Below are 246,553 nucleotides of genomic sequence, written 5' to 3' on the forward strand. Positions count from 1 at the left end.
TTGCCTGGGTCTATCGTCCCCATGCAAGAATGATGTAACTGCCGCTGGCTAATCCTAAAATATAATTCTCCATCGAATAATCTACTTTTTTCTTTTAATGATGGATCTTCCTAGAACACACCAACACTGCTGCAGCTCTAATGCTGTCTCCCCGGGGGTGCACAGAACCAGCGCCTGCCTGATCTGCCAACCCTCGCCTGAAGGAGATATATGGATTATTGGCCACAGGCAGAGTGCAGGACCAGCCTTGGCAGCGAAACTGCCCGTCTTCCCATGCAAAAGGCAAACCAGTTCGAGACCAGCCGCCACCTCTATCCTGGTGTTATAGCCCTGCAGCTGATCCGCGCTGTGCAAGCGCCCCCCACCCCGCGGCACTGAGAGATGCTGCCGCTTGGGTGCATGAGACACCTCCCGCCCCCAACCGGGCAGTACAGCCCCCAATGCACAAGGGAGGGAGAGGTGGAAGTATCTCCAGGCGAGTGTCCTGTCTGATCCCTGCACCCAGCAAGGGATGGGTGCCCCTCCTAGGGACCGGGCTCGTTGATAGACACACGCTGCGGGAGCAAGGATCATAGCAAAAAGCAAACTCCGACCACTTCTAACTTTGTTAGGGGGGAGGGCGGGAATGGGGGTGTGCCCCCCCCTCGAATAAATCACACCACCGCCCCCGCGCCTCCCCAACGCGCTTCCCTCCTTCGCCCCCTGCATCGATCCGCACGTGACGTCAGTATCGATAAGTTGGGGGGGGGGGAGAAGCCAAAGTCAAGTGCGGCCCCGCTGCGCCTCGCGCCCGGACTTGGGGGGAAGGGGGCGGGGGGCGAAGGCGGGCAGCGCTCGCTCCTCGGGAAGCCGCCTCGCCCGCCGGCCCCTCGCACGCCCGCCCGCCCGCCTCCCCCGGTCCCCGTCCCCGTCCCCGCCGCGCTCCGCTCGGCTCCGCGCTCCCGTCTCCTGCTGGCGGCGGCGGCGGCGGCGGGAGGGGGGTTCGCGGGCAGCCCCGGCGGCTGGGGGAGCGGGGGGGTCTCGGCCGGGGCGGGGGGAGAGTCCAGCCCGGATATTGAGTCCAGCCACGGCGGGAGCAACAACAACAAAAAAAAACTCTCCCTGCCGCTCTCCGATCTCCCCCAAGATGGCCGCCGATGTGGGATCGATGGTTCAATATTGGAAGCAATTGGATCTGCGCCGGCTGCAGGTGAGTGGCCGGAGCGCCGGGCTGCGCGGCGCGGGGGAGCCGCGGGGCGCGCCCGGGAGAGCCCCCCTCGGCCCTCCGCCTTCCCCGGGGGGCCCGGGCGTGTGGGGGGGGGGGCGCCGCGGGGGCTGCCCGCATCGATCCGTATCGGGAATTGATCCCCCGCCGCTGCTCTTTGTTCGGGGCGCGCTGCGCCGGCCCGGCCGCCTCGCAACTTCTCCCGGCTCGGCCCGGCGCGGACTGTCCCCCCTGGCCCGGGCCGAGGGGAGCAGAACGGGCCGGGGCCGGCTGCCGGGCGGGGGGGTGTGGAAACGGGGCACCCGCCTTCCCGGACTTTCTGCCCCGCCGTAGCGGGCTTCGCCTCCCCGGGCCGGGCTGGAAGTTTTTCCCTGCCGCGTTAGGGCTTGAATTGCCTCGGCTCTGAGCGAATGGCCAGGCAGGTGAATTCAGCAAATGCAGATGTTCAACTTTTCAATGGGGGGGTGATTTCCATTTTCTCCTCTCCCTAAGCGCTGGGGAGAAGGGAGAGCTCGGCGTGGCTGTCCGGGGGTGGCCCTAGATCAGGTCTATCCAGGGTGTTGTATGTAGTATCGATGCTGTGTTCAGGGGCGCGTTTTAGGGATTAACTTCCTACATTGCTTCGGAAGCAACTGTTTTGTCTTTGCTGCTGCACTGAATACTCCATAAATGTTTAAATCTTTGAAGTAGCAATCACAGCAGGCAGAAGTTGAGGGGAAATGATGCAGATAACAGACCTATTATCGTATCTTGACTTGTTTGCCATGACATTAGCTAAGATAAAAGATAATCAGGCTGAAGATAAAAGGGCTGCTTTTCCCCTATATGCAAATCTTGTTAAGTTTCTTACATTCAGGCAAGTGGTACCATCCCTGAGCCCCAACAACGGGCGTTCACATCACATGAATTCAAAAGCGACGCAAGGTGCTTTTAAAACATAAGCTGCAAGTGACTTGCATTTTTTCAGAGGTTTACTGACCATGAGCATGTAGCAAAGAAACAAACCAAACTGTCTGTTACCTGTATTTTCTGCCTTTTAAAACGCTGCAGCAACAAAAAAAGGAAATGTCTTAAAAATAAAAGGCTGGTTCCCCCTCCCCCTGTTCTAGGTTGGCTGTATTGTATTTGGTGTTAAGGCAATTGTAATTGTATTTGTATTCCCTGCTAATGTTTGTGAATCAGACCTGGGCACTCTAAGGGCATAGACTCTTTATTTATGATTGATGTTCTGTAACATAAGGAATGACAAGAGCATGGCAAACAGATATGGGAGAAAGCAGAAGGAGAATCAAATCTGCTCAGGGCTGGCTGAAGCCCTTCTGTGGTCCTATTGTTATTCAGGTCTTGAGAATTTAGTGTGCAGATTTACAGCAGCGGTATTTGGGTTCATTCATCCCTGAATGTCAGTTAACAAAATTTTCATTAGCCAACTAATATTCAGTCTTCTAACCTTACTCCAGGTGCATATAGATCTGATTGTCGGTGTTTTAGACTCGTGATGGATACACCGATCTTGCATTAGGAAAGAGATCCTTTGTGGTTCTGTTTAGGTCACAGAATACTGTATACACCTGTAGTGCCACTGGTCTGTGAAATTAACGATAAGCCCTTTAACATTTACAAGAGGACAGTTGACCTGAAAAAAATAGATGTTTACATTTTGTCATTCTATAGCTTTCTGTAGGTGGCACATAATGAGATGAAGTCTAAACTGGAACTCCTAAAAAAGCAGAGATCCTCGTTTACATGGATATTAAATAGGTTTATCCCTGTAGGATATTACAGACTTTAAAATGCGGCATGTTTCATAGGGGAGTAAACAAATTTAAATACGATTTATGGCACTTCAATAATGTATCAACAGTTCCAGCATTTAATACATTTTGGCTTTTAAGCAGATTACTTAGTACATCTGTGATACCCAACCCTCAAAGTAATACAGGTACTACAGCCGGTCAGCTTTCCATGACTGTTCATTTATGGCCTTTTGGTTTGAAGGGGATTAGCATCCTAAGCACATGGGATACAAAGGATTCCTTAATACATTCTGCTGATGACTTTTGCACAAACCTATATTAAAAAAAATATTTACAACTTTTTTTTGGTGTGAAAGAAAAAAGAAACTCTTTTGAGCTGGGGTGGGGGCGGATTTTGGAAGATCTAGTTTGACTCTTCAGTTTAATGGTGCTTCCTTGGAAAGAGGTAGATAGCTTTAATTCTCAGATGTTCTGAATGAATGGGTAGCCGGGTCTGGGTGCCGAACCGTAGAGAGAGTTCTCCCTGTCTTCTGTCCAGGCAGCACTTCTGGTACCGCCCCCCAGATGGTGGTGGGAAAGGTGACCTTGTGCCAGCTTGGCCTAATGCCCTCTAGTAAATAAAATTGAAACAATCCATTTATTATTCCCCCAAATGCATTTTTAAAATTTGTACTCACAGGCCTGTTTGCCTGGAACGCCCATGCAATAGCAAAGTTTGCACAACCTTGACAAATGGTGGGCATACGTAAAACATGCTGAAAATGGGATACTCTATAGCACTTTGATCAAAATGGCATTGAGCCTTTTTACAGCAAGTAGGCTCGGAAATGAGAAAAGATAAAATTCTATCAAAGATAATGCCAGGCATATTTCATTTGGTTATGAGATTGTTTTATAGTGTACATTACTAATGCTGTATTTTTTTATAGCTTTCTTGTGTATAATAGTCATAACAGGATTCATACCTTTATGATTTTTCTTGTTTTAATTTGCTCTGTTTTTTATTATGTTCGGTATACCAGTGTATGAATTATATGCTATCTGCATCCTAGATGCAGCCCATTCTACATTTAAAAAGGCAGAAGTAGGAAGCATTGAGGACTACTGATTTTGGATATTAGAGACCGCTCCAAACTGGGGGATATATACCTACTGTTGCCCTGGTTACACTATGTGAGAGAGTTCATCAAATCAAATATTGTGCATTTAGTTTCAGGAAGGCAGGCATTTTTGCGTATCTGTGCGAACCAGGGCTTGAGGCTGTCGGCATTGTGGAGCGTTCCACAGAAACTTAAGTGGTAAGATAATGTGAGGCATCTAGTTAGTTCAGACTGTTTTGCCATTCACCGAGTGCCAAGAATCTTCTGAATGCGTTGTGCTTGATGGAATGTTTTCACTGTTCAAAGTTTAGAAAAAATGTGGATGTGATTAAAATATTATAACCTTATGATATTCTGAAGTGCATAAATTTTACATATCAGCTACAGAGGGAGTTTAGACATCCATTAAATGATATGACAGCTTGACTTATCTAAATGTGCTATCATTTAACAATGTGTCAAAATTCTTCTTTCTATAGATGACAGTGGTAAATAAGCTATCAGTCCTGTTGGCTGAAGCTTAACTTCTGAAACTTGGCCTAATAAACTTCACTGCAGGAGTGTGGAGCAGTCGTAGGTGGAATAACCTAGTTATTGCCTCAGTGGGTATGCCCAGGGCCTTGCAAGAGCCACCTCCGGAGCTCTTCTTAACCTCGCCAAATGTTCTGGGCTCTGCATATCATTAGGACATTCCAAATTTACAGTAAGATTGAGAAGTTATTGCATCATCCAACTTACTACTTCATGATTAGCTTCTTAAAAAGTACGGCATAACTGATTGCTTTGCCAATAGCCCTAAGCCATAGCATGAATCAATTCCTGCTGTGTATCAGACTCGCAGGTACATGCATATTAAAAGCAATAGACAGGGCCAAATTCATCCCAGCTATGTCTATATTGACTTCAATGGAGTTAAACCAGGGATGGATTTATCCCTAACTCCATTGACCTCTGTAGATGCTGTCTGAATGATGGAGCTTAACACTAGCTGTTTCTGTTGGCAGCTGTTTTTGTGGTCAAACTTGGGACCATATCTGATTCCTTAAGGATTTGTTTGGGGAAACTGTTGGCCCAAACAGTGCTGGTTGTTTATATAGTCATGCCATTATTATATTAATACCCTCTTAGGTATGATGAAAAGAATAGAGCTGTGCAGGACTTGCTTCCTTTAAAAGATTCAAAATAAAATTCCATTGCAGCAGCATAAAAATGTCTCCTTTGATGTGTGGGTTTGTAGCACTGTCGTCTTGTATTTAGGATCTTGATCAAACTGTTACTTGGAAGGAAAAGAAATGTGTCCAGGTTTTTTCATGACCTTGGGCAAGGTAGAATGCGCCAAGAAATTCACGTTCTTGAGTTCTCTATGGAAGAGATACAACATAGGGCATGCTGCCCTGCCCATGTGTCTTAACCCTGTTATCAATGGTCCAGCTGTTGGGGCCAGAAGGGTATTTGGTCTTCATGGGGCCAGTCAGTCTGTGATTTGCTCTTGCAATGCTCCCTGTAGAATGGTGGTTTTGGTAAATGTGGTCACTCGTTCACTAGGAACCGGATTGAGATCTGCCATCTGATTCTTTTATATTGAGAGTACAGTTCAGGTTAAACTTCCCATCCACTCAAAACAGTCTCTGAGGCACTCAGCTTTGTGGTGGACAAATGTATTAGGAAACAGAAGGAGAGTATTGTCAGAGGACTGTTACCACCACTACCTTTGTCTCCCAGTTTCCATTATTCATTTCACTTATTTTCCAGAGTTTCCGAGCTCTAGACTAATGAAGGTCTGGTTATGGGTGACAGAGGTTGGTTCCTCAGCGGGTGTAAATTCATAGCACTCCACTGACGTTAATGGAGCTATGCTGACTTAACACCAGCTGAGAATCTGGCCCACAGTGTTCATGAGCTCAGCCTTGGAACTCTTTGACTCCGTTTGAGATGGGGCTGTGAATCTAATGTATATTGTTTGAGATGTGTTGAAGCTTCAGTACCTCAAAAAAAGCTTCGTGTTTTTTTGAAACAAGGGGATTGCAAGTAGTTAGTTTCTAATGTGATCACAGCTAACACCCTTATCGGGAGGCTTGGCAGAATTAGATTTTAATGTTTTTTTTTTTTTTAAACAATTTCGACAGGTAATATCGAAGTTTATTTCTAAGCATTTTTTTCTGTTATCGATTTAAATGTTCACAGTTGTGGGAAATGGTAAGCGAGTCAGGCCATAATTATTTAGTGACAGTGGATGTTGAGATTCAAAAGTTAAAGCTTTATAACCATTAAAACACAAGCTGTCAACATCACATGTCAAAATCGGAGTCTTAGATCAAACTCCGGTAAGTTCTCAAGCAGCGTTTTTCTTACTTTGCCTGTCTGTGCATTTTGATTAACATTTGTGGAAATATTTTTTTCACCAGTTTGCGTGTGTACGGTGAAATCAACGTTTATTGACTTTTACTGATAAAAATAATCCTTCCAAGCCTACTGATTGGCCACCTCAGTGAGGCCAAGGATTCAATGGGTTCCGGAATCTGAATTATCATATCCCTAGAGGTGATTCTTCTGGGTCAGGATAGACAGGATAAGGGAAGCGGGCACTACCGCCACCCATCCTGCCAGGGTCCTGGGGAATGAAGGGTTCTATCCTGACCCATTGAAGTCAGACAGAAAAGGATCGTGAGTCTTCAGGATTGTCAAGCCAGCATCATTCACTCCTCCTTTTGGGGGTGAAGGAGAGGCAGGATCTCCAGATGGAAAATTGAAAACAATCCAGTTAGCTTGTAAAGTTGCTACATTTCTCCCCCTCTCCCCACAGGAGAGTCATTTGCAAAGTGCATTTCTGTTTCTGCACGTGCCCAGTAACTGCTTCCATCAGCTATTTCCATCAGGGTTTCAGTGTAGCCTCCATGGGGCCTGGCTCTGCGCAGTGCGAGTCTCTGTGCATTATGACCCAACTTTCCTTACCTGCTCCTCTGGAGCTGGGCCGGTCTGGCTGACATTTACACAATTAACTACAACAGCACCAAATGATCTCTGACCGTGTCTTGGGTTAATGATCTGCAAAGCGCAGGATTTCCTTGTGTGACGCCACCCGGGGGCCGCCCCTTGGGAGACTGTCATGGTGTGTGGTGCTAACAGCACCCACTGTGATGGTTACATCTCCTTTGGAACTGCTATGGCTCCAAACTACGCTCTCATTGATCTGATAGACCATAATGGCTCCCAAAGCTGATAGACCATAATACCACTGAGAAATCTGGGTTAAAGATTGCACAAGGATAATTAAGGGAGCAGTTAACGTTAACGGGCTAGATTCATCCTGGGTGTAATTCCATGGCTTTGGTGGAGTAACACCAGGGATGAATTTGAACCACTGTTTTCTCTAAATAAACCATTACTTGAATGTTACAAGCTGGCTTCAAACCACAGGAGCTGGGATGTTCAGCTAAGGTTGGGGCTGGGCATCCATCCTTAACTTGCCTCCTTTTGTCTAGTTGTAGCCAGGACACACACATATATAATATAATGCTGTATTCTGATCTGGGACCCTTGTGTTACCAAGGTGCAATGGTACTGGGTATGTCAAGCAGGCCCTGCCTGGTCTGGTCTGGCTTTGGTGACCTTCAGGACATGGGGTCAGGCCATCTTTCTAGTTGGGTGTTTACACACTATTGCTGCTGTAGCCAGGGGAGTCCAGGGCATCGGGTGGTTTCATGGTGCGCTCTTCTACTCTGATTGCGTATTGAAGGCAATGTGCGTCTGTCCCGTATGATTTTCATTGCTGTTCAGCACTGAGAGGCCAGCAGTGAGTGCCAGGTTTGTAAACAACAGTTTAAAGAATCTGTGTGTGTGTGTGTGTGTGTGTGTGTGTGTGTGTGTGTGTGTGTGTTTAAAAGGGGAAGGGGAAATAAAATGGGTGAAAATATTTTAGTTTCCAAAAAAATGGATCCTTTATAACGTTGAAAAAGTTCATTTCCCCAGCTGTGTTCAAGGAACAGAGTGTGACTTCCTTGGATGCTGTCATGTAGAAGAGGGTAGATTATGGAGCGATATGGAGAGTTGTTTTGAATTTTAGTAGCATTCTCTTGCTGACTTGAAGTCATTAAACTCCTATTGAAGTACAGTGTATTGTTTAGGTGGAATGCATGGCAGGCTGATGGCTGTCCTTTGTATTACCCCAGTGAGGGATACACACACACACATCAAACTGTGGTCCCTGCTCCAGAGAGCTCGCAGGCTAAGGGTAAGATGAGAGACAGGAGCTAGATACAACACTCAGGTCAGGGCAGTACGGGGTAACAGGGAGGCACTTCGTTCTTTCTTGACCGTACTATAGTTCATCTTCTAGGCCTTGATTGTGCAAACTCTTACACCTGCAAGGAACTTCCCACCCGGGAGCAGCCAGGTTGAGATCCATGGGTTACCCTTCTGAGTAAAGCTGCTCCCCCGCAGCAGTGTTTGCAGGGCTAATTCTGTAGGTAACGTGTGGCATGCTTGCTGATGGCTCCTGCATCTCCTCTCGCATCTGAGCAGACAGAACATGCAATTGAAGCTGATGGTTTGATTTTAGAAAAAGAAAGTCACCCTGTCAGAAATGGCTGGCCCTGTCCCGCCAGGCTGAGGAAATCTGATTGAAACTGAGTTTTAACAAATGGGAGACACAGGCCTGATACCTTCTTCTTTATAACTTGCCTCCCTCAGCTCGTGCCCAGCGTCCTTTTTCCCTGCATTGCCTTGTTGTTCCTTAGTGAGGCTCTGATTCAGCAGCTGTGGTTCTGGGTGTGTCGGGGTCCGTCTGGGCAGATCTGAGTGAAGGGTCTGGTCCAGGATTTGTAAGTTCCTCAGGGCAAGGTCTGCTCGTTATTGCTGTGTGCTGAACCACGCACACCTATGGCCCTAAATGCAAATGTTTAAGAAGAACAATTCTGGTACCCGTAATTATTGGCTTGATCCTCCTGCCATTGAAGTCCATGGGAGTTTTGCTATTGTGGCAGCAGGTCTAGGGATCCTTATTTTCAATTAAGAAAAAAAAGAATGGGGGTGGTGGTGGTGGGAATTGGATGGACTGACCGTCCCAATTTCTTCCTCTTCGGTCTGAATTTCTTTGCATTGCCGGAGAAAGCCAGGCTCTGAAAGTTACCAAAGTGTAATGTTTTTTGTGGTTGAATAATTGAGACTCTAGCAGACAAGGCTGGCAGAGCTGCAGAAAATTAGAGTTTATCTTTAGCTCAGCAGCTCTCACTTTAGAAACTGGTGACCCCAATTCCAGCCTGAAGAGTGACTTCTTCCCTAATTAATAAATCCATTAATTAATTGTGTGCATGCTGCAGCCCATTAGAGATGAATTGGGTGGCCTCCCGATCCAGTTTAGTGGATTCTCTCTACGGTGTTGCGAAAAATGTGACCAAGAGGCAGAGGGGACATGAACGAAAATATAATGTGATTCCCATGGGCCGACAGTGGATGTTATTGACGTTGTGACTCTTAGGTATTTCCTGGCCTATTATCTAGTGAGCTGGTGTTTGCAGATGCGCATTTCAGATTGGCCGCGTATTGTCCATAAATGGCACCCTCAGTGGCAGCTGCAATGAAAAGATTGGGGATGTGTGGAGAGGCTAATATAGGGCATTAGCGTGGGGGTGACGGTGCCAGGAGACCCTCCCCTTCGAGAGCACTCACCGCAACATCTGGCTCCGATCTACCACAACGGTGAAGTACCAGCGTAACTTTAAAAGACGCGTACTGCTCCCATTGACCTGAGTGGGGCTACTCACGTGCCACTGAGATCAGGGAACAGCCCAGGGACATCTAACAAAAACAGCCGACTCCAGGCAAATTCTCCTCTTGCTCCTCTGGTGGAACCCCGCAGTCCTGAGGAGCACGGTCAGCTGATGCTCTGCCCTGCCCAGCTGCTGTCTGGAGCTGGAGGCGGAGGATGGTGCGTGCTGCTCGTTTGTGGAGCAGCAATCAGGAGAGCTGTGGAGCGCCAGGCCCCCAGGATTATCCTGGCCTGGCATAGGCAGAATGACTCAGGAACGCTCCTCAGCTTCTGCTGCTCCGTTCGCCCCACGCGGCTCAGAGGAGCAAGAGGAGAATTTGCCTGGAGTCGGCTGTTTTTGTTAGATGTCCCTGGGCAGTTCCCTGATCTCAGCGGCACTGGTGTAACCCTGGAGAGATTGCTCTGCGCCAGCCCTGTCAGTCTGGGGTAACGCCATTGTAACTGAGAACAGCATCTGGCCTCTCTCGCATTCTTGCTGTTGAGTAAATCGCTGAAGGAGCCCTTCGCTTGAGACCAAGCAGGTCATCTCGCCGCCGCCAGGCCCAGCATAGGTGCAGCACCTCAGGACTTCCGTGGCGTGGGACAGCCAACCACACATGGAGGCTGGTTTTTCCTGACCTTAACGTCAGCCAGCAAACAGTGAGCGATGGAAGGGCTCGTGCGCATAGCACCCACCTGCCGGTGGAGTTGGGATCTCCAAGCAAGAACAGAGGCCTGTGATAGAGCCAAGCTGCCACTAGTGCAGCTGTGTTTGCGTCAAACGCCTTGTAACTGCTAGAGCACTAGGAAAGTTGTGTTGAACGAGGCAGGAAGTCAAGCATCCGTTTGCACCTGGAGAAGGTGGATTTGGAAGAGGGCTCTGGAGTTCTTCAGTCGCATGTGGAGTGGAATGTTAATTGTTTGGTGATCTGAATGAGTAGTTATGAACAGATTTAACAGACAGTACACTTCAAACTGAGTTCCCTTCCGGAGGCACGTGCTTAACCAGATAACCTCTATGGAGCTCTCACAACTAGCTATTAGTCTCCCTCCATATGTTGGCACAGTAGCTACTCTCCATTTATTTTTTTCTTCTAGTCTGCAGAGACTTCAGCTAAAAATGCAGAAAGAATTGTTGTGCATTCTGATCCCTGATCTAATGTTTTTTCCACTGAACGTAGTTAACTGTCAGGCTCAAAATCATAATTTAAGAAATCAAAATTCCTAACTTGTCTCTGGATTTTAAAAATCAAATAGGTTTTTTAATTTTTTCTCTGCGTGGCTAGTGGAAAATACACTAGTCAGTTTGGCACATCAGTTTTTAGTCTTTCAGGTGCTTGTGCCTTGCATCATACTCTGCTAGTTACACTACAAACAATGACGAGGAATTGAAAAAAAAAGTTTTCATTGGAATTAAATAAAAAACATCCTTGACGACATTTTCATTGGGTTTAGTTATTGTAAATAGTGGGTTTTTAAACAAAACCTAACATTCAGATTAGCTTTACTCAGTGTCTCTTCCATAGACAAGACTGCAGAGATAAAACTGTAGATTTGATACAGTGTTGACTCTCTTTAGCAAACAGGCAGTGACACACATCTGTACCAGCAAAAACAACGAGGCGTCCTTGTGGCACCTTAGAGACTAACACATTTATTTGGGCATAAGCTTTCGTGGGCTAAAACCCACTTCATCAGTTTCTTCCACCGGAGACTTCACTTGATGCTATCTACGGAGGGCTGGAGGAATTTTCACAGAAGAAGTTTAGTGCTCTGTGTCCTTTTTCTGGGGCTGGCTTTGGTTCGGCAAGTCAGTTACTCTGCATTTCAGGTATGTCTACACTGCCGTTAAACCCCCACGGCTGGCCCATGTCAGCTGACTTGAGCCTGAACATCTACACCACAATTTTACAGCCCCACAACTCAAGCCTCAGCCATCTGACATGGGCTAGCTGTGAATCTTTAATTTCAGTGTAGACATACCCAGGGTGTTTCTTATGTTGTTCAGCAGGCGGGGAGAGAGAGAATGAGGGGTGAGATCAAATTATTAGATCAGTAGCAACCCCCTCCTATTTCTGTCCTTTAAAAATAAAAATGATGACTAGCTTTCCATGTACCTCACGTTGTAGGTAGTCCCCTGCCTGGATTTCAGTGAATGTTCACAAGAATAACTGATGCAACGTTAAGAATGAAAACGCAGGCACGTTTGCAGGGACGGACTGATGGGTTCAGGACCTGAAGAATCCTGTTCCTAGAGCAGAGATCTGGTTTAAATTAATTTAGGGTTCGAAAGCTACAGTATGTGCAAATACAGATTTTTTTTTGATTTTTTTTTCCTCTTGTACCTTGAGATAGAAAATGGATCTGCAGCATGGTTTCTTTATGTAGAGCACAGGAAGAGTCCCTCTCAAATTGGAAAATGAACCTCGAGGACATTCATTCCATCCAAAAAGGCTCTATGAATATTCTCAGAACATTTGGTACCTTCTGGCACCTATTATAGAAAGATGTAATTCCCCAACTTGGGAGATAATAAGCAGGTATTGACTTCTGTTGAGGTCATTATCAAGATTTATTCAGTCAATATGGCTTCTTGGGTCAATAAATCTTGAGGTTGATGGAGGAAGAATATATACTTGTAGACTTTATTAAAAAGTTTTCCCCTTTTCGTAACACTTTCCTATGTATATTACATGAGTATCTCTTTCTGACTTTTATTACCACATTTTTTGGTGATTACCCTTTTTTATGCTGCTTTAGACGCATTTTTGTTTGTTACAGAGTGAGTGAAAAGCAGGAAAGATCTTGTTTTATTTAGTAGGTTTCATGTGGGAGTGTTGCTCTGTTCTGATATGCTATTTTTTGGGTGGGGGAAGATTCCTAAGACAAACAATATATAGCTCTTTTCATCTTCAAAGCATATTACAAGCCTTAGCTAATTAATTAATCTTCCCATTAGCCCTATAGCATTATATCTGTTTTGCAGATGGGGAAGCTGAGGCTGAAATGCTGAGTGACTTTGCAAAGGCCACAGAGATGGTTGGTGTTCGTTCCAGGATTAGAACCCAGGACTCCTGGCACCCAGTCCTGTGCTCGCATATTTGGCCCTTATTTCTTTCTGTTTCCAATCCAAACATTTTGCTGAGGTTTAAGAAAGAGCAAGGCGCCTTGCAGTGATAAAACTCCCACTGATTTCAGCAGGGGCAGAATCAGACCCTTTAAAATCCCAAGGCTGGGGAGGTTGGTCTGTTTCTGAGCAGCAGTAGAAAGGCCAGGCTTCAGAGGAGCTGACGCTCCTTGTACATGTTTCCCCAGAGAGGTAAGCTGCCATTGGGACACATCCTGCTCTCCGTGGCAGTCATTGGGGTTGAATGGAGGTAACAGAGGGCAGAATCTGTCTCATTGACTTCATCTGGAGTCACATGGGTGACATTTCTCCCCTGGGCAGACAGGTGGGCACCACTTGAGTCACAACTAAATATCCAGAGCAGGGTTTAAGTGGGATGTTAGTGGGGGCCAGGGCCTTGCATAGGCTCCTCTGAACTGGGCATAGGATGGGTGTTTGTGCAAGGGATTTGCCCCTAGTGAACACCTCTGTCAGCATTGTGTGTATTTACCCGATTGACACGGCTCTGCGCAAAGCTTTCTGCCCAGAGGAGTCGGTGGCAGAGCTGTTACCGGTGAGTCGGTTGTCGGGATGATTTGGGGGAACGGCAGTCCGAGTAGAAATCGCATTTGCAGGATTCAGAGCGGGGGTAAAGCTTGTTCAACGTCTCACTTGGACGCTGGCTTTGGTGATTCTTCGCTCTGTGTTCTCAGGAATGGCCAGTGCAGTCTCCTTCTAGTTTTGATGGAGATTGTGCACACTAAACAAGTACTCTCAGAATGCAGGAAAAATGGGGGACGCTGTCTCCCATAGCAGGGAGTGTGTTCAGTGCAGCCTGTTCTGATTTCCAATGTCTCACGTAGAAAATGGCCCCCTAAAGGCAGATTCAGAGCATCAAAATACATGTGCAATTTAGCACATAATCTGTGTGCTCAGGTCAGGTGTTTGCATGTACCTGCCTTCTGAGTTCCATAGTAAATTGCCACTGGTGCACACAGATGCCTGACTTACATGTGTGTTTTCAGTAATCGCATGTGTGAATGGGTTGTGCAGGCACCTTTGCACAGAGCGCTAGTATACTGTACTGTGAAAATTTGGCCCCTGAAGCCAGAAAGATGTCAGCCATCAGAGGGCTGGGGGTTATCAGAGGAATCTAACCAAAGGTTTAGCTAGACTAGAAAGCCGAAGTGTTCATTATGTATTGCAGTGCTTGTTAATTTCCAGGGACTTGCAGAGAGTGCAGCCCTTTTATCCTGACTAGTTGTATACAAGTGCTGGAAGTGATACTTGTGTCCGCAACCTCTGGCCTGTGTTCAAGGAATAGTCTGCAGGAACAACCCATATTTCTTGTGGGTATTGCTATGGTGAAAGAGAGCAAACAGACTGAAATCTGCGTAGAACTTGCTAATACTTGTTCCCCTTCCTGGTATTCATGATACCGTGTCCCACTGCCCAAGTTGCCTTCCGTTATAAAGCTGGTGTACTGTATTTGGGGCCCACTGCATTCAGAGTTACTGGGCCCAATCCCATGTCCCTCGCCCACCCAAAACACTCTGCGTCCAATAAGTACTTCAAGGATGCAAGCGCCAAGTATTGTAACAAAGCAATGCCCACTGGGGGAATACACAGTTGTCCTTCGGCTACAATCCATGTCTAGTGGGACTTTGTGTATCCACAGGACCAGAACTTGGAGTCTCCTGGTCCAAAAGAACAACCCCCTGCTTCTTAAACTAAATGAGTCTCTCTGTAAACTGTTAGTGGTATAGGATCTATGCTACATAGATGAGTATTTCTGATTCCATCCAGGAGGGGACGGTGGGACATACATGTAGACTCTGTGTGCGCATACATACCTTCACACCCCTCTTGGGATTTTCTATCCCACGTGAATTTCCCCTCGGTTATCCCAGGAAGACTGAATGGCAGATTCCGATGGCAGTTCAGGAATTGCTCTGGCTGTTTGGGTGGGTGGGGGGGCTAATGATTAAATCAGTTTTGTACTCATCTGCATATGACAATATAAGAGAAAAGAAGCCAGTTGAAAGGATTGTGTGTAATCTAAGGATTGCTGTTGCTTTATCTGAGCATTAATATTATTTATTTTGGCAGTGGCAACAAAGAACCTTTTTGCAGAATTCCATCGGCTGGCGCTTTTCTGCTGGCTGTTGGTGTTGCGCAACAAGAAGAGGTCATTTGTTTTAAGTTTAGATGCCAGATTGTGCGCGCGCACACACGCACACGTGTGTGTGTGTATGTGCATGTATATGTATGTGTGTGTATGTATGTGTGTGTGTGTGTGTGTGTATATATAATATATATATATATATATATTTTTCCAAAATGGTCTCAGTGCTTTTGAATGTCGCCTCACCGTGTAATTATTTTTTTGACTAGTTTGGTGTAACGTTTTCCCAGAAGCTGAACCAGGACCCCCGAGTATTTATTTTGCTGCAGTTTAAGTGACTCTCAGCTAATGGGGGGCTGTTTGAATATTAATTGGTCTGCGTGTGCGTGCGAGTTGGTTCTGCGACACAGATTTCTAAAAAAGTAAATAGCCAATTTGAATCCGGTGTAACTATTACTCTAGTGGGAGCTATGCCATGCGTCAGCTGCTCTGAGTGGGGCCCGCTTGCCTGTGGGTAACGCTCTTGCAGTTTTACACTGAAGTTAGGACCTCAGGCTTTCTTTGTTTTCTTCCGTCAGGATAACATATTACCTGATTCCTGGCACTGAGTGCTGTAACGTGCATAGGCAGAGACACTCATCTGGGAGATTTGGGGAGAGTGGCAGCGCTGGCTAAGTGACATCTTGTTGCCTAACCTGGATGCACAGTGCGTTTATTCTTTATTGATAATCATCAGCATGTGGACCTAGATAGCTGCTTTCAGCCGAGGATCTCTAGGCACTCATGCACATGACTTAATTCCAGAGAGGTAGAGAGAGAAGGTGGGGGAGGTAATATCTTTTATTGGACCAACTTCTGCTGGTGAGAAGGAGACGTTTTCGAGCCCCATAGAGCTCTTCTTCGGGTCTTTCGGTAATTATTACCACCCTCATTTTACAGATGGCGTGACGGAAGCATAAACGATCTTGGTGAGTTATGTTACGTGTCTTGCCCATTGCCACACAGCAAGACGGTAGCAGAACTGGTATACGTACTGCCCAGGGGACCGGCAGATTGAAGGACAGTCCAGATCAGTGGTCAGAGTTGACGCAAGAGTTCCAGTACCCAGGAGATCCAATCCAAGGGGAAGGCAGCAAGATAGGGTCAGGCAAGGCAGGATCCTAGTAGCAACTAGCGGGCAATAGCCAAGGTCAGAAAGGAAACAGGAAGTTTATGTATGGTCATCAGCCAATCAGGGTCAAGACCAGGTGGCCAATCAGGAAGCAGATCAAGGAGCCATTGAGGCTGGCCCACCCAAGTTTGTGAATTCCCGGGTAACCGGATGAGTCCCTGCGGTGCAACAGCCAAGGGCAGAGCCTTGCAAGTCCGCTTTATAGCCGCGGATATCCATGGACCATTTTTGAGGATGGTGGACAGGATTCAGATACAGATTTTGTATCCACACAGGGCTCTACCCAAGAACCCAGAGGGCTGGGTTGTGAGACCAGGGTCTTGCTAGCATAGAACCCAGGAGCCCTGACTTCTAGTCCTCTCCTCTCTAACCAGTGAGACAACCGAGGGCCTGCCCAGAAGTGCTGCTGAGCTCCAGAAACTCTGAATAAAGTTTGTCAGAGATGCATGTGCTCAGTGCCTCTGGGAGAAGTCACGTTTGTGTTGCAGAAGGTTACGTTTCCTCATTTGCTGTGTCTGACTGGTGTGTGGTAGTTGTTTTAGAATCAGTCTAGCCCAGGGGGAGTCAATTTTTTTTGTCAAGGTCCAGAAGAAAATAATTAATAATAAAAAAAACAATAGTGATAAGTAAATAAAAAGATTTTGGGGTCCGTTCAAAAGCATCTGGTGGTCTGGATTTGGCCCAGGGTCCGCCTATCCCCCTGGTTTAGCACATCAGCAGGGTGATTTGATAATGAGCCGTGCTTTGATTCCTGGAGAGTTTATTGGGGTTGTACAGTTTTAGTTTATGGCGGCTGGTGGGAATTAGGTTGGATGGTAGAAAGATGTCATTTGTTTGGTTCTCATTTGAATAGCGCTAATGGATCCAGTTGTGCTGCAAATAAGTTTTAACGTTCTTACCTGTGCACTTCTGCTACTGTAACTTCTGCATCAGTCAGCTTGGATTTCTGAGTTCAGGTTCTCCCATGACAGGTGGAGTTGGAGAGAACTGTCTGCGAAAGGCAATGGCCCTATGGCTCCTAACTCACCAAGGCTCTAGGGAACATTCTACCTGATATCTAAACCCTCCTGCCCCTTTCGGAGACCCCGGGCCTTCGTACAGATGTAGAATAGTGTCAGTGTGCTCTAGGCTGATGGTGCTGCGGGGTTACTAGTGATAGCCGAAAGTTACTGCCATAGGAACACTGGAGTTACTGGCCCAGATCAGATGGCAGCCCCTCTAGTCCAGTGTCCTGTCTCTGAGGAAGGTGTCAAATGTGGGGTAATCTGCCTCCTATATTAGGTCTCATCCTGATCCCTTAATAGTTAGAGACTGTCTGAGGCCTGAGGGTTAATATCCCTCCCATAATGTTTATTAATTATGATAACGATGGCTAGTCCGGTTATCCACATAAATATCCAGTCCCTTGGAGCGCCGTATCCACTGGAACTTCTGCTTTAAACTCTCTGCAGATTCAGGAACCCCTTGGGCGTCTCCTTATAGCGACCATGGCGGCTTTGTCTCCTTCGCGTCCTTTTAGCGAAGAGGAGATGCCCTCATCCGAGAGCTGGGATGAGCAGGTAGAGCTGCTCAGGCTCCGGGGGCACTGGCTACACAGTCATGGTAGTTACTGTGGTTCTACTGATCTCATGAGTCTGTAGACTGCACCTACCCTGATGGCGGCTCGGCTCTCCTCCCCTCCAGGGAACAATCCTCGTCAGAGTATGACACTAAAGTGTCGAATTCCCAGCCACTAATACCACTTACCTAGTTTCTGGGGTCTTCTTTGTTTAGGTAGACCCTCTCTGCCGCACCGACTGTGCTGTCCTGAGTATCCCACGTCCCTGTTAAGTACTGGGATTACATTGTCTGGCGCTTGCCCTTATGCGTGGTGGCAGCTACAGAATGTGGAGGGCAGAGAAAAATGTCTTTTGATTACTCCTTAGATAGACTGTCTAGTCTGGAACTGAGAGATTGGCACGATGGCACCACTGAGTCTAGCAGAGTCTTGTGTTCCTTCCATATGTAGAGCAGATGGAGTCTTCCTCCTTTCTGAGATGCTTATAAAGCAGCCTCATTGCCTTGTCTGGCCAATCCTCTGTCTTTATGGTCAGAACAATGCCTTTCCTCGATCCTCTGTATCCATTCTGAGGACCTCACCTTTAGGTTTGGATTGCTGTGGAGCAAAGAGTAGAATAAAGTGCAGAGACCTTTTAACAAATAAAAACATGATCGTTTTCCTCCCCCACTCTCTTCATTTGAGAGATGTCTAGACCCAGAGGTCCGGCCTGGTCTTTTGTTTCCAACGAGGGTTTGTTTCAAACACACTTAAGACGGAGAATACCATAAACTGGGCTGTCTGAAGGTCTGCTTGTGGATTGGAAAGGAGGGAGCTGAGGTGACTCCCGAAGAACTGCCGAGGAAAGAATCGGAGGCTACAGAGCTGCAGAGAGAGCCACGCTTGCAGGCGGTGTCCTTTGCATTGTCTGATGCTTTAATAGAAGATTGGGAAGACAGAAGTGGCTGGAAAATTCCCTCCTCTGCTCTGAACACATGCTGCACTCTTGGTGCTCTGAGCGACTGGAGGAAATATCAAACCTAGCAGATTATTTGGCTGACTGAGTAAGTGTGTTGTTCAGAAGGATACATGGAAAAATCTTGCTGCCTCCATGGTGCTGTTAACCTGGTGGAGGATAAGAAGAAGTCTGGATGCTTTTGCAAAACTGGGACATTTGGAGGGAAAGGGGGAGTGGCATGAGGTACGTGGTCTGGGGATCAGCTGTTTTGGGTATGCTGATCACAGAGCAGGGGACAGACAGGGCAGCGTGATGGGCCAGGTAAGACAAAGGGAGTGCTGTTGAGAGGATTAATAGGTCTACTCGGGGGAAGGATCGTGAACATGGCTTTACAATCCCGGCAATCTATAAAAGGCATAGACAGAGGAAAGTTCTTGTCCGATGATCTCAGGCGTGAATGGCGGGTGGGTTGCCTGGTGGGTCCTTTGCGTTGTTGTGATCCTCTGGACTAAACTCCAGGCTTTATGTGTTGCCCTTCCCAGTTCCTTGCTGGTGCGGGGAGCATCTTGGTTGGTACTTGTGGGGGATGACACAATGTATTGCAATGTGCTGCGGGCTGTGCCCCCCTCTTCCCTCCCTCCCCCCCCCCGAGCCCACAAAGGCGTGGAGCTGGGTACGTAGCTCCCTCCCACCTGGGAGATGGCTTGGAAATGCCTGCTCTCCGCTCTCCATATTCAGTGCACAAACTCCCCCCCCCCCCACCTAGTGTTGGCACGCAGGGTTCAGGCCAGTGGCAGAATGTCGTTTGTGTCCGTGCAAACTGCTCACTAGGCAATGAGCTGCCGAGCTAGAAATTACGTTATTCTCTCCCAGCCTGAGTCTGAGTTTCCAGCCTTGGACTACGTTTGCCAGGCACTCGCTGGCTGGCCGACTAACCGGGGGGGTAGATGTGAAAGCACAACGTCAAGCCCCAGCAGAGTCCAGAGGCAACATCCAGGTGGGCCAGCCCCTAGCTGCTGGGTAGGGGAAGATTCGGGACTTCCTACTAAGTGCTGTCCCCAGTCCCTGCTTGGAGTCCATGTCTCTGGTAGCTGCCCGGCACACGTGACGCTCCACCCCTAGATCTGCTCGAAGGAGCTTTCTCGCTGATTTCCCCCCTGCAAAGTTTCCTGATTGCTGCCAGAGGGGAAGGCCTGCGCTGTACTACCGCTCCCTGCTGCGTAGCCTTGGGCTCGTCTGCTCGTTGGTGGGGGCCAGGTTCATCCCTGGTGTAATTCCCACTGAAGGCTTTTGGCTTCCCTGCCTGTGAAAAGGGGAGACCACTAATACCACCATCGACCTCCCAGGGCTGGCCTGGGACTAGGTTAGTGTGTTGTGATGTGTTTTAGAGATGGGAAGTGCTGTTCACTGTATTGTTCTGTGGAATATGTCCTGAGCTGATGGTATCCGCCTGATGTGAGCACTTCAGTGCCTGTATTGGTACAGCATAAACTATTACAAACGTCAAGTGTAAGTAGACCACCATGGTTAACCTGGGCCCCACGTTCGTGGAGTTCTCAGTACCCTAGTTCCCCACCCTTGAGCCGAACGAAAGTGCTACCGGATGTGCCATGCAGCAGGCTGGGAATGGGCTACACTACAGTAATCCTAGTTGACTCTTAATTTCTGCAAGAGCCTGGCTTTCATGCTGTACCCCATCAGTTGGCCCACATTGCGAGTTCTGTGACCCTCACGTAGGTTAGAATAGGAGGGGATTTGGTGTTTTCTGGTATAAAGCTTAGTATGTTGCAAAAATTGCTGCTTCTCTCTCTTGCACTGTTTTTTCCTGAGCGCGGATATTGTAATCCAGCCTACGAGTATTGCTCAGGCAAATATCTGATTAGCAGATCGTCCCGTGGAAATCCAGAGGAAGGCTGCTGCTCTTTTTAATTTTCCACAAGGAGAAGGCTGCACAGAACTGTGCAGCTCTGACTCCAGTACTTAAGAGTCTCCTGCTACTGTACTTTCTTCCAAATAAAAGCGGCTAATTAACATTATTCTTTAATTATTGCTTTTATCAACAAGGGGTCTGATTTGTACCAGCAGGATAGTCGCTTTCCCTCAAACTACCCAAGTGAATGCTTCAATTCCTGTTGCTTTTGAAATGAATTTGATGTCATCTGCCCATTGTCACTTAATGGGGGCACTTGGGTAATGATTGTGCGTACTAGCACTGTTAGCAGCACTGCAAGCATGTAATTTAGGCCCTTAGGCAACAGTACTTTTGAAATCTCTGGATAGTTTTGAACTCTCTGTTCTTAATTAAATATGCAATTTTTCACGGTAACCAGGTTAATTCTTTTGTGTTGTGTTGTAATACTGTTAGGAATTTTCATAGTTCTTATTAAACATTATTCAGGCATTGTGAATTCCATAATTAAAAAAAATGAAAAGAACAAAGCTTGATTCACTTCTTCCTTTTCCCTGGTTAATTTATCAAATGAATTTTGCAAATTTTTCTTTTTGTCCCCAGACAGTATGCCAAGTGTTTTAAAGGGGAAGGATTTAATTGCTCTGTAGGGATTGGTTGGTTATGAAGGATTTGGCTGTTTGATTAGTAAACCCTATTGGGATTGGTTTAATGCTCCATGATCTTAAAAATTGTCTGATTGTTAGGCTCTCCAAGGATGCTTTCCCTTTTCGTTATGTACGGCAACAGCTTCACACAAGTGTGATTATTAGGTACTGAGGAGGAAGTGAAGGGGAAGATCTTACTTCTCTTTAAATCGGTGATCATGGGAGATTTTTCTTTTCCCCTGGCAGTGCAAAGGGAGTGATTGCTTCCTACATAAGGGTAGGCTGAGGAGACAAATCAGTAGCTGTTTACATACATCATCACAGATAATGCACATTGCTGGAGTGCTGGTGGTTAAACCAAATAGGTCATATATTACACTGCAAAAGGGCCATTCCTGTTGTGAGACCAGTTCCCGCTCTCACTTACTCCTTTGTGAATCCTGAGTAACTCCATTAGCTTCAATAATGCATCATTAACTGCAGCGGAATTACACCAGGCTTTCTCCTGGCAGAATCTAGCCCCACCAGAGCATGCTTAGACAGAGGAATAGAGGTTACTGGGTGACTAGTATAAAAAGAAATCTTGATGTCTGTAAAAACATGGGTGATATTTTTCCCCCTGGTATCCAGTCCTTCCAAATGCCTTTTAGGCTGAATTTCTCTTTCAAGGCCTGTTTACCAATATCTGCAGTGTAGCATAATGAAATTATACAATATGTCTGATTTATCAAGGGGCAGATCTGCAGCATTCTCTACTGCTGTGTCCAAATCAGTATGATATTTTCATTAGACAGTGACAGAGGAAATGGGGCATTGACATTTACTGGTAACAATATTAAATTGGCATAATGGCACACTGGACAGCACTCAGCAGTATGTGCTTTATAGCTGCACAAAACAGCTAAGCAAGGAGATGAACACAACTGGGTGTGGCAGTGCTGCTAAAGCATGGAAGGACCTTCCGTCGGGAGGTGGCGGAAGTCTGGTTACTTGAGACAAACTAGGTTGGACCCAATAGACTGTAGGGAGCAATCCTGGTGAATGTTGCCAACTCTCACAATTTTATTACAAGTCTCACAAGTTTTGCATTTTTTCCATAAAGCCTCACTGTGGGAATCCACATGAGACTCCCAGTTTTAATTTTAAAAGATGTACGTTTGCTCTAAAGCTTGAAATCACAAACTCTTTAGGCTCAAAAACTAGAAGGCAAATAAAAAGAACCTCAACTTACTATTTTAAAAGAGACCTGGCTTGAAAATAATAAATCTCATGATTTCTGAATTTATGAGGTTGATGATATTGAGTAGATTCATTACTTAGTATGTCTCCTCCATCTCCAACTCCTAACATTTTTGGGATTAGCACACTCAATAGGCACATTCAGTAGGGTTACCATATTTTGTGCCTCCAAAAGGAGGACACTCCACGGGGCCCTGGCCCCGCCCCCAGCCCCGCCCCAACTCCGCCCCCTCCCCAAAGTCTCCGCCCCCTCCCCTGCTTCCCGCGAACATTTAATTCGCGGGAAGCCTGGGCAGGTAAGGGGGGGTGTGGGGGGAGGAGGTGCGGCCCAGGCTGGCCCCCCCGGCGGCTCCAGCCTGGGTCGGCTCGGGCCCTGGGGTGCCGGCCCTGGCCCCCGGCCGACCACCCCCGGCCCGCCCAGCACTGCCGGCCGGCCCCGGCGGCCCAGCGCACCCCCCCGGCTCCCGGCCCGGCGTCCCAGAGCACCTCCCGGATCCCGGCCCCGGCGGCCCAGCGCACCCCCCCGGCGGCCCGGCTCCCGGCCCAACCCACCGGCTCCCGGCCCCGCGGCCCAGCGCACCCCCCCGGCCCCGCGCACTCCCCCGGCGGCCCGACCCCGCGGCCCAGCGCACCCCCCCGGATCCCGGCCCCGGCGGCCCAGCGCACTCCCCCGGCGGCCCGACCCCGCGGCCCAGCGCACCCCCCCGGCGGCCCGGCTCCCGGCCCGACCCCTCGGCTCCCGGCCCCGCGGCCCAGCGCACCCCCCCGGCGGCCCGGCTCCCGGCCCCGCGGCCCAGCGCACCCCCCCGGCGGCCCGGCTCCCGGCCCCGCGGCCCAGCGCACCCCCCCGGCGGCCCGACCCCGCGGCCCCGGCCCGGCACTGCGCCCCTGGACCCCGGCCCGGCGCGCCCGGCCCCGCGACCCCGGCCCAGCCCTCCCTCCCGATTTTCCCGGACATGCCCGGCTTTTGGGGATTTCCCCGCGGTCGGGGATTTGAGCCCCCAAAAGCTGGACATGTCCGGGAAAATCCGGACGTATGGTAACCCTACATTCAGGAGGGCTGAATCCTGTCTTGACTCTCAACTTCTTTAAAACCCATTGAATGAATGGGGCAGGCTCTGATCTTACTCCTATAAAGAACTGACCTGAAGTCGATTGAAATTGAAAAGAGTCTTTCCATTCACTTCCATGGGCTTTGAATCAAGCCCTAAATCTGGAGTATCTGCTTTGATTTCAGTTTACAGTGGCATAACTGGGGACAGAATTTTGGCCATGTGGGAATATCTAGGGGGCTGGAGTGATAGAATTTTGCTCTCAGGGTGGTGGTTAAGCAACCGTGTGATATGTTTCTCTTGTAAAATGGATGCTTGGTTGGTTGGATTTTCAAAATGCCGTTGTATTTGAGGGGAAAAAAAAGTCAATATTTAGTAGTTCTCTTCTGTTGGTAATGCATGGATGCAGCTTTCAAAATACCTGAATTCAGTATTTAAGCGATTCGTCTTCTCAGCTCTTTAATTGTGCAAGAGGTTGAAATGCCCAGATCCAAGAGTTTATGTAACAGAAATAACATTTCATGTCTGTGCCACTTGGGACTGATTGCGCCATTTCTGTGTCAAGTGAAGAAAGGAGAGTGAGAGCTAGACTGGGTCAGTTCCGATGCCACTGAAGCTTTCAGAGCTTAGCTACCCTGTGATAAAAGTAGATAAACCCCCTCCCCCCCCACGCCCGACAACCTCCTGCAAACTGCTTAATCAACAGGATGGGCAACTTCCGATGGAAGAAAAATCTTTGAAAAATATCAAATTTTATCTTTGGTTGTAAAAGAGTTTTATGGCTTTTTAAGGCACAGCATCTGCTGCAGCCGAGGGTTGAGAGTGAAGGCTGGCTCTCCCTCAGACATCCTGGGCATGGCTCCTGCGAGCTCCGAAAATGGAGTGACTCTTGCGACGTGACACGCTGAGGGCCCGATCCTGCGAGATGCCCAGTGCCTCCTGGGAAATGCGATGCACCTTCCTTGAAGTTGCCAGCTTGGTGGATTGGGACTTTCGTGAGTCCCTCTGAGAGAGCAGGGCATGAAAAGAATGGACAGCTGGATATTCAACTGCATTGTGAGGGCTTCAGAAGTTCCAATCCCAAGGTGATGTTAGCTCCTCACACCCACGTGGCTCAGAACTCTGATCAGGTGGTCGAGGTTCTAGGATTTCCGTTGCTTTATAATTGGAATTGGAACATGAGCTCAGAAAATCCTGCAATATAATTAACTGGGGAAACTCACAGCCCCTGGTGTTGATGTTCAGCAAAACAGAATGGACTAGAAACACTTGCGTGAAACAATTCTTGCTTTTCACTCCTCTCCAGCATTGATCCTCCATTCCTGTGTATCCATTGAAGGCAGCGGGACTTTGGGGGTTGAAAGTAATGAAGCACTGGGCCTTTGAATTGCATGTGTGTGGGCATGCTTACGCTTGCATGTGTGTACACAGACACACACTCACTCACTCACTCACACTCTCTCTCTGGAACTGACCAGCGCCACCTCGGTTAAGTCTTTTCTTATCCCTATTATGAATCTGTTTTTTCCAGGGCTTTTCTCTTGTCTGTAAAATCCCATATTTCGCCCCTGGCTGAAACCTTGAGAACATACAACTGCAGCCTAAAGGAAAAATTATTTTTTTTGGATGAATCGAGTCCATTGTAAACTCTTCACTGGCAGCAGTTTCTAGGATTTTGCTGTCAGTGGAGACAGAGCTGGGCGTAGAACGGGGGCGGGGGGCAGGAGATGCTTCGTGTACAGAAGGATCACATTGTAGAAGGTGAATTAAAATAAAAATGGGTTGGGATTTACTGGGACAGCAGGGTGGTGACAGGGGACTCGGGTGCAGTGGCTCTGCTCTTTGTAGGCAGCTAGTCCATCCTGCAGACTAGCCCATTCTCATCACGGTCCTGGACTGCCCTTCTCTGAGAGTGGCCCAGCAGGGCGCATTCCCCTGGCCCTGTTCCTCAACTCAGCAGAGTTGGGGCTTAGGGATTTCAGGGCTATGCCAAGGGGAGGAGGAGGAGCCACTCTCAGTTACCAGTTCCCCCGGGATTGCTGAATGGAAGCTAATGCTGCTAAAAGCGACCTGCTGTCAGTGAATCGGGTTGTAGGCAGTCAGGCCTAGTGGTCGAAGTGGGAGTCTGACCTAGTGGCAAGGCAGAGTCAATCTGGCCTACTGGTCGGCGTGTGAATGCCAAAACCAAGGATCAAGGCAGAGTCGGAGTCAGGAATCTGAGCCGAGGGTCAGAACAGGATTACCGGGGTCAGGGAAGGCAGGAGCAAGGCTGGGACGGGATGGGAACAAAGTGGGGTGCAGGGCAGGATCTGGGTTGAAGTGGTGGAGGAGTAGAGCAGGGCTTGCAGAGACGAGCATAGGGAGGCAGAGGGCATGTGCGTTGAGCAGCCAGTGAGCTACTGCTGCCGCTAGGTCTAAGAACGAGCCTGCTGGCTTCCTCAGCCAATCAGGCTGGGCAGTCTGTCAGGCAGCCTGACTGTCTCGTTAGGGTCTCAGCAGCACTGAGCAGGCGCAGCTGAGGACCTTACTTCTGATACCTACTGGGGATTCACTGGCAGCGAGAGAGACCAATCCTGCCAAATGGGGTCATGGGAGTAGGGCCCATGGTGTAGTGGGAGGGACAGGCCTTCTCCATGTAGCTCCTGAGATCACACGGGGTTGGGGATGGACATCTCTGTGGATCTGTAGGTTTAGAGACTTGTGGTTTTGGCCCCATCAGGATGGAGCTCCATGAGGGCTACCTCAAGGCCTTTTCTCGGTACATTGTCCCCTTCCTGCCAGCTTCGCCCTGGGATGGTGTGGCGTGGCCCTCAGTTATCCATCTGAGATCTGGCTGCTGTCCATAGACAACAGTGTTACAGTAAAAGCTGCTTTATCCAGCATGTTTGGGGAATGGGGGGTGCCGGTAAGTGAAAAATGTTGGTTAACTAAGAGGGAGGGAGTTTGGGTGAGGGAGGGGGCTGGGGGTTGTGGCATAGGAGGGGGTGTGGGGCGCGGGCTCTGGGAGGGAGTTTGGGTGTGGGAGGGGGCTGGGGGTTGTGGTGTGGGAGGGGGTGCGGGCTCTGGGAGGGAGTTTGGGCACGGGAGGGGCTGGGGGTTCTGGCGTGGGAGGGGGTGCAGGGCGTGGGCTCTGGGAGGGAGTTTGGGCGTGGGAGGGGGCTTGGGGCTGGGGGTTGTGGTGTGGGAGGGGGCGCAGGCTCTGGGAGGGAGTTTGGGCATCGGGGGGGTGCAGTATGCGGGCTTGGGGCAGGGGTTTGAGGCATGGGAGGGGGCTTGGGGTGCTGGATCTGGGGGGCGCTCAACTTGGGTGGCTCCCCACAAGTGGCGACCTGTCTTGGCTGCTTCTAGGTGAAGGCGCAGCAGGCGGGGCTGTGCGCTGCCCCTGCCCTGAGTGCTGGGTCCTCAGCTCCCATTGGCCGGGAACCACGGCCAAAGGGAGCTGCCGGGGCAGCACCTGTGGGTGGAGGAGCGCGCGGAGCTGCCTGCTGCGTCTCCGCCTAGGAGCTGGAGATATAGACTCACCCTGTATATCTTGCTGGCTGTCTCGCTCCCGGATTGATGTACAGAACTCATGCTGAAGTCAATGGAGTTAGTCCGGTCCAGAGTCTCCCTGGTCTGGATGAAGCAGTCATGAAACAGGCGGCTGATATCACATGACCCCACCTTGCGCACAGGGACCTCTCCCATGCATCCCTGCTTGGGATTCTAGAATCCTGCTCTCCTCATGGTTTCCCTCCATGCAGATGAGCGACATCCACAGTGGGGCGGGGGCAGAGGCGTCAGCGCGGAGGCTCACTCCCCCCCCTCCCAGGTCAGTGTTCTTGGGGAAGTTCTGTGCCCAACTCTGAATTATGCCTGGATTTAATTTGATACATTTTACTTCCCCATATGGGAGATCCGAGAAACAGACCATACAGGATATTCCTTGGGATTTCAAAAACTTTTGAGAGAGACAGTGGCTTTGTGTATGTCTTCGCAGAAGCCACATCAAGAGCGGGGAAGGTGCAGACGGCACATAATGCCAGTTTAAACCCATTTGGAGACAGCAAGTTATTTCTGCAGCACTATCGGCAGTTCCTTTCTGATCATCCATTTACAGTTCTCTTCTCTTGCACCTCAAAGAGCTGCCGTTCTCAGAAGGGCTGCGATTAACTGTCACTTCATTCCGTACTGAAACCGGTTTCCCCACCAGATCACTAGTAACAGCTAGTCCAGATCGATCTCTTTCCCCCACTCCCTCAGTGTCTCTGGAGTTACACTGAAAGCAGAATTTGGCTTTTTTTATGCTAATATAATTGCAGAATAGGCTAAAAAGCAACAGAGGGTCCTGTGGCACCTTTAAGACTAACAGAAGTATTGGGAGCATAAGCTTCCGTGGGTAAGAACCTCACTTCTTCAGATGCAAGGCTTGAAGTGAGGTTCTTACCCACGAAAGCTTATGATCCCAATACTTCTGTTAGTCTCAAAGGTGCCACAGGACCCTCTGTTGCTTTTTACAGATTCAGACTAACACGGCTACCCCTCTGATACCTGCAGAATAGGCTGTTACTCTGGACCATGTTCTGCATGCAGAAGTTCCCTCGATGTTGGGGGAGACTCGTGTACGAATTGTGGGTGGAAGAGTGCAGGAAAGTGATACAGATTACCCCTAGAGGCTTTTTGCCCGGTCTAGGTCTACACTTACCCGGTAGCTCGGCGGCGAGCGATCGAACTTCTGGGTTCGACTTATCGCGTCTTGTCTGGATGAGATAAGTCGAACCCAGAAGTGCTCGCCGTCGACTGCGGTACTCCAGCTAGACGAGAGGAGTACCGCGGAGTCGACGGGGGAGCCTGCCTGCCACGTGTGGACCGAGGTAAGTTCGAACTAAGGTACTTCGAACTTCAGCTATGTTATTCACGTAGCTGAAGTTGCGTACCTTAGTTCGAATTAGGGGGCTAGTGTAGACCTGGCCTAGGTAATGCCAATTCTGCAGTATCAGGTATATAACAGCAGGTGACCTGTGAGCACTTTACATTCCCGTTGACTTCAATAGTAGCACCAGGGGATCAGCGCCACATCTGGGCTCTGTAGGGTTTTCGCATCATTTCTACAACCTGGGGTGAGCCATGTTTTATGAAGATGCCAGGAAGTACGTTCAACTTCCACCAAAGGCACCAAGTGCATGCAGCATCACGTGCTCCTTGGAGATGATGCTCACAGTGAAATCACAGACCAGACAGGATCGATATTTGCAGGTCTAAGGATGCCCCTGGAGGATTATTCTGGTTTTAAGGAGAGGTTGGAGAGGCATTAAACTTATAAATATATTATTATTTAAGCGAAGATTCATTGTAGTCTTTGAGTTTAGTTTATATGGCGCCAGTGTTTTGCTCTGTCATATTTTATGGTTATCGCTCTAGGTGAATTAAATTGAATGACTGTACAATGCTGTCTGCATCCAGTTAGTTTTTGTTAAATAGAAAGTTTACTATAGGGCCACAATCAAGTAGTTTTTGGTTTAAAAAAAAAAAAGTAAGTATTTTTTTAAAGTGTGTGGGGTTTACAAAAACTAAGATGTATAGACACTTTTTTCCTATAAAATGTACACAAAAGTGTGTGAATCATCTTATGTTTTATTGGAAACCCAAACACAACACTTCTGTGTTAGCTTGTGAAATTCAGAAAATGAAACTGCTAGACAGGGACTAAAGGCTTTCTGAATCTAGAATCATAGAAATGTGGGGCTGGAGTGGACCTTGAGAAGTCATCATGTTCGGCCCCCTGCACGGAGGCAGGACCAAGTAAACCTAGACCATCCCTGACGGGTTTGTCGAGCTTGTTCTTGTCCAGTGATGGGGATTCCACAACCTCCCTTGGAAGCCTATTTCAGAGCTTAACTACCCTTATAGTTAGAACGTTTTTCTTAAGAGCTAACCTAAATCTTCCTTGCTGCAGATTAAACCCATTATTACTTATCCTACCTTCAGTGGACATGGAGAACAGTTGACCTGTCCTCATTATAACAGCTCTTCACATATTTGAAGACTATCAGGTCCCCCCTTCAGTCACCTTTTTACAAACATTGTCATTTTTTTTTTAACCTTTCCTCATAGGGCAGGTTGTCTAAACCTCTTATAATTTTTGTTGCTCTCCTCTGGATTTCCTCCAATTTAGCCACATCTTTCCTAAAGCACGGTGCCCAGAGCAGCACACAACTCCAACTGAGGCCTCATGCTTGCTGAGCAGAGCCAGAGAATTCCCTCCCATGTCCTATGACACTCCCGGTAATACATACCAGAATGACATTAGCCTTTTTCACAGCTGCATCACATTGTTGACTCGTATTCAATTTGTGATCCACTAAACCTCCACATCCCTTTTAGCGGTACTACCGCCTAGCCAGTTCTTCCCCATTTTGTAGTTGTGCAGTTGATTTTTTTCCTTCCTAAGTGAAGTACTTTACACTTGTCTTTATTGAATTTCATCTTGTTGAATTCAGACCAATTCTCCAATTTGTCAAGGTTGGTTTGAATTCCAATCCAGTCCTCCAAAGTGTGTGCAACCTCTCCCAGCTTGGAGTCATCTACGAATTTTATAAGCGTACTCTCCACTCCATTATCCAAGTTGTTAATGAAAATATTGACTAGTCATGGGCCCAGGACTGACCCCTGTGGGATTCCCCCAGGTACACCCTCCTAGTTTGAGAGTGAATCACCGATAACTACTCTCAGTACAGACTTTCAACCAGTTGTGTATCCACTTACAGCAATTTCATCCAGTATTACAGTATTTCCCTAAATTATGTAGGACAGTGTCAGAAGCCTTGCTAAAATCAAGATGCTGCTTCCTCCCTATCCACTAGGCCAGTTACCCTGTCAAAGAAGGAAATGAGGTTGGTTTGGCGTGATTTATTCTTCATAAATCCATTCTGGCTATTCCTTGTAATCCTATTGTCCTCTAGGTGGTTACAAATTGATTGTTTAATAATTTGTTCCAGTAACTTTCCAGGTATTGAAGTTAGGTTGACTGGTCTGTTATTCGCTGGGTCCTCTTTGTTCCCACTTTTAAAATTTAGATATTATGTTTTCCCTTCTCCAGTCCTCTGGGACCTTACATGTCCTCCATGAGTTCTCAGTCAAAGATAATTGCTAATGGTTCCGAGATTGCTTCAGCTAGTTCCTTAAGTACCCTAGGACGAATTTCATAAGATGCTGCCGACTTGAATACATTTAACTTATCTAAATATTCTTTCTTATTCTTTCCCTATTTTGGCTTGCGTTCCTTCCCCCTTGTTGTTACTATTGTGTTGAGTATCTGGTTACCATTAACCTTTCAATCTATTGAAGAAAGACATAACAAGAACCGATGACTGGAAGTTAAAGCCAGACAAATTCAAATGAGAAATAAGGCACAAACTTTTACCAGTGAGCGTGATTACCCTTTGGAACAGAGAGCCAAGGGGAATGATGGATGCTTTTGTTGTCTTCACATCAAGACTGGAGGCCTTTCTGCAAGATATGCTTTAGTCAAGCATAAGTTATTGGGCCCACCACTGGGGTAACCGGGTGTAATTGCGTGGCTTGCGTTGTCCCAGAGGTTAGGTTAGATGATGTAATGGTCCCTCCTGGCCTTAAAGTCTATGAATCAACAGAAAACGTTTGCATTCGAGGTGGAATATAAACGAACCTCAGTGTGCGTTTGCAAAGCAAGTTTTTAAAAAGCTCCTGTTGTAGCATCTTGAGAGGGTTTTATCACAAGGCCTTTGTTTTTAATATGATTTATATCTTAGTCCATTTAGGAAAAAACACAAAGATGCATGTTGATTTGCAAAGCAATTCCATGCTGATTTGGGCTAATATAGCTGTATTTGACTGGATAGCAGGTAGTCAATTCTTTTGTTTGTTGTTATGTTTATAGGCTAGCAGATGCACTAACTTTTCAGCCTTATAGTTTATGGCCAGATCCCCAGCCGGTGTAAAAGAGCCTACCTTCTTTGGAGTCTGGGGAACTGTGTTGATTTACCCCAGCTGCGGGGTCTGGGCCTCATGCATTGCTGACATGGGATTTGAAATGAAGTCCGTGTTTCTCTAGATTTCTGGCCCAGAATAACAGACAGTATTTTCGCTTTAGAAAATGTGAATCCTAGAAGGTGCTGAGAGCTTTCCATTCCCGCTGAAGTTAATGGACTCAACTACCCAGGAGGTCCCTGCTGTGATGTGTGGAAGAATAGAAGGAAATTCTGTTTGCTGTGTAAGGGAGGAAAGTGCTGTTTTGAGTAAAAGAGTAACTTCAAATGCAGCTCATTGCCAGCGTTGTCAGAAATGCGGTATAAGCACTGAAATGGGAATATGTCTGTGACTTTCATGATATATATGTAAAATTTAAATACTATTTCTGTCCGGTGCTGTAGTAACCTCAGTTCATTAGTTAGGGCCAAATTCTGACTATCGTTACACCGGTGCAACCATGCTGATTCTCCCCCAGATTTCCCACTCCTGGAACTCCACGCTGGCGGAGCAGTGCAGGCTCGCTGAATGCCATTTCAGGTGTGTAACTGTGCGAGCAGAATTGGCTCCTCAGTTATTTGCTTTGGTTTGGTTTTGTTTTAACAAGAAATAATTGGCAAATGCAGCCTAATTCAAGGTCAAGGGGCTCAGATTTTCCTGAGAAGCCAGACTTGAAGCAATGCAAAACGTAGGTGGGTAGCATATGTCTCTTTAAAAATATACTTTACACTGAGCCATGTCAATCTAGCGATTTTTAAAACAGGGAAGTGAAGTATTTGCCTTTAAAGCCCTAAGCCTTACTGATTTAATTCAATGCCTTTGATCATGTTTGTTGCAGGGGGGGAGAAAACCCCCATCTCTCCCTTTCTCTCCTTTAAATAACAGCACCTTTTAGCTGTCTCCTGCTCCCACTGTGCAGCACTGAATCCAGAAAGTCACTTTAAAATAAGGCCTAGACATCTGAAAGCTGAAACTGAGCAGACGCTGGTAATGTATTCACAGTCATGACACAGAGTGGCAGCATGTCATGAACTATATTCTCCGGGGACCAATGGGTCTGGGATATTGGCTTTAACCCACAAAGACTCCAGTCAGAGCATAAATTCATCAGGCTTCCAATATTGCTCTTGGACTACTGAATAATTTACAGTTTCAGGGCCCAGCCAGGTTCAGGTCATTGGGGTTCATGGGTTAATAACAGGTTTGGTTTTTGTTGTCAGCAGCTGCCTTGATAACATATGAAAGAATCCTATTCTGTTGATTAGATTTTGAAATGGATCAATTTTTAATCAGCAGAACATCTGACTCACTCAATAAGAGTAGCATTGTGGAGACAGGATGGAGGTTCTCTTTATTTACAGGATTGTTTGTTTTTAGTAATACGCAAATACTCAGCATGGCCGCGGCTCTCCCTCCTCCCCAAAATAGACTGGCTGGATTTATCGTCAGACTTGAATCATATATTTGATTCATCGACTGATTAGTTAGTAAATCCATGGGTCTGTTTAAGAGATAAGAGTACGCGCTAACGGTTTGATTTAGTTATCCATTGTTATTGATGGAAAAACATTTACTTACAAACGAGGAAATCTTGCTTGATGGAATAATGAAAAAAATGCCAGTAGAATGGTGTTTGGGGGGACATCGGCAAGCTGGTAACGGGGTTCTGAAAAAGCCCCCTCCACTCGGATTGGGAAACTCCACTAGAAACCTTGATGCAACAACAGGGATGCTGTTAGTCTGGTTGCAACCATCGGGTGGGCAGAGCATCAGACTGTATTTCAAAGTCTGCCACGTGTTGAGAAGCCAAGATCTAGCCCTGGTCTTTATCCAATTAGTGTGCTAACCCTGGCACAGAAACTGCTGTGTCTTTGCTCCCATTCATGCAACTAAACCAGCCGCATGGAGGTGTTGTACGTACAACGTCCTTGTTCTGCAACATGGTAAAATCACTGCTGTGTCTTCCAGGGCAGATGGGCTTGTGTCCCCAAATCTCGCTAAGGCCTCGGGGACGCTTGTTTCATTGCAAAGAGCGGATACAATTTTAAATGTTGTTCAAGCCCATCTACACCTCGGTCTCCAGGGCTGTCCGTGTGACGGCGTGGTCCCGTCTGCTTAGAAAGGACTATCGCTGCTGTGTCCGCACTATTATCTTCTTGCCCTACCAAACGGCAGTGCCAGGAAAGTGTCCGGTGGATCCACACATGTGGCTTGTGTTTATTGCTCACTGATTGTATTTGACCCGGAACGTTGTCTCGTCCTCGCATTTCACCAGCTTCAGGGTCTCTTCCAATAACATCTGATGGGTTTTGCTGCCACTAGGTGACCCCCCGCAATGTTCATGAATGTAAACCCCCCCCCCCCAGCCCTGCCCCACTTCTGTCTTCATGCGGTGTGGGACAGCTTCTTTGGGAAATATACATCAAACGGAGAAGGGGTGGGAATTTCTGGTGATAGAAGATCATGGGGTTTCTCTTGGGTGAATCTGAGGCTTGCGTGCAATTCCATGTGGAGGGAGCTGCATGGGTGGGATCAGTGGATTTCTTGGGGGCGGGGTGGGGATTCCACATTCTCTTTACCCCCTGGGGAGAGGACAGAAAGCACTGCACGCAGATGCTAGTCACGTTGTTGAAGCTGTTCTCAGGCTACGATGCAAGACTCTGTATAAGAACCCGAATGGGACAAGACTCTCCAAGCCCCCTGTTTGTGTTGTATTGTCAGGGGGCGGCTTCCTTCTCCAAATGACTTTGACTGTTGGATCTGCTGGTAAACTGTTGGGGCCAGGAGCTCTCTGCTCATTCACACCCGCTGAGCGTCTAGCCCCAAACACCCATGATTCTCTCAGATCTGTTGGCTGTCTTCAGTATTGCTGAGCACAAGATATTGCTGACCTGCCTTGCGCAGATGGACAGGGTCACTCTTGGGTGTCTTTGCTCCTCTCTTCCTAAGAAAACTTTTTTTTTATGAGCAGCTTATAATTTTCCCATATTTATTTCAGAGTAACAGCCGTGTTAGTCTGTATCCGCAAAAAGAAGAACAGGAGTACTTGTGGCACCTTAGAGACTAACAAATTTATTAGAGCATAAGCTTTCGTGGACTACAGCCCACTTCTTCGGATGCATTCTATATGCATCCGAAGAAGTGGGCTGTAGTCCACGAAAGCTTATGCTCTAATAAATTTGTTAGTCTCTAAGGTGCCACAAGTACTCCTGTTCTTCTTTTTCCATATTTATTTGTTGTTGGCAATAATTTGCCGACTATTTTCCATGAGTAGTTGTTGGGCTATAGATCGTTTGTGAGAGGTGTTGCTATTAAAAACACATGCAGTGCTGGTTAGATTTGATTGGCTGCATAGGTTACATGGCGATTGTTTCTGTTCCCCATGGGATGAGCACAACACCTAGATTGTGTGTTCACTTTTATACAGTTCAGAATTCGCACTCGCTGACTATCCGCTGATTCCACAAACGTTCCCACTAAACACATGTGGCCTGTTTGTGGAAAGTGATCACACAAGGAGCACCAACCCTACGGAAAGCAGTTTAGGGTCAGAGCCTCAGCCAATGTATAAATGACAGAAGCACTGTGCTGATTAACATCAGCTGAGGCTCTGGCCTTAATTTTTAAATTCAATTGAAGACTGGCAACTAATTCTTCCAGCCATAATGGTAATGGTGGCTCTGTGTTTAGCTGGTCAGAGCATTAAAGTCAAGGGGAGCTTTTCCATTGACATCAAGTCCATAATGTAAGTAAGGCATTTGATACGGTCTCGCATGATATTCTTATCGATAAACTAGGCAAATACAAATTAGATGGGGCTACTATAAGGTGGGTGCATAACTGGCTGGATAATCGTACTCAGAGAGTTGTTATTAATGGTTCCCAATCCTGCTGGAAAGGCGTAACGAGTGGGGTACCGCAGGGGTCTGTTTTGGGACCGGCTCTGTTCAATATCTTCATCAACGACTTAGATATTGGCATAGAAAGTACGCTTATTAAGTTTGCGGATGATACCAAACTGGGAGGGATTGCAACTACTTTGGAGGACAGGGTCATAATTCAAAATGATCTGGACAAATTGGAGAAATGGTCTGAGTTAAACAGGATGAAGTTTAACAAAGACAAATGCAAAGTGCTCCACTTAGGAAGGAAAAATCAATTTCACACATACAGAATGGGAAAAGACTGTCTAGGAAGGAGTACGGCAGAAAGGGATCTAGGGGTTATAGTGGACCACAAGCTAAATATGAGTCAACAGTGTGATGCTGTTGCAAACAAAGCAAACATGATTCTGGGATGCATAAACAGGTGTGTTGTGAGCAAGACACGAGAAGTCATTCTTCCGCTCTACTCTGCTCTGGTTAGGCCTCAGCTGGAGTATTGTGTCCAGTTCTGGGCGCCGCATTTTAAAAAAGATGTGGAGAAACTGGAAAGGGTCCAAAGAAGAGCAACAAGAATGATTAAAGGTCTTGAGAACATGACCTATGAAGGAAGGCTGAAAGAATTGGGTTTGTTTAGTTTGGAAAAGAGAAGACTGAGAGGGGACATGATAGCAGTTTTCAGGTATATAAAAGGGTGTCATAAGGAGGAGGGAGAGAACTTGTTCACCTTAGCCTCTAAGGATAGAACCAGAAACAATGGGTTTAAACTGCAGCAAGGGAGGTCTAGATTGGACATTAGGAAAAAGTTCCTAACTGTCAGGGTGGTTAAACACTGGAACAAATTGCCTAGGGAGGTTGTGGAATCTCCGTCTCTGGAGATATTTAAGGGTAGGTTAGATAAATGTCTACTAGGGATGGTCTAGGCAGTATTTGGTCCTGCCATGCGGGCAGGGGACTGGACTCGATGACCTCTCGAGGTCCCTTCCAGTCCTAGAATCTATGAATCTATGAATCTATGAATGTAACAGGGATGGGTCTTTAGACCAGTTCTGTGCATGAGCAAAGGCAAAGTTTCAGACGGGAATAGCTTGCCCAATTCCGTTGTTATTTTTAATATTAAAGGAGCCAAGTTTTCTTAATACATTAGAAATATCTATTTGGGGGGTGGGAGAGGGATTGTGCTGTTCACGTTTTAAGAGCAAAAAGGCAACTGAAAGCATCACTTCATCCTTGCATCCTAACAGCCATAGACATTCCTTTTGTAAAGACAATGAGCAACCACAAAGTAATCTTTAATACAGCAGCGCTGACAGACCAGTTGGGAAGGCCTTTTGCTGGCAGATATTGATAATAAGAAGCCAGTCTGAATGGTAATTTGCATAGTTTTGCCCTCCGTGCATTGTAATTTTACTTTTAAAACTCATTGCCTTCTGACAATCTCCTTACCCTAAATAAATATTTTCCCTCTCACATGGATCAATTAAGATTACAGTTACAGAGGGGCTTGCTGTTGGCCATATCTTCCGCCGTGGTGTTTTTAACATTTGCATCTTATTTAAAAATGCTCGCGAGTGCTCACTTCCCCTGAATATGGGAGAATATGCAGAAGTGGGTCTCAGAACTGGCTCCAGATGTGTGGAATATACAGCAGCACAGCCATCATGCAACCTGTTCGACCACTTCTTCCGAACGGGATTTCAACCTGACACTTTTCTTAGCGAGTGCTTTAAAACCACAACAGCCAAACGGAACGGGCTTCTGGCTATTATGGAAATAGGAAGCAGCAAGCGCTCTCAGGGAATGAATGGCCTAATTTAATTACTGCTTTAATGTATTTTAATGCTTACTATTTATATTTTTGGTAACTTGATTACATGGCATTTTAAACACCTGTGAATGTTTTTTAAACCTCCCTGTGCAATGGGTTGTTTTCAGTGTCCTGAAAAATTCGACTACCAGCATGAATATGAACGTTCCTGTGAAATCTCCTGTGCTTCAGTCACCTTGTGTAATGAAGGTAGGAAAGCCTTGTGACATGGAAATAGAGACGGTAAATGACTTGCAGTGGGTCACACAATAGGGGTGTGATCTGCAAGGACTCAAGAACTCACTAGCAGGGCCTTTGCATGATCTAGCTACATGTCTGCAACAGACTTGAGAACAGATGTCACTGTGCAACCTTGGTGATGGCACTGGGCTGGGATTCAGAAGACTTGGGTTCTATTCCAGGCTGTGCCACTGACTCGCTGTGTGACACTGGTCACCTCGCGGCTCTGTGACTCAGTTTCCCCATCTGTGAAAAGGGGACAAATAATACTGACCTTCCTCTGTAACCTGCGTTGAGAGCCACCGACGAAGAGCTAAGCCTCCTTGTTATTTCATTTATTTACTTGGCATTTCTGTGGCACTCATCACTGTATCATTGGACTGCTGGGACCCTGCAATGCAACCTCCTGATCTCAGCTGCTTCCCAGTGACTTGGAGCAAGCCGCATAGGGGCCTGAGCTGGCGCTGCTGCTGCCTAAGCTGCAGATAGACAGGGGGCCTCACCACCCAGCACTGCCACCCTGCCAGCTTCCACAGCACGGCATTCCCTGGGCACGAATACACACAGGAGCTCACCAGGCCCTAGCATATTTCCTCCACCTCTGTTGAGCTTTCCCGCTTGTGCTTTATAGCCAGAAAGCCAAGGGGAAGGCTGCCTTGCAGCTGGGGCATAGAGTCCTCCTGTGGGGGAGCAAGTGTGCAGCTCGGGATCCTTCCTGGGCATCAGGGAGAACATTAACAAGTATCTTTAGTGAAGACTGCAGGGCCAGGCAAATAATCTCAGCAGCACAGAAGGAAAACGCCACCCCCATTCCCCCACACGTATTTTTAAAGAGAAATCGTAATTGGTCTCGGCCTTTATGCACACGATAGAGCCTGTTTTTGTGTCTTTTGGGCTCCAGTGATCCATGCTTCAATGATTTCTAAAATGTACATTCTCCAGAACGGTACCTGCTGTTCTGGGCAGAACTGCTGAGCTTTTCTCCGCTGAATTCAGCCAGCAAGTTCCTTGGTCTCTGTGTCATGCAGGGCTATAACCGCTGCTGATTGTATCTGCGTTATGATGGCTGTGTCTGGAGCAGGCTCACTCCAAAAATATATATATGGTAAGAGAACAGGAGAAGGAGAACCTCAGGGCAGCTCCGGGAAGATGAACATGAGTGCCTTCCCCAGTCTGCTAGGGTTCTATAAAGAAGATACAATTCCAGATGGGATTGGGGTAAATACTAGCCGTTCTCCTTGGTGGAACGTGCTGTCAAGGATCATCTTTGCGTTTAAAAGGAAATCGACATGGCAATAGAAGGCGCTTTGTAAGCGTAAAGCACTGTCTGCAGGGCCGAAGCACTTAATGGTCAGGTGAATTAAGCATCACTGCTACAACCCTATGAAGAAGGGAGTATTATTATCCCCATTGTACTTGGGGAAACTGAGGCACGAGGCAGGTAAATGACTTGCCACGGGTCACTTAATAAGGGCCTGCAGATCACATCACCACTCGGTTTCCCTGGCTGTCACATGGGGACAATACAAGAGTTGCTTACCTGACGTGGGTGTCATGGGGGCTAAATAATCTTTGTAAAGTGCTTTGAGATCCTTGGATAAGAGGTGCAGCGTAAGAGCGAATTCTTACAGTGCTTTGTTTATAAATGGTTAGCCACCGTCTGTTAGTCCCCGGGGTGAAGCTGTTGCCCCTGCACACTGAAGGCAGATAACACCAGACAATACGTTCTGATGTGTCTAGTGGAGTGTTAGACCAAAGCAGTGGTTTGGGAAAAATTTGCAGTAGGCTAAGTGGAAAGCTCCAGTATAGAGCAATATAGTGCCCAATGTTATTACAGTAACATAAGCCCAAGGGCTCTCTTATACAACCTGGAAGTAACACTGCAGGAAATAGGCAGTTTGCTAATAGCCACAGTAATAGCTTATAGACTCTTGCTCCTGTCAGCAGGAATGGACGATATATCAGTTTCTGTTAAAAACATTAGCAGCATCAGAAGGTTAAATATGCATATTATATCATCCCTGGCGGTTTTATTTTCACGAGCGCAATGGATGGCATAAGTTCATGACTTTAAAATTAAGTTTATTTCCGTGATGGAAAATGTGCTTACCTCCTCGACGTCTCCTAGTTATTTTCTGAGATTAGTTAAAAGGAAAAACATTTTTGTAAAGAGGAGAGGGCTGGCTGCCCTGATTTTTAGTAACGAGTGCTTAGGAAGTATTGATTGAGATAATCAGCATTTAGTGTCTTTTGTAATTTAATGAGGAACTGTCCAGTTTATGCTTCATAAAGGCAGTTGGCGGCTCTGTGGCTGTAAGGAACTTTGCAGGTGCTGGTGAATGGGAGAGCTTTCAAAATGAAGAATCCAATTGTAGGTGTTTCAAGGGGAAAGTACCAATCAGGTGCCTTCCTCAGCCTGCCATACAGACATAATCCACATGTGGTGGAGAGTCCAAACTCAGGCAGCTGTGGGGTCCTGCTTTATTCACTAAGGAAACAATGAGTGAAGATCAGCTCAGACTTTCTCTGATCCTATGATTCCTCCCTCAGGACTGCTCAGCCCACACCCTTTATCCTCTTTCCCCCAGGAAATCTCTCACTTCTTTTATAGCCAGATGGGTAATGAGTTACCTGCCTCAGAGTTAGCAGAAATTGTTTAGGTCTCTTTTAGCAAGATAACATCCGTTAACAATGAATTCCAGGCAAATGCTGTCCGCTACTTAGGCCTGACCTACACTAAAAAGTTAGGTTGACCCAGCTACGTCACTTGAAGTGTAAAAAATCCACATCCCAAGAGCTATGTTTAAGCTGACCTAATCCCCAGTATAGCCAGCACTAGGTTGATGGAGGAATTCTTCTGTCGAAATAGCTACCACCTCTCAGGGCTGTAGATTACCTATGCTGATGGGAGACCCCTTCTGTCCCCACACCAGCATACGCAATATCTACACTGAAGCACTACAGCAGCAGCTGTCTGTAGCATTTCAAGTATAGACAAGCCCTTATTCATCTTATCCATCCTTCTCAGAGTTCAGGAGTGTTGCCAGCAGTGTGTTATCCCGTATTGCGAACCCCAAGCATTCAAAATTCATGAGTCAGCGCCCCCCCCCAAAATCACATGGTTAGATTAAAAATCATGAGATTTAAAAAAAATACTCAAATGTTCATTCTTTGTGCTCTGGTTTCTGAGCCTTGAGCTCACACCTGGGTCCCATTTTGAAGCTTTTCTGCGCGGCAATGAGGGCTAGACCCTTATTTTATTTGTCCCGAAATCTGAAATGTTCACGATCACCTGACTCCAGGGGTTGGGGCTTGAAGACGTAACACTGAATATTGTAAATTCTCATGATTTTATGGTGATTCTCGCAACGCTGGGTCTCAATGGTGGGGGGCTCCCGCACAGCTCTGCCAAAGCAGGCACAGCTCCCATGACTGCAGCGGACTCACTTCTGCTTATGCTAGCGTTGAATTTGGCTCTACGTGTACACTTAGACCTGGAGTGGCCGGTGTTTTGTTGCCTAGGCTGAAAAACATTCCCTGCCCCCCAAAGGCACATGCAAACCACACCACTCCTCTCCCCCAAACCGGAGTTTGGCACCCCTGCATGTTGGCATCCATGGCAACCGCCTCGGTCGCTCACTGCTGCTTAGGCCTAACTTCTCAGAAGCAGCCCCTGATTTTTGAGGCCTTCGCTTTTGCATGCCCAGCTTGTCCCACTAGTGCCTGGTTTTATTGCAGGGTATTAAACGCTTGCAATCCAGTCGCAGCCAAAGGGACGCTGGGACATCCCCACACCTTGCTGGATTCTCTTGTTTTCAGGTCTGATGCTGCGGCCGTCCCTGTGGTATCTGAGCGCCTGGTGTTTGATTGGGCTTTTAATAGCCAAATTCATTCCTGGTATAACTCCACTGCAGGTCCCCAAGCCCTTTCTAGGCAGACAGGCTTCGAAACGCAAGCAGACCGGTACGGCCTACTGGTGTAAATAGGCCAAAGTTGCTGTTTCCAAACTAGTTCTGCTTTTAGGCATGTTGTACCCACACCCCTTGCCTGTTGCTTTTCCCCCCTCCGTGCCCAATAAAAGGAGACTTTGATGATCTGACTGGGGGTTTGACACAACATGTCATCAGATGCGATATGAAAGGCTCGCACTTAGGCAGAGCCTTTTTGAAGTGCTGCTTGTTGCCGAGAAGCAGTCATTTGAGAAGGGGCAATCTTCTTCTTCCCGTGAGTCAGCCCACTGATTTCACTGGGAATATTCGGAACCCCTGCAAGCCTCTCCAGGGTCACCTTAAAGCACAAACTACTGTGACGTGGCTACAGAAATGCAATCTTGACGTGGGCCTTTCGGGCTTGTCTCTTCTGACTAGCTGAGTGCTGCAGCCTTGCCCCAGGGCTCCGTTTCGTAGGGATCTGCTCTAGTCTTGGTGGTCACTGTGAGTGCGTTTGTAGAAGGTCTGGGAATAAAAATTGGCTTTGATTACCCAGGCGTTTGAAGCTCTAGTTGATCAGTGTTCATAGTCGTGTATCTTTTCTAAGCAGCATTTTGCAGGACCAGAAACTCTAGTGAAAGGTTGCAAATCCATCTGCAGCTAACTTCTATTACAAACCTCAGTTTTCAGTTGCTCTTAACTTTCTCCGAAGCTCTTTGAAGGTTTGAGAACAATACGCTTATCAGATTTGGAGTTAGTTGACTTGGGGCAATAGACATTTAACTCAAAAAATAGCTGCGTATGAGAACTTGAAGCTTTGCACCCTCCAGTTAATTCTGATTGTTATTAAAGGATTCCTGTTTAACTCTATTCACAGTTTTATTTTCTAATTAATTTGTTTGATTTGTTTCATTCATTTCATTTCTCCATATCAGCTGTGGCATTGTGAAACTTATCAGCTCTCAAAATTGCTTTTGTGAAAAATAGCATTTTCTCATTCCCTGCTCTGCTTCCTGCTTGAGTCAACAGTGCTGACTTTGGTGACCAAAGTAAGTTTTTACTACTTCTGTCAATCCTGCAGCTCCTACACAGAGAGCTAGGTTCTGTTTTGGATCATGCATCATCACAGAGTTATTAACTAAATTCCAGTGGCGGGGCCGGATTTCACGGTCCGTTGTATATTTGCAACCCGTTAAAGCTCAGGGGGTCTCTCAGTTGTAGCTGAGGGCTATTTCTGGCCTGTAAATTCTTACAGCTTGACCTGGAGAGCTCATGTTGAGGTCTCAAGACTGGCAGCTAACAAACAGGTCGTTTTACTTGTAAAGTTAGCTAAATTCAGTCTAGAGTTATTGAGACACAATAAGCATGGAGGGTGGTTGTTTTTTTTTTCTTAAGTCACACTTCAGAGTAGAAGCCCATTTTGATTTGCAGTATCCTACAGTATTTGCGTGGAATAGCTGCACTCAAAAAGATGGTTCAGAAAGGCCTTCAACTTCATGAAAGAGACAAATGGAAAGCATGTTGTGTATAGTCAATTTCACAGTTTCCCCTTTACAATCAGTCACTTCCTTGTTGAAAAGGCTCTTGTAAACCTCAACAGGCGAGTAGAAAAACCCTTCCATTTTTAGAAAGTTCGTTAGTTTAAGAGCCAGCCGTATTATTTAAAGGGGTCTCTCTGTAATTTTTTTTTAAAGTTTGTCAATTTAAAAAACAATTCCAGTTGCTAGTGTCCCTTTTAAACAATAAATCTAACTAAAAAGCACACCCTGGTAGGGGACTCCTGGCTCTATGGGCAGTTAGTTATAGCCGTGCCAAAGCTTTTATCTGTGTTATGCTGGTTTGTATCTGAAAATTCCAAGCAACTGTGCAAATCCTGCACTCCCCCACAGTGCGTATTACTCCGCGGGCAATGGAACAGTGCAAGAATCAGGGTGTTGGGGCTTCAGACATGGCTATGTAATATCCTCTCTGTGTAATGTCTTGTTAGTAGTATCAGAGCTGGATTTCAGAATTTCAGGGCAATCCCAGGAAATGGTCTTGCATCATGGGCTCGGTTTTCCCCTTTAGAGTAAGATGTCACACCCCTCTTCTGCTCATGTCAGCTGCAGTCATGTGGATAATTCCCTGTGTGCCACTTTGAAAAGCATCTTCCGGCCAAGGCTGGCTGTAACTCCTTGGGGCCTGATCCTGAGGGATTCTGAGCACTTCCCCCCACTCTCATTGACTTCGCTGGGACACCCGGACGCTCAGCAGCTCTCTCTTTGGATCAGGGCAGTGCAGAGAACTAATAGGCAATCTGAGGGGCTGAGATTTTTTACTGATATAACTGAAGAGGGGCTTTTGAGTGACAAAGACTTGATAGTGGATAATCCCAGTCTGCTGCTTCTAAAAGCGATAAAAAAGCAGGAGCATTGGTTGCTGAGTTTGCCTGGAGCTGGCTGGGCTCAGTTGCGCTTGTTAATGTTGCCTGATGCACAGCATGGAAAAGTTTTGGCTGCTGAATCTTTTACAAAGAGCCCAGACAATTTGCTAGAGAAATCACCGGCCCTCCAAGTTTTGCCTTTCGTGGGCAATGCCACCTCAGAGTTGTGTTGTTTGCTTCCCTTCTTCTTTGCCGATTTCTCATTGAAAGCTCCCCCACCCCCACCTTCTTTTTTTAAAGCAACTACAATTGATAATTTCGCTTTGGAAAAAGCAACCTGAGAGCTTTTATTTCTCAGAGGCCAAACATTGATGTTGTGTGAAATGGGGGCTTTGAGAAGCCTTTGTATGGAACTTAGCTTCCTGAAAAATTTATTTACTGCGACTGTGATCTGCAGGAGTGAATTGATGTTTATCTATAGTAATTCTTGCCAGGAAAAAAAATGCATAACTGCACTTTCTTTGGAAGCCTTGAAGGGGCTTTTAAATAAGTGTCTAATAGTAGGCTCTCAATAGCACACAGCCAGCTTGATAGACAGTATACAGTATATTATTACCTATAAGCAGGCTAATCTTTTTCTCATGTTTTGGAGAATGTTTTATAACCTTATGGCCAAAGAATTCATGATCGCCAGGTATTTGAAGCTAAGCAGAATTATACCGGCTGTTACTGCTGTGAGATCGATAATACTGGGAAACGCGCAAGGCACTGAACTACCTTTTTGTAGTGTGGATCCTGACATTAGCAGCTCCATCGCTTTCCTGGGGTTGGGCAGATCTGCATCAAGCTTGCATGGGGGCCCAGAACAGGAAACAATTGGATGCTTTCTTCCCAGCGTGTGCGTATCCGTTTGCTGTCCGTGAATCTGACGGTGATGGAAACCCAGCCCCCCCTTATGACCACCAGCGCTCCTATTGCAGTCACATGTGTGGATGAGGGGTTGTTTGAAAGCTGTAATTGGGTGCATCTGGGTCTCAGCACCACCTTTATTTCATTCTTCTCTCCATCTAATCTCCATCGCAGGCGGGCAAAGCCGTCAGCAAACCATAGAGCTCAGGTACCTGGGAAGAGGCGCATTAGACAGACTGCACGCGTACCGTACTTCCATTGTTCCAGCTGCCACTCTGAAGAGGCACCGGTGTCCCCAGGCGACCTTCAGCCTTAGTTGCAGAAGGTTTGTGAGACAATCATGAAATTTATTGTTGGACAAGCTGGCAACGTCCCGGGCTGCTTGCATCTCTCTACTCCCTCTGGCACAGCCCTCTTGTGGCGTGTGGGGATTTACGCACCCTCCTGACTCTCCGTGTGGCCAGGCGAACCAGGGTTCCCCTGACCCGCATCACCCAAAAACCTCACTGATCCAACATGAAATCATGTTCTTCCTCTTTGTCCCTGAGGTGGGTTACTGGCCCTGAGAACCGCCTGACCTCTGCTGGGTGGAAAGGAAGGACCCCCATTCCATTTGGGTAATCCAAGTTGGACTGTGTATCTTAATGGTACCGTGTGACGGTGGTGTAGAAATAATCACCCCTCCGAATCCACTACATTTCAGCAGGGGCAGCTGGAGCCTGCAAATGATCATTAATAATTGTCCTTCCAAGCTAAGGGCCTGATCCTGCGAGGTGCTGAGCACCCTCACCCGACATTGACTTCAGTGTGGGCTGAAGTTTCTCGGCAATTAGCGGATTCCAGGGCTAAGGATCCTGTTTCCAGAACATCGAAGCAAAGAGGCATTGGTAGCGATGGGCCGTGTGGCCTGTTCAGCACGGGGCATCGCTCTTCCACACACGCCACCTACGAGCCAGCTCTCCGCCAGGCCCTGGGAGAGCCCAGGCTCCTCCCCATTTGGGTGCAGTGAACACGACGGGGGTGCATGCCAGGCGTGTGCCTTGGCCTTAGACGGAGGTTCTCCGATTGATGGCCGTGCCTAGCCAGGCCAGAGCGAAAAGAAAAGGCCAAGGGAACTGCTGGCTGCCCAGTGCTCTGGGCTATGGGGCCTTGCCTCCTGTTTCCATTGTGGAAAATCATGGGCATGATGTTTTCCATGACCCTCTCTGAGCCTCTTGTTTGCTCGTGCTATATTGTCTCCTTATATACCGGTAGCTCTGCCCAGGAGTCAGGGGATCGATAGATGGTTGAGATAAGTGGCTTTGCAGAAACCAATTTTGCAGAAGTGTCAGCGGAGCAGCTCCGTAGCCCCACCCTGCGTTTGAGCCACAGCCTACATAGCACAATAGGAGCTGGAACGCGCTGCATCTCTAAAGATTCGTTCCTCCACAGAACATCCCCGGGGAGCAAGCTTTGGTAGCCGCCTCTGACCGCCAGGCAAACGGCGGCAAAGAGAGGTGAAAGTGACTTGTCCGAGGCCACTCAGCAAGTCTGTGTCAGAGCTGGGGCTAGGACTCTGCATTTCCAGTCCTGCGCTTGGTTCCCTGTGCGGCTGGCCTGACATTTAGACCATTAGTTAGGGGATGTCAAAGACAGCTGAAGCCTTCCCCTTTCCCCATGTGCTTTGTCAGTAGCTCCTCGGCCTTGCCTTCATTCTTTTGTACGTTTTCAATGCATGCAGAGGCGGGAGAAGTAACTGTAACTAGCTGCATTGAAGCTCCAGATAATGGCAAAGATTAATTTTGCTAGAACTAAACTTTTGTTGATTTTTTTTTCCCCCCATTGCCTGGCAATTTTATGTTAGTGTTCGGTGTCAGAACAGATAACGGCAGCACACCGTGCCGCAGAGTTCATGAAATCAGCAGAGACAACCACAAAAACTGAGCAAGCGAGATAGTTAGCTATTAAGAGCTGTTTGTTGGGCCTGCTTCAGGTTGGGAATAGGAAAACTGTGGAGTTTATTTTAACGTTAAGGCATCCCAGCGGATTTGTTCATTTCGCTTCCCAAAAGCAACACGTTAATCTGTTTGAAAAGGAGGATGGAAATGTTTGTTGCCTTGCACGGAGCATCACTCGGAGCGGGAGTCCCACGGGAGACGAGCTGCTCTCCCCACCTTTTTAGTTTAATTTGTTAACTCGTTAGTCACCGGTTTTGATGGCAGCATCAAAATGAGCTGTAGGACTGAGTTTATCTGAGTGCCCCACAATCTTCAATGTATTTATCCTCACAACAGCCGAATAAGTAGAGCGGTGGTATTATCTGCGGCACAGAGAGACGTAGGGAGTATAGCAGGGAATTGAACCTTGGTCTCCCAAGTTCCAGGCTGGTAAATTAGCCACTTTACAGAGAAGCTGTCTCTCTCTCTGTCTCTCTCTCTCTCCTCCCGTTGACTTCAGTGTGTTTAAGGAATATGCCCACAGGCTTTCTTGTGTGTCATTAACCATTATTAATTGGTCTTTTGTCAATCGTGAAGACCCACGTTCTCCCCGCCCTCCCCCTTCTCCTTTTAAAATAAAATTCTAACAGGCTTGGGCCAGACTCTGCTCTATTACTGTAAAATGGTGTAAATCTGGCGTGATGATGTAACGTTAAAGGAGTCACTCCGATTATGCCACTGTGTAACGCAGGACAGAGTCCGATCCCCTGAACGGATCTGTGGACCAAACCTTGAAGTCCTTGTTTAGTTCACAGTCACTTCTTTCTCAGGCAGATCCCCCAGTGGCTTCAATGCCCGAGTAAAGATTATGTGAAATCCAAGCCTCCGGCTTTGTCCTCATGTTTAGAGCTGGGGTTAGGAAACAGGACTCCTGGGTTCCAGGCTCAGCACTGACACTGATTCATTGTGTGACTTCAGGCAAAGCACCCCGACCAGATTTCCAGATCGCAGTTGTGCACATGGAGAAGTCTGGTCTTTGGCTGTAAAATGGAGCTGATACTTACCTAATGCGTGGGGATTCTCTGAGGCGTAAGAGATCTTTATCAGGGGCTTTGAGCTCCTTGGAGGACATTGAACTGTCACATGAAGAGCCAGCCATATGCTCTGGTGGATGGACTTCTCTCCTCTCCTGTAAACGCCCCACCACCCCCATTGCTCATGCTTCGAATGAACAGATTGTTGTGCAGGTTTCTCTTGATGTAGGGGATGATTATGAGGTTGTGAATATCGGAGCTTGAAATGGCCCAGGGAGGAGCGCCCATGTAGGCTAGAACCAGGCCATGCTGTTTCCTGGTCATCCTCTCCAAAGTCTCCATTGAAAGGTTCCTTGTAATCCTGGAATAACCACCTTCCATTTGTCAGGCTTTCCTCTCAGATATAGTCAACAGCTCATTTGCTTGGAGGAAGAGTTCAGCAGGATCTCTGGGCTGGTCTGTAGAGCCTTTTCTGCTTATTCCAAGAGGGAATGGTGGGTTGATTTCTATAGCAGGAGGTCCTTTGTGAGGATCTGTATTGCCCCAGCGCTCTGGAATAGCTACTTTATTCTCAGCAGAGGAATGTGTGTGTTCCTGGGACTGTCTTGCACACGGGATAGATGGACTTTCCTGTGGGGCAGGGGAGGTAGAAGATCCTGTAAGAAGTTGGGATGGACTGACTTTGGTGGAGCGAGCCACCTTTTCTGACCCCACTCCTGGGATCTCCTTCCATAGAAACACAGAACTGGAAGGGACTTCGAGAGGTCATCTAGTCCAGTCCTTTGCACTCATGGCAGGACTAAGTATTTCTAGACCATCCCTGACAGGTGTTTTTCCGGGTGTCCTCCCCAATTTTGGAGCCCATATCCTGCTCCCACGCCAGCTTTTCCTCTCCCAATGAGGAGGTTCTAGCTGAAGATGAATGATCTGTCTCACTTTCTGAGGGCCGAGAACGTTCCCCCAGGTCTCTGGGTCATGGCAGGGTAAGCTCTTTGTGTGCAGAGGGAAGATCTCATGAGCAGACAGTAACAAAAACCTGCGTGTGGCAGTGTGAACTTTATATGGAGTCACTGAAAGGGCACCTGGCCAGCCGTGGTGAAGAAGCCCAGGGTTTGAGTTGGATCTGAAACTTGCTCACTGATGAGTGGACCTGGCCGTGGGGAAAGGTGAGTTACTGTCACACGGGACAAAGGACCATACTGTTCCACTGAACTAGACGGGGTTTCTGACCTCAGCCTTGGCTTTTAATGAGTGAGCTATTGGAAAAGGTCTGGGCACCATTGGCAGCCCTCCTGGAGTTGACTAGTGAGATTTCCAGGAGCCGCAATAGCTGTGAGGTTACTCTGAGACCCCCTAGGATGATAAAGGGTCTCTTGCTCGGTGCCGTAAGGATGACTGTCATTCTGTTCTGCACCTCGGATCTAGCTCCCTCTTGCTGCAGATAATTTGGGTGCTAATAGGGTAGAGTTTTTAGAGAGAATGGCGCTCTCCAGCCAGAATGCCTTGCGAGCCCGGGAGGCACTTGGGAGACAGGGGAGGAGAGCGGAAGTCAAAGGAATGCCTGGTGGGAAGAACAAACGTCCCCCTAGATTGCAGGTTTTAGCGAATGATTGTGTATTATATATGTGTATGTCCCAGGCGGAGATGACCTGGGGGGTAGAGTGGGGCCGGGCTGGAGCTGGGTGAGGGGTGGAGCTGGGGGTGGGTGTAGGGTGTGGAGCTGTGGCTGGGGGCAGATTGGGGCTGGATGGGGCTGGGGGCAGATTGGGGCTGGATGGTGCTCCCTCCTCGCCCCCCTGTAGGGGCTGATCTGGGCCCCGCCTTGTGCCCCCCTGAATGTTCCTCTGCTCCACAATGTGGGGACCGCTGATCTACAAGGAGCAGGGAGATCCCCGAGGGAAGCGGCAGAGTCCTGGGACAGGGAGGCTGGGGAGAAGCTGCTGGGAGGAAGTGGCGCAAGTGAAGCTGTTCAGAGCACAGTAGGGCCTGGCAGCAGAACTCCAGTGTAGTCCAAGGCGGGCAGAAGTATTATTATTGGGTATCTTTTTTGGCCTTTCAGTTGGACCTTTCCCTCCCCTGGGAGGGGCCTGAGCTTTTATGTGAGTTGGCCGGAGTGCCAGGCCACAGAACACCCTGATAGAGACTTGGGGTAAGACAGGCTGGGAAGGGGCATTGCTGGGCCCAGGAAGTGGCCGCTATGGGGCGCCAGAGAGGAGGCCACATCACGCCCTGACATGCGGGTGCGCTCTCAAGGTGAGGACCCACCCTTACAATATACCACTCTGGGTTCAAGTGGCTCAGAAAGTTTTTTCCACCCGCTTCGCTAGCATTTCTTTTTCCACTGCCAGAGTGCGGCCACCTCTGGGGAGACAGGCAGCGTGTGTTCAACAGTGCACACTGACGTTACACAGCCGCCTAGGGCAGGGTGGGAATAACGTCTCCAGTTCACGTTGCTGGAGGAATGTCAATGGGCACAGGGTGATACACCCTGTTGGAACTGGTCTAAAATGCTCACTGCCACACAAAGGGCCATGGGGGCTCTGGTGACCACAGATGATCAGGACCTTGGTTTTAAACCTTGGCAAGCGGGGTGGTGCCCTCTTTTGACTATGGCATTATCTCAGTGTTTACTCAGCGGAAAGAGCACCACCACTTGAGTCCTTCGCTCCCCTTCCTGCAGCTCCTTGGCATTCCTTGGAGACCTCCCGTCTGAACAGCTGCCCTGGCTGGGCTTATGAGGCCTGGAAGGATCCCAGCGCAGGGCGATGGATGGGATTTTCAGACGCGCCCGTGTGATTTAGGAGCACAAGTCCTGTGGGCTTCAGTCACTTTTGATCCTTCTGAAGATCCCACCAGGTAAGTTACCGGCCGGGGTGCAATGGGAATGGTTTGGGAAATCAGAGAGGTAAATGTGAAGCTGCTTAAAGGCAATAGGAAGTTAAACAAGCAGCACGTCCTAGTGATAACGTATAGCTGGTCTTGGAGCCGATGGCTCTGCCAGCATTATGATGGCAGTATTTACCTAAGGATGAAGTGTTCTTGTACAATTTCTCCAACAGAGTAGGGCACAAGCCGGCTTTTCTTTAATCTGTGCCGTGAATTACTTATGGGTCCAACTATTTTTTTCCCCACTTGAGCAAACAAATGTATTGTGCGCCTGCAAAGAAAATCTTTTGTTTGTTCTGAGCTCCCGTCCGTCTCCCTGAGTTGATGACATGCCAGCAGGATCTCAGATGATTCATGTGCTTGGTGGTTTGGGTTCCCTGGTGGGCACCGGAGCCCAAGAGGAACTGGTAGGGCCAAATTGATCCTGGTGTAATACCATAGATGACTTTGTCCCAGTGCGCATAGTGATTTCCCCCCCCAGCTCCCTTTTAGGCCCTGAAATAAACTTTCTGCATCCTGGCAAGTGCTGATCCGTCCCTGAAGTGGGAGCAGGTTTGCAGCGATGCCCTATCACCTATCTTTGTGTTTCATTCTAACATCTTTGGGGGGGAAATTCTGCTTCACTCCTTCACTGGGACTCCCGTGTGGTGTGAGGAATGCTTCACGTTTAGGGCTCAGTCGTGCTTCACCCGCAGTCAGGAGTAAAGGGGAGCATGGTTCCTGCATGGGCTACCGGCACCACTGATTGGCATGTGTGTGTGGCGGAGGAGCCGCTACTACTTGTTCTTCTGCTCAGGTGGGTCGGCAGAGCCTGGGGTCCGCGCCAGCGCAGCTGAGCCAGTGAAGGGAGACACAACCCACTCCGGGTGTAGGGCTGATGCAGCGGATTTCTGCACTAAAACAATTAGGCTCTGCCCTTTACTCAGGACTCATGGTACTTCCATGATCCAGCCCATAATAAATATCTGTAAAATGCCTGGATCCCCTTCGAGGGCGGGGATGGTTGAAAGGAGAAGTGCTATTGAAATGAATGAATTATTCCCATGCCTTCCTGAAGGTGTGTGTGCAATATGAGCTTTGGTACCCAGCACACACCGGGGAAAAACCTCCATCCCAGGACAAAGAGGGTCAGTGCTAATTACCCACCCAGAGGTCTTGTGTGCAGTAAAGGTGTTTTGAGAAGCAGATGGAAAGGGAGTGGAATAACCCCTTTAAAGTAGCATCTCGGCAGTGTCTTCCCCGGAGGCAGCGTCAGTTTTGAGCTTAGTCGTGAATAGGTACATACCTACAGCTGTCTTGTGTACTTGTCAGAAGAAGACAGGCAGCTGCCTGTTTTTCGGATCTCTTGTTATAATTAAAAGGGGGGTGATAATATTCACTGCTGACTTACGTTTGTAATAGAAAAACATGGTATTGTGTCACGGTCTTTTAAGACATGGATGAGTATAGATGTTTGTGGCGGCTATATTGTGATCTACTGTTTGAATTTCTGAATTATGTTTTTGCTTCTTTCCTGGTTCATTTAAGGGCTTCATTCGGCAGCTAGACTGAATTCCCAACCAAACTAATGGGAGTTTCAGCATGGGACAGGTTGTATGATACAGCAAAAAACAAAACCCCACACTCAATTTTTTCTTTAATGTTGTGCAACCTGAAAAGTGAATAATCATAACACTTATGTAGTGCCCCTTACCCAAGAATCTCCGAATGTATTACAGTATTGGCAATGTCAAATGTTCAGTATTCAGGAGTTGGGGGGCCCCCCACTCCCAAAGTCATGAGATTGGCATAAAAATCATGAGATCATTATTATTTTTTTAATTTTGCCTTCTGTTTTTTGAGCCTTTAGGGACCAGATTTTTCAGTTTTTCTCTGCAGCCAGCAGTGCTAAAAACTGACTTTCTGAAAAGAAAAGTTGAGATGCTCACATAATCACATGATTCCAGGAGCTGAAGTGTTAAGAAAAACACCAGATATTGTGACACTCATGCTAAAACATTGGTGCACATTAATGCATTGAGCCTCTCTACTCCTATGGCAGGCAGTTAGGTAGGTGGCATTGTCCCTGTTTTACAAATGGTGAGCCAGATCTGCAGTGGATATAAATCCGTATAGTTCCTGGAGCTGCTCCAAGCAACAGCAGCCGAGGATCTGGCTTGCTCGTAGTGAGGGTCAGGGAAGTTAAGTCACCTGCATGAGATTCCAGAAGGAGTCCTTAACACAGCTGAGAAGAGGACCCAGGAATCCTCCTCCCAGTCTTCTGCTCCAACCATTACACACATGGGTCCTGGTTCATCTCTCACCTGCGTTGGTGAAAATCAGGATGAACTCCATTGAAATGGCTGGAGTTACACTGGTATGACCCGAGGCCCTGGCCCGTCTCTCTTTTCCATCCAAGGCACTTGAATGTACTCTTCCCCCAGCCCTTGGTTGAACATCTTACTGTTTTCAAGATCTCTATAGTAACTAGCAATCTCAAATTTCCAGAAATCAGCATTTGCAGCCTAGAGATATCGCGTGTGTTTGCTGGTATTGATTCTTCCATGTGTTCTTTGGCATAATGTCAGATTTTTTGGGTTAGATTTTTCCAGACTTTCTGCTGGGAGTTGTTCCTAAAAGAATTCCTTTTTTCTTGAGCGTTCTCTGTTCCATCTTGACTCCTTCGACCCTGCTCGCCTTCCTCCCGCTGCACGTCTTTAGAGGACAAGGGGAAATGTGTTTTTATTTCTTTTCCTCCTGAGAGAACAACTCACTAGAGGCTGTAGACGACATTTTGCATGTTGCACTCACAGCTGAATAGCCTCAATGCACAATGCAAAGTCACCTTCTACCTTATACACAACCCTGTTTTTTTCCCCCCACGTTCTTCCAAACCAGCGCTTTGCAGTTGAATTTAATTGTGTCAGTTGGATTTGATAAAAATATTAAGATCAAAACCTCATGAGAAAGATTCAGGGCCAGATTTTCAATTGAGCCCTCATTTAAGCATCTAAGGTCATGTCTACACCGTGGGGTAATGTGCACTCTGGGGGTGTGATTTCTAAAGCACACAATGTATTGCACACGAACTGGTCCGTGTAGGCCTTGCGGGTGCGCACTAAAATTTCCCTAGTGTGCTTTAACATAATACTGTTTCAAACAGCACTATGTGAACATGCACTAGGGAACATTGAATGAGCACCATCAGGGTCTATACGGACCAGTTAGTGTGCAACACGTTTGTGCGTGTTAGAAATCCACTCCCGCCCCCATGGAGTGCCTTGCCATGCCTTCAGATCACCCTGAAGTGAAGGGATCAGATTTTTCCAAAGTGCTCTGCAGCCAACTGCACCCAGAGAGAGAAACGGCAAATGTCCCTGCACCATTGAGGATGATGGGAGCTGTTAGGTGGTGGGCACTTCAGATAATCTGACAATAGGCCCCAGTGCTATAAAGTGATGAATGCATCTGGTGAGTCCTTAATTCAGCTCAGTGGAAGGTGCTTAGCACCTTGCAAGCTCAGACGCAGGCCTGCTCTACACACTGTTTCAGTTAGCGTTGCAATTCTTGTTATCGCATAGTTAGACCCATATAGCCCCTAGCACAGATGCCTTTATATGGTATAAAGGTGCCGTCTACCAGTATAGCTTATCTCCCTTCCTGGAAGGGAATCAACTATATTTGCCTAAACACGTTTAACTGCCTCCACACTAGGCTGTAGTACTGAGTGAAAGTGGTACAACTGTTGTGGGTAGTCTAGGCCTAAGAGTTGGATCATGATGTCATTTTGTTACGTGTTTGCACAGCGCCTAGCACATGGAGTCCTGGTTGACGATTGGGGCTCCTAGATACAGCAGTAGTATCAATCAGAATGTTAGAGTGTTGTCCTGTGTTTCCTTTTATTGGCTGTCAACCTGCTGTTCTGTATGATGCTTCTACCCCTTGTGGAGTAGGGCGCTGCCCTTAACGGGCTTGGGGGGGTCTAGCAAAGTGAATTCCATTGTGGATGAGAGTGACAGTGATTTCCCCTGGCTCCTGTATGGGCTGCTTTCAGCGCTTTTGATAAGTGGAGGTGATAGGCGATGCCTATTGATTTCTCCGCTTTCTGCCGTGAGGCAGCTTATCCTGAAAGCCAGTGACTCAGCACAGCAGAAATACTTCCAAATTCAGGGAGGCGTCGGGGCTAGAAGGTAAAGGCAGCAGGCCAAGAACTTGGAGCAGCACGTCAGCTGGTCACACTATGGGCTGCTGCTGTTTGGGCTCCATCCTCTGGAGCTGTCAGCAGAACACACTGATTTATACTGCTGGGACTCTGACCTGCTGTGGATTATTCTGTGTAGTCTCAGTAGGGTCTGAAGGGGGCTTTAAAGAGATGGAGCCTGACCCCGCTTTTAGTTTTATCAGCATCAGTCTGCAGTAATACTGCTGAGGTCAGGCGAGTTACTCTGGTTGTGCACTGGTGTAACTGAGATTAGTGACTGGTCCATAAGAGCACAAGGACCTTGTGAGATCTCAGCATCCCAGTGAAGCGTGAGGGAGGGGATGCCAGGAGATACAAAGGGCCTGAGCAGTGACGTTAGCATGGGACTTGCTTTCCCAACAGATTGTTTTTTTGTTTGTTTGTTTTGTTTTTGTTTTGTTTTTTTTAAACATATATCAGTGGCTGATTGTCTCCATGTCTTCAGGGGGGTGGGTGGAGAAGCAGATGTGGGGGGAAGGGCAATGAGGGTTGAGGGGCCTCCTGGAAGTAGGATCTATTAACAAAAACATGAAGGAGGACATGGTAGAGGTGTAGCAGGAAGGCCAGGGTCAAGCCTTGAGTACATGCTGAGAGCCAGATCCTTGAGCCAATGTGCCCAGCCTAGCTCAGTGGAGATTTCCAGAGGGCCAGGGAGGTTGCGCCTCTTTGTGGGGCAGTGCGCATTGACGGACTGTCCGCCTGTCCTGTGGGCTCTGGATCTGTCACCAATGCAGCATATCTCTGCCCTCCTCCTTTCCAGAATGATACAAAGATAATTGTTACCTCTCAGGCATCCTCAAGCAGAGTTTTAAGGGGGGGGAGGAAGAACGGAAGGAAATCTTTTGCTTCATAGCTCTAATAGTTCTGCATTGATTTGTAGCACTGGGAGCTTTTCCAGTCACTGTGTTCTGAGGTGTAGGCATCTGTTGGTACAACAGGGCTACCAGCCAGCTAACCCAGGGCGTATTTCCCACCCAGTCCTGTAGCTTGATAAAGCTCCGTCACTCTCAGCCCCACCAGTCCCACTTACCTGATCATCTTTCCTGCACCCCTGGCTCTGTTGAAGGAATAAATGGTAAATAGCTCTGAAAAGCTGAATGTCTAGCAGAGATGGGCCTGAACTGCAAAATTCAGAACCAGAACTACACTGAAACTGTTCCACACTCCGCAGAGGTTGGGATTCAGGCCCGTCTGTCGAATCCAGACCATAGCACTGTCCTCAGCAATTCTCTGGTGTCGTGGGAACATTGGCACTGCCAGGCAGGATTTGGCTTGTCTAGTATCCTGCCTCTGCACAGCAGCAGATGTTTGGAGCAAGGTGCAAGGAACCTCACAGTAGGCAGATTGTAGGATAATCTGCTTTCTCCTACTCCCCAATAGAGCTTAACTCCCGAAGCCTGAGGTTTAATATTCATTCCTTAATGTGTGAGCATTAACTGTAACAACTCTGGATACCCTTGATTTCCATCTCAATGTCTAGTACCTTTCCTGAATCTTACTAAATTCTTGGCCCCAGGGACATTCTGGGGCAGTGAGTTCCACCGTTTAATTATGTGCTGGGTGAAAAAATATTTCCATTTTGGTTTGGAATTTGCCACCTTTTAATTTCATTGACTTCTTGTTTTATGGGACAGGGAAAATGGTATTGCCTGATCTCCCTTCTCTAGACCCTTCAATATTTTATTGCCTTTTATGTCCCCTCTTATTCATAATTCATAATCATAATGCCAGCAAGTTAAAGAATGGATTGGATGACTGGGCTATAAGGTGGATAGAAAGCTGGCTAGAGCGTCGGGCTCAACAGATAGTGATCAACGGCTCGATGTCTAGTCAGCAGCCAGTATCAAGTGGAGTGCCTGAGGGGTTGGTCTTGGGGCCGGTTTTGTTCAACATCTTCATTAAGGATTTGGATGATGGGATGGATTGCACCCTCAGCAAGTTCATGGATGACACTAAGCTGGGGGGAGAGGTAGATACGCTGGAGGGTAGGGATAAGGTCCAGAGTGATCTAGACAAATTGGAGAATTGGACCAAAAGAAATCTGATGAGGTTCAACAAGAACAAATGCAGAGTCCTGCACTTAGGACAGAAGAATCCCATGCACTGCTACAGACTAGGGACCGAGTTTTCTAGGCAGCAGTTCTGCACAAAAGGACCTGGGGATTACAGTGGGCAAGAAGCTGGATATGAGTCAGCAGTGTGTCCTTGTTGCCAAGATGGCTAGTGGCATATTGGGCTGCATTAGTAGGAGCATTGCCAGCAGATCAAGGGAAGTGATTATTCCCCTCTATTCGGCACTGGTGAGGCCACATCTGGAGTATTGCATCCAGTTTTGGTCCCCCCACTACAGAAGGTATGTGGACAAATTGGAGAGAGTCCAGCGGAGGGCAACGAAAATGATTAGGGGGCTGAGGCACATGGCTTATGAGGAGAGGCTGAGGGAACTGGGCTTATTTAGTCTGCAGAAGAGAAGAATGAGGGGGGATTTGATAGCATCCTTCAACTACCTGAAGGGGGGTTCTAAAGAGGATGGAGCTTGGCTGTTCTCAGTGGTGGCAGATGACAGAACAAGGAGCAATGGTCTCAAGTTGCAGTGGGGGAGGTTTAGGTTGGATATTAGGAAAAACTATTTCACTAGGAGGGTGGTGAAGTGTTAGAATGGGTTCCCTAGGGAGGTGGTGGAATCTCCATCCTTAGAGGTTTTTAAGGCCTGGCTTGACAAAGCGCTGGCTGGGATGATTTATAGATTCTAGGACTGGAAGGGACCTCGAGAGGTCATCGAGTCCAGTCCCCTGCCCGCATTTAGTTGGGGTTGATCCTGCTTTGAGCAGGGGGTTGGACTAGATGACCTCCTGAGGTCTCTTCCAACCCTGATATTCTATGATTCTTTCTTGGGCAAACAGTCCCAGTTTATGGAGGGGATGGTATGATGGGATAGCCTAATTTTGGCAATTAATTGATCTTTGACTATTAGCGGTAAATATGCCCAATGGCAGTTGATGGGATGTTAGATGGGGTGGGATCTGAGTTGCTACAGAGAACTCTTTCCTGGGTGTCTGGCTGGTGAGTTTTGACCACATGCTCAGGGTTTAGCTGATCGCCATATTTGGGGTTGGGAAGAAATTTTCCTCCAGGGCAGATTGGCAGAGGCCCTGGGGTTTTTTTTGCCTTCCTCTGCAGCGTGGGGCACGGGTCACTTGCTGGAGGATTCTCTGCACCTTGAAGTCTTTAAACCACGATTTGAGGACTTCAGTAGCTCAGACATAGGTTAGGGGTTTGATACAGGAGTGGGTGGGTGAGATTCTGCGGCCTGCGTTGTGCAGAAGGTCAGACTAGATTATCCTAATGGTCCCTTCTGACCTTAAAGTCTATGATTCTATTCAATGTCTCTTCATGTGAGCGTTTTTCTAGGCTCCTGATCTTTGTCACCCCTCTCTGAACCCTCTCTAGTTCTGCAGTGCCCTTTTTGAGATGGGGTGACCCACACTGCACACAGTAGCCACCACTATTTATATACTAGCATTATAATATTCTCCATCCTACTCCTTATGTGTCCTAACGTTTTGTTTGCTTTTCTGACCGCAGCTGCCCGTTGCACAGAGGTTTTCGTTGAGCTCAGCAGTGATGCCCAGGTCCCTTTCTTGAGTGGATATGCTTAATTTAGAACCTTCTGAAGTGTCTGAGCAGTATAAATTTTGCCCTGCAATGTGCTTTACTTTGCATTTATCAGCGCTGAATTTCATTTGCCTTTGTGTCGCCCATTCACCTGGCTTGTTTAGGTCTCCCAAGTTCCTCACAAGCTGCTGTAGTCCTGAGTAACCTAAATAACTTTATCTGCAAAGGATGGGGATCTTGAACAGCGCTTGAGTGCCCTTTCTCTTCCTGAACTTGAATGTACGAGCCTGGTTAGCTACACAGCGTTACTCTTGGGCCCTCGGCCTCAGAGACAGAGGCATTGCCGAGTTCTGAGCCTGCCTCTGAAACTGACTTCCTCTTTGGCCTTGGACAAATCATTATGTATTTCTGTAAAGTGAGGATAATAATTCTGGCCTACCTACTGACTGGAGTGTTGAGGATCAGTTATAGTATTGCCAACACTAAGCATTCAAAAATGAGTCAGGGCCTCGAAAATAATGATTGGCTGAAAATGAGATTAAAAAAAAAAAAAAAAAAAAGTTGCGTTCTGTTTTCCTTCTGTTTTTTGAACCTTAAGGGGTCACGTTTTTAAGCTTGGTCCAAAACCATAAGGGCTCAAAAGGTGAATCTCACAGAATCATGTATCAGAGGGGTAGCCATGTTAGTCTGGATCTGTAAAAAGCAACAAAGAGTCCTGTGGCACCTTATAGACTAACAGATGTATTGGAGCATAAGCTTTCGTGGGTGAATACCCACTTCGTCAGACGCATGTGGCATGCATCTGATGAAGTGGATATTCACCCACGAAAGCTTATGCTCCAATACATCTGTTAGTCTACAAGGTGCCACAGGACTCTTTGTTGCTTTTCACAGAATCATGTGATTCCAGGAGCTGAGACTTGAAGAAAATCTCCAGGTTTCATGAGAGTGGGAAGAACCATAATTATTGTTTTTTAAAGTCCTTTGAACATGAAAAGAGCTATGCAAATACTAAATAGTATTATTCAATTAGCTGTTACCACACACGAAAGAGATCTTATAGTTCCTGTAGATAGTTCTCTGAAAACTTCTGCTCAATGCACAGCAGCGGTCAAAAAGACTAACAGTATGTTAGGAACTATGAGGAAGGGGATAGAAAATGTCATCATGCCACTATATAAATCCATGCTACGTCCACACCTTGAATACTGTGGCAAGTTCTGGTCACGCCATCTCAAAAAGAATATAGTGAAACTGGAAAGGGTACAGAGAAGAGCAACAAGATGATCAGGGATATGGAATGGCTTCAGTATGAGGAGAGACTAAAAAGCTTAGGACTGTTCATCTTAGAAAAGAGATGACCACGGGGGGATATTATAGAGGTCTATAAAACCATGAATAAAGTGACCAAATTGTTATTTACAATACCTCCAATACCATAACCAGGGGTTACCTGATAAAGTTAATACAAATGAGGAAGTACTTTTGTACACAATGCACAACTAACCTGTGGAACTCATTGCCATGGGATGTTGTGGTGGCCAAAAGAATAAATGGGTTCAAAAAAGAACTGAATAGGTTCATGGAGGATAGCTCCATCAATGATATTAGCCAACATAGTCAGGGACGCAACCCCATGCTCGGGGCGACCCTAAACCTCTGACTACCAGATGCTGGAAAGGAAGATAGGGTGGATTACTGCATAATTGCACTGTTCTGTATACTTCCCTGAAGCTCTGGTGAGGGCCACTGTTGGAGACAAGGTAGTGGGGAGGATGGATCATAGTCTTACCTGGTGTGGCTGTTCTTATGTTCATATTAATCCTCTCAGGCTGGAATTCTATGTACACTATTGCAGGAGACAAGGTGGTTAAAAAACTGACAAGTCTTTTTTTAAAAAGTCTTAAAAGTGTAACACTTTAAACTGACAATGTTCTGTTTAATAAAGCGATTTACTTTGCAATAACTAATCTGAAACAAAAGCAGGTAAAATTCATTCCTGGTGCAACTGTGCTGACTTCAGCTAAGTTAAATCAGACATGAATTTGGCCCAAGCGTGTCTAATTAAAAACAACAGCACCTTTTTTCCTATTTTGAGTGTTGGGTTCACGTATAAATTCCATATGAGCAGCTGCAGAGAATTGACATGACATATTGAAATCATTAGGTTACAGCTAGTAATTAGGTTTGCGTGAGGGCTTTTTTTCACCCCTCTCTTTCTTATGGAAACTATGTTGGGCACGTGTCGCTAGCAGAGATTTTTTTCAGTTCGGAGTTGGTATTGTTTTGATAAGTTGACTTTGTTCCATTTTTTAAATCTTTTCCTGTGCTCTGTTTGCCTGGAAGGCATAGATTGTGCATGGTTAATGACTTAACAGGAATGATTTTTAAATCAAAATTTCAAGTATCAAGCTAACCTATCCGTACATCTCTGTTTTAGGAAGCATGAAAGTTACTCCAGGGTCAGAGAGTACAATAGGTGGCACGTTTCACTGTCTATATCCTCTCCCAAAAGGAAATTGTGCACACTGTTCCTGGTGTTCTAACTCACAGGAGCGTCTTTATAGTGGGTGATATTAGACAAACACCGATTAACTCCTCCATGGCCGTGCACTCTCACATTAGCATGGCCCTGCCCTACTTGACAGTGCTCCCCAGTGTAAGAGTTGCACAAGCAGGCCCTTGGTTAGCGATGTGCTGCCCTACTGCCTGGTGGTGACCGTTGTGCGGGTAGTGTTTGCGGCATGCCCCGACACCTGAAACGACTCCGCTCCCGCTATCTAACTGCTCCAGCATCTTACAACTTCAAAGGGATTTTCCCGTGGGATGTGCCCTTAGTCACCACAAGCTACTGCTTAATCATAGCCAGAAATGCTACATGAAATATTGCACTGTGAGTGCGTGGGTATAATGTGGAGATGAAGCCATGACTCTCCTGTATAATAGAGCTACTGAGTCATGGATACCAAAAGTGCTGGAAGGCTCATTAGCTAAAGAAACTCCCAGTATCTCCTGTTGTGGGAGGACCCCTTCACCCCCACCAGGTAATCAATTTCTATTTTATTACACTTCTGCTCAATACATTAGCAAGACCATGACTCAGGCAGCTAGAATGTGAGCCAGATACCCTTGACTTCAGAAACAGGCTCAGTTGGGTTAGGCCCTACAATATTTACGCAGAATGTTTCCCATTCAGGAATTTCTGAGAGACAGAAGTTTGTTTCGCTGGTATTTTTTTTGAATGTGGTGGGGAATAGGCATCAGGTGAATGAGGCTCAGCAAAATGGAAATGCCGACATAAGCCTGTATTTTATTGGCACGTGATCGTTTCAGGGAATGTAGAAGAAAATGGAACGAATCATTGTTCGTGTGCCCCAGAGTGGAGAGAACCTGATTGCAGTTGTATTCTCTTAATAGGCAGGTGCTAAGGCGTAACCATTGCTTCTCCTTCCCAAACTCTATTGACTGCTTGAATCTGCTCTTTCCACCGCTGGTTCACCAATCTTGGGGCAATGTCTCTGCAGGATTCATTCAATAAGAAAACAGAGGGGTGCTCAAAAGAGGCGTCTCTGTGTAATGGCCTGGCTCGTGTGTGTTTGCACAGCACTGCCCTCTAATGGATGGAATCAGACCTGCCCAACCGTGTGTCAGAGACCCCGGGCTGCTAACAGCTAGTAACACTTCTTCATCTTGAATGGCAGGGCCCTGTGCTGTTGGAGCAGGAGGGTGTCAGTGCTGTCCCCTCTGCCTCTGTGAGGTTGTGAGTGGTTGTCGCGTGAAGCACAGTGATGATCATAACGATGTTCCAGCATTCTGCCTGTCATGTAAATGGACACAGGTGCTGGCAAGCATGAGGATCAGAATAGCCCCCTCTTCCTCCGTGCACTGCTCTGTCAGTCGCATTTCCAGCTCTCCTGCTGGCAGCCCGGAAGAGGGGACCAGATCTCGCCCTGGGGTAAATGGGCATAGCCCCAGTGGAGCTACAGCAGTGGCGAATCTGGCTCGGGGTTCTGAGTGAGACACTCAATGACCCTTCACTGTGTGTGTCACTTTCACCAGCTGCTAAGTGCTAGGACTGCTCTTCCATCCGATCCCTGATGCCGTGATTCATCCCGGGAAAAGGGAGACGCTGTGGGAGGAGAAGGGGGAAGATCTGCAGCCGCAGAATAATTTTCTTGTCTTTGGAAGCCTTGGCTGGGAAATCTTCACCTTTTAGAACTCACTGCCTGGTTACAGGTTTTAGAGGGATAGCCGTGTTAGTCTGTATCCGCAAAACCAACCAGAAGTCCGGTTGGCACCTTAGAAACTAACACATTTATTTGGGCATGAGCTTTCGTGGGCTACAACCCACAGCCTACTGACCTGGGTTAATGCATCTGTGCTAGAGAAACCAGCGCTGGGATTTTCAAAGGAGCCTAATTCAATAGGGGTTGGGTGCCGAATTCCCTTAGGCTCTTTCGGAAAGTCCCAGCTCAAACAGAGAGGTAGGGAAATGACCATTTCAGCCCTCTAAGGCTGCATGCCTGGCAGGTACTATTCCTGTCCCATGGAACAGCAAATTTGATACTTGATCCTAGAGGAGATATTATCCATTTTAATTCTGATGGATTAGTTCTAAAGACTGTTTGTGGATTGATCTCATAGTCACATTCCACTCCTCCTTATCAGAAAGCATTGGGCTTGAACTGATAAAGCTGAAAGCTTTGTTTGGGAACGGCGAGTTTTGGAAGGGGTCAGAATTTTAAGAGCTGTCAGCATCACCAAGTGAAAATGAAACACGATCCATCCAGCATTGTCTGATGAAAACTCAGCTCCAAACTCCAGGACTTGCACGCTTCCAGGACAAGATCCATTTGGGGTCAGGCTGCTGGGGATGGGCTCCCGTGCCAGTGTTTGGGAAGGCAGTGGGATTCACATGCAGTGCTGCAGTTATTTCACTTACTGTGCTAAGTCATGGAATCAGTGCTGATTTGGCTTTGGGCTCAATACAAACTGAAGTGGGGCTGTTGGTAACTTCACCAGCTGTTGAATTTCTTTCCTCTTTGATGGTCTCAGCAGATACCCATGGTCCTAAATTGCGCATGCGCGCGCCTGTCTACATAACCCAATGGTGATAGTTACATGTACCCCTTCTGTGCGTGATCCGCAGAGGATGAGTTTCTGTTACAACTCACCTACAGAACCCGCCTCTTTAGTCCAAGCTTTTAGCTTTAAAAGTCTCCAGTTCAGTCCCTAATGTTGGCCAAAATGGTAGCTGCCACATAGCGAGGTCCCCTTCGAGTTTTGAACTGTCGTGGTCCTCAGAGCCTCAGGACAAGCTTCCTCTTCCATCCAGGACATATGTTACATGCCTGATCCACAGCATACCCTGACCAGTGGGTTACACGTGCTTGTGTCCTCAACCCTCACCCAAATCTTTATCCAGTGGATACTGCCTCCTGTTGTCTGTCTTTGAACCTATCAGATATACGTATCAATTACGCCATGAACTGAATCCAGTCTAGGAGTTGAATCTGCAGATAGTATTTATAACAAGCCCATCGATGTAGTATCTAAATATTGCTGGTGTGTTTTCCTGAAGTACAGTTGTTGTTGGCCTCCAGGGGATGTGTTGGTTGTCCTCGACTGTTCTTAATCAGTGAGCTGTTGCATTACTAGGCACCACGGAAATAAGGAACTAATAAGTTCAGGGTATTACAGTCAAGCAAAAGTTCTTTATTTAGTGCCCTGCCCCTTCACACCAACAGTCAGGGAACTTCTGCTCCTTGTCCCAGCCCCTCTGCCCAGTGTGAGTTCCAAACACCCTGATGGATGGCCTTGTGAAATTGATTGGACACCTGTGTGCTACCAGATGGGCGCATGTTTAGCTACCTCCTCTGCAGAGTCAATATCTCTGTAGTTCTTTCCCCCAACAGCTTGTGTAATGAGAGTCCCCGGTCTAGCCGTTCTCCAACCTGGGCAAACTCTGTAGCCCACCTCCCAGCATAGCAGAGTGCTGCTGCAACACACCTGCTGGGCATTGCATTCAGTTCTGCCATCCTGCAGCTTTCAAGGACATCAGCTCCTCTCCAATCTGCCCTGTGGAGCACTTTTCCACATAGAGTAGTCCACAATCCTGTGGAACCACTTGCTTGGAAGTATCGGGCACTGGCCGCTCTCAGAGACCGGACACTGGATGAGATGGGCCACTCGTCTGATCAGTAAGGCAACACCCGTGATACCAAGGGAGAACCACTGACCATGGAGAATACAGTATGCTCTAGAGGCCCTCAAATTTCAGAGGGGAAAGCTTACCCCAAACTGTTAGCATCCAGCTGTACTGCATTGGTGGCTTGATCAGTGGTTAGTATTTATACCGTGCTAGTGTTTGAGCGACATCATTTTATATTCCAAAATGACAGGGGATTTTGTGCTTAATTTTAGGCACTAAATATGGCTCATTTATAGATGCTGTTCAAGCCAAATCATGGTAGCTTTGTTAGGCAAGTCAGAAAAAGAAAGGCAGGCACATTTCTGATGCTATCTCTTAACAGACTCTGTTTAAAAAATTAATGCAAGCAAGCTTTTGAGAGTTGCACGGTCTTCATCAGAGCACTGAGAGCCTGTGTTTGAGATTAAACCTCACATTTCATTTTTATATGCTGTGCTTAATCCAATAATGATTTCATGTTACAAACTGCAATAATATCTTTCAGCATCGTTAATCAGAATAGACTTAATGCTGTCACTATTTATTAACCTTTGTTGAAAAGCAAGAAGTTTTCCTACTTATCTGTGATTGTTGCTCTTGTCAGGCTCTATCAAGTGAAAAAACAGATTTGGCATTCATTAAAACTGTGAGAATTCTGTAATGACAATTGAAACTACATGGTGTTTGGTGCATGAAATCTTTGTTCTATTCACTGTGATAGCTGTGAAAACTGAGCAGGGATCGAGTAACCCAAACTGCTAGTTCAAAAGACTTAAGTTTATTTACCATCTAATGTATCTAACCACTGCATAACAAAGCTGCCCAGTAAATGAGGGAACTCCAGCCGTATACAGTATCCAGACAAAGGAAACCCTTTATATGAAGCAGAATGGCCTTTTGGTATCAGGTGGTACAGAAAAAGGGGTGAATTCAGACACTGAGCTATTCAGCTTCATCAGACTCATGGTGCAGCCGAAATGCCCCAGTTCTGTACCCCCAAAATTTTAGGAAGGTTTGGATCCCAATTTCTTGGTTTAGCATCACCACTCATCCCTTTCTCAGGCAAAATTTCCACTAACATCTTGGTAGTTTTGCCTGAGGAAGGACTGCAGAATTTGGCCTGTTTCCGGCATGGGCCTCTACTACTTTCAGCGGTTCAATGTAGGCGTCATATTGCCTTGTGAATAGGGTCATTTTATAGATGGAGTAACTGAGGTACAGAGAAGTTAAGGGAATTCCTTAAGGTCACATGCAGGACATGGGATCCAGGTTCCCCAAAGCCACTAACCCGTAGCTGTTAGTTGGGATTATGTTTTGCAGATGTAGGTGAACGTACATAACTGGTAATAGTTGAAATGTGTCTGTACCCTCAATCCAGGACCTGTGCTGAAGCCAATTGAAACCAATGGAAAGACACTCATTGAGATTTGGATCAGGCCCTTCGGCATAGTGTCGGGGGTTACATCATGAGGCCTTATGCATAGTTTAGTTGAGGGAGCCTCCAAAGAAGAACTGAATCCCAAGTAACCCTGGTGCCCATTAATAAGACAAGGTCCCTATTGTCATTTGAGTTACCTGCACAAACCTATCGCTTTAAGGAAAGAACAAAGTTTCCTGTGGTCTGAGAGCTGCACTGTGTGACTGTCTTAGCAAACAAACTCTGGAGAGTTTCAGAGTAACAGCCGTGTTAGTCTGTATCCGCAAAAAGAAGAACAGGAGTACTTGTGGCACCTTAGAGACTAACAAATTTATTAGAGCATAAGCTTTCGTGGACTACAGCCCACTTCTTCGGATGCATCCGAAGAAGTGGGCTGAAGTGGGCTGTAGTCCACGAAAGCTTATGCTCTAATAAATTTGTTAGTCTCTAAGGTGCCACAAGTACTCCTGTTCTTCTTTAAACTCTGGAGAGGAAGCCTGGGTCTCATGGGTAACGGCAAAGGCTGGTAGAGCTGACTTCCACTCTTGGGCTTGTTGTGCGACCACAGGGGAGTCTTTTCCCCTCCCTGGGACTCATTTTCTTTCTGACGATAGTGTTCCCGTCTTGCAAGAGAGCTGTGAGGCTTAACTCATGCTTGTGTGATGCTTTGGATGAAAGGCACCGTGTAAATGTATAGTAATGAGAATACTTTGTTTTTCATAGCAGATCAGAGGTGGCCAGTCTCTTTCTCCCCATTTTACAGATGGGGAAACTGAGGCACATAGTAGTGAAAAATGATTTGCCCAACATCACCCAGCAGGGGCAGTGGCAGGACCAGAACCGAGGTCTCCTGAGTCCTAATGTGGGGTTTATCTGCTAGGCCACACTGTTTGATGTTACTGAGGTTTCTCAGGAGCCTGGGGACCATGGATGTGGTGTGACTGGTGTGGAGATAATGATTTGTGATGGTGATAATTGAAATGCATATGTCGGCAAAGACACAAATAACCAGCCGGGTGGACAGGTGCTGCTATTTATGTGGGAGGAATGAAGCAGTTCGAGGTGTATGTTTTCGAGGCTGTGTGGTAATAAAAGGTTGTTGCATGACGGGATCTCAAAATTCAATATTCTCATGTTTGCCTCATATTGCAAAGAAGTCTGTGCTGGAATTGGCTTGTAGGAGCATCTGGAATTAATGAGCCAGTTTGGTACAGTGCAGAAATCAATGTTTCCTGCATTAATTGCACTATGTTTGAGCTTTGTCCTTTTATTTTGAGTTATGTAGTTACAACGGGAGATGTCTCTCTTAAACAGTAGTCCTCCATCTCCTGGGGAAAGGGCCTTTCTCACTGCGCCAATTGTGCTCCTAGGGCTTTGTTGCATAGCATGTGGCACCTCTCACACAAGCAGCACTGTTTGGGGCCTATTTGATATGCCCTACCAGAGTAGCACTGGGACAGGGAGGCTCGGAGCAGTGGATACGGGATGCAGTTCGTTTTGGAGTAACTGGTTTTGAATGTGATCCTGGTTGGTAGGGACTGGCAATGACTCTCTAAGTGGTGATCTGTCTGAAGTGAGCTGATGGGCTCAGTCCAATGCCTGTTAGCACAGAGACAGAGCTGCTTTCTGCTCCCAGAATAGTGCGTGTGATGGAGCTGGATTTGTTCTGCAATGTGTGGATCCTGTCTGGTGCCTTGCCTCTGGGGATGTTTACAGTGCGAATATATTGGACTAGCTGAATAGGGGCCTGTCAGGAAAAACAAGCAGGGAGAATGGCTTGAGAGAAGCCACCCCTCAGAAAAAACACTTGAGGGGTGTTAAGGGACAATGCCCCAATGGTTGGCTTTGAATATTTGACCTCCTCCGCTGTCAACCTGCAAAATTAGTTCTGTCCAGGAGGGCCGAAGCCTGCGAATGCAGATGAACAAAAGGACTACAGCAGTTTTAAAAGGGTCTCTCTCAAGAGAGCGGGGAGTTGTTCAGGGGAACAGGACTAAGGTGCAGGCACCCGCTGGTGTGTCTGAAGAAGCTGGGGCTTGCCTGTTACTGTCAGGGGGTGGTGAGCCTATAGATAAGAGAAACCTGCATGGAGACTGTGGCTTTAAAATCCTGTTCTCTGCATGCTTTGTCACTACTGCTACAATAAACCATGCTTTGGTTTTAAGAAAGCTGTTTGGTCACTGAATACCAGACCCCTAAGGGAAGAACGGCAGGCACCAGAACTGCGGGGTAAGCACGGTTGGTACACAGGGTGCTGTAGCCTAGGGCCTGGTCTAAGTGTGGGAGGATTGCAGCGTTCCGCCCCAGGGTAGGTAAGGGCATGAGGCCTGGCCCCTGACTGAGGGGGTACGCTCAGACAGGCCAGGAAGGGCACAGAGGTTCAGCTAGCCCTGTCATGGAGCCAGGCAGGCAGGGCTGCAGGTGTGCGTCAAGCTCACATTGATACTGCATACGTGTTCTGCCGAGCCGATTTCTGTTTTCAGGGCTATCAGTTGGATCCAGCACCATTCATGCATACTGAAGGCCTAAGCCAGAAGGCCTGGAGGAAAACTCTTGTAGATCTCTGTGGGAGGTTTTTCAGGAATAGGACTCAGTAAAAACGTCAGGACAGGACTCTCCAAATACACCTAAAAGGAACAAGAAATTCCAAGTTGGAGAAGTTTTGGGGGAAGGGGATTAGATCTGGAGTCAGGAAACAGTGTCACAGGGAAGTTGTTTGAAAGGTAGGTTAATGTTCAGACAAGTATCCAAACTTCTGGATGCTTATCTGCCCTGAACCTCGACAGTGTCTGCATTTGCCAGTCATGAATATTAAAACAGCAGCGTGGCTATTGCTTCCTTCAAACACTTGCCTCTTATCTTAACTAAAGTAGAGGCTAGAGAACTATGCTATGGCATTCAGTATCCTAGATGGCCGGGACCTGCTGAGACATCAAGTACAATCTGTAGAATCCAGCTGGAAAGACTTCGCTGTACTTTCTATATACAGTGGGTGCTGTTAAGAACTCGGCATTCGCCACCCCAGACGCTGGTGGTACTTAGCCTGGGAGAGATCACAGTCCTGCAATCAGTCCTGATTCAGCAAAACGCTCTCCGGGTTTAACTCTAATCATGTGCTTAAGTCCTTCTCTATCCAGTGAAGAACTGAAGCATGTTTTGAAGGCTCCTTGAAATCAACAGGACCTAAGTGTGTGCTTAAGTGCTTGGCTGAATTAGAGCCTCAGTGTGGAGTGGTAAGTGTGGCGTTTTTAATGGCACCCATTTTGGCTTGAATGTCTCCCCTGAGTATGGCAGAGCTACCACTGGAGCTTGTCTCCACCGTCAAAATGTGCCTCCTAGTAGCCAACCTATAAGTATCCTTTTAACTTAAATCCATTTCTCCTTGTTTTACATTAGTGCCCAATGGACATAGACCTTTTCCTTCATTCTCATTATTACTCCTTATATGGCGTTATCAGGCCCAGTTTTCAAACTCACTAGTCTCAATTCATCTTCACATTCCACATTTATGTACTCGAATTGGCCCCGAGATGCAAAAAGTTAATCTGCATTTGAGCGCTCGCATTCAGAGTTGGGTGCCCCAAAGCGAGCTTCTGTAGAAAAAGTTTGGACCTCCGTCTTCCATGGTCGCCAGTTAAATCAGTATGTAGTATGAGTTTATACTCTATGGTCTGCATTCATCAGACATAGTTCACTGTTTAAAAAAAAAAAAAAAAAAAAATCTAGGCTTTCCAGATTTTTGATCTTTGTGTCCAAGAGTTTGTATTAACAACATCCATGGTGTGTGTGTGTGTGTGTGTGTGTGTGTGTATCTCTCTCTCTGTATTTGTATTTTGAATTGTCGTAGGCTGTAAATATATGATATAAACTTAAGCAATATCTGCTAGAAACACAAAAGATACTTTTCCAATAGGATTTTCAGGTAGTGGGAAGTTTTTACTAGCTGATGTGAGCTCTGTACCTTCATTGGCAGGATTGCTACATGTAATTATGACAGATTGAAATTGCACGTCTGCAGAGAATTTACAGGTAATGATTATAATGTGAAAGTTTAATTTACTAAGAAGGTGTCACTTTCACAGCTCTGGGTAGAGCAGTTGAAAACCTGGAGGATAGTCTTGATTGAATTAATCTTAGCTAATAATTAGGAAATTCCATGAACTGAAAAATACTGAGATTTTTTTAAGTGAGGAGAACTAGGTGTTACCAAAGCAATGAAATGTAAGAGGTGTTTTGCAGTAGTGAGTGGAGGTATTTGGTGTCTCGTTAGATATATAAATTTTTTTTTTTAAATTAACATTGTCAAGATTATATGTAGTGTAGAGGTTTGTTCTCACGTTTCATTGGCACTCCAGTGGCTCAGATCCTTGAGTTCTCTCTCCAGCAAAACTTCCATGGATTCAATGGAAATTTGTGCTGGAGGAAGCATTGAGTAACACCGGAGTAAGGACGTCAAGACTTGGTTCTGTGTTTAGTACTTTCCAGGAAAGTCCATGGAAAACATAGTTTAAAAAGAACTGCTCTGAGGCTGCACATCCGGCAGATAATGGGGCAGATATAGCAAAGCACATAAGCACTTGTTTAACTTTAAGCCTGTGCTTAAGTTGCGTTAAAGTCAATTGGACTTTAAGCACGTGCTTAATCAGGACCTGACATGCTAGCTTTTTATTTCTGAGGGAGCTGGACCTCAGTGTGTTCGATTGACAAATGAAACGAGTTTGCTCTAATTCTATACTGGGTGGGGAGGGGGTGTAAGTGGGGCCAGTATACAGGAATAACACAATGCAACTGTTGGGTCTAGCTGTGAGTTCCCAGGACCGTGGACCATTATATCCTAGGTGAACAATGTCTCCTTGAAGCTTCAGTTTAAATGACTCCATCTAGACTTGCAGAGTATGCTTAGTACTGCGATATCTGAACTCCCTAGAAGGGAGACTGACTTGTCATGAGGTGGGGGAGGAAATGGTATGGCATCTTCTGATGACCCTGAAATTGACGTGTGTCACAGATGACTGACAGCCTTAACTAGCACCCACTAAAATCAATGGAAAGACACCCATTGTCTTCAACAGGCACTTAACTGGGACCAGAGAACTTAGTGCCTATTAGTTAGCATCTCAAATACAACTTTATGATGAACATCCCCTGGTCAGAATGAACTGGCCATTACTAATGTAAGTTTGCTGTTGCAAAGTACCAAGGTGGTGCATTGGTTGAGCCCTATGGGAAAGGATGCCCACTATCTTTCTGGGGTATTTAATTTTCCTGACCAACATATTCTTCCCCAATGTAATATATATAAAGACCTGCTATAATCCAATGACTCTTCTTTTTATTTATTTTTTTTTTCACCTGAAGCTTTCATTAACTCTTAAGTAGAATATTCTCTCTCTTAATACCTTGGCCCCAGATTGCCAGTAATCAACCAAATGAAGAGAGTGACCATGAAAGTCTGGTTTGATTTAAACCTATTTAAAGAGAAGCTCTGTGTAAGTGTGCTAGTTTCAGCTTTGATTTGCAATTTGAGATAAGTGCATAAGATGTGTGTTTAGGTCTCTACTAAAGGGTTATATTTCTTTGCAAGTAAGTTGGTAGTCGCTTTCGGTTTTGGGGATGATTATTTGTGATGTTTATACTTGAACACTCATTTACATCAACAGAAAATTTCCTCGGGCCCCGTATAGCTGTGGTCCTACTGTTTTGGAGGGGAAACTGCTATCATTGTAAAATGTCTTTTTCAGCATTCCTATTTCGAGTTCAATTAGCAGTAAATGTTACTTTGATCTTATTGTGGTCACTTGAACAGATGCAGTTATTTTAGTAACAGAACTAAGAATAAAATCTTGTTAATACTGTTAAAACACAAACATGGTATTTGTATTTTTAGCAAATTGTTCTTTATGGTATTGATTTACATGTAATGTAGTACTTGCATGAATAACTACTATAAATCTGCAAGCATTTATCATCTGAATGGCTATGAATTCAGTCAAAATTTTTATTTATTAGACATGATTATGGAGCTTACACTGTAAGGTTGAGAATAAAATGTAAACCATTTTTCTATGAACCTCACCGAATTGTATCCAATGAACTAATTGATCTGTTAAGAGGTGTAAGGGTTCAAATAATCTGGCAAAATGAAAAAACTACTACATACATTATAATAAATGGATGCTTTGATCTGACTTGTGAATATTGGTGCTGGGGTGTGTGTGTGTGCGCTTCTGCAGAGAGGAAGAAACAAACTTTTGAATAGAGTGGGTACAATATTTTCCTCTTGACTCTCATTCTTAGTCCCGATAGGGAGCTGTAGCAGCAAATGATTTGTTTTCCTGTTGATATTTGAAACACGGGAGGGTCAAGCTTTGTACATCTAAGACCTTTGATAAAAGTTTAAATCTTGTGCTTGAAACAGTGAACATAAAAATACCCTGGTTCCTGTCACGCGTGGCTACTTGGAGGTCTATAGTTCAGAGGTCTAACGTGTTCAATGTTCCAAATTTAGCCATTTAAAAGAAGATTATGGGCTATCCACTTGGGACTTTTAAAAAGCCTTTCACAATAACTCTTGAAAGCCTGATGCCTTTAATCCTTAACTTTAATTTAAAATAAAGAAATCTTTTCAACTTGCATTCCTTCTATCACCTGCTTCATTCGACAGGAATAGGGATCTTTACAACTTGCTTATGGAGCAGAGATGTGCTAAAGCTCTTTTAATTTCATATGAAGAGGGTTTTTTTTTTTAATAGAAAGAAAATCAAGTCAACACTCGAGAGTATACACAGCAGTTTACCGAGATAGGAGGAATTAATCAGTCTATAAAGTTCAAAATGTAAAAAGGGGAAAAAAAAACCTGACTGATCAAACACAAGCTCTTCTATGAGATGCAAAGATAAAAGACTTTTCCTCTGTGAGCGTCTTAACTATTGGCAGACAGTGGGGTCAAGATTTTTTGTTATGGAAAGCTAGAGATAATTAATGTTGTTGAAAGAAGACTATTCTGTTGGCGTCTAGCTGGCTAGCCCCCTAGTCTGGGATCCTCTGAAAAAGAAGCAAGTCAGGAAAAAGTTATCCACTGAGGAACTGCCAATTTAACTGAGCAATAAATAATATCTAGAGATAAAAAGAGCATTTAAAAAGTTATGTGGTGCTGTGGCTGCTGCTGCTATTTGATACGCGGCAAAAAAAAAAAGTGTGTTTGGACGCGGGGGACATTTGCATGCAAATCTTTTTAAAAAGAGGTTGCAACAGAGCACGCAAATGTTAAGCAGCCGCCTTGATATTTACAGTTTTCATTACTTTCTCTCCCCTCTAACACAGTTCAATCTTTAATTTAAGGGGCAGGAAATGCTTTGCGCAGCTAAGAAGTTCATTGCTTCTTATGCTACCCATAAGAAGCGGTGGACTTTTGAATGGTTTTGTTTGCTGGAGCGCTTGACTGGAATAGGAGCACCAGCAAAACCCATGTTTGAATGCAGAGCTTTCCTGCCAACGAGCCTGCCTGGCTGAATGAAAGTTGTCCTGCAAGCATCAGCGAGATCTGAAATAGCACCGCTGTACAACGTTCTCCTGATGTGCTCCGTTTACATGGCCAACTCCCTGGGGCAAGGCCCTTCTCTTCTTACTTGTCTCCAGAGTGCTGTGTATGGCAGTAGTGCTATTGATGGGAACACATCCGCAGAGGATTCAGAGGCTGGTCTCATGTTGCTTCCCGCTGCCTTTTGCTTCGTCCTCTCTAGGGGGCTATTTGGGGTTTTCCCCCCGAAGGACCAAGGGGCTGTGGAAACTACCACCCTGGGCTCCCTCGTCTTACTACCAAGTTGGTCAGAGGCTTTAAAAGCCTATGGTTGGGCTGGAGGCAGTGCTTGTATGGGCGTCCTTCCTAAGGAGTAGATCAGCCAGGCAGAGGGGAATACAGGAGAAAAGGCTGAAGGGTTTTAGGGAGCTCTCTGGGGCCCAGGGGCTCTCTGTCTTCAGGCACAGGTTGTGCTTACAGAACTGTGGGTACAAATCTGGGTACTCATGTCTCTAGATACCAACTTTCCTCTCATCCTGGGATGATCTGAGATGCTGGGACTCAGCTGGGCCTCTACAGTTTAAGTGCAAATGGCTGGACGAAACCAGCGGGGAGAGAGGATAGTTGAGGCACGGAACTGAGACTCTGGAGATCAGGGTTCGGTTCCTGACTCTGCCGTTGACTTCCCGGTTGCCTTGGACAAGTTGCTGTCTCCTGTGATGGCTCCATGGTGCTGGCTGGCAGCCAGGACACTTGGCTGTTTCTGTATAGCCCACCAGCCGGGAGGCAGAGGTCCGGTCTGGTTGAGCTGAAGGCACAATGGCTGAGCTTGCTGCGCTCCCAGTCTCTGCCTCCTTGAAGGCAAGGCTCCCCTCTCCGCTCCCCTCCAGCAGAACCTTTTGCAGAGGATCGTTTTCTCTTTTATTATTTTTAGCTCCTGATGGTTTTCTCCATCTGCCCAGCTTGGGTCCTCTGCTCTCCCAGCCCGGTCCAGCTGCCTCGGGAGTGATGTCAAAGGGCCTTTGCTCTCACTTCTCACACGCAGGGGAGTTGGGCCGGTAGGTGGTGTTCAGCACTTGGGGCAGATGCCCTTAGCCCCGGAGGTTTCCCTCCAGGTCTTCTGCCCCGGACACCTCCTGCAGCCACAAGCTTTGCTGCACCGTGCACTGGGGCCGTGCCCAGGGGAAAGGGGAGTTTGGCAAGGCAATTCAGCACCCTATGCGTGCCTACCTCTCCTTTGGGATCGCTATCCTGCCTCCATTGTGAGCCAGCCCTCCAGCAAGGCAGCTCCGGGATCTCCATGGGGACAGCTGCCGAATCAGCACTGCCAGCCTCCTCTCCTGTGCCAAGACACACAGCCTTGGATGGGGAAGGAAGGAGAAACTCCCCTCCTTTCTTGTGCAATGGACAGACGCAGCCAGGTGGCAGGACTTCTCTCCTGAGCAACAGAGCCATCAAAGGCAATTAGACTGTGCCCTAATCCTTGCTTTGCCTCCACTTCCCCACCTGTGAAATGGGACCAGTTACAGTGCCCGGCCTTCCAGGCTGTTTGGAGGCCCGCTCCATTGCTGTGTGTGAGACGCCAGCTCCTCCAAGAATAAGTGTTGCACGTTAACCAGATAACACACAAGGCTCGCAGCAGTCCAGCCACTCCTGGGACATTGGCGGGAGGCTGTGACTGGAGGCAGCTGGCTGTTCAGTGGCTCATGCCTCTCGGTTGGTTTGGTGATAAGTTCCTGTCCCTGCTTCAAGACATTTCTGAAGCACACACGAGCTTTGGCAAAGAACAGGCTGGGCAGAGTTATGATTAACTGGACCTGGATGAGGCTACAGCAGCCAAGAAGAAAACATTAGCCTGGAGGTCCCTTAGGTCTGAGCCTTCATCATCACAACAAAGATGCTAGTTAGTGCTCGGCCAGTATTTATGGCCAGGTTACAGGTAATTTTAGACATACGTGGACAAACAATGAGCCAGTGTTTTAAGAGCAGCTCCGTGTTGCTTGTGTGTGTGTGTGTGTGTGTGTGTGTGTGTATATATGTGTATGTGTATATATGTATATGTATATAATGGCACTTACATGGTGTGACCAAATAGACATCAAAACAGCCAAAGGAATAACCAGCTAGAGTAATGGTCCATAAATGCCACCTAGCGTGATGGTCTGAGCACAGCCAAACGTGATGGCGTAGACACAGGGTGCAATGGGAATGCAGATTTTGTGATTTTCAACATCTGTCATTCAGAATCGTTCATTGAGGGAAACCTGTGAATTTAATGGGGAGATTTACACCCATTCCTAATCTTGACTGCTGCAGATTGAACTATGTGTTTCACCATTTTCGCTAAGCGCCTAGATAAATCTGGCCGCACAGGTGCTATGTTCCTGGTGTGTTGTCTGTTACACAACAGTGCCTTCAAATTTGGGGCTGTCCTTTCAGGAAGTGGCAGAGGTTAATATCACATGTGGAGACCAACCTGTGGCAGTTGTGTTTTGGAGGCCAGTGCTGTAGGAGGTGCTCACCTCGCTGCTCAGAAGTTCAAAAGCTGAGAGAGAGAATGTGGCGTGTGTTAAGCAAAGGTTGATTTTATACCACTTTGAACTCAATGAAAGTATTCCTGATTCAGGCCACACTAAAAACAAGGAGGCTCAAATCCAGAGGACTAATCATGTATAGGTTTGGGTAATGGTGAATTTGAATTAATTTTCCTCATTCTCTGCCCTGCTGTGGACTCCATTATTATTATTTTAGTACAGTAATGTCTAAGCAGCCAGCTGAGATCAAGGCTCCATTGTGCATACACGTGGCAACAGAGTCCCTGTGCCGGAGCTTACAGTCTGGCAGACAAAGTGAGTATTGTTGTGCCCATTTTGAAGATGGGGATGGAAGGCACAGAGGGACTAAGTGATGGCTTCAAAGTCTTGCAAGATGTCCATAGCAGAGACAGGAATTGAACCCAGCTTTCCTCATTCCCAGTCTAGTGCCTTAACCACCAGACCATACCTCCCAGGGTATGAGCTCCAGCCAGTTTATGCCAATAACTGAAGGTCTGTCGGTCGTGCTCTGCATGCTCTCTGCATATGTTGGTCAAGTGCTCAACAAGTTTTCTTAATGCTCAGCAGGGCCGGCTCCAGGCACCAGCTTGCCAAGCAGGCGCTTGGGGCGGCTACTCCGGAGAGGGGCGGCACGTCCAGCTATTCGGCGGATGGTCCCTCACTCCCTCTTGGAGCGAAGGCCCTCCCGCCGAAGTGCCGCTGTAGATCGCGATCGCGGCGCTTTTTTTTTTTTGCGCCGCTTGGGGCGGCAAAAACCCTGGAGCTAGCCCTGATGCTCAGTACTTGGCTCTCTCTAGGACTCTGGCTGTCAGCTGTGGTCTTCATAAGCTGACATGCTGACTTTCCCTCCTGTCTCCAGGAGTCTCTGCTCAGCCCCTCGAAGATCAGACTCAGGATCCCAGCTCTTCCTCTGTTTATCTGAGTTAACTACACGGGAGTGGATGCTTAAGGTCTATGGCTGGGTCGGAATCCACCTCCAAGGAGCGATTTGGTGAGGGAGATTCTACTTCAGATTCCTCAGCCTGTCAGAGGTTCAGTGCCATCAAGTCCTCAAGGAGGCATGAGACGAATGTCAATGTGTGACCCAGGTCCTGGCTGCCCATCCCCTCTGTGCATATGTGAACCTGAAAGCACAATGGTTGGGACATGTGCACTGTTGCAACATCAAAGAGTATTGTCCGCATGCACATGAACTAGCACATTGCTCATATCCACCTTTTTGTCGTTAGTGATGTCTCCTGATCCAATAATCCCTGCTCCCTCAGCCTTATTGGAAGTAATTTCACTTGATGTCGCATAGCTTTGGGATGGGCAACATTAACCTAGCATTGGACCTTCTCTTTAGAACGCTCCATTGATCTTCTTCACATCTTCAATGTAACCATTATGGTCAGTGCCCGGATGTTCAGGTCTCAAGGTCTCTTGGTTTTCACAAGGATTCACTGATTGGGATTCCTTCCCAAAACTCCATCAAGCTGGTTTGTTTTCACTGCTGGAAACGTTTTAGATCCCTCTGTCTGTGATGGCTGCCTGAAGGTCAGAGTACGTGGAATGCCCTCAGTTTACACAGTATATTAGGCACGTAAGGTGTCACCTGAACATGTTGGTGAAGGGAAGTGGGTGGAGTGGGAGGGCTACTTGGACATGTAAAAACCTGCCTGGGTGATAGTTTAAAGTTAGCTTGGACTGGAGGCATTTAAGCTGATTGATGCCCAGATAGAGGGCATGTTGCCTTGCCCCGCAGCAACACATTCATCATGCTGCTGTGCCTAACGTACAGATGTGGTTAAACAAAGAGGCTCTGGTGAAAAGACAGTGTGGTGAATTGAAAGGTCGTTCAAATGTTTTTGAAAAAGCAGCAGCTGCTTTGAAGGGAAACACTGGTTTGGGATCCCAAGCAGGTCTTTCCATCTGTGAGTTTTAAAAAGGGCAGAATATTTGTGACCCATTTAGGGCGGTCAGAGTTACCTAATCAGGCCATTTAGGTCTACTTGCCACATGCTTGATCTGTTTCGACTCCTACTGCTCGTTTGGCTATGGCCTATTACAGTCTTTGTGTTAAATCTCCTTGCACTAATAATCAATAGACGTATGGTCACCCACGCTGTTTATGTATCTCGTCTATCAAAGCTGTGACAACAAGCGATCGAGATGTGAGCAGCGAGGCTGATACGTTGGATGCTATTTAAGAATCAGGATGAATTCATTACTAGCATTAATAATTGGGATATCCAGTACTTTAGCAGGCTTCAGCTAATAGTTTTAAGCCTCTAGTGAGTAAGTCTAGTAGGTGGCATGTTTTGGTATTTCTATTCTGGTATTTCAACAGGATGTACGTATGTAGATGATTATAGGCTGATGATTATATTTGTGCATATAAGCTATGCAGAAAATCTCTCCTTGATATGATGCCTCTCTTGGGTGCTCCATTGTGCCCAACTTTAGATGTCCTCTATCATGAAACTCCTAAAATTCACCTCCCTTCAGGCCAAATTCCAGTGATGTTGATGAAGATACAACAGAGGTGGAGGGAGTTAGTCCCTCTTGAGTGATCAGCACTTAATTGCCAGCATGGGTGGTTACGCACTGAGTTGCATTCCTAGGTAATCTTGGATCTCTGTGCCCCTGTGAATGTCTAATTTAGACCACATGTACAGTGGAGACTGGTAGCGGCATGTCCTTTGCATGGTGAGGTCTGTTCCTACAGCATATGACAGGGAGAGCTGGTAGGGAAGAGAAAAATGAAAATGTGCCTGTATTGGTCCTGGCATGTGAATAAACCACGTCCGTGTTCGCTGTCCCCTCATCCTAGTCCTGTAGATCTACACCACAATTTACAAATGATGACAGGTAACCAACGAGGACCATCCTGGTGCACAGCAAGGCTGCTTCCACCCAGATAATCTGATGCCAGTCTGTGTTGACTAGACAGCAGGGTCTTGTTGTGGGACCATTTAGTGCCAGTCCTGCTTCATGCACACCCAGACGTCTCTGTCCGCTTGCGACGGGTGGAAGTGATCTGGGGTTGCTAAGTTGATCAATAATGCAACTCAGATAAAGAGAGAGTTGCATTCATCAAGGGCCTGTTTAACAAGGCGTTGCTGGGCCCATGCTGCACAGGGAGGGAGCCTGCAGAGCAAGTTTGGGCTGCTGGAGATAAACGTCACAGTTAAATCTGGCATCACCAGGCTATCCCTTCTGGGCAGTATGCCCATTTTCAGGTGAGGGTTTCCCGCTGTAGAGCGTAGAGTTGTCGGGACCGCTGGATAACTTGATTATCCAGCCAAAAAAGTGTGAGTCAGATTCACACCTTTCCAGGGACAGCTATTGGGTCCCTGTGCCCCGCTCTGGACCCCTCTAGGAGAAGAGGCCCAAATGAGGCACTGGGATTCATAGACTCATTGGACTGGATGGAACCTTGTGAGGTCATCTAATCCAGTCCCCTGCACTTGTGGCAGGACCAATCATTATCTAAAAAGATCATCCCTGACAAGTGTTTGTCTAGCCTGCTCCTAAAAACGTCCAATGATGGAGATTCCACAACCTCCTTGGGCAATTTATTGCACAATGGTGACACCACTTATACTGGAGGGCTGGTGGGTTATTTGCTGTGGCAGGGGGACATGTGGGGCTTGACTCAACCTCAGTTATGGTGGCTTCTGCTGATGTAACTCAAAGCCTAGAGGGATGTTTTGGAGGTTCGAAACGCCAGAGGGCTGCATCAGGGGACCTGTGTGTTGACAGCACCCAAAGAGCTCTCTTTGCCAGAATTGAGATGTGGTCAGGGTACCTGGGAGATGTGCTGATTCAGTTCATCTCTGCAGCCACCTGTCCCGGCGAGCTGCGGTGCTCTTGCTGCAAACTAAAGCTGCCTTTCCTCAGTGGAAGCCCAGGAGGGATGCGATGATGCAAATCCTGCCTGCCCTCCCCTGTGCTGAATTCCCCTCACCCCCGGGCACGGTGGGGTAAACTTTTAGCAGGGAGGGGGCAGGACAGGGATGAAATATTGGCTCTGCGAGCTTTGACAGTCCCCAAATGACCTACTAGCAAATCTGGATTGTAAGTGTTTGCATCATTACAGCTGAGTGAGACGATCACTTCTAACAATCATTGGCTGCTGAATCTGCCCCGTTGGGCCGCTCGCTGTTTTGAGAAGATCCAATTAATTTATTTTTAATTGCTTGGGGGCATTCTTGTCTTCCCCCCTCCCTCTACAAAGCAGAGATTTAGCTCCCCTTCTCCACCACCTTTCTTTCTATTGCTGCATGATAAATAACGGCATAATCAAAATTGTTATCAGACAGCACTTGTCAGCTATAAAGATACTGGGGAAATTTTATTAGTGGGGAGAGAGTTCTTTTTTTCGTTCCTCATGAAAATATTAAAAAGTCATTCTAGTTTAGAAACCTAATTTTAATTTGGTTACGTTTTAATTTAGTTTTTAAATGTATTTTTCAGACAGAAGTCAATTTTTCAAGCATAATTTGATGCAGTCAGTGGCTATAATGTTTAATGTCCTCCCTATAAATTGTTAGGACTGCTTGGAAATGATTTGCAGAATTCATACTGGTCTGGCAATTGGATAAAGCTGTCTTCTTGGTCCCATAATGCGGGGAGAAAGGGATGTAGTTCTGGCATCATGATTCCCCCTCTTTCCCCCCCCCCCCAGTGCAGATGCCCCTTACTCTCACCTAGAGGAAGACAGGGAACCCCTGATCTCCCTTCCCTTCTGGAGCTGGTGGAATGGTTAGAGGATTGTTCAGCGCACAGCCCTGGAGTGTTTCTTTGCTACTGCCAAAGTAAAGGAATTCTTTGTCTCTGGGCTCCGGGGACAGAGACCACCATAGACTGCACAGCTCAAATTGCAGCCACTTTGTTCTGATCCCTGGACGGTACACACTTACTGAGCAGGGGCCGATTGTGTTGGCTGCATTCGGATAGCTGAGAGAGGTCGCACACTTGGGAGGGCACTGGAGGGGCAATGTGTATAATTAAATAAAACCACATCTCCACTTCTATATAAAAGCTGAAACTTAACGTGGAGACCCAATTTCCAGACTAAATGTGGAACACCAGCTTCTCGGAGGGATGGATGCTTGGATAGGGGATGTTTGGCCAGATGGCAATTCTCCCCTTTTTGGGGTACATCTGCGCTACAGCTAGGAGATGTGATTCCCAGCTTGGGTAGATGGACATACACTAGCTCGGCTTGAGCAATTGTGCTAAAAACAGTAGTGTGGGTGTGCTGGCACAGGTGGCTTGGGCTAGCCACTTGAGTACACCCCCATCCGAGACCCTAGGTATGTATTCGGGTGGCTCGCCTGTGCAGGGGTGGCCACGCCGCTAGCCAGCTAGCGTAAGTCTGCCTACGCTGGGAATGAGATGTACTCTTTGTCCATGCAGCAGGTAGGGTCAGCAGTGAAGGCAGTGCGGCTGCAAGGCAAGAAGCCTGTTAGGAATGGTAGTATAGAGCGAGGTTGATTCTCTAAAATGCTCTGCAACCTGCCAAACTGAAATCCCCACCTGACTGCGCCAATACGGATGTTCCTCTGTTTACTTCAGTCACTCTAGATCCCTGGGGAGGAATGTGGCTGTTTTGAAGGCTGCTCCGCTGGGCTAGACTGTCCGCAATTTAGGGAGCTTGTTTTTTTTTTTTCATTTAAATAAAATTGTTTCCACTTTTACGTAGGCCAGGGTGGGGTAAATCCCCCAAATACAAACCTCACAACGCTGACTGCACGGGGCAGAGGCTTAGCAAGAAAAGTCCTAAAGGACAGCTGCTGTAAAGCAGAGTAAGGCCTAAGTACATGCTTAAAGTTACGTCCTTGCTTAAGTGCCTTGCTGCTCTGGGACCAGGGCCGGCTCCAGGCACCAGCCTGGCAAGCAGGTGCTTGAGGCGGCCACTCTGGAGGGGGCGGCTCGTCCAGCTATTCGGCGGCAATTCGGCGACGGTCCCTCACTCCCGCTCAGAGCGAAGGACCTCCCGCCGAATTGCCGCCGCAGATCGCGATCGCGGCTTTTTTTTTTTTTTTTTTGGCTGCGTGGGGTGGCCAAAACCCTGGAGCCGGCCCTGTCTGGGACTTATGCGATTGCTTAGTTTGGGTCTTTTCCTGGAATGCCCTAACCTATGGTACTGATGGTAATTTTACAGTGTGGGTTATTGCCTAGGAAGGTAATGGGAACCACGTTGAAATTAGCTACCTCATTTTGCTTGACCCTCGTCTATCTTTAAATGGGACTTGACAACCCTCTTCTGTCCCTGAAGGTGCAGATCTTCGTGCTGCCCCCATTGAAGTCAGCGTTAAAGCTCCAGTAAGGTGCGCAGAATCAGCTCCATAGATTCAAGGCTTATCTGCTGATTCTCTCTTCTTCTTAGTGATGGGTTTGTTTCCGTAAATCAAAGCGTGCTTTAAAAAATGTCATAATCCAATGTTGGAATTTTCTCTTAGGTTTGTTTGTATGTTAACTAACCCATCTGATTTCCAAAAGGGAAGGGGTACAGTGAGAGGAGCCCCTATACGCACTACACACAAAGCCGAACACGTGTGTGTCTAAAATCAAGGCAAAATATCGTCAAGTTCAGTTGCATAAAATACTGCCCCAATTTAATCTATCTAGTGTTCCATCTAATTACTATATTAGAAAAGTCTTTAGACCATGTATTGAACATTATAAATGGGAATAAAATGATTCTGGTAATGGCTTAATAAAACAGGTGAGGTAGCTCAGTCTGTCTGCTTAGATCCTTGGATTGGGGCCAGATTGATTTGTCAAGGAAAAAAAACCCTCTGTGCTTGTGTTGTTTCACTTTGGAGAGTGTATCCATTAGGAGGCTTTGATTTTAGTCTTGTTTTTCCTTCTGAGCGGTAGTCATTGGCTCCTTTTGTTAATGGTGGAATATGCAGGACCTGTGAAAAAACATGCATTGTGTGGTTTTATATATGTATAAAAAGAAATGATTGACACATCCACTTACTGGTTTAAAGGAAACTGCACCCTAAGACTGCCGGGTGAATGTCCAAACAATTAATCTCCCTCCTCTTAAGAAAAGGTGCAATTGTTGGTATTTAAAAGCCCTGGAAATTTAGTCACAAAAAGAAGGCTATTTGCAGCATAAAATTGCCTTCAAGTTGGGTGAATGCAGCAAAATGTTTCTGGAACCAACCGGCAAGCGTGTGTTACCGATCCCCTTCTGTGTCGATCCCGAGAGGATGCAAGCTGTGACAGCCCCCAGCCAGGGACCTTGACTCTATCTCAACCTACAGCAGCTCATGGTTATAGTTCAGGAAGTTCAACCCCTGGTGTTTCAGCCAAGATGGCAACCATCACTTGCTTGGATTTTTTTAATGAATTCTCTCTGCTGTGCTTATACCCCCTTGGGATTTGCTTTTTGAGTGAAATTCCCCCCAGTGCAAGCTCAAGCCCCCACTTCTTTCTGCGGGCTGAAATGGGACTTCACTGGTGCCCAGGCCTCATGTTGACTCTCTGCAGAGTCAGATTTTGTCCTATTCGAACGATGCAGCGAATGAGCTTTCCCCACATGAACGTTTGCGAGTGGGGAAGCTCGTAGTGAAGGTTGTGATCTGCTCCTGGATACTCTGTCAGCAGAAAATAGAGTTGAAATTCCTTGGAGAAATGGTTTGTTAGTAGCTGCTCATTTGGGCCCTGATTCAGCATGTCATTTACGCATTTGCGTAACTTTAGGCCTATGAGGATAGTCCCATTGAAGCCACAGACTTAAGTAATTCGCTGAGCTGTGCCCTCCATTCTAGAATCAGCATTGACTGAAGCTTCTCTGAACCAGGACCTGTGGTTGCTCTGGTTTTTCACAAGTGCCGGGCACTCTCACATTCCATTGAAATCAATGGGAGAGGCAGGTGCTCAGCACCTTTGAAAATCCGTCCGCATGTCGTAAGCTCCAATTCAGCAAAGCATGTAAGTATCAGTGGGATTTAAATGCTTTGCTGACTAGGGAGAGACTGCTGACCTGGGGCCTTGGTTATCAGTAAAGTGCCATCCAGACCTATTGGACTTTATAAATCGTTACCACGGGCTAAATCCTGTGGTTTTTACTCCGGCAAATGCCCACTGCCGTCGGCAGGAGATTTCCCTGCATAAGGATCCCAAGATTTGACCAAGTAATAATAGACATGTCATTTTTTTTTTTGCAATGAATCCCTAAAGGTGCAAGACTTCAACTACGTGTGTGTAAACTGTGGAGCCAAGATTATTATTATTATTTTTTTTAACCTACTTTAATTCCTACAAAGCGCGTTGTGAATTCTTCATAGATTCCGCAGCTGATATAATCACTTGCAGTGCTCCTACTGGGGAAAAAAAATGATTTGCAGGTTTCAGAGCTGGTGCCTGGTAAAGACCCTTGCCAAGATCTGAATTGCTTATCCCAGTGTATTTTAAAAGGTGTTCAGGCTTCATGGAATGGGGCAAACTTGTAGTGCAAAGCACCTTGCTTATTTACAGTACAAACCCTATAATTTCTTGCTCCTAGTAGACTATTATGCAGGTGTCAGAGGTTACATTCCAATGCACCAATAAGGTGTCCATCTTACGCAGAGAGATGCCATTCCTACTCGGCGTCTTCCATGTTGTCATGGATACTAAAGCATGGGACCCCAGAGATTGGAGCTGGGAATTAATGGCAGTCCTGTATAAAGGATTCCTGTCTTGGCTGAGTTGATGGATTACATTGATGTGCCATTTGTCATACTGTAATTGTTCTGGCAAATGTAATACCCACTAGTATAAACATTGTGCTGCTTTGCTAATAAAACTGAAAATAGGAAGAGAAAGGATGATACAGTGTTACGTTCAGATAAAGAGACAAGTCTGCTTTTCTGGACCTGAGCATAGTTCTTCTTCCTGAAAACCCAGCTCATTCTGCACTCTTTATTGATGAGCGAAAACGTACTAAGAAACCATTCAGGTTCCTTGTAGAATACTTATTGCAAAGCTTCTCTTCGTTAGTGCCTGCTGCCTGAAAATCAGGGTTCAAATATTTCAGGGGGTGGTGTGGGTGGGTTCAGGCGGCCGAGAGAGAATTCGAAGCACGTGTTAGCATTGACTTCCTGGTCACTACATTCTTCGGACATTAAAAGTAATTTTCAATGGAAGACCTGTCCAGCAAGATTCCTGCTCAGGGCCCACTCATGCCTGGGACTTGTTCCATTCAGGGCCGGCTCTACCATTTTTGCCGCCCCAAGCAAAAAAAAAAACAACAAAAAACGCTCAGATTGCCGCTGCCTGAACTGCCGAAGCGCAAAAAAAAAAGCTGCCCGGACTCTGCCGCCCCAAGAATGGACGGAGTGCCGCCCCTTAGCATGTGCCGCCCCAGGCACGGGCTTCCTCCGCTGGTGCCTGGAGCCGGCCCTGGTTCCATTCTGGGATCTTGCCCATCATTCTGCTAGGGCAGGGGTTCTCACTAGGGGTCAGGACCCCTCAGGGGATCGTGAGGTTATTACATGGGGGATCGCGAGCTGTCAACCTCCACCCCAAACCCTGCTTTGGCTCCAGCATTTATAATGGTGTTAAAAATATCAAAAGTGTTTTTAATTTATATGGGGGGGGTCGCACTCAGAGGTTTGCTATGTGAAAGGGGTCACCAGTAAAAAAAAGTTTGAGCCACTGTGCTAGGGGGGTTTGAAATTGTAATTCACGGAGTCGTGCATGCCTTAATTTCACATGCACTAGAAGCAGTTGTTGGAGGCAACTGTTTGGTTTGTGTTGCAGGGCCGCCCGGGGGCAAGTGGGGCAATTTGCCCTGGGCCCCACAGGGGCCCCCATGAGAATATAGTAGTCTATAGTATTGCAACTTTTTTTATGGAAGGGGCCCCTGAAATTGCTTTTCCCCAGGCTCCCTGAATCCTCTGGGCAGCCCTGTTGTGTTGTCCAGTGTTTGCCATGCTCAAGAGGGATTTTGGCATGTTCCATTTTTGTTGATTGATTGATTTTAGCATGCACAGGAGATTATGATAAGGCAAGGAATTGTTGATTTGTTCTCTTGGACCCGTTATTTTGTTATGCTCTTAAAATAGTCTCTCTCTCTCTCTAGGTATCCAAATCTAGCCCTTTATGGTGAGGGATATTTCGGTGACCTAAACACTAGAGGTCAAATTCATTTCTGGTGTAATTCCATCGAAGTCATCAGGGCTGAATTTAGACTCATCTAGGTAATAACTAGACTTGTGGAAACCAAAGATTCAAATTCAGGAGAGGACGACTCAGCCCCTAACCCTGGTTTGATAGGTGAATTGAGTACCATGCAGTTTGGATGTGGGTGGCTCTTAATGACAAAATCTTCAAACACCAAGGTCCTGCTAGATCTGTGCATCTGTTAAGGGTACTCTGGCACTTTTGAAACAGTCTGAACTTTAGCATGTTTGAAAGAGAATTTTGGCCCAAATCCCTGTTTTTTTTTTAAAAAGAAGGGTCTCTACCCTCTTGTTTAGAATATAAGGGAGCTTTAGAATATCGTATATGAAATTCCTTGCCTTCTCAGTCTGTGCGCTCCCCTTTCAGAGACATGCTGGGATGGATGAATTCCCCTCTCTCCCCTGGTGTAAATCCAGAGCAGCAGCTTTGAGGTCAATGCAGATGTTCTAATATAAATCCAGTCAGAGAAGAGAAGGAGGCCCGTTGCTCGGTTATTCATGGAAGGATGCAAAAGTTGGCTGCCGTCTCTTTGCTTGTATGTTTTCTGACACGGTGGCATCAAGGATCTCCACAGCTCAGGGGATCCTGGAGCTCAGTCTAGCCCCAGCCAAATTCCATCCTCTGATCTGTGCACATGGCTCCCAGGGAAGTCAACGGGAGCTGCAGATGTGCATCTGTGGACAGCCTCCGTTGTTTCTACTTGGCACAAAAGCGGTGTTTGTTAGTTACTGTAGCTGCTGGCGGTGGTGGTTAAAAACGGAGCCAATATAGGGAGCTGAAACAGGCAGCAAATCTATTACAATGCAATCTGGTGTGATCTCACCAAGTGAATAGCAAGGGTTTAGTTTTAATTTCTCAGTGACTGACTAGTACATTGACCAAAAGAAACCAACTATAGAAATGGGTGGTTCTGGGTCAGGCCACATTTTAGGCCTAAATAAATTGAGCACCAGTGTCTCTTTAACATGGGGAAAATGCCAGCTACCCTGGACAGCTTCATAAAACCAGTGGATTTATGCGGTCTTGATTGGCTGTCTATGTATTGTTCATTCCTCATTATATTAGTGTGATGAGACTCCCTGCTGCTTCTCTATACCATTATTTATGGTAATACAATTGTTCCTCTTTTACCATTATCCAGGCTATTTCCACTCTTTAAAGAGACACGGTCATGTTAAAAAGAAAATGCCAACCCCAATGTAGTTGACTATCTGGCTAATAAGCTCAGAGGTTATTAGCACAGAGAAAGCTTTTTGGAATGTAATTTAATTTTTCACCATTTCTGCACGTTTATTCTCTCTTTTTGCTTTTCACTGAGGTTGGACAATGACAGACAGACCCGTCAGTTTCACTTGATGTTTACAGAGCCTGATCCTGTGTGTGTATTTTATCTCCTGACTTTCAAATGAAGTTCCGTAGAATATGTTAGAGGTGCTGTAGCATGGGCAGGTAACTTTCCGCTGGCTAGCACTGTTAGTACCCTAGTATCTAGAGGCATCAGACTTGTAGAGGACATTAGCCCCATGGCACCATCTCCTCTCCTGCAGTCCACTCACCTCAGGGAAAGTGCTAATGTGGCACTCTAACAGGGTGGCAGTCCCTAAGGCTCTGATTCAGCAAAACACTCTGCACATGCTTAACTTGAAGCACGTCAATAAGTATTTTGCTGAATCGGGGCCGAAGATCCTGTATAGAAAGGCAGGGCTCGTCTGTTGAATTGGTGCGAAGTAGGCTGCCGCTGAGCGGGTCCAATTCAATCGAACTAGGGTACAAAGGAGTGGAAGTCTCTCTTTGGGAAGGGGGAACAAGGGGCTGGGGTTGAGGCGGTGCTGTGGAGAACCCCTTGGAATAACCCAGCACTGGGAAGAAGGTTAGGTTGAGCTTGTGTTGTGTTCTGATCCCTGTGGCCAGGCAGAAGAAGAACTCCAGGCCAGCAGTTCTGATTGCAGGACTGGGGCCCAACTTTGCCTGTTGTTTGCCTAGCCCCCTCTCCAAATTTTTCATCTTTGCTCACGACAATATGGGCGTTGGCTCCCTCTTGGATCTTGTCTCGCGAGCGTTAAAGTTCTCTGAGAGGCAAAGGAAAGGGAAACTACTACCGCAAAAAAGAGAAGAAAGAAAGAAAGGGGAAAAAAGAAGATAAAGTTTCCCCTTTCGATGCAGTGCGCCTATATAAAAGCCTATGTGAAGTCCTGAATATTTCGAAGGCATCTTCGTTTATATGATTGTATCTCCGAATGTTTTTAAAGTTTATGGTTGACCTGATTCGTAGAAAAAGATAAACTCCCTTCCTGTGTTTGCAGTCATATGTAATTTTTATCTCTTGACCTTTCAACGTAAGCAGCAGTAAAATGAAGAACTATGGCAGTCATTTAACACCCTGCCTGTACTAACTGGTTTCTGCCTGTGAGCCGTGGTTTTAAATTGGCTAATGCAGAATACTTGCAGAGCTAATAATAATTCAGATTACTCCTGTCAGCTATTCCGGTTTCATGGGTAATTTAGTAGTTGAATAAATTTTTAAAAAAATTCATTCGTTCCCATGCACTGTTATGAATCAGTAGATGGTTTACCATTGGCAGCAGTAACTGTAAGAAGATTTAAATTGCTACTGAAAAGGATTTGAGTGAAGGTAATGTTTTCTAATGTTCTAAGCCATATGCACTACTTTCAGGCCTCATCAGTTTTACATTGATTCCTAGTGAAGTGTTTAATTGCATCATGAATGCAATATAATTCAGTTCTTTTTGCTAATATGGTATATATCTCAAAGTGATATACAGCACTGACAGGGAGAATTCAGAATTTTCATAGGATTTTAAAATATAGATGTGTGAATGTGTTTGTTTACACACAGTCTGAACATGCTCAGGGTTCAATTCAGACCTCATGTATGTGTAACTGTCTATATACCAGGTTGAATGTGGGTACGATGTGCAGGGATAGCTAACAAACCTCCAGAGATGTATGAATAATCACCTGCGAGTGGGCGGAGTTTAGCTCATTGTGTAATTGACCATGGATTTCAAATATGGGCGCAGGGATTTAATTGTTTTCCCCCCCTTGCTCATAGAAGGGGCTACTCACATTTTCCCAGATGCTAAATAATCAACATAATACTCTGCACCTGAGGCTTTAGAGTCCCATTTGCTGGCTTATACTGGTGTAAATCTGGAGCATCAGTGAAGTTACTTTGGATTTACATGAGTGAAACCAAGCTCAGAATCTGGCCTTTAGGAGCCATAGCCATATGGTATGAAATTCATCTCTGTGCAGAAGGCTAGCATAAATTTCACAAAAGCCCTCAAAACAGGGCATAGTTCTCTGCACAGGCTGAGTATCATCGGCAGTACTCAGACACTGGTTAGTCTCATCCCCGCAGCTGGCAGATCTACCTTATCCCGGTCTCTCTGGTGCTGCTAATTCTTATGCCCAACAGGCTTCAGCATAATATTGCGGTATACAACCTCATTGCTGCTTCTCCACACCATGTGAGCGAGGTGAGGAGACACAATTCTGGTGCCATTGGCCTGATCGTGGGCAGCAGACGAAAAGGAACATGTCTTCATGTTAACATAAAGACAATTTATTTGAGTCCATAAAAGAACTAATTACTGATGCAGAAGATCACTAAACGTTTCCCCAGTAGCTCTAAAACAGTGGCGTCTTCAAAGCAATTCTGCAGGATAGATACCGTATAAGCAAGGAATGCTATCTTCTAGATTCTGGGGTGGAACAAGTGGCAAGAGAGCTGAAATACAGATAGACTGTGGAGTTTAGCTGCCTGGTCAGAATAAATCTGCTTCTTCCAGAGAGAGGGGGTTGGACAGAAAGATGCTGAAGGGAGTTAGCATTTAATACAGTGGAGATACAGCTCAAGAACAGATCATCCTTATATAAAGACTATCCCTGTAAAGACGCCAAATTCACTAAGGCTGTGTTATCTGCCATGTAGCTGGTGATCTCTGCCCAGGAGCAGCGTGGGCATGCTTTCCTCTCCCCCCACCAGATTCCCTGCTTTCCATTCATGAACTGGCAGGAGTAGTTCCCATTTGGGGCTGGATCCTCCCTTTCTTCCTTCTCTGTCTCTTTATAATTCGCTCATTGCAGCTTAATTGGATAATGAGGGATTCGGGGTGGGTGACTATGCAGGGTTCACACAAGTTCAACAAGAGACTTTCTGCCCACTTCTCCGTTTAAATTACATACAAGCTAGACTCTTCTGTAGTGTAACACCCTCCCCACTCCCACCACACACACCAAAGGGCCCCAAATCAGAGGGTTATACCTTCCAGATAGCCCATGGTTGGACCTTGAGCTAATAAAGGAAAAGCCCCTGCAACCCAGCTCCCATGTGAGTAATCACAGGTCCTCCCCCACCCTTCCAAGGAAGGCTGACAGCCTCACCGTTTTGATCATCGTCCCTCCTTGGTACAGAGGAATACTTTATCCTGGGCCCCATGGAGGAAAATGGCACCATACTATCTCTGAAAGCGGTTTCCTGTAATCTAAGGCAAAAGGATTTTCTTGCTGTCATAAGGGAGATGTGCACTCAAAAAGGCAGAGGGAAGGGGAGAGGCCCCTGCTCCCTGTGAAGAATAGTAATTAACACAAGTTGTTACAAGAGAACGATTTCCCTTCTGTGGAGGCGGAACATCCTCCCCCAGGAAACAGGGGACACTTGTTCTTCCACTGCGTGCAGCCCTGCCGAGCTCTGAAAGGAGCATCCTAGACACATGGACTCTAAGGCCCTCATCCTGCCCTCAGAGCAGATGTCTACCTGGCCAGAGCCCCATTGATTTCAGTGGGCGCTGCACTGGTGCAGGATTCTGCCCACATGGTTTTCAGAACGAGATCAGGGCCTAAGGGGGTGTTCTAAAGTGGAGGGGAGAAGGCATTCCCAAAATACAATCACTGCTCACAACAGCCGTGATCTAGCCATCCCTCCCTCCCTCCCTCCCCGATCACGCTGTAGTCTCTGAGAACTGGAGATGGTTGAAAAAATGTGATGGAACAGTTTTCCACTGGAAAATGCAGTTTCATCAAAATGGAAACATTTCATGGGAATGTGTCGATTTTTATGACATTTTCAATGGGAAGAAGTCTAAATGGATCGGTTCCACGGTTCCATGTTCTCTTTTCGTCTTTCATATGACTAAAGTATGTTTAATATATTTTGTATATTATATATTTTACATTATATTCTAACATTTTTGACATTATTGAAACCCAAGCATCTCCTGGCCATCCCCATCCCTCGTGATGGTGCTTAACTGGCATTTTCCAAAATTTCCATGCATTCCACCGGGAAGTTTGAAATGTCGGTCCTTCGGGCGGATTCAGACCAAACCCAAATGTCAACACGTCAGAAATTTGCTTGGAACTGGAAATTCTGTTTTCCGACCAGCTCTGCTGAGAGCCTCCTAAGTATTTGGGAATTTATCCTCCCAACCCTCCATGATGGAAAGCGCCATTACCTTCCTCTTACAGGTGGGAAACTCAGGCACGGAGAGGTTAAGGCTGTTACTTTACAAAGGGACGTAGGGGAGTCAGTGGCAGTTGGGCTCCCAGCCAAAGTGATTTGCCCAGACCCACCTGCCAAGAAATGACTTCAGATCTCCCGAGTCCCACTTCAGTGCCTGAGCCACCAGGCCATCCCCCCTCCCTGCTAGCACATGTTGATCCTGTAATGATATGTTTTAATTCCTGAAAACGTAAATTGCGGTGGCTTTTTTAGCTAAAGAGATTTGAAGGGCATTAGGCAGCAATGCAAGCATTACAGAGCTTTGTGCTAATAGAGATTCGGGGTGGGGGTGGGAGCCGCACATGTATTTACTGCGAGAGATTCCGCAGGTGGGTGGAAATCATTAGATTTCTGCTGTGAGGCTGTAATTTTCGGCTTTAGGAGTCTTTCATTTTGAATGAAGTAGTAAGTTATTCATTCAGGATGCAGAGCCCTTGATTTTTATTTCACATCTTCCCAACTCGAGAAGAAATTCTCCCTCCTTTCTCCACAGTCTCCATCAATTCCCTGCCACAGAAATGGTAACAGGCTGCATGGTATGTAAAACAGGCTCCCCCGGGCACAGGCCTTGGGGGATTTTGAAAAATTAAATAGGATTGCACTTCCGAATTGAAATGTACAAGTCAGGCCCATTAGTCTCTTAAGTTACCTTCAGCATTTCCACAGCAAACCATTTCCCCCCCTTGCCTTTCCCCTCTCCCCGGTGTAGTAACGTGCCCTGGTTTAGATTGCATCGCGTTAAGCGGTGTGTCTTGCTCCCCTAAGACGACTCTGCTAAGATGTCTTATCTATGGCTGATCGAATAGAGCCCAACTGAGGGGATGCAGTGTGTACTTGAGAACACTAGGGGGAGCCTCAGCAGGGGCAAATAATGAGTCAGAAGTGGGAAGGAAAGCCAGTGAATTTACCATCTATAGATAAGTCTCCTGCATTCAGCAGTCGTCACCTTGTCCAACAAGCTAACGGTGTGATCCTGAGTGGGTCTAGAGACCCAGCCTGAGGACTGCCTCCTACAGAGGCTCTCCGCACCATTCAGGATTGGGCCCTGTGGGCTTAAGTCTGCTTGCCGTGGCCTGGATTCAGGAAAGCACTAACGCGCGTGTTTAACTTGAATCACATGCCTCACGTTCCATTGGCTTCAGAGGGAGTTAAGCGCCTGTGAAGTGCTTTCCCAAGTCTTGGCACTAGTGGCACTAAACATCCATGGCCATGGTGGGAGTATTGGGTATGCACAGATAGTACGGACCAGTCGAGCCTCGGAAAATCATGAGATTGGCTCAAAATCATGAGATTTTGAAAAATAATTAAATGTTGGGCTGCTTTGCTTTCTGATTGCTGAGCCTTTAGCACGCCCTTGGGTCATAGTTTCAAGCTTTGCTCTGCAACTGAGATTGCAAGTTCTTTGGGTCAGGGACTGTTTCTTCATTCTGTATCTGTACAGCACCTAGCAGACTGGGGTGTTGGTCCATAACTAGAGCTTGCAGGTGGTGTTGCAGTACAAATAATAAGCAACAACCAGGAGGGCTAGAAACTTTCTTTTTTAATGAAAGCAGAGATTCTCATTTGATCTCTTGACTCCAGGAGCTGGCACTTTAAATAAAAATCCCTAATACTGTGTCGTGAAGCTTGCATGAAAATATCAAGAGTTGGCAATGCAGCAATGATGCAGTTGATCCATAAACATACGCCAATCACGTGCATCTGACGAAGTGGGTATTCACCCACGAAAGCTTATGCTCCAATACGTCTGTTAGTCTAGAAGGTGCCACAGGACCCTCTGTTGCTTTTTACAGATCCAGACTAACGGCTGCCCCTCTGCTACTTAAGCTGCCTAAATAGTTAACCATCTCTCCCGAAGTCAAAGAAGAGCACTTTTCACCTAGTCAAGTTAAACTACTTTTCCCTCAGAGCATAGGCTACCCTGTTTCCCCGAAAATAAGACAGTGTCTTATATTAATTTTTGCTCCCAAAGATGCGCTAGGTCTTATTTTCAGGGGATGTCTTATTTTTCAGAAATGAAAAATGCCTTATTATCGGTGGATGCCTTATTATCGGGGAGGTCTTATTATCGGGGGGATGCCTTATATTACAACGAGAGGCAAAACTGTAAGTAGGCCTTATTTTTGGAGGATGTCTTATTTTCGGGGAAACAGGGTAGCTAAGCACTGCTTAAAGAGACACCCCCCCCCCCCCGCAATCTCACATGTTCACACAGGCTCAGATGTTTTCTACACTGTATCCTCAACCAAGCAGAGCAACCTTCTAAATAATGAATTGTTAAGCAGTTGGTCTTGGAAGTGGAAGTGGGTTGGATGTAGGAGGAATACTGAAATGTTTACTGGAAAATCAGCTGCTGCTCATCTTTTTTTGTGTAAGCCCATCCATATTTTCTTGCCCGTTTATGGAGAAGAGAATAGCTTGGTTACAATGGTAATAAGCATATGGGACTTAAGAATCTTTGTTACAGTGCTAAGTTCCCATTCACGTTCTAGATCCACATGTGCTCTGCGGTATATGCATGCTCTATATATTTGTTGTTTGGGTTGTGGTAGTGCCTGGGAGGCCTATGGACCAGGTGTGGCACAAACACAGAACAAACCGACAGTCCCGGTCCCAAAGAACGTACAATCTAAGTGGAAGACCAGAAACAACAGCCGGAGACAGACAGACGAGTGCAAAGGACCAATGAGACATGGGTCAGCGTGATAGACAGCGGTTGATGTACCCACTTACTGAGCTTGGCTTAATTTGTAACTTGAATAGCAAAACATACGTCATCCTAAGCTTTCTCTCAAAGCCCGGCTGTTCCTAGTGCTTCTCTGCAGGATCCCCTCTGCCCAGCCCTGAGACCCCTGTGCCCCACGGAGACAGCATGAACCCTCTCAGCGGTGCAACAATCCCAATTCCGAAATCTGCCCCCCTCGACTTTCCCCACAGCCCCAATCCAGACCCCATCCTCTAGTTTGTGCTGGGCTCCCTGACAGCCCCAATCCAGCTCTTGCAAACCCCCAGCTCCTGCCTAGCTCCCCCATAGCTCCAGTCCAGCCTTTTCCTTCCAGTTCCGTCCCGTCCCCCCCCCCGCTCTTCCTCAACCCCCCTGCAGCTTGGTTCAGTCCAGCCCTCAGCTCTCCCAGCGCTGAACTAATCACCCCTCCACATCCTCTTAGCTCCCCATTTGCCTGATCCACCCTCAACCCCATTACAGGCTCCCACAAGCCCTCCCCCAGCTCCCCGCCTTGGACCCCTCCAGCTCCACTCCAGCCACCCCCTTCCTTCATCCCCCAGCTCTGATTCCGACCCCCTTCCCCTACCCTCAACAGTTCCGATCTAGCCCCCCAACTCCCCCCAACCCTCACCAGCCCCCCCCCATTCAAAATGGCCGATGCTTTCACTTTGTGCTCCATCTTTTGTGGATGGCCAACATATCCCATCTCCGGGCCGCTCCCGCGCATCCCCGAGTACTGAGATCCTTCCTTCTCCGCGCGTCCTTGCCGATCACTCATGCCCAGGGCCTGGGGCCACCCAATCTGAAGGGCCCCCCAACCCAGCCCCTCTGGTTGGGCCCTGAAACCTGTGGCATGGAGAGGTGAAGTGACTCACCCAGAGGCGCACAGCAGCAATGCTGGCGAGAGAAGTCTGGAGTCTTGATTTCCAGGGCCCTGCCCTAACCGCTAGGTCAGAAATCAAATGCCTGCTAGGTAGAGGCTAACATGAAAGACAGAGTCCCCAGTGTGTGTGTGGGGGGTGGGGGTGGACAGTATCCTGGTAGGGCCCTCATCCCCCTTCTTGTCAGCTGGGCGTTGTGCCAAGGCGTGTGTCTCATTGGGGGTCCATTCCCCCCCATGGTGAAGAGCCAGCACTAGGGACTGCAGCGGTGCCCTGGTCTCTGCACAGGGTGAATTGTCTCTGATGCCATTAGAGTGACAGACATGCCCTTTCCAGTTGCCTCTTTGGCTAGTAACTTCTTTGAGCCCTGCTAAGGCCCTGGAATCTGACACACTGCTGTATGTGTGCAGGGCTTGTATTGATCACTTTATTTGCCAGCTTCCCTTCCAGCTCCTTCAGAGATATACTCTCCACTGGTGCTGTTTTATTGCTATTAATACCCTTCTCTAAGTGACCTGTCACGTGATCTCTGGAGCGGGAGTACGACTGTAAGTTCTCAGGCCGGGCTCCCATCGCGTCGGAGCGTTCCTGGCTTTGATGCTGGGGCATAGTCTCTGTTTTTCTTCCAGGGAGAGAGAGCTGCTGCTCCTCACCCCACCCCCCGAAGCCTCCAGGCTGAGTCCGCTTGGGCAGCCCCCCTGTTCTGCAAGCAGAAGGGGTCAGAGAGGCAACAGCAATCGTTTGGGCCTCAGCTCCTGCTCCATGGCCCGCTACACAATGGGGCGCAGGACTTGGGAGGACCCTGCAGGGATGTCTGCATGGCAGTGTAAAGGGGAGTGATGGCGCAGGACTAGATTGGGATCATCCCCCAATCCGCCCAGGTTATAGGCTGTGAAGGCTGCTCCAGCCATTGCCTGGAGTAGCCTCCATGGAGCAAAGCTTGGAAGGCCCCTGATCTAACCTGGGTGCCCCTGGAACTGTCCTGGGGTCTCCCAAGAATTCATCCTCACCTGCCCTGCCCAGCCTGCCCCATTGGGCTGAGCGCAGAGCTCAGCATTTGCCCCTCTAGGTTTATGGCTCAAACCGTTCCTTAAAATATCTTCCCCCATCTTCTCCCAGTGGTAGAGTAGAGCTCCCTGTAAATTATTCATTTCTTTCAGTGTTTTATGGATGCTGCCTATCACCGTGGCACCTGGGTGCCTCCCGGGAGTAGAACACATCCACAGTAGTGCATAGGATAGGATACATGCAAATATTGCCTGTGCATATCACAGGTGCAGTTAATAAATAAGCTCCCTGGCACAGTGGTGTTAGCCCATCGCAAAGTCCACGGACTGAATACATGGCTAAGCTGAAGCTCACTGGACTCAGATTCAGGGGGAGGATCTGGAGGCAAATTTTTGCATATGTGACTGATCTTTATTCTGGAGCTCAGCTAACCTGCCAGAATCACACACTCTGTCTCTGAGGGATCTGAAAGCTAGAGACAGATTTTCCGGCATAGGCCTGTTTGTCCCCAAATAAGATGTTGGACTTGTAGGATGCACCACCAGACTGTGGCGTGACCTTGCTGGGAACTGCCACAGGGAAGTTGCTGAAGGGACTGGGCCCGCATTGGCTCTCAAATACCCATGTAACCCCCTCCCCTGAAATCAGTGGGGTCACAGTTGTGTCAGGGAGAGCAGCGCAGTTTGGGCTGGCGTTTGGAATATTCTTGCCAGAAGAATCTCTTTCAGCGCGTGGCTCTGTAGAACCGCAGTTCCAGGCAGGAATGCAATCCAATTGTGTAGTCTAATGTGATATCAAAGTCACTAACATGATTATGCTTTTATATCATATTAGAGAAAATGAATACGAATTCCATACGAAATACTAATTCGGTAGAACAGAAAATTGCTGAGAGAATAGAAAACTGCTTAATGTGCTGAACCTCACATTCCAGCTCCAAATAAATACAATGGGCTCCCCCCCCCCCCGAGCTATTTTCTGCTTTCTGTTGCTTCATGGCATAGTTAACTTAAGATCTATGGAGTCAAATGTCCCTTGGTGAAGCTTTGTGGAAGCCAGTGGAATGAAGCCAGAGGTGAATTTGACCCATGATGATGATAGGGTAACCATGACAGTGACTTAGAATATTGTCCTCAGGGCCAGATTGTGCACCTCTTACCGTGGGGCGTGCTGCTTACTCATACTGTAGTGAGACTGGAGTTCATGGGCCCACGTGCACGAGTGAACGCTCCTCAACCGAAGGGGGGGCTACGGAATCAGACTCTAAATGGATTCCTCGGAATTGCAGCAATGCTTAAAACTGTGCATATACATATTATTTAGTTGCAGTAGTGTCTAGATTGTGCGAGGCGCTGTCCAAGCACATAGTGCAAACACACAGCCCTTGCTCCGAAGGGCTTGCAGACTAACTAGGCAAGATAGCTAAAGCGTGGGAAACAAAACCACTATCAGGTCAGTGGGACGAGAACCCCCATGTCCTGATTCCCAATCCAGTACCCTAGACTAACCCAGTGAGTCCAGTCTGTTACTGTGTTAAGTACAGGATTACTGTGGTAATGCACCTTCCCTGAAGGCTTCAGGGAAATTCCCCTTGGATTCCACAACAAGATCGGGTCCTAGCTCTCTCTGGAGAATTAGGAATTCTGAAATGTATCAGAAAGAAAACTCATCAGCAGAGCAAGGCAATTGTTCCTCATGCTGCAGATGTGTGAAGAACAAAGATTACGCCCAGCATCTAAGCATCTGCTGAGCTGTGGCATTAGCTTGAGAGTGAAAGGTGTTTTATCAGTTAAAATGTATTTTAAAAGGCTTTATCTAACTTGTCCATCATTAATCATCAGACCACAGCATATTAGTTAATATGATTCATTCATTTTGGAGGGAAGGTTGAGAGCTTCAACCAAGTAGAAACACATCCTAAACTCTCACCAGTCTAAAGCAAATACAGAAGTCATAAGAACAGGTTCGACCATACAGATTTGCATCCTAGACCAGTTCTCGGTTTAGCTCGTGAAGGCCATGGGAATTTCTCCATTGACCTCCGTAGGACCAGGATCTGGGCCTGGCAGCTGAAGGCTGTTACTCAAAGTATATTTAGGACTGAGTGCTCCATAAAGCGAGCCTCCTCACTGGGTCTGATCCAGGAATATGTGTGGGTGGACTCTCTTGAGTACATTCACAGCTCATGGAGAAAGGCATCCCATTGATTGTTCCTATTGTAGACACAATGATTTTCTTGCGAAGTTTGGGTGAAATTGGAAGGTGCCATTGACTGAATCTTTATATACCCTCAGGCTCTACCAGTCTCACGAACTGATGGGCTACTTTCTTGCTGTAGGATTGACAGGCATACGTGATCACTAGGAAGTCAGGATTATTTGGTGCCTTCGTCTCCCCTAGCAACATGCCACCGTGGAACTCTTTGGTGATTCCATTCAGAAAAGGCCCCAAATTGCTGGCTGATCAGACCCATTTTTCAGTGTTGCCAGAATACTTTCTGCACTGTATGGTAGCAATACCCCATAATAGATTACAAAGTCATACATTCCATGGAATTATCTGTTCCTTTCTATGACCCCGTAAACTGTGCTGCAGAACAAATCTACCAGGATTTAGTAAGTGTTGATAAAGGTTGCTGTTAATGTAAAATTTACAGGACAGAATACTTGATTTAGTTTTATTCCCATTTATTCCTCTTTTATATTATTTTTAATTATTGCTCATGTGAATTTTAGGGACAGATTGAGAGCGTCCAGGGAGAAGATACAGCACACTCAGTGGCAGTGCAAGGCTGATGTGACACACATTTTATAGGCACATCTCCCTCTAACGGCTTGTCTGTATAGAGGATAACAGCCTTCTGCTGCTGCAAGTAACAGAGTTACTCCTTTAGCTCAAGTGGAAGAGGTCTGCGCTGTGGTGATTTGAAATCTGCTGACAATCTTTGATGAGGGTCCTTATGCCTGCTTTCCTGCCATCCTGAATGGGCCATGCTTCTTGGCAAATGAGGGAAATAAATTTCTATGGCTCCTTCAATTCTCTGCTGAGACTGTCATCAAAGGAGCTGATTTGTGGTGATGTGGACACTTTCCCATGATGAAATGGACTCAGACCCACCTAACTCATTTTGCACAGGTGTCCACTTATTGGACGTCAGTCACTACCAACCCGCAGTGGATTTGAACCTGCAGCTTTAGCTGGGGTAAAAAAAGCTATTGCCTGTTACTGATCCCCTGATCCAGAAAGTCCTCCTTTTCCATTACCATTTACATCATATTGTAAATCTTCTGGATGAAAGTTGCATCTGTTATTAGAAAAGGGTGGAATAAAAGGTCTGTTTACATTGTCTGACCAAATCATCTGGCCTCGGGTCACTTTGAACAGTCCTGAAGATAGCTGGGATTCGGAAAAGTGAAACGAACCCCTTGGAGCCTGCCTTGCAGGGGGAATCCATTGAAGAATCTTGAGTTCCTGTAACAGACTCTCCAGGAGGGGAGGAATTGTAAGGCTCCAGGATTTAAAGGGGAAAGTAGTGTGAGTGAGAGGGAATGTGAGTCATAGTGAACACAGGTGTGATGTGTGAAACCTTGCAATCTAACCCCAGCGCCATCCCTGGGAGCAGGACAGAGAGTGATTCTGAGAGTTACAATCTGGTTCCTGAAAGTAATTTGTACCAGCCCTCACGGGGGTGTGGAGCCCAGGTTCCTTTCACTCCCCACCCACCAGCATGGGGTGGGAAGTAGCTGCTCTCTCCCCACACAGACTGTAATGGTACGGGTAGCACATGCAGGAATTTAAGGGGGCTCTTCACACCTCCCCTTCACAGATGCACTAGAGGGATCACAGCTGAGCCCTGAATAACACAGGTTGGTTTTTTTGCAGTGTGCATCTTTATTAGCCCCCAGGTGGCATGCTGGTTGAGATCTGTACCGCGCCCTGGGGGTGCTACGTGCCTATGGCACTCGTCTCGGGTTTGGTTCACACAGGCTTCAGCAATGTAGATTTGTCAAACATCTGGATGGTTCTGTCACTCACAGCACTGCCCGGGCAGTAAGTGAACAGCTTGTGCCCGGCGGGGTTGTGTGTACACGATTCAACTACTTGCCTGGGGAAGGAGAAATATTTGTCTTTCACAAATAGTCGAAAAATTAGCCTTTGGATTTAGGGACCTGACTGAAAAGGCTCATTTTCCTTTCCGACGTGTGTTTCTAAGTGGCTGGAATAGTTTGATTTTATTCTGATTCTGTGCAAACGGCAACGTGGGGCCTAGACGGGACCGTTTATGGGAGTGCTAGAAAGGTATTACATATTGTGTGTCTGAGAAAGATGTATGTGTGTCTCTCTCGCACACACAGGCCCAGATTAAAGAAGTTTGGGGCCCTGTGCACTATAGAAATTAGAGGGACAGAACATGAGATGCAAGATAATCACCGTCCTAGGCTGAACTGCAGTGTCCCACCACCTCCGACCTCCTGGAACCGGTTTTCAACCGGGGTGGTGCGTCGGACTTTCCCGGGAGCGTGGTGCATCGAGCCTTCTGATGGGGGTTATGGTAGAAGTGGGGGAGTCCTGCGCCAGGCCGCAGTGCCACTCACTCAGGCTTGGCCCGGCTGCCCCTCTGTTAAAACAGAGGGCCAACTGGGCCATCTTTGAGTGAGTGGCACTGTGGTCTGACACAGGGTTGCAGTGCCACTCGGGGATTTTCCTGCAGTGGTCGGGGGACCCCTGAGATGGTGGCCCTGTGCAAGTGCACCGAGTGCACATTGGCTAATCTAGGCCTGCGCGCGCACATCCCAATATAGCCTGATTCTTTTCAGTGAAATTAGTGAAGTTACACCAGTGTAAAATTGGTGCCTGTGAAATCAGAATCATAGTATTGCCAGCCCCATTCATTCACATATGAGCCAGGCCCTAGCAAATCATGAGATCGGCTTAAAAATTATGAGCTTTTAAAAACCAATAATCAATGTCAGGTTCCTTTTTCTTTGCCTTCTCATTTCTGAGCCTTTGGGGAGTTTTTCTCCACAACCCTAGGGGCAGAAATTTTCTTAAATAAAACGCAACAACAACCCTGAGATTCTGACATAATCACCTGACTCCAGGAGCTGGGGCTTTATGAAAACCATGCTACGATAAAATCATAAGAGTTGGCAACACCGGAGAAGTGTGTGTCCTTCTCATCCAGGAATGACAGAAAGAGCAAGGTAGAGAGATCTGCTGGCCAGTATCAATATAGAAGCAGAGAACAGAGGACTGGAGGTGTTGACTTTTGTGCCGAGATGCTGTTTTGAGGATTAGGAGCCCTTTATGCTCTGCAATCTCCACTGTGCTTCTGTAGGTCAGTCAGAACCCGTGATCAAATTGCATTAATAGTATTGATGCCCAGGACTATTAATCCCTTCCAGATTTCCCTGGCGAAACTTCTGTAGCACTTTGAAATTGAGGGGAACACTGATTGTTGGGCTCCTGCCTGACACACCTGGGACACTCAGCATTCAGAAGCCTCATTTGTAGGTGGAAGGTCTTGACATACCTGCTGGCCCCTTCTCAGTCTGATACACAGAGCAATGTGGTTTCTGCAAATGGTACTGTCTGTGGTGGGATGTTTGCCATCTCCTGGCCAACAGGAAAGAGGTAGGTGAAAACCAGCTCATGGAACAAGTGGCCAGTCCCTGAATAACATCTGATCTCTACGGCAGTCCAGTATAAAGCCAGTTCTTCTGAAACAAAGTCAGTTTGTTAACATGGCACCTGGCAGCTCCACCCTGGTGTCTGCTCGGTGGGTATTTTTGTTGCCACAGCGCCTCATCTGGGCCATCTGAAATGCTAGCCAGGGTCACTGCGGCTGGCACAAGCCTTGGTAGGGGAGCGAAGCCTGTAGACTCTCTCTCCCAGAGCCAGTCAGCAAACCAAGGCTCAACGTGGTGAATTCCGTGCTATTTTGGGGTACATCTCACCCCAGACACCCTTTGTGTGGTGAAGAATCATGTCGGCTCCAGGGTTCTGAGTATACTGATTCTGAGGGAAGGAAATGAACCCCACCCTCAGTCCCCAGCCTTACTGCCCATGGTGCTTGTGAAATGTGCCGGAGGCAGCCAGCTTCCATCCACAGATCAGGTGCAGCGGTGCCAGTCAGCTGGGCATGCATCCATTAACTCTGGCATGAATTTGGTCTACATTCGGTTGACGAGTCCCAGCTCTCACCAGATGAGGAATGAAAGACAGAGACCAGCGTTTCCCATTCAATCCTAGGACTGCCAGTAAGGACGCTTGTTTGTGCCATCTGCAGTCCCTCCTTGCCTCTAGGACCTGGACTCAGACAATGAGCTCCGTACATGTACACCATCACTGACCAGCCATTGGACTGTAGCTAGGAGAGTGAACAACCCCTTTACTTTACCTTACATCGGCTTGCTAACAGCCCTGACTGCCCTGTGCCCACTGTACACTTGTTTTGCGCACCCAGTGCATGCCAGTTTGGTGCAAGTTGCACTCCAGTAGCACTTACTCCAGATTTACACTGCCATAAGGGAGAGGAGAAACAGGACCACGGAGATTGTCAACCGCTGTTAATGGAGAGCAGAATTAGGCCCACTTACCCCCAGTGCGTAACATGCAGCACCATGAACGTCACAGGCGAATTTGGTCCTGAGATTGCTGTGGGAGCTGCAGTCACGTCTTCCTGTCTGCGTTCGCCTCCTGTTCCCCGGAGCTGAAAGTAGACCTAGTGCATTGAACCATCCTGTGTCACAAAGGGAACCGCACGCACCGAACTCAGTGGAGCTGCACCAGCTCACACCGATGGGACAAATTCCATTCATTTACCCCGGTGCAGCTTCCATTACATTTAGCAGGAGTTGTGTTCCTGTAACTGAGATCAGCATTCGGCCCACGGACAGGGATTCTCCCAGTACCTTAAACAGCCCAGTCCACACACCTTTGTACACAGAGCACATAGATATATTTAGAAATGTATGATCGCTTGCCTAGTTCAAAGTGAGCTGCAACTGGGAGTCTCAGCGTTTCGGTGCTAATATGGTAGGAGAGTCTTATTGTATTAGCAATTTCCCATCAGATCATGTCATATTAGTATTGGATTGTATTAGTATTTGTTTTCACTAATGTGATGCGAAAGTTGCTAATATGATAAGACTTCTGCATTGTATTAGTGAAAACAAATATTAATACGTTAGGATGGAAAATTGCTACTAAGAAACTAAGTTGCTAATCCGACATGATGGATCTCCTGGAGAAATGGGTTGTAGCTTTCCTGTACTTTTCCATAACCACCTTCAACCGTGCTCAGAGGGGAAATGGTGAAGAACATCTCCACTGGGGCCTCATGCTAACCTTAGTCAGAGTTGAATCTAAATAGCCAAGATGACATTCTAGCCTGAATGCCCACCAATAGTAAGTGGTGGGGAGGGGGCTGGTAGAGGATAATAATCATTAACAGCAATTCTAGGCCCGATAATACCTGCTTAGAGGCAGTGGGCCAGAACCTGCTTGCCATACCCCAGATGCTGTTACCATGCTGAAGTGAGCAGTCCCGTTGGTTTCACTGGGAGGGCTGGAGTGAATTGGATTTGCAGCAGTGGAAAAGTCTTCCTTCCTTCTTTTTACAGTTAAAAAGCTCAGTTATTAGTCCAGTGCACTAACCTTTGGCTGCTCTCTGCGGTGCGGTCCGTGGTTTAGAGACACCATTTGGCCCAGGTTGTTCCCTGCAAAAGGCTTGGTGGTTTTTAAAGAGAAAACATCCATTATGCGAGTGTGAGAATTGACGCACTGAAGCTGCACTAGCCTGGCCTCCTGGTAATACGTGATTAGAGGATTCTTAAAACTCCACTTCCTCTCTGGTACATAATGGCTCTTTTGGACTTTGAGTAGGATTTTATTTACTCCTTAATCCATAATAGTTGCTGAAGAAACACTGCACGGTCTGTACTTCGACCATTTCAGAGATGCATATGACACCCTGACTAGAGCTCAGCGGTTGCAGGTGCTAGGTCTGGTTATGTAAACGTTTGGGTTTTTAAAATAACACTATGACAGGTCGTAGGTCTAGCATGCAAATATTGGAATAAAATCCCCTTCTGAAATGATGCTGGGATGTTGCTCGGCATGAACAGTGGCTGATATTTTAATCATCTAGGCCAGATTAGGACCCGTTGGTGAGCAGGTCCTCGGGTTAGCGGTCCCATTTGAAGTTTGCCCTTCCGAGAGGGAGCTGCACCAGCTTTACTCCAAGGCTGCATAGAGCCAATGACTCGACTGTGTTAATAAATTATTCAAACTTGTAATATTTGTTTAAAGGACTTAAACTACAGGTAAGAGTCTGATATCCTTACTCATGTGGGGTAGCGTCTTACTCCATAAGCAGTAGCACTGACTTAAACAGGATTACTTGTGGAGTAAGATGCTACTCAGTGTGAGTAAAATCATCAGCAACTGGTCCGTTGTAACAAACTACAATGGGTTAGATCCTTAGTTGGTGTAAATCGACCTAGCTCTGTCAATGTCAATGGAGCTACTTTGATTTACATCAGTTGAGGAATCTATCTTATCTGTCTCGCTGCCAGGGATGATGTGAAGGCCGAAAGTATAACTGGGTTCAAAAAAGAACTAGATAATTTCATGGAGGAAAGGTCCATCGATGGCTCTTAGCCAAAGTGGTCTCGGATGCAACCCCATGCTCCGGGTGTTCCTAAACCTCTGACTGCCAGAAACTGGGACTAGATGACAGGACATGGATCAGTCAGTAATTGCCCTGTTCTGTTCATTCCCTCTGAAGTTTCTGGCACTGGCCACTGTCTGAAGCCAGGACACTGGGATCGATAGGACATTGGTCTGAGCCAGTCTGGCCGTTCTTATGTTCTTATCTATCTAATCTAGCAAATCAAATCAAACAATATTTGAAATCTATGGGCTTGACTCTGATTTTCACCTCCACTGCTATTGAATGGGATCAATTTAGTTAGCTGGAGGAGTGACTTCTGATTTGCACTGGTGTGAGTGAATTCAGAATTCAACCCAATGGAAGTTTTCCCATTAACTTCAAGGGCAGCAGAATGAGATCCTGGAAATGGACATTAAATTTGTTTAAATAAAAAAAAATTGGGGAGCGCTTGCTTCACGTGCCTGGTTCCAAACTGGAGTGACTCATTTATGGTCAATTATAACTCTCTGATGATAGAATTTAATAAAAGAATTGCTGACCTACAGTTAACTATAGTAGAGCAAATGGCATTGCTACAACTTTGGTTATATTGCTGCTAACATGGCCCTGTCCACTGAGTCTGGTTGAATCATCTCCTAAAAAAGCCCATTAATTCCTTTTGTGTGTGGAAAATGCCATGCTTTATTTTTTTCCCTCTTTTAAAAAACACTTTTTATAGTGGTCTTCCCTATAATGTTACAGAGACGCAATCCGATACTGATTGCACTTACATTGCTGTAATTCAGGAGTAACAGATCAGAACCTGAACCAGTGGGTGTGATTCTCCTCTCACTTTCACCAGCAACTATTTATTTCAATGGAGTGACCCCTGATTTACCCCAGTGCGCATGAGAGGAGAAACAGGCTGAGTGCCTTTCAGATAACGAGGCAAACTCATCACACCACATTCAAAATATGGTTGTATGCCAGCCACGTGGGGACACGTGAGCGTCTTGCATTGATATATGGTACAGCATCCCATGGGCTTAATTGGGTTCTGTTACCCCTGTGCAATTCCAGTGTAACAGAGAGCACAGTTTGGCCCATTAACCTTAGCATGTACTGGTGATGCATTTCCTTCTATGGCAAAATTCAGTTTAACGTGGCTAGCGGGCATCCCCATAAATGCCCCTGCTATGCTCTGTGTTGGAATTATTATTAATATAGGATACTACCGTGACCCCAATTCAACCATAAATTCCTTTATTAAATCTAATACTATTTCTACTGTTACTCTGAACATGTCTAATAAGCCGAAATACTAAGCAATTTACTACATCCAAACAGTAACAGGTATTTAAAGCATTTGATTGAAATAGTCACAAATGGGTCAAACCCAGAGGTGTTTAGACACATGTTGGTCGGCTCCGGCATGGTCAGGCAAGTATTAGCGATGACCCCTTTAAGAGTTTACTTTTTTATACCTTTTAACAAACAAGTGATGTCATTGCCAATTAGCAGACCTTAGCTAAGGTGCAATGAAGCAGGTTTTTTTTATAATATCTTAAACTTATCAGCCAATTATTTACTGCACCAGGTACCCAGGTAACCATCATGTCTTTCTGTTGCTTCAGCCCAAACCTTAAATAAGATACCAGTGGCATTGCGAGATGAACACAACTCCTCTTTCTCATGATCTCATTCTTTCTGATCACCTGCTTCGGGCTTATTGCTCATGCTACTGTCCCAAAACAATTTATAACCAGAGTTCACCCAGGTCTAATGTGGGCCAATATTTCTACACTGTGGAGCTGAACTTAAGAGCTTGGCTACCCTTAAAAATGTTGCTGCTTTTATTCTGCCGGTATAGTTACAGTGGCAAAAAAAATCCCTAATGTGGTTGCAGTTATACGAGTATAAAAGTTCTTGTGCTGGTACAGGGTGAACCTCTCTAGTCTGGGACCCTCTGGATCTGACCGGTGCTGAACCAGAGAATTTGCCGAACCACGGGAGGTCAACACAGTACTGAAGCGAGCAGGTCTCTTTTTATTTTTATTTCGCTGAGGCAGATGAACAGAACAACGTACCGATGTGCCCTTTTCCAATTTCTGCAACTATTCCACCCTTTGCTGTATCGATACTGACACATGCTTACGCTTAGTAGCCTTACCAACACTTCCACTGCTTGCTGGTCTCTTAGAAGACATATCTAGGGGTAAATTAGAGCTAAACAACAGCACAGAACACTGAGAGCCAGGACTGGCGGGACTTTGCCAGACCACCGGAAACTTGGCCCCACCCACGATAAGTGGACATCTGGCTAACTAAAATCATGCTGGACCACGGATGTTGCCGGACTAGAGAGTGCCGGACTAGAGGTTCAACCTGTATAACTTGTTCTGATTCAGGAACCAAAATAAGCTATGCCAGTAAAAGGACCCTTATACCGGTATAATTGCATCCATTCTAGAGTTTTTACTGGTAGAACTATGTTGATTAAAAAAATAATAATAATCACCCCTCTGACATTTATACAGTAAAACTTTGAAGTGCAAACCAGTCTCAGTGTGGTCTGCTCTTGTCTCTTATCTGACTCTCTTCATCTCTCAAACATCTTGCAAAAATTGTAGAAACCCCGTGTCATAGGTTTCACACACGCACCAAATAACAAGCAAGTAGGCAGTTCATTGCTAGGTCCTCTTTTCAGTATGTATCTTAGCGAAGAGGCAACATAAAACTGATGGAGAGTCCTTGCTCTCACATTTAGCATGTTTAGGGGTCACTTCCTCCATCAGTGTGAACTCGCCAAGAGGAGAATAGATCCCTTGGTAAGCAGAGTGGACATGAATTTATGGACAGTGTTCAGTTCCAGCCCACTCTGAAAGAGATGACCGAGAAATCAGCTTCTTAGGGAGCCAGGATTTCATGCTTTGTCTTTGGCGCTAGTGGATGCGGTGCGAAGATTGCCTCTGTGTTGTGATGAGCATGTTCTGACATAATAAGTAGTTTCCTAATTTTCTTCAAGGAATCTGAGCAAAATATCAATTGCTGTCATCAAGAGACAGAGTAGGCGAACCAGAACTAAATAAAAATAAACATTAAACAATTATTGGAATTTAGGTTTATTTTAAAAATCAGCAGGGTTGAGGGAACAAGCCACCTATTAGCTAGAAAGAGCTATTGGGCTTTTTAACAACATGCTGCTTCTTGGCTGAGTCTGGGATTTGGGCTATATAAGTGGTGCCAACCCTGGATATTATTGATTAAAGATGATGCAGCAACAGTGCAATTATATCGCAGTTTGTGCTCACTGTGGTAGCAGCACTGGCCTCTCATTTGTCTATATGAAGATTGCTTTGTTTACCTTGCTGTGCCGGATTTCATTTGCTGTTTTCCCTGCGTTATTACTGGTTGTGGTTATCTTAGGAATTAAACGCACTGCGTTGCACAAACTTGATTTTTCTTTTTGGTCTCTGACCTCCAGTGCTAGTTGCCGTCTGCCTTGACTGTAATATTATTTTAATTTGTGTTTTTACCCTGTACTTTCTGTGCATACTGATAATTTAGGAGAAGTCAGAGCTTTTATCAGCCAAATCAATGCAAATAACGGGCAAATGTTACTGTACTTTTCCATAGTAATTGATCTGCCTGGATCTGATATTGCGTTGAAATATACGAATGGAGCAGCAATCCTACAGCCTGGCTTAAAAGAATATAATTACGTTGGGTTATAGGAAAATAAATTTCTTGTCTTGAAGCATCACATTCACAAAGAAGAAAGTAAACTTCAGTATTGAGAGGCTCTCAGCCTCTTAGCCTGGGGTCCGTGATGCCCTGAAATGCTGCTTACTGATGTTCTTAGGTGGACAACGGGTAGGGGCCATGGATCAGTGACACGGCCTTTGGGTTTCCTAGGGTTACCATATTTCCACAATCAAAAAAGAGGACACTGGGGGGGGGGGAAGCCCCACCCCAATCCACTCCCTCCCACTTCCCACCTCCTGACTGCCCCCCTCAGAACCTCAACCCCCCCTGTTTCTCTTGTCCCCTGACTGCCCCCTGCTGAGAACCCCCCACCCTGACTGCCCCCCCAGGACCCTACCTGTCCCCTGACTGCCCCGACCCTTATCCACTCGCATGGGTGGCAGGGTTGTAGAAATTTTGGTGATGCCCAGAACCGGCCCCCCACCTGCCTAAGGCTCTGGGAGGGGGGTTGGGGGGGAGGAGGTCTGGGGTGCAGGTCCTGGGCTGGGGATTAGGGTGCAGGAGGGGTGCAGGGTGCAGGTTCTGGAATAGAGTTTGGGTGCTGGGTGCAGGCTCCGGGCTGGGGCAGGGGGTGGGTATGCAGGAGGGGGTGAGGGGTGCAGTCTCTGGGATGGAGTTTGGGGGTGGGAGGCAGTGCAAAGGGAGGGGGTGCAGGCTTTGGGAAGGAGTTTGAGGGCAAGAGGGGGTGTGGGGGAAGGGGGAGGGGGTTGGGGAGGGAGTTTGGTGATAGGAGGGGATGCAGGGGTGAGGGCTGTGGGTCTGAGGATGAGGGGTTCATGATGCAGGAGGGGGCTCAGGGCTGGGGCAGAGGATTAGGGTGTGGGGGGATGAGGGTTGGGGCTGAGGATGAGGGGTTCATGATGCAGGAGGGGGCTCAGGGCTGGGGCAGAGAATTAGGGTACGGGGGGCTGAGGGCTGGGGCTGAGGGGTTTGGGGCATTGGAGAGGCTCGGGGCTAGGGTGGAAGGGCAGGGTAAGGGCAGCCTGTCTTCCCATTAGTGGATGGGGGATGCTAGGACCCAGGGGCAGCAGACAGCAGTTGCTGCTGGCTCTGGCGGTACAAGCAGGCAAGGGAGAGGCAGGGAAGGGGGGGCAATGGGGGGGACGCGCGGAGGGGGGGGTGGCAGGTGGAGGCCGGGGACCCATCCAACACTCCCCCCTCCCCCCCGGGACTGCTCCCCCCCCCGGACTGCTCCCCCCCGGACTCCCGTTACCACTGTGGGTCGGTTTGTGTGTTACACAGGGCTGCAGACAGAGGGAGCAGGGGAGGGCTCTGGCTGCTGGAGGCCAATGGGAGCAGCTCAATCGGCCCAGCCGCCCAATCAGCAGCCGCACGCTGCATGGAAGGGAGGGAGGGAGGCGAGGGAGAAAATAACCCCAGACATTTTAACCTTGTTACCAATTCCTCCTGGACGGCTATTTAGAGAAACACAAGCTGGACATGTCCGGGGAAATACGGATGGATGGTAACCCTAGGTTTCCACTTGTGGCTCTGCAGAGTTGGAATGAGGACAATGCATATTTCCCTGCCCGCTCCCCACTGGGATCATGGGACTGGCAAAGACCATCCTCCGGGGGGTCCAGAGAGGGAGAAACTCTGCTGGGGAGGCAGCTGAGCTCTGTTCCTGTCTGGGCGAAGCAGAATTTGTTAGTGTATTGTTCAGTTGAAATGTCGGGTGTGCGTTCAGTGCTGGTGGCAGGAGCCAGCTGGAGTGCGAAGGCCTCATTTATCCGTAGAACAGGCAGGCCCAGGTGGCAGCAGAGTGAGCTTTGCCAGCATGCCTCGACCTCTCCTTGGAGGACCCAAGTCTAGACCTAGGGCCAGTTCAGGCTTCATGGCCCATTCAGTCAATTATTGCCTTACCAAGGCTATCAACAATAATTAGGGCTAGTTCTGGCAGGTCGTTTCTGTCCACTGACTTACTGGACTGTGACCACCAAACTGGTTTTACGTGGGCCACCAAACTGCCATTAGACGCTAGCAGCTTTCAGTCACTCCCAGCCTCGTATGCAGTTGATCTTTTCGTTTCAAGTTCATTGCACTGGGGACGTCCTTGGTTGAAGATGAAGAGGGAGGATCTCTGCTTCCCCCCCAAGTGGGTTAGACCACGACATGACTCCCCTGCCAAACAGCGCACGTCCTCCCGACAAAACACTCACTAAACTGTAAATAATAAAGTTGGAACATTTTTGCAAAGCATTTCCAGAAAATTTGAAGCAAACCTTAGGATGAAAGTTACGATGTAATCTAAATGTCTCTGCTCTCCAGCTTCCCACATGCATGGAACCTCACGGATACCTTGCGGGGATTGTGCATCTTAGAATCAGTCTATAATGCAATCAATTCTGTATATCCCCAGTGAAACAGCAACATTTATTTAACGTCTTTTATAGAGCAGCTGAGTTTTATCACAAATCACATTCCATTTCTATTCATCAGGGACCCCTTGAAGGCTAAAATGCACTTACTTTTCTCAGAGGAAATTTACCAATTCTTCAATAAAGACCCATTTGCCTCAGTATGTAAAATTCACACATTTATTGAATATTAAACATTTGTTGGTTTATTCCGTACTTCTTCCAACTTTATCTGCTGCCTCTAAAAGTCGTTAGGGGAAAGATATATCAAAGTTGCAATAAAGGCCTATTTATGTACAGAAAAGAGATGTTTAAATTTCCTGGAGAGACTGGTTTTCCCGTTTGTTTGGAGATTGCTAAGGTACCGCTTGAATGTAGGTGGTAACATTAATCCTTGGAGTGACCCTGTTTTACTTCTCTATTATCTTTGTCTTTGGTAAACAGTTGGTAGCCTTAGTCTCTTTTATGATTATTCTGAGGTTTTTATAAAAGCTTCAGTTTGTTGCATGAAGGTCTCGGTTGTGTAATATTGCAAAAGGCACTGTAATCTCCCAACAGTAAATTGAACTAATTAGCATGAGGTCCAATAAAACAAGTTTTTCTTTTATCACTGTTACTAAATGCTGTTGTTAATCAATTAAAATGTATTCTAGTAATTCTATTTTTCCTGCGCTGTTGTGGGTTTTTGTTTAATGGCTCTGTATATCTTTCACAATTTTGTTAATGTGGGAAAAGATTGAACTGTTACACTTAAGTTCTGAACTCCATGTACCATTCCTGTAGTGAACAGTTGAGTGCACAGACCTCAATTTGTCCCCATTTTCTGCCATTAAGCCAGGTACCTCTGTATCTGGTTTATTGTTAGAATGAGGGGCATGGGATTTTTTTTCTCTTTTTAATGGTGAGTGATTCCTCTTATACTGAAAACATAAGGATAAACAAATAGTTACCCTGGTGATGAGCAAAAGATTGCCATTGTTCATGGCAAATAATTAAGATCACCACCTTTGAGTCTGATCCTGCAGTCATTACTCAAGCAACAGTAATTCAAAAGAATAGTACAATAATTACCCAAAGCATTGACCTTATTGTAAGATGTAGTGTTTAGACCCACTACTTTGTAGCAAACAGCAGGTCTTTTTGCATACAGAAAAAAGTTCCAGTGGTTTGAATGGGAGACCTGCCTGAGTAAAGACTAGGAAACCAGGTCCTTTGCTTATATATCTTTCATTCAATTCACTTTCCTGCTCCCCTCTTCTCTCTATTTAATTAACCTGGCTTAAGTGGAAATTGCAGACTTTTGTCAGGTTGTCATGTATTCTGAATAATTGTTCCACCTATAGTAAATAACTAAAGGAGGATTGTTAGACTGGAAATTTACCCTCTGGTTACTTCAAGCTCTGCTGTGAGTGGACAGAGTCAGGACATTTTGTCTTGTGGAGAACTTTACCAACTATTGAACGTCAGCATTTCATGACTAGCCATTTAATGCCAACTGGTTTTAGGTCCCGATCTGTTGATCTGGAAGCACATAGTGGTTTTGGATGAATCCATTCCCCTGCATTGAGCTTTTCCCCTGCAGCGTTTTGACCCCAAATGGCCTGGTGCTAGCTCATGAGAACTAGAAAGTGAAACTGACCCATCCGGTTCCATTGGCCAAACTGATTGAAATTAAAGCATGAAAGGAATCATGAGATTGGTGACAAACATCCTGCCCTTCCCCCCATTGGAGTCTGTGGGAGGTGTGTCATTGACCTGTCTGGGCATTGGCTCAGGCCCCACGTACCTTAGATTATAGCCATGATCTCAGTTCTCGGAATCTCTGGTGTAACTAACAGAACAAACAGAGTCTTATGCTGATCATGCAGGTCCACTTTTCTAATGGATAATGTAAGAGATGCCCAGATCCTCCGCCAGCTTGCTCCTGTCGACACCCAGGCGCAAAAAATGGGCATGCAGGGACCTAGCTGTGCTACCTGCTGTTATAGGGCCCATCTTCAAAAATCAGGTCCCTAAAGCTGCGATTTTCAAAGCTGCCTAAAATTGAGTAGCAAGCGGGTGTCCGCATCCTGCAAATGGCTTTGAAAATATCTGTCTAGCCCTTAGACAAGGATATTGCAATACAGGTGGCTCTGTTAAAAGCTCCCCGTGAGCTGCTCCCTGCAGTACTCACTGCCCCTTCTCTAAGGCAGCACAGTTCCCCTGGAGTGAGGATGCTGAGATTTTAGGGGCACTTTCTCTATTACAGTAGTGCTCTCGTTTCTCTTTAGTTTATAAAACAAGCTGGCATAATAAATGTCATCTGAATAGAAGTCTACTAAACATACCGCGTCTTGAGTGTATAATAAAAATAACATTCCGTTGCTTCTCGCTCCCTGAAGGTGCAGAAGTAGCCATAACATTGCCCTCCCCAGTGCTGGGGGGCAGAATGCGCTGCCGGCTTTTCCTGCATCAGAGCTCTGCCTGTGCTTGTCATTCATCCATAGCTTTTGCTGGCTCAAGTGTATGCTAATTTCTCAGCCTCCTTTTTATTCCTTTTACCTTCTTTGCGAGAAACAATGTAAAAACAGTGGGGCTCAGTTGTCCCCCCATCCTTCCCCAGGGGAAGGAGTTTAAAGGCACAGTAGGCCTTTAAAAGCGAAGGCGGGGAGTTCAAAAAGTAACCTGAGTTTTTGTTTTTAAGATGGCCTCTGTGTCATGAGCCTCAATGGATGGCATGAGTGTGGTGGGCGTTTCTGGAGCTTTCATGCCGTCCGGTTCGGTCGCCTTCGCCTTCCTGTATTCCGGATGGCTTTGTAATCGGATGCTAGAGCAATGGCTGTGGTATTTTTCAGTTCCTTTTCCCTTCTCTGCGTCACTCGCAGCCTGGAGGGCTGTGTGCCCCGTCTAACGCTAGAGGGTGCACACCTATTCGGCCAATCCCTTGCGGATGAAGTAGAGAGGGCATCAGTGCTGGCCTCTCACCCTGTTATTATTATAGGTAATAATGGTAGCATCTAGAGGCAAGGGCTGCATTGTGTTAGGTGCTGTACAAACATAAAACAAAGAAATAGCTCCTGCCCAGAAATGTTTACATCTGCCATGTGGCTAGCTGGTTGCGGCACACAAAATGGTGCCTGGGTGCCTCTGAGAGCACAATGACGAGGTAGAAGAAAAGGCAGGTTTATTCATCATGAAGCAGTTATAAATTGCCCTCCCCCGCATAGTCTTTAGATAAAGAAGGGTAACAATGTTCCTTTCTTGTTACTGAGGAAGAAATATCACAAAGCAGCTCTCTATAAAAATAACTTTTCCAGTGCACAGAAAGGCTCTTCTTTATGGGTGAGGGAAAGTGCTTAAAATGCTTAGAGGGAATAAACCGCTTTTAATGAAGTTACATTGCCACATAATGGGTATCATAAAATTGCCTTCATAGTACAGGGTCCCAGGATGGCTTTTATTATTGACTGAGTTGGAATCCTCTCTGTAAAGCTCCGGCAGCTGCAGAAAGGAGAATGCAAAGTCTTCTTAAATTACCTGATTGAAATAACTGGCGAAATATTCTGCTTTGCTGCTTTGTTGAAGGGAAAGCTGCCTGTGGGGTGGTCTGTCAGACCTGGTTTGCCGATTCTGAAGAACACAGGAGTTTCATTGCAGCAAAACAGATGTTCATCTTGTTTCTCTATCGGCTGTTTGATGAGAAATTTATTGCTCTTCTGCTGGGCTGGAGCTCCTCTGCTGTGGAGTCTATTAGCCAGACCAGCAGCTGGCAGGAAGCCAGGAAAGCACTGTTTTGATGAAACCCATGAAAGCTCTGGTTCGAAGGCGCCAGTAATAATGCATTGGCTAGACTCTTCTGATTGGGCAATTGATTGCTCTGATTTGATTTATTGATCAATACCCTCAAATTTGGCGTCTGAGAAGCTGAACTAATCTTTAACTGCTGTGAACATCTCTGCCTGGTGGAGAATTAGAACTGATAAGGAATGTATGAAAGGAATCTGAACTTATCTTAATCACACAGTGCCTCAGTCTGCCTTAGCCGAGAGAGAGTCTATGTGTGCAGAACACAATCACCAGGCAGAACAGAGCAGATCTATAAATTGATGGAATTCAAAGCCTCCAGCATCGATTACCATTATAACAAACAGTGGCGCGCAGAATGTCTGATTATTTTTAGACAAAGATTCTGTGGTCTCAGCAGCAATTTTGCTGATGCTGTCACTGTGTCAGATGTCTGTTGTTGATTGCAATTAGCTGCAATACAAAAAAAAAAAATTAAAACTATCTCTGCCCATAGTTTTATTTCCACTTATTAAATCCCCTCCTTTGTTTGCCTTTTCGTAATGTCTACAGCTGGCTGAAATATTGTGTTACCAGTAGAGATCTCCTATATTCAGTTGGGTGTAATCACTTTACAGATCATTGGATTATATCTGATATGGTTCAAATGATCCTGGGGAAATGTGGGACATTTACTCTGGCTTGTTTAAAACGGTCCTGGTTTTGGTTTGTAATGCTTTTAGTTTTCAAAACAGATCTCCAAATGGTTTAATTCTATTTAAAATACTGGTTTACTCCCCTCTCACCCCATCACATCATTCCACGTTCCCCTCGGTAGTGAATGTTCGGTCCAATGAGGATCTGTTCTTTCTTTTTTTTTAAAATTTCGTTTGGAGTTGCAATAGCATAATACTGAATAGTTTTAAAGAATTAATTTTTTGGAATGGAGCCCACATTTTGGAAGCATTCAGCAGTAAATCACACCTGAGAAGCAGGCTCCAGGTAACTGTGGATATGAACAAATTATCCAGGGCTCTGCAGTTTAGTTTTCCGTGGGGCTGTGCACTGGGATTCTTTCATTGTCAAGTTCGTTCATCATCTTGATGATTTCCAGTTTATCTCTAGTTTCAGAGCCATTAGCCGAGTATCCTATATTGCACAACAGCTGTAAACTTGCGACTGTCTAGGGGGTGTCTGTGATTGACAATTCATAGCCGAACGAGAACATGTGGGACTTGTCTACACTATCAGAATGACTGTGTGAAGGAAATGTGTCTTTAAAATAACCATTTTTAAAATGGCTTCCATGGCATAGCTTTGCTCCCTGCATGGACAGGCATAATGGCAATTAAAATGGGGTTTTGGAAACCATTCTCGAAACTGGCCTTCCCTGGTGCGTCGGAGTAAAGCCAGTGTAACTGTCTGTCTGTCCAGCACACACATAAGCTGTGTCTGTCCAGCACACACATAAGCTGTATGTTCAAGTGGAATATACAAGCTGGTGCTTGTTAACTATCCAACATGGTGGAAAAATGACCACTGTGCTGGGAGAATTGTATATTCCTTTGTTACTTCCCTTCGGAGTTCAGAGGAGTCCAGACTTGCCTGCCTTGGAACAAAAAAGACTAGGCACAAAGATATTCCAAGAGAGTCCATGGAACGGCCCTGCAGCCCAAGAGTCTGGAGAAGGTGGAGGAGGATGTAAGAACTCAGAGCAGCTCAGACCATGAAGCCTCTGGGGGCTGCTTGGGTACCTCATATTCACCCCCAGCACCCCATAACTTGCCTTCAACAATGGGCATAGGCCTCATGAGGTTAGTGCAGAACCATGCTCCCATTCCTTCCCAAGAACGAGTGTCCTCCTCCAGGACTAGACTCCAGCAGTGTAGTGCCATGTTTCCATTGCATGCTGAGATTTCCAGGATACTTAGCTACCGGTGGCAGTAACTAACATCAGAACAAACCCACTGGGAAAATGTCACTTGGAATATATTGACACAGGGATGGGCTGGACTTAGTTATTCTGAAGATCAGCTTTCTTCTCCTCCTCGTCACCCCTGCCGCATTCTCTTCTCCTTCTGCTGCTTCCCTTTTTCTCGCTGGATTTCATAGTTGTCTTCAAAGGCGTAGTTTGACTTCTATATTTGGGGACGGGGGCAGCCAGTCAGGCCAATGGGATTGCATGGGGTGGGGGCAAATTCTGTGCCTGCCCTAGGATTGCAATTTGGGGGGGCAATGCCCTCTGCCCCCCAAACTATATCCACAGTTGTCTTCTGAGATGTCCCACCCATACTTCGCCTGCTGGACTTCCCGACCCTTTCTCTCTGTCTCTGAACAGCAGCCTCTAGTTCATGTAGGCCAAGTTGTGCGGGAGTTGAAGGCCGTCTGGACTCCTGTAGGTCCCTTTAGGGAGTCCCGTTAGATCCTGCTACACCTACACAGATTTGGTCTAATGCTCTGAGGCACTTCATCGCACTGAGCTCTACAGCGGCATAGCAATTAAAAATGGATGCCAGGAGCAAAGATGTCAGAAAGCAGCCACCTCCATGTACACACAGAAAAAACAGGTGGTGTGTTCTCAGATGGTGCTATCGTGATGGTTATATTTATTATTTATTGGGGGGGGGGGTGAGCAAAGGTGCATCAACACGTAGAACATTATATGTGATTCTATTACATCCTGCAAAGTGTGGAGGAAGAAAGAATGGAAGACATCATGGAGCATATAGACCTATGAAAAGTGTGTTTGTGTGTGTGTGTGGGGGGGGAATCAGCTGCTCTCCTTGCTCCATACTAGATGACACCCTTGGCCACTGATCAAAACCAAGTCTCTGTTGTGCTAGATATTGTATGTGCATAATGAAAATAAGGCTCCTCCCCCATACAGCTCCACGTAGGGTGACCAGATAGCAAGCATGAAAAATCAGGATGGGGTAGGAGGTAACAGGCGCCTATATAAGACAAAGCCCCGAATATCGGGACTGTCCCTATAAAATCAGAACATCTGGTCACCCTAGTTCCACTGGTCCAGTGTATGTTACACGTTGCCCTCCACGTTCTAAGGCTGTTATAGCTTTAGCTCAAATTGTAGCAATTTATGCTTTAGCTCGAAGGTCCAGTTCAATCCCTGGTGTGTTGGCCATGATGGCGGCTGTTTGACTTGCAGTCTGTAGTTAAAGTCCAGAGGCTAGTCCTGGGAATGGTTACTTACCCGTTAACCAAGTTCCATCCATGAGCGCCAGGTCAAAGAGCAGATGCCCAAAATAGACGCCTTGTGCCACGTTCCTGAGACCTTGACTAAGTTGTCCAAGATCTGACACTTGCTACTGGATACAACTTGCAGATTCAGGGAACAGAAGGCCATCTTCTTCCTGGACATGTCTGCATGCTGTGCAGCTGATGACGAATGCGCCATAGCATAGGAATTATGCATAGCTGGCAGCTGGTGTTTTTCTTTCTTTGGGAAATCTAATCTATTGATTAGCTTTCCTCAGAACAGCATCAATAGACTGTATAATGGCATGGCTGGTGCCTGTGGCGTCTCCCCCACCAGTCTGAAAACCCCCTGAAGCCAGGAAGCCTACATCAGCTACCTTGACTGCTGCAGCCCACGCATGGCTCCACCTGGTCTGAGATTCTACTTCCCCTTGTCGTTCCTAGAAGGGTTGTTGAAGGTTCTGCTCATTAAACACACACTTGTTGGAAGAGCCATTCCGTAGGGAGGTTGAGAAGAGGTTGCTTCAGCCATATGTTGTTTTGAGAGGGATCTTTTTCCTTTTCCTTCTCCTTGTCCTGCTCCTGCTCAGATCCCTTCGTGGCCACCACCAGAGCTAGAGGAACATCCCGCTTCCCAAAGGGTTCAGCGAATGAAGGTGGCTGCCTGACGGCAGCGTTTTAGAAGGAAGTGAATTGCTTAGTTGTCTGTCTGTCACTTTCTGCTGGAGTCCGTCAGTGTAATGCTTGAGCCAGACATGTGCTTTCATCATTTCTCCTGGATGGGCCATTTTGGGGACACCCTGCTCTCTCTCCCCTTTTTGCACAGGCAAGACTCTGACTCTTGGAGGAGTACAAAGGAGACTTGCGGGATGGCGTGGGTGGTGCTTGGTGGATTAGGTATCTTGTGCCGGGCCGGGGTGGCACAAGCAGCTGCGCGCTAACTAACCCTTCTGGGCAAATCTCATGCATATTAACAAGAGGCTCTCGGAGAGGCTTGTGATTAATGCGTCTTCCTTGCTGGGTTTAATGCAGCTGATAAGACAGGAGTCCCTCAGTGGGGAAGGCAGAACTCCCAGCTGCTAAATGAATCAGATGCCATTTAGGTGAGTGAGTCAGTGAAAGGCCAGGAATAGGATTCCCTCCCCATCTCACCCTACAACCCAGCAGGATGCCATCATTACCAAGTGGAAAGTGGAGTCTCACAGAGCCACAGAACACCCCTGGCCTGCTTGTCATCACAAGACTGGGGCAATAAGTGCTGGCATCACATCACCATGGCACAAGATGTTGATGCAACATCATGCTTGCGTATCGGCCCGATTCCCCTCCTGGCTACTGAGGGGGGCTGGAGCATTTCCCCTCCTTGGCTGGTGGGCTCTGCTTGTGTGTGCATGGACACACATGCATTGGGCAAGAGGGAGCTGAAAAATGGATCCGCCACTACTGGGTCCATTGACTCATCCCTCCCTGCTCTGTCTGGGGCGCACACACAAGCAAGGTCCCTACCATCACTCTGCCTAGGCTGCCGGAGAGGAAGCGTGGTTTGTGTGTGTGTGTGTGTGGACCCAAGAGCCACATGCATATTTGGAGTGTGGCGATGGGTCAGGTATCGCGGACTGAACCCATTAGCCACACTGCAGGTAAATTTCCCATTAAAACGATCCATGACTGTAGCTCTAAGATTGGGGGGGGAGGAGGGGACTAGCTGATCGATTGCAATAATGAATTGCATCCCAGAAATAGTTCTGAATGGCTGCTTGGCTGCTGGTAGCTGAATTTAAAGTCCTGGTTGGCTTTGAGCCTCTTAACAACTTCTGTCAAACTGCAACAGCGTTCATCTGTAAAATATGCAGAAGCAAAGCTGAATCTTATTTAGCACTGTCCTAAGCATAGATCTGACCTTAGATGCCAGTGTCTTTAGGAATGGATGTCTCGCAGTTGTCAAGAGCCCTATTATATACTGCTGTTTTATTTATTTCTTCCTGGTTCAGTGGCCAGAGACTCCGTTCTAAGAAAATGACCCCCCACCACCAGGCTGCATCTTGTCAAGAGGCATGGCTGGGTAAGACAGAGCGATCTAAACTTGAGCAGTCTTATTACTTCCCTTTTGAGCACCACATCGCTTCTAAAGATATCGTTTGGGTTCCATTCTGAGCCTTAGCTGCTGCAGTTTTCTCAGGCACCTGTAAAAATGGGGTTTACGCCGTGCATTTTGACAAACGTTTGCCAGATTTTCTCTCCCCAGGCCATGGTGAAATGGTGCATAAAGACAGATTCCTTAATTTCTTGCCAACAGGATCAAAGGTAATGTAGGCCCCAAATTTTACCTTACCTTTGTGGCTGATCCAGGCATTGCACGTTCTGCCATGGAGAGTGAGCTATTCACAACAGGAAGCACTTTGCCTGGTAGCAAGTGCTTGTAGAATTGGGGCCTTCCATTGTTACTTGGTGGGAATGGAAGTGTCCCCCAGAACATTTGTGTCCCCTCCTCTTTGGGTATGAGCCCTGGGAAAACTCCAGGCTCGACTGTATCATTTGCTAACAGGAGCAAGGCAGGCTGGGGAAACCTGGCAGAACTTCTGGGGTCAAGGGAGGTGGCAAATGGGGAGCATGTTGACTCTGTGTCATGCCCTTCCCAACTACCGAATCCCACCAGAGTTTCTCCACAGGTATGCTGGGCTTTGGGAGCGGACCCTGCATGGCATTTTACCCCTCGCGCCCCAGGAGGATTGCCTGGTGTGAAACAAAGCTGACCCATTGCCAGGCAAAATATTGCTTGATGTGTCAACCTCCTAGGAGGGCGGGTTCCCCTTCTGAAGAGGGCTGCATGGGAGGGAGTTATCGGGGGAGGTGGGCCTCCTTTGCTGTCTCCAGGGCTTCAGGTTTAGTGGGGGCGGGGGAGGTGAACCCTCTGGCCGCTTCATGTGCGGGGGGTGGGATGGATCAAACCCCATGCCTAATAAAATGAGTTGGTGGGATCTCCTCATGGAAACCTGGTGGACATTCTCTCTCTCTCTCTCTCTCCAAGGAATGTATATAGCCACTGTTATCGTGGTAGCTCAGCATTCCTGATGTCCTTGAGGGAGCTGGCATGTGCCCCAGGAGGCAAACAGAGCTGAGACTCTGTGTCCCTTGAAATGCCCATGGCTGCAGCGGCGGGTAGCGGGGAAGTGTTGCAAATACCAGCATGCTAGAAACCAAGGAGAGAAGCACACAACACTGCCAGGAGATGAGCTCCGGGAGTGGCTTCCTCCAGCCCAGGCCAAGGAGCAACAGCTCTTTAACACGTGCTGCCACATCCTAAAGAGTTCTGTGCCCCCAGGTCCCATCAGGATAAATGGTCAGAGCTCTGCATGGGGTTGGAAATGTGCAGCTCCCTTGAAAAGCAACGGGAGCTGCATTGCTAAAGCCCAGGGCAATGTTCTGTAAAAGTTGCCCTCAGTCTCCCCAGGCAGCTCTCTGTTCTCCTCCCCCCCCCCTTTTTTTCTTTCCAGTTGTACCTGTGATGATGATTTCTCTGGGAGGAAGGAGAAATCGAAATCTGGAGGCAGCTGGAACAAAGCACCAATTGAAGGGCTTGGGAACCTGAGCTGGGCCTGCAGCCTGCATTGCTTTAGAATCAATATACAGAAGTGCCCTGTATTATTGGGGGAGCAACAGTGGTCCCCTATATTTACCTAACACTTTCCGTTATAGACATTCATTTTTTGGAGAGCACTATGGCTTGAAGCATGAACTTGAAATTTGGCAGGGGCTCGTCCTGGAGTCAGGGAGGTGCCTTTTGCTGTCCCCCATGAAAATCCAGCCAGATTTGGGCTGTATAAAATATGCAGCAATTGTATTTAAAAGGTATAGCGGTGTTCAGGCCTGATTCTCATTAACACTGAGGCTACTTGATAGCTCTCTGACAATGCAAAGATGCCTTAAAATGGGCATAAAAGCTCCTTCGTGCTGCCAGAGAATTTGGAAGGAGTCTGTGTGTAAATGACAGTCAGGCCCTCCAGCCTTATCTCAAAGCACTTACGAAAGTGGGAAAGTTGCATTATCCCCATTTTACAAATGGGGAAACTGAGGCACAGCGCGGTGGTATCTAAGCTTGCACAGCACATCAGTAGCAGTGCTGGGGATAGAACCCAGCTCTCCTGATTCCCACTCGCTTCCCTCTCTGCTGCTCTGTCCAGTAAGTGAAAGCACCATACCCTTTCCGAACATCTTTCTATTAACTCATTTTGGGGGGAGAAAGAGAGAGAGATTTTTTTGGAAAACTGATGGATTGTGACTATGGTAAGATGTTTTCAAAAGGAGAAACAATTTACAATAATTAGAAATTTATAAAATATCTTTAAACATGGCAGGAAAAGGGATAAGAAAACACTTGCTGCAGTGTAATCAGTTATTAGCAGCTGATCAATTATCTCCATGGATAGTTGCTGCTGGTACACGAGACACGTAATAATAGGACTCTTGATTAACTAATTTGAATATCTTTTGAGCACAAATTCCGAATTCTCTTTTTTCTCCATTGTAACGGATCCGTACATCTGCGAGATAAACACTGAATGAATATGGTAATGAATATTATTCTGTAAATGCAGCCCTTGAACACTCCCATCATCATTACAGCTCTGTCGTCGGGAGCTGCTGTAATAGATCTAATAATAAAGAGGGCTAAATGATGTGAGGAATCTGTGATGGGAGGACCCAAGGTGCGGCATTCCAGGCAGAAAGAGACGCCTATAGCTTAGGAAGCAGAATAACATGTCAGCCAAAGGAAGGGGAAACATGGCCATAATTCATGGGAGTGGCCAGCTGCGTCCATGGAAGTGAGATTGTAGGTTCTGGTCTGTTTGCAGGAACGTTGGGCTAGGGCCAGTGGGTCCTTCAGATGTGACGCCGTCAGTGGAATTGATGATTTTGTATAGAGATCCCGGGTGGAGATCAAACCGACATGTTATCCCGTTGCCCAAACCTAACCAAAGACACCCATCTCTGCTAAGGACTGGGGGTACCGCTGTTCTAATGGAAAGACTCCCTCTGATTCCAGTGGGCACAGGGTTGGGCCTCATTTTAACCTTTCGGCTTGAGGTGCCCTCCTCTTAGATGGCATCATCCAAGGAGCCTGGTTCCACGCTTGTGCCGTCCCTGACGCCGGTGCAGCGTGGATGTAGAACGCTGCCCAATCGGAATGGTAGTGCCTCAGGCTCACTCTGCTCAGGTGTAATTGCGACGCAAAGTGGCCAGCTGCTGAAGCCATGTGTATTCTGCCTGGTGTTTTGACCTCCCAATGTGCCTGCCATATAAAGAAGAGCAGGGCAGCAAAACACGAGGGCCTGCAAAATACTGAGTGACTGTTTCATAGTGTGTGAGTCGTGGCTGCCAACTGTACGTTCGTCCATTTCTGTGGGGCACAATAACACCAGAGGCCCCCGGGAGGCGGCTATCTATGTTAGATAGCATTGCTTGATATTTTTGAAACACTGCCTTTTCATATCTCCTCTGGAATGGAAATCTAACGCGTGTCTCAAATCTCAGCCCTCTTAGAGATCCCATTACAGCCGTTTTGATAAAGCACTGTAAACCTAGATTCCATTTTAGATTATAAGATCATATCGCTTATGTTTCAGCACAGTTTGAGCTAAGATTATTTGTTTCACAAGGTTCTGAATGAACAGGCACATCATGGCCTGCTGATTCTTCTCCCCGGACGAGACAAATCTGTGGATTGGCCTGAGCTGATCGGTGGCAGGGCCTGGCGAAAGTTATCGATAGCAAATGCACCGCAGGAATTAAGAAGCTGCTATACTTTTTTCAAGGGCTCTGATTCTTCTTGCATTTCTGTTTCGCTTAAATGTGGGAGGTGGGATACAAAATGAACTTGGCAAATCTTCAGCAAGAAAGGCCAGGTTTTAATTCCTGGTTAACTGGTGTAAATCTGGAATAACTCCACTGAAATCATTGGATGGGAAAGAGATCAGAGTTTGGACCACAAACTCTTAATTCACTTTATAAAGCACAACCTGGAAAGGAACATCAGGTGAATAAGGGGAAATTAAATCTATTCTCAGTTATGCCCGTTGGAGCCAACTGGATTTCATGAGTATGACTGATAGCAAAATTGGGCCCAACAAACTCTTCATTTCACAGGGAGAGTAGGGAGTGGTTCATGTCTGTCAGATCAAATGAAGTGTGTTTCGACTGCTGCTGTTACTGTTTTTTCCCCATGTGCTTGGTTCCAGCCATAAGTGAATTCATCAGCTATGGAGTGACTTCTGCTGCCTGATATTTATTCGGGTCCTGAAATACTAATAGATTCACATTCAAATAATTCTCTGTGGTCCCCAAAATATTAGGATTCATGCCATGTCTGAAAACCGAGAACATTTGAAAGCAAGAGTCCCAGAGCCGCTTATATTTATGAATCCTGGTTTTCTCACCATCATAATTTCCCCTTTCTCTTCTCTTGTGCTCATGTACCTGCTCCCCGCTGCCTTCTTCTGATGTGCCCAATGTCTTTCCTTTGGCTGGATTGGGCCACTGGCCAGCACTGCTCGGTGCTCAGCCAATAAATGGTACCTTAATGGGGTACGGCACATGGTTGATTTCCCTCTTCCCCAGGGGACTGGGTATGATGCTGGTCTTTAGTGTTTGTGGGCTGGCAGAGAAGGGGCTTGAGGTCTCCATTTTTACCTTGCTGATGGGTATCTCCCCCAGAACACAAGCAAAGTTAATTATGGGGGTGTATCAAAATAAGAGTATGTGGGGGGTGAGTCAGAAGCCTTTTCGTAATGCCTGTAATGTGGCTTTTGCTTTTGAAGGAGAGGAAATGGCTTATATGGACCGGCAAAGGGCACCAATACTGTCAATGGCAAGGTCCAATAGGCTTCTGCAGGAGCAGGGTGGGCACTGAAAACCACTGGGTTTAGTATTATCTGAAACCTTAAAAGACACACTTTGGTGGTTTGTTCCCAGATTAGAGCCTTTTGATCCAGCTCCCACTGAAGTGACTGGGAGCTTTTGCCTTGACCTGAGTGAAGCTGCACCTGGCCCTCCTGAGGTAACTGGAGCACCGATTCCACCACCTGTGAACTGAGTCGGAGTTCTGCCTGCGCAAAGGCTGAAAGAAGTCACAGCCGTTCACACTCCGGAAGCCATCCCTCATGCCTTGGTGGCTTTGATTTCTTTCTGCTGCTAAAGTGCAATAACCAGAGTTTAGCTAGAGCTGTGCAGAGGCAGATCATTGCATTTTGTGGAGGATTTTGATGGTTCAAAATTTGGTTGCGTTCCTATTTCTAGTGAAAACCAATATTTTGAGAGTCAGGCCTTAAAAGCGCTGGGTGCCCCACTCCAAGCCTGCCGGGCTGCCCTAGACTCTGGAGGCCCTGGGGTCTCTGGCTCAGTTTGCCTGGCAGGCTGTCTGGCAGCCCCACACCATAGAAGACCTGGGCCTGCCCAGGAGCCAGGTAAGTTTCTGGCAGGCAGGGTTCCATCACACCGCAGCCTGGATTCCATCAGAAAGTAGCTGAGATCGAATCATCTCCATGGAATGTTCCAATTTTGACAAATTGGCAAATTCTGATGGAAAAAAATGGTTTTGTCTGTATTTGTTGGGCCAGCTCTAATATATAATCCACAAACCAACCGCCTGAGAGATGGGGGAAGGGAATGAGCCTAGAGTAGAAGGAATTTCAAGTGGCCTTGGAGATTCCAGTGCCTGGGAAACTTCTCAGCTCAGTGTTTCCTTTCTACCCCTTCATTTGCTGACTGGCTGGGATCCGCTTTGAGTGTTCAGCTCCGCTGCTGCTTGCTAATAGAACCAATTGAAAATTTCCCATCCAAACAGATTGACACTGGAAAATGGCTTTGCAGTTAGATGGAAACTTTCACCAACAGAAAATTTCAGTTTTGTTTTTTCATTGAAAACTTCCAGGATTTTTTCAAACTCCCCAAATTAGATGTTTTATTTATTTATTTTTGGAGGGGTTTGGTCACCTACAATGTTTGGGTTTGGGGTTCTTCGATGAAAAAGTGAATTTTTTTGCAAAATCATTTCCCATCCTGCTCTGTCTAGTAACAGTGCAGGGTGGGATTTTCCAAAGTGCTTAGCGTTACCCTATCTCTGTTCCCTTTGGAGTCAATGAAACCAAGCTAAGCGTTTGGGAAAATCCCAACTTGTGCTCATGCTGCATAGCGGGGCTATTGGTTGTCACCTTGTCGGGGGTGGGGGTGGGGCTGCTTTTTTCTGTTTGTTTTAATACCGGAAGCTGATAAACTTGACGAGGGTTAGGCGGCTGGAGTGCTGAGTCCACTGCCTGTGATGCTGCCCGACGTAGTCTCATTGTTTTCTTGCACTCCTCCATCTGTCTGTATCCAGCTATTGTCTCTTGTTGTAAGCTCTTTGGGAAGGGACCATCTTTTTAGATTAGATCATGGAATAGCCTCCCAAGGAAAATGATGGCGGCTGCATCTGCCAAAACATTTGAGCATAGACTGGACAGAACACTAGAAAACACATTGTACCCCTGGGAAGAAAAGAGAGGACCTAGATAACCTTATGGATCACATTTTTAAATAGGCCACCACCAAGTATCTAATTGTGCAGCTGTAACTGATTGGGACTGCAGAATTGTGGGTGCAAATTATTGCATCTCTTTGACTGCACCCAGTTGTTCTTCTCTAGTCCAGATTGTCCAGTGCAAATTGTGCTGCTCAGGTATTGCATAGTGGGAAGGTTCCATTCCATCCAGAAATGGCCAGCGGCAAATTCCCCTTGCGAAGAGGAACTCCCAGCTGGCCCAGAACTGGCAGAGAAGGCTCCTGTGCCAGCCAGTGTAGGTGGAATGGTGGAGGAGCAAGGGGGCAGGGTGGAGTGGAGCTGTGTTATGTTGATTCTCTGCTACTGTAAATTTAGAGCAGTCCCATGGCTGTTCTAACTAATGTTCTGTGCCCACCCATGCTGAGCAAAGATGTAGGGGAGAACAGAGCCCTGTCTAAGTTCTTTTGACTGCATGGGGACTCGTTTCTAGTTGGTGCTTTCACTCTTAAAAACATTGGAGAGAAAAAAAAAGTTTTGTCTGTAAAAATAACATAAAGTAAACCTGTGCCACCAAACTGAAATAAACCCCCCATCTGGTTGTGTTGTTCAGTCATCTGTTCTTGAATTCAGTTGGTTAGCATTGTTATTTAAGTACCTCTGCTTATCACTTTTATTTCCTATCGGTAGAAAGGAAGTCCTCCTGGTGGTGGGTACAGTTTATAGGTAATTCAACTCAGCTTGGTGGGGATTTAAACATTAGTATTGCTGCTAAAGTTTTTAATAAAATATAGGTAGAGAGAGGGGTATTGATTCTTAAAGGTTTTTTTTCCTTTTTATTGTAGCAGAGAAGGGTTGATGTATTGGTGAACATGAAATAAGAATGTCCTATGCTAGTACATGAGACTGCAAATGAGGACAGATATGCTAACAGAGGAATAAGTCAGGAAAATGTATCTGGAATTGATCATTTGCAGCTTGCTAGAGTTGGGTGATGCTCATAGGCAAAAGGGCAATGGACCCAGGCTAAGAACTGGTGAGATCCCAGACAAGGAATGTAGCACAGAAGGTTTCAGATCAGATCACGGCATATTAATTTCTGCAGTTTAAAGGGTATTTTTTGATTCAGTTAGTGACTCCACCTTTCTGGATGCCAGTAACAGACTGTCACAAGCTTGGGAACAGCAGGTTTGTGTAGGACAGAGCTGAATTTGGATCATAGCTAAGGGATGTTGTGAGCTGGGCGTGGAGGACAAAAGCTAGTAGTATTGCTCATCTGTTTTTAAAGTGGAATTTTTGAATGGAAGAACCTCAATTGTCCATGCTACCTGCCTGCTGTGAAATGAGCTGACTAGCCCACAAAGTTATGGTCAATCCAGCCTAGTTACAAGGCCGCGGTTTGGTCCCTAGATATGCTACAACTCCAGCCTGCTTCCATTGCATACGGGACCTTCCATTGCCCCGTCCTTGGGCTTCACACTGAGCACTTGGGCTGCCCAAAGTTTTGGGCTGCTAGTGACTGTCTGTGCGGCCCTGCGTAAGTAACTTCACCTTGCGGGATTGGGCCCTTATACAGCCACTCCATGCTCAATGCACAGCACGAGCCAAACCTGTCTCCCAGACATCTGTGGAGATGGCCATCCCAAAGTGCCTTGCCCCCTCCTAAACCCCCACAATTCTCTGTCTGTGGCCCCAGCAGCCAACACAGTGTGAGACAGTGGCCTGGGTTTTCCCAGAATGCACCGCTGCAAGAATGCAGCGGGTGTGGACCGCTCAACATGCCAGACACAAGTTTGTGCTTCTGGGTGGAATGCTGCCATCTGGACACGTTGAAAAAATGGTGGCTTGTAGCTGTTCTCTCTGGAGCCTGTCAAACCCTGGTTATGCTATCGGGGTTCTGTTTGCAGGTGGGACTCTAAACAATGGGACCTATACTGTGAACATGTCACTTTGGGCCAAATGTAGGAGTTACACCTGGAATGAGTTTGTGTTACCGGGCCAGAGAGTGCCTCTGCGGCCAGTTGTGCTTGGCAGCTCAGCTGTCAGCAAGAGAAGGTGGCCGAGAGGTGGATCAGAAGTGCTGGGGGCATTTGAAACTCAGAGGCATATTTTGCAGCCCTCTCTAACCAGTGTATGGTGCCAATGTACTCCCCTTGCTGCTGGGGTGCTGTACTGCTTAATATCATCATTTCCCTTTGGGGAAGGGTGGACCCCCAGTAATCATGGGACCCGCAGATAACCCCCAGCCTGACCTTGTGTTAATTCAGGCCTGCTGCGTAGCTCCCCTTTCCCAACATAGTGTTGCCTTGAGGCTAACACATACGCAAATTAAATAGCCAGCAAGTACCAAGGGCCACTACCTTCCACCTCGTGGTCGGAAAGGCCCCCTTTCAGCAAAGCTCTTAAGAACACACTTAAATTTAAGCGTGTGCTTAACTTGTATTGAAGTTAGTGGAATGGAAGCGCATCCTTAAAGTTCTGGGCATACTGAGTCCGGGCCGCTTGTCTGAACACAGAGGGTGTAGCTTGCTCCCAGGGCAGAGGTGCCTGGGGTCAGATGACTCCCCGAGGTGTGAGGCCGGGGAGGAAGAGGTTCATTGCGTGGCATTGGAGCCTGTCTCCTGGGATTCATAGAACCTCGCTCCCAGTTCTCTGAATGGGCAGTCGAGGCCAAGGGGAAGCTCTCTGATTCTGATGTCAATTTATATGTGCTCAGCTCAGCTCGTTAGAAGTGTGATTGGCGCCTTTCCCCATCCAGAGGCCTCTCTTTTCCCTTGGCATGGCCAGAAAGCACAGGCCAGTCCTACATTTTGCTGCCAATGGGGAGGCTCCAGTTTGGAGGTGGGGCCGATCAGGCAGAGAATTGGTGCTTAGCAGAAATAAAGGGATGTACTTAACTGTGGCAAAGGGCCTCTGGTTTCCTGACAAGCTGTACCGCGGAGGTGGCTGCGTTTCAGCGCTGGAGAAAGCGATTCCTCTCTCGCTGTTTGTACAGTCTGATAGGAAAGCTTGTAAAACACCTGGGGATGACGGGCACTGCATGCCACACATGTGAGATTGTTGGAGTCACAGAGAGTCTCAGTTTGAGGGACAGCTGTTCTGTTGCCCATTCGTCCCCGCTGCAGAGTCGTCCCCAGGATCTATCACCTCTACCGCACACGCAGCCCCCACTGACACGGTGGCAGTTCTGCATATGGCGCCAGCACCACGCATGCCGGTACCCTGATCTGAGAGGTCACTTTGACAGCCAGCAAACAGAAGGATTCTGACTGGAGCGTTTAGGTTTTGCTCTGGACTGTCCCAGGTTTTTTATCTCAGGGCCTGTCTGGCTGTTCTGTTCTTATTTATAATCTTCTTCCTAAACTGTTTGGAAATGTTACTGTGTACAAAACCAAACCCATCGGGCAGTGCTTGTGTTAGGAGGCTAGTACTGTATTTACTGTTCTTTAGCTTTTATTAAGTTATTAAACAAGGGAGTACAAGAACCAACCGTGGCTGTGATTTATTGGCTAATGATTACACCGAAGCCTTTGACTAAGTGCTGTATGTCACGGAAAGCCCTGGACAAGTCTGCGAGAAATGGGTTTCCATGTACATTTCATCATTTCACTCTTTGATCTCTGTCATGGCCAGAAAGTGACAGTTAGAACAAGACACCAACAAAGCGGCTCAAAATTAAACACAGGCGCTTGTCGCTCTCTGGCTTGGCTTCCATGCATTGGCACAGCTGTTACGCCGATGCCCGTTGGTCTCGATTTATTCTGGTGTAAAGGAGAACGAGAGCTCGGATCTCTCTGGTTGCTATCCAAACCAAGGTCTTTCCATGTGTTAGAAACACAGGCTGCTACTGTACCATCCTGAAACCACCAGTATTCCTGTAACGCACCAAAAGGCACTTAAAAAGATGCTGACTGCCATTTTTCACTCCCTGTTTCTCTGTATACACACAGGATTTAGTTTTATCTGCTTTCTCTCCAATATTTTTTATATAACAGTGAAATATTTATATTGTCCAATAAAAGGCAGTAAGCTTGCAATCTCTCTCAAATTCATTTGAGACCAAGAGAGCTTCATTGTATGAATTTCACACCCGGCAGTGACCCCTGATAATTGACTCCATACATCTTTAGCATCAGAAATTTACATAATATGTAGGAAATGATTGATAGCTTCTGTAACCCGGCCTGTCTAACATCCCATCTACCGTGCGCCCGTGTGCACCGCAATCAGTCTTGTACACGGCAATCTGTCTTGTTCTGTCCTGCTTCACAAACCTGGCAGGCCCTGTTCCTCTGTGTCCCCTTCCCGCTGCAGCCGCGCCAGCACAGCCAGCCATTTCCCTCTCTGTCTCCTGTGGACGGATCCGGTCCCTGTGCCACATGCAGGAACAAGGAGAGGCTTTGAGGAGGGCGATTCAGGGCCACACGCTGCTCTCGGTGACGTTGGAATTGGGAACGACCCCACTGACATTGGGGGAGTGGCTCTGCATTTACACTGGGGTAAGTGAGCCGAGTTTGTGTCCTGGGTTCTCTTCCCAGCTCGTGCTGTGTGATCTCTGGCACTCTGGGCCTAATTCCTCCCGGTGCGGTGGCCCCTTCCCGCTAGCTCTGGCAGATTCGTCTCCAGGGACGGTTGACGTAATGGCTGTATGCTGTCCCCGGCGCAGAACTGTGTTGGAGATGTTCCCAGGGGAACGTCAGACACATGATTTTTGGTGGCCTGACTCATTACTGTTTAACATTGGAGACCTGCCGTGCTCAGGAGAGTCCTGCACTGCCTAAGCCAAAGAGCCAGTTAAGAGTCAGAGAAGCATATCGGAGCAATCACTGCAAGAACACTGCCCTGCCCTGCTTCTCTTTGACTGGGTGAATGATGAGTGGATCAACTGCGCACCACATCCCCTACAGGGCAGGTAACTATTGAGAAGTTTTCACATCTGTGAAGGACTGTTGTAAAGAGGACCATGGTGATCAGTTGCTCTCCATGTCCACTGAAGGCCGGACAAGAAGTGATGAGTTTAATCTACAGCAAGGGAGATTTAGGTTAGATCTTAGGGGGAACGTTCTAATTCTAAGGAGAGTTAAGCTCTGGAATAGGCTTGGAATCTCCATCACTGGAGGCTTTAAGAACAGGTTGGGCAAACACCTGTCAGGGTTGGTCTCTATTTCCTTGGTCCTGCCTCAACGCAAGGAGCTGAACTCGTTGACCACTCAGTGTCCCTTCCAGCCCTACGTCTGTATGGTTCTGTTATTCACCCCATTTCACAGACTGAGTAGCTGAGGCCCCGAGGTTAGTCTCCTGCCCAAGACCCCAGCGACTCGCTGGCGGAGGTGGGAATACAAACAGGAGGCCCGACTCCTCGTTCCTAGCTCTAGCTGCTAGACCAGACACCCTCCTTAAAATGTTAGGTTAAAATGGCCTCCCATCTCGGGGTTCAAGGAGTGCAGCAGTCCGGCCTCTAGTGCTTCATATCAGTACTTACCTGGGGCATTTTCAGCCCTATGTCAGGTTTCCTCGTGAGATTTCCGGTACTTCCTGGTCCCGTTGTGGGAGGATATACCAGCCGATCGTTATCTCGTTGCTTCTCTCACCAACCTGGACAGGCCATGTGGGGCTGCACGGTATATTACATGTGCTTGTGCGTGCGTGTGAAATGGGTGTATCAATAAAATATGGAATGAATAAAAAGTTCATGGGATTTTTTTTTAATCCCTCAAAGGGTTGAGTTCAGGTGGGGCTTGGAGCCCAGTTTCCATGTTGGATCAGTGCTTTTCGGAACTGAAGTCATGGGCATGTCTCTACGGCCCCTGCCCCTGTCAGACGTCAGCGGCCAAAACTCCTGTTGAGGTGAAGAAGAGCAGGACGGAGCTTGTAGTTTCAGCTCTGCTTGCGGGGCTCCCTAGCAGATGTCGCGGTCATTGTGGGTGTCCGTTCTCGGTGACTAAAATCCCTTCCCGAGTTGTCCGCTTGTTGGCCTGTGGCTTGAGGGCGTCGCCTGTCTGACCCCGTGGCCGCTGCTGTGCTAGTGGAAAGTGGGATGTTTATTATTCAGAACGGGCTGCTCGGAGGCTCCCGCATGTCTGTGTCTGATGTGCCATTAATCAGAGGAGCCTATCGAAATGGAAGGGCTGGCACAAATGACAGGGTTTGTGTAAGCGTGTCCCCCATACGATCAGATGGGGGCTGTGGGGGAGGTGACCGTGCTGCATATTCAGGCTGGCAGAGGGGTTCTCGTTGTGATAGAATCGGCTGCTTACTGAGTGGTCTCTTGTCTGAATTCTGGCCTTATCCAGGGAAGCCCCGCCTTGGCCAGAATTTGATACACGTACGGGGCTGAAGGCTGATACAGTTAATGGCTGTTATCTCAACTCATGCCTCCTAGTTACACACCGAGACATTCAGTAACCGGTTGACCACGAGATACGAAACTAGCCAGCCCCTTGCCCTGCAGCCGCCCCGCAGCCAGCGGCTTTCGCGTGGGTAGGTTATCGCTTTCTGCAGAACGAGTTTACTTTAAACAGTTTAGTCTCCTGAGCCCATCGCCCACGTGACGGCCGCAGGGGGGTGCTGCTGCCCAGGAGAGCCCTGGCGGGACTGGAGGAAGGCCTCAATTGATGTCATCCCCTGTCAGAGGGCAGGGCAGAGTGCTGGTGAACGGCTGAGCAGCCCCCAGAGTAAATTCAGCTGTGCTCACTGAGGTTATTTCTGCTCCGGACAGTGGAGCCCCAGAAATTCTCATGGGTGACTCTGCTGCTCACGCTCCTCGGGGGGTCTGAGCACAGGGAGGCCCATTGCCAGGTACTGGAGGTGGTGAGTGAAGGTGTATTTCTCCAGCAGGGCTGTGGGTGGGGAGCTCTGCAGAACCTGATTGGGGGGCTAGAATAGGAAAACCTACACACCACGTTGCAGCTGAGGATCTTGGCATGATCCACGCTTTACAGATGGGGAAGCTGAGGCTCAGAAAAGTTACAGGATGAGTTCAAGGCCCCACAGTGAGTCAGTAGCAAAGCTAGGAACAGAAACCTGGTCTCCTGATTCCCAGGCAGGTTCTGTGAACTGCACCACATGGCCTCTATAGAGTCTTTCCTCCCCAGACCTGCTGGAACCTAACTTGGCAGCCCCTCCGAGGCCTTTATTCCACCTGTGATCTGGAGCAACCGCCATGGTTCCTCTATGCTTGGGCTGCTGTCTGCACCTAGGGCTCCTGGCCACTCTCGGTGTGCAGGTTAATGAGGTCCTACTGTAGCATTTTCTTTTCCAAGCAGTGAACTGCAGTTTCAGTCCCACCTGCTGGGCAGAGCGGGCTGCGTGTACAGTTCATCCCATTGGGACATTTCCTTTTTAAAGCGGCGCTGGGAGATGGAGGACCAATCTGAGACTAACGCGGATACGTTCTGACCCTCTGACACCAGCGCTTCAGCCTCCGATTTATCAAAAAGCAATTAATAGAATCTTTCCCCTCTTACATTTTACGGTTTGTGTCTCTTCCCTTAGACTGAAGGGTGGTAATTAGAATCTGTGTTAACAGATAAATTCTAATGAGGTTTTGATGGCTGGAATATATACTCTTACTGTATTCCTGAATCAGACAAAGGCCTCTACGTTTTGCCGAGTTTTATGGCACTGGTATAAATTTTTACTGGTTTCACCTGATAGGAGTCAGATAATTACTGTGTATTTCATGATTTGGGGGTGGGGGGAGAAATACTGGAAGAGAGGAAGTGAGATGTAGTGGTTAGAGCTTGGGACAGAATGATGGTCAATCTGGGTTCTCTGCCTGGATCTGCCACTGAATTGCTCTGGGACAAGACACTTAGTTGTCGAAATGGGATAATGCTAGTTCCCCAGTTCTGTAAAGCGCTTTGGGATCTGGGTGGTAAGTGCACCGTGTTATTTCTACATAATCGTCACCATGTTTCATTATCTGGAGGCCGGCCTTTCCAGTTGGAAGCATTGAGCTGTGCATGCTGGCTATACGGGTATAAATGACTATCAATGTGACGGCTACTCCCACTAATTCCTTTAGCCCCCATATATATGACTTTCCTCCAAAAGTATTTCCAGCATGTACTTGCGTGTTTGTAATAAGTGTGAACGTGTATGTCAGTTACGGCGCTGGGTCTTGACAAAGTAGGATTTGATCGGTGCTCCCGGAGTCCCAGGCAGGGTATGCTATACCACACAGCCTGACGTGCCAGCCAGGGGACCACCACCCTTTGATGCAAACAGACAGCAGAGCACACCGGCAGACTAGGGCCTGAATTATGCAAATGAATGCCATGACTGCTAATGGGGCCACGCGCCCCCCTTATGAAATTTGCAAACACTAAAGTCAAGAAGAGAAGGAAGGGTGCAATGAAAGATACATGCCTAACAAATGTGGCTATGCATAGTGCATTATCCCCTTCTCCCCCGGCCTAGATCTGTTGGCTTGGAGGGTGATTTTTTTTCTTTTAAAATGCCATTTTAAATCCTGCATCTGATTGCGGTTTCACACACGCAGGTTAGTGTTCTTCAAAACCAGCTTGATCTGAATCCATAATTCTTTAATGAAACATTTCCCTGCACTTGAAGTGAACTGTGCATGATTTACTGCGGGATACCCAAAAGGTCAGTTTACTTAATATCGGCACCTTCATTTTTCCAAATTCTGCTGAAATTAAAAAGCCATATATATCTTAAAAGGCATATTTATGAACACTTAAGCGTAAGTAAGTCATAGTTGGACTTCTTCCCTCTCTGCTGATATATGGAATCTGGCAACGAAGCGGGCTTAGAATAAAATCTGGCAATCCAATATGCTGCACTTTACTATTTTGACACTACCACGGTGATGTTTTTTTTGCAGTTACTGTGGAGCTTATGTCACTGTTCCTTTTGGGAGTGAAAGGGTGGGGGGAGGAGAATACTGATGAGCTGAGCTTCTTGATTATCTCGCTTTTATTTTATTTTATTTTATTTTGCATTGAATACATAGTTTCTTCAATTATTCATGCAACCTCCTTGTCGATATTGCAGGTCTTGGCTTTGTAAGGGAGGAAAATGAAATGCTGGGGAGAATGATGTGTACAGTTTAAAAAAAAATGCATCAAAAACATCTTTTTTCTTTTTCTTTTTTTTGTTTTTGTTTTTGTTTTGTTTTGTTCCAGAAGGAGCTTAATTCTGTTGCTTCAGAACTGGCTGCTCGGCAGGAAGAGAGTGAACATTCTCATAAACATTTAATTGAACTCAGCCGGGAATTTAAGAAAAATGTACCTGAGGTACAGTATATTTGCTGTTATAGAATTAACTCAGTAGGACGGCATATTTTCCTCTGTTCAAACTAGATTTTGAAAACCGTAGACATAAGTGACTAACAAGAAAGGAAGCTAATTAGCCACAAAGACAAATTATAGTCTCTAACCTTTGGGTTTTCTTTATTGCTTATTCTTGCCACCTCTGATGGCTCCATTGTATTTAAAGGGGCTGATCCTGGGAGATGCTGAACAGGTTCTGCTCCCCCTCGATCAGGGTTGAGGGGAGCTCAGTGCTTTGCAGCACCGCTCAGAATCAGGCCCGAAAGCATTTCCATTAACAGAACTTTGGGTTTATAAAAAGCAAGTGTTAAGCTTTTGGAGCTGAGATCCTGGCATGCAGCTCTCAGCCCAGATGGGGTAGGCACAGTTTTATTTTTTTCTAAAATACATTTTATTTTAGTCAGTTTGACTGTTAGGATTTTTCCCCCCCTCCAGTTTCAGATGCTATTTTCTTTCCTGCCCGTAAAAACAAAACCGTAATGGGAAATTTTCAAAGGCCCACCAGGCAGGTAGGTACCCAGCACCCACTGAGCGTCACTGCAAGAGGGGGGCATGCCCCTTTGAGAATCTACTCCTTTGTTCATGAGATTCAGAGGGCCTGAGGCTAGCAGAATACCTTTCTCCATGAGTAGCCCTATTGCTTCCAGTGGGACCAAGGCATGAGGTGTGATGTTCTCCTTCGTGGGAGTAAGGCTGGCAGAAAGGGGGGAGGGATAGCTCAGTGGTTTGACCATTGGACTGCTAAACCCAGGATTGTGAGTTCAATCCTTGAGGGGGCCACTTAGGGATCTGGGGCAAAATCAGTACTTGGTCCTGCTAGTGAAGGCAGGGGGCTGGACTTGATGACCCTTCAGGGTCCCTTCCAGTTCTATGAGATAGGTATATCTCCATATATTATTATATTAAAGGGGCTCAGAGAAATTAGAGAGAGGGGCAAGGGCCTTTATGGTCCTGTCTGATCCAGTCTCAGTTTCCTCCTGTCAGTTTTCTGGTGTTCTGTCCAATAAGATTTAAGGCTGGGCCAAAGGGAGTGAATTTCAATGGCCTTTGGATGCCTAACTCCCTCCCTCAGACACGTTTGACAATCTCAGTCTAACTGCCCCAGGAATGGGCTTTCCTCCTGCTAATGGGGATAACACATAGTAAATTTTCCTGATATCGAGCCTAAAATCTCCTTTCATGAATCTCCTTCTTGTCTAGAAACCCTGCTTCCTCGTTGGTCTTCCCACTGTTCATATGTTTGTGATGTCTATTAAATGGATTTTGCATGCACTTAAATGATAACCAGCGTTTTCTCTCGCTACAGCTTAGCATTTAAAGATCTTAAACCATGTATAGAAATTTGACACAGGGAACACACTTCACCAACCTCTGAAATGCAGCCACACCTGGGGTGGTGACTGTTTGACAGCCCTCACTAACAGTAAACGTACTCAACTGAAAACGAAAAAGGAAATGAAGGTGATCAGGATGTAATGATTGCATGTACTTCGGCCCGTCACCATGGTTAACACTTCTAATCTGGTGGAAAAAGTGCAAGGGGATTGTTAACCAGCACAAGGGGACAGCACCTCCGTGTTCTATCTGGTGTGCAAGTCGGCAGCTCCAGCAGCCATTGGTTCAATGCTGATTCCGATTTAAAGGGTCAGCTGGGCAAAAGTGAAGGGTGGCCAGTGTAGATGGGAGCAGCAGCTTTAACGTTTCCTTCCTGTTAATTCCAGTGGGAGATTGGTGCTCTCTGCTCTGTTAAATCCTGTCAGTTTTCTTTTTCAGCAAAGGCCCTGGTGGGCCATAATGTGAGTCGCGTACTTTGGGGGTTAATTTGTTTAAAAACGGTGGGTGAATTGGGTGCCAATGAAAGAGAGAAACCTTGGGCCTGATCCAAATCCCAGCAAAGTCAATGGAAAGCTTTCTGTCGAATTCAGTGAAAACTAGATCTGGCTCTAACGACCCTGCCCACGAGCCATGCCCGATGCAAGAATGCACTGTGCAAACTTCCACCGCTTAGAATTGCCGATGCGTCTCCGTTCTGTGTGCACACACTAGTTGATAGCTGGCCCAGAGAGAGTTAACCGTGTCTCCCTGAGCAGAACGCCTACCACAGGTGTATATCCTCGCTCTGGGGAATAATACAGATTCTGCTTTCACATCCATGTGAATGGGAGTAACTCCATTAAAGTCAATGGAGTGACTCTGGATTGACATGGGTGTGAGAGCAGGATGTGGGCCAATATCCGGGGACCCGGCTGGGCTCTGCAGCGGTGGATTGTCCTTCAGGAGAGACCGCTGGAGTGAGCTTTCAAGGCCCTCTCTGAGCTTGGATAGAAATGGGCACCTCAGAGGGGAGTCTGCCTTCATGGGTTGAATCCTGGATGTAAGATGCTCTTTGAATCAGTTTTATAAACCCCAAACTTCCCAGATGTTCCCTTGCTTGGTCTTGGCTCCATGCCCCCGTTATCCAGTGCGGGCCTCCCCTCGGTAGGGTCTGCCCTTCCTGCAAGCTTCACAGTGAGCCTCAGTGGAGGTCACCAAATGCATTTCCATTTGGGGCGCGTGCCAGGATTTGAACCCAGGCCCGCAGAGGTGACAGATCTATTCCCATTTCCGCCGAGCCCCTGGGCCATCTCCCCATATCAGCTGCACTTGAGAAATAGCCACCGATGCGCCTGCTGTTCAAAGGAAATGGATAAAGTTAGCGTAGAGCTCATGAAAGGTGCTGGATAAGGGTATCCCCTCGCCTGCAAAACCCCAGGTAGCAGCATTTCCCATCATGCCTTCCACCGTAAGTGAAGGAACCAACTTGAGGGGCAAAAGGGGGCAGCCTCGGCTGTATCTGCCCTGCGGTCACAAGGAGTGCTGGCGGCTCATGTCGACATACGTGAGCTAGTGTTACTCCAGCTAGCTTGGTACTGCAGCTGTGAAGCCGTGGCAGGACAGACATCAGTAATTACCCAGGGTTCCAGGCGACTTGTCCAGCCCGTCGTGAAGCCTGTAATGACGTGTCTTTGCTGCTCCGGTACTGAGTTAACTAGAGTAAAGTTACCTCGGGTTGTAGACGTCCCTTAGTCCCCATGTCCCAGTCAGACCTTGGCTCCCCATCTGACACCCTCAGTAAGGTACCTGCTGTGATGATCTGCGACCGGCTTTTCAGAGGCGCTGTTCCCACTGACTTCAGTGCTCAGCCCCTCTGAAATTCAGATCAGTCGGAACTGGCCCGAGACCCACTGGCTGCTGTTGGGTGGGCCGCTGCACGAGCCTTGTTGTTAGAATGGTTGCTCGCCAAACGCTGTCGTTAATCTGGCAGCCGTGTTTTGATTTAAGCTGAGTTTTGTGCTTACAATCTGCTGTGCTCCCATGAATTGTATTCCTCACGACATAGAAAGGATCAAACCACATACCCTGCTGGGTAGCTGTGTGCAGGCAGGACCCTATCTGGCCATTACCGCAGCCTCAGGGCTGAAGTAGCCCGTACAGGCATTGCCCTCCCCTTCCATAGCTTGGCCGGGCCTAGGCGGAAACAGGGATCCAGAGACCTGAGACAGTATTGTGTCCTTGTGAACACACGTACGCAGAAGAGCAGCTGGTGTAGAGCAGTATCAACACCTGAAGAGGACTGACCTAGTTCAGTGTCTTCCTGAATTACACATGATCCTCAGATACTCATGGGTGTCTCCTGTTGCCTTCTACTCCGGGATCATGAATGTGGCCCCTGCTGGGCTTGACCCTAAGAACGTTCTTCTTGCAGGGCGGGGGACCCATTCACAGCAGCTCTGGGGCACACCGCACTTCGAAAGACTTATTGGAAATGGATGCTGCAAAGGACTAATGTGTCTTGGTAGGCAGAGGATGGGAGGGAGGGGTTTGACTACCCCCTGTAAAGAGAAAGTGGGGGAGGGGAGAAAGATCAGTGCTGTTTGACTGGCCTCTTGCAAAGACTCAGTCAATGTAGACATGCTACGGATTAAAAACCTCTTCACCCTTTGTCAGATTTTAGATTATGGTAGGTTAAGAGTAGCCGTTGAGAAGATTAGGTCCAGCCAGGGCACCAGCTCTAAAGCTTCAGAGAAGAGACAGGTAGTTGCTCATGCCCGTAGTTCAGTGTGTGTGGATCTGTAGATATATACAAATACCACTGCAGAACTCGTACGATATCTGCTTCTGGTGAACTCTCTGATCTCTCTTTCAGGAAATCAGAGAGATGGTGGCTCCTGTCTTAAAGAGCTTCCAAGCAGAGGTAAGAAGCCGTCACTCGCAAGAGGTACTCTGTCGTGATGGTGTTTGCGACTAGCCAGATTAGACTGAGATGGACCCTGGGGATAAGAAAAAGCAGATAGATACCAAGACCAAACTGCACAATCACTGCACAGCATGTTCCTCACTTCCAGCTCTCATACGCTTCCTCTGAGCTCACTAAGGCCAAATTCATCCCTTCATTGACCCCCTGCCGGTACTGATTGCTCCTAGTTTGTACTGTGTCCCCCCACCTAGTCATCTCGCAAGAGATCTTGGGTATTTTACATGTGCAAATGAACTTTCCCAGCTCAGGTACCAGTCTGATGTGGCGAGATTTAAATCCTTCTAAAGGGGAGGGCAGTGTGGGAGAAATATCGCACTTCAGAACAGTTGTTTTAAATGATTGCTCTTCTGGGGGCTGCTTTCTGTGTTCTTCTAATGTGCGTAGATTGAAACCCCTAGAGAGATGGAGGCACTCAGCGCTCACCACCAGCAACACATTAGAATCTGTCATCTGCTGAGCACTACATTACTTGAAATCTGTCTCTTTGGAACACCGGAACTGCATAAGAAAATATGAAAGTAAACAATAACTGGATTTACACAAATGCGGCTGATTTCCATATTTCTCATCACTTCATTTTATTACTCAGTTTACTGATATGCTCATTTATTTATAGGGCAATCCGGTATTGATTCATTCCAATGCACTATGCATAAATACACAAAAGAGAGCGATAACAATAGGAATACATTTTCAGTCTTTTAAATACTGCGTTTTTCCCAATAGCTTTCATTAGATCTGCTTGGAGAAGATGAGCTATGTGCTTTGGGAGACCCAGCCTGCCCCTAAAGAGGAGTGGCTCTGGATTTATGGCAGTGTAACTCAGATCAGAGTCTGGCCGCCTGACTCCACATTTTCTTTAGAATCCCCCTTACTGATTCGGTTTCTTCCAGGAAGGTTTTTGCAGGTGGTTTTGAGGAGTTGCCTCTGAATGATGAATAGGAAGATGCCTGTCCTGCGTTAGGGGTGTTGAGCCCAGTCCTTGTCCCACTGAAGTCAGTACGAGTTTTCTTACTGAATACAGTGGATGCAAGATTGGGCCTTTTATCAGCCGCTGTTGGAGAAACTCCAGACCATTAACTCTGCTTTTGGCAAGTAATCGAGGGAGGAGCTGATTTCCATCTCTTTGCGGGGCTGTATTCTGCCCTCACTCACCCTGTGCAAATCAGGATCAAAGTGGCTGTACAGGTGACATTTGCTAATTTTCCATCCCGTTTCAGTTCGGTTGACTCTGATCTTTGCAAACGTAGGAGCAAATCCTTCATGCGTCAAAACCCTTGCTGAGGTCACTGGGAGTTTTGACTGAGTAAAGGCTACAGCATTTGGCCCATCCTCAGCCCATGTAAGGAATAAACATTTAAGGTGAAAGGTGTGTTAAGTTGAGGTCAGCATCCTTCTTCGCTGTAAAACAGGACAGCCCCACGGACCTCCACACAACCGTGCTGGTTTATAACAGCTGGCGATCTGCCCCCTGTTTGCTTATTAGCTGGGGTGAAATCTTGAAATCCAGAGAACTCTGGCTTTACACAGCAAGAAATTCTCCCCTCCCATGCTCCAGGTTCTGACCACTGGATCTATATAATCATGGCTCCAGTGGCCCGGATTCCATCCCCACAGATCCCGACTGCTTCTGCTTATTCAGAACGCCCCTCCACTAGGCAGGAGGTGGCAGAGTCCCGCCTCTAGGCCATTCCAGTGATGCCCCCCTCCACCAAACCACTCAGCCAGAATGGCTGGTGCTGGGGGTGTTTAGATTTTACTAAACATGAATATTTACAAGAGAGAATACAATGCTACATCCTGGGGAGTAACCAAAAAGCCCCCATGATGAATGCCGTGGCTCCCCCTCCTATTTTTTCTTTTAAATGGAAAGAAAAAGCTCATTTTGAAGTAACAACCTGTGTTTTTGCAGTCCCCATAAGCAGCTCGTATACATTTAGGCGCCTGTATCCTTTATATGCAGTTGCTCAGTGGGAAGGGGGAGTTGTGGGGTGGAGAAGGGACTAAATCGAACCCACTGAGAATAAAAACAGCTTTTGTTTTCAATCCTGATTAGATAAAGGCCGGTTTATTTCCCTGGCACGGAATAACAAAAAGCTGTCCATGACAGTAGCTTAATGGCAACAGCTTGAAATGGACAAAGTTTGAATCTCCTTGCACGGAGAGAAAAGAGCCAACCGAAAGCCCTGCTAATTACAAAAGTTGCTTTATGAAAGATAATTCAAAGCAATAATTTAGCAAACATAATCAAGGAGCGCAGATGGGGATTTTGATGAATAGTTTGCAACATGCAATTAGCAGCTCTTGCAGTTACATATCATTAACCCTCAGAGCACAAAAATTATTTTCTCATTATTAGATGAAAAGGTAAAATTAAGCTGACTAGACAGTAAAGGAACAAACTACAATTAATTACCTTCATTTATTACAGTCATTATTTGAAACTTATTTTTTTCTCCGATAGATGAAAACATCTAAATGAAAAGTTTTGTTATGCTAAAGCAGAGGTGAAACTTTCCAATCCGTCTGTACACTGGAGCGTCCCTGTGCTGTGGGAAGGGCTGCTTCATCTGCTAGGCGCATCTGATTGAGCGGATATTTTATTTCAGATAAAAAGGCAATTTAGCAATAATTAAAGCTGTATAATACATCAGGTTAAACATGGAAAGTAAAGTTAAGGGCTAAGGATCAAAAGGGGGAAGGTTAAAGAAAACATGTCACATCCTTTTTCTCGGTCCCCTGTTTGTATGTTTGCTGAGAGAGCTCACCAGAGCCAGGCCTCCGGTCTTGCTCTGTATCTGTAAAGTGGCTGTTGCATTTTAGGGCCAATATAAACAGGTTTTGCTGAAGTGAGTCCCCTTTGGTCGATGTGAAATGGATACTTCTAAAAGGCTGTGGAAATGGAGCAGCTATGGCTGGAATGTCAAATACACAAGACCGGATTCTCCTTTGTGAATCCCAGACAACCCCATTGAAGTCAGTGGAGTAACTGGGAGCTGAATTCAGCTCTCATACCCTTGGGGAAAGAAAGCGCCTATCACCTGGATGCCACCAAGCCAGTGAAATGATGCTAGGAACGACTGACCACTTGCTTCCTGATGGGGAGGTGGAAGGAAGCAGTGTATCCAGCATGCCTTACTCGGGGAAAAGGCCCCTTGACTGTGGTGAGGAAGGACAGCAGAGTAGGGTCTGAATGTTCGGCAGCAAGGTAAAACCTGCGCTTTTCTCATGTGCAAAGTCTGACCACTAGAGAAAAGTGCAAAAGGCAGGTAAAGGAAGGACGTTTGCAACAGAGCCACTTTTGAGTCTTGGTGAGCTTTTTGTGGCAAACTCCCAGCGCCATGAATCTGTGCCCGGCAGAGCCGACTAATGCGGAAATGAGAACGGCTGGGGAAAAAACTTCATTTTTTCCTGCAAGAAATGTTCCCGCAAAGACCCAAGTGTAAAGTGTGGAATGTGCCCTGGGGTATCAGATGGGCCTGTTTAATGCCAACATGTTTTATGTGCACATTTGGGTGCTGTTTCTGAGTAGTAACTGGGGAACGTATGCACATGCTGTTTAATTTCATTAAGGGAGGGAAGGGCGCAGACTTTGAATTAAATTGATGGAAACATGGCAAGTAATTAACCGATGTCAGAGACATAAATCCTGTGTGGAATGACAAACCACACAAAAGGGAGAGACAGAGCCTGTATTTGTGCTCTATGGCTCTAATGCCCGTGTCTGCACATGTGCTAGTCAGTGGTAGGTTTGCCTGAGTAAGGACAGGATGAGTCCGGGTGAAAGGGGTATGAATTGAATGCTAAGGGGCGGGTTACAGTTGCTCTGCACAGGTGCGCTAGAGGGGGAGATGATGGAGGCGTGTCTAAGCAGGCATGACCATGGCCCACCTACCAGCTCACTAGCCAGGCAGTGCTGGGGGGAGTGCCCGCTCTACCTTTTCATCCCAGGAGCCCATGCCCACACGCTGAGCCATCGGGCCTTACAAAGGCATAATCTGCCTCCACAGTGCTCTGGCACCGAGGATGCTCCCTCTGCCTCCGGGGTGGAACCAGATGGGGGAAATTAAATGTGTGTTGGTGTTTTAGAAACTAGTTTAATAATATCCCACTGGACCCAATCCCGACTGGTAACACTTCCTGTGGCTTCGGGGGGACTTGGCCTGCAGCGTTCTGTGCACTCTCCTGACCTCGCCCAATGGCTCCATTTACTTTTCGGTGCTGTCTGAGATGAACACACAAGCCAGGGGCCTGTTGGTGAGCACCCAGCACTCCCAGTGGCTTGAATGGGAGCTGAAGATGCTCAGCACCAGGGCCGGCTCCAGGCACCAGCCCACCAAGCATGTGCTTAGGGGGGGCTGCGCGGCGGGGCGCTCCAGCTCGAGAGCAGGGCCGCGACTGGGCTCGCCGCCCTCCCCGCGGCGCTCTGGCCGCCGAAGGCTCTCTGCCCTCCCCCCGGCTCTCTGGCCGCTGGGGAGAGTGGAGAGCCCCGGCCGGACTCTCCGCCCTGCTCCCGGCACTCTGGCCGCCGGGGAGAGCAGAGAGCCCTGGCCGGGCTCTCCGCCCTCCTCCCGGCGCTCTAGCCGCTGGGGGCTCTCCGCCCTGCTCCCAGCGCTCTGGCCGCGGGGGAGGGTGGAGAGCCCCAGCCGGGCTCTCCACCCTCCCCTGCCGCATTGGGGGGGGCGGGCAGCGGGTGGCTTTTCTGCCTAGGGCGGCAAAAAAGCCAGAGCCGGCCCTGCTCAGCACCGATTGGGATCAATGCCGAGACGTCTCCTATTTCTTTGGCAGCCCACGTTCTGTTCTGAAAGGCTTATCCCCAACCCCAAATAATGCGCCCCCTTTCCCCCCCCGAACGAGCCCAGTTGTGCATTACCAGTGCATGCCGGCTTTCCCCTTTCGAGTTGTTGTAATGGTTTTCCAAATGGCTTTGAGCCCGATTCACGGTTGTCAGTCTTAGCAATGGCTATAATGAAAGGCCAGTTAAAATTTTAGGTGTAAGACCTTAGCTCAGAATTTCCTTGGCTTTGTCTTTTTATCTCCTGACCCGTAATGTTGTCTTTAAAGCACAGCAATTTTTCTGTAGTGGTGCTAGTGAGATTCAAGTCACTTACTGAAAAGTAATTTGCTTGTATATAAAGGACCTTTTACAGCCCAAAGCTTTTCTGGTAGTGTGCTGGCTTTTTGAAGTTAGAAAATCCAGAAGCTCCTTCTCGCTCACCTTATCTCAGAAAAGATGTGGCAGAGGTGGAAGGCGACCCAGGGGATGGTTCATTAAATGATTAAAGGCCTGGAGAGGCTTCTGTATATGGAGAAACAAACAAAAGATAGAGACCGTCTAGTTCAGAGAGGAGTTAGAGAAAAGGGCTGTGATAGAGAGATACAGACTCACAAATGACCATGAGAAGGTATGTCTGGCACTCCTATATACTAGGATAAGGGGCCATTCTAGGAACCACATTTAAAACTGACAAAAGAAAATATTATTTTACATACTACAGAATTGACCTGTGGAGCTCTCTGCCACAAGACAGCACTGAGGCCAAGAGCTTAGTGGGATCCAAAAAAAAAAAAGCTAGACATTTCCCTGGGTAATGAGAATGTCTAGCATTTTTTTTATCCTGTGCAGTGTGGAAGGGATTTAAACTCTCCCACATGAGGGTACAAGCCAACTTTTGGGGATTAGAGACAAAGGTTCTCTATCGGCTTCTTCTTCCAATAATTGTCCATGAGGGACAATTCCTCCTGGAGGAGCTGGTTCTGGCTTCTGCCAGAGACAAGATCCTGAGCTGGTTGGATCCCTGGTGGCAGTGCCTGTGCCCTGGTCTGGAATTATTCTAGTTCATGAATCTAACAGGGAGAGGCTCCCTGTGGATTCCATCCAGCGCACAGAGAGTTAGCGGGAGTTCATTCCTTGGGGGCCATTTGCATTTGGGGGCTGTAATTTCCCTCTGCTTATCCATCCATGGTAGGGACGAGGCCCCATTCCTGGCCACCAAGCAGTGATGGCTTGGGAGCCCCATGTGTTTTCTCCATGGGGAGGTGATTGAGTGTGGTTTTGAGATGGGAGGCCTGAGGTTTTCCCCTGGGTGCTGGTGCCCCGAGAGCAGGAAAGGGCATCACTGGTGGGCCTGTGAAGCAGACTGGCTGGGCACGCTCTCCTTTGGGAGTGATGCAGGCGAGCTGGATGGCAGCGTGTCTAGGGGGAGAGGGCTAACCCCTGGGTTATGTACCCAGCCTTCTGCCACCCATACAGGCAACAGAGTCAAGGTCCCCAGCTTGACTTCTACATACCGGGGCAGGGCTCACCACATCCTGTCCATTGGAGCCTGGTGCTGCTGAAGGCGTTAGGACTGGAAGCTTGGACTAAGATGAGGCCTGGAGGGTAGCCACCAATTCCTACCGTCATGGCTTCACCTGGCTCAGGGCTTAGACATCCCCCACGTGGATCCTTCCCCAGGATTTTCAGGGTTTGAAATCTGCGGCATGGGCCCATCTCCAACCATTTCTTCCCCTGCGCTGGTGGAACAGTTCTCTTCTCCCATCAGCTCTCAAAAGCATCTTTAGCTGCAGCATCATCCATACACCCTTCTCTTCCCCTGCCCTCCACCCATTTCTTCTGTTCCACCAGTCAGAGCCTGCTTCCCCCATCCTCACCCCGGCCCTTACAGGCTTTTAGAAAGTTGGAAAAGAATAAAGCTTCTGCAGTGACCCTGTCTCGCTGACCATCTAAAATCAATCTGCTCCTCACAGCCTCGTCCATTTCATTCCGAAGCCTTTCATTGCAGATTAGGCGTCAATACAAGGTGATTTACAGTTGCCAACGGTCAGTAAATGCCCTAAAAAAATATAATTTAATCAAAACCCGTCTGTCAGTTAAAAACAAAACAAAGTTTACACTGGTGAAAAGGGCAAAATAACCTTGAAATATTCCCTCCCCTTACTCTGCTATAAAAAGAGCCTTTAATTTACTATAAGAACAGTCCTATCAGGGTTAGGGTACCACTCTGGGATTTGGGAAAGCCAGGTTTAATTCCCAGTTCTGCCACAGCCTTCCTGCATGACCTTGTCCAAGTCACTTAGCCCCTCTGCGGCAGAATACAGCATGTGATGCTGTGAGGATAAATACAGTAAAGATTGTGAGGTGCTCAGATATCTCGGTGCTGGGGGCCAGATAAGAGCCTTAGGTAGATAAAAGGTATAATCCAAAATTGCCTCCAAATAATCATTCTCTAGACTTTATAGCCCGAGCTCTGAAATCTGTTAAGTCCCTGCTCTGCAGGGATGTGCCTGTGGGGATCTAACAGCAGGATCAGGGCCCGTGTGTGCATTTTATTGTGTGCTGCAGGCTGCATTTCCTGACCTTTGAAAATGTGTCAGCATAATTTCTGAGTGTCAGGACAAAGCATGGATGTTCTCAGTAAATGTATTACTTGCCAGTTGGCATTCCTGGCTGCAGCAGTGCTCCAGCGAGGCTTACAGCATTAAAGCTGTTGAAAAATGTTTGCAGGTTATAATTTTTCATATTCATTTTTTTCTTACAATATTTATATAGTGCCGTGAATTTGCTGGCCATTTTGTAGACACTGAACAAGAAGTTCCTTGCCCTAGAGAGTTTACAGTCTGTGGGTCTGATTCTGCAGAAATGTAAGCCCACATGAATAACTTTACTCACAGGAGTAACCTCATTAAAGTCAATGGGATTACTCACAGGAGTAATGTCCCCCCACCCCATATTTTATAGATTTAGGCCCAAAATGGACAACCCAGCTTGTCCGGCTGTTGCAATAAGCCCAGAGTCTCACAGCTGGCTCTGGTGAGCTTCTCTAGAATTCCCCCTTAACTCTGGCCGCTGTGCCGCATAGGGGCGCAGTCCTGCAAGGTGCTGAGCTTTCTGGTTCCAACCTGACAAAGTCCTTAAGCACCTGCTTCTCTTTGAGCCTGAGGGTCGTCCCAGCGAGGTCCGTGGAGCCATGCGGAGTTACACCAGCTGAGGATCTGGCTCGATAAGTTTTCCCAAAGCATTGGATGAAAAATCGGCTCTCCCAGCACCCTAGTGCGCTGATTTCTGAATGGCTCCCAGTGGCACAGCAATGATCCCTCCCCATTTCCTCTCTGAACGACTTGTTCAGGGGGGCAGGAGCAGCTTTACCAGCTAATAGCAAAACAGGGGAGTACAAGTCACCAGAAAAATTCTCTTCAGCAGTGAACTGCGAGTCAGACGTGGCCAATGGGGCCTTGGTATCAAGGTCTTAGCGCTCTTCCCTCCTGACTTTCTGGTAGTGCCCACCGAGACACCCGCTGATGGCAGTGGGGAACTGTTGCACTCTAGTTTTCTTTGGGGCCGAGAACAGGTGGAACCCCAACCAGTGGTCACCATCCCGTTGAGCCAGGGCTAGAACAGTTTCAAAGCGCATTCCCGGGGCCTGCTGCGCTTGTGCAGGACTCGGGTCTTGCTTAAAAGTCAGCAGTGGGTGTGTGACCCTTGGAAAGGTGTCCCGTTAGCATGGCATGGGGTACCCATCACAGGGCGCTTCATCTATCAGATCACATCAACCATGGATCTGTGGCAGTATTTTTCCATCCGATACAAATGGGTGTTTTAAAGAAAAGACATAATCTGCCTAGGCGTTTAGAGTCACACGCTCAGCTGAAATTCTGAGGTCTGCGCCTCTGTGTGTGCCCTCCCACAGAATCCAGTGGGAGTGAGCCATGCACACAAAGGACTCGTAGGATGCGGGACCGAGGGGGGTGCCCTATTCGTTATCTGATATTTGGGATTGATCTTGAGCTCACAAGCCCTGTCTGGCTGAAGCTTGCAATGTAGAGCTCAAGGGTGGACCAGTGGTTAGGGTGCTAGTCTAGAACTTGGGAGACCAGGTTAAATTCCTGGCTCTACCAGAGTCTCCCCATGTGTCCTTGGGTATCTCTATGCCTCAAGTACAATGGGGATCACAGGCACTGGCCTTCCTCACGGGGGTGCTGCAAGGATAAATACATCAGATTGTGAGGGTCATTAGAACGGCCAGACTGGGTCAGACCAAAGGTCCATCTAGCCCAGTATCCTGTCTTCCGACAGTGGCCCTTGCCAGGTGCACCAGAGGGAATGAACAGAACAGGGAATCATCAAGATCTCCATCCACTGTCACCTATTCCCAGCTTCTGGCAAACAGAGGCTAGGGACACCATCCCTGTCCACCTTGGCTAATAGCCACTGATGGACCTATCCTCCATGAATTTATCTAGTTCTTTTTTGAACTCTGTTATTGTCTTGGCCTTCACAACATCCTCTGGCAAAGAATTCCACAGATACTTCAGTAATTGGGGGCCATATATGCCTTAAATACTTAGACAACTGTCCAAGACCCTGATTATGTGATGGCTTGGGATCTCCCCTGGGACCTTTGCATAATTGGGGTTTACCTGTATTTTAGGGGTATCCCCTGAGCTGTTGGGCCTGACCATTGACTGCCCCAAATATCCCCGAGAGAGCGTTCGGTTTTTCTGCTCTCTCATACAGTGCCTCTCCTTAGGATTACTCATGTGCCAACTTCTTGGTTTTGGCACTCTAATAAGTAAGATACACCTGATGAGATTTATGGGGTTTGAAAATAACCAGGATTCCCATCAAGTAACCAAAGCCAGCAAGGCATTAGTGTGATGGGAGGGGGAATCCTCGGAAAAAATTCTAATGAGATTAACATCCTTTGACTTTAATATCAGGAACTTGGCCAAAGCATCATTGAGCTTGTCAGGAAGTATTACGACAAAATTAAGAACCAGCAGCAATTTTCTTTCATTCAGTATCATATGCTTTATAAAGTAAATTATTAATGCTTTTTTTCCCTCCGTTAAAGCAGTTATTTGCAGCGTCTTGGAATATTTCTCATTAGAAATAACATCATCTAAAGAACTATATTGATTAATTTTTTTTCATCTTAGATTCACGAACGTGAACAACATATTTATAGGATATCCCCTTTAACTAGAATTCTCCGGCTTTATTTTTATATTATTGATCTTTTTGACGTGAATTGCTTTTTGGCCTCGTGAAAATGTTGTAAGCTTTCTGACTTCAGAGAAATGGACTCCAGCGTGAGCAGCGCTGGAAAGAATGCGAACTCCCATGTCCCAGGGTAATATCCAACATATTTAATGACAGTTCAATGCAGCAGCTCCTTAGTGTGTCTTCGGAGTCTCAGCATTTACAAGCGTTTTAATGGACTGGGTTACAAAGCCTGCGCGTTATGTGGAAAATATTTAGAAATATTTAGCCCCCCTTCCCAGCTGCTGGCTCGCAGGCTGCAGCACGCTAGGGGAAAAGACAGGGACTCTCAGACAATGGGCATGTTCCAGATTTAGCTTTCATCCCAACATTTCGTTTCATTTCGCTCCACTGGGGCTACCTGTTGGGTAAGGAGCTCTGCTGTGCCTGAGTTCCCGTGGGATTGTGTGATGCCTGGGGAAACGTGTGGCCATTAGTCGCTAACAGGGAAGAAAAGGCCAGTTGGCAGCTCTTGACCAAAATTGTCTCTGATCCCTGTCCGAGACCTGCCTGGGAGCCTGATCCAAAGGCCATTGAAGGCGATGGGAAGACTGCCACTGACTTCGAAGGGCTTTGGGTCAGATACAGTGCTCTGGCGACGTGGTTAGAGGTGGGGCACATGGAGTTTGGTATGCTGCCTACTAAGGCCCCCTGGCCTTCGCTCAGCACTGCGGGTTGGCCATGGGAAAGCATCTGCCGCAGCTCTCCATCCCGGCGCTACTGCTCCAGAGCACCCTAGGCTTGACGGGAACTCCTAGTTCTGACCAGACACACTCCCTCCTTCCTCTCCCTTTCCACAGCCACCGGGTAACTGTCCTGCTTCCTTCTCCTGCCCCACTTTAGACACAATCCTGTCTGTCCTCCACCAGCGTGGCTCCACCTCTCTAGCGCCTCCTGGTTGGGGATCGTCCACAGCCCTAGCCGGCCACGCGATCCTCTCCCTCCTGGACAATCCGTCCCCCTTTCTCGGCTCTCATGAGCCACTTTTAAGGACTGTCCCCCCCAGGGAAGCAGCCAGGCTTTGCTAAGTGCTTTCTCCCTTGCAGCCCAGCTCAGCTCCCTTTCCAGCCCTGCCTTTCGCAGCCTCTCTAGCCAGCTGAGGCTGTAGCGTTCCCTGGGGGATCCCTCGCTGCTCTGCTGTTTGCTGCACACTCACCCAGTCCCCTTCCCTGGTCTGTTTTCCAGCAATATTTCCTTGGCTAGGAAACCTGCTGTTGCTTTCAGCACCTCCTGTCTGCAACTCTCCGCCCCGGGGCCGTGCAATGCTGCAGCATCCCTGGCTGGGCAGGGGCGTTCCCCGCTCGCAGGGTGTACCTGCCCTCCTCCTTCCAGAATAGCTGGTGTCTTCTGGGGTCTCTGTTGAGTGGATCTCCCGTTCCGAGTCCCAGCTGATCCTGTCTCCCTTTGTCATCTCTCCCCTTGCTCCCCTGTATTTGTCTTTATTTTCTTCCTCTCCATTAGAGACTAGGGTGACTATGCTCAGCTCCCCACAGCCCAGCCATTAAACCCCCCGTTCCTGTCTCCCCAAGTCACTCTTGTCCCCGATGGCTTTGACCGAGCCCCAGCCAAGAGTGCTGCCTCCCTTTGCACAGCACCTATTGCTACGCTGGCTGCTCTGCCCTTGAATCCCTCAGCTATTGACGTTACCATGGAACAGGGGATCAAATGGGCCCCAGCGCTGAATCAGCCCAGATCTGGGGGGGTGGCAGGACAAGCCCCCTGCTGAGGAAGTTATGCAAAGCTGAGCTGAAACCTGCCCCACTTAGCAACGTGTCCGTCTCAGCCAGATCTGTCGAGTTACTTGTGTGGCTCTCGTCACCGTCGGATCTGAGCAGCTCTGTCACTCCTGGATTGTAACTCCACAGCCCCCACGAGGGATGGAAACGCGATCCCCACTCTACACACGGGGACCTGAGGCACAGGGGGGAGTAGGTGGCTGGTTTGACGTCACACAGGTAGTCTGCAGGTGAGCCACCTGTGTCCCAGACCTGGGCTCTACCCCAGTTTAACAGCTTGGAGGGGTTTTGCCCAGGTGCTGTATTGGATCGGTGCAGCAAGATAGGTGGCTACGTTGTGCTCCTGTGAACTCTTGTGTGTATGTATTTACTCCCCTTTGCGTCCGGTATTCTTACTTAATGCCACCTTAACCACTTGAGGCCAGTAGAGCATAGTATTACCCAGTGGCAGGCATGCTTTTCTCTCCCCAAGGCATCTGGCTGGGGAGTATTGCCTAGTTGCTTTAACGTTGAACAGCTCCGAGCCACCTGAGTTTCAGTGGGGGTGCCGTGTCATCAGAAGACACAGGAGTTAGGAGACCTGGGTTCTATCCCTGCTCCTCACCTCGTTGCGTGACCTTGGACAAGTCATTTAAGTGCTCTGTGCCTCAGTTTCCCTGTCTGTGTAATGGAGGATGATGAGACTGCTCCAGCTTTATAGAACACTCTGAGCTCCTTGGATGAAAGATGCTAGAAAAGGCCAAATTATTATTTGCTCACCTGGCTGGCAAAAGCCACCCATTTTTGCATCTGGGGCTGTTGCTCCGTCATTCGGATAGATTTCCCCTGGAGGTTGTTTTATTTCAGCCAGCCATGGGCCTCTGCAGGGTTTTTTTCCTGCTGATTTCATTACCAGTTTCATTGTGGCTGAAAACCAATTACCATCCAACAGTCAGCCCTGTTACAATCCTTTCTCCAGCCTCTGATCATGCTCCCCTGCTGCCAGTAATTCCTCCGCAGTGGTCACTCCACTCTGGTTTTTGCTGCTTGTACTTTGTAAGGGCTGCCTGTCCCTGAAAGAAAGCAGCATTAGAAATTGGAGGGGCACCTCTCCCATCTCCATTTCCTTCAAGAAATGTAGCAGCACTTTTGGGGGGGCATTTTTATGGTGCATAAAGAATTCCCGAGAAGTTTTGGCTTTCTTTTTTCTAAGGGGATAATTTTATTTATGCATTTGCTTGTTTTCTAGGTTAGAAATTCAGGCCTTTGTTCACAGGGTCTGCAAGGAAGAACACAAGACACTCAGAAAGCTTTGTAGGGTTAGGACATCCCATATTTCAAATGGAAATCTGATGAATTGAAGTGATTGTGTATTTGAATTAGATGGGAGTTTAACAAAAACAAATGTTTTAAACGGAGCAATAAAGAGGTGGAAGAAAAGATCCATGTGCTAACTAAAAAAGCAAAAAGGTTTGAAGCAGTCGCATGGAGTCGCCAACCAGAACCAGGGAACATTAGGAGTTGCAGTACATAACAACAACTTTATTGAACCAACAATCTTATGAACAATGTTACATACTCTGGTGCGCCAGTAGATGGCGCTGTTCAGATTGACTATCTACATACACAACAAGCTGTTTTTGCATAGAACTCTCATAACAAGGGACACCTGATTTGACCTTCTCATAAATATAAGGGGGAAAAGAAGACGACAAGTTCTCTTTTCTTCCCCGCCCACCTCTAGTCTTTCCTTCTTTATTCTTCTACAGGCCTTCTTTATACATCACAAAAAAAGAAGAGGGGGCAAAAAAAAGAGTGCAAAACTATGATTTTTCTCTCCTTCACAATTTGCATTTAACATTTGGAGACCTCCATTGCCGTGTTCCTAGTCTTAAAAAACACACACACCTTTGTTTTACTCTGAGGATTTAGATTGAAATAACTGAATTCTCATCCTGGACTTGATCACATGTTCAAAATAATAAAACCACCCCGATGCAATTCAGATTCTGCTCCCTTTGAGATGAGACGCTGAGGTGATCATATCATTGGTGGTTAACAAAGTTTTGATACTGGGAAGGATCAACAGAGATAGGAGAGTTTAACCATTTAGCCAGTCAATTATAATAATATTTCTGCTTCCAAATGTTTAAAAAGTTGGCTTCATAAGGTATAATCATGGCACAGAGGCCAGTCTGACAATAGTAATTAATTAGGCTATTATGCATTCTACAGTGATAATTGCTTTGCTGGAAAGTCACCAGCCATGAAAAAGACCCGGCACATAAATGTAATTCATCAATCCAAGTTGTTCCAGCACAGTTGCGTTTTCTCACCTGGAGTCAGTGTACACTGTGGAAGGAAACAAAAAAGAAATTAATGTTACATCGATATATAATAGCTGAGTGCTTGCCATACCTCGGCTCATTGGAGGATTTTGCAGGGGCGAGGGAAAACAGCAGTTAAATGAAGGTTTAGCATCTCAAATGGCCATCTCTGTGATCTCGTGGCTGGCAGCAGGCATTTCAGCTCCTCTCCCATTACTGCTTGCAATCAGGAGGGTGGGAAAACCAGCTACGTTGATAGGTTTCCCCTGAAACACCACACAAAGGAGCTGGGAGTTTGCATCTGAGTGAAATGTATCTAACTGGCAGCGATGTTCTGATAGGATTATACCCATGTGGACAGTGCCTCCTTACAGGCATTGAGACTCGGGTCGGGGAAAGAGATCTCAGAAGAATACAGCGTTGCAAGGTTCTGGGTGGATTTGGACCTTTGTTTTGGAGCATTTGCTGTTTGGGTGGATTTCACCTCTGGGCAGAGGGCCCAGCACCAGGTCTAGGTGCCACCCCACAATAAGTTGTAAGTGGTACCTAAGCCTGGTGCTGGTCCCTCTGCCCAGGTGCAAATTCCATCCAGTGAGCAGAGAGCACATTTGTAAATAATTCCACATCTGATCTGGGATGTGCTTGCGTGTGAGCTTCCTTGTTGCTTCCTCCTTTTTTCCTTGTCTTAAAGGGGGGTGTCGAATTAAAAAGATCTCCTTTTGAAAAGCACGTTCCCTGCCTTGGGTGATTAACGCAAAGTTAATCTAAGTAGCTTTCCCCCTTTTGTGCAGTTGGTTCACTCTTTGCCCTTCATTCTGCTGGAGCTATGAAAAGCCACTGGTCAGTTTCACTTTTTGTTTCTAGTCAGTTTCTCCTCCCTCTCCTGCTCCAAGCATCCTGAAGCAGTGTCTGGGCGGTAGATACCGTGCACTGCAAATGTTGGTATAAATCCAAGCCCAAACCCTTCTATTTTCACTCACCTTTCTTGTTTTTAAATGCATGTGAATATTTGTGTTGCTTTCACAATTTTTAAAACCTTTCTTTCTTGCTTTAGGACAAACCCTACATCTTGGATCTAAATTATCACTTGACTAGGTATCAAAACCCGAAATATTTTAAACAGGCTGGGGAAGGAAATCGAATCCAGCCACTCACATAGTATAAAATGTCTCTATGCTGTGATATATTTTTCACACAACAAAGTGATTTGAAATTAGATCCGATGGGCCAATTTCCACCCTGCTGTAAGAAGGGCATAACTGATCAACTAAATGGAGTGGCACAGGTGTATATCAGGGCTGAATTAAACTGTATTTCTCTCCCCATCCACACAAACATTCTTGCTGTCTTTTCACCTGGAGAAGGACAGCCGGCCACATTGTGCCATTGGGTTTTATGCAGAACTCCCCGCTGGTTTCAAAGGGGAATCTTATTTAAAAGCCAGCTGTATTCTATAGGTCAGTACCACTTGTGTGGGTGGAAGAGCTCCTTGGGGAAACTCAGACTTCGGTGCAGTTCAGCCCATGCTAATCATAGAATATCAGGGTTGGAAGGGACCTCAAGAGGTCATCTAGTCCAACCCCCTGCTCAAAGCAGGACAAATTGACCCATGTAGGAAAGGAGTCTTGGACAGGATAGTACCCTTTATGTAAAGCGCAGCCCAAAGGGCAGCCTTGAAAAAGGAAGAGTGCTCTGATTAGTCAGGGTTGGTTGATTAGTCACGAACTGCTCGGTTTCAGTTACAGTGTGACATTTCACTTTTTTTTTTTTTTAGAACTCAGGTAAAATACCAACCTCCAGCCCGTCACGTCATTTCCCAGCAAATGTAATATTTAATCCCCAGGACTGGCCTGGCAGAGCTGTGTCAGGCAATTAAACAGCCTCTGTGGGTTGACTTGACGACTTGTGTCTTGCCCACACGTGCTCCTTACGCTCTTGCGAAGGGTGGGCGGTAAGGTTCTCAAATGGAATCGGGGCTGTGCAGATAAAATCAGAGAGGGAATTTCTTCCCTGTCGGGTACATGGCCATGAGTGGGGTTTTCATAAGCGCTCAGCATTGGCCTACCTTTGCGCCCAGTGGGAATTTACCACTGACTCCATTGGGAGCAGAGTAAGGCCAATGATGAGAGTGTTTGAAAATCAAATCCTAATAAATAGAGGGCCTGATCTTGCTCCGATTGAAATTAATGGCAAAACTTCTATTGACTTAACTGGGAGCAGGAGCAAACCCCACATGACCAAACTTCCACCCCACCCCAGAGCAGTGGGGCTAAATGTTCATAATTAACCAGCAACAGAGGGTCCTGTGGCACCTTTGAGACTAACCGAAGTATTGGGAGCATAAGCTTTCGTGGGTAAGAACCTCACTTCTTCAGATGCAAGGCATAATTAACCAGGAAGTTACCATGTTTCATATTTTGTGGCGCTGAGAAACTAGAAGAATTGTCTCCACTCAGCCACAGGCCTGATCCAATGTGCAGTGAAGTTTGATGGGTGCTGGAGGTCGGTTTCACTTTCTAGTTGTGATGTATAAGCCCTGTCGTCTTTTGCTGGGGTTTCTGGAACCTCCGGGAAATATTCAACTCTAAAACTTTCACGGAGATTTTTTCCCAATCATGAAAACAATTCAGTTCTGGTTTTGTAAAAGCTGATTTGTTTTTAAAAAAAAAAAAAAAAAGAACACTAGGCCAAAAAACTCAACACCATCCCTTGGAAGGTTTTTTCAGTGTATTTATTTCATTTGCTGATCCTCAAAACTAACAGTTCCTAGCAATGTATTTTCTAGAGTAGTTTAAGGTGGCCCATCTGCAGGAGGGAAAAATACACTCGGAGTGTCTCCAGAATGATTTTATTCTTGCCTTAAAAACTCAAGCGATTGGCTGATATTTAGATGGATTATCTCCATCCGGAAAAGGTCATTTAAATTTTTTTTTAGCTGACATTTCCTGAAAGAGCAGAGCCAACTACTGGCTGAAAATACTGCGGATGGTAAAACGGGAGTAGCGTGTCTGAGCGCACCTGTCACATCATTCCGGTGTGTTTCACCAGGGCGCTCTCAGCTCCTGCTTTAACCCTTTGTAAAAGCACCCTTCCCGTAAAACGGGACTGAATTGGTGTCCTCGCCGCGTGGCTGTGATGCATGATTTCCTGTATCCCATGTTTTAGTCTGAGGATTGTCCTTCAGCAGCTTCATTAACATCGGTGGAATGGGCACCTCACTGACCACATTATCTCCACTGTGGGCTGTGTCTCGTGAGTCCTGTTCAGCTCGGGGCTTCCCTGTGGTGGGAGCTGGGCTTGGCTGGCACCACAGCCCCGCTTCAGTGCTGGAGAGAGGCTCAGGCATAAAAGTCAGACTGGCGTGATGCTGCTGATTAAACTGCTCACCTTTGAACAGAGTCACTCTTGGGTTTCCATTGCTTTGTGGCAAACGTGACCTCCCAGTGCCCTCCAGGAAAAGATTGCAATAAGGTTGGAATCAAGAGGGTTCTATAAAATGTAACAAGCTTCCATAGAAACAATCGCAAAACCTATGAGATGTCATCCCGACCCCACTGAAGTCAATGGCAAAACTTCCCATGACAGCATTTCACCCATCAAATTTAAGCCAACGATGTCCTTTCTGTGGATTGTTGGAACCAGCCCTGTGGAATTCTGTAACAAGGAAAGAATTCTCGGTTAATTTCTGTGGGAAGCTTTCTAGCCCTATAAAAAGGTTCGCCTTTCTTACTGTTAGCCTTTTTCATAAGGGTTAAGGTTTATTTAAAACATGGATGCAAAGTCTTTTGTATATTTCTAAGGTGATTAATCTCCGATAATACATTGAAAAATTGATTTGAAAGTTTAAAGTGCTTTGAAGATGAAAAGCGTTGTAGAAACACTAAGTGTTAATATTATTTATTACTGTGTTTTAACAAAGGCAGTACAGTGTTTCAGAACGCCCGCTGTAGTAATATTTAGCATTTGAGATCTTTGCCTGAGCATGTCCATTTACTCTGTTAATTCTGCTTGTCACCCTACCCCTTGCTTTTGCCTTCCTGTCCCAGGCAGGCAGATTGTCTAGTCCATAAGGCGTGACCCGGGACTCAGGATCTGTGGCTTTAATACTCGGCTGAGCTACCGACTTCCTGTGTGACCTTTGCCAGGTTGTATAATCTACCCTGGGCCTTGGTTCCAGTCTCTGTAATGGGGAGGGATTCTGCCCTCCTTCACAGGGAGGCTGTGGGGATAAAATCCACTAGTGACTTTGAGGTTGCTCAAATATCATAGTGAAGAGGGCTAGATAGAGTTCCTCTTTAAAAAACCCAAAACTTCTATTACCCTTTTACACTTTAACTGCATGGGTTTGTGTGTGTGCACGCCGAGGTGCACGTGTGGGTACTTAATGATTTTGTTCATTCATAGAAAAAAGAACCAAGTTCAGTACTGGAAGTATGACCCTCTATTGTGTCTGAATTTTAACATGTCTTTTACACAGAAATACATACTTTTGGTTTCTGACTAGAATGAACATTTCTCTGTTTTCTATTTGAATATTACAAATTTTATGAAACCCCAAAACCATTTAAAAATGGAAAAAAAACATCGAAGCCCCTTGAGCTCTTGACTTGATATAGATCTCAAAGTGATTTCCGTAAGCAGGGAGGCAGAGTTAGCCACACGTTGCGGAGGGGGAAACTGAGGCACAGAGGAATGAAATGATTTGCTCAGTGAGTCAATGGCAGAGCTGGGACCAGAATTCAGGTCTCCTGAATCCCAGTCCAGCCCCAGTGGGCCCGCATGACAAACATAAAACCCAAGGAGAATCCAGGATTCTGTACAATTTCTGCTCTTTCCTAATTCATTGCTCCATGGGATGAGTTCGTGGCGCTTTTTGCACAAGTTGTAGGGTCAACACTAAATAGTTCTCGTCTCAGCCCATGATACAAGGTGATGCTTTTATAAAGTAAAAATTGGGCTGCCATAACACTGCCAATAAAAGTCAACGCCAATGATTGTTTCCTCTCCAGTGAGAACCCTCTACCTATTTGAATGGAAAGTTACATGTCACTGACATGGGTCATAAGGTTGAAATGTGGGTGCTTCATGCTTAGGCACCTATGTTCATTGAGGCATCAGGACAAGTGGCCTATTTTCCACTTCAGCTGCACGTGCTCAGCACCTTTGATAAGCAGGCCACTTCTAGGGAGTAGCGAGGACCCAACCTGTGCCCACCGAAATTAATGGAAACTTTCCATTGACTTCAGTAGATGCCTTTGGGCCCTTAGTATGTATTTAGGTGGCTACTTGTAGGCACCCAAGTTTGAAAATGTTGGCCTTGAGCCATCGTGCCCTTTTGTTGTGCTAGCGATGGCTAATGAATGTCAGTAACCCAGTTCTCTGGTTCTTGGCTGATAAAACAACTGCACTAGAACGGTGAGTCTCCGGGAAGGCAAAGTCTGCATTCATCGTAACGTATAGGCTAGAGATGGAAAAGGGCTCCATAGGGATATTGTATTCTAGTGCAGAAGCATTGCAGTAGCCTCTCCTACTGTAAAAAGGAGGAGCCTTAAATCAGGGCTTCTAAAACCACCTAGAGATGATGTGCAGCTGGTAATGCAGAGAACGGAACTTTGTCCAGTTAAAATGCACACACAGCTCTGATAGTTTTCCGCTTGCGTTACTGGCCTATTGCCGCTGTGTTTGTGGTTTTCTCTTTTAAACCCCCTGAAGCTGAATTTGTTTGTGAAATGCTAAAGAAAGCCCCCAAATTTCAAAGATGCTGGAAGCACTAGAATGAGAAAGTGGGTCTGTGTATTAGATGCTAAAAAAAGCCATGGCTTATGCAATTTTAACAATAGAAAAATGATCTTTGTGCTCTAGTGACTGTGAGCGTGGAGGGGGAACGTGGTTTGCTCAGGTGGCTGGTGAATTACAAATGAGTGGTTTGCTTTTGTTTTGAATGACAACAAGCAATTTAAATTCACTCTTGTGTGGAGGTTGGAAGCTTTTCTAGCAATGGGAAGAATCCCCATCCTCCCCGCCCCCTTTCCCCCCCAAAAAACCCCTCTCACCCCTTTAGATTGGTGAGATTGCGGTGCTGTCACTGTGCTGCGGCTGGAAGTTAGGACTTCGTTCGATAATTATCAAATCCGTGATCGGTGTAACTGATTACGCCATTGCTCATACCACTTCTGCCAGTTAGGACCAGTTCAGTTGTAGCTTCAAATAGGACATGGCTCTCTTTCTAGAGGCGCACAAGACCACTGCTCTTCCTTGGGTGGAAGGTGATGATTAATACAGACAAGCTGCTCATTGTCTTATTTTTAGCTCTGGAGTTATTGCAAATGTTAGAGTACAATATATCTGGTGGGTTTTTCCCTGAGATCAGCCTGGCTTCCTGGTGAGATTTCAGGGTAACTCTTGCCGAGGATAAATTAACACAGGGCAATGTTTTTTGATCCTTGACTTTTTCTGGAATAAATGGAATTCCGTTACAATAGTGTGGTTGGTCCAGCGGCTTTATCATAACCCTGAGCACTTACAGAATCAATGCTCTACACTTTCAGAGCACGGAATGAACATTCAATAGCGAATCTGTCCAGTGCCCCCATGAGGATGGGGAAAAGGAGCCACCGGGAGGTCAAAGCCAAAGTTTTCCAATGTGGCTGTCTAAAGTCAGACAACGAAATCCATGGTTAGGCGCTGAGCTGGGACATGGGACATCCAAAGCCTGTTCCAAGCTTTGGCACAGACTTCCTGGGGGTCTTGGCAAGTCACTGCGGCCTCAGTTCAGCAAAGCACCTCAGAATGGGCTTAAGGCCCAGACCCCAAAAGGGTGTCTAGGATTCCTATCTTCCAGGAAGCTAGATTCTAAATCCCGTCGTGAATCTAACCTCTCTGTGCCTCAGTCTTCCCCATAAGTGAAACGGGAGTAATAATACTTTCCTACGCGAGGATAAATGCTTTAATATCCATGAGGCTCTCAGGTACTCCTGCAGTGAGCACGCTAGAAAGCCCTATACGCTATATCTCAATCAGTGCGTTCTGCTGTTATCGGATGGGCTAAGTACCCTGGGCCACTTCCTTTTACTTGCCTACCTGCCACTTAAATCTGACCTACGCGGCCCAGGAACTAGCCCCAGACCTTGCCAGCCAGTCATGGAGGAGAGAGAATTAGAACCCTGCAATTCCGGGCTCCCAGCCTGGTTCTCAGCTCGCTAAACCAGGCAGCCTGCACTGACCTGGCGCTTCAGCAACCCAAGCTGGAGTATGTGGCTAGACAGACGCCATCCCAGTCTCACTCGCCACTCTGGGTTCAGCCCTTTCCCCTAACTTCTGTTACGAATTCAGGGCCTGCTCCCCCAATGACAGCACGTGGGCGGATTGCCATGGCTACTCAGTGCCCCGGCGAGGTCAGGGGGGGTTGCCTGGAGGCTCAGCTGGATGCAGGAGCGAAGACTTAGCGCTCGGGAAAGAGTCAGGTGATGGTTGATTATCCAATGCCAAGCAGGGCTGATGCAGACTTCCTCCCCACAGCCTTCAGAGACCCGCTCAGTCCTTAGGCTCTGTGCTGAGACTCAGTTCAATCTCCGTGGCAGCTCGTGCTTGGGGTGAAATCCACGCAGTAGCACAGAGATGCTCTTTGGAAGGGGATGTTTGCCTGTCCCGGGTTCCCTAATTTGAACCTCTTTTTTCCCCCGTCTATCCAAGCGCTGGAAGGCGACGGATCATGTTCTCCGGCATCAGCAAATCCATCGGGGATGAACGTGAACGTTCTGAACCAAGTCACTTTGATCCAGATTCTCCAGGCTGTTTAGGTACCTAACTCCCACTGAGTTTGATGGAAGTTAAAAACCTTTAGACGGCCAGGACCTTAGTGAACAAAGAGCTCTATCAGCTGGGGCGGGTGGAAAAACCACCAGGATTGTGTAGGCAAATGCTGAAAAATTCACTGGAGTAAAAGATTCATGCTCATCAATGTTGAATGGGGATATTGTGGCAGGACTAATGTATTGGTCTGTTGTTAGCCATGCAACGCTTCTGAATGGCGCAGTGGGAATCTGGCCGCAGCCCCTCGGGGAGGTCGCACGCCCTGATGGGAAGGCCCCCGGGTTTGTGAGGACTGAAGGCAAAGGGAGGGGGAGACTGGGGTCTCAGCCATCCCACCCTGACCTGAAGATGTCAGCATGGCCGAGGCTTTTCGTGGGGGGTGTTGTTGGACCCAGCTCAGCAACCTGCCATTTAAATAAAAGGTGAAATGCTTATTTCTTATTTAAGCTCCAGCATTAAATTATAATTTTCATTTACTCAAAGCGCATCAATGATTTATCTTGGCGTGACATTACTGTAGTGTTAGGAATTTAGCCAAAGGCAAAGGACGCAGGGTGTGGGTCCTGCACCCGGCCTAAACTAGTTACTTTGTTTAATTCCATGGATCCTTTTGACAACCTCCTCCCGCCTCACTGCCATGTGGGCACCTGGGAACTCCTGCCCTCCAGGGGGCAGCAGAGATGTATGGGGTGTAAATGGGACAGTGGCTACAGAACCTCAGCCAGATAAACTTGTTCTGACCTCCTGACATTTCTCTTCCTGCTAACGCTGTCGTGGTCGTTGTTCTATTTATATTACAGTAGCGCACAGAGTCGCAATCTCTGGTGGGGCTTTATTGCCCTTGGCACTGGACAGACTAATAGAGATGATCCTGCCCCTGTCTACAATCTAAATCGATTGGACAAGCAGCGGCAGTATTGTCGTCATCATTCCTGTCTTGCAGTTGGATAAACAGGCACAGAAAGAAGAAGTGACTTGACCAAGGTCACGTGGTGAGTCTGTAGCAGAGCCAAGGGTTGACCCCAGGTCTCTCGAATCCCAGTGCAGTGTTGTGCCTTAACTGCAAAGCTGTGTTTCCTGTCTTGCCCATGTCTGCTCTCTGTGGGGTTCCCCCGGAGCCCTCTCTTGAGTTTCTGGGTTCCAAATTAAAATAACTGCCCAGCGCGTGGAAGGTCCAGCTCTAACGATGGGATGTAACGTAACCGACAACGCCTGGGAATGGAAGCACAGCTGCTTGCATCTGGCAGGATTTCAGGGCCATGGAGAAGGGTGAGGTAAACGCCTTGTGACTGGCCAGCCGTATCTTTCTTCCTTAACAGCGGGTGTTTTTCCTCCTGAAGCGGAGGGACGGATTCATGCACAGAGGCAGTGTGCTGCTGCTTAACGCTGACTGCGAAGCATGTAATGAAGCGAGGTGAGCGCACTGGCTGGCCTCTGTTTGTCATCTGGCCTCTCTGCCAGCCCACGTCGGCAGGGTTGGCTAGCCTGGGGCTGTTGGAGCCGTTTCTGTAGAGCACGCTACAGGGGCTCCACATGTGTAACGTTGGGGGGGTAAGGAATATGCTCCAGTCAGGGCTAGCACTAAGCCACCTTCGGTTAGAAGCAAATAAAGCTGACTGAGCTGCATAATTTGCTGGTCCAGTGGATACGGCACTGAACCGGGAGTCGGGAAACCTGGCTTTTCTTCTTGGTTCTGACACCGACTCATTGTGTGACCTTGGACAACTCACCTGAGCTCTCTCTGCCCCCTATCTGTAACAAGGGAGGAACGATACCGATCGTCTCTTGTAGAGCCCTGTGAGACCTGCAGCTGAACAGTGCTGGAGAGCAGCTGACTATGAGTTGTGATCTATGAGACTATGAGTTTAATGATCGCTTGGGCTTTCCTGATCACTTGGGGGTTGAGTGGCAGCTGGCAAGGTGAGCTGAAATGCGCTACCTGTCCCCAGTGAAATGTCACTGACAGCTTTCACTAGGGTGAGGCATTAGAGGGAGGCACTGACAGGCTGGCTTTGCTTGGAGGTGCCTGGTGCTGATGTCCTACCAGGTTCTTCTAAGTGGGATTCTTTGTGCCGTTACCTCTGCAGCGAGGGTGCCTGCGTGGAGAGCCTGGTAGGTACCAGCGAGAGTTCTGCGTCTTTCATAACACAAGAACCCGGGGTCAGCCAATGAAATGAATAGGCAGCGGGTATAAAACAAACAAAAGGAAGTACTTCTTCACACAGCACCCTGTTAACCTGTGGAACTCCTTGCCAAGGGATGTTGTGAAGGCCAAAACTATAATTCAATTAAAAAAGAATGAGAAGTTCATGGAGGATAGGTGCATCAGTGGCTATTAGCCAAGATGATCAGGGATGCGATCCTGTGCTTTGAGTGTCCCTAGCCTCTGATTGCTTGAAAGTCCCGTTACCTTCAACTATCAGAAAGCAAAGACAGACCCCGATGGGAGGGATGTGCAGAGCACTGACACATGGCGAGGCCATCTTCCAAGGCAGTCAGTTGCTCTGATGGATGGAAGAAGGATCTGAAAGCAGGGGAGACATTGGGTCTGTTCCCAAATGTGCCAACTCCCAGCGTGACCTCACACAAAGTGTGTGCCTGCTCTGTGTATCTACTTAGACGGCCCCAGCACCTCCCGAATGTTAATACCTTTAACCTCACAGCACCCCGAGGGGCAGGGCAGGGCAGTTGAGGAGCCAAGGCACAGATCTTCAGAGGTAGTTAGGCTCCTAACATCCATTGATTTCAATGGAGTCTTAATTCCTCCCATTATCTGGGCCAGAGAGGCTAAGTGACTTTGTGGTCTCAGGGGAAGTCAGTGGCAGAGCCCGTTCCCCACTTTCCTATCTGTACTACAGGGATAATAACAGTTCAGTTAAATGTTCTCCCGCGTTTGATGAAAGGGGCTAGACGCATATCAAGTAGCATTATTATTCATTCTGATGAGCCCTTATCCCTGGGCTTTTTATAAAGTGCCCATAAGGCCCTTCCTTGGAAATATCACTTCCAGTGTTCACGTGCGAATATGCCAGTCCCATTTTCAACTCCGGTCAACTAGACAAACCACGTAATAGAACTAGACCTTGCGAAGAGCTCAGCAGAGGGGCAGCACGTGTGGACGTGGCTGCATCTTCGGGGTTTCCATTAAATAAGAAAGTTAGAAGATCATGGGAGTTGGCAAAACATATAAAGGCAAAAAGCAAACAAGTTGGTGGAACAGGTTTGTGTGCTGTAATTTGACCTACAGGACCTGGGAAATACACCCCAGGTTCTCCTTGTCTCTGTGGAATCTAAACCCTGCACAGGTCAGTTAGGTCAGCAACGCAAGAGCCGTTGTAAACTTCGTAGAATCTTTTTCTCTTGGCACATCTCTGGTCATAAGGACCTCGGTTTGGAGTTCAATTCCTTCCCCCACCCCAGGTCCCTGTCAGACCCCTGTAGTTATGGCGGAAACAACTTGATCAAAGAGCGTCCTGCAACGTGCCCTAGAGGCGCTCCGACTCTGTGTTGCTCTATTATGATCTTAAAGTCAGCGGTGACCTCTGCTAAAAATAATTCCTAGAGTGAGCCAGAAACCCCCCAGCAATCATAACTTATGATCAGAAGCGGCACCAAGCAATAAAATAAAGGGTCAAAGGCTGGTAAGTGTTAGTCTTGTTTACTGGTTCGAGAACAGACCCAGCAGCTTTGCAGTGACTGGAGTTGCACAAGCCCCGCGGGGCGAGGCGAATGTAGGTGGTAATTATTAATTCTTTGGAGCGGGGCACGAATTCTGAGCTCAGTTACACTCGTGTCAATCTGGAGTATCCCTGCTGCAATCCAGGCATGTGGCAGGAAGATCTGCCTGATGGGAGTGACTCCAGATTCAGGCTGGCCTAGCTGAGCCCAGAGCCTGGCCTTCACGGGTTTCTTCTCTTCTTTGAAGCCCTGGTTTTGCATTTCCTCACTTGGTATTTTTATTTCCCCTCAGGTGATTGCACTTAGTAAAAGAAGCAAGGAGGCTGAGACGGCTTTCCTCAGTGTTTACAAGCAATTAATTGGAGCACCAGGTAAGGATTGCTTTGGCTACTTAGCTGAATAATTAATGTTGCGAACAGACCGCCCAGCAGCCATTACAAGCAAGGATTGCTGTGTATACCGCATGCCCCGGCCTCATTGCCCTGTCCTGGTGCTCAGGGCTTTCTGCAGCTCCATCTCTCCCGTTAGCCATCCCTCCAATTGCCCAGAATCGGGTCTCGTTCCAGTGTCCTTTGGGCCACGGCACTGTATCCTCAGTGTTTGCTCTCCCTGCGTCGCGGCCGGGATGGTGGCCACTAATTTTTCCGTGTTATTTTTGAGATCTGAGCAAGCAGAACAGACAAGTGGAAACGTCTTTTGCCATCCTTGTATTTCGGCGCGTGAGCCAAATGCATCTTGACATTAGAAAAGGAATACATTTGCTCAAGCCTTGTAATAACACTGCTCCTATCCCCAGTTGTGTTTTTGACGGTAAGTTAACTACAATGACTGAGCTCCTTTTACAGCACAGCTCCCGACAAGGACATGTAGGGGATTTAAACATGCATAGGGACATCCACCGAACCCTACACCTAGCGCTGTTCATGCCCATCCGTATGTTTGGCTGAGCCCTTTTGAAAGGAGAGCCAATCAAGGGTGACCCCAAGGTTAACATACAGTAACTTGGCATCCTGAGCCTAGAATGAACCGTCAGCACCTCCGTGCTCAGTAATAACAATGCTTTCCAGCACAGGGTCTCACAGCCCTGTGTGAATGGTCTTCCGGCAGCCTTGCAAAATCCTGCTTGTTGGCTCACCTTGGATAACTAGTGAGGGTTTGGTGGGCAAGTAAAATAATGTTGTTTTTTTCATTCTCATCACACTGGTAAGGGCGGGTGAGCAGATTTGGTGCCTGGGCTGGTAAATGTTCACAATTGGTTTAGCAAGACTGTGTTGTCTCCGTCTTATAGATGGGGAAACTGAGGCACAGAAAAGTTAAGCAACATGGTGAAGTCCAGCAGCAGAGCTGGGCTTGGCACCCTGGTTCTTGGCCAACCAGCCGTCAACTCTGCCTCCTGTCAAATTTGTGTGTGGAGCAAAGCAGTGTGGTACAGTGGTTTGGGTGCTGGACTAGCATTCAGGAGTCCTGGGTTCTAACCCTGGTTCTACCTCGTTGGCTGCATGAGCTTGTCAAGTTTCTGTGTCCCCAGAAACAGGGCTAGCTGCTGCCCAGAACACTGAGGCCAAAACCAGCTCCCACCTCTAGTCCTTGGCACTGGTGAGCATCTTCCCCAGCAGTGGAGCCATGCTGCTGCTCTCGGAGCTCCCTCTGGGAAAGGTCTAGAGGCTCTGCGCAGCGTGGCCTTTCCACACCTTCGATGGATTTGGTGCTTGGCCCTGCGTAGAGGGGTCGAGCAGTAACTCCTAACAGAGACCCCCATGTGTCGTACAGGGGCTCTTTGCTTTGCACTAACCCTCGCCCGTGCAGCCTTGTCTCCTGGTAGCGAAGAACCAGCCATGCTGTCAACAAGTCGGAGGATGAAGAGTCGTGAGGTGCAGGAGGGCTCCGGCAGGGGCACTAACTCATCGGGCAGACATTTAGGAATAACAAAATGTTTTAATGATTTCTTAGGGGAATTCGGGAGACACATTCCTGTCCTCATTAAATTTTATCCTGCGATACGAGAGCCAAATGTCAGAGCTGTTTCCAGAGCCCGGATCTATTCGCTCGCCCTCCCCGCGCAGACCCCACCTCGGCGCGGGCTCTCACTCCTGTAATTTTAGCCATCTCGATGCATTCCTTGACAGGCAGATTTTTTGTAGGCTACTTTCGAAGCGACACACAAGTCCTGATTCAACGTTTTTGTTTTGAATGGCTGCTGTCAACACGGCTCCCCGGCGGAGGCTGATGGCTCAGCGAGTATTTTGATAAGTGAGCGGGGCTGTGTGGCTGCAATTACGAAAGAAGATCGTAAATCTTTTCGATATTGTTCACACAGATGTGGCGTGAAGTGAGGGGGGGAAAAAAGCAGTAAAATGTGTTAAAAGCATAATTAATGTCATTGTTGCTGAGGAAGATTTGATTTAAGCCTCCCTTTGACTTGTGGAGCAGGGGCGGCTGATTTCTGTCTTGCGTTGGGCAAACCCACGAGGCGCAGACCCGGGCTGGAGGGAAGGGGCTTGTTAGTGGAGCGACTGGGGAGAAGCAGGGGAGCACATGGGCTGAAGAAGAGGGAGGTGCAGGGGGAACAGGACGGGTTGTCTCCATTGAGGATTTGCCTCCGTTTCAGCCAGCAGTGTAGCTGCGCTGGTGCAACCTGTGGTGTAGACAGGAACAGCCACTGTTTGCGCTGGCCAAGCCAATACCGATTTCCAGCAGGGGCAGACTTTGTCGGTGCAAATAGCAGCTGTGCCGGTCTACACTGATGGCTGAAATTGGAGCAAATCCCTGGTGTAGACCAGGCCTAGGATGACCAGATGTCCTGATTTTCTAGGGATACTCCCAATATCCAGGGCTTTGTCTTATATAGGCGCCTATTACCTCCCACCCCCGTCGCGATTTTTCACACTTGCCATCTGGTCACCCTAACAAGGCCTGAAGCTATATCCTCTCTGTCTAGCTAACTCTAGCTGTAGCTTCTCCGCTGTAAGCCCCGAGCATTGACGCAGCCTACAGCGATGGAAGGGCTTTTTCCATTGCTGTAGGTATCCACCTCCCCAACAACGGGAGCAAGGCTGATGGAAGAATTCTTGGGTCAGCAGAACTACAGCCCTTCGGTTGTGACTTTTTCACACCCCTGAGCTCTGTAACTGTGTCAGCCTAAGACCTTAGTCCCAAATCCTGCCCCTTCCTCTTGTCCAGAGGGGCTTCGCTGTGCAGGGGGAGGTATCTTCTCCTAGCTCTGCAGGGGCTGCCTGGGGGCGTGTGCAGGATGGAGCAGGGGTGGTGGATCTGCCACCGTGTGGCTCCACCAGCCATTGGCTCCTGCACTGGGGGTACCAGGTGTCTGGAGGCTCCTGCACCCCTGAATCTGGAGCAGGCACAGCCCCTGCTCCTGCCTGCCTATGGGGAGGTGGGGGGACTGCCATGGCCACGCAGGTCCCAAGGCAGGAGTAGCAGCTGCTATCACTTTGCGGTGACCTTGTGAGCCGGAGAAATTCCTTCCCTCACCACGAGGCCACTGAGTGACTGGGGCTGGACACTAGGAGGAGCATTTCCCCCTGAGAGGATACTGCCACTTTCCCACAGGGCTCCCAGGGGCTAAGGAAAGTAACTAGCCGCCCCCTCACCCCCAACGCAGGGCTTTGCGCTCAACAGGGCCACGTCCGGGGTCTCGGAGGGGTTCCGTGCACCTCTCCTGACCCGATTGGCGCAGGGAGCGGTGCTGTGTCACTCCCGCTAATGCCAGACGGCATGGGAAGACGTGCTGTTAACTTTCAACAGCAACGCTGCGTGACAGGCCTCCGCGTGCGTGCGGGCGGGGCGCTGAAAGCGATCTAGTGGGCTTGGCTGGCTCTGCCAGCGAGCTGCTCGTGGAACCAGCCCAGAGAGAGCCCTGCAGATGGGAGACCAGGAGTCAGCCAGTAGAGGCTGGGGAGGAGAGTCCAGCCTCCTGCTGATTCCAACAGCAGCAGCATTTGGCCTCTTGACTTGACTATCAATGGGAATTTTTGCCCAAGCAAGGGCTGCAGGCCTGGGCCTGGAGGGGAAGGCGTCCCATGTGGAGGAGCTGGCTCTGGGGAGGAGGGAACAGGGAGGACGTGGCAATGGGGGCAGGGACATGTGCAGGGTTGGGTGTGGGGAGCATGTAGGGGTGTGCGGAGACCATGGGAGAGTTAAAAGCCAGGGGGCGGCTGGGGTCTGGAACTGGATGGGTAACGGTGAGTGAGGCTCTCCCTTCCTGCCGGTCCCGAGCGATCCAGCTGTCTGGAGTCCCTCAACCGTGCCGCATGGTGTGGTTTGCTGGAGACGCGTCGTTGTTCTGCAGCCGCTCCGTGTGGCTCCACAGCAGCTTTGATGTAATGTGTAATTAGACGTTAACTAGAGTAATGTTCCGTGAGTATCACATGGAGCTGGAAGGTTTCAGGACCCGGGAAGGCGAATGAATTATTCAGTAAATAACTCAGGTAAGAACAGCCAAGCTGAGTGGAAAATACAACCCAAAAATCCAGGACAGCAAGACGTCAGGCCAAATTCAGTTCTAGCCCACATGCCTCTACGTTGACTTTAGTGGGGCTGGATGGGCAGCCTCAGAACATCCACTGAGCATTAGCGCTGGCCTCTCCGGGGCCCTGTATTAATCAAAGCGGGGGGGAACGCTGGCTCTGAGGCAATAAGAACCATCCAGAACGTTCACCCAGCCCACCAACCCCAAGCTAACCCTTGTTCAGAGTTCTCCAAAGTTTGACCAACTCTTATATCTCGAGACGGGACATGAGGTGAGCTAGGACTTTCAGCTTGAGTTCCTGGCGAGAGGGGTTCAGCTTGGAACCCCCACTGGGCCTCTGACCCTTCAGGGATTACCCTGTCACTAGGGCTGCAGAGCTGAAGCGCACTGAAGGTCAGTTCCCGAGGGCACAACCTTCAGTTACTGACAATGTTTAGATTAAAAGATCTAAGTTAGACAGCCCAGCCCGGAGGTCCTTGCTCAGTTTGGACTCCGCACATCTTCAGGCACAATTCCCATTGGTGCCCAGGGGCCAAATCCTGGGGTATCCCGAGCGCTCACTGCTCCCCCTGACTGCAGGAAGGGCTTTGCTTTCACAAGGACTCAGTACAGCAAAGATATCCGGGTTCAGCCCGTCATGATCCTGACTGCAGGTGAGAGATGGAACCAAACCAAGGCCCTGCTCCTGTGCATGACCACTTCCAGGATCAGAGCCTAAATCCCCTGATGCAAATGCCACCGACCGGATCAGAATGGGAAATCTACAGCAGTCCCTTCTCTATGAGATGTGTGAGGTCAGCTCCCCTCCCCTCTCCGTTACAGACACCCCCAGGCTTTCAGTTCAGAGCCACTCAGCTGGACGGACACCATCCCTCGTCGGCACTCCGCTTCCCCAGACACGCTCACGTCCCCAGTGGGAGACCCGGTCTCTCTGCAGCAGAGTGTGGAAAGGTATTTTGTCTTTTCTTTACCAGGGAATTGGGTTTTCCTGGAAGCGTTACCAAGATTTCTTAACGAAGCCAGGTTTCAGAGTAGCAGCCGTGTTAGTCTGTATCCGCAAAAAGAACAGGAGTACTTGTGGCACCTTAGAGACTAACAAATTTATTAGAGCATAAGCTTTCGTGGACTACAGCCCACTTCTTCGGATGCATATAGAGTGGAATAAATATTAAGGATATATATATATATATACACCTCCCACCTGTTTATGCTCTCTGTATGTGTGTGTATATATATATATATCCTCAATATTTATTCCACTCTGTATGCATCTGAAGAAGTGGGCTGTAGTCCACGAAAGCTTATGCTCTAATAAATTTGTTAGTCTCTAAGGTGCCACAAGTACTCCTGTTCTTCTTGCATCCGAAGAAGTGGGCTGTAGTCCACGAAAGCTTATGCTCTAATAAATTTGTTAATCTCTAAGGTGCCACAAGTACTCCTGTTCTTTTAACGAAGCCAAAAACCCAACTCTTTTGGACGCATCAGTGAAAGACGTTCCCCTGCCCTGTGAAGTTGTGAATGCTAAAATGGTGTGCAATAGCACCAGCTAGTGGTTGTATTTGGCATCTGTAATTTAAGAAAAATACCAGGCCAATTTTTATTTTTTAAAAAGTTACGTTTTGTATTCAAGTATTTAAAAAAAAAAATCAGCTGGTTTGGTCTTTTGTGAGGTTAGGCTCTAATGAAATCAAAGTAAGTTAGTCATTTAATTAAGCATCGTGTGCACAAATAGGTTAGTAATTGCCACACAAAGCCAGTATCATTTTAATCCACACTTTGTTTTCATAGGACTGGTCCTGCAAACACGGATGCATTTGACTCATTCCACCAGTGTGGGTCGTCTCCCTTGTGAGTAGAATTACACACCTGTGTAGGCGTTAGCAGGATTGGGCCCATAGTCAGGAGCAGACCTCTCTGCTTGCCCCAGACTGGGACAGGAGGCAGGGGGTGACATGTGTGATACAAACCTAAGATGAGGGACACTCAGAATGATTCTTCCAATGTCATAGGTACCACTCCCTTTAGTGTCAATGGTTCTTCCTGTGAGCCCCGCCTCATAATACTTCATTTCTGATGTAAATTGTTTCTAACAATAAAAGGGTATGATCCTGCATCATCAAAGTCAATGGGAACTTTGCCATTAATGTCACTGGGCAGTAGATCAGACTCGAGGTGTGGGGGGGTGCCAAACAGCTCTCTGGAACTACAGTGAGTTACAGCCCTTGAACTGAAGGACATCTGAGAGGTATGGTTGGTGATCAGATGTGGTTGGCTGGACCTTTAAGATGTGTTGGCCAAATTAAGGGCTATATTACATTTCAAACCCGATTTTTAAAACTTAGATATTAGGCAAGTTGATTTTATTGCCTCTGTTGCCTATATGTGGATTGTCTGTTTAGTCCACAGATCACATCAAATCTCCCCTCTCGTGTGGACTAGCCAGGAGGGAATGGTGGTATGCTGTTTTAAGCTCAAATGTTTTCTTTAGAGCTCCCAGGTCCAAAAATATGTAATCAAAATGCAAACAGCTCACATCTGAAGAGGAAATGTTTAGAAAATGTGTCATTTTTATTTCAGCAAAGGCATGGTTGCTGAAAGAAGCTAGATGTAAATGCTGATACAGGCAAAACTCCATCGCAGCTTTATTACACAGGGTAGTGGCATACGTTTTTGCTATTACATTATTTCTTGTTACAAAGAGACAGAGGAATTTGCCATAACAGATTGGATCATTGGTCTGTCTAGCTTTTTATTCTGCATTGGCTGTTCCCTGGTGTTTCCGGGGCTAGCAAGAAAAGACCCTCTTGGTGATACACCTAACCAGTACGTGCAGTGGGAATGAGAGAGACTGCCGGGTTGTGAAGGATTCCCTATCATCTTAGGCCCTGGAGCATGAGGTTTAATTACCTATATCGTTATCTTAGCTTGCATAGCTACAAATATTATTAATGGCTGTAAAATTATCCTTTTTAAAATCAGCCATGCTATATGTCTTCAGCTGATGACCCTCTGCAGCTGGGAATTCTACAGGTGGACTCTATGCTGTGGGAAGGCATGGTTTCCTTTTATTGGTTCTAAATTTATGGCCCTCTAATTTCATTGAGTGTCACTTTCTGCTAATGTGTGCCAGGTAAGATGCAAGGGTTAATTTCTACCAAGCAGGAATCCTTAGTCAACTCTCCACTCATTTGTGTCTTTACTGTAGCTTCTATGTCCAGGGATAATCCATCAGTTATACCAACGAATCAGGTTTATTCAGTGCTTGTATACAGTAATCTGATGCCCTTCTGTAGTTCCCGTCAATCCAAGGATCTCAAAGCGCTTTGTAAACATTATTTGTATTTCTTTATTTTGATTTTAAAAAATTTAAAAGACGCCTATCCAAGGCTCCGGACAGCCAACACATCATTAATAATACAGTAAAATCCAAGCAGCATTACAGGCCTCATCAGGACAGAGACCTACAGAAACTTCTTTCCATCCTATCATCATTAGGGGCATTCCCTACACTGTCTCCCACAGCCCTATCAAACCGGCATCTCTTGCAGCATGCCTGGAAAGTCAGCAAATCCAAGCTATTAATCAAGGAATTTTGCCTCCCAGCACCATGATGTAATCATATTATTGGCTAGTATTATTATTCTCATGTAACATAGGGAAACTGAGGCACAGAGACGCTAAAGCAATTATTTTCAGGACTGTTGGGTGCTTCAGTTTTGGGGAATGCAATGTGAGACATTTTGGCCTGGCTTTTCAATGGCATTGAGCATCTGCAGCTCCCACTGACTTCAGCTGGAGTGGTGAGTACTCAGAAGCTCTGAAAAGTGGGGCCAACGTTTCTAAATCTTGGCATCAATAATTCATTGATTCATAGATTGCAAGGTCAGAAGGGCCCGTTGTGATCAGCTTGTCTGAGCTCTTGGGTAACACAGGCCAGAGACCTGCCCCACGGTAATTCCTAGAGCAGCTCTTGTAGAAAAGCAGCCAATCTTGATTTCAAAATCGCCAGGGTTGGAGGATCCCCCAGGACCCTTGATAAATTGTTCTGGCAAGACGCCACTTTTGAAAATTTGGGCCCAAATGACTTGTCCAATGGATTAGATATCCCGGATCTCCTGAGCCAAAAGCCCAAGACCATCCTTCCTTCCCTAGCTCAGGGGACACTGGGATTTCCATTGGAAGCCCTAGCCCTGGCTTTCATTGTTTCCTCTAACTCAATCATTTTTGCTAGGGATTTCAATGAGCAGAGCTCAGACCAGACCGAATCTCCGTGTGGGGGATTCTTGGCCACTGTTAGGTACATTGGGTCTGACTCTCCTCTCACACCTGCGTAAATCAGGAGTCACTCCACTGGAATCGTAGTGTTCTGTTGCGGTAAAACTGCTATAAGTGAGCAGGAAATCGGGACCACATGATGCGCCAATCGGACAGCCAGGGAAATGGACCTCATCTCTTTATCCACAGGCCAAGCAGAGAATGAGCAGCAGCTGGTGAGCTTCTACCCACCCCAGCCACCACCTCTTGAATCCCGATGGAACCACCTTTAGGGATTAGCGGGTAGTCCAGAGCTTCTGGGTTGTGTTCTTTGCTCTGGCGCCAACTCACCATCATCTTTGGGCAGTCGCTTTCTGTGCGTTGCTTTGCCCAGTTGCCCTAGGGTAGCACAAAACGGGTTTAGAGTCTGATCTTCCATCAGTGCTGGGCAGTGACTCGCAGCTGCAGAGGTGAAAGGTGAGCGCCCGAGCTTTGCGCCTCACTTGAGTGTGTTTTCTTTTTCCCCTGCTATCGTTATTATCAGAATGAGCCTTTCCTCTTCTTGGTTCTTGCTGAGAAAGGGGGATTTGGAGTGGTTCTTTATACAGCTCTTTTTACTGTAGTGAGAAACTAGCTCGACATATTTGAAAGCAAACAGAAGGTTCCCTCCCCCCCCCCCCTTAACTTGTGTACCTTACTCACTCTGCCTGACATTTAGCTGATGCCTCAAATAATTCTTCAAGACAAAGTAAATGGGATTTCCTTTGATACAGCGATTCTTCAGTTACAGGCATTTTAAGTATGCATATTTTGACACCGTCTTCTTGTTGTCTGGTCTTTTATTTCTATAAAGAAAACCACCCGGCTGTGTTTCAAAATTAACAACAATGGATTGTTGTTCTCTGGATTTCGGCAGAAATGGTGGTTGCATGAAGAAATTAATGGAGAATGGTTTTCATAGACTAATTGCAGCACGAGGTGGAAAAGAACCAGTGCGCCCACCAGGGTGTGATGCCAGTGCAGGGATATAGTCATTTGCTCAGGGCCTGTTGTTCAAAGGTGCCGAATGCTTGCAGTCCCTCTGCCTTCATTTGGAACGGTGACCTCTTCGGAAAATCAGGCGGTAGATTCCTTGGGCAAGATTCATCGTTGGGGTAACTCAATGAAGTTAGTGGCGTTCTACCAGGAATGTATTTGGCCCGTTTTGCTAGAACGAAAAAGGCCAGAGTTTCAGTCAATGGCCTCCATTTTGGCAGACTCGCTAATTCCGCTCACTTAGCAGTGTACGTCTTTGAAAGGTGGGGATCATCAGAGACCTTGATGTTGACATGAATTAAATAGCGGGTGTTCACTGGTGCAGTTTTGCACCTTCAAAACTGTAGACTTGGATAAAGGTGTATTGAAAATTTGACCCAATGGGCTATATCTGAAGCCTAGGGAAAGACTCCCGTTAACTTCAGTAGGAATTGGATCAGGTCTTTTATATATAATGTCAAGGTAGAAATTGAAAGGTGTCAAAGGAGCATTTTGGTCTTTGACTAATATTTACTTCATTTTGATCTTCTGTCTTAGAAAATGTCTGGAGCCAATTCTCTGTTCTTCCAGAGGATTTCTTCATCGGAAACTGGAGAGTTCAAATTGGTCTTACAAGGAGACTTTTGTAGCCATTTATACTCGGTAGAAAGCAACATTTAGCACCAGACCTTCACTGGTATAAATCAATTTACCTCCACTGAAGTCAGCCAGGCTATGCTGATTTACGCCAACTGAGGACCTGGCCTTCCATACCCAAGTAAAGCCTTGAAAAAGATGCTTAACTGGCTAGTGCGGTTGAGGTTCTTGGTCAAGGGCCACACCCAAGTCTTCTCACTGACTTCACTGGGCTTTGGGTACGGTTGGCGTGAAATTGGATTAATTTTGCTCCAGTAAACCCCTGAAATCTGCCACCTGTTACTAGGATGCCAAGATGGTCTCTGAGAAGAGAGTTCAGACTGTAATGTCATGGAGGGTTCCCAGCTGCTCCAGAATGGTTAGCGTCATTATTGACGATTTAGAGAATTATTATGTCCGGCCATTTCAGCTTGTTCATTTCCTCTGCAGTGCATCTGGTAGGACAGTCGGGGCACAGGCTATCATTGGGCTTTTGTTACTGTTGTTTATTATTTGTATGACCGTAGCGCCTAGAGGCCCTAGTCATGGGCCAGGACCCCAGTGTGCTAGGCGCTGTACAAACATAGAACAAAAAGCTGGTCCCTGCCCCAAATTGCTTCCGATCTAACTACAAGACAAGAGACCACAGAGGGATACAGACAGCCTGATGGGAGAGAACAAGAGAACGAGGCAGAATGAGACAGAATTGGTCTCAGCACACCAGCAGCCTAACTGGTGTCAAGTTTTCATAGGCAAACCCAGTACGTGTCATTGGAAGTCTGTACCTGAATCACGGCATACCATGCTGCAAGCCAGTGCCTGCTGCACCTGCATCTGGAGAGCACGAGCGTTGCTGCTTGTTCTGAATCGGTGGTTCCTAACCACTACTCTGTGCGCCACTACCAGCGCATCAGGCTTTTGTGTGACTGTAGGCGGCTCCCTTACGCCCTGCTCTGCTATCTCAGTCTGTTCTCTAGATTCCCAAGAGGCAGGCTGAGAAGGTAAAGGATTAGCTGCGTGAGTAGCCCAAGGAAATGGCCCTGGGTAGTCAAAGAGCATCTCCCAAGACCCATCTGAAGAGTCTCTCATTTGTCTTGTGCAATGGACCAAGATTCACCTGCGTGAAGGAATATTCCACCAAACCAACGACACACAAGTTGCAGGGACGATTTCTTTACAAATCCTTCTGCACGGAGCATTTATAGCTATTGCCATTGAGTCTGGCAGTGGCAGAGCATGTCCACTGAGGTCTTGCTCCAGTTAGTCATTGACAAAACGCCCCAGATCAGGCCTCAACTCAGCTGCTTACCTCCATTACAGCATCTGCCCTGGGTGCAGACGAGATGGCCATCGTTCGAACAATTCACCCACTGGGGTGTTTCTCCAGGGATGGGTGCCCCAGAAATGCAGGACACGCCCTTTTATCCAAAAGGCCTGGGGGCCCTCCGAAAGCTTCCAATAACCAGGCATACACATGTGGACTCGGATAACTAGGATTTTCAGGTAAAGGGGATTCAGATAGCTGGTATTTAATTTCACATGTGCCCAACTTTCTACACATGAATAGTCCCGTTGACTAATCGTGGGTGCAAAGCTAAGTAGGTGTATAAGTGCCCGGAAGATGGGGGCCTACGTATATAAATATACACGGCTACAAGAATCCTGGCAAACATAAAAGGGTCAAATCCTGCTTCCTGTGGGTGAAATTCTCCCCCATACAAAAGACAAACACAAGGCCCATAGGCCCAGATCGTCAAAAGTATTTAGGCAACCAGCTCCCATTGAAATCAGTGGGAGTTAAGCAGCTAAATATCTTTGGAGAGTCTGGGCTATAGGGCTTAAGTGGGACTTGAGCAGGGCATTGACCTTGATTGGTCGACTTTCTGCACGGGGTGAATTTCCCCTTCATACGAGCTGGAATCAGTAAGACCAGCATTGGCCATGACGCTGGTGGAAATCCAGAGGAAGCATGTTCAATCAGAGGACTTACTCCAGGTCTACCTCTGTGTAAATAAGATGAGAACATGGCCCAAGGGGCTCCTCGCAGGAGTAAGGCAATCTGCACGGGCCCTGTACCCCAGTTAATTGCCCTGTCTATGATTTCAAACTGACTTTGCACCTTGTCGACTTCCCACCGCCAAATGTCTCCAAGCGGCCCCTGTACAGTTATATACGGCAAGGAAAATGAAAGGTCAGTCATGCCGTCCACACGGCTGTGGCGAGCTGGCACCGTTTGTTACTACCGCCTGTAATTCTGCATTTGATACCGTCTAGGCTGAGGGAGTTGTTCTTAGCAACAGAGTTGGATTTTATTGCCAGTTGTTTTGCAGTTGGATTTGTGCCATAGGTGTGGGGTAGAAGGCAGAGTGCCTAGCTCTCTCCCACTTCCCTGTTTATCTAACTTTTTGACCCTGGAGAATTTGATTCTATTTTTTCCCCTCTTTTCCTCTTAAAAAAAAATTAAATAAAATAACCTGGCTCAATAGGAGGCATTTTCTTGAACTTATTAAAAATCCAGACTTGTAAATTAATTTGTTCATGTTGTACAATGGCAGTGCAGATGGACTCATTAGCATGCACACAACAAATAATTATAGATGAATTTTTAGCTGGCCTGCTTAATGGGCTTGCTGGGTTAATTATGTCAATGTATAATTACATCAGCCCTGGGAGACATAATGGCACACCCTGCTGAGCAGACACTAGCTAATGATGGTGTAATGCTGACAGAGGGAAGACATACTGTTCTGAATGCACCTGCTTACCTCTGCACAAACTGCTATTGTCTGTGCCTGCCTTTGCCCAAATAAACAGGCATTATCAGGAGTGTGTGTTGCTGGCTGGCATTCGAGCAGGTTTCGGGGTGGGAATGGAGGGCCACATGAATCGGAGGAGTCCTGAAGGCCTGGGATGAAAGCCTTTATTCTCGCAGCGCTTACGAGTGTGCTCAGACTTCAACACGGCTCGCTGGCTTATGTTAAGGACAATCTCAAAGACGCCACGTTTGGATTCCGATCTCCCTGCCCCGCTCTCTAAGGCCTGGGTTTTAAAAAGCTCAAATGCCCGTGTCACTGAGGCCATGCGTCCTAGCTGGTGGTTTGCATGCACACCACTTTTCCAGGATCGCTGTGCTGTACGGACGCATGGGTGACTGGGGCAGTCAGAAATGGGGGCCTAAATCAGGAGCTAATCCATAGACTTGGCTGCAGTCGCTCCATATTGATGCTGGTGTAACCGCGAGCAGAGTCTGGCCCCTTTAATTTAGGAAGGTGGCTGCGGCATGCACACTGTGCAGAATCGAGAATGGGGTTTGTAAGAGGAAACCCATCCTGCCTTCCCTGCCATGCGGGAAATTTGGGTGTGCAGGGAATGCAGCCTGGGGCTCATTCTGGATCAACCGCCCACTCTGTTCCCCATGATACAGATGGCCTCGATCCAGTGCAAAGGAACAGTTACGCTCACCCTAGCATTGGTCACCGTCCCGGCCCGGGCATACAGGCTCTGATCCAGGCTGCAAGCGTCCGCATTGTTCCCGGAGGGCGCGGGGGCAGCTCACTGCCAGCTGCTGCCCCTCACCTCGTTGCCTTGCTCCCCTTTAGACCCCGTTCCTGTCCTGGAGGTGGCGCAGAGCTCAGAAGAGAGGCTGCAGCAGATCCAGTGCCTCGACCCTGAGAACCCACCCCTGAAGGAGCTCAACAGGCAGCGGAAGAAACATCCAGAGCTCCTTGGCACCAAAGGTACCAGCCACTCCTCCCTTGCCCTGGTTCATTTCCGGCACCTGGACAAGGGGGAGCCAGGGGCGTGTCCACGTCTCCCGGTGCTGGGGCAGGCAGAGGCCTTTGCAGGCCTCCAGTTGAGTTTCCAGCTGGGTAATAATAATAACCCTTAGCGCTTGTATGGGGCAAATCATCCCCCTGTCTGTGCTCTGCTTGGGGCACGGGACACCCTGGCGACTGGGGGAGGGATGGACACTTCCCTGCACTCTGCTTCACGGCTGCGGGGCGGGGCCAGGGTGGGAGCCGCTTCATGGGGCTTTTGCTCCAAACCAGCTCAGTCCCTTCCATGGAGCTTCTCTTCCAATCCCCGACTTGGAGTCAAAGGTGAGACTGGAAGGCTGGGCTGATTCCCCTGCAGACGGGCAGGCCAGCTCCCTGCAGCCTCGTGCTCTCCCTGGGCCGGGGGTCCCTGCTGGGATCCACTGTAGATTAATCGGTGCTGCTCTCCGCCCAGTGAGGGGCTGCCTGGGGGCTGGTTTGACAGGTGAGGGTTGTGCTGGCGAGTGTCTGTCACTGAACCCCCACCTGATGCCCCCTGTGGTGTGTGGAATCTGTTCTGTTTGATACGTTTCAGGGAGGGGCCCAATCCTGTGTGCCCCCAGGAAGTTGTCTACTCCCATTAAAGTCAAGGGGCCTGATCCTCAAAGTCGATGGAGCTGCGCTGATTTGTACCAGCTGATCACCGTGAAAGGGACTGGGCAGCCAGGGAGCAGAATCAGCAGCAAACACCAGACCCTGCTGCCCTCACGCAGGCTTGTCAATCCAATGGGCTTTAACTGAGTTGAGCTGCATTTTCTCCCGGCCTCTGGCCGCCGAGGGACAGGACAGTGTCCTTCTCTAGGGCAGCCCCCTGCAGTTCCAGGTTGTGTGCAATAATACCATGTGCTCATTTCTTTCTCCACCAGTGTGGTACTTCATTGAGGGCCCCTCTGCAAACCCCAGTGAAATGTCACCCAGGGTGGAGAAAAAGAACAAGAAGAAACAAATGAATTCTAACGAATCTTTATTAGCGACAGCACAGTTAACATTGGGGCTTAGTTTTAAAGGGGCACTGTCAGAATAAAAATCACGGACCAGCTCTTCAGCTAGTGTAATTTAATCATATTTAACACCTAGCTCTTATACACGGCTTTTCAGCAGTAGATCTCAAACGGCTTTACAAAGGAGGTCAGGGGCTCCATCCCCATTTTACAGATGGGGAAACTGAGGTACAGAGAGGGGAGGTGGCTTGCCCAAGGTCACCCAGTAGGCCAGTGGCAGAGCCAGGAATAGAATCCAGGTTTACTGAGTCCCAGTCCAGCGCTCTCCCCTCTAGACCCGGCTCTGGTGATACTGATTTATGCCAGCTAAGGATCTGGCCTTGTACTCTCAACAAACCTTTGTTTCTTACCATGTGTCACTAGTGACTCCTCAGATCTTTAACACTGAAAAGGAGCCTGAACTGGCCCAAGTAGCTTATTTTGCTCTTCAGGCAGCTTGTCTGGTTTTTTGCCTGTTGGAAATGCAGGAGGTCACTTTCACAGCTGGCTGTGGTCAGTTTCCCTGTCAGGTTCTCAGTACAGCAGCGTTTGGGGTGCGAACCACTTTGGGCCGAGACAGTCATTGCAGGGCCCGAGATGATGCAGCCGGCTCCTGCGAGGTGCCCTGGGACTGGGAGGGTGCTCAGCAGGGCTGTCCGGAAAACAAGAACTGCACTTTGTGAAAAATGTCACGGTTTCATCATCTGTTTTCCTTTTGCATTGGAACAAAATCTAGAGCATTCCAAAGAAATGGTTAAAAAACAAGAGAGAAATCAAGCGAGCCCAACCTCCTGCCAGCAGCCCAATGGGTGTGGCGCTTACCTGGGGTGTGGGAGATGCAGGTTTGAGCCCCCGCCCTTCCTAATTCACCAGGTGATAGAGTTGGAGCTGCTCAACTTTGTATAAATAATGAAATATTCATTGGGCCAGAGAGGGAGAGACTGACTCTATGGGCTGGGTCACCCATGGTGCATGCTTTAACCAGCCGCCTGCTGGGGAGGTGCATATCTCGCTCTGGTTTTGACCAGAAATTCCATCCTGGTTCTCAGAAACCTCCCCCAGGGCCACCCAGAGGATTCAGGGGGCCTGGGGCAAAGCAATTTCGGGGGCCCCTTCCATAAAAAGAAGTTGCAATACTATAGAATACTATATTCTCGTCGGGGCCCGGGGCCTGGGGCAAATTGCCCCGTTTGCCCCCCCCAGGCGGCCCTGACCTCCCCCATTAAAGTTTCATTGAACCCGGTAAGTGTCCACAAAAACTTTTGGTTTTGACCAACTGGCATTTCCTGACAAAAAGCCCTTTTTGTCTAAAAAATTCCCAGCCAGTTCTAGTGCACAGCATCTGAAGGCTACTGGCTTCCAGTGTTCCAGCCCAGAAAGCTACACTCTCCCCCTCCTCAACCCCCCCTTCTCCCCCCGTGCAAATCGCATGAAAATCGCAGCCATGGAGGGTGTTAAATAATGATGGGTCTTGAGCTCTGAGAGCTCTTTATGCAGAAGATTGGTTTCATGCAGGCATACTGTGCTCCAGGTTGGAGGCGCAGCGTAGTGTAGCTTAGACAGCTTTACTGGTCATTTACAGACTTTCCCACCACTAGGAGCTGAAGTGGTTCGAATGAGACTATTAGCAGATATAACCTAGCCAGGAAGCTGCCACTTTGGCAGGCTTCGGGCTGCACTCAGGATTTCACGCCCCGCTGTGATCCTCTAATGCAATTGACCAGCGGAACCTGCAGAACGTATCAACTCCGTGGCTGAAGTTCTGGAAATCGATTCTTTACCCCCTGAGATTGATCTCTTGGCCCTGGAAGAAGTGGTTGCTTTTTCACTTCTGTCATGCTGCTTATGTGAATTTTTCTTCCCGCCCCTCCCCCCCCCCACCCCACCCCCCGCAGAGCAAAGAGGGGGAACGTCTCCAGCTGGGCTCACGGTGTTGGAGGGAGCCAGGCTCACCAGCGTCAACAGCAAAGCACTTTTCACAGACACCTTGCTGCAGAGAAATGAAGCCGAAAAACAGAAGTACGTGAGTAGCAGAGGATGGGCCTTAAAACCGAAAAGTAAATACGATCTAGAGCTGCCTGCGGTGGGAATGTGAGTCTGTCTGTCTGTCTGCATACATATTCCCTCTGTCTGTCTGTCCTCTTTATGCGTCCACATACAGCTCTGTCTATCCATCCTCACCTTCTTTCTCGCCTGCCTAGCATTTATTCTGTGCTCCTCCCCCTTGCGAGCTGGGCTGAGGTTCACATGTCCTGCCCTGGCAACACGGGGCCAGACTCTGAGCTGTCACCAGGCACCATCCTCTGCCTGCCCTACCCATCTGAACCGTTTCCTACCTGGCCCATCCCCATGACTTGAGAGTTTCAAAGCTGCCTAAGGGATTTGATTCCCATTTTTCATTCAAATTAATGGTTCTTTCTGGTATCTAGGTTTCCTCACCTCACAGGCTGGCCTGTCCGCTCGCAGCCTGCTCTGGCAGGGGATCTGAGTTTGAGTCTCAGGCCAGCAGGTGTGGAAGGAATGGGCCCCAAATCAGGCCTGATGTAAGTGACTTTTGACCCCGGTGAAGTACATTAGGGCTGGGTTTGGTCCACTGGGCTCGTGTCCCATGGCAGGAGCTCCAACAGCACTCTAGAGCGACCCCCTCTGGCTGGTGCTCACAGTGGCATTACCAGGATCCAAAGGGAGCTTTTCAAGCCCTCCATGGATGCGACCTCATTCAGGGCTGCTGAGGAGGGGAAAGGGAGTCATGTGCCAGAAAGAAAAACTCTGTCCTCGGTCACTATCTGGCCAGTGCAAACCAGTCTGAAACAGGGGCTTATGCTGGCCTTGGAAGAGATGCCCATTGGCAAAGATCTGCTTGAGTGAGAGACACATTTGTACGCTAGTGCATACAAGATTGTGTGCGTGGGTGTGAGTGTGTTTACGTGTGTATGTTGCATGCACGCTGTCGTGGTCATTGTACCGTCATCCCTAGACCTGGGAGTTTATTTCCTATCCCCAGCTGGTAAACATGGCAATCACCGACTCGTCTTTCTCCCGGGTGGTGTTTTGCTTGGAGGATTCAGATAAATACAGCCCAGCACATGAACCTCCTTAACTGGCCTTTCCGTTTCGACAGGCTAAAGTTTATCAAAAGCTCCTGTAATGGAACTTCATTGTTCTACCTTAGCATGCTGAGCTGATTAACAAATGCAGGAGCTTTAAACCCTCCATTGCCCTTCTTCTGGAGGAAGCTCCTGCCAAACACAGGTTAGAAATATTGCAAAATAACTTTTCCCTGATTGCTTTTTCCCCACTTCAGGTTAATTACAGGTGGGTTTTTATTTTCCCCTCTGACTGTCAGAAAATGATTAAAAATGTGGTTCCCTTATAACCTGAAAGATGCATCCACTTTGTGTTTCCTTACTGTCTTCTCAAATAAGTCCAGCCCCGTCCCGTGCTGCTCCAGGAGACGAGGGCGATTTGCAAGGCACATTGCCTCATCTGTCTGTCCGCGTGTGGGCCTGGTTCGCTGGGAGTGGAGAGTGCTCAGCGCCTCTGAAAATTAGACCTTTTGGCCCAGAGCCTCCAGGGGATTGAGGCTGCGGAAGCTAAACGCCTAAAGCCCTGTGAGGATCTAGGGCACCCAGAATTAGTGGCTTCTTCTGAAAATATGGCCCGACCCAGGAGCCACTCTCACATCCATCCCTGGGCCTACCACTACTCCTTACGCTACCAGGGATGGGGTCCCATCCAGCATGGCGCTCACAGGGCAAGGCCTTTCCTTCCTCGGCAGGTTCTCTCTCGAGTGTGTTCCCCCTGCACGGTGGAACTCAGCCCGTTCTGCTGCTAAGGGACTCCTGCAAGGCGGGGAAAGGCCGTTTGGGGCCTCCGGGAGGTAACTCTCAAGATGAGTCACAGATTCCACGTGGAGGCCTTGCTTCCCGGTCACTGGACCGACAGAGAGTCTAAGTGGAATAAACTCTGTCATGGGTCCCCGGGGAGAGGGACAGTGCAGTCTGCGCCGTGGCACCAGGGTCAGGCTATTCGAGTGCTGTGACAGCAGCTAGCAAGAGGGCTGGGAGGCGGGGGCTGAGGGAGCAGATATGCCAATGATGTAGTACTCTGTAGGAACCCCATCAGCGCAGTCTCTGCTGGCCCATGGCTGGGCTGGGTACGGCTGGAGTCTGAACTGCCCAGGCTAGCAGGGTGTTGGCATGTGCCAGGGGAACCCAGGGCAGTGCCGGTGCTTGAGAGGGAAGTGCTGGCCTCAGTTTTGACTCCTAGATCTGAATTTCCTGGTTCCTGGGGAGCTGCCACAAACTCCATGGATCTGGGGGGCTGGATGGCCTGTGTTTTGGCGCTGTGGCTATTGAATCCGGCATTACGGGCTCCCTGCTAATGATGCTGCCGCTCGTTGGATCTTTGCCCCACAGCCGTTCATTGCATGGTGCAGTTCTGTCCGGCCGACCCAACACCTCCAATGAAACAGGAGGTGGGGAAGGCCACCCCGATAATGGGCTGGATCACGTGGGGTCACCCAAGGGAGGGGCAACGCCATGCTAAAGCTTGCCCAGGCCCCGATGAATCATTTGCTCGAGGCGGGGTTTGCAGAACTGCAGAGGACCGTGAGTCATGGCCTTCCAATCACGTGGGTGCCCCAAGCCAGGCATCGAGACTGTGTGTCTGGAAGGCCAGCCCTGCCAGAGGTGAGCTGCCGTGGTCTCCCGACCTGTGCCTATGCACGGGCCCCATTCCCTCGACTTCGTCAGGAGGCGCTTGCAGGGTACAGAGCAAAATCTCCCAGTTAATCCCTGGAGATTTGCCAGGGGACAATGGCACACCGGGCAGCTGTCCCAGAGCACTGCCTCTGCCCCCTTCCCACACCAGTGGGTTCGGCTGGTGGGAAGGGGTGCTCACGCTCCGCTCCCCCGTTACCTTTACCAGCCACTCTTGGGCGCCCCCAGTGTCAAGGCTGAGTGTTTGCTGATATGTCACCCCTGCTCCAGTGGAGAAACCCTTCCACAGCTGCTGCCTCTCTCTGGATCACAAAGATTGCTAGCTAGGGAAGAGTATTTCAGATGTGCACAATCCTGGCTGGATTAATTACGTGTGCGATTAGAGGGTCCTGAAAACCTAGATTCTCCATGCACTCTCTAGCTGTTAGCTTGCAAGTAACTGACCCAGGAGGTGGTGACCAATCCTTCAGAGCCAGGAAGCTCTATTATGTCAACCCGTTGCATTGATCATTGGCTCGGGCGACGGTTACACATGGCACAGAGCTTTGCCATCCCCCTGGGTCAACAGTGATGCTGGCACCGTGGGCATCTGCAAAGTCTGGCTAGTGCAGATTCCTCATGGACTGTTTGGACAGTGCCTGCGTCTGCAGTGATAGCGCTTGGGGTCTGGAGCGTGTGAGAGTTGTGCTGGAGGCTTAGCAGAGTGAAGGAGTCCATTAGCCGCCTGCACTCACTTCTGGTTCATTTCCACTCTTAGAGGAACTCCAAAATAGCCCGATGGATTTTCTTTTCTTCCCCCCCCCCCTCTTATTTATCTATAGGTAGATCTTTAATTCTTTTCACCAATTTTTGCCCAGAAATTTATTTCTGGGCTGAGATCCAACATGCCAAGTTTTTCAGCCTGAAGTGAATTTTTACGGCCGGGGCTATAAACCCCCTGGAAATAGAGGTTTTTAATGGAATGCGGACAACTCTAGTGGCATGAAAACGTCTCGGCTGCAATAGGCGTATACATTTTCTAGGGAAACTTCTGAATGATGGGGTTTAAGTACATGTTAAAAAAGTGAAATGAGCAGTTCGATGGCCCGGTGTGGAGGAAACGGAGCTGTTCGTGCGTTCCCAACCCTTGGGAGAGCAGAACGGGAGTGACTCCGGAGAGCCAGGCCTCACACTGGCCCCGGGTGAGCTGTGTATGAGCACAGAAGCTGGTCACTGATATCGACCCTTCTCTTCACAGGGGACTACAGGAAGCACAGATCACTTTGGCGGCTAGGCTGGGGGAAGCAGAAGAAAAGATCAAAGTGCTACATGCAGGTATTGAAAGATGTGACGTCCAAAAGTCCCGCCCAGCGTGGGTCCCTGAGCCCTTGGCTGTAGATCCAGATGCGGGTGAGGCTCAGTGGTGCTTTGGCTCTTCTCCCCTGGGTGCGCGGACATCACTGCCCTCCTGACAGAGCAGTCAGGGGTCACATGTGCACACCAAGGGGAGAACATGCTATAGGGGCACATCACACCTGTCTGGCCTTTATCGTCATGGGACCACATTCAGATTGGACTTGCTTGCCCAGCCCAGCCCTACCCAAGTAAGGGCCTGATCCTACCCTCAGTAAAGTCAACAGGGAGAGTCTCACTGATTTCAGTGGGAACTGGATCTCAAAGGGCTTTACAAAGGAGGTCAGTGTCAGTATCCCATTTTACAGATAGGGAAACTGAGGCAGGGAGGGGTATGACTTGCCCACGGTCACCCATCAAGGCAGCAGCAGAGCCAGGGATAGAACCCAGCTTTCCTGGGTTCCAGGCCAGTGTTCTAGCCAGTAGGCCAGTGTGACGCCATTGACTTAGTTGTGCCTAAGGACATAGTGGCCCCAAGGGTTGAGTGCCTGCCCCCTTGAGTCCCCCGGCCAGAGGGGGGAATTGCACCCACTCTGGTTCTGCAACTGGAGGGGGCTGCAGGCAGGGAGTTGCTGAGACTGCGTGTTCGTGGCCTCAGACGCTCTCCTGTGTTCCTGGTGCACAGAGCTGCCCTGTAGCCTGTCGTCAATCGCTGCCTAGAAGCGTGTGCATAGGCTGTCATGCCCCTTTGCCCTGCCACACTGCCCACGCCATCTCCGTGGGGCTCTCCCAAAGGTGTGGACACACTCAGGGCATCTGTCCTGCAGTGCCCTGCTCGGCCATGCTCACCTCCTGTGTTTGGAACAGCCAGGAGGAAGGGCAAACTGGGCAGGAAAAGCAGCTGCTAAAGGTCTTGAACAAACAGCCACTGGCTGGGTTATGGTCACCCAAGGGAGAAGAGAGGAGGAGATCTGGGTGCCATGGACGGGGGCGAGCTGTGCAGGGTGGTCCAAGGGGGCACAGCGAGGAGCCTGGGGCTGAAATTAAGTGGAGGAAAATTGGGCCCCATCTTGACCCCACTGCAGCCAATGACAACACTCCCACTGGCTTCTCTAGGGCCAGGCTTTGGCCCCATTACCAGGAATAACTTTCTGACAGTATCAGACTCTGGTCTCCCCATGGGAGTGGAAACTACTGTGGATAATGAACTAGGAGAGAGAGGGCCAGATCCTCAACTGGGATAAATCAATGCAGCTCCATTAACTTCAACAGAGTGACTGGTTCACTGCAGCTGAAGATCTGGCCTGTACGGTAGGGCGAGGAATGGGCCTATTAGATCTCTCCAGGTTTAATTTCTCTGGTTCTCGCGCTCTATTTCTGCTCCCGGCGGGAACCCAGAAAGTCGCTGGTGCATGAAAAATGTTCATCCCTTCGCTAACAACACAGAGGCTAATTGAACGTTTCAGGAGCTCCAAAAAGGTTTGGGTCGAAAATCTATTAACTGGTCCTAAAGTCTAGGAACATGGTGACTATTTTTTAAAGCCTATCAGTTTTATTGTCTTTATTTGCATCTTGGTTTTGCATCAGTTGAAATAAAAATTTTAAAAAATATTCATTTGAACGGCAGCAGAACAGAGGGCTGAGTGGGAGCTTGCCAAAGGCGGCTTGATCCACCTTCCAACCAACCGGTGCTTTACCAGCCACCAATAAATCTCCTTCCAAGGGGAGAGCGTTACTTACTGTGTGTTGTTTGATTTTCCTTCTGGTCAGCGCTAAAGGCAACCCAGACGGAGCTGCTCGACCTGCGGTGTAAATATGATGAAGAGGCGGCTTCAAAGTAAGTCACTCGGTTTTGTCTATCGACCAAAGCCGTGCATGGTCCAAGCAGAGACGTTGTGTCTGGCCACAGCCTTTGAGGAGGGCCCGGCCTTCGGGTTGCATGTGAGATGTGTCAAGAGAGACCGAGCTGGAACAAGGCCCATCATCCCCACATTCCTGATGCCAGGGCATTGCACTCTATGGCGGATCTAATACTAACCACTTATATCTCCGGCCAACTGTTTGCCACTGGTTATCTAGCTGGGTATAGACCCGCACTGTGTACACCTACACGCATGCCACTTTCTGGAGGCTAGATCCTCACCTCTAACGAAGCTCCACTCAGTGCAGCACACCAAGGGGCTGGGCAACTGTGACATCACACCACCTTTACTCCTCCCCCAAACCGGCCCCCACTGCAACTGGGAGCAGCCTCAGGGCTACCCTAAATTGTACCTGGTCAGCATTTCATTTCATCCAGCAGCCTGTGATCTCCCGAGAGGCAGTTCCAGCTGTACTCTGCCCATGCCGCCTGCCAGGAGGCGGGAGTGGGGGTGGCAGGGATGTCTGTATTAATTTTATGTCATTGGAAGAGTCCCCTTGCATTTAATCCAGCCTTTCCCCACCGGAGCAGAGCGAAGGAACCATAACGGCTGAAGGTCTCCAAGCAGCATCACAGAGCTAGCCAGCCATCTCTTCAGGTCCCAGAAGAATCACCTTCAGGGGGGATATTTCTGAGACTGATGCACCAAACACTAGATCAGCTCTCAGCAGACTACTCCGCTCGCTCTGAGTTTGGGGTCTCTACAGGGATCGGGGTCATTTTCACGAGCAAGGGAGCTGTTGGAAAGATGCCATGGCCAGGTGGTTTCCCAGTCCGCGTCAGCCAGGCCTCAGAGATGTGCTTGAATGGTGTGAGCATGAAGGACGGAATGAGGGAGCACCAAGTTCTAATCCCAGCTCTGCCCGTTGGCTGCACCCCCGTATCCAAGGGCAGACTTGGGTGGCATGGCATAGATGCTCAGCATGGCAAGAGGGCACTGAGGATAGGTGGGGGGAGGGATAGCTCAGTGGTTTGAGCATTGGCCTGCTAAACCCAGGGTTGTGAGTTCAATCCTTGAGGGGGCCACTTGGGAATCTGGGGCAAAATCAGTACTTGGTCCTGCTAGTGAAGGCAGGGGGCTGGACTTGATGACCTTTCAAGGTCCCTTCCAGTTCTAGGAGATGGGATATCTCCATTCTTTCTTAAAATAAAAATTCTTAAAATAGGGGCAGACTCATCAAAGAACAGATCAGAATTTCAGGAGCAGTTTCAACTGTGTGAGAAGGTGACTTGGGAAGTCAGCCAGTCCCAGGTGGGGTGTCGAGGTTCCTAGATTTTCTGCTAGAGAGGGATCTCCAATAAGACCCCAGATCCAAAGACCCTCTGGCTTCCGCACAGTCTTGTTGTAGATCTGGACTTCAGAAATTATAATAAGGTAAAATCAGTTCTTCCTAAAAATCGCTGGAGCTTCCCAGGTCCTTCCAGACCTGCAAATACACCTTGAGCCATCTTCCAATGGCAGGGGGAGAGCACGGTCACTGGATTATGTTTAACTGGCTCCTCCACTTCATTAAATGTACATTTGCTTGTGCTTATTTTTGTTGGTCGGGTGCCATTGACTTTTATGAGTCAGGAACATCTTTTCCCTCCCTTCGGCTCTCGCTAGCTGTGGAGCCGGCCAAGCTTTTACAGCTGTTCAAATGTTCCACCGGTCTTGCTAACACAGCGCATGCACACACACGCGCGCACACACTCATACACTCTCTCTCTCATTTCCATTATGCAACAGAGTCAGAACACTTAATCATATAATACCAAAGCAGATGCTCTTTGATAATTTGAGATGCCATTTGTACACGCGGTGCTGTAACTGATTTTGCCTTTGATCAGGACTGCAGCTGCCATGCACGGAATGATGGGGATGAAAAAGGGGCTTGTCCCATCCCTTGGTGTCTTTGCATCTTCCGGTGTCCTGTTTTGGACTCCCCCCTTCGGGTTCATTTGGCTTGTTTCTATATTGTTAATTCACCAGCCATGTGTGTTGCGTGGCTGGGACTGGAGATCACAAATGGGAAGCTTTGAGTATTTACCCTCCTACAATAAACAAATCCGCCACCATGTACAGAGCAGTTGTGCCAGCTCTCAGCGACTGGTGAAATAGTGGGTGGGAGGCAATTAAACCAATGCAAATGTTCCTCATTGACAAACAGCCCAAGATCAAGAGGCCTTTTGGAAATAATTTGGAGGCCGTGGGTGGCTCAGAGAACTGGCAGTGGGAGAAGGACCCTTTCATGTCGCGATTCCCCCTCTCACATATAGGCCTGGCTTGTTAATGACCCGAGATTGTTCCCATCTCATGGCTATTTGTTGGCCGGCGTGAAACGAGCTGGGATGGCCTGCGGCCAGTTCCTAATGGACAGCTGCCCACTCCGTAACACTCGCATCACAGCTGGCACGAACTGCCTCCTTGCTGGCAGGCTAGCAGAGACGCCAAGGCCACGGAGCCTGAACTCCTGTTAACCCCGTGAGGGGGGTGGGGAAGTTAGCATGACTGCTGCCCATGTTGTACCTGACCTGTGGATAACCAGCAGAGCTGTCAGTCTGGCCCCTCTGAGCGTTAAGCCAGCCCAGCAAAATTCCACTCGTCGGGTGGGAATGTTCTTTTTGTTGGGCGAGTGAAATATCTTTAGTGTTTTCTTCATCGATCAATCCCTGTGTCGGCCACATTGCTGCAGGGGCAGGCAAGAAGATTTTGTGCCTCGGTCGGTATGTTTCCATGACGGTTCTGCAAGGCTGCGTTATGTATATTGCACACAGATGGCTAAAATGTCAGATTTCAATTAAGTGTTAAAAAAAAGCCACCTGGATGATTGGTGACCACAATGGGAGGTTTGTGGGGACACTCTGCCGCCTTCCAACTAATTGTTTTTTTGCTTTGCTGTCTCAGGGCAGATGAAGTAGCAATGATCATGACAAACCTTGAAAAAGCCAATCAGGTGAGGAGAAATTCTTTCCGCTGAATATCGAGCTGGCGCGGCCCAAATAACTGCTTTCCTTCCCTTTGCTCCCCGCGATTATCCAGGGACTGAGGCGATTCATTCTGCAGCGGGGGCAGTGAAGGCAGATCCAGGTGGGCGCAGGGTCCCACAGCCATTGATGGCAGTGGCCATGCTAAACACTCCACCCCTTGCCCTGAGCTCTGTCCATGTCAGCTGCACCCCCGGAGCCTTTGTATCTATCCTGCTGGATCTGCCACCCTGGGGCTTCTCGGGATGGGGGAATCGACTCAGTGAATGTGGGATCTCCTTACAGCTCCCAGGGCTGGCGAAGGGAACTAACCTAAATCTGGCAGACGTGGCTCAGAGTGACATGGTCGCTTGTTAATCCCTACCGGGAACACTCCTGCGTTAACCAGGAGACGTGCAGAAGGAGACGCCTTGTGAACAGTGCAACTTTCATCCGTCGATGCTCTCTAAAACTACTTGGGTTTGGTCACTCGGGCACCAGAGACCGCCCTGTTTGACAGCAAAGTTTGACCCGATCTCTTTTTGTGCTTTAGTTATCACACTGCTATTTGGGACATGCCACCACAGTACAAGTATCATCAGTATTATAAACCATCACCCTGGTATCCGGAGGGGGTTAAGGCAAGGACATTGCCTGGGGCCTAGAGCAAAACAATGCATTCAGAGCTGTGTACATTTCTGGAGTACTTACTACTCGTTTTATACATTTCCATGAGGGTTTGGATTTTTTAAGTCACAAAAATGTATATACAAACTAGGCATGAGTAATACAAATATTTATAAGTAGCAATTTACATGTAGATATGGCCTTTCATGCAGAAGGAGTCAGTCTTTTCAATGACATACAAACTATGTGTGGGATCACTTTGCCCACCACTGAAAGGCAGCCACCTCTGGGGTGGAACATAGCAGCTGTTTAAGAGTGCACAGCGACACTAAACAAGAGTTTAGGTCAGGAAGAGAAGAAAACAATGTCTAAGTGAAATGAGGAAGCGTTTTAGATGAGCAGGAAGTAATTACCCACCTTGGGATTTGGTTGGGACCGAGGGATTGACACCCCCAGTGTTGGGCCCATACAGGTGATTAGGACATGGGTTCAGGCACAGTGGCACCTGTGCTGCTGTATGGCATTAAGTAGCATGTTGAAATGGTATCAGGGTCCAAACCAAATCTGAACTTGGGGACGTTTGTATCCAGACCAGGACCTCATGACCAGCCCTATTTCTGTAACGGGCCAACACTGACCCCTGGGTCTGAATACACCAAACACTGGGAACCCTGTGCACTTCATGGCTGTTGCCCTTGGCTAGCTGAAATCCATGTGGACAGTGAGCCCATACAGGTGGTCTGTTCTCTCACCCGCACAGAGGCAAACATCCCCTCGACGGGGCACTCGCTAGGGGTGAACGCTCTGCCCGGCCCCTGCTAACCACCTCGTCGGGCTTTCACCGTCCGCTTCCTGACTGCGGCAGGCAGCAGCTAGACTCTTAACAAAGGTGGTTTGGGCTCCGCGTATCCGGAGCCTGGGTCGTTGCTGTAGGGTTGTTCTGACCCCACCTCGGTATTATCGCAGGGTGGCCAGTGCTTAATTTGTGCCAGAGCTTGCTGGGGGCTGAGCCCCGGCGCCGCTGGGCTTGCCGCACCAGTTATGAAAGTAAAAACAATTGCTTAAGCCCCGGCACCTCTTTCATTACACATTAAGCACCGAGGGCGGCCCCCCCACGGCCACGCAGCTTTAGGCCTGGGTGAAATGCTCAGCACCGGAAGAGCCTATGGCGCGTCCCTGGTGGGCCAGCTCAGCGGAACGGAGAGCCCTGCTGACGCGCGTCATTTTCTTCCCTTGCAGCGGGCAGAGGCAGCCCAGAGGGAGGTGGAGAGTCTGCGGGAGCAGCTCGCATCTGTAAATAGTTCCATTCGCCTGGCCTGTTGCTCTCCACAAGGACCCAGCGGGGTAAGGGACAAAAGTGTGACGGCGCTCAGCCGGTCAGAGCCTCGGCTGTGGGAAACTGGCTTCACTCCACAGACCTCACTGCAGCCGGGCCAACGTACACCAGTGGGGAGCTGACCCAGAGTCTGCAGCCCGGGGCACAGGAAACTTTGAGGGCCATGGTTTTCCAGTGCTCTTTAAAACTTCCCTGTGCCAGGGCCCACGTGGCCTGTGCGCATGGGCTGGGTTTCACACATGCGCCTGCAAATAGCCGAGAAGTGGCACAGGAAGCCCGTCGTTGCTTTCAGAAGGACCTGGTTTTCCAGAGGGTGATAAATGAAGCACCTTTGCTGCTGGAAGCCAGTGCAGCAAGCGAGCCATGGAGTGTGCGCAAGAGCTCAGGGCCCGATCCTCAAGGGTGCCTAACGGGGACCTAAATACCTTTGGGGATCTGGGCCTCGGCTAGCAGGAACTGTGTAAGGGGGGGAGGGGTGTCCCCATCCAATTAGACATCATAAGTCCATCGTCAGACAGGTAAAATGCCACTGCCATTGGCACAAAATCATCCCTGTGAAGCATATGGCTGCCCTTGTCCCAAGGGGGGGTTCGTAAACCCTCCCTCTCTGGCTCCGTTCTAATGTTATGCGGGTCGTGTAGAAGAGACTCGGTTGCTCCCAAATCAGCGGCATTCCCCAGCTGTGGATGGGCCCTTTGCACAGAATCCGGGTGGGAAATGTCAGATTATTGCTGACTAGACGCCAGCCCAAGCAGAACCTCCTGCTGGAAACTCCAGAGAAGCTCCCAGAGGAGCTAGAAACATCTTTGGTGCTTGTAGCAGTTTTGCTCTCCCACGTCCGTCCCCCTCTCCCCTCCCAACCTTTCGCTCTGTTGGGATGGATTTAGTGTCCCGGGGACAGCGCTTTAGGCTGAATCCTGGATTTCTGCCAGGCCTCGTCTGTGGTTTGCCGGTAGAGCGGGTCTATACCAGGATAGTTGTACCTGCAGACCCTCCCAGTGGAGATGCAGCTATACCAGCGAATACATTTGCCAGTATAGCTTGTACCAGCCTGGGAATCCCGGCAAACCCTGCCCAGCCTAGCTTGGGCCTCAGTTACACACGTCTGGGGACAAAGGGGGTTCCTGTTGCAGTAGGTAAGAAGGCATGTGCTGCTGGCAAACCTGATCTAGAACCCGCTGCAGTCAATGGGATCGCTTGGGCTTTGCATCGAGCCCCAGGTCTTCTGAGTTCAGAGCTGCAGATAAAAGCCCAAGGACCCAATCCTGCGTCGCGCTGAGCACCCCTGCTCCAGCCATGGGAGTTCCCGGGGCTCAGCACTTCACAGCGTCAGGCCTTTCGAGGGACAGAAACGAGCATTAATTCTGGGTCCCACGCACTGCGCAAGGAGTGTTAATTAGCCCGAGCCCCAGATCTTTGCGGTTTGTAAAGACGGGTTCACGCTCCATTAATGAAAGCCAACATGTACAAATATGTGTGTGTGTGTGTGTGTGTGCACTCCTGGTGCTTTCCTTCCTGGCTTCTGGCTTCCTTGTTCCAGCTGGTTTGTTGCCTCTAGGAAGCTCATTTAAATATCTGTTTATTTTTCCATCTGTATCCTCTGTCAATAGAAGGCCTTGCCCAGCAGAGGTTGCCCTGGCTTAGTCCTTCAGCAACAAATCATCCCCTAGCTAGTGTGGAGACAGACTTGTGTCTGTGTCTGGCCTCGTGTTTCCCTCCCCCCCGCCCCCTTCAGCCCCCAGAATTCCGGCAACGCCCCTACCTGTGCAGTGTCACAGCTTGCCAGCTGGGGGACTTCCCTTTTGATCTCCGATCTCACCCCTGCTTTGGCACCTTGACGCTATGGCAAAGGGCTGGCGAGGTGCGAAGGGATCTGGGATTCCCCCGGTGCAGGCACTACGGATGGACGGCAGCCATAAGGCTGTCTCTCGAGGCGCCCCTGGCAAGCCTTGGGGCAGAGGGTTGGCGTCACAGTGGCCGGGCTGCAGTGTGGGGCATGCCAGGGAGGCTGCTGGAACGTAGACTGACTTCCAGGCTTGTCTCAGGTATGCCAGGGGCTTCTCCAACCCCTGGACTAGCCCAGTCCTGGGAGGATGCTATGGTGGCGTAAAGCCACCCAAGGAATAGTGCAGCTCCCCGATCCCCTGTAACACCATAAACGTGTGTCCAAAATCGCTAGGCCAGGTGGAACCTTGGGAACAGACACGATCTGGAAATCTGGTTCCTCGGAGCTGGCTGGATGATACCCTGGCCCACGGGCTGTCAAGCTGGCAGCTAACCAGAGCGAAGCCAAAGCTGGCGCTTGTGCTTTGCGAGACAGAGCCCAGGGGCTCCATTGCCGTTCAAGACAGCTGCTGACATGGAGCAGCTGAGCTGACGTAGGGCACTGGGTCACGCCGGGTTCTGTTGCCTCGAATGACGGAGCGTAACCGGCCACGACGCAGCCGGCAGAGCTACAGCGACCCCTGGGGAGCAGCAGGTAGCACCGTGCAGTGGCTATTTCGCAATAACCCGTGGGCTGGAATCGGGAGCTTTCGGGCTGCCAGCCCGGCTCTGCTCTGCTCAGAATCCCAGGGCAGCGCGGCTGGACGGCTAACGCTGCCCCAATCTCCTTGCAGGATAAAGTGAACTATTCGCTGTGCTCCGGGCCCAGGCTCGAGGCTGCGCTGGCGGCAAAGGACCGGGAGATTCTCCGACTCCTCAAGGACATTCAGCACCTCCAGAACTCTCTGCAAGAGCTGGAAGAGTCCTCCGCCAACCAGATCGCGGACCTGGAGCGGCAGCTCACGGCCAAGAACGAAGCGATCGAGGTACGTGCCCCTTTCTGTCCCTCCAAGTGGGAACAAAGGCTCCGGCCTTCCAGCGGGGGGTGGGGGGGGTGGGGGGGGTGGCTGCCTCACCCCCCTCGGGCACCTGCAAAACACACAGTGAAGTGCTGAGCAGGGCGCAGGGGATTCCCCTGGGGAAATCCATCCCTGCGGGTCTAACCGGAGGCAATCCGAGGAGCGAGGACATCCGCTGTATGGGCCTGATTCTGATCTCAGTGACGTGGTGTAAATCAGGAGAGACGCCGCAGAAGTCAAGAGAGTCCCATGGGTTCAGTGAGATCCGAATCAGGCCCTTGCTGCCGGAGCCGAAAGAGAATCTCCCTCAAGGGGAGTAACGCGCCAGGGCGTGGGCCAGCGTATGAGCTGAGGTAAATCACCCTCGCTCCAGGAAAGCCAATGGAGCTGTGCCAGGCTGCACCAGCTGTGGGCCTGAGCCCCTCTCTTTGGGGGTAGCTGGGCCGCCCATGAGCTCCCGCTCACCGGAGGGGATTAGCTATCCTGCCGGCACAATGCTGGGCACAACACACACCCCCAACATACTAATCACCGTCAGTAGATGTCCCCACCCGCCTTGGGTGAGTTTAGTTTGCATGTGGGCCGCATGGCCTTCCCTGGCAACGATAAGGCTGCCGCTGTGCATGCCGCGGTGCGTGTTCTCCTCTTTGCGTGCACACACACGCACACACACACAACAAGAAGGGGACAGAGCCTCTCATGCACGTCAGTTCAAAGGGATCGTGTTGTGCACCTTCAATGCACTGTCAGGAGGAACCGGCCACAGCTGTAAGGGGCTGGCCGAGGGAGGGGAAATAGGTCATTAAACCAGCTCGTAGACTCGGGCTAATGGGTTTGATGGCTCTGCATTCTCAGACATCCTCACCGTTGACATTAACGGGAGCTGCTGGGCACTCTGCAAATTATACTTGCCCACCGCTCGGCATGGGCACCACGTACTGCACATCACAGGGCCCCAGACTGACGCTTGGCCCAAACCGGAGCCCGGCGATTGTGAGGCTGTGGGTCTGTCGAGCTCCTCAGTTTGTCTCCCAGGCTCACCAGGCTTGCTCAGCGCCGGGGAGGAAGTGCTGTTCCATCGCTCTCTGGGGCGCTGGCTGACTGCAGACAGGCAATGTGGAGGAGCTCTAGCAGCGAAGGCTCCTGGGCCATCCTTAGCCGGCGTGGAGCTGAGAGCTGGGGAAAGACCAAGCAAGTCTGACTCTTGTTTCACTCTCATTCCTTGTTTAGAAGCTGGAAGAAAAATTGCAGGCCCAGTCTGACTATGAGGAGATTAAAACGGAGCTGAGGTAAGATCCCTTCCCTGCCCACGTGCCTGGCTGGTGTGTGTGCACCCAGGAGCACTGAGAGCCCTGCAGGCTGCTCTGAGCCACGTGGAGCCAGGCTCCCCCAGACGTCTCCCCGGAGCTGCCGGCTGGGAGGCACCTCAGCTCTGTAGCACACTTGCCAGCCTGTCGCCGAAGGCAGAGAGCCACCTAATCCCCCAGCTGATGCCTCCTGACCCTGGGCCCGTGGAGGTCACCCGCAGATACGCAGTGAGGATGTCACATCACCTCGAGCTCGGCAGCTCGATGGCAGCACGGCAGGAAAACTCTGTGCCGGTAGCTCTGCTGGGAAACATCAGCCGTTAATTAAAAAACCTTCCCCCGGTTTCAACGGCCGTGCTTGGAGGGGACGGAGCGGACGTCCTGTCCAGACCTCGCGAGCCATCTCCCTGCGTGTCAGGCTTTGATCTGACTGGCAATCAAGGGGGAGAATTAGCAGCAGGACTAACCCTGTCTTGTTTCTCTCCCAGCATCCTGAAGGCCATGAAGCTGGCGTCTGCTAACTGCAGCCTTCCCCAGGCAAGTGCCGGAATCTGCTCGGGAACCGCGAAGAATCGGTAGCGAAGTCCTTCCTCTCCAGGCAATCGATAAACACTCCCAACCGCTGCTTTCTCTCTTTCAGAGCATATCGAAATCGGACGAGGCGCTGCTTCTAGACAAAGACTCTTTCTATCCCTCCCAGAAATACCTTTTGGAAAAGCCAAATCTCTTAGCCAACACTGGTAGGGCCGCCGGGTTTATTTTTTTTATTGTAACTGTGCAATTTTCATTGGTTGGTTTTATATTTATAATCCTTCCCCACCAATGTATTTCTTGTTAAACACGTACAAATGCAATGGTTGTAACCGTCCTTGGGTGTGCGCAGGACTCCTGGGTTCCATTGCAAACTCTCCCATCGACTCATCACTGACATTGGGAGGGGAATTGGATACCTACTTCCCTTTGGTTCCTTGAAACTGCTACGCCTTAAGGACAGCTCCTTCTATCTGAGACTGCTGAGCAAACCCCAGAACAGCCTCACAACCCCCAGAGGCAGGGGAGAGGTATTATACAGATGGGGAAACCAAGGCACAGAGCAGGGCTATGGCTTGTCCCAGCTCACACAAGGTGTCTGTAGCAGAGCTGTGGAGAGAACCCAAATTGTCAGAGCCCCAAACCGCTGCTTTATCCCCAAGACCATCCTTCCCCACCTGTGCTGCTGTTTCCTCATTGCTAGCCCTTCCCCCGCGTTTGTAAGGTGTGTTGGCGTCTTTGGACAGACGGTGCAATAGAGGCTTCTAGGCGCTGGTGCGAGTCCATCCGCCTTTGCTCTCCAGGCTCCAGCACAGCCATTGTCCCGAGATTCACCTCAGGGGCACAGCTCTCCGTCGGGCAAAGGCCTGAGAAAACCTGTGGGCCGGCTGGCCCAGGCTCAGCGCTGCCCCTCCCCCAGCTGTGCCTGCTTTAGGGCTGATGGCAGGAGCTCCTCAGCTGGCATCCCCATCTCTGGGGCAGGGCTGGCCTCTCCCTTTGCATGTGCAGCCAGGGCTTGTCCCGCCGGTACGTCGACACTGCCATTCGACACCCGCGGCTGGCCCGTGCCTGCTGACTCGGGCTACGCGGCGGTTTAATTGCCGTGTAGACGTTCCCAGGATGCAGCCCGAGCTCTGGGACTCGCCCAGGCCGAGGCCGAACATCTACAGCACAGTCAGCTGGCAGGGGCCAGCCGCGGGCTTTTAATCGCAGTGTAGGCAGCCCCTACGGGGCCAAATGTGGCCTGGATTCAACGAAATAGGGCTCAGCCCCACCCAGCTTGGAGTCCCTCGGCCACCCCATCCCCTGGTCCCAGCCACAGCGAGGATCTGGATGGTGCGGCCATGCTGGCGACAAAGGGCGTATCGCAGTTCCTGCTGCCTGGCTGGGAGCACTGGCCCCAACCCAAGCGCCCTGCGCTATAGTGTGTGTGTTTCTCTCTCTCTCTCTCGTCTCTAGAGGAGGGTCATTCTGAGGACGAGTTGGTGAAGGATTCCATGGGCACGGACCAGTCCTACCCCTCTCCCCAGCAGCTCTCTCAGCCCCCCGGGGAAGACCCTGCCTCCCCTAGCCCCCTCCAGCCTCTGCTGGCCTCCACCATGGCCCAGGAAGCCCAGAGGACTTTCTCGTTGTCCCCTTTCCCCAGCATGGCTGCGGGCGAGCGGCTGCCGACGGACGCCTTGCTCCCCAAGCAAATGGTGCCGCCAGCGTACAAGAGCGAGAACGGCAGTGTGCTGGCCTTCCCCTCCCCCTTCTACACGGCCAAAGGCCCCCCGCTGCCCACCAATCCCAGCCACACTGCCCCCGCCAGCGACTCGAGCCCACCCAGCGACCAGTCGGAAGGCAACAGCGCCAGTTCGGCCGACGAGGAGCAGCTGGACACGGCCGAGATCGCCTTCCAAGTCAAGGAGCAGCTGCTGAAACACAACATCGGGCAGCGCGTCTTTGGCCATTACGTCCTGGGGCTCTCGCAGGGCTCCGTCAGCGAGATCCTGGCCAGGCCCAAGCCCTGGCGCAAACTGACGGTGAAGGGGAAGGAGCCGTTCATCAAGATGAAGCAGTTCCTCTCCGATGAGCAGAACGTGCTGGCGCTGAGGACCATTCAGGTGCGCCAGCGAGGTGAGTGGCCCGGAGGGGGTCGGCTCTCACGCTGCGTGAGCTGAGGCGGGGGGCAGCTTTGGGATTTTCACTTTGCCTTGCTGGGTGTGATTCCATAGCCCACCAAGACCCAGGGAAAACTCCCTGCTTTGCACTACCAGCTGGAAGGAAACACAGCCCCAGTTCCCAACGCCCGTGAACAGCAGGCCAGGGTCCAATCCTGCGAGGTGCTGAGCGCCTGCCACCGTTGGCTTCCGTGGGCATGGAGGGAGGCTTGGGGCCTGGCGAATAATGATTGAAAACAAACCTGAAGGGGCTGCGTCGCTGAATGCGCTTTATTCATTTCTTCTGACAAGTGGCATTTAATTATTCATGGTAATGTTTCAGGGAGTCCCAATCAATGTGCAGGAGAATGTTTTGTCAAAATAACAAAGTCTTGATGTGAGACCTCAGCTATTTAATAAACAGTCTGAGCAATTCTCTAGCACCTCCATGCAAGGGAGTGTTGCAAACACACTCAGCCAGGGAAACCGTAGCCCTGGCTTATAGCAGGGGAAACTGAGGCACCGAGAGGGGAAAACGACTTGTCTCAGGCCACACACAGTGTATGTCAGAGCTGGGACTAGAACCCAGGCAGCTTGGCTCTTCAGTCCTGTACTTTAACCACAAGACCAAGCAGCTTTGCTGTGAGGCAGGATGGGATGTTCCTGCCTTTGCAGATTAGCAACATGAGAAACAGGCAGGTGCTCGGCATCTCTGGACAAAATCAGGCCACTTTTATTAAGGAGCTGAAGTCGGCCTGTATTTCTCTAGTGCCTGGCTGCCCGCGGCTCCCAGGCCATTCAGAATTGAACAAATGCTGACTCAGATCCCTAAAACCGCACCAGATGACACTACGCCGTTTCAAACTGGGCTAAAGCCATTGATAGAATCCGTGTCCTCTGCCAGGAACAAACCAGAACGCCGCGGGGTACAGCTCACCTAGCATCTTCTGCTATGTACAGCTCAGTGGGGAGAGAATCTTCTGGCTCCGTGTGCCAAGGGGCAGGACCCTGACCAGACCATATAAAGTGACTCAAGATGCTGCTGCTCCGTTGTCCATGAGGCCCTGGTCCCTTGCAGACTTTGCCCTGCTGCAGCCTCTCTCCTCCCGCTGACAGGCAGGCTGTGGATTTCGCTGTGTGAGACGCTGGAGCGACTCACTGGCCTGCTGCAGACTCAGGTCCTCTGGGGCTTGGGACTAGCAGCATTCTCCAGATGTCTCCTTTTTAACCCCTTGGTCCCTGATCCTCCCACAGCTCCCCCTGCGCTAACCCTGGTTGGGCACAATCCAGGGGGGGGTGTCAAATCAGTGCGGCACCGTCATTTTGGCTTCATCTCTCTCCGGAAATGACCTACATGAGAATTTACCAGGCACGTTCGAAATCTCAGCCTGCCGGGCCGAAGCTGGGCCCAGGCGGTGCAGATGGAGATGCCTGAAAAGCAGAGAACTGAGGGTACCCGCCCCACACCTGCAGCATTCAGAGTCCTTAGGGGATCCAGGGGAGGACTGGAGGGTGCGCAGCTCATGCAGTCACCTAGTGCAGCAATAGCTCTGTCCTAGTTCTCAGCAAACACGTAACTTCTCCACACTTCCCGTGGCCTCTAGTCCTGTACTTTACTATCCAGATGGTGCGTGGTATCGCAGAAGTCACATGAGATTCTGGGGCTTTGCTGTACCGTAGGCACATTACCGGAAGGGGGTGGGGGAGAAGGGGCTACACCACTGCATCTGTTAGCATTTCAAGTGGTAACGGCCGCAATCAAGATAAGACCCACTTGGCTCATTCTGCTTCGGAGCCATGAGTGGTGGAAAGTGGCTTTTTGTTTCTAAGGGCTGGTCTGCCTGGGGAAATTGACCAGCAGACCTGCTCTGGAACCAGAGAAACGCAGGGCAGGAAGGGACCTCGGGAGTCCATCTCCCCACATGGAGGCAGGACTAGACCTTCCCTGACAGGTGTTTGTCTAACCTGTTCTCGGAGTAATTGTCCCTGGAATAGAGCGTTCCCACGGGGGAGTTATTCCAGAATAGCTAAATCATACCGGCAGAGGTCTTCTGCAATAGCTATTCCTCACTAGCGCCGCTGGTCAATTTCCCCCAGGTACACGAGCCCTGATCTACGTACTGTGGAATCACAGAAGATAAAAACCCACGTGGCCTCTCTGAGCAGATTGGAATCCAAGCCCAGTTATGGTCAGGCTCATTGCAAACTGTGTGCGGTGGTGAGAGCCGTTTGTTTGTCAGTGTGGCTGGAGGGTTTAGACGGACCCGGGCAGCCACCCTAACAAATGAAAGCCATCCTGCCCAGGGGCTGGGCCATTCCCGGGAGAGCCTGTAGCCCACGGATGTATTCACTGGCGAGGCGAAAGGCACAGGGCCGTTATCCGGGGCTGAAGCCTGGCCTCTGGCAGCTCCTTTGAAAGGCCCCGTAGGAATGTCGGTTCAGTGGAGGCTTTTCACGCCGTTTTCAATCTAGGCACCGGATTCAGACTGTGGAGACTGAACGCCGCTATTTAGTGCCAGGGCCTGGGCTAGACTTGGCCTGAGGAGGGATTTTCGCATGCGTTAGCTGGCGTCTCCTGACGGGTGTGACGAGCCTAGTGCAGACAGGGCCCTGCCTTGGACACACGCTAGCCAGGCTGAGGTACAGCTCAGGCTCCCTACGAGATTTTTAGCTTGACCAGTTCAGCGCATGCAAAGCACCGCCTGTGAGTCTAGTGCAGACAAGGCAGCATGTGCCTGAGCCAAGGCCCAGAATGGGCATGTTAGCAAACAGCAGGTCTTTAGCTCCTCTCCTGGGCCCATCACTGTGGTATCTAGGCATCGGAGCACCTGATGACACTGATCACTGACTTCCTGATGACAGCAGGCCTGGTAGTTCGGTACCCATGGCCCAGTGGGCCCTTGGCCTCTCTGCCAGTGACAGGGAGGAAGGCAGGGGGAAGATCAGCTGGAGGGTGCAGTCACGGCCAGCAGGGAGAATGGTTATAACACAAAAGCAGAAGACTCGCCGAGTGGGGGCCAGCCCAGCCCTATGCCCGCCCCGGCTGTGAAGCCCGAGGCTTCCAAAGGCACTTTGCCTCCTGTACCTCCCAGGCCACCAATATATAGCCCTTCCCCTCAGCACCTGCACAGGGGGAGGGGGAGCTGAGCCGGGATTAACCCCTCGTGCACTTGTGCCCCTACCACCTGGCCAAGCAGTGCTGAGAACACAGTGCTGCGAAATCCCCCTAGAGTTTATTCCCCCAGAAGCGAAGTTAATTCACAATGTACGAACACCCACCCCGACTCCAGCAGCCCTGCTCCGTTTGTGTGGTCCTGCCTTTGTTGCGAATGGGATTTCAATGCCCTTCAAACGAGAGGGCGGTGGGAGGGGGGGATGAGGCCATGCTGCGTGGTGTAGGAAGTGAACGAGGCGAAAACTGACAGCCAGTTACCTGGCCTCTCTTCAGTCTTGCTAGTGACTAATGGGGAGTGACGTTTCCTTAAAACCGGCGTTCCTAAAAATAACTGAACATGAGCATCCGTAAATACTTCCTGACATACAAGTTGAGCTTGTAAAAACAGCGCAAGTGACAAATCTGTTATCATGCCTCTTTGATCAGGTAGCATTACGCCGAGGATTAGAACTCCAGAAACCGGCTCTGACGATGCCATCAAAAGTATCCTGGAACAAGCGAAGAAGGAGATTGAGTCTCAGAAGGGAGGTAGGTGGGGAAATCACGGAGCCAGGCGAAGCTCCCTCACACAGATGTGTGTGATCCTCAGTGCGTACCAGGGATTTACGCCGCCAAGCAGACAAAGCGATGTTTGTGAGCTGAGGCAGTGCCTGGGATCCCACGTCTCTCTCATTGTTCTTTCCCTCCGGAGATACCTCACCTGGAAAACAGAGACCAGGACTTGTTAAATGAGCAAAACTACTGCAGGTGCAGGAGGAGGCAATGAGCGGAGGGCTCGGCTGCGTGAATCTGACAGCCACATAGCTAATGACTAATGAGAACAGTAATGGTATCCCCAGTACCCTTTCTAGTGTGTGGGCACCAGCGGGGAGGCAGCTTTGTGGCAGTTTGATGGTGTGTCCCCCACCCCGAGGGTTATTGCGCCTTCCAAGCCAAGCAAAGTGGGGAACAGTCCCTGGCCTTCCTTGTGTCCCACGTTGCAACTCGGTGTTCACACACAGAGAGCTGGGAAGGGAAACTAACCCGCCCCTCGGCATTGGTAAGCTGGAAAAACCCCTACAAGGGGGGAAACACCACCAATAGAGCATCCCCAGGGAGGTTGAAAACCCAACACACGCTCTCCATTTCTTCACCTGGGTTAGTTTGTGCACAGGTAGGGGCGAAAGGTTTGCCAAAGTGTCTGGTGATTTCAACTCCACCATTTTGAGTGCCTAGTGGGGTCTGGCTGCCAGAAGGTGGCTGCTCCGCACTTTCTGAAGACCGAGTCCTGTTTATGATGTCTCAGGCTGGAAGCCCAGAGTCACTCGTTCCTTTTGAAAAGCTTCTAGGTCAAAATTGTCCAACTTGGCTACCAAACTGGAGGTGCCGACCATACATATGGATTTAGGAGCCTAGCTTTAAGCATCCAGGTTGGAAAGTGTTGGCTATAGAGTTTTTAATCTGGAAGTGTCCCTTTAAAATGAATTCCCTGGTGCTCTTTGAACTACTTAGCCCTGAGCATGGTATGTATAAAATTCAACTCATTTCCAATAGGTCTGTTGAAAGGTATGCTGCGTATGCTGCCCTCTGCTGGACACAGGCATAGAAGCAGCTCTGATTCTGGAAGCTTTCAGAGTAGCAGCCGCGTTAGTCTGTATCCACAAAAAGAACAGGAGTACTTGTGGCACCTTAGAGACTAACAAATGTATCTGAGCTACAGCCCACTTCTTATGCATAGAATGGAACATATATTGAGGAGATCTATATACACATACAGAGAGCATGAACAGGTGGGAGTTGTCTTACCAACTCAGAGGCCAATTAAGTAAGAGGAAAAAAAACTTTTGAAGTGATAATCAAGCTAGCCCAGTACAGACAGTTTGATAAGAAGTGTGAGAATACTTACAAGGGGAGATAGATTCAATGTTTTTAATGGCTCAGCCATTCACAGTCCATATTCAAGCCTAAGTTGGAGATATCCTATCTCCTAGAACTGGAAGGGACCTTGAAAGGTCCAGCCCCCTGCCTTCACTAGCAGGACCAAGTACAGATTTTGCCCCAGATCCCTAAGTGGCCCCCTCAAGGATTGAACTCACAACCCTGGGTTTAGCAGGCCAATGCTCAAACCATTGAGCTATCCCTCCCCCCCCCAGTTGATTGTATCTAGTTTGCATATCAATTCCAGCTCAGCAGTTTCTCGTTGGAGTCTGTTTTTGAAGCTTTTCTGTTGCATAATTGCCACCCGCAGGTCTGTCATTGAATGGCCAGACAGGTTAAAGTGTTCTCCTACTGGTTTTTGAGTGTTATGATTCCTGATGTCAGATTTGTGTCCATTAATTCTTTTGCATAGAGACTGTCCAGTTTGGCCAATGTACATGGCATGATTCTGGAAGTAATTCCATAATTAGGCTTTCCTTGTAGTTTCATGTCTTTGAAGAATAATCTAGTATGGAGCGGCATTATCTTGCTACTGGGTTGGATCTGATTCTTAGTAGAACCGAGACAATGTCATTTTGCCGAATCCATATGCACAGTTGTAATAAAAAATTAAACCTTCAGTTTAAGTTTGTGACAGTAGAGGAGAGCAATGAAAACAAACCATTTAAATGTTGTTAGAGAGGAAACCGTTTTCCTTGGTTCTGAGAGCTGCTTCACCTCCCTGCCTGCACAAGGGCAAATGTAAATTGAGTTGCTGTGGTATGTGATCTTTTAAAAACTTCAAATCTAACCTTTTTCCCCTGAAACAGATGATGAAATGAGAATGCACGATCCATGTGGCATGAGAAATCATTAAACCAGCTGTGTTCAGAGTCAATTACAAGAAGTCAAATACTTTAAAACAGGTAGTCTGCTGAGAGAGCAGAATCCCCAAGAATGAAATTAGATGAGAATGGTGGAAAAGCAGACAGGGAAAACAAACATGTTTGCGTATTGGCATAATCTTTAATGGGGTTTAGTTTGCAGTGGTAGAAATAGAACGCTGGCTATATATATGCGTGGCAAAACTTACGCTCTTCTGGGCACTTATGTCCAGACAAACTCTCTGATTTCGTGTGCCTGTGACTTTAAAAATCAATCCCAATAGAGCTGACATTTTTTAAGATAGATGTGTGCCCAAAGGTGAATTTTATTAAGAAGATTCAAGGAAAATCTCTTCACCTGGGTTTGAGTTATGGGAGAATTTAAAAACAATTGAAATCCTTTTCCGTTGTGAAGATACAAGATGCATCATGTAGACAGATAGGTTGCTGCCATATTCATCCAGGAATGCAGGAAACTGACTCCAGTCACACAATGGCAGCCAGTATGGAAACTCCCCTACCCCCTTAACTTCAACGAGATGTGAACATCACATCCAGACTGGGACCATTTACATGCTAATGATATGAAGCAGAGGCAATTTTTTAAAAAGGTAAGGAAATTAAATGCAAAAAAAATTAAAAGTCCTAAAATGGGAATTGTAGAATTTAAGGGGTCAAAAGCAACATTCAGAATTAGATGATTATTTGTATTATGGTAGTGCCTGCAGGCTGCAGCTGAAATCAGGGCCCCATTGTACAGCCGCGTGGTGCGAGAGAGTCCTTGCCCCAGCGAATTTACAATCTAGATAGACAATAGAAACAGTGGGAGCAGAAAGTGAGGCAAAGTGACTTGCCCAAGAGAACAGAGCAGGACCTAGTGCTAGACTCGGGAATAGAGCCCAGTTGTCCTGACTCGCAGTCTAGTGCTTGAGCTACTGGATGTCAGCCAGGTTATCACCCCTCCATCTGGAAATGTTCAACTCCTCTTGTTTCAAGGAACCCTAAACTGGCTGTGAGAGTTTAGAGAAAGGAGTTATTTTTCTCTCTATTTTCAGTTTGGTTACTTGGTGCACTTTGTGTCTAGTCAGTTTCACCACTTCCCATCTGCTCTGTAAGGGCCCCGTCCTGCAAACTGGTATGTCTGTCAGTTCTGGGACTGACAACATACATAAATGTGTGCAGGATTGGTCAGTTTCCCCCGTTGTTTGTGTGGGTCTTTCACACGCCAACAAGGGAAAGGAAACCTATTTTATGAGAAAATGAGATTATGAACCCACAGATATTGGCAAGGGGGCCTTTTAGGGGCAGATGTGGCACCTGAAACCATGTTTAACAGACTGCTTCACTGAATGACTAGATTTTAAGTTGGAGCTGCCCCTCTATCTTGGCCCTGCTGCACCTATGCGTTCCTGACTTTGTAGTTAACATGTGGTGTAATATATTGCTGGTTTTGCTGAAAAACGTTATTATGGTAAGTGTCCCCAGGTGGCGCTGTTACACATAGTCTTCCAAGTTCTTTTCCTTGGCATACGAGCAAATGTTCAGCCTTGGGAAGATATGCTCTGTGTCTGGATGTTAGTTTTATTATTCAAGGCTCAGAGGAGAGAGAGGTGTGGGAGCACCAGGAGAGTTTGCTCTCTGCCTTGGTCTCTGAGGCTATGTCTATACTACAGACCTTACAGTGGGACAGCTCTACCGCTACAGCTGTGCCTCTGTGAGGTCTCCTGTGTAGCCACTCTTTGCTGGCAGGAGAGTGTTCTCTGGCCGGCATAATTAAACCACCCCCAACGAGCGACGTTAGCTGTGTCAGTAGGAGAGACTCTCCTGCCAACATAGCATTGTCCACACGAGCACTTTTGTCGATGAAACTTATGTTGGTCAGGGAGGTGGTTTTTTTCACTCTCCTGACTGACAAAAGTTTTACCGACAGAAGTGCTAGTGTAGACAAAGTCTGAGTGGAGTCAATTCCTGAGGCAGAATTGCTCCCTGGGAACCAGGCATTGAGATGGGCTGAGAACCCAGAAAGAAGGGATTGTTCTGCATGCTGTTTGACTCCCCTCTGTTCCAGAACTGGTGTGTGTGTGTGTAAATAAAACAAGTTACACTCAGAGTATCCCTAGACACCTCATTTCTGATTTCTCCTCCACTGGAGGGCCCCAGACATCTGTTACCTCTCACTAAATGAGGGCCCCAGACAATCTGTTCCCTATGTGTGTACACAATGCATAATGGGGCTAAGAACCTATTGCTCCTGGAAACATCTGCCTTTCCTGACTCTTGTGGTTTTAGCCATGTATCCCATTAATAGAGATTAATTTAATTCTTTATGTAAATATTTGCATGGGGTTCTAAATTCCCCTCTGGACTTTAGGGCCAAGATTTTTCAAAGTGGCTAGTGATTTTTGGGTGTCCAGTTCACGACACATTACAGAGTAATTGTGTAAAGTTTCAGCCCCAAATGGTTCATAAAGCTGAAGCAAATGAAAATGGGGGAATACAATGGAAAAGCTTTCCCTGTCCTTCGGCAGCGTATTAGCAGGCTGTCGTTAGATGGCATTTGTCACAGTTACATAACCCAGCAGTTTCAAAGATTTTATGCTACCTGCAAAAATAGCTTGGCTTTGTTCCCTCTCCACTCATGAACGTTCAACTTTTGATCTCTGCAGAAGACACCGCACAGGGTGACAGTGAGTGACACCTTAGTGAGTGAGGTTACAATGCTTTTTAGCTGTTTTTTCCATATAGGGTGCACGGATCTATAAATAGCTTCCATTGTTTGGAGTGATGATGTAGCCAAGTTGGCCCCAGGATATTAGAGAGACAGAATGGGCGAGGTCATATCTTTTATCTTTTATTGGACCAAGTTATGTTGGGGAAAGAGACCAGAAGAGCTCTGGGTAAGCTCGAAAGCTTGTCTCTCTTTCACCAACAAGCTGGTCCAATAAAAGATATGATCTCTCCCACCCTGTCTCTCTAGATATAGAAATAGCATCCCAGATTCCTCCTGAAATACCCTATGCTGTATAATCATATTTGTATATAAGCACCAGGTTTATTATTAATAATAGTATTTTTAACAAACAGAGCTCTTGTATACAGACATGCTGGTGGTGGTGTTAAAGGGACCCCCCCACCCCCACCCCCGTAGATTTTAACCAGGGGCCATATCCTCCGCTCCTCCTCACATGAATGCCCATAAGGGATTTCAAGGGCTGGCTCTCCACGAAGGGCGCGTTGACACCTGTTCCAAGTGCTCTTTTCCAGGAAGGGGACGGCAGCCCTTCGCTCGTTTCTGCCAGAGGGATCATGCGGACACCGTTCACTCTTTGCAGTGCATTTACAACAGCTCATCCTATTGGTTTAGACTGTGCTGAGTCCAGCGTGGCGGCTCTGGGCTGCTGAGCCTTTCCAACTGTAGATCTCGGAGCTGCTTACAAAAGAACATGTCCCCATTTCGCAGACTCCCCATCAGCATCCCCTGCAGGGGCTGAGCTTAGCTTGTCTCCCTGCCGTTGGCAGGGGCGTATGACGGAGGGGATGTGAGTCTGATACAGCTCAAGCACCGTTTAGTCCAAGCTATGCAGCTCGTGCTTTTAGCTCTGGAAGTCCCCGGTTCAGTCCCTGGTGTGTCGGCCAAGATGGCGGCCGTCCCATCTCCTGTGCAGAATGGGCTCTTCTGGGTCCTGGCGAGCTGGCACTCCCCCACGCGGCCTGGCCCCCGGTCCTTTCGTTCCAATATACTCTCCGAAATGAAGGGGAAGTTCTAGCACACGGCCTAAAACCTCCATGGGCCTTCTTTGGCCTGCAGCCAGCCGTGCTGCGCCCAGTGACTCGGTGGGGCCTAACCCCACGTCGAGATGCCCGTTGCCCAATGAAGTTCCGTTTCCCTGCCCCCTCACTCCTGCGTTGTCTGCCCTGTCCCCAGGTGAAACCAAGAGCTCGGCTGCTCCCCAGGTGGTCACCAACGGCAACAGCAACTCGGAAGAGGCCATTAAAAGCATCCTGGAGCAGGCCCGGCGGGAGATGCAGGCCCAGCAGCAGGCCCTGCTGGAGATTGAGTCCGGCAGCAGGCCCGTGGCCACGCCACCCACAGAGCGCTCCACCTTGGCCGCCGTTAGCCAGAACATTGTCCAGGCCTACATCAAGCAGGAGGAGGGGACGCTGGGCACCAGCTCCAGCTCCACACAGACCCCCCTGACGGTGCTCTCCCCCGCCGCCTTCGTGCAGAGCATCATCCGCAAGGTCAAGTCGGAGATAGGCGACGCCGGCTCCTACTTCGACCAGCACTGGGCGTCGGAGAGGAGCCTGCTCAGCCAGCCCTACACCTCGGTGTCGCCCTCCCTCTCCTCCTCCTCCAGCTACTCCAGCCTGGCCAACGGGCGGGCCTGGCCGCGGGGGGAGCCCAGCGAGGAGGAGCTGGCTGCGGGCGAGGATGAGCCCCACAAGGCTGTGGAGATGAAGTCCGAAGGGGCCAGCGCGGAGCCGCAGAGCGCCGGCCGCCTCTCCTATTACCCGGCCTACGTCCCGCGCACCCTCAAGCCGACCGTCCCGCCGCTGACTCCGGAGCAGTATGAGATGTATATGTACAGGGAGGTGGACACCCTGGAGCTGACCAGGCAGGTGAAGGAGAAACTGGCCAAGAATGGAATCTGCCAGAGGATCTTCGGGGAAAAGGTACCGATCCGGCTGGGGCTGGCCCAGGGCCTGGCTGGAGCCCCAAGCCCAAGCAAGCCCCAGTTTAAAGTTTGGCTTCCCTCTCTGGTCTTCTCGGCTGTCCCAGCCACTTCGGCTTCTTCCCCCACTGGCCATCCCCGAGCACCTGAGCTCTCCTCTGCTAGCAGCCCCAGAGGGCCCCCAGCATCTCCACAACCCCTCGAGCGCCATGGGGAAGGAGTTACACCTCTCAGTCCAGCAGATACCCCCTTTCCCCCAGAATCATGGGCGGGGGGCTACTGCTGGGGGCTGGACTCTCCCCCAGCTATTGCTGATATCTGCCCCAGAAAACCCACTCGATGGGCCTGGAGACAGGAGGGTGGCTGGCTGGGGGCCCGTGAAGAGACAGGGAATACAAACCAGTTTCTCTGGGAGGTGGGTCAAGTCCCCAAGTAAAAGCCCAGCCCCTATCTCTGGGGCCCTCTCTGCAGGTGCCACTTGTCTCCTGCTCCCCGAGCCGCTCCCTGCCCCGGGGCATTTCCCATCTGTCTCCCTCGCTGCCAGGCCCGGGCCAAGCTATCTCTGCTGTGCCAGGGTCCTCTCCCTGCCGCCAGCCACAGCTTCCCCTCAGCTCCTAACAACAGACCTCTGTCTGCCTCCTCTGCCCCTCTCCTTCCCCCGGCCCCCCGCAGAATCCCCCACAGACAACTCTGAGCCGTGCCGCGGCCTAGCCTGTCCCCCCTCTCCCAGGGGAATGGCCGGAAGCACGGCACCCCCGTTGGGTGGCCAGAAGGGCTTCGGGGCCGTTTCTGGTTGGAGTTCCCCCCTTTTTTGGGGACTTGTGGCGCTGGCTTCTGGGGGGTGCCGGGGGCTTCTGGGCCCAGCCAGGGGGGGATTCTCTTTGGAGATCAGCTAATGGAGCGGCGTCATCTCCGTTCCAGCCGCCATGCTGATCTCACGGCACGGTGTGCTTGGAGTGAGGCTTGGTACCACGCCGGGAGGAAGGGGCTCTAGAGGTGCTCTCAGCCCACATCCTCCTCTGAGTGCTAGGCGCACAGCCTGATGCCCACAGATAATGTGTAAACTGCAGGGTTGGACTCTGCCCCTGTTGTTCTCTCCCTTTCTCCACCGCCAACCCCCCGGACATGGGTCAGAGAAGCCCCACAGCCACCTGGGAGAATTCTTCCCAAGCATGGGCTTTCCTGTGAAACCCCTGCACACGCTGCAGAGCCCCAGCGTAGGGGGCATGCTGGCAACGGGAAGTGTTCGCCCACAGTGCATGGCACCACCGGCGGCGCCTGGCGAGGGTGCCATCATTAGAGCAGCCCCGGGGGTTGACTCTATTATGCTGGCATGAAGCAATCAGGAGGGCACAAAGACAGCATCATGCCGCGTTCCCCCAGGGCTGCGAGTTCCCAGCACAGGCTCTGAACCAGGGGCGGGACATGACCAGGAGATGCTGTGAACACCAGGCCGGTCTCCAGCCTCAGTATTTGGGATGCTCAGTAGCATGGAATCTCCCACTTAACACTAGGTTGATCTGAGGGGAATCTGTGGGGAAAAATAGCAAAGATTCATAGAGTTTAAGGGCAGAAGGGACCCCCAGATCCTCCTGTGTATCACAGGCCCTTATTTCACCCAGCTACCCCTCTCCTGAGCCCAGTAACTTGTGTTTGACTAAAGCATCCTCCTGAAGAGGACGCTAACCGTGCAACCCAACCTCTCCCCCTGTGACCTCTGCTCTAGGTGCTGGGCTTGTCTCAAGGAAGCGTGAGTGACATGCTGTCCAGGCCCAAACCATGGAGCAAGCTGACCCAGAAAGGCCGGGAACCGTTTATCAGGATGCAGTTGTGGCTCACGGATCAGCTTGGCCAAGGGATCAGCCAGCAACCAAACCCGCCACAGGGTAAGTTCATGCTGCTCTTTGTCTGACGACTGCCCCCGCCGCCTTGAATCTGGTATGTAGGGATGGGCCTAAGCCATATCTGGGATCCAGGTTCCAACTTGGCCAGAGCTTAGGATGTTCAGAGGGTTTGGCCCATCTGTAGTCTGAACTAAGCAGCGATATTCATCTGGTCCATTGGATTGACCTAGCTGATAAATCAATAGATGGGTCAGTCCACCTGTTAGACTTGTCGATCAGTCTGATCACTGATACTTCTATCAACCATAAGCCATGGAACTTCCAGTGTTAACCTGGGAACTTCAGTTACTTTCCAGCTCTCTCCTCTTTAACCAAACCCAGAAGCAGGATAAAATCTCTCGATAAGATCTGCACTTCCCATTCTGGCAGGTCGATCTGCAGGGCAGCAGCTGTCTCTTTGCAAGGTGTTTGCAGAGGGCCAAGCGCAAGGGGCCCTGGCCTCTCTCGGCACTAACCATAATACAAATGATAAGTTATAGCAGAAGTGCCAAAATACAAGAGCTGGGTGACATTTTTCAGCGGAAACCTTTTTTCATCGAAAAAAATGCAGATTCAGTGACACCGAAACGGTTCGTGAACTGATGTCAATTTCGCCAAATTGTTCATTTGGTGGGAGAGAGGATTCTGAAACATCACAGCATTTCCTTTCAACATTTTCTAAACAAAACATTTTGTTAAATTTGAAATTATTTCTGATTTCAAAATATCTTTGAATTTTAAATATAAAATTCAGAACATTTTAAAAGTCAAAATTGAAAGAGAGCGTTTCATTCAACTTGAAATTTTTCTTCAACTCTTCCATTTGTGGAATTCTTTAGTTTTCAATCTGAAACAAAATTTTTTTTCGACTTTTTGAAATTGCTAATGAAGTGAAAAATCAGTTCTGAACCCCTGCAGAGACCAGTCTCACAATATTACTTCCTGACTGGCAACCAGCAGTGCTGTATATTTCATAAAACAGCCTGTACTTAAGAAAATTCCAGCCAAAGGTGTAGTTAGAGCAGTCTCATTAGGAAGAGGCTCCAACAAACATCTGAACATTTTTGGGGCTTATGTCTATGGATATTTGACAGGATCCATCCACAGGTCTTCAGCAGGGTTTGAACCTGAGACCTGTCGCACCACAACACAGACCTGTACCACTTGAGCTAAAAGAGGAGTTCCATTGGGGCACCGGTAGTAGGTTATTATCCTCTCTCTGGCACACCAACACAGGGGGTGCAACCCACAATGTACAAGCATGTTACAGAGATATACCCACACAGAACTCCTGTAGAATTCCATGCATGTATCTCAGAGCAAAATGTAGCCCTCAATGCAGATGCAAGGCACAGGGGTCTCTCTCAAGGTGTGCTGCCATGAGCCTCATTCATCTTCTAGTAAAGTCAGTGAAAAGCCTCCCATTGACTTCACTGGCCTTTCACGTGTTGGAACAGGTGTCAAAGCTTGTTTAAATGGAGAAAGCAAATGTAGCTGGCGAGCACCAGAGCCTACGGGGGCACATGGCATCCTGCATTAGCAAACCTGTCTGGGAGATTGCCAGTCAATCCCTTGTCCCATCTCAGAGCCATTAGAGATGCTGACACTGCTCATCACAACTATTCCAGGCACTCTCTGCATTGACCGCCTTTGAATTCTTAAACACAGGAGGAATTTGTGTTCTTTATTCCATAAATCTCAGCCTCCCCCTCCCGCAACCCCTCCCATGCTGCGTTCTAATTGGAGTGCTGCATCTCCAGGTTAAAACAAGGCACACTCATATCCCCCCAACACACACACACGCTGTCATCTTTCGGAAAGGATCCTTCATACATCTTTCCCCAGCCGTTGTTCTGACACATCAGACTGATTTCCAACCCCCTTAATTAGTCTGTTAGACAAGATAAGGTGGTTATACAGAGCTTTCAAATGTTATTTTGTCAGAAATTGGTTTTGAAAGTTGTCTAGTTAAAAACAAAAACAAAAAAAAAACACCAACACCAACAAAACCCACTGGCTGTGTGCCTAGAACAGAGAAGGAACTGGGGGGGGGGGGGGGGAGGGATGCTCATGTTGTCTTCTCTCCTCAATTATTTCCACCACCACAGGATCTGTATAAAAGATTTTGCCTTATTTCTCCCTCGCTTCCAAAAAAGAAGAGAGACATGGCATTTCTCCCCCCTCCGCTGTTCTCCAGCCCGCACGTGTCGCAAACGACAACTCACCACAATAAACAATGTTCACATTTATTTTATTTCTCATTGATTTGCTTTTTCCTCCCCCTTCCACCCCCACCAAGGTGAATGCAACACGCAAGCTGGAGATTTACTGCAGAAAGGGATTCTCGGTCAACTCCTGTCTGCCCCCAGATGATCTGAGACTTGACTGGAGTTGACAGTTGTTAAGAAAGGGGGAAAGACCTGGCAAGACGGCGTGCCGCGCGATTAGTCTGCAGCCGCGCACAGGCAACTGACAGATTTGTACAAGAGGATTTTGTTATCAATAAACCCATTCAAAATAATGTTTCAATTACACTTAAATGTCTTCCCCTGTGATCTATCATGGCGGAGAGACAGTTGAGATCTAGAGGGGAGGGGAGAAGGGTCAGCGGCCAGGGCAGAGTGAATATTACGTTCACTGTCACACACCTGCGCTCCTATTTCTATGAATTTTTCGGCTCGATGCTCGCACACAAACTTTCACTAGTCGTGAAAGGTACCACCGGGGCCAGATTAACACCATCCAGCATCCTAGGCACACATGGGGGGCCCCCGGTCAAGCAGAGGACTGCTGGCTGTGGCCCTAACCGTGACAAGATGGGCAGCATCCTCCCCCCAGGCTCTTCTGCCAAGTGTGGGGCCAGATGCCTTCCTGTCTGGCTACAGTGGCTGTTGCTGCAACCTGTGCGTAAGGCTGTCAGCAGACTCAGACAGACGTTGCTGCATTGGTCACATTGGATCAACCTTTTCCAGCTTTTCCTTGCAGCCAGGAGGGCTAGAGACATAAAGGGTATTAGAAAGAAAGCTTCGATTCTGCTGCCGTTGTAGGACTCTGGGATCCAGGGCCCTGGGGTTGGGCCTGCTGTGCCCACGGACTGGGCTTTTGTCCACAAATCTGTAGGTATCTCATGTGCCACAATCAAAACCTTGTGTTTGCCGGGAACATTCGGGTGATTAAGGCTCAGTCTGACCCTTGTGTCTCGCGTGTGGCTGACGAGGAGACAGCAGCCAAGCGCAAGCGACTAGCTCATGGTTGAAAGTCAAAGCCATGGCCTAGCAGCTATAAATAAGCCAGCAGTAGGAAGTGGTGCTGGTGAGTCACCAGGCTGTCCTCTTGCCACTGAGTCAGGGCTGAGCTCTGGACTCCAGCCCAGTGCTTGGGGCTAGTGTGCTGCTGAGGAGAACTGGGTTTCTCAAGTCCTAACTGCTTATGACTAATAAAATTCCTGCGGCACCTTTTGCAAGAGTCAGAGTATTAACCCTGCTATCCCAGCCAAATTTCACCCAATGTCCTTCCATCCTGCCTTCCTAAATGCCCCCTTGCAGTTTGAAGTGAGATGATATTCTCTTCTCTGGTGCATAGTGTTGCTGGGTGCTGTTAAATAGTTGCTGCGTTTTGCCCCAGAAGTGGCTGCATTTCAGTGACGCGGGAAATGATCCCTGGGATCCTTGAGGTTGAAAGATGCTCTGGGATGTTATTAAGGACTAGGTAGGTTTAAAGGCTCATTCAGAAGCCTCTGTCCCACACAGAGCTAATGAGCAAACAAACCGAGCTGACCAGAATAAACTTAAAACCCCCAAGGCGAACCCTACAGCTAGGAGGAAACAGGATTGTGTGAATGGCAATAATAATGCTTTCTGTCTCCTGGTGTTTGACAGCCAGCCCTGGGGAGACCCAGTCTTCCCCCTCCCCACCGCCCAGCCCTTTGGAGCAAGACAAAAGCCCCCCAGAGCCACTCACTCTAACTCTGGAGAGCAGCAAAGAAAATCAGCAACCGGAGAGCAGGTCGGCCTCGTCACTGAGTGGGAAGATGTGTTCCAATAGCCAAGCACCGGTGGGCATCCAGGAAATCGTCGCCATGTCACCCGAACTAGACACGTACTCCATCACCAAGAAGGTCAAAGAGGTGTTAACGGACAACAATCTAGGTGCTGATTTCCAGATGCCGCTTGGCTAGCCGCGACCTCCACAGCAGCGCGTGTGCTTATCTGCAGAGACGGGCTAGGCTCGGGGGGGGGCTCCGGGGTTTCAGTCCAGCCTAGCACAGGGAGAAGGGTCAGGCACACGGTTTGGTCGTGGAAGCAGATCCAGGGGGCTGCATTGTGGTGCATCGGTTTGGGCCTCTCACCAGGTCTAAGAGTAGGTCTATGCTCCAGCTGGAGGGGCCATTCCCAGCTCGAAGAGCCAGACCTCGCGCAGCTGCAGCAACATCAGTAACTAGCACACTGGCTCGAGGAGAGCTCGCCTGGGTCTGTCTGCTCGAGCTGGAAGTGACACCTCCATCTCCAGCGTAGAGCTCCCCTCAGCGTCAGGCCCCGGGCGAGGCCAGCCCGATGGCAAGGACACCCCCGCTGCCAGTAGCAAGGCAGCTGAGCGTGATTCAGCCATCTCCACTGCACAGTATTCTGTTCATTGCTTCCTTCATGAGAGCATCCGCTTCGTAGCAGCAGCAGACGGGCCAAATTCCCCCCGGGATGGGCCTGCTCCTGCTCCCCTGAAGTCGGTGGGATCTTTGCTGCTGGCTCAGATAATCAGGAACAACGTCATTGCAGGCAGCGGTGCTGGCAGAATAGTCCAGCTGCGATAAGGGACCGTGCTGAGCTCCAAACCCCCGGTTCCAGGCCTGAACCGCGGTGGCGGATGGTATAACCCCCCTCTGCTTCTCCTCTGCCAGGCCAGCGGCTGTTCGGGGAGAGCATCCTGGGCCTGACGCAGGGCTCCGTTTCCGACCTCCTCTCCAGGCCCAAGCCGTGGCACAAGCTGAGCCTGAAGGGCCGGGAGCCCTTCGTCCGCATGCAGCTCTGGCTCAACGACCCTCACAACGTCGACAAGCTGCGCGACATGAAGAAACTGGAGAAGAAAGGTGAGTGTCGAAGCCCGGGAGCTCAGCACAGCGCCAGGGGGCACCGCGCCGGGGCCGGTGTAAATCCGGAATCGCTCCCTGAACGCCACGCTGGATTGACACTGCGCTGCACCAAGTTCAGGCTCGCGTGTCTAGCTCGTTGTGGGCTGGCCTTTATTGATGGCAATTCCCTGTGAGTTGGGGTCTGACTCTGCTCTCGTACTGGTTTAAATCAGGAGTGACCCTACTGAAATCAATGGCGTTACCCCCAGTGTAAACCTGGGGGAAGGCGTTTCGGAATCGGGCTCGCAACCTCTGCTGTTCAGCCGAGCAGGCACCACAGCCAGCGGACTGCTGAGACTGACCTGGGATTTGGGAGTTGGCCCATTGCAGTCTGGTGACTTACAAATGACCTTGCCATGGAGATAAAGAGTGTTCCGGGCAGTGTTCCTGAATGGTGGTGAAGGGCTGACTGCGCCGATCCGGGCACTCAGATAGGGGCGTGACCAGAACGTTCCCGCCCCACCCCACAGTGCAATATGCTGTTGCTGGTTGACTATCCCCTCCACACTAGAGGTGGCTGCATTTCACCAGGGCAGGATGTATTGATGGTGCTCTGCTCTGACAGCCTTCAGGGCTGGCAGGTGCCCTGTGCAGGAGAGGTGTCACTAGAATCTATTGGCTGTAGCTCGCCAGTCTCCAGTGCTTGCTCTGGCCTTATCGGGGTATGTTCTCGGGGCGTGTAATTGTCTTAGAATGACAGGATTGCAAGCTGCCGAGATAGTTCCTCATTGCTAAGGAATGACAAGAGTGCTGTGGTCAGAGAGGGGTTGGGGCAGGTGAGTGCCCCGGAAGAGAAGGATTGATGAGAAGTGCAGGCTCAGGGTCAGTCATGTCTGCATCCTTGACAGCGGTAACCCAGCTCCTAGGGTGAATTTCCCCCAGTGCAACCCAAGATTCAGGCCCCAGTCTCCAGAGGGGAAAACCTGAGGCTTTGACCCACTGCAGCACTCACTTGCGCGGCAGGGAACAGGGAGCACGCTTTCTGGAATGGACCGTGCCGCATGCCGTTTCTGTCCATGCTGCCTCAGAGGTTTGGTTTGGCTGGTTTTATGGCCCTGGCCTCTTTGTTGCCATGTTCCCCATTGGCTGCCCACTGGGAGAGCCTGGTGGTAGCAGAGCGAGTGGAGAGATGGGCGGAGGGGTGCTGGCAGCACAGGGCATCTCATGGATGGGCTGCATCTTCTCCTCTCCCGTTAGCTTATCTGAAGCGTCGCTATGGGCTGATCAGTGCCAGCTCCGACAGCGAGTCTCCCAACACCCACTCTGAGTGCACCAGCCCCAGCCTCCAGCCCCAGGACCTCAGCCTTCTCCAGGTCAAAAAGCCCCGGGTGGTCCTAGCTCCAGAAGAGAAGGAGGCCCTGAAGAAGGCCTACCAGCTGGAGCCATACCCGTCCCAACAGACCATCGAGCTGCTCTCCTTCCAGCTGAACCTCAAGACCAACACAGTCATCAACTGGTTCCATAACTACAGGTATGGTGGGTTTGGGTGGGGTGGGGCCGTCTCCATCTCGGCAGGGAGTGGGACGGGGTGGGGATCTTGGGAGGCTCTGAGCTTCGGAGACCCATAGTTGCATTTTCAGAGGCGAGACGTTGGCCGGGGGAGTGGGAGGGGACCCCGGAGGAAGGTCTGTGTGTTGCTGCTCAGACACAAACCAAGTTCTCCCGAGATATACGTGGCCCTGGCTCAAGGGTGGGGGCACTGGGGTGTCAGTGGGTGGCGTTTCCATGTATCACACAGCAGCAAGCAAAACCCCACTGCCATGGACCTCACAAACCCGAGCGAGGAGTCGGCATGCAGGGCACAGCGGGTCCCGGATGGTGCAACCGAGTGGGATCCCTCCACTGTAGGACCTCAGCTCTCATTGCTAACACCATCGTGGTGTGGCCACGAGCCCAGCGCAGGTTCCTGGACCTGCAGCCAGGCTAGCCAAGAGAGACACTTGCCACAACCGCTCCCAAGAGAGGAGTGAGCAGCCCACGTCCCTTAAAACAGGGGGGTTGATTCTGAAACCTAATGACAGCACATTCAGTGTCCGCATTGACAGCTATTGCTGCTCGGTTCTGCAGACCCTCGCCCATGGCTAATGTGCAAACCCACCGTTGTTGTTGCAGAATTGAACAAGGCACGATTTGTGCACTGTGCAGGTTCAAATGCTGCATCTGGCCCTGGCTGGAGTCTGTTAGTGAGCGGACACGGTCAGTCAGGCCAGAACTCGGAGCCAGTCCATCTCCAAAGGGCTGCTCTCCTACATCCACCAGTCTCAGTTCTTCCTCAATGACTAGCACGGGCCTCCGGCTGCATAGCACGGGCTAGCACCAGATCCCTGGCTCCTCCGGCCGGGCTCCAAGGGCCTCAGGAATCGTCCCCCGGCTCCCACTCACTGAGGTGTGCAGACCGGTGGGGTGGGGGGTGAAGTGACTCCGTGGGAATGGCTGGAGACATTATACTTGAGTAAGGTGCAGACAGATGCAACGGATCTTAAAAAGGGTCAGCTTGCATTTCTGTCACCCCCACGTCCAGGGGCCGGTCTACACACAGGTTTATGCCGACACTATCACTTTGAAACCCTTGCACAGCTAAAGCAGTCCGGTCCCCTCGCCTGGATGCTTATGCTGGTCCGAAGGTGCTTCTATCTAATCCTGGATAGTTCATGTAGCCTCGCTCTGCCTTAGATCTCCCCAAGGTGACACGCCGGGGGGTTAATGCTAGAGCTGCACAACATTGCTTGCACTACGTTTTTTAGTTGTTCCCCCCAAAAATGAAACTGTTGGTGAAAACGTGTCCAGAAGTTTTAGTTTTTTTGCAACGTTTTCCATGGTACTTTTTGCTCAACATCGCTATCGAAGTGTTTCATGGAGGTGTCAGTCAGTGAAACGGTGACAAAACGGGCAGATAAAAAACCCACGTGGAAAATAATTGCAGCCTGTGGGGGTCCATTAGAAGCCTGTGAGACAGACACAAGTGGGAAAGTTTGAACAAATGTTGACAGATCATTTCCCTGTGCTGCGGCCCACTCGAATATCAACCGTCCAGGGGAGTTGGGAGCCTTCGCTCAGCGTACACTAGAAATGTTACAGTGGCACGGCTGTGCCTCTCTAGCACTGTGGTGTAGACGGTCCCTCCAGTGAGGGGAGGGGTTCTTCTGTCACTGAGGTAAATTCACCTCCCCGAGAGGCGGTAGCTAGGTTGACAGAAGAATTCTTCCGTCACCCTAGGTCTGTCTACGCTGCGGCTTAGGTCAGCTTAACAACGTCTCTCACACCCCCGAGTGACGTCGCTAAGGCGACCTGACTTTCTAGTGTGTACCAGCCCTCAGTAACGTGGCAGCCTGGGCTCATGGAGAGGAGAAGGGGTTCAGAGGTGGTGACACCCCCCGCTCTGAGGGGCTCAGCTGGTGGTGCACAGTGCTGCTGTTACCGTCCTGTTGTGCTTGTCCTGCAGGTCCCGGATGCGCCGGGAAATGCTGGTGGAAGGGGCCCAAGACAACGACACAGACCTGGAGCCGAGCAGCTGTGGGAGCAGCAATTCGCACAGAGTCCCCAACCCGCTGAGCCCGGATTCAGAGGGGGAGGACAGGAAGCCCGTCTTCAGAGACACGAAGCACAGAGGGCCGAGCGAGACCCTGATCAGGGTCAAGCAGGAGCAGATGGAGGCGGGGGAGAAGGGTGATTGTTACAATCACCGGGACTCTTGCAGCCTGGAGAGGGAGACGGAGCACATGGTGGCCTCCATCCAGCATCCCCGACTTCTCAAAGAAGAGCAGGTAGATGCCGCCTGTGCGGAGGCCGCTCAGGACGCTCCCCAAAGCACTGCCAGTCTCACCAGGAGCAGCGCTTTGTACACCATTGCGCACGCCGCTGGCACTCCCGACTGCTCTGCCCTTCATCCACCCCAGGAATTGGAAGGTGGAGAGCGGCTGCACCCTGACCCCATTAGCTTTAAATCCACCTCGGAGTCCTCCCGCTGCAGCCTAGAGGTCTCTCTGAACTCGCCCTCAGCTGCCTCCTCTCCGGGCCTCATGATGTCCGTCTCGCCAGTCCCGTCCTCCTCTGCTCCCATCTCTCCATCCCTGCCAAACACCACCTCCGCCAAGGTGCAGAGTTCAAGTCCTGCCGCAGATACGGGCTCTTTACAACAGAGTGTCAAGCTGAACACGAACATCCAGCGGAGACACGAGAAAATGGCCAACCTCAACAACATCATCCACAGGCTAGAAAAGGCAGCTAATCGGGAGGAATCCCTGGAGTGGGAATTCTGAACGCCTGGGCAGCGGCTGAAGAACAAGGATCTGATTGGTTGCTTTCGTTGGTGACAATTATAAACTTTCTGGAGCACGTTGATGGAACAGGGAGCCCTACTGGCGTATATATATAAATATATATATATTTTGTTAATTTCGTCACATGCTGAGGACAAAAGAAAAACCCATTTGGTTAATAAGAAAGGGAAGGAAAAACAGCACGTAGCTTCTGAATCTTCACGCCTGATGAAAGGGAACAAAAAATAAATAAAACCTGAGCTTTGTTTTAAATGTGAAAAAAAAAAACTGGGAACACTTTTAGAAAAAAAAATATTTATAGACCTCTTTTAGATATTTTAATAAAAGGATCCTTTGGAATTTATTAACAGCTTAAGCTGTTTTGATATTAAAGATAGCTATAAAATCAAGATGATGTAGCAGTTGTGTCATTAAATGTACACTGAAGTCTTGTAGTTTGCCACTGGAAGAGATTAAAAAAAAAAAAAGACTTATTGATCAAAGCCATCGAGAAGCACTATAAGACTGACCAAATTTAATAAACTTTTGACTAGCGGTTTTTCCACATTTGTCTGTAAGACACTGCATTGCTACTCTCCTTTCCAGAGACTGTGGTATAGTCCATGAAGACTCTAAATTGAAACCCTTGATGCCATCGAGTATGTATTTAGTTCTGGTGGTATGTTTTGAACCCTTTGTAACACAGAATGTCACGTGCAGTTGTATATGTTGTAGAAAATGTCTGCAATAGCCTTCCTGAACAAGCTGTAGCATGGTCCATAACCAATTCCTTCCACTTCCTCTAGTGAGTAACCCGTGACAAACCGAAATGAACGAAACAATTTCAGCGGTTGGCGGCAAAGCTTTCTGTCCGTTTGAAAAACAAAAAAAATGAAATCACCCATATCTCTGATTTTGGGAGGGAGAAGGGAAAGGTTCACGGGTGCAAAATGTCTTTTGACGTATCTGGTTTGATGGTAACGTACGTTAACAATGATCATGACATCGCAAGATATTTTTTTTTTTTATGCATGAGCATCACCTCCTTTGGTGAGTGGGCGTCGGCCAGCAGGACACCTTAACTCGGAGCTTTCAATGCCAGTGCTTGGGGGCGAGCACTCAAAAAATATAAACCACTGGCTCACATCCGGAGTCGGAATCTGTTTGGTTTTACCTTAGGCAGTTCCAGCGTTTGAGGCAGAAGCACCTTTATGTTGCTAGATTTTGGGCTCTAGGAAGAGCACCAAGGAATGAGGATTATCCTCCAGGTTTGAATCCGTCGACAGCAAATGGCTTTCTTTATATGTTATGGCTTCTGCATGTCAAATAGGTCCTCAGCTGCTCTCTACAGCAACACTTGGGTGAAGTTACAGCCTAAGGCCAACCGCCTTCCCCCCGCACTGAGTGAAGGGTATAAACCCTGGACAGTAGAAAGGTAGTGCTACAGCACTTAGGGGCACTTGCTTCCACCCCACCCCCACTTTGCAGTGGGCGCCGTTACAACAAATTTACCCTCTGGTACCCGCAGTATCTTCCCGTGCTTAGATGGGAGGTCCTTGATAGTCTACCGGGGCCCTGATTCAGCAAAGCCCTTTTAAGCACATGCTTTGACTTCAGTAAGGCCTAGGCACGTGTGTGACGTTACACGTCAGTGTTTCGCTGAACTGCGGTCTTCGGGCCTGGTCCAGAGCTCACTGAAGCATGCAGGGTCTTACCACTGATTTCTGGGGGCTTTGGATCAGGCCTTCATTACAGAGAGGCACGTGCTAAGTTATCAGCCATCGAACCAGGCATTTTAGTAGCATCAGTTGCCCGTGTATCTCTGTGCTGTTGAATTGCCCCTGCGATGGATTTTTCCCCCATTCTCGCAGCTAAAGACTGTTGAATAGACCAAGATCTATCTTAATCCGTGCCGGGGATCAAGCCCCGGCTAACGCAATGCCTTTCAAAGAAGACTGGTTTAAATGAATTGTGTTGGTTTGTTCAGTGCTGGGTGGGGGCTTTTAACAGCCTTTGGCAAGGACCAGAATGCAGCATGCCAAGACCTACCCATTCCCTCCCTCCACAGATGCAGCCAGTTAAAAATCTCCGCACCGAATGGTGACTGAAGTGTCGTGAGCGCACATCTGCCAGGCACGGAGGCGATGCATGGAATACTTTTCCACTGTATACATTTTTATCGGAATAGAAGGTATTTTTATATTTGGGTGGTAGTTAATGACCAATTTTAAAAGCAAATCCATTTGACTCCATGACGGCCCGGATCCCATCTGCCATCTTTTAGCAACCATAGCCCTGTCTGAACAAGTGAGACCTTGTCTAACGGAACGATTTGTACTGTTTCAAACCCCAACATGCCATCGAAGGGCGAGGCATACACGTTGACTACTATTCTTAGTGTGCTAGTTGTTAGCTTTAGTGGAACGGGATTTGATGAAGCACTTAGTCTAGTCTTTTGAACACAGAAATCCTGTTGTACTAAAAGCTAGTGGGACATGTTGATCACTTTTTGTTAGGCTCATGTACTGTACTTAAAAAGTTTCTATGAGATTGATGAACTTTGTTAAAAATTTTAAAAGGAACAAGTTCTGTAAAGAGCCACTAAATACAGAAGTTGTATAATAACTTTGCTGTTTCGGTCTGTTTTGTTCAGAGTTGGTTCCTAAGCAATCTCTTTCCTCCCTCCATTCATCTCCCTGCTTCTGGACCTGCAAGGAGTTAGTTCTTGATGACACAACATGCCATGGATATATGATAGGGCCCAGCCTGCCTCCCATTGCCTTTGCATTCGGGGCAGTGCAGCCTGTCTATTTAAACTGTTCTACCCTCTGTAACCATCGCCTGCTCGCTTACATGTACTTGTGATTCTGAGCAGGAAGCAGCACTATCAGCCAGTGGCTGGGGCACTAGCCCAGAAGTCAAGAGACCAGAGGGGAAATCCTGGCTCCAGTGGAATCCGTGGCAAACCTCCCCCTGGCTTCACTGAACCAAGATTTTAACCTGGATTCTCATCTTGGCTCTGCCACTGACTGTGTGTGATCTTGGCCAAGTCACTTCCTCTTTCTGTGCCTCTGTTTCCCTGGACTAATGCTCCCCTCCTTTGGGAGGTGCATGGAGATGTGCAGGTGAAGGGTGCTATAGACGTGCTCCTGCTAAGCGTTACTCGTGACTATTGCGGAGGGTGAATTTGCCAGCACACAGCTCGGCAGACCAGAAAGCATTTCTGACCAAAGCAGATTAAATAAAAATGTCAGAGTTAAGATTTGCACTAGCCCCGAAGCCAGCTGTCACCAGAATATCCTCCTGGGGATGGAGAGCAAACAGGTTCCTCCTCTGCGCCTGCTCCCTCTGTTTATCACCTCATCAGCCCACTGCCTGAAAGCTACTGGCGAACCAGCAGTTTTCCCCATCCGGGACTGTTCTCTGCGCTGTGGGAGGGGCAGCTCTGACAGGTACGTCTACGCTGCAAATGAAGGTGTGAGCAGGATGTCTGGGCAGACCCGTGCTCGCTTTAATCTAGCTAGTGCAGCTAAGGCTAGTGATGAAGGCCTGGCGCCATGGGCTAACAAGCCACGTATAGACCCAGGCTGCCTGTACGCGGGCAGCTAGCCTGCGCTGACGCCCGTGTTACCACATGTTCGCTGCTGCTGGTGTGTGCGCTAGCCAGATCAAAACTAGCGCGGGTATGCTACAGCCACCCCTGCCCTTCCAGGGACCGCGTTCCCAGAGTCAACTCAGATCCATACTGCGCAGTCCTCCCCCAGTGCTGTGCTAGGGATGGGCTGAACCAAACCCCTCGCTCCAAACAGCCCCGGACCCGGAGCAGCGTTCAAAATCCAACTGTGGAGCTGAGTTTGAATTCTGCAACCAGCCCCTAGCTTACCATGGCACAAACCAAGCCCCAGCAGCCAACCCGCCCCAAATCCAGAGCCCAGGGGCCGTCTCTACCAACGCCCCGTCTTTCTGCAAGCGGTTCACGCTGCGCTTCCACTGCGGGTAAGTCTCTGGGGTGTTAAACGTGCCCCTAACCAAGGCAGGCCGCCTTCAGCTTCGACTAACGCTTTGCATCTTAGCGGAGGATTAAGGAGCGTTGGTTTTCATTGCGGGCTCTTTGTTTCTTTAAGGAGCCGGCTGACCTTACACAGATTCATATCGCTCGACTGTTTTGTAGCTTCCGACAGGAGACAGGGTGTTGCCTTTGATGAATTAATAAATCCATATGTTGTGGAGCTGTTTGAGCGCGTTCGGCTGCTAACGTGGTGGGGAGGATTTATTTTTAATGAATATCTGCAACTTCTCAAGAAAGCTCACCCTGCTGCCATGGCAACCGCTTTTCTGTCTTTGTGGACAATTGAATGTTACCAAGTTAACCCTTCGGATGCCAGAGGGGAGGGAGGGTTCCCTACACTCCGGCTGTGGTGTTAGACAGTAGATCTGAGCTGGTTCTGCTGTAGCACTTTGTTTAAAAAAAAGAAATAAAGCAGCATCTATCTAGCAAAGCAAGATAAATATTGAAAGGCCTGTAAGGTAGCCAGGAGACCTAGGCTCAGTTACTGGCTTTGCTCCATGCGACCTGAGTGACATTGGGAAAGTCACGTCACCCCTGTGTGCCTCAGTTTCCCTAGGAGTGATAAATCGTCTCACTGGGTTGTTGCAACAATTTGTGTTGGCAACATGAGATCCTCAGACTGAAGCAGCGCTCGCCACAAAATATAGGCTGGTCCTTTCTTGCTGGACAAACGTGTAGCTACACAATCAAAACAGATTTGGGGGTAGCAGTGAACAGCATTACAGCATCACTCGGGGGAGGGGGTTGCGGGAAAAGCAACACTAAATCCACGTCTGAAATCGGGGCTAGGTTTGCTTATAGTGCAAGCTGGATGGATTGACATAATTCTTCTTCCTCCCCTTCTCAGTGCCCATTCCGAGCTGGGGCCTGTCTCCCGTCTACCCCAGCGTGGTCATGGGTAAAGCAATAGGGACGTTACCACTATGAGTGAGACTGGGGCTGGGCATGGTACCAGGGTGCGGCCGAGTTATTGAAAAATTTCTTGCACTTCGAGCTAAGCAAAGCCCAGCTCCAAACCTCTGAAGTGTGTGGATCCAGGCACGGTTTTGCTCTGGGCTTTTATAGCCATCAAGTTTCAGTGGTCTGGATCCAGGATTTTGGTTTGGCCCAGCTCTGATTCTGTTGAAGTCATTCCCCCTTCTCCTTGGCAAGGGACCGTCCTGCCGTGGCGGGTGAGTAGTCGCAGGCTCACGCCCAGCGCTGAGCCCAGCAGATCAATATTTGCAAGACTGTCTCCCTGCCCTTTTTATTTTAATGCAGCCATGCCGGGGCCAGCCTGTTCCCTCTTTTATGAGGCAGCTAATTACCAGTGATGCTCCTGCAGTGGATAGCGGAGGCAAGGAGAGGCTGGTTGATGCAGAAAGGACTTTGAGACAAGGGCCAGGCCCCATGTTGGGAGCTGGACAATTCAATATTAGGGAAGAGACTTGTGAGCCTGGGCCCCAGACAGGCTGCCGGAAGCTGAATCTGCCATTACACCTGTAGGAGAGGTCAAATGCAATGAGTTAGGAGTTAGCAGGGACACCCAGGGCTGAGCGAGGCCCACACTGCTTTGGGGCCAGCTGGGTGGTGCGCTGTGAGCCCCACGTATAACCCAAAGCAGCATTCAGAATCCAAAGGGGATCTTTATACTTCAACGTCCACGCTTTGTTTTGCCCCGGGATGTTCCAGCTGCTGGCCAGCCGGCAGGGCCGGGCCAGGCAAAGCCAAATCCCAGCCATGCTCACGCTATGCGCGCCGGAGGCCCAAAGGAAGCGACGAAGCGAGGTGCAGAGGCTTTGGGTTAGCAGGCGTAGCCGTTCCCTGGTGTGGGGCTTTGGTCATTCGTTCCCCATTCTCCCCCTGCCCCCCGCATACCCGGAAACGAACACTGGCCGCCCAGGAGACCGCAGCGGGGAGGTAGCGGGAGACGCACAGCCCTGGAGGAAGAGTGAGCAGCATCTCTAGCGCCGCCGTCTGAGAGACAAAGCAATTCCTGTTGCAGCGGTACATTCAAGCTCCCTGGAGCACGGCTGCAGCCTAGGTCCGCTTCTTTCCCGCCTCCCTGCAGCGAGTCAGCCCCACCTGCGTCTGCCCCTCAGCATGGAGCGGCCTTTCTGCTCTGGCTCACCGCTCGCCTCTGGGCCTTACCCGCCTGCTGTTCACGCTGGCATAACTCCCACACGCGCTGCCACCCTCTCAGGCACAGCGCCAAGGCCACTGCAGCTGCATTTCCCCCTTCGTGGGCCACCAACAGCACCTGGCTTCAGGCTGCCGGCTCCCACAATCATCCATAACCTTCATAGGACCAGGGCTTTCAAGGCGATTGCCCTGTCAGTTACAGGTCGCCCCCGGAGGCCCAGTTGCGGATTGGCTGCTAGATGCTTTACAACTGCACAATGGAAGATGCTCTGGAACGGGGCGGGCTGCCCCCTGGAAGGGCGGGAAAGCAGCCAGCCCCGTTCTGAAGAGGAGCCCAGCAGGCAGGTGCTGGGAATCGCCTGTCCCAGCTGCATAGCATCAAGTGAGTGGAGCTAAGCTAGCTAGGAGATATAAACAAGGACCCCAGCAACTTGAGCCTGGGCCCAAGAGAGGGCTGAAGGATGCTCTCCAGGGGCTGTGATGAGGACTGGAAGAGAGCAAGCAGGCCTTGTGGACACTCCAGACTGGGAAATTACCTGCCCAGTAAACTGATGGAGGCCTCAGGGCCCCATGGGCTAGGTGGAGCACTTGATATTACTTGATGATGTGAACATAAGAACATCCAGACTGGGTCAGCTCAAAGGTCCACCTAGCCCAGTGTCCTGTCTTCTGACAGTGGCCAATACCAGGGGCCCCAGAGGGAATGAACAGAACAGGGAATCATCAGGTGATCCATCCCCTTTGCCTTGTTTCCTTTCTTTTGTATTGGAGACTAAACCGGGCCCAGAAGTAAAGGCTATGAACTGACCAAAGCGTGGCCAGTTGCTTTCCCCAGACTGGCGATCGAATCCACCAGCCTCCATGATCTCTGCCCTAAAGATCCCTCTCCTGCTATTGGCTGTCCCGTGTGCCCCACTGAACCAAAGGCAATTGCAAGGTCAGGGCATAAGCTGAAGGAAAAGCAGGTGGGGAAGCACATCATAAAGCTTGGTGTATATTTTAAGGCTAGGAATGAAACTCAATGGGAGTTGGGCACCTCACTCTCCTAGGTGATTTTAAAAATCCTGCACCCAAATCTTGTCTCTGGGGGAGTGACATGGCAGCCACAGGGCGGCTGTTTGCTTCTACTAACTGTCGACGTGCTGTTTTTATTTTGTTAGGTGCTAACAGCTACGTCAAAAGGGCTCAGAACAAACTGCAAATGGGACAAAATGCCCCTGGTGCTCACCAGATTAGCGCCGGGAGCCTGTCCAGCTTTCAAAGTGGGCCTTGCCCCATGGGCTAGTGCTATGCATGGTGGAAATAGAGGTTAGAAACACCAGAGGAAATGAACTGGCCATGATGCATAGTCCCCTTCTGATTGCAGGGCTGCGGCTCAGTGCTGGGAAGGGCAGATAGAACAAGGCACCCCAGATGCCAGGAAAATGGAGTTGCAAGAAATTTAGCCCAATGTCCTGGTTTAGGGCAAAGAGGTGACGACTAATTTTTTTTGAACACTACAATGCATTGCCACAAAAGAGAGTTTTGAGCGCTGTTCTGGGTCCTCATCCAAAACCAACAGTCTCTGGAAGTTGTTGACTTCAATGGAGCGTAGATTAGTCCTGTCTATAGACAATAGCTTTGAAACTACTTCCCTATTTTGCACCCAGTAAAGTGGTGTTACATAAGGGGTCTGATTCTGAGCTGAGCTAGACAGACATAAAATGAATCTGGCTGAAAAATGCAGGGGGGGGAGGGGGAAGGCAATGAACATTTTTGGAAATGCTTTTCAAAAAATTGTTGCAATTGTGAATATTTGAGATGCTCTGGCCCCTCAGGTTGGAAAGCTGCAGCCATTTTTCATGAAATGTTGAAATTTTGGGGGGAAAAAAGTGGTTTTGAAAAATTTTGACACGCTCCAGGTGTAAAACTGGAGTAACTCCAGGGGTTGCTGTAGGATCTCAGTGCTCCTGAAAATCCAGCCCCAGCTGTTGGGTCGGGACCCCCATGGCACATGCCATAGCTAAAGGTTAACCCAGTATATTATAGCTAGGGCCCTACCAAATTCACGGTCAATTTCACAGTCGTAGGGTTTTAAAAATCGTAAATTTCATGATTTCAGCTATTTAAATTTGAAATTTCACGGTGGTGTAAGTGTAGGTGTCCTGACCCAAAAAGGAGTTGTGGGGGTCACAAGGTTATTGTAGGGGGTGGGGGGCTGCGGTTCTGCTGCTCTTCTGCACTGCTGCTGGCGGCGGCGGTGCTGCCTTCAGAGCTGGGCGCCCACCCAACAGCTGCTGCTCTCCAGCCACTCAGCACTAAAGGCAGTGCAGAAGTAAGGGGGGCAATACTGTGACACCCACCACCGCAAAGTCCTTTTTGGTCAGGACCCCCAGTTTGAGAAACACTGGTCTCCCCATGAAATTGGTGTAGTATAGGGTAAAAGCACCCACAAGACCACATTTAAAGGGGGAGACCAGTTTTCATGGTCCGTTTTTCATAGCTGTGAATGTGGTAGGACCCTAATTATAGCCCCAGCAAAATAATTCTCTGAGAAGAATAGAAAGACCCTGGAGTGACTCACGGGAGCCCTGTTATTGCAAGTGGCGACTTCTGATTGTGGCAAACAGCTGTTTTAAAGAGATGCTGGCAACTAGCTTTGAGTTTCCATCTTAAATGTTTTAGTAAAGAGTTCTTTCATTGTGGGGGCGTTGGGCTGGTTTGGATTCACGTTCCCCCACAGCCTCAGGCGAGTTTATGGCCAGTGCTCGAGTTGATTGAAGTGCCCTTGATGGAGAAGAGTCACGCTGGTCCTGGCCTGCTAGCCTCCTGTTGATCCAACTTCATTGTCCAGGGAACAGGAGATCCAGCCCATCCCGTCTCCCTGCCCGTCATCAAATCCACATTTGCTTTTCCCTCCCTTCTGAGCTCCCGCCCACCCTTTAGGGCTAGCGCCATCTGGCCGTTCACAAGCTCAGGTGCCCGTTGGCATCAATTTCCTCTGCCTTTAAACCGACCGCATGATGCAGCCCTCTGAGCCGCTCAAAGCTCATTCAGTATTCCCTGGCATGTGGCCTTTGTAACCTTCATCCCCATCCTTTGCTATCGGCAGCTGCTACTGATCTAGGGGGCTGACCAACAGGAGTTGGAGCTGGCCCTGGAGGGTACCCTATCTCTGAACGGCCTCTGAACTGCAGTATTTCCACTTGTATGTCTGTTCTCCTCCTCACATGCACCCTTTGTATCCCCCTCATCACCATAGTTAAGCTACATCACTCACACCTATATTTGCACAGATAGCTACTGTAACACTTGTGTGCTAGACACTGTGCCAAGGTCAGTTATGTTTTCTAACAGTGGGCCTGAGCCGGAGCCGCTGGTTTGGAGAGGCACTGAGCCCCTTCCATTCCCATGGACTCCAAGGAGACAGACAAGTGCTGACAGGTCTCAGCAGCAGGTGCTAGATCAGTACTGCTCAAGTCAATGAGCGCCTTGCCCGGCCCATCAGTGGGAGCAGCATCTTGTCTGACTATTGCACTTTGCAGGCATCAGTCATGCACCGGGTTTCTGGCACTGGCTTTGCGAAGGGGGGGCTGTTGCTCAGATCTAGGGGCTCGGAAGGTGTACAACTAGGGCTTCCATGCTACAGCCTGAGGGATAATCAGTTTTCTCCACGGCGGAAGGGGCTTGGAAGCTGGCTTGGTGTGGGCATTTTTTTTTTTAAATGACTTGACTTCTGAGACTGTAAAGTTATAGGGTATGTTCCCTGAGGGCTAGTGATTTGCACAATCCTGGATGAAGAAAGGGCCTCATGGAAATATCTGATTTAGTCTTGGACGACTGAAGAAAAATAAACTCGGCAGCGTGTTTGCAGACACTCCGTCTTCCCTCAGATGACCCTTCTGCTGGTGCCCACGCTGGCAATTCTTGGAATGATTTTATATGTGCAAGTACTACATGCAAAATCTCTATGAATAGTTCCACTTCCTACACTTTCTCACACACAAAAATCTCCCGTTTGGAGATTGTTTATGATCTTCTCAGCTCTATGTTGTCATTCATATCTTGCAAAAAAGTATGAATTTTGGTCTGACTTGCACTTTTCCATTATTTTAGTTTAAAAAAAAATAAAATATTCATCCTTCATCATAGACGTGAGAGAGCCTCTACCGAGAGATGACAGGTCGTTTATAGAGCAAGGGCTGGAAGCAATTTGGGATCAGTTCATCTTTGGTATTTTAGTACTGGGAAATCCACAATTAGCAAATGGAAAACAAACCCTTGGTGCCTTGTACTGCTCTAGCATTTGGATCTCACAGTCGTTTCCAGGCTGTAAGGAGTGGATTTCAAACTGTAACCTTGAAGGATTCTTTAATTATTCCATTAGGTATAAACTCTCCCTCCCCCATCACATTCTACTTGAATTTGCTTCCTCCTAGGCACAGCATGATAAATGGACCTTTGACCTAGGTCAGATTAAGTCTATCTGATAGTATTTAAGTAAGCAGAACAGCTCCCACACTGTCAGCAGGTTTGATCCTGAGACTTTCACTATTAAAAGCATGTGCCTCCACCACTTGAGCTAAGGCAGTAATTCCATTACCCGCTAGCAGTAGTAAACTCTTGTCCTGTTCTGTGAGGGGGTACACAGTCCCACATCCTGCCAGCATGGGTGACATATGGTACAGTGTTCTCAGGACCTGTTGTGTAAGATTGCTAGGGGTTAAACTTTAGTATAACTAAAATCAATATCAAAACTTCCATTGACTCAAGTGGGACCAGGATTTGGAATTAAAACATTGAGGGTGTTTAGACTAACAAGGCAAACCTTGAACTACATGTAGAAAACTCACCCAAGCAGCATTTCTAAAATAACTTTGCTTTGAGTAAGGAAGCAAATACATTCTGAGAGAGGGAACATGCACACGTCCCTTCTGAAAGAAAATTAATGCCAGCCAAATTTTAATGACATTTCTTTGCAAAAATGTTACACTTTGCAAGTTACAAAACAGTTCGCCCTTTGGAATAAAAACACACATTCTTTGACAGTCAGACCTTAACATAAATAAAGATACCCATAAATTAAAATTAAGGTACAATAACCTGAAACATAAAATGGAAAGGCAAGGCCTACATCTATATACATAAAATGCCACACAATCCAGCTGGAGAATAAGGAGGAGATAATCCACTAAACCATGGCTGGGTTGTCTCAGGGCAGGTCTTCACTAGCGTAGCTGAATTCGACATATCGCAGCCGACTTACCCCGCTGTAGGGACGGTGGCAAAATCGACCTCTGCGGCTCCCCATCGACGGCACTTACTCCCACCTCCGCTGGTGGAGTAAGAGCGTCGATTCGGGGATCGATTGTCGCGTCCCAATGGGACGCGATAAATCGATCCCCAAGAGCTCGATTTCTACCCGCCGATTCAGGCGGGTAGTGTAAACGTAGCCTTAGTGTTTATAAAATGTGTGTAAGATAAATAAGAGTCACACACACACACAGCTTTGACACAGCACATGAATCATTCGATGTCTTGCTGATGGTATCATTCTCTGTCTAACGTGTTCCTGTTCAATACGCAAGAGAATTCCCCCTCCTCCCCCCCTCGTGTTTCAGGGACACTTCCCCTTAAAGACAACTGACAGCTTAACACGGTCAGAGGTTTTGATGCCTGTAGCACTCAGCTGTTTCTGCCTAGCCAGGTATTTTCTCCCCGTGCAGTGGGAAAAAAAAAAAAAAAAAACCACCACTGAATTTTCATTTCCTGCCCTCGGTCGTTACGCCAAGGCAGTCAAGCGTCATAGGAGTTCGATTCCATGCAGTATTTTCCAGTATGCAGAAGCCTTTGGCAACCGAGCTGGGCTGTAATGCTGGAACGATCATGTCTTCCTTAAACCCTTGCCCAGAGTAAAGGCGAGCTCACCTCTTACGCTACACTATGTGCATCCACAGGGCCAAGTTCATCCTGGGGGTAACTCCGCTGCCTTCCCTGGCGTTCGTGAGTTTAAGGGCTCCTAATGAGCAGAGGCTGTACAAACAATGCCAACCACGGTAGATTGCAAAATGATCAGTTAAGCTCTTCGGCAGTTCTAGCAGGTTGCTCCAGGTAACTGTGAAAGAATTTCACTCCTGCTGTGTAAAGTTAATGGTGATTTGCTGTCCAGATGCAATTGTCAAGTCCTAAGAAACCCCATTTATCTAGTGCAAGAGTCTGGCTCCTTTCTTCTATTTTTAATGTCCCTGGAAACTGAGAACATTAGGAAGAGGCAGATTTCCCACAAAGCAGTTTGTATGCTGGAGTAGTCTGAGTTGTCAGCAGAGACTGACACAACCAGGGTTGATTTTTCTGACCTATTCCAAGGTCAGCCTGGCTTCCCTCCCCGGGAATAAGGTATTTTCCATTGCACTCGCCACCTAACTGCGGTCAAAGATGGTGAGGTGAAAAGCAGAGCTCAGCCAGTGTTGCTTGCTGGGACTGTCAATGAATTCCTCACGAGGGTCGATTCTGTGCCCAGGAGAACTCGGTGTTAAGTACTGTAGGGGCATGTTCCATTGGTAAGACAAGCATACAAATGCTAGCATTCCTTCCCTGGGAGAACAGATTTAAAATGCACCCACATGACAAGCTGGAGAGGGGGAAAAAAAATATTTTTTAAAGAAATCTTATAAACAACTTTTCAGTATTACAAATAAATAAAACACACACACACACACACACACACACACACACCCAGCAGTGAGTCTGCGGCATGTTATACAGTACATACAAGGAACAAAAAACAAGGTGCACAGAAATGACCTCAGAACTTATGCTCAGGGAGGTCATTTTCTATTTAGGCCGTCTTAGAAGTATGAAATATTCCCAAGAACCGGACATCACTCAACAAGCCAGGAACTGCAATAATATATGCATCTCTTCAATGGAGACGGTGTCCCACAATGTAACTGACAGGAGAGAGTAAACATTAAAAATGTCCAAACTCAAGATATTTCAGCAATAAAAGAAACATTAAAAAAAGGAAACATCAGAAGCCTTCAGTTCCTCACTGTGCTAAAATGCACCGGATTTTTCAGTTCTTTGCAAGCTAAATTTATATCCATGAGCAAGTGCCTTTCTGGGTACTGAATCACTGAGCTGCTGAGCATTTCCTCTATAAATTACAGAAGCTGCTTTGAAATTAGCTTGGAAAAGGTGAAGATTTACATTGAAATTCGTGTTGCGCTTCCCTCAACATAGCCCTGCAGTGTTCATTGCTACAACCCCTTCAGACAACCAGACACTTCTTATTAATGCTCATTCTATTGCCGTAGTGCCTAGGAATCCGAGTCCTGGACTAGGACCCCCCTGGGAGAAAGGACGTCTGCTTTACACGGTCAGCTATGTAAAAAACAGAGCAAGCCACACTCTGCCCAAGCAGTGTGGTTGTGCTCCAAACCAAAGCCCTGGTGCTGCAGCCATTTATGCCTGAAAATAACTCACTTCCCGGAAGGCTTCCCATGCCACTCTCGGGGCAGGATGTCCAGCAATCACTAAGGATCTGATTCGGTCACGGATTCCATGACTTCAAGGGAATCTCTGGGACATCGTTGGGTTCAGCTCGCCACAGCGGCGGGGCTGGAGCAGCAGTCAGCCCCCACTCCAGGAGCAGCAGCAGCTTCAGGTCAGGGGCCACCGGAGCAGTGGCCGGGCCACAGACCGGGGCTGGGTGAGCCCCCAGAGCACGGCCAATGCTGGGTGAGCCGCTAGCGCTGCAGGAGCAGCGGTCGAAGCTGGGTCAGCCCCCAGGCCCAGAGCGACCGCTGCCAGAACAGGAGCGCTAGGTGAAGACCTTTTTCTTAAGGGAAAAACAAACTCCGATTCTAGCAAAGCACCTTCTCTCCTGGCTGTGTTGCTTGATATCATTTCAAAAAGGAAAATGATCCTTCTTTAAGGAACAAATGCTTTTATCCGGCTCTGCTGATTTTCACCTGGAAAACCAAAGAACGATGGCACTGTTTGACCTTCTTTCTGCCCAGACCAAAAATATTAAAACCCTGAACAAAACAGACCTAGAACAAATTCACACCAAGGCTTGTGCTTCTCTTTGGCCTAGACAAGTGGTTTTCAACCTTTTTTTTATTTGAGGACCCCTAAAAAAGTGTTGCCTGGAGATGCAGACGCTTTTGGAAATCTTAGGGGGTCCGCAGCACGGACCACAGGTTGAAAACCACTGTTCTATGGTAATGACACCTTTCCCGGACCCCTTAGACAGAGTCTGTGGGCTCCCCGGGGTCTGCAGACCACAGGCTGAAAACCACTGGCCAAGAATGAACTAGGCACAAACCAGGAACTCAGAATTACCCATCTATAATCCATCCTGGATCAGTGCCAAGAACAGCACTGATAGGCCAAAGGAATTAAGGCAGGCCCATATTTTGAAAGGTCCTGTACCACAAAACCAGGAGGGCTGGAAAGAATTATTTAGGCCAATGTTAAATGGGGTCCCAGCTTTCCGGTGGCATCATGGAAAGTGGCAACAGGTCCCAAGGTATCAAACTGATTAAAAATCACAGTATTGGGGTCACTTTCTTGCTTCTCCCATTTCCACACTGATGTGATTTCAGCAGCTGCTGTCTCCAAAACCGAGAGGCCGAGAAATCCCACCTGGAAGCAGCGATTCTAGCTACCTGGGTGCTCTAGCACATTATTTTCGGACTCCAGCAACTCACGGGATGTCAGACTCTAGAATAATTGCAGGAAGACCGTTACATAGGGTGACCAGATGTCCCGTTTTTAAAGGGACAGTCCCGTTTTTTGGGCCTATTACCTCCCGCCCTCTGTCCTGTTTTTTCCCAGTTGCTATCTGGTGACCCTACCGTTACAGAGACGGTCTGCAAGCAACGACACACGCTTTCAGAACCCCACGCGTGCCCCTCCTGAGCTGTGGTGCTGGACCAGCAAGCGCCTGAGCCCCGTGTTAGTGCAGGAAATGACTTTCCCTGATCGACACCGGCCTGAGGGGTTTGAACACTGCCACTTTGGCTCAGAAGAGCTCATAGTCTCCAAGGTGCTGTGAAGTCCATTGCCAGCAATGGGTGGGTCAGGCTTGGATGCAGCAGGTCAGGTACCTAAACCCAGGGGCAGAGTTCAAAACCAACTGTCTCCACTTCCACATTAAAGACGCTGCTGGCAATGGAAAGACAAGACTCAGCGACCCACGGGATTACTGCTGGAGCCGGGCATGTGACACCAGGCAGGCAAAGTTCCCAGCATCATGCCGGAGTTCCCCATCCCGCTGACAGATCGGCAGCATGTGACCGTGTCTCAGGCGGCACTCGCAGCCGGGCCGACTTCAGGCTTAGTGTTTCCAAATGAGCCCCCCCGGCCTCATCTCGTTGCACTCGTCCCCGCCCCCACCAGAGCCTCCATCACAGTTTGTGGCTCTCCTGGCTCTCCAACCACTCTCTCCTCAGCTCTGTGATCTCTCTGCCGTACCAGTCGTGGAGCTTAGAGAAACACACTGTGCCTGGGCACACCGGGCTGTCCGCCACCAGGGCCCCGGGGCCACAGGTATTGCCCGACGATGCACGTCTGCGAGGCGGCAGAGGAGGCGGCTTCACGCTTCCCTCATGGCTGCCCCCCACAGACGTCCTCACGCTCCCTGAGTCAGCAAGGCCCCCGGGGACATCCCCAGCTGGCAGGCTGTCCATGCACGGAACGTTATTCCACACCGCACAGCCATTCTCTTTCAGGGGGGCGCAAGGCGGCACCAGGGGTCTCTCCCGGGCAGGTGGCAGCTCCAGAGCTGGAGCCATGGTGTCCAAGCAGAGAGCTGACTTGGTTTTCCGGTAAATCGGTGACCTCCTTTGGATGCTTCGGCTGCCAGCCAGGCCCGACTGCATCTCCTCCAGCTGCTTCTCCAGCTCCTTCACCACCAGCCGCAAGTAGTCGAAGCTGGCGCGCGATAGGGACTTGACCCAGGACTCCATGGCAGCCTGGCTCTCGGCCGCCAGGACGTAGGTTCGCGACTTGGCGCAGTCAAACTTGATGGCGAAGGTGAAGTCTTCGGCGGCCTCGCAGAGCTCCACGGTGCAGCCCTCCAAGATGATCACGCCCACCGGCTCCCGGCTCTCCCGCTCCTCGAAGTAGAAGAGCATGTTGCCCTTCAGCACAAACCAGCGGCGGTGGTAGGCCGTGTTCCGCTCGCCTTTCTTGAAGAGGAAGCCGGCGTTGTCGGCGGGGGAATCGCAGGTGGCGTAGAATGCCAGGCTACGCTCGTTCAGCTTCATGGCGCCAAGGCCTAGAGGGGGAAAGAGATTCGTATGGGATCGGGGGTGAGGATCTGCCGGGTTCTCTGAGCTACGAGCAAAGACCAGGGAGCCCAGGCAGTCTCATCCCAACAGCTAGAGTGAGGTACTGACTGGAAACGGACAGCAGGTAGCAAACCCCTAACAGCGGGGCACCGGGGCAATCTGCTTGAATTGGCTGCTTGGGGAGCCCAGGGAGAGAATGCCTCTGGGAAGAGATGGAGTCATGGAGGCCTTAACTTACCAGAAAGGAAAGCGATTTTCTACGCTTGAGGGAGAGACCCCACTCACTGCAACGGGCTTCTCCTTTCTCTGTCAACTCCCCGGCTTGCCATCCAGGTCACCTGGCCCTATTTCTACTCCTGGCTGTGTGTCTTTCCAGGGAGAGCCCATGGGATCAGTTTCACTTTGTTTACTGTCCGTTTCCTTTCTGGTTCTTGGGCCCTTTGGGGGAGCAAAGAGGGGGAGGGGAACCACTGTTTAAAACATACCCCTCTACCTCGATAGAACGCTGTCCTCGGGAGCCAAAAAATCTTAGCGGGTTATAGGTGAAACCGCATTCTATCGAACTTGCTTTGATCCACCGCAGTCCGCAGCCCTGCCCCCCCGGAGCACTGCTTTACCGCGTTATATCCGAATTGGTGTTATATCGGGATAGAGATGTACTTCCAATTTAAAAGAGTCCCATTGAGCTCTGCTTTTTGTTCAAAGCTGACTTTTACAAAACCAACAATTTTCTGGGTGAAGCTGATGCCCTTTTCCCTCTCCCCTCATTGGGATCATGCCCAATCTAATGCTATTTATCAGGCATGGCTGAAGAGCCAGGCCTAGAGTACACTTCCCCCTCCCACCCATAAATGCACTTGAACAATGCAGTGTGCAGCTGGCCCGGCACTGCTAATTGGGTTCCTAGCACCAGTCTCTTGCTGCCCTGATTAGCAGGGACCAGGAGTACTCAGGGTGCTGCAAACACTGCCGGCCCTGGTTACTCCCCGTCAGCCATAGTCCGTTGCTTCAAGTCCTATCGGTGCTAATCAGAGCATCCTCGATGCTGCTGTTTTGCAAGCTGGGTGAAGTTAGTCCCTAGCAGCTTATCTAGCCCCGCAGCTGCCCGTGCACATTCACAGCTGCCGCGGACGTTGGCCTTGCTAGCTCTGCTTGTTTAGCTGTCCTGGCTCCTCCTCTGTGGGGGAAGAACTGGGAGTCAGACGACCCAGGTTCTTTTCCCACCTCTACCACTAACGGAATGTGCGACTCGTGTTCTGTACCCGTGTCCCCATCTGACTGGGTCACCTACCCTGCTTTGAGAGCTGGAGCAGTGCAAGGACCAGCCATGAGTCGGGAAGCGTCATGCTGAGCATGGGGGTGGTTGCATTGATTTCAGTGGGAACATGCCCATGCTTTAATGGTTAGTGTAAACTTAAGCGCTTCACTGCAGCCAGAGCAATGCAAAGATGAAGGGTTACCAGAGCTGCCAAGATGCCAGTGGCCCCCGATGGATGGCTAAACTGGAACTCCAAACAGCCCCCACCATGGAGTGGGCAGCAAAGACCTGCCACTCGCCTCTGGGACAGCCCTTTCCCAGTGGTTTCCTTTCTTTTACAGTGACTTGGTTCTGATCCAGGAAGTAAGTGGTCTTACAACCTTTGTTACTAACAACAGCTGTTGCTGGCGACCGAGCCACCAATAAGAGAGGTTTTCGCTCTGTCAGGCTGCTGTCATTGTCCTCAGCAGCAGGCGTGTCACTTGCTGTGAGGAAAGGGCAGCATTTGTCCCCCAGATCTTGGTTTGCCCCTGCCTTTTAATAGGTCCATATGCTCCACGCTCTTTTCCACTTCCCTCCACACCCAGCCTTTGCAGGGTAAAATAAAATCCTGTATAATGTTGCGTATGCGGACATAAAACTTTCCCCTTCCCCCCACAATTTTTCTGAAATGCAGCTTCTGTTCAGCACCACAGCAGCCACAGCCTATGGAATCTATAAATATAACACCGCTGCTAGCTTTTGCTTCCTTAACACTAGTGACAGCATCTCCAGTGCAAGGCACTCAAAGCCTTTGAGCCTGATAACTATCAGTAACCATTTTACAGCTGGGGAAACCAGCACACAAAGATGAAGGCCCAAGTTTTCCAAAGCAGCCCAGGAATTTTGGGTGCCCAGGTGGGAGCAGCTGGAGGTTGGCTTCTCCAAGGGCCTGAGCAACTGCGGCTACGGTTAAAAAGCAACGGGCGCTACTGGTGCTCAGCAGACCGAAGAAGCAGATTGTAGCTGTGTCAAATGGGGCACCCAAACTTGACACCCAGGGGCTTAGTGACCAGCCCCAAGGAAACACAGTGAGGCGGTTTCAGAACTGGGACTAGAATCCAGGAGTCCCAAGTCCCAGGCCTTTGCTCTGACCACTAGACAACACTCCTCCCTGAAAGACCATTGCTGTCTAACTCTAGTCCTAATCTAGTAATTTTTTTAAACATACGACCACAACAAAACCCTTGGACATGGGCAAGTAATTTCACTATTAAGTCATATAACAAGGTTCAAGATTAATTGAGCTTTTCCCTTTACCAGAAGGTTATTTTTATAATCACACTGGAGCCTCATCCCACGTAGAAGCCATGTAAGAAATAACAGGGAATGTTGCAAGCTTCACAACCTCTGCCATTTCATTCATGAAGTGACTTTTTTTTCTGTTTAACTTATTTAAAAAGTGACTGTTTGATTCCACAGCTAGCAGGAGGCCGGCTCACCTAGCCTGGCTTAAGGGATGAAAATGCAATTCGAGTCTTTAACACAGCAGAAGACCATTCGCTCAGTGTGGGGGGTTTTAGCTGTATGAGTTTTGTTTTGTTTTTTAGTGACACTGAGAGCAGCACCCACTGCACCTTGCAGGGGGTCTTTCAGCAGGTGTTTCCTGCATGTCAGCCAGGGTCCCTGCTTTCTGTGGACTCGTGGGGGAATTGGGCTGTCCCCCCCCAGAGCCTGCTAGGCAGGGGGCGAGTTAGCTAGCACCAGCCCCCCCGGAAAGTGGGTTAGCTCTCTAGGGGGTGCTGGAGTCAGACACTGCAGTGGGGAAGGGGCTGCGCTCCAGGCCAGCCAGGGGGGCCGTGTCTCCTGCAGGAAGGCAGCCAGCGGGGATGCTGGGCAGGAGAACGACCCTGGGGCTCAAGCCCACCCCGCGGAGCCCAGCCCAGCAGGGCTGCGCCAGGCAGCTTCTCGGAGCGGGCCCATCCCCGTGGCCTCCAGCCCCGCTCTAGCTCGGCCCCAGGGACGGAGACCGGCCTGTCCCCTGCCGCCTCCAGCCTCGCCGGGCTCTGCCCGCGCCCCAGCCCCGGCTCCCCCGGTCTTACTTCTGCGCGCCGCTGGTTGCGCCCCGCTCCTTTGTTCCCTCCGCGCCGCTCCTGCCTTCCCCGGCTGGGGCTGGCTCCTCCTCTGCGGGCTGTGGCTCCCGGCCACCGGCCGCTCTTAAAGAGCCAGCCCGGCCCTCGCACCCGCCTCCCGAGCCAGCCTGGGGGGTGCAGAGCGCGGATGGGTGTGTCTACACGGCCTCGGAAACCTGGACTCACCCCGCTGGGAGCCCAACCCCCTACCGGCCACACGCAAAGGTGCCTGATCCCGGTCTGCAAGTCCCGGGCACCCTGAGTCCTGCGGAGACTGGGGGCCAAGCCCCGTCGTTGTGCAGTGTGGACGCAGCTCAAGCCCCAAAGCCCAGTCAGAAGGTCTGTGCAGCGGGGGAAGGACCCCTTAGCGAGGCGGGGAGACCTGGGGCCAGCCCTAAGCCCAGGTTGACCATGCAGTAGGGACATACCCTAAGGCAGAGGTTCTCAGTCAGGGGTATGTGGGTACACTGAGGTCTTCCAGGGGGCACTCAAAGCCTCTAAATCAGTGGGTCTCCACCTGCCAGTCGCGAACCCCATGGGGGTTGCAGGATGGGTTTAGGGGGATTGCAAGTGCAGGGCCGGCGTTAGGGGTGGCAAACTGGGCAATTGCCTGGGGGCTCGTTAAGCTACGTTCGGTGGCTGGGGTTTAGACAAGGCTCACAAGTGAAACACAGGCTCCAGTATTCCACTGAAAGGTAAGTACAAGATAGTCCAGTCCATTTATTCTATGATGCTATGGTAGAAATGAGAACGACAGCGGTTTTTCAGTAAGAGGGCGCTGTGCCACTTGTATTTTGATGTCTGGTTTTGTAAGCAAGTCGTTTTTAAGTGAGGTGTATCTTGGGGGTAGGCAAGACAAATCAGCCTCCTGAACAGGGGACAGTCGTCTGGAAAGGTTGAGAGCCACTGGGCTAAGGGATTAGAGACGATCCGGATGGCCATGTGGTACAGGTCAGAACATTAATGCTTCTGAGAAATTGCTATTGCAGGGTATTATTATTAGTCATATTACTGGAGTGCCAGCCACGGACCCTGTTGTGCCGGGGACTGTACAAACACGGAACAGAGTCCCTGCCCCAAAGAGCTTCCAATCCAAGTATAATACAAGAGACAACAGATGGCTATGGACTGGCCAGGACGAGGAAACAGCAAGACAATATTCAGTGAGTTCCACTCTTGGGCCTTAACTTCAAGGTGCTGAGCCCAAAGATAACTAGGGTTCTGGATAAAGCCGAGGGGTGACAGCTCCACTCCTGGGGCTCCGTGAAAAGCTTTACAACAAGGCTAATTGCTCTATTTGAGGTGCCCTCCTTTCGCCTGCCTTCTCCGACGCAGATACCGAGCAACGTGTGTATCAAAATATACCTGTCAAAACAAGCCGTTCCACTGCACAGACTTCTCCCCCTGGGAAAAGGATGAAAAGACAAAGAACATACGACAGGTGCTAGCCCCGGATATTACGGTCAGCCTGGTGTACGGGCCTGTATAGAATAGAATATTGGTCAGCATGGTAGCCAGTGGTATCAGCGTACTAGCAGCTGCACTTACAGGCCCAGCTGCGATTGGTGCCCCATTGCCTTAGCTCTGTGTAAGAGACAGTCTCCACCCCAAAAAGTTAGCAGTCTAGAAAGACTAGATTTATTATCCCTATTTTACACAATGACTTGCCCAAGGTCACGCAGGGAGTCCATGACAAAACTGGGACTAGAATCCAGATCTCCCCATGTCCCTGTGCAGAGTTTCACAAATACATCGCCGGTCACTGACAGGCCTGAGTACAGGAGATGAATTTGGGAATTATTATTGTTAAATGTTTATATTGCAGCAGCTAGCGCAGAGGCTTCAAATCTGATCATGGTAGGTGCTGTATAAACACACATAAAGACCTGGCCCTTGCCCCAAACAGTCTCCAGTCTAACAAGAGTTGGTCCATTGAAGACAGTGGGAATAGTTGGTGGTTTGAAGCTAAGCACATGTTTCAGTGTTTGCAGGCTCAGGGCCTGGCTCTACCAGTGCACTCCGCAGATTGGGTGTATCTCCTGGTCCATGCTTTCAAGAGGACACAGCCAGTGCCCACCCTTTGAACGTACTGGTGCCATCAGTATTTAATTGTGGCTTGATTCCTTATATGGGGCATTCATTGAGTGATGTTATACATTGCACAATAGCCTGACAAATCTAGTGACTGCATTATCCTTCTTAGGATAGCATCACTTACAGTATGTAGACATTATTGCTTCTTTCACAAGACCAGAATCCTTTTGTGGGCCCAACACCAGGACATAATTTGCAATCAAACAATTAATAACATGAAAATTAAGCCTTCCTCCTCGCCCACATAAAAAGGAAATGCACAAACCACTATGATGATGTATGCTATAATACATATGACTGAAGTCAAGAGGTGGCCACTGAGCCAAGGGTGAATTTGGTCCAGGATAGTATTAAAGTTATGCAAGTGTATAGGAATCAAAGGTCCCCTGTAGACAAGTGCATGTAACCTTGGGTGTAGGTTTTTCTTTGTAGAAGGACAGTGTTTGCTCAGGAGAGTTGGTTGACCCAGTTTTCTGTCAAAAACTGCAATTTTGTCAAAATCTAAATCTTTGGCAGGAACGTGTCGCTTTGGCTGAAAATTTTGATGGGAGAAAAATCAAACCGAATCGTGAAAGAACGTCAGAATGGCCATTCTAGGTCAGACCACTGGTCCCTCAAGTCTAGTATCCTCTTTGCTGCCAGTAGTCAGTGCCAGATGCTTCAGAGGGAATGAACAGAACAGGGCAATTATCGAGTGATCCATCCCCTGTCATCCAGTCCCAGCTTCTGGACTTTTGGATTTTGTTTCAATAATGGCAAAACCTTTTGATAAGTTAAAAATGTTTCATCTTGATTAATTTTGGTTTGACTTTCATATTAAAATATGTGTTTTAATATTCAATGTATTCATGTTTTGATGGTCTTGAATGGGAATTTTTTGGAATTTTCATTCTGTGGGAAATTTTGGCTTTTTACGCTCATTAATTTTGGCTTGTCGTTCTAATTTGGAATGAAAACAGAGATCACATTTTCCAGTTCTGCACAGAGAGGCCTCGGCTAGTAGAGAGCCACTGGAGGATGCTTTCAAAATCCCTTTCATGGGAGTTCAACTGCTCACCAGATTAGCCCTGCAACGCAAACTGATTGTACCCGCCTTGTAGACCTGCAAACAGGCACCTTCAATGCATTGACTGCTCAGGGCCGAGTGTAAAGTTGCTAAAGCGTGTGTGCAGGCTCAGGCACGTGTATTGCATGCCAAGGATAAGCCACTCCAAAAATTATTGTTGCTGCTTATTTCTTACGCACTAATGCCAGGCTAGGCCCGGTACGAGCTGCAATGATCAAGGCAGTCCCTGCTCCGCAGAATTTGCAGAATAGAAGAGAGCCATGGAGAGGGAAAAATGAGGTGCTGCGAGCTCCCAAGGAAAGAGTTACCGGGCGGGTGGGTGGGGGGAAGCAGTTGAAGTCAACCACAGGGTTTAAAAGGAGGTGGATCAGGCCCCCATCCAGCTGACTGCATGAGCACGAGGTGGGTAGCCGCCATCTCACTTGGCAAAGGGCTGCTTGTGGCCAGAGAATGCAGCCCCCTACTCCACGTGCTGTCAGAAGGGGAGTAGTGCAGTGTTTGGCCTAATCCCTAAGGGCCTGATCCTGCAAAGAGCTGAGGGGAACAAGGGGGCTCTGCCCAGTGGCCCACAGGATGAGGCATTGAGCCCAGAGGCCTGAGCTAAACACACAGTTGAACTAAAGGTGTAAACGTATTGGCGCTGTTTGAAACCAGTTTAAGCATCTCTGCTCAGGGCTGTGTGCTAAATCAGGTCTGGGCCAACATGTGTGTATGTAGATGAGGCCTTAGCCGGAATCCAGTGTTGCTTAATTGCCTGGGTTAGCATTGAGAGCCACACCCACAGCAGAGCCAGGCACTATAAACCTTCCTTCCCCAGGACAGGGTGGCATGAGCCGTCTAAACATGCGCAGTTCATTAGTGTAGGCAGCTGTGTGGTTTGGAAACTGAACTGTGCCCTGTTGTCACTGCGGCCAGGGCAGTCTCAACGGAACAGGGAAAAACCTAACACCAAGGTAGGTAAACAATCCGGCAGATCCCTCTGTGAAGTAATTAAA

General features: G+C 48.7%; 2 protein-coding genes across 5 annotated transcripts; one reads left to right on the forward strand and one right to left on the reverse strand.

Annotated features, from left to right (window-relative positions):
• The first annotated feature begins 1,052 nt into the window (after nucleotides 1–1,052).
• Nucleotides 1,053–225,181, forward strand: CUX2 (cut like homeobox 2). 4 transcript variants are annotated; one of them, XM_054006845.1, is made up of 24 exons: nucleotides 1,053–1,189; nucleotides 135,760–135,870; nucleotides 140,093–140,140; nucleotides 166,070–166,148; nucleotides 171,086–171,214; nucleotides 172,052–172,111; nucleotides 179,767–179,904; nucleotides 182,858–182,981; nucleotides 186,921–186,997; nucleotides 188,786–188,852; nucleotides 191,824–191,872; nucleotides 193,749–193,853; nucleotides 196,464–196,655; nucleotides 197,919–197,977; nucleotides 198,484–198,532; nucleotides 198,636–198,735; nucleotides 199,985–200,644; nucleotides 204,269–204,370; nucleotides 210,548–211,296; nucleotides 213,022–213,181; nucleotides 217,057–217,326; nucleotides 218,073–218,261; nucleotides 219,501–219,774; nucleotides 221,746–225,181. In XM_054006845.1, exons 1-24 carry the CDS (start codon nucleotides 1,127–1,129, stop codon nucleotides 222,560–222,562), a joined length of 4,671 nt encoding a protein of 1,556 aa, XP_053862820.1. In that variant the 5' UTR covers nucleotides 1,053–1,126; the 3' UTR covers nucleotides 222,563–225,181. The 4 variants fall into 4 exon arrangements, with proteins under 4 accessions (XP_053862820.1, XP_053862821.1, XP_053862822.1 ...); XM_054006846.1 differs by having other exon boundaries at nucleotides 135,763–135,870; XM_054006847.1 differs by lacking the exon at nucleotides 140,093–140,140.
• Nucleotides 225,182–238,144: 12,963 nt separating this feature from the next.
• PHETA1 (PH domain containing endocytic trafficking adaptor 1) lies at nucleotides 238,145–242,417 on the reverse strand. The gene is made up of 2 exons (XM_054006860.1): nucleotides 242,369–242,417; nucleotides 238,145–239,016 (listed from the first exon to the last, which is right to left on the reverse strand). Exon 2 carries the CDS (start codon nucleotides 239,003–239,005, stop codon nucleotides 238,145–238,147), a length of 861 nt encoding a protein of 286 aa, XP_053862835.1. The 5' UTR covers nucleotides 239,006–239,016; nucleotides 242,369–242,417.
• Nucleotides 242,418–246,553: the final 4,136 nt, after the last annotated feature.

Source organism: Malaclemys terrapin, chromosome 16 (assembly GCF_027887155.1).
Source record: "Malaclemys terrapin pileata isolate rMalTer1 chromosome 16, rMalTer1.hap1, whole genome shotgun sequence".
In the NCBI taxonomy this organism is placed as follows: domain Eukaryota; kingdom Metazoa; phylum Chordata; order Testudines; family Emydidae; genus Malaclemys; species Malaclemys terrapin.

Excerpts from the sequence above, each read along its gene's own strand:
- CUX2 (XM_054006845.1), top strand. The coding sequence starts at position 1,127 with ATGGCCGCCGATGTGGGATCGATGGTTCAATATTGGAAGCAATTGGAT. Across the intron at positions 197,978-198,483 it reads GAGATTAAAACGGAGCTGAG|CATCCTGAAGGCCATGAAGC; the intron begins GTAAGATCCCTT and ends TTTCTCTCCCAG. Across the intron at positions 198,533-198,635 it reads CTAACTGCAGCCTTCCCCAG|AGCATATCGAAATCGGACGA; the intron begins GCAAGTGCCGGA and ends TCTCTCTTTCAG.
- PHETA1 (XM_054006860.1), bottom strand. The coding sequence starts at position 239,005 with ATGAAGCTGAACGAGCGTAGCCTGGCATTCTACGCCACCTGCGATTCC.